The following is a 243,793-nucleotide window of genomic DNA, read 5'->3' as shown; positions in this document are numbered from 1 at the left end:
AAACTGTAGTAGATGTCTCGAAATTTGGTGGAGTGGTTTTGTCACTCAAGGTGCAGTGCCAAATTTCATGTTAAAATTCTAAGCTGTGACTTCCTAAAAACAAATCAAAAAAGGGGGAAGGGAAGCAGCCATAACAACTCACTGGGAAACGTCAAACAAAAATCATTGAGAAACTGTGCTAGACACCTCAATATTTAACAGAATGTTTATGTTAGACAGTGCCCAGTTTCAAGTAAAAAAAAAACTCAATTGGGGGCTTCCTAGAAGCAAAAGGGGGACTACCATAACTAATGAGGATTTTAAAGGGTTAATAAAAGGATATGGCTCTACTGCAGTGTGGGGAACATGAGGAAACAGGAGAGGGTTAAGTCACTGCTGGTAAGATCCTTGAAATTAAAGGAAAGATAATAAGGGAGATGGCTCTCTGAGATAGGCTTTCAAGGTTGCTGATGTTCTAAAAAAGAGTTGAACAGAAGAACAGGCAGCACACTGATCCCTTTGGATTATTAGGTATAGATCCGGGCAGCATCAGTGATGCAGTTAAGTCTTACTCCAAGTCTCAAGTCATGTCTCATGTCCTTGCAAGATATTTTCACATCAAGCCTCAAGTCAAGTCTCACGTCTGAGAGTCATCTTCACCAGAAAAAAAGTGGTGGTGGTGGTGTGTATGTGTAGAGACCATAAGCACAAAGTTATAAAAAAATTAAATTATCATTGGCAATTTATCCAGACTGAATATTAGCAAATGAGATCTACTCAGCAGCCTGTCCCCACTGCACATCAGAGGAGGCTTCTAAAGCATTTCCTAGGAGCAGCAAGCAAGACTCACCTTGATAGCATGGGACATGTTTCCAGGAGGAGAACAGCAAATGCATTAAGCAGTGGGCTTGAGACAGGGGTCTACAGGAAGTGGGGGCTTCCTGTACAGCAAATGTAAAGTACTGTTTCCATCACATGACTGGCAGGCAAAAAGCAGTGAGATGGAAGCATTGCTCAAAGGACGAACTCCGTTTTCTGTTCTGTAATTTTTTTGGATGAAGTTAAGCCAGCAAGTTGGTCTTTAAAAATATGCATGCCATGAGTCGTCAAGTCAAGTCAAAGCATAATTTATTGTGGAGTGAAGTCCAAGTTGAGTCACTGAAGCACTGAAGTCACTTGAGTCCAAGTCAATTGAGTTGAGTCTACATCACTGCCGGCTATACTTCAGCTATTATATAAATATAATTCAGTTTACTATACAAAATATAAACAAGTGCTGAATTTATGTCTGAAATGTTCTTAGAAATGTATGATACATTACGAAATGGAATCTTAAAAACCAACCAATGCACCAGCCATTAAACAAGAAATTGACCATTTTATTAATATATTCACATATTTACAAAATATTACAAATTAAAGTAGTGCCCTACCTTACTGCTTGGGGATAAGATCTGACAGAGAAAGGGAGAAGAAGAAGAAAAGAAGCAATGGCGCTGGCACAATAAATCTTTGGTATTTGAAATATTACATGATGCAGCATTTAACTTATTCAACACAGGGCATGAAACAAAGACAACAGACAGCATAATCCTCACCTGGATCCAGTTCACAGAAGGAGCTCCAGTATGAGTGAAGTCCCCCATCCCCTTCCCCAGAAAGAAATCCACCTATGCCAAGGGATTCATATTGGATTGCCAGTCACAACCTAGAGATCTTGCCTATCCGTTAACCATAACATTACAGTAAAAGGCTTTGGACCAGCTTCCACATTTCCTCCTGTCTCCAATGGTTCAGAAAAAGGTATTGTGGTAACAGGCAGAAGGAGAAATTATGATGTGGGACAAGGCATAGGGTAAGTGAAAGCTGCAGCAAGCCACTTTTTTACTACATGTGGTAAACAAAGACAGAATCTCCAGGTTGTAAACTAGCTACCTAACTCTCTTCATGGGGTGGGGTAGAGTGCCTGAATATAAATAGAAAGAGGGAGGCGTTGAGATATGGCTTGACTTCTCCAACTTCCATTAGCCCCTGAGTTGCAAAAGTTAACAATTAAACAGCGATCTTAGGATATCTAAACTATTGATCAAAATGTTCTGCTGAAAGGATACATTTCTTAATGGTTATTTTTCAGCCAATTTTCTCCTCACATATAAACACTGATGATACAGCACAATATAATTCACAGACCTAGAGAAAAGCTCTATGAACAACAACAACAAAAAAAAAACAGGCAATAGCTCCTGAAAAAGCGATTTTGCCTATTAATATCAAGTTCACCGGACAAACTTAGTCGCTACAGAAAAAACACCAAGAAATCTTCCCTAAGACTAACATTTAAGGACAGGCCACTTTATTAAATACATATCTGGAACCACTTATGAACGCCTGCATTTGGTCCCATAACAATAATGTATTCAATAAATTAAATTATTTAATTTTCAATAAAGTCAAAGAGAAGTAGGTATTGGAATTTGTCTCCTCACAAATTCAAGTGTGCCTGTAGAGACTTATGCCTGAGACCCACTGGATTCCCTTCCTATGCTTTTTTTTTTTTTTTTTTTTTTTTGTGAGGTGTTACTTGATGGGCTGATGGGTTGCTTGCATGCTCTTCACTACTGTTCAAAATCTTGTAAGAATGTAAAATTCTATAATTATGTGCTCAAACAAAGTATTCTGTAACTATGTTCTGCATGACAAAACAGAGGCATGGAACATAAAGTCTGTTAGTGTCCCAGAAATTGCAAGGCGCTTCCTAATTTATCTTGATAGCCTGAGAAAGTGAAAACTGCAGGTGAAATTATTTTTGGTAGTGATAAAAGAGTAATCGACTTTGCTCAGTGATAAAAGCCAGAGAAAATGACCATTTGTCTAAAAAATAGAATGCAGCTCATTTTCAGGGAGGGGTGTGTGCATATACAACATTAGTCATTTGACTTGCTTTTTGTATTTAACAACATGACCTTGGTTAAACAAATACACAACACTACTTTATCCAGCCTCTAGACCCACTGAGCTGAATAAGAAAATGGGAGGGGGAGCATATCTTGCACATTAGTAGAAGTTTAGTAATGGCTAGGGAACTAAATAAAAAATTGTGCTCTATGAAAACAGAGTACATCTCCTAAATACACAGCATTTGGCACAACACATGGGTGTGTTTTAAAAGCTACTGTCTTTTAAGAAATATCCTAAATTAGAGACCTGCAATTGTAAATTACTTTTTTGGACTCAGCCATATGCTAAGAAAGAATGCACCTTTTCAAGTTTGTTCTTTCACAAATAATTTTCAATAAAACTCTTAGACTCTATATTTGTTTGTATCCACACCCCTACACACACAAATGGCATGCAAAAATAATGTCGAGTTTAGCTTAGCCCGAGAAATTGTGTTTGGAGATTGTAGCCTTGGTGAATGAGAAGTTATTGGCAAGGTTAATTAGTGCTGCTGGGGATTTCACGTCAAATAATATTGGCCACATGACTATTGGAATGCTTTCCCCCACCGCCATGCAGTGATAAGCAAGGACAGAGTAGGCTCCGAGTGTTAGGTAACAGGAGAGGGTGGGGAGAGAGAGAAAGAAAGAAAGAAAGAAAGAAAGAAAGAAAGAAAGAAAGAAAGAAGTAAATTGCTGCTGACACTTAGTATTCATTCTGGATGGAATGAAATGAAGTTTTTTAAAAAGTCTGTTTGTAAGTGATATTTCAGGAAAGAGAGGTTAGAGTTTTGTACTGGTCCCCAGTGATGGCATGTGGACAGGTTGCTTCTTTGCACAGCTCTGAGTGAGATATTAATCTGTCAACACAAACGTCTTCAGTAATCCCAGTGTTAAGACTTGAGGATTTCAACAGACAGAAGCACTGCCTTTCAAATACTTAAGAAGACAAATAATGCTTTGCAGATGGCTGGATTTCATCGTCCCTGAAGTTTATCATCAAAAGTACCAACTAGATCTGCAAGTCATTCATCCTCTTCTACGTAGGTAGATGGAAACCAACCCACCTAAGTGAGAAGAAAAAGAAAAGAAAAAGACACATCATGATATTAGACTGATACTCATTTTCCTCAGCAGGAGCCTCCATCCAAACTGGGAATTATTAATGCTACTTAAATTGAGGACAACAGCTGTGCTAACTTTTGTTACACAGCTTTGAACTTCTCCCCCCAACAAAGAGATGCAAGTTAATGATCCAGTGTGAAAAATAACAATTTGAAAAAATAACAATGTGAAAAATAACAATCTGATGACAGCCAGTGCGTTGTAGTGGTTAAAGCATTGGACTATGACTTTGGAAATCAGAGTTCGATTCACCACTCAGCTATGGAAACTCACTGGGTGACCTTGGGCGAATCACACTCTCAGCCCCAGAAAACCTCATGATAGGTTTGCCTTAGGTTGCTGTAAGTCGGAAACAACTTGAAGGCACATAATAACATAAGGGATAAAGGACAAATTAGATGTTAGTAGCTAAAATCTAGACCTGCATCCCAGGAAATTAGGTGGTAAGTCTGCTAGTACTCTTCAACTGAGAACTTCAAGTACCTGAATGCTCCTGCATGTCACGCAACAGACAGACAGACTAAACTACCTTCCCATAAATCAAATGTTAAGGGTCAAGGTTTTCCCATGATAGATTTCTATGTGCCAAGATTTCCTCTCCGCTCCATCATAGGATTTCTTGCCCTGCAGTGAAAGAGTCAAAAAACTCCTCTGCTGAAAACCAGGACTGTTTTTAATCATTTACACAGTGTAAGGTTTTTCTTTTATATATCCACCATACAAAATCAAACCATTCCCACATCCTAAATTGGCTCTTTATTACTCAGGGCATGAAGCTGATCTACCTGTATATTAATATACTGACAAAACTGAAACCAACAGGCAACTCTACATGACAACGCACCTTTTGGCAGTTTGGATCTAAAACACCTTTTGACTGCTTTTTCTAAAGTAGCAATAGCAATAGCAAGTATAGTTGGCCCTCCTTTTTCACGGGGGATCCGTTCTGGACCCCCCCCCCCCCACACACACACACAAATAGAAACTCACAGATATTCAAGCCCATAGCTTGAATGGCAGCGCGTGCCCATGGGCACACACCCCATTATGTCCCCCCTCCATTTGCCCCTCGCACATAAGTGAGGGCGCGAATTCCAAGGCCGTGCAAACAGAGAGGCAGATGTACTTTTCTATACAGCTTATGAGTGCACTTAAGCACTCCCTAAGCAGTTTACAATGTGTGAGCTAATTGCCCCCAACAAGCTGGATATTCATTTTATTGACTTCAGAAGGATGCCAAGCTGAGCCAACCCTGGAGCCCCTGGTTGGTATTGAAGTCACAACTTAGTGACTTGTGAATGAATGGCTGCAATACCAGCATTTAACCATTGCACCACCAGTATGCTGCAGATGGTCAAAGAATTACCCCACACAGACCTAACCTACATTTATTGCATCAGTTTTGTCCTTTCCTAGACAGGAGGGATCTTACTGCAATTACCCACGCTTTTACAAAAACTAGGACTATTCCAGTGTGCTTTATGGGGGCTGCACTCAAAGGCAGCAAAATCTTATAGCTATAGCTGGTTCATAGTTTCATAACTCTCACAACCTAAGGTCCATGTGCCTTGAAGTAGAGTATCCCATATCATCACAAAGTTGCTTGGACAACCCATACCATTTCTGGATCTTCAAGGCTGGAAAGTGTTGCTTTCAACATTTACCAGAAGGCAAGCCATAATCATGCCTTAGAGTGTGGTGGAATCTCCTTCTTCGGAGGTTTTTAAACAGAGGTTGGATGGCCATCTGTCGGGGGTGCTTTGATTGTGTCTTCCTGGTGGATGGGAGTTGGTGTGGATGACTCTTGTGGCCTCTTCCAACTCTATGATTCTAGGCTGCTCCTATACTGTAGCTGCTCCTATACTGTGGAAATAATGCAGTTTGATACCACTGCCATGGCTCCATCCTATAGAATCCTGGAATTTATAGTTTTGTAAGCCACCAGTACTCTTTGGCAGAGAAGGCTAAAGACCCTGTAAAACTACAAATCCCAAGATTTCATAGGATGGATCTACAGCACTTAAAGTGGTATCAAACTACATTATCCCCACAGTATAGATGCACCCCTAGTGAGCAGATTGGCCAACTCTATGGTAGAGATAGTCTTTTCCTGTAGATACTGTTCCAAAGTAAAAGTAGAGGTTCTGGGAGAACAGCACTACACATGAGAATAGCAATTCTGGAGGTAGGAGTTTTGCCACAGATACACAAAGTCAGTAATAATCTCCCTGCTAAATCACACCACTGTACATGACCTTCTACAATGATTTTAAGATTTAACATTTTAAAAAAGTGTGTAGCACACCATTCTAGTTTCTATTAATTTGGCTCCAATGCTGTTTTAATTTGCTGATTTTTGAAGTCTGCTCCTTTGATTGGCTAAGTATGGATTTTATTTTTCTAGCTTTAGTTAGACACATTGGCTATCTAATCTTAGGCACCTCTATTCAAAAGTAAGCCCACTGCATTTTGTTTTTAAAATAATAAGAAGAAAAAAGAAACTTACCCTTCCATTCGCTTCACCTCTCCACCAACCATTGGCACTAATCTTTGTGTAAATTTTGACGACATCTCCTTTGAGTAGGGACAACTCACGCATGTCTCTTGCACAGAAGTCATAGCGGGCAATAGCTATACCAAGGACTTTGGGACTCAGCACTGAAGGTAAATAGAGGAGAACGATGTTATTAAAAGTTTCCTAACTGTACATCCATTGACTAACATCAGCATTTTCATTTTTATCTTATTTACATATGACAGTGGTACAAGTGCAAGCAACGCTATATTTTATGCAGAAATGCAAGCTGGCTTAAAAAAAGTGCAAAGGAAACACATGAGAAGTGTTATATATTCTTGGTTGGATTACTTATTCCCATAATAAAACCTAGAGAGAAACATTGATATACCGTGGGTCCTTCTTATTCTCAGGAGTTCTGTTCTGCCTCCTCCCCCCGCCACGGATGGCAATAACCATGTTTTTAATGGCAGTGCATGCAGTCACGACCACTACCCTATGACTGCTTGCACACATAGCTATTAAAGTGCTGTCACATATATTGAGGAAGGTGTTCATTAAAATATATATAGCGCACCCATCCCAATCACAGGCTTGCGATCTGTGGCTGTTCAAATCTGCAGATGACAAGCCCGTGGTTGGGATGGGTGCGTTATATATATTTTAATGAACATCTTCCTCAATATATGAGACAGCACTGGCTATGATCCAAAATGGTCACATAAATCATTTCGCACATACTCTGGGACTTGCAGCCGCCCTCTGGCATTGTAGCCCTGTGCCTCACCAAAACCTGTTCTGGGATGTCCCAAGTGGCATATGATGTGACACAAAAGGATATATGGAGAAGGACAGAAATCATCATCATCATCAACAACAACAACAACAAACCATCAGCACTTGAATCCCAAAATTCTCAGATGGAAATCACTGGATAATGGCCATTCTGTTGAAATCAACAGAACATATTTCTAGAGAGGCCAGAGTTAAAAGTGATGGAGTAGGACATGGGAAATCCACATTCTAGTTACCACCGACCACTGAGTAGGAATGTAATTCTTCACTAATTTCTTTCCTGAAGGAAGCAATACATAATTTCTGCCATTTTTCTTCCTGCAGCAAGAAAGTCTTCAAAAACTGTTCAGTTTTCAAAGACTTTTTGCAGTTTGTGACTTATTCCAGGCCAAAAATGCAAAGGGTATTTTTGTACAGAAAACAGCGTTTTCCATGCTGCAAACAACATTCTCTGTGCAGAAAAGGATATTTCTACAGAGAAATATTTTCTGTGCAGATAAATTCTGCTTCCTGTACAGAATTATGATCTAGCTGGGGACTTATTGAAATATGTTCAAAATTCACATATATACATACATTTTGCACAGAATAAGCCCCAAAGTGTGAAAATTCTAGTCGTGATAGGATTCTCCTTGTCAGAATTTCTTAACACTTGAGAAGCATAAAAAAACTAGCAAGAACACCCTATATTTAGGACATTTTGGCAGTTTGGACTTTAGGATTTTTTAATACCCAAAAAAATGAAATGGGGAGGTTGGCGATGTTGTGGGTAGTTTTTTCCTGTTGTGGGTAGCTTGGCTTAGCAATGAGCCTATTGCGCTTCATGGGCATATTATTCCCCACCCCCCTGATTTAGAGTTTGAAATTGACCACAATTATCACTTGTTCCTCTCTTCCCATCTCATATGACATTTCTGGCCCCTGCTGCCAACACCAGAAAATATTCTGTTTCTAGTACTGTAATGGCCAAATAGGTCCCTTCAGAAAAGCCAATAAGCAAGGCATGAACAACAGGGCTTTGCAGTGCACATGGATGGGATTTAGTAATCATGCATGAGATTATGAATCAGCCCAATGTTAAAGGAATCACAGATGACACTACTGTTATAGTTATAGTTGATGTAACAGAATTTTCAGAGCTCAGGCCAAAGAACAGTCTCTAAACTCTGCTGAGGAATCAAGAATCATCTGGAGTATTATCAACAATCCAGGCTTACGGTTGATCTCCATCCCTATTACAATTAGTGGCTTATCCCATACATGGTGTTGTCACTAAAGGTTGGGCCAATTACTGGAAGAACTAAAATAACATTCAAGATTCAGCTATTGTTCTCTTGTGGCAGCTTTTCCTATTTCTTTTATATTTCTGGATATATGAGTTGTTTGTCAATATGCCAGAAGCACAAGAAGCGAGAGATGAGAAACAATAAAACATAAATAAAATAGGTAAAACAAAAACCAAACAGAAAAGCAATAAAAGAAACTAAAACCCCCTGAATACAAATATGAAATAGCACACGTCTAAAAAAGAGCAGTAACAGGGTTCACATTTGAAACTTATGCATGCACAGTAGGCCCTCTACATTCGCTGGGGCTAGGGATGCAAAACTCCAGTGAAAATGGAAAAACCACAAATAACGCCCCCCCCCCCCCACACACACACACACTATTTTTTAATTTGTGAGAACACCTCTCTATGAATCTCTAGGTCTTCCAGTGCAACTCTGTGGTCAACATCCATTGGACCATAGAATCACGCTTAAAGACCTACAAATGCCTAGAGAAGTGTTTTCTCTAGGGATCTCTAGGTCCTCCATCATGAATCTATGGTCTGGCAGAGTCATGCTGGAGAACCTAGAGATTCCTAGACAAAGTATATTACAGTGCGGCCGCATCATACACGGGCGCCTTTTATATGTGGCTTCCAGCTTACACTAGAAGCCCCGCGCTGCTGCATCCACAAGCCCCATTATCCTCAATGGGACTTGAGCATAGGTGGAACTTACCTTACACGGCGGGGTCCGGAACGGATCCCCCATGTAAGGCAAGGGACCACTGTACTCAGATCCATGAATAATCAAATCTGTAAAAGTCAAATCTGCAGATGTGGAGGGCTGACTATATTGCACAAACCTGAGTATTCATTTTGTAAAATTTTTCAGTGAAATTTCTCATTGCTTAATTTCAAGAACCCTATTAACTACTTTAAAAGATTAGTTTTTGTATTTAAGGATCTAAAGAAGGTTTTTTTTTACACTTTAAACAAACACATACACCTTAACAAGAACCAGTGTGGAGTAGTGATTAGTGTGTTCAACCAGGATCAAGGTCTCTTCTGAGTTCTGAGTTTACTGGGCAACTTCAGACCAGTCTATCTCCTCTGAGCCTCCTTTATGTCTTAAGGGTGTTCTGAGAAGGAACTAGAATTGTCAGAATTCAGACAAGTCAAGTGTTGGCTGTTCCCATCTGAACACTGAAGTAGCTTATTCATATAACCACAAAAGGATTCTTAGTTACAAAGGCAAGATCAAAATCGGGGAAATTAGGAGTTGTGGCAGTGATGATGGCAATGATGATGAGGTTACCTTTATTGAGCCCAAATTCTTTTGCCAAAGCAAAGCTACTTTGCTTGAAAAAAATCATAGACATTCTAATTCTACCCGGCCCATTTTTCAATATGCCTTCAGAGACAGCAGGAATAGCTCTTCCCAATTTAAAGCCAGGATATATATTAGAATGCCATCCAAATGAGAAAAATATATAGACAGCTATGATAAAGATCACCATTTATGTTCCAAAATTGCTGCACATGCTTTTGTGTCAAATTTTATTGTAGACTCATGTGGTACCAAAAGGCAATATTTTACACACCACGGCAGTTTTCCCATAACAGGAACAGATACTGTGCTTTGAAAAAAATAATAACTATACACACTTCAGTGACCAAAATTGAAATGCCTAAGATCAAATCATCACCTGAAAAATGAAATATGCCCTATTTTTGTCACTATAGCATCTAATGCATAATCCTTCTTAAGCAGCCTGTATTATAAATATGCTTATAAGAGTGCAAAATATTGGGAGGTATGGGGAATGAGGAGAGAGAAAAATATGTTATTTGGTATTGGCTTATATTCTAATATGTAAAAACTGTCTGTCATTGGGCACAGCTGCACATTAAACAAACCCGTCTGCCAATGGTGTCAAACACTACCACTGTTCCCCTATGTCACTTGGAGAGAAGTACTTCAACTATGATAGGAAAAGAAGCCACAAGTGTTAAGAGTAGGAGGCAACAGGCACTCACAGGGGTCCAGCCTCAGGGGAAGGCAAACCACCTCTAAACATATCTTGCCAAGAAAACCCCATGATAAAGTTGCCTTAGGGTTGCCATAAATTGGAAACAATTTGAAAGCACAGAACAACAAGTAATAATGACTTCTGTGTTCACATCCAGCATACTATGCTATTTGATCAATCCAACATCTTGGCTCACACCATAACCACCCAGATGTTTCTGCAAAGATTACAGATAGGACGTATAGACAACAGCACTTCCCTGCCTGGCTGTGCCCAGGTTGAGGCCATAAGAAATACATTGGCCATGACTAATTAAAATGGCTGCCAGTGTAGCTAATAAATTCAATACCTTCCTAAACCAACTGAGCAGAGCAATACAGTCTCTTCATCACATGGCTGTCAAAGACAGGTTAGGTTCCCCCAATTTCCTTCTATAGATGGAGAGGTGGTCTCCTAGTGTGTGACAATGAGGGGATCATCTGCCTCACAGGGTCCATTTATACCTGAAGAAGATACCATCTGTATATATGGCAGATGGTGTTTTGCAGCAGTAAGCTTAGACACAGAATGTTTCAAGGGGCATGGCAGAGGTAGGATGTTCTTGGAGTCTCAGATCACCAACACCCTCTTGCCTTGCTAGCATGGATCTACCATATCTAAATATTGCCATCACTGGAATTAATAAAGATTTTTTTAAAAAAAAAATGGCAGGAACAAAAGTAAGACGGCTTGGCCTCTCCTCTACCTCCTGTCTTGGCGAACACAATCCAAGGGGGGCTTTGGGAGTGGTAGATGATCCATCACTTTAGAACACCCTTTCTCTGGCTATTTAATAATGCATTGGCTGAGTAACTTACTTACTTCCTTTCTTTTTTCTTCTTTTACTTTCCTAAACTTAATGCTCATCATTATGTCTCCATGAGTTTTATTTTGATTATGGATAAAGATTTGCCCTGAAGCTTTAATTATGCAATATACCACATATGAAATCTGATTGTGGCTCATTAATTAAAACGGTACATTCTCAAAATGCACTTTCTTCTTTATTATTTCATCTAACTGATTCCTGGTATTGAGAACAGGTTTGGGCATTTGGTCCAGGCATCAATGCAATTTCCTGACTGGTTCAGATCAGAGATCTAACTAGTCTAGTGCTACAGCAATTACCCATAAGCATAGCAACTAACAGGTCAGCCAACCACTGGCTATTTTAACAGCCTTTTAGTGTTCTGAGAAATAAATTAGTTATTTTTGATCTGGGAACTTTGTCTTTTTGATACAATTTATCATTTATCAGCCTCTATTTCTCATAGGACTTTATCACACAGGGGAAAATTGGTAGTTTAAAAAATGATTATCCCGTGAAAATCTCGCAATCACAATTAAAACGCTATTAACATTTTCACACACAACGTGATAAAAGAGCCATTATCCCAGGAATAACCAGGGAATAACCATGCAATAAACAGCAAAAAATAATTCATGGGATTTTCCCATGAATGACTTGTTGCTCTTTATTGCATGGTTATTCCCAGAATAATGGCACTTTAATCGCTTTTCACCACGACCTCGTGTGAAAAAACATTATTGCGATTGCACGATTTTCATGGGATATTCCTGGGATAATGGAGCTTCAATTGCAACGTTGTGTGACAAACTTAATTGCAAATGCGTGATTTTCATGGGATAATCACCATTTATACTTCAAATTGTCCCCATGTGATAAAATCCATACTCTCCAACATATTATACATGGAAACCAGGACATGTGTGGCCAAGTAACATCAGAGTCTGGCCAAGATGGCAAAAGTTATTAATGAGGATATGAAAAGATATGCTAGGACAAGAGGCATCAGTTTGCTTTTGCCTGAGTCTACAGATTCTACCCCCTCCTCTCCTTTACCCATGGAATGAATTGGACACAAACAACTTCTGCACTTTGAACTCAGTTTGCAGAAATTGAAGTTAAGTGAAAAGGAGGAATGTGGGAGGAGGAGAGAAATGGAGACATTTTTAAAGCAGTTTAAGTGGAACCATAAAGAATTAATTGGGACTGTCTCTGCCAGATTGGGAGGGTATGGTCTATCTTTCCTGGTCTATCAAAAACTGCCTAATGTGGGTCCCTACAGATGTCAATGGACACAACTCCAATCACACTTGCTAGTGATGGCCTGGATGGAACTGTAGGCTTCCCCTGATTGGGGAAAGCTGCTGGAATACATTTGTGGTTCCATTCTACTGACTCAGTACTGTTTTCAATATTTTTAATAAATATTATTATTTATACTGATATAACAGCAGACAAACTTAAATCAGTATTTGCAAATAAATCAAAATTATACTAAAAACACTTACATGGGTTAATTTTACCCTGAACTTTGTCATTCTATTACTACAATCTCCCTGTGTGTCTTATAAACTCCATCCCATATCCTGTATATCCAATGTATTTCTAGAATGGAAAGGGATTTTTAACATAAGAAATAAATATTTCTGAAGCTATTAATAAGTGTACAATTAACTCTCTACCTTCTGATTTCACTTTCTCTTGTGCAGACCAAAGACAATGGATTCAATGACAAAACATAGCCTGTCATATTTGCAATTTCCTCCAAGATATACAAACATTTCTTAACAGAAAGTGTGACCAAAAATGTGATTGATACCTGCATCTCCTTACTCACAAACACAACACATTTATTCAAGCTTCATGGACTCAGATATCATCTACACGATAATGTATAAAACCTTCCTTCATCTTAAATTCTGGCACAGTAATCATATGTATATATTTCCCAATCCATTTCCAACATTCTAAAGTCACTTTCCCTCATAGCCACACAATTATTAAGAGTTTGTTCCAATCCCTAATAACTAGCCCAAGTTACACAGTATTCCTACTTGAAAAACCCTAAAAGGTAACTTCTCAAATTCTGTAAAAATTCTCACAAAACCATATCATGGAACAAATGTATAATCATGCTGTACCTGCAAGTAATGAAACAGAGAGATTTTTTTTCAAATCTGAGGAAAAGTTTTCGCCACTTCTTCCTTACATAGGTTTTGACATGTTTTAATCTGCCTCTCCTACCTCTTTCTCCCAGTCTGAGATTCCATAATTGCTCCCAATGTACTTGCAATCTATTGCTGAGAACGGGGACAAACCTGGACTGAATTTGCTTTTACATTTTTGCCAGTTTTTAAAATGATCACAGGAGTTCTTCATTCTGAATGAGGATGGTGGGTGATGTAGTCAAACATATCTGGGAGGGCAGCAGGTTAAGGAAGGCTTTCTTGCACATGTCTAGTAAAGCAGGATGCCTCCAAAGCTGAAGGTTGACTTTATCCACCAAGAAATGAAATTTTGTACTATAAATAGATATTTATTTACTGTTTCTTTTTCTAGATTTTGAACCAGAGCTAGGAAATCTGTAGTCATTCAGTCTTTCTTGGACTCCAGATCACATTAACCCAGCAAACATTGCTAACAGAGATTATTACATTGGTAGTACAACATGATTTGGCAGATCACATATTCTCCATACCTGTTTTATTAAATGATTATGCAACACAGAGACACTTGGGTTCTGCTGAGTTCTACCCCTGAATGAACATATATAGCAAGAGACTCATAGGTCTCCTCCAGCTCTTAAAGTCAAGAAAAGAAAACTATAGTACCCTGAAATATCAATTTCCAAATGCTTTTTGACACAACAAGAAAAATACAAATGATAATAAGGAAAACAACAGAAGTGCACAGAAAGAAACAGATGAATTAAAATTAACTTGTAGACAATGTGCATGCAAAATGCTAATGAAAAGTTTTAATGCTTTTTTACAGAATCAAAGTATGATATGGCAGAATGGTCTTGCAATAAGGTTTTATTTAGGGATGGGACGAATATTTGGGTCACATAATGTTTTTTCAGAAGCTGTTTCCAAGGAGAATAGTATAATATAATAATTTGAGATCTTCATGGTCATGTATTAGACTTATCTTGGTCTTGGCTGTGTAGCATTGACAATTTCATTCAAATTCTGAAAGTGTATTATTTATTTATTTATTTATTTATTGGATTTATATTCCACTTTTCTGCCAAAATGAGATTCAAGGCAGCTATTATTGCAGAATCAGTGGGAACACATTATTCATGAACAGTTCTGGCAAAGCTGGGAGAAAATGTATAACGTGAATAGCAAGTTTTAGTGTGAGATCACCCCATAAGGATGGGCTCGTTTATTCTGAATTTACCTTACATTGTGCAGTACTTAGAAAGTTGTGCTAAGGATCTTCAGCCCAGTGGACTAGAACTAAGTATGGCTGCAGCCACACTGCAGACATAATGACATTTGTCACCACTTTAATTGTCATGGCTCAATGTTATGGAATTTTGAGATTTGTACTTTTGTGAGATATTTAGCCTTCTCTGTCAGAGAGCTCTGGAGACACAACTACAAATCCCAGGATTCAATTGCACTGAGCCACTGAGTGCAGATGCAGCCCTTGCCATTCTAAATATGGCACCAAACTAAATTCCTCAGAATTTTGCAATACAGGTGGTATCAAACTGCTGTGATGATGTAGTGCAGATAAATTCTTGAACGTTCTTACACCAATGCAAGAACTGCTCAGAAATAAGTGGATTTCCCACAGCTAGAAGAACACAATTCTTGTGATGGATCAAATCATGTGGATAGAAAGTGTGTGCATGCAGAATCCGTCCCTTCCCTAGCTTGCAACTGCACATGGAAATGTAGTATGTGCAAAACAGAAGCATACTGAGAAGTAATATAAAAGCAGTAAAGCAGTACCTGACCAGAAAGGAGTGGAGGAAGGGGGAACAAAGCTGTAGTCTGGAGGAGTTACAAAAGAAAACCCACAGAACAAAGAAGGGGCTTAGAGAAAGAAAGGAAAAAAGAGTGAGAAGCAAAATGACACATTGAAATACTGGTTTAAAAGAGTAATATCAAAATAGTAATCTTATCACTTTAGTCTCAGATAATAAGAAAAGTCTTGAAGAAACTTGGTGGCAGTGTGGGGGTTTTTGCCCCTCCCCAGATTCACAAATCTGAGCAGAAATACAGAGGTTGTGGATTTGTTTTTACTCCTCCATTTTGATAACTCAGTTCCCCCATTCTCTCCTGCACTCAGAACTAGTGTACACTTCCACTGTGCAGAATGAAACAATTAGGTCTCTGTGCTTCTGCTGGTGTCTCCTATAAGTAGTGGCCATTTTTAAAAGACAGCATGGTGTAGCAGTTAGAGAGAAGGACTAAGATTACATCTGCACTGAAGAAATAATGCAGTTCCACACTGCTTTAACTGCCATAGCTCAATGTTAGGAATTACACATGTGGGCAAACTCTTTATTCATAACGCTGCTTACTGAGCAGAGAAGCCATTGTCTGAATGTGGCCTGTTTGACTGCAGCTACCCATCTGTCTTGCTTATGGTAATAATAATAATAATAATAATAATAATAATAATAATAATAATAAATGGGAAGCAAGAGTAGAGACTCACTACTTCACCACTTAACTTTCCTGGTGCTTCTACTACAGCAGAATGCAGGACAAACTTTGAATCTCAATCCCAAATCAGCAGGAGGTTTGGTAGAGTGTAATGCAACACTGACTTTACTCTGGCAGCTATACACATGTGCTGATGCATGTGTAACCATCACAGGCTGCACTAAAGTTCAGTTTGATATTCCTTTGATTCCTAATGGTCATAGCAAGGAAATTAAGAAAGTTATGGCCTCAAGAATGTTTTGAAAAGACATGACCAAGAACTGAGAACCATCCCATCCAATTCAGTACTATTTCCACTCCTTTTCCAATGCCTGAACAAGGAAGACTAGTAGGTCTGATATCAATGGGGCAGTGGACCTGAGTGCTAGTATTAATTTTTAAAATACTATCAGAAGTGCTGAGCCGTGTCTCTGAAATAGGCTCAGAATTAATTCACTGCCCCAATGGCATTAGACCCATTAGCCTTATTTTAGCTGAGGAAGGAAGACCAAGAAGATCATTTTTTCTTTGAACATCTATGGCACAAAATTATTTTGGGTTGAGACTGTGGTTCTCAAGTGAACACTTGGTCAACTCCCACCTGCTCATGTGAAGTAAAAGAAACACAAACAAGTTAATCTGCCTTCTCCTCTCTTTTTTAAAACCCTTTGTTTAGAAGTTGAAGATGAAGAAACAAAAAAATGGTGGTTCCAGGAAGATAAATTCAAGCCCCTCTTTAGCTATAGATTTCAACAGATAAATCTGGCAAGTGAAGCAAAGCCAAGAAGACAGATCTTGTATACAGGTTGTGAAAGAACATGCTGAATCTTTCCTTAGGCAAACAAACCAGAGAACATGACAGAATTGTTCTGCTTTCTTGCACAGTCTCTAAGACTGTAGAAGAATCCAGCCATTAATAATCACAGTTGTGATTTATAAATCATTTTACCCCAAAATGCATTTCTTTAATTTCTTAAAATCTCCTCTGGATCATATTTTCTTTAACTTCAGAAAAATTTATCAGAAATGGGTAAATCAGGTTATTACAAAGACAAGTCAATAGGACTTCTCTAAAGAAAAAAAGGGGGGGAAGACTCTCCTGGTTAGTAAGGGTTTAAATAACCATATGAATATCAGGACAAGTGGTAAATAACTGCTTTGTGGCTTTTAGAAATCCCTTTCAAACAGAGTCTTACATGGCACAATGCTGGAACCTTTCAAAACAGGGGCAGATTATTCATTATTACAATAAAGTGCAAAGACAGGAGCAACCCACTATCTAACATGATGGATTACAGATAGCATGTAATCAAAACTGGGCATTAATTCCATTCAAAATGTGGAGAGAAGTAAATAAACGAGCAGAGCTTTTAAAAAGTAATTCTTTCCTATTTCCCATAACACTGTAGTTTATAATGTTGTTGTTGGAAGTGAGGAGAGAAAGAAGAGAGGAAAGTCCTGATTGGTGTTTCAGTGTCTGCAGCCAAACTATTTAACAGCCAGGAGCTTGCTGCATCAATGCACATATTTGTTTACAGTGCCTCTGCAAAGCCATAAAACAAGATGAGTAGCATTAGGTGTATTTACTGCTCCAAGATAGATGTGTGGATGATAGTTGCGCCTGCTTCTACCTAAGAATTATTAGAATAAAAATAAAATACCAGGCAATCAAAGGAAGCTGTGTAATTTACCTATGAAAAGTGAGACAAAGTGACACAAGAGAAAGAAAGGGGAAACTGTAAGCTGAGAAGGAAGAGCATGGAAAGAGAAATGCAGGGACACTGAAAGCAGAAGCATCAGAGGAATGGGAGCACAAAAACTCAGCTAAGTCCACAGCAAAGCAGTAAAGTTGGCAAAAAAGGTAACAAAAGGGATGAAGAACAAGATAGGAAGGGATTTTTAAATTAAAAAATTAAGGTTTATTAGGCATTAACTCAGTGGGATTTCTCACTTCTGTACACAAGCACACTCTATGAGTGTTTTCATATGTGAGGCTTCAGATCTGAGTTTCTCTTGCTATTTATGCCATCTGATGATTCCTGATAATGAGGAGGAGAGTTCTGAAACATAATGCAAACAGATGTTCTGGGCAACACAAATATTACATTCACATCTCAGTGATGAAAGAGTAGGCTGCTCTGAGCTTCACAGGTAAGAGTATCCTAAACATTCTCCCACAGATTAGTCTTTCTAAGTGAGAAACAAATGTTTCTGGGAAATAAGAATAACTGAAGTGGTGAAGCACTAAAATTAGAGAAATGTGATGGGTCAATCAACACTGAGCCATGAGTAACTGGAACGTCCACCCTCTGTTTCTGCTAGTTATTACAGTTTTCAGGTGATATAGATGTCTGCAGGGGAGAGAGGATGGTAGTTCCACTGCAATCACTAGTGCAAAGTTAAATTTAGCTCTATTATCCCTACATATTCGCCACCAAATTAAAAAGATGACAGTTTATTAATCATTTCAAAAGTGCAAGAAAGGATTGGCATGTGTGTTTTTGGATCCATCCAAATTAATCATACTCAGACTAAATATCCACAACACATTTAAAAATACACTGGAGACTGGGATTCTGAACGCCTAAAGCATGATTTGGAGAGAATCTTTCTCCAGCTTGTTTTCTGTTTATTGATATGTTGGTTGCACCTCTGCCTCCTCTCTCCTTCAGAACAAGACCTCTCTAGCTGAATTTCTTTTGACATCTTTGGTGTTGATTCAATCTCCCTACCAAAATCTTCTGCTTAATACACTTGTTGCACCCACAAAAGAAGCTCTGCTTAGAAACAAGCAGCTTTATAAAGGGAATTACTATGAACCTAAATTTCTTCACAGCAATTCCACTTTGCTATCTATGGTTTTAAATCATACAAAGAATTCATTTAAGTGCCAAATGCAAGATTAGAATTACATGTTTATTAATTCATGTAGCTGAAAACAGCACAGCCAATGCAAAACGTCTGTTTACAAATCAATTGCTCACTTACATTTTTAATTGATGTTTGAGCGACAATTTGATTTAAGGACAGGCAGTCAGGAAATCTAACTAGACCTGTTCATAAACCTGTCAGCAGATCTTGATTTTGCTTAGATGTAGAAAAAAATCTAGCAAATGCATTATCATAGTAATTGGTTATATGTTAAAAATGCAAAATGGAAGATGTTTTTAACCTACTGCTGTTCTTTTGTAATGAGAATGATGGTAAATGGTAATACTCACAATTGCTACTTGCTCTGTTACTCCTTTGGTCCAACAAATTTTCACATTCCTTGTATGGGTACTGGAGAGTTGTATCCAAACTTCTGAAGCCTTCTTTGAGGGAATGATGCTTATAATACTCCACAAGTTCCTTGTAGAGAAGATACAGAAACAGATTATAAATTTAATGTGTACTTTCTTCTTCCCATGTTTGGTCACAGAAGTTGAAGGAAGCTTTTTTAAAGATGCATTCATTCCACTGGATATGACAACATACTACTGAAACAAGAGTGACATTTCTTTTGATTGTTACTGAAAAGATACGTTAGGACAGTTACATGATTAAATAAATTATTTCACACCACAAGAGAATAAGATCATCCGCATAAAGAATGCATGTTTGAGTTACACACAGGTGGCACTGTATATTCATACATTCACAAATTAAGTCTTAAGGATATCTGCACATGTGAGACTGGCTTAGCTCTCACAAAGAGAAGTTCAAGTTTTTCTAAGCTGTACTATCCAGGTTTCCTCTGGATCACTTTTCTCATGGGAAAAGAAAATATTGTCCTGAATATAAACAACGATCATGCTGGAGACAAGGCTAAAATATTCTTCATCTGTGTACAGGGAAGTATTTAATCATGTGAATCCCCCCTTCACAGAGGCATCAGTCCAGTCACAAATTTATTACTTCATCTGGTATCTGTAGCTACATCTGTAGTGCAGAAATCATGCAGTTTGACACCGATTTAACTGCAATGGCTCAGTGCTACGGAATTCTGGGATTGGTAGTTTTGTGAGATATCTAGCCTTCTCTGTTAAGAGAGCTCTGGTGCCCCAACACAGGAAGGAACCAAGACAAAGTGGTGTCAAACTGCTTTATTTCTGCAGTGCAGATGCAGCCTGTAAGAAATGTAAGCCTTTGGACCTTAACTTGTCCACTCTTTCCTCAGTGAGATTACTTGTTTTCAAGCTTGGTGGGGAAATTCAAGAAGATGGGATGCCTCTTCTGAAACTTCCAAGAATTGCCCCAGTATTTTTAACTTGAACAAGTTCATCACACCCTCTAGGGATCACAATGAACAACATCACCATGATTTCTTCCCTAAGCTATTTTAGGCCTGGATGGGTGATTTTCTCAAAAACAGAAGTGACACCATGAGAGGCCTTTTCAACAACTTTGGAAAAGTTTTTTCTCTCTCTAAAGGTCAGGATTCTTGGGGATTGGACCTGGACCCTAGATGTTGCTTGTGGTGTAGTTTTTCCCCTCTAGTAAAATGATATGGAACAAAGATACACACCCCAGCCAAAATGACTGTGAGCCTCATCTTATATGTACCTATACCAGCATACATGGAAACAGTAGCAACTACACTGGGAACAAGATGTTAAATGGAGAAATTACATTGATGTATGCATTTGCTGAAGCAGATACATAAATTTATCCTGATTTGAATGTTCGCTTGCAGAAAACTAGCAAGCTCCATTTTCCTCATAGCTGGAATACCTAATGAAGTTTGTCAGATCGCAAATCTGGTGTCCCCAGTCAGTTTCTTTACAGTGCAAGTGGAAAAAATTGTCTAATGTTATATTCTTAGATGGACAAAGTAACCCCCCCCCAAATGTTATTTTTAGCATTCCCTAGCTTGGTTGGGACTGCTGGGATTGCGATCCAACAACCTCAGGATGACCACATCAGTCTCAGCACTGGGACACAAGTAAGTTTGAGCTGAAAAATATGTTTATATGATCAGATCACCAGAGCAAGCATCCTTCCATCAGGCATCTACTTATGTCGATTCCTTTTATTGTTTCTTTCAAGTGTTTTGTGCTTTTGCTGTCAGATATGCCTGCAAAATTTATCTTTGTGAATTCTAGTACAAGTGAACAGATCAGCACCTCCCAAATTAATAGGTGGATTAGAACTTAGTTATCCAGTGGTTTTCACGGAGAATCTCCCACACCACTATCAGTCTGAAATGCATTTAAAATCTCTTTTGAAATGAAAATATGTTTAGAAATAAATATTTTGAGAGGAAATAGGCACTGAAATACTTATTTAAATGCAAATTATCATGTGGATTTAAAATCAAACATTAAGGCAGAAACGGAACAGACTTATGAACAAACACATGCAAAACGGACGTGGAAATAGACTCTTTCATCCATCCTTAGTTATTGTTCTCCATCCTGATTGAAATCCTTCTCCTGCCCCTCACTGCTGTTGTTTGAGTGTGATTCTTCAAGGTAATATCATGCATGCAGACTGCATGTACAAGGAAAGCATGTGGAAGTTTTTGAGCCCTAATATTCCTCTCCAAGGAAATCCAAAAGTAATGAGCCAATTCCAAATTAAGCTTTCAAAACCTTTTAGTCATCTTTGAACTTCTCATATGCTAATATCTTAAAGCATTATCTTTCTTTTTGTTGACAGTTATCACTTTATAAATTCACATTATGCTGAGGAATAACCCTGTTAGCCTGTCACAGAAAATCCAAAACAACTGCTTTGAGAATGGCCAGCATTAAGGTAATTAATCATTATCTCTGTTTTTTGCATTTCACTTTCTTCTGATTTCACTGTTTACCTCCTCTCTACCCTGCAAAAATGCTTAAATACATTTTCCAACTGAGGATATAATTTATGCATTTGATGAAATGGACTGTATTCCATGAAAGCTTACACCACAATAAAGTTGTTTAAGATGGCACAAAACTGTTGTTTTTATGTTCCCATTACAAATTATTTGAAACCAAAATTGCTCCAAGCCTCAATCATAAACATGACCCAGACATTTCTGAACTATGGCTACAATCCAGTCAAATCTAAACACTTAGGTACCACTAAACAGAGAATCAAATGCAAGATTAACAAACTTGCTGGAGTCCATTTAAAAATGTTAACTTTTGGCTTGTTCACAACTCTCTGTATAGTTCTAAAATGTTGATCTGCAATTATAAGTGAGTATATGATCTATAAAAACGCTATTAATCTGACAGAACTTTTGGTACTACTCTTTGTTGTTGCTGCTGCTGCTTCAAATATTGAAACTATCACAACATTATTCATGTTTTACATTAATTACTTTAATTTACAAAATATGCCATTGCATCTTTCATACTGATGGCAAAGAATGCCAAAGTTCACACTGGTGTAGTTATCTGTATGTTCATGATACCTGCTATCAATTCCTGATTTACAAACCCAAGGAGCAAGTTTCTGTGACAAAAGAAGTTTAAATTCCCATTTTAAACAATTATTTGTTTCTTCCAGTGATGCAATTTATATTTTTCATATGCCCCTTGAAGAACAGGACAGATACCTGACAACCGGCCACTATTTCCTCTCTCTGGTTCCCTATTTTGCTTACAAGATTATTTCTAAGTACAGAAGCAAGAGATAACAGCAAGTCTTTGCCCACAACAGTGGCTGGCTCTCCAACTGGACAAGGAGAGATAAGAAGCTCTTTGTATTTAATCAGATGGCACTAGGAGCAGGTCACAGCAGCTTCTCCTGCAATCTTTGAAAGATGTAACCATTTACTTTCTAGAGCCACATCTACAGTATGTCAGAAGATGGATGTAAAATAAAATGTGATGACAGAACCCAAGTGTCAGAAAATGGCTGTCAGAGAATCGGTGCACTCAGGGCTTCAATCAAAAAGAGTTAATCATAGTCCATGTCTTCTCCCCATGACAGATATGTTTCTTATCATTTACCAACATTAAATTCTCATACAAAAGCAGACAAGTTGTGACTTCCAAGAGCACACCTGTGCATTCCCCAAGCAGTGAAAGCAACACATTTCTGAGTACAGAGCCCCAAATTTCCTTTGAGAGTCATTTGAGAGTCAACACATTGCAGAAAAATTGTGATTTAATACCACTTTAACTTCTGTGGCTCAATGCTATGGAATTCTGGGATTTGTAGTTTGGTGAGACACCAGGACTCTTTGACAGGGAAGGTTAAATATCTCACAGAACTACAAATTCAAGAATTCTATAGAACTGAGTCATGGCAGTGACAATGGTGTTAAACAGCTATATTTTTAAGTTCACAACTTTAAGTGATCTTAAAACTCACAAAGTTGTCTCAGGATAGTAGAAAAGACCTTGCAAAGCACCCTGATCAACTTGGGGGAAGGGAAAAATGAAAACCCAGTAACTACCCAATACAAATATTAAGACTGTCGGGGCGCAAGAAAAACCTTGCTATACCAGGTCAAATACAGATCTAGTCCCTCATAATGTTCCCACAATGGTGAATTTACATCCCATATCCATAGGATATTGGTGATGCTACAGTTGCCATCTTCCAGATACTTTTAGTGCTTCTGCTGCTAGGGGTAATACACAATAATCCTGACTAGAAGCCTTTCATGGTCCTAACTTAACCTGAATTTAACGGCTCCACATTTTAATCCACCAAAGTAACAAGCTACCAATGCATCTTGCAGTAGTGAATTCCACCTCTTGAGCAGCTGAGTCCACAGTCAAGGTCAGAAGTGGCCAAACTGTGACTTGCAAGCCACATGCAGCTCTTTGACATATAATATGTGGCTGACAGAAATATGTTGTCTGAGCTCCTTTTTTGCATTACAATTTGTATAAAGGATAAATTAAAAAAAATAAGCTTTATAATTATTTAGCAGGTATAAACTGAGAACCTACTGGATTAAAATGTGAATTTAATGTTCATGGTGAGTAAATAGATTTAAGATTTTAAATCCTTATTTAATGTTAGATTTGAATCAGGGATTAAAGAAATGTTGGATTAGCAAGAATTAAAGTGGAATTGTGCTAGTGAATCAGTAATTGTACAAACCACTGCTGATGTTAGTTTTAGTGGGCATGGTTTGAGATGCTATCATTTTCTGTATCGTGAGGTTTATTTCATATTCAAGGTTTAGAATAACAGCAGATGTTTAACATGTAAGATTTTTCAAAAAGGCCTCCAAACTCAAAGAATTTTGATGCCCCTTTACCAAAGACCTGTTCTATGGAATTGTGAGATCTGTAATTCCATGAGATACTTAGAAATCTCTGCCGGAGAACTCTACTTTGTCACCAAATCACAAATTAAACCATTCAGTCAATTCAAAACCACAAATTCGATCATAAATCCAACCATGCTAATTAACGTGGTGCTATAACTGCTCTGGGAAAGAGATCAAATTTACACATTTATAAGTTCTTTTATTTGCCTAAGATCTTATACATAAGTAAATATGCAGAGGATCGGGCTGCAAAACACATTGAGCTTCTGCTTAACAACAGCCATTGTGCCCACTACAATATCTTCAAATGATGAGAAATAACCTCCCAAACGATTGTTATAATTTCGGAATAGCTCCTCTAAAATTGTAAAGTACTTGGAAGTCAATCAAAGGGAGGGAGAAAAACAAACAGCGTTGCCATGTATGGTCCTTTTTTTCACTTACTCTTTCCTTTTGATTTTGACTTTCAGCCTCTCAAAGTTCTGCTAAGAATTTAAAATGTCAGAAATCTTAATTATTTGCTATGATGTGCATATTAAAAAAGAAGGAAAAGCCAAATTCAACTCTGCATGTTCTGTCCTGTGTTTTTAAACTTAGGGATCTTTACAAATTCCAATGAGCAAGCATAAGATAAATAGTCCCACCCTCATCCTGCCTTCGACTTCAGCTTTCTAGAATTTGGATATATGTATGGATCATTAAGAGGCAGTATGGTGTAGTGGTTTGAGTGTTGGATTAGGACACTAGGAGACCTGTGTTTGAATCCCTGCTCAGCCATGGAAATCCACTGGATGATCCTGGAAAAGCAAGGAAAAACCCTCTGGACAAATCCTGTCAAGAAAACTCTGTGATAGACCCACCATAAGTAAGAAATGACTTGAAGGCACAGATCAACAAACAACAAATAGATTATCAACCCAAACAAACTCTAAATCCTATCCAGGTTGTCAAGTCATGATATTCAAGTTGAATTAGAAAGGACAAAATGGACCTTGCCCCAAATTTGGAGAGGCAGTCATCACAGCAGCCTTGGCAACTGCCTTTCTGGATCACTGGCTAAGAATGATACTTGGTTTGGAGTTCTCTCTCTCTGAATTAGAAAAGAAATCAAATACTCTGACTCTACAACATAAAACACAGCAAAATGGCAACGGAATCAAGAGAGCCCTTCATTGCAGCTTACATAAAGATTAACTATGCGACAACTTTATTCTTGGAAACTTACTTCAATCCTTCATTCCTTTATATATGAAATGGTGTTTTGGAGATAAACACCTTCTGGCACAACAAAACAGACATTCTGGAATATGGTTGTGCATATGGCAGCATGGTTAGTATTGAAGCCACAGAAATAAAGGGGCAGAAAAGGATGCAAAATACAGATTTCATAAAACCATGAAATTGCTTTTACAAGGAAATAGAGCATGTGGTCTATTTTCTCTGAATCTTGATTGTATAACTCTAAACAAATCCTTAAGGAGTCACCACATACTAAGAGTTAAGGAATAGGTACAAAGATCAAAGTAAAAGCATAACATCTAATTATTCTGCTCTTTCAAGCCACTGCATATTGCTTTTTAAAATGAAAATACAGGCCGATTGTTTATTTACTGTAACGTTCTATCTCATCAAAAACTCATCTAGTATTCTACCCAACCATAATAAAGTTTATAAAACCAAAATAATTTAAGGAGCCTAAACTTCAGTCCAAATGTTGTTATTTATAAAACAGAAGAACTGTCTATCTAGACTAGACTAAAGGCCAACTTCTGAATGATCATTATGGCTCAGGACCACTTCAGAGACAATAACCTGCATGGCAAACAGGAAACTTTGGCAATTGTTCATCCTTCCCCTCTTTGTTTTGTACATCTAGTATTAAGAGAAATTCTTTCAGTTGTCCCCCAGAAAGTAACTTCCCCAATCTTTAGATGTACCACCACCTGTGTTCCACTGGCCATTCATGGCCTGGTTTTCCCCTGAATAAACAGAATTATGGTTTAGCCAGATATTTGGACTACTCTGAAATCACTCTTATTATGTTCTTATATATAACACTGATAAGAAATCTAGAATGCATTTACTATGATATTTTTTCCGACAGAACCAATGAATCAATGAATCTATGACGTGAGATTAAATTAGATCAAGTTAAATGAGATATTAGGAGTGAGGGGAGGAGAAAAAATAAATACATGCTTACCATTAAACTTCTAAATTTCCTATTTTCCGCAATGTGAAAAAAACATTCTCTTGTGAAAATCCTGATGTGCTTCACTTCATTATTGTACCTATGGGCAACAAATAACTTATGAATATAAATGTGTTTTTAATCAGCAAAGATCAATAATTACTTGAGGGCATGCCCCACCACTGGATGAATAAATTCTTAAGACAAAATACAGATCCTTGCCAGTATACTGTTGACACTTAATTAACAAAACACATTTATTCAGGTCTGGCTGCAAACAGTCTTAATTTAGATTTTAGAAAAGCCCTCCCAGCAAGTTGTAATTATGGGATCCCATAATAATGACTGTATTCAAGTTCACATTGACAAAACAGGTTCACATTTAAAAAATAATAATATTCTTTACCTTTCTTTCCATTCACATGCAATTTAAGGTGTTACCCATGCTGCTTCATATAAATTTTGGAATCAATGATAACCCTTGGATGACCCCTGGCCAGACTCCAAGCCTGTCCGCCATTACTGGCAAAGCGAGAGGACATGTGCACCTCCCCTGAGGGGAGAAGCCCCATTTACATCTTAGAAGGTCTGGGAAGTCGCATGAAGGGATTATCTTGAGTCAGAAGGAGTAAAATGTTTGCCTTTCCTGAAGCTATCACCCCCTCCTCAAGTCTGTTGTCCGAACAACTTAAGTCATTGATATTATCAGATCCAGACATCCAGGTGAAAGAAAGCAATTAAACTCCTTTGTTCCAATCACCAAAACTCTTTGCCTTCAGGCGAGATTTCGCCCTTAAAAGGTCCCAACTTTGGCTGCTCAGCGCGCCATCCCAAAGGTCTACTTACTCCACGTCAGTCAGACCTCTGTTCTGGTAGCCGGCATTTCTGCTCAAACCCAGGTTGCGGAGCAGACTTGTCTCACTGTCCCACATCCCATTCGCTTCCCGGAGGAAGACTACATCTTGGTGAGTATACCATTAGCCAAGCCTAAACATCTTTTCCACAATTCCAACCTATCTTCCTGAGCCTTGAATGTGTGTGTGTGTGTGTGTGTGTGTGCATTGTGTGTGTTCCCCCTGTTTTCAATAAAGTAGACATTTAGTTATTGCAATCTGTCTCAGCTTCAGTTATTGGGAGGCCCTGGTCTACTCCGTATACATATCGGGAGACGATCTTGGTGGGCTCTTGTAGCCAGCCCCCTCTTGCAATATTTGGACTAATAACAACATAATAAAATTCCCCTACGGACCCTTGGCTACAAAGGGAAGGGAACATAGTCTGTTGTCTGACGTCAGTTGGCACTCAGACTAGTTCTAAACATATTCTAGTTAACATGCAAGTGGACCATTAAATTACTTCATGCTAACTAGCATAATGTTATTTGTGCCCCAAGTCAAACTAGCCATTAGTGCAGCTTCCCCAGTGAAGTGATGACTTGCAGAAACATGGATGCCTGAAAACGAGTGTGATTGACTTCAACAATGGGTAGCATCCCACTGCATATGTAGATCTCTGGGTTAGTTGGATTCAAAAGCTACTGTGCCAAAGCAGCATCTCTTTACACCCAGCAAGCAGTGGTGCCACTAGGGAGTGCGGTGGTACAGCCCACACTGGGTGACACCCCAGAAGAGAGGTGCCACTCAGTCAGACCTCCCTGCCCCCACTGCCATCATGTCATGCTCTCAAGGGTGGCCGCACGCACCCTGTGCTGTCCACCCCTAAGATGGGATGGGAGAGGGAACACACATGGAAAGAACAGACTTTCCCCCCAGAATTAGTGGCCGTCCTTCCTTCTTCCAGGTCATTCTAAGTCTCTAAATCTTTGGCCCCAATCTTTGGTCCTCCAGATGAGTCCCAATCTTTGGTTCTTCAACTCCCATAATTCCTGACTGTTGGCCAAGTTGGCTGAGCCTTCTAGGAATTGAAGTCCAAAATGGAGGAACACATTTGCTCTGAATTTTGCATTACACACTGTAGCAGTGGAAAGGCAAAGAAAGTCCCAGTTTTGGGTGACTGGATCTTCATGAAGGGTAACCCACTGGCCATGTGTAGCCCTTGGGGCCCTTAGTCCTTCAAACTCCCTTAAATGTCCAATTTTTAAAAAATCAGCTAGAGGGGTTTTTATTTTAACCAAAATTGTCTCTAGGGAGTACAGTTTTCCCTGAATGTCTACCCTGACACAGCTAAAATCAAGTGGGATGGTAACTAGAAATGATCAAAATTCAGTCCTGCCCCCTCCCCAAATTCCAGCAGTGTAGCCCACACAGAATCAGGAACTGCCAAAAATGCCCCTTCAACCCTACTCATGCCTATCTCTTACTGAACAATTTGCCATATCCAACAACCATAGATTTTAAAACTTTTATGTATTCATAAACATTTTGCAAATGGATATATACTTTATGGAAATGTAGGTGAAATCCAGATAAGTGAAACTGACAGTCAGAATTGATCGTAGGGGTTATCAACATTTACACATCAATTGCAGTAATAATGATATGAAGAAATGTATTTCCGGGGGGGAAATTCTCTACTTACTTAATGCTAATGGCATATTCTCCTGATTCTTTCGTCCTACAACGCACTAAATAAGTGCTATTTACCCGGTTAATAAGTTCAGTCTCAGCTTGCAACCTTTCCATTGTTCCTGCATACCTGCAACAAAGTGAGCCTCTCATTAACAACACTGCCCTTCAAAGTGGACCCTATGGGCATGAGCTTAAAAAGCTCTCAGGTGAATCAACCCACAACCAAAGTTTGGAACTAACAAACAATTTTGTGGGGTAATGAGATCATAGGAATGTCTGGTGACGCCATTAAGACTGGGGGGGGGGGGGTATGAGTAACATTTACAAGACACTCCTATAATGTTGCCATTTTTGAATATTTTGGGGGGGGAGTTACTTTTTTAAAAAATCCACAAAGCACATTTTTATGTTATGAAGTAATGTAATATAAAAGGTACATTCCAAAAGTAACATAGTAATTAGGAACCAAGTTTCTTTACTGATATAAGAAGTTATATTTTTAGTGGCTTTCCAAATTTATTTTGAAAGAGCATATTAAGGTATTTTTCAGAGTATTTTGATAAGAATTTTCCTGGTGTTTTGCCGTTCCCATAGCAATTGTACAGTGTTGTTTGAAAAGGGATCAGCAGTGCAACAAATAATGTATTTTCAATATTTCAACAAGAGAACAGATTAGTTTTCAAACAGGGTAATTAGTTATGAGAATGCTATGTTTAAAAAGTAACTTTTCAGGCTTTGCCCAGGGCCTTCTGCATGAAAACCTTGTGCTCTACTGCTGAGCCACAGCCCTTCCCTCTGAAAAAGAAGGAGTTGAAGGAGATATGCAGAAACATGATTTCTTAATTTCCACATGCATTTAAGCAGGGACAGAATTATCCCCTTCTTTCACCAATAAACTGAGATTAAGGGAACCTACCAGACAGGGTCATTCTGGAGTTCTCAAAGCAAGGAAGTGGCTAGAGGTTATAGACCTGATGCAATGGGAAAGTGTGAGCACTGAAGGGCTGTCTACGGCCCGTTACAGACGGGCATCCTAGTATGCGAGGAGCGCATACTAGGGTTAGAAAAGGGCGTCCTTTCCGGACGCCCCCAACTCTAATATGCACTCAGCGCGTCCAAAATGGCAGTGCCCATTCCACACAGTGGCCGCCATTATGACGTCACGAACATGGCGCCTCCAAACGGGGTGATGTGGACGTGACGTCTTTGCGCCGCATGAGGGCACCTAGAGCACCCTTTTCATGGCACACGAAGGAGCTACGAAAAGGAGCTCCTTCCACAATTTGCATTGCTGGCACAGCCTTCAGACGGCTGCGCCAACGACGCAAGGGAGAAAGGGGCCGAGCGGCCCCTTTCTCCTCCTCCCCGCCATCATCGGGTGTCCTTGGGGCACAAAGCCCCAAGGACACCCCTTTCCAGGCTGCGGGGAAGCGGCCTTTTGCCGCTTCCCCACGGCCTGGAAAGCAGCGGATCGGGGCCCCAGAGGCTGCCGTTCTGGCAGCTGAGGCCCCGATCCAGTGGGGAGAGGAGCGCCTACATCTCTCTTATATTTGGTTTTTAAGCATCAAAACTTTAGCTGTCTCTTACTACATACTCTCACTAATCTACAAGAACATAGCATCTTTGTATACATAAATCTGGGGGGCTGTCTAAATGTATGGCATGATGCACTTATACACAGCTGTTAGGCAGTGTATATATTTCATTATTACAACAAAATGCCTACTGCTGAAGACTGGAAACCAATCAGTCTAATCAAAACTACAATAATACATGAAGGCTGGAGCTACTCACCACGGTTGGGATGAATAGTCCACAGGTTTAGGAACCTAAGATTTGAAAACAAAAGCAAATTCCAATTAAATGTTTTGATTTGCCAAATAAATACTATTAGTAATAAATAGTATTGGTAATAAATAGTATTAGCAAGTTGGGGTTACCATATAACCTGAAACAGCTAAAATCAAGTGAGATGGTAACTAGAAATGACTAACTGCTTCAAACCCAATCTTTGGTCCTCCAGATGTTTTCAACTTCAGCTCCCATAATTCCTGACTGTTGACCAAGTTGGCTGAGCCTTCTAGGATTTGAAGTCCAAAACAAATGGGGGAACACATTTGCTCTGAATTTTGCACCACACACTGTAGCAGTGGAAAGGTGAAGAAAGTCCCAATTTTGGGGGCCTGGGTCTTAATGGAGGGTGGCCCATTGGCCATGTGTAGCCTTTGTGAGATGGTAACTAGAAATGACTGACTGCTTCAAACCACTATGAGGACTCTCACTTTAAATACTCCTACTATATAAGCTGTGATCATTTCTAATATTCCTGACCTTCATTGTATTTAAACAACAATTTTGTTTTCCTTTTCCCCCTTTCCCACATCTTCCAACAGCTACCTCAACCATTCCACCAAGCCACCCTGTTCCAGCACCCCTGTACAGCTGGAGACTCCTTCAGTTGCCTTACTTTACTAGCTCATTTCCCCCCTCTGGGTCTGTCTCCTTTATCCATCCCACCCCTGAGTCACTGCCTCTCTTTCTCTGAATGTGCCGCTGGGCTGGCCTCCATCCCTTCTCCTAGTGGAGCGCTCGACTAAGCCAAAGAGGTAGGAATAAGAAGGTGGCACTAGTGGGGAAAAGGCAAAATAATTTCAAGTATTAAATGTTTGAACATTTTAAAATCTGCATGGAAAGAAAAAGAGGACATGTCTGGGAATGGGAGGACATATGGTAACCTAGGTGAAGTTCACCAATGGTCTTCGCGGATTCATGCTATTATCACCATTATCAGTAGCACAATTCAGACAAAGTGAAACTTCTTTCTCTTAAATCAATTTCAGTGCAAGAATTAAACATGGGCTTAATTTTCAAAAAAGTAACTTTGTTAGTCCTTTTTTCAGTAAAAAACAACACAGGCAAGATATCTAAGGCTAATTGTGATGCCTTGTATAAGGTGCATATTGTAAACAGGATGCACAGCAGCCCCACTGAAGCTTTGTTCCTTCCTTCATACTTAAACTCTTTCATCAGAGCTAATGAATTGCTAAGCCTGGGCTTCAGGATACCCATAGTTTGCTGTTTTGCCAAGCTCTGATCATTGCCATTGTTTATGAGCTGTTTCACTACAGCTCATGCAGAATTATTGGATTTAATCTAAACAATTTTATAGTATTTTAATAGTGCATCTATGTATCTGTAACTACAAATACAAATAAAGCAGTTTGACCCCACTTTAACTGTCATGGCTCCAGCCTGTGGAATCATGGGATTTATTGTTTAGTGAGATACTCAGCCTGATCTGTCAGAGAGCTCTCTTGCCTCACCAAACTACAAATCCCAAGATTCTGTAGGACAGAGTCATAGCAGTTAAAATTGTGTCAAACTCTTTAGTTCTGCAGTGTGGATACATCCATAGAGCGCCCTGAGTATAACTGCATAAGGACAAGAAATGAATATTAATTAGTTTGTATTTAATGAGCCCTTAACTGCAACTTTTCTAAAGAATCCTACTCCTTCCAGGACAGAAACAGTGTGCCTCAAGGAGGAGGCACTTCCAAAGGCATGCCTCAGACTATTTTTGCTTTAACTTCTCCTATGCATGAGCATGCACACACATACACAACTTTATATTAACAAAAAGCTCTGTGGAATCTGGTCCTTCTTGGTCCAAGCCTCTACATGATTTCACTCCAGAGACATGCAAACATACCATCAAGGGAGCAGGAAGAAGAAGCATGTTAGCATATATAACTCACACTTTACCATAGTGTATGTAGTGGCCAAACTACAACATGTGAAATGATTGTGCCCTCAAGAATACTACCACTCCCACAGGACTGTTTGGAAAATCAACAGTATCATTTTCTTATGGTAAGCATGAACCCACACCCCAAAAAGAAAAAGCAAGAATGAAAGCAAGTGAACGTAAGCTAGAAAATGTCTTGGTTGGGACATATTCCCTACTGCAGACAGAAAAATGCCTATCACTGCTATCAGGGAACACAGCATACTATAAATATTCCAGGCCTCCAGACATTTTCATTCAATATTTACTCATCTTGCATTGTGATAAATGTATTTTATGCTGTTTCTAGGCACTTTTATACAGACTGGTTGTAAAGGCTGTTATTTAATAACAGTAGTAAGTTATGGTGCTTCAAAGAGTGATAGATATTTTAGTATCTCCAAGTCTTATAGTTTGTCATAACATAATGTTTATATTTTGCCCTTTAGGTGAATGTTAGAATAGCATCAATTTATCTTTCTAGTAACAATGTGTCTCTAATATGCTGAGGATTGATGTTTATTCATACTGCAGATTTATGCAACCCAACTTCTCCCTGATAAGAATGGAATATATTTCACCCCAACCTATATAACTCATTGATAATTATCACTTCCATTTCAGTCTTTTAAATTCCTATCCACTCTCCTACTTGAATAAAAAAAAATGTGCTTGTCACACTTGACAAGCTTTATGTGGTATTTGTTGATTGTCCCATGCCATAGCACATTATTTGTGTCAGTATATTTGTGACTGATATCTTGTGAATTAAAAAAAACACCTTTTTTCTGTTGCATAGAATTGTTAACTGTTATGGAGAAGTGAGGTCCACCATGTGTATACTGGATCTTTGCCCTTCCTGGCTCCTGAAAGCAGCTACAGGGGGGCTGGATGAGTGGGTAAAGAGAGTGGTGAATGTTTGACTGTAGCAAGGAAAGTTTCCATTCTGCCTGAAGTAGGCTGTGGTGAAACTGTTATTGAAAAAGCCTCGCTTGATCCCCCCAATCTGAATAACTATCGGTCAGTATCTAATCTTCCATTCTTGGCAAAGTTGTGGCCTCCTAGCTCCAGGGCTTTCTGGATGATACTGATTATTGAGATCCATTTCAATCTGGCTTCCAGTCTGACTATGGGACAGAGGCAGCTTTGGTTGCCTTGGTGGATGACCTATGCAGGGAACTGGACAGGGAGGCTGTGTCCCTGTTGGTCCTGCTAGACAGTGACGTTCAATACCATCAGCCATGGTATCCTTCTTGGCACCCTCTCTGCGATGGAACTTGGGGGCACTGTTATGAAGTGATTCCAGTCTTTCTTGGAGGGTGAACTCAAAAGGGGTGCTGGGGGGACCTGACATCCTGGCAGCCATCCTGTGGAGTCTCACAGGGTTCTGTGTTGTCCCCCATGCTATTTAATATCTACATGAAACCACTGGCAGAAGCTAACAGAGTTTAGGGATGTGGTGTCACCAGTATGTGGATGGCACCTAATTCTATTTCTCCTTTCCATCCAATTCAAAGGAAATTGTCTCTGTACTGAACCAATGTCTGCTGTCAATAATGGATTAGATGAGGGCAAACAAATTGAAACTTAATCTAAACAAGGCAGAAGTGCTCCTGGTCAGTCAGAAAACAGATCATGGAAGAGGAACTCTGCCTGTGCTGGATGGGGTTACACCCCCCCTGAAATTCAGGCTCACATAGATTTTTGTGGGTTTTTCGGGCTATGCATTTATTCTCTGAAGCTGCCAGCCACAGATGATGGTGATATGTCAGGAATAAACTCTTCTAGAACATGGCCACATAGTCTGAAAAACCCACAAAAATCTATGGATGCTGGTGATGAAAGCCTTCAACTTCACTTCAGGCTCACAGCTTGGGTGTGCTCCTGGATTCACCTGGATGCCGAGGTTTCCCTACTGCAAACACCTGAGTCTGGATGCCCAGGTTTCAGCAGTGGCCAGGAGTGCATTTTCACAGCTACTATAAGTCTTTTGCACCAGCTGCGCTTGTTCCTTGAGATGTCAGATCTGGCTACAGTGGCACATGCCTTGATTGAATTCCATCTCGACTACGAAGCTCACTCTATGGAGGACTGTCTTTGGAAACTGTTAAGAAACTTCAGCAGGGTCAAAATGCAGCAGCCAGAATGCTGATGGGGCCATTTATAGAGAGCATAAACTTCCCTTGTTAAAACAGCTCCACTGGCTACAGATTCATTTCTAGATACAATTCAAAGTGCTAGTCATGACCTATAAAGCCCTACATGATAATATCTCTCCATAAGAACCTGCAAGGGCCCTAAGATCTACGGGGGAGGCTTTTTCTCCATCCCACCACCCTCACAGGCTCGTTTGTTGAAGACACGAAAGAGTACTTTCTCAGTGGCTGTTCCTCTGGCATGCTCTTCCATGGAAGGCTAGGATGGCCCTTTTCATGCTTTCTTTTTACTGGGAGGCAAAGACATTTTTATTCAAGCAGGCTTTTAATATATAATCATGTCAGGGAGGCTTTTATACAGGGTGGGTGATTTAGTTATGTTTTTAACTTTTATATGTTTTGTGTAATATTATACTGTTTTTAGCTAGTTGATTTTAATTGTTTTTTAATTTTTTATTGTAAAGTTTTTAAACGATTTTATCTGTGAGCTGCCTTAGATCCCTTTCTGGGAGAAAGGCAGCATAGACCTAAAATGAAATAAATCTCCACCCTGTTAAATACTGTCCTAGTAAAGGCTTGACAGATCAGTCTTGCTTCCCCTTTGAAGCTGACCAGCCTTCTCAGTTGTACTTTTGCATTTCCTGAGACTTGTTAAGAGAAAATGTACATTTGTGATACTTAACGGGGTCTTTCCAAGAAACTAACAATTTCCCCTGAATGCAAAGTTTCCCTTCAGAGGAAATTCCCTCTCCCTGAACGATTCAGTGACGCTAGAGGGGAGCCGACGATTCCCTGATTTAGAGGTGATTTAGTAGCGCTTAAGTGCTGGTGTGATAATCTTCTAAGAAAACACAAAGTCTAACAACCTGAAATGAAGTCAGGGAAGTATATATGAGTGGGATTGACAGAAACCCCATGAAATCAAGAGTGGGAGAACCTGAAGGGGTCCTAAGATCCCTAATAGGAGCTTTCTCTCTGATCAGAAAATAGGGGTATGAATCTTTCCTTGTTTTATTCTTGTATGTAAGAACAAATTAATTCAAACATTTTCTTCATACTGAACAAGATTATGCATTTATCTATGAGATTATGACTTGAATATGGTTTTAATTTTTTATACTCAAAACAATTTTTGTGCCAAGAAACTTTTCAGAAAAATGTCCCCAAATGGGGAAAAAACATGCAACCAGTGACAATTTCTCAACAGGTTGTCTCAGAATACCGTAACATCCATTTTCATCAAGAATGAGAAAATATTCTTTGAAATTTCTCTCTAGCACTATGAAATCTATATCTTAACTGGAACAGGTGGGAATAAACACTTTAGTCTTAAATTAGGGAACTGAAGCCATGTACCCTTCTACTTCTGGTCCAACTATGTGAGATCAACTTAGTATCATATGAACTATTCGGCAGAACTTTGCTTAAAGACTGTAGTTTTCTACAGAGTGCTGATTTATTGGCATGCTAAAATATAATGAAAGTATGCACACCTCTGACAGGAAAGAAAGTGAAGAATTCAAGGAAAGGAAAGGCATGCAGACATATGACAGAACAGGCTAAGAGCTTTGGTTTGATAGCTTTTGTAGTTTTTGTAAGCATTTCTCAAACTATTATTGTGGTCTAATCTCCCTCTATAACCCAAGGTGACTGGGAAATATATTAAAACCAGAGCATTCTTGCGTCACTTATAAGAAAGCAGCCCAGTGATTGCACAATGCATTTGCTGTAGGCTTAGAGTGTACTGAATCTGAAAACCAGTTAGATGATTTAACTTACTAAATTTGAAAAGCCATAATTTGTGGAAGTTTACATCATACTTCCAATTTTAAATCTAATAACCAAGAACTTCGCAATGATAGATTCTAAAACAACATTAAGTATAGCATGCAAACACACACAAAAGGTCACTACAAAATAATTAAAATTTCACAAGGCAGTATTAATTTTAAAAAAACTTGGCATGAATCAGGCATGTTCACTGCAGATATTTTTGTGAAATAATTATACTGATAAACAGAAGTGTATAGTTTTACTTACACATGGACATGGTTTTACAGCATCACTTGGAAAGAAACCAAGCTCCCGAGTCACCAAATTTCTACCCTACAAAGAGATAATAACATTCCATTAGGAAGAATATTTGTTAATGTGTCTTCAAGTCAAGACTGACCTATGTCAACCTTAACATAGGGTTTTCTTGGCTTGATTTATTCAAAACAGGTTTGGCATTGCCATTCTCAAAGCCTGAGAGGGTATGACTTGCCCAGTAGATTTCATGCCTAAGTGGTGATTCAAAAGATGGTCTTCCAGAATCCTAGTGTACAGTGGACCCTTGTTATACGCTGGGGTTTGGTTCCAAGATCTCCCGTGTATAACAAAATCCGTGTATGCTCAAGTCCCATTAACTATAATGACATAGCAAAATGGTGTCCCTTATAAAAAATGGAAAATCAAGGTAAATTTATACTTTTTTGGAACATTCTCAAACCGTGTATGCTTAAATCCGTGTATAAAAAATCCTTGTATAAGAAGGGCCGACTGTACAATGAGTTGCATACAACATAGGAGACTCTAGCAGCAGGCCAGAGACAACAGAGGAAAATAGCCATATTCCATTAAAACCCTGAATTCAGCCATGCACCACTTGAAGAAAAGGTACCACATTCATACCTCCAAGCAGGCAAAAAAAGTGTCTCCATGGAAGCTCACATCATGAGGAAGTAATCCTGTTTTGTGAAGAAGCACATCACACGATGTGCCCAGTGATAGAAGCATTGCTTTCACAAACAAAAACATCAAATTTTATCACTCTTGAAGTAACACTGCTGATGAAAATTGTGAAAATCTCTGAAGTCCAAGGATGCCTTGTCTTACTTTAGCAAAACTAGAGCCCAGGTAACCAACTAGAATTCTTGAAGACCCATTTTAGAGAGATGTAGCAAATTCTGCCCTTTCTTACAAACTGGACTGCTTGTCAGCTACATTATCGGAGACTCCTTCAAATGTCATGCAACTGTTCCAGACCAGGCCAATTCTCCAGTATCTATGTACAGCTCAGATGAGGTATACAGAAAAACAGCATGCCAGTAAAGGAGAGCCTAAATCTGAGTATGCAGTCTCTTTGAGCAGAAAATGTCTTATAAAAGGGATATTTTTAATGGAGATTCATCCCTCATACTTTTAAGGACTAAGGCCCCAGACAGGGTCCATCATATTACATTTTTATGCTTGTTGTTCCTGTTCACTGCCATCAAGTCAAGTTTAACCATTGGCAACCCTGTGAATGAGAGATCTCCAAGTCACCCTAACATCAACACAGCTGCAGGCATACAGACTCAGTCTATAGTTTTCTTCATTGTAAGGTGGCCTTCCTTTTTTCCTACTGTCTTCTATGTTGCCAAGCATTCTTGTCTTTTCTAGTGAGTCATGCTTTCTTATGATATGTCCAAAGTAAGTCTCAGTTTAGTCATCTTGGCTTCTAGAGAGAGTTCAAATTTGATTACCAGACTTAATACATTTGGAACCCTCTCACTATAAAAGGATTCCCACAGAAGTTGTCGTGCTTGGTTCACACCAGCACTATGAACATCTAACTTAAACAGGCAGTAAAATGTCCTAATACAATTTAGTTTGAAAGACAACAAATGGGAATGAAGAACAAAATTTCAGTGGATTAAACTGAGTTTTCAGTCACTGCTCCAGAACTCTGACTGAAGATGCAATATGAGAACTGTGAAGTTCAGTCTTTTTTTAATCTAGCTGCATGGAAATGTTTTCATTTTAAACCCATACAGACCAGTGTGGCATGTTTAAGCCCAGGGCTAAGCTTCCAGGAATGCCAGAACATAACAACATACATTGTAATGCAGGCTTAACATTGCAGGGTCTTTGTGAGATGGCACAATCATACTCCCCCCCCCCCCCCCCATTTAATGGCAAGGGACAGAGTACACCTTACTCACCTACACATTCCCACTGCTCCCAGTTACTATAGAGTAAGTGCAGGGCACATCCTTCCCTCCACAGTACTAATCTACAATTTATAGTCTTTCTACAATTAATATAAATTGTAGATCAATACTATGGAGGGAAGGATGTGCCCTGCACTTACTCTATAGTAACAACAGGGAGTGGGGGCAGAGATAGCTGAGTAATTACAGTTAATATTCTGGGATGCAGTGGCTCAATGGTTAATACACTGACTCTAATGATTGCAAGATTGGCAGGTCAGCAGTTTGTGGCCCAGGTGCTGCATGAAGGAGTGAGCTGTCATCACTAATCACAACTTCTGCCAACCTAGCAGTTCAAAAGCATGTAAACGTGGAAATAGATAAAGAGGTACCACTTTAGTGAGATGGTAACAATGTTCTTTGTAGTCATGCTGGACACAAGATCACAGAGTCATCTTTGACAATGCTGGCTCTTCAGCTTAGTAACAGATGAGCATGGCCCCCATTGTCAAGAGAAAACCTTTACCTTTACAATTAATATTATAAAATAATTACGCTTTCCCTTCCATACTGGGGCTCTGATGATTAGCCTCCCACATCTACTCTATAGTAAATCAAAGAAAAATAAGACATAGCTGCTAGCTACCTCTTTAAAGTTATAATTGTTTTTGCCCCACAGCTTGATCCAATGGGATCGTCTGGTGAAAATTAAGGCTGCTGTCTTAACAGTGTATCAGGAAGAAAGTTCTGTTGAACTCAGTAGGATTTCACTTTGAGTTCCAGAACTGGAAAAAAGAAAGGATATATATAAAACAGCAACATGTTTTGAGTGTCTGTTAGACTTGTTTGACCAACAACCTACACCCACAATTAGCATTAAATTTCAATGACTTCCAATGATCTTGAAAAGTTTACATAGCAATGAAAGTGGCACAACTTGGAAGGACACTGGGTCAGCCTTTGATCCAATGCTCCAGTTAACACTCAAAAAGTAGAAGGCATAGTCAAGAGAAGGTGCAAAGATTGCTGCTAAAATGTTGTGCTCTCCTAAAAGCTTGTGAAAGGGTGTAGGGATAAAATGAAAATATTGTGCTCTTTTCAAAAGACACTCATGATTTTCCAGTGGCTTGTGGCTCCTTTGCAGCTTAGCAGGCGGGTGGGAGTTGCTTTACAGAAATGAGGTGTGCTGGGAGAATTAGATGAGGGGTACACCCAAGAACAGATGTAAAAAAAATGCTGGCTGAGTATTTTAGAAATTACATCATATAAAACTGGAATTTAACTTTGGTAATAAGGAAAGATTTTAAAAAAGACACTAGTATGAACAAGATATTAATTGCCCACTAAGAGATGAGAAAGCAATAGGAAATTAGACGTGAAAAGACTAGAAAAGTTGTTTTCACAATGACTTCAAGGAACACAGCTGAAAAACTGAGAGTTTACCATTTAGTAGTATACAGTCAACTCTACAGAAGGCCTAGATTGACAGCATGGCAGCAAATGAAAATACAATGCAAGAAGATCATAGCTACTTCCATACTAATTCACAATATTTCATGACATTTCTGTAAGGGATTATCTACTTTCATTTATTCTCTAGAGGCTGTCCAATTTTTCTTCTGGCTAGATTTGGTCTGGGCTTGGGTTGCAGGTTTAGGCGCACAGCCAGATAATAGAGATTACTACACTGAAGTCTTATAGTGCTGCAATTCCACTTTTACTACTCTGGCTACATCCCGTTGCATTCTGGGGTTTGCAGTTTAGGGAGAGGCATTTAGAATTCTCAGTCAGAGAGCTCTTAGGCATCACTAAACTACAAACCAGAAAATGCAGTAGGAGGCAGCCAGAGAAGTAAAAGTGGAATAGCAGCACTGTAAGAGTGTAGTGTGGTAATCTACTACATTAAAGGCATTCAAGCAGCTGATGCTTCTTTTACAGGGTATGTTTGTCATGCTAGATAACTGACTGGCTTCAAGAAGATGTCATTGGCCAAGACTCCTACAGAAAACAATCTCATCACATTGCTTTAGCTCAGCCTTTCCCAATCTGGAACCCTAATGGAAGTTCTTGTTCAACGTATCAGGAGGTCATGAGACTTGGCAAGGCTACTTCAGCAATTACTTCTGGGACAAGTACTATACCTGCCAAAATAAGCTATGTGCATCTCCTTTGATGAGTTCAATGATGTCTCCAATCTGGATATGTAGCGGAGGGCCATCATGCGGAGTTGGCTGTGGTACCCCACTATAGTTTCTAATTACTTGCATTTTTGGCAAACCTGAAACATTGAGAAGGAGAGACAGGGAGAAGAAAATACAGGTTGGTTAGCTACACCGGATAAATTATTTGGACAGCACATTATTTCATAAGAATACATACCTTCAAACCTTCTGATTGACACCTCTTACACTGTTTAAACAAAGTTTGGAAAAAATGCTGAAAAACCTTTTGGTACTAGCCATGTTGCCTGTGAGGTTCTTCTGATGTAGACCAAAAAAGTAACTATTGCAGGCTTTTGACTCCCAATTCATATAATATGAATATGAAGGAAAATATATGAAAGCTTTAAACAACCTGACTGACTCTCCAACAAGTTATTTAGGGTGGAGAAATGTTTGAACATGTTCCAACAGCTCACTGTATTTGATGCATGAACTGAGTAACGAAAGGAGGAATATTTCTCCCTCCCTTGCGTTTTCTGTATAACTATGGGAGGAAGGGTTGCTCAAGAAAACAATATTTTCCTTTAGGCTGCTGCTTGGTTCATAAAAGCACAGCATGCACAGTTAAATGGAAAAGAATCAATTTTTTCATCAGCTCATTCCTGTCCTATTAATTCTCTCTTGAGGCACTAGTCAATTTCACTACCATGGATGCTCATCCTTTTTTGAGAGTATATACAGCTCAGGCCCTGTAAAAATCTATATCTTAAGATTATCGTTCTAATTTTAGAGCAAAAGAGGGGAGGAGTGACAGATGTGATGAAGTAATGCTTTAGACACTCATAGGGAGAAATTCTGCAGGCTTAGCATCAGTCTTATTCATGTCTCGCTGAAAAGGAAAGATGTCCAAGACAACAGGAATCACAAACGACTCCATATTTCTGATATAATCCTTTGAAAAGAAAATCTCGTTTTTCTTAAGTGTTATTGGATTTACACAGTAATTCAACCTTTCAATTGTACTCAACAAGCAAAATAACTCCACTGCAGTATCATCTACAACAAGTACTAGGTAGACTCTCGGGTGAATTATGACGCTAACAGGGCATCCTCTAACACATGGATATGCAACCTCAGCAGGTCTGGGGCCAATTTCCTGCCTTTGGGGCCCACTGGGAGATTCATGGATTGCCAAAAATGAAAGAAATAAAACCATGAGTGGCTGGAAGTTTACTTCTGGTTTTGAAAAACCGTGATTTATGATGTGAAATGGGAGCTGGAGCTGTGGCTTATTTAAAAGGTGAAACAGGAGAGGCAGTTCACCTTTCATATCCCCCCCAAAAAGTGGTTGTGGGGGTCTGGGGGTAGGTCAGGGTCTACACATTGAGCACTCCATGTACTAATGCAACCAAAGTTTTTATACGCCCTCACACATTCTATTTATTTCTGAAATAATCTCCACACACACACACACACACTTGGTGGATCAGCACTGAGGAAGTTGGGGCACTTAGCCAAGACAGATCAATTATGATCAGAATCTGTATAATCCATTCACTGATAGGAGTGATGGTGGGTGATAGACCTTGGCCTCACACATGAATAGAAGTCCAAGATTACCTCCCTCTGGGAGTGATTACCTCCCTTTGCCCAAGGACATTCACGGTGATTGTCCAGCTATTTCCTGCTCTATTCTTCCTTCCTGGGAACTTCACCTTAATCTCAAAACTGTCCCATGATAGGATTTGCCCTATAAAGTATACCTGATTTAGTGCACATTTGTAGAAAGTATAAATTTTTAATGGTACTCTCCCCCCCCCCCCTTTACACATTTTTGTAAGTTATTCCCATTCAATACAACATTTTTGTGCATCACTTTAAATACAGTCATCCCTCCATATTTGCGGCTTTGATATTTGCGGATTTGATTATTCACGGATTTCATTAATATGTTCTCTCTAGGACTGTCTAGGTCCTCCAGTGCAGCTCTGTGGTCAACTTTAACGAAAAGTTGCACTAAAAGACCATTTGTAGCTACTCCAGTGCCATTCTATGGTCAGTGTATGTTGGACATTGACCACAGAGTTGCACTGGAGGACCTAGAGATTCCTAGAGAAGTGTCCTCTCAGGTAAAAACAGTGTTTTTGTTATTTGCGGTTTTTCCATATTCACAGGGGTCTTGTTCCCCTAACCCTAGCGAATATAGAGGAACAACTGTATATGCACTTTCATATCCTTTGTTAAAAATGTATATCTTTGAGAACACTTTTTAAAATGTAGCCATTTTGTGTTGGTTTCAAAAGCCTAACTGCATTTTGATTCATATCCAAGACTACAAAGTGAACAAGTTGCACAGAAACATGAATCAAAAGTATTTTTTTAACTATTCTTTGTGAACACAGAACTTTATTAACTCATCTGCCCTTTGTGAGAGCTAAGCAAAGCCATATTAAAGTGTTCCTATTTGCTGAACAAAGGAAGGTCACATCAGGTGATGTTTTACCTGAAATGTTGGCTGTGTGCGTGCAAGACGTGCACAGACTCATTTGGAAGTCATTAAGGAACATATGACCAAGGGTGTAAATGCTGATCTGATGGCAAAAGTGGTAATGTTCTTGAGTCACTGTCAACCCACTGACCTCCCCTGTGATAAGATCGCTGCTTAAAATATTTTACTGAAATCACCACTGTAATGCGGGGAGCAGAATGAGATGTGACAGCTTTTACAAGGGCAGCTTCTGTTGTGATTACTCTTTACGGAGGAATGTCCTTTACCTTGCCAAAGGCACAGGTTTGATAGCCTTGGAAGTGCTATAAGACTTTCTGTTGGTTTTGCTACTATAGATAGATTCTTTCAGCAACAAGTCTCTTCAACTTTTCAAAATTATTAGCAAATAAATGACCCAGTCATGGTTTTAGCCCCTGTGTTGGGTGATTATAGTTTCTCTATATCAAAAACCAAAGCAAAAGCAAGGAAGCAAACAAACAGGTATTAAAAACCCAGAATTCTAAGTTTGTATCTAGCTGCTGCTGCTGTGCTGGAATTCTTGGCAAACCAACCAACAGCTGCATTGTGACATAGTGAACATGCTTGAGCTTAGCAGCCATTACAACAAATTGATTTCACTTGCCCCTTGCGTGCCATTTTAAACCATCCTTTCAGCATTTAGGCATACATAGTTTCTTCAGTCTCTTGAACCTGCACAGGTTGCAAAGTCCAGGCTGCTACTACACCACAGAAATAAAGCAGTTTGATGCCATTTTTACTTCCATGGCTCATTGCTATGGAACTGTGGGATTTGTAGTTTGAAGGGGCACCAGAGTTCTCTGGCAGAGAAGGCTAAATATCTCACGAAACTATAAATCTTAGAATTCCATAACACTGAGGTTGCATCTCTATGGCAGAAATAATGCAGTTTGCCACCTCTTTACCTACCATGGATTAATGCTATGGAATTCTGGGATTTGTAATTTTGTGAGATATTTAGCTTTCTTTGTCAAAGACATCTGGAGCCAGAACAAACTACAAATCCCAGGATTCCATACAACTGACCCATGACAATGGAAGGTGTATCAAACTGGATTATTTCTGCAGTGCAGATGTATCCTTAAAATATTAGCTTTCAGTGAGCTGCGATGTAAAGATTATGAATTTTGTCTCCACCTCCACTGAAACCCAGAGAATGCCCATTGCCTCAAAGCAAACAGACCCCTGGCTTGGCCAGCAGCTGAGGCACTGAGCAACATGGCAGATTGTATAACAGCAAAGTGATAGTTAAATTTAGGCAGTCACTTTTTCAGATTCTGGTTTTCTGGAGTCACTTATGCAAAATTAATCAACAATGAACATCAAAATAGCTTTGTTGTGAACAGACATTCTGCCCCCTTCAGCAACATTTATTCCTTCCCATATATTCCACTGTATGATCTGAAAAGCTGGACAGTTTTCATTTGCTTGTTTGGTAATGTTCCATTATGATTTAATAGCTACTTTTTAGTGGCAGGCTAAAATATATCTATTGTACTCCTGTGATTTACTATATATAGTTTGAAAGCATGGGATGAGTCCTTCCTGAATCTTCGTTCGCAAAGTAAAGCCAGAGAGTGTTGCTGGGTAGATTTTCCAAAACTGCTATAAATCATAGCTATACATTAGTTTCAGTGCCAAACTGCTCAGTTTGGATGCTGCTCTCTGGACTGACATGTAAAATACATTTCTGTTATAGGTAACAATCAGACAGCCAATATGGTCCCATGATAAAACAGTCCACAGGATTAAACTGCTATAAGGAGTTTAATAAGCACTAACCTTAGCTCAGAAGTCAATTGTGTGTACATGTGCCTTCAAGTCACTTGCCAGCTTAAAATAACAGAATCACAGAGCTGGAAGGATCATCTAGTCAAACATCCTGCCATGCAGGAATACACATACAGATAGCTATACAGCCTCTGTTTAAAATCCTCCAAAGGAGGAGAGTCCACCACATTCCAAGGGAGTGTGTTCTTCTGTTGAACAGCTCCTACTGTCAGGAAGGTCTTCCTAATGTTGAATTGGAATATCTTTTCCTGTAGTTTGACCCCATTGCTCTGGGTCCTATTCTCTGGAGCTACAGAAAACAAATTTGCTCTATCTTCAGTATGACTCACCTTCAAATATTCAAACAGGGTTATCATATGACCTTTTAACCTTCTCTTCTCTGGGCTAAACGTAACCTTTTGGCTGAAGAGCGGGGTATAAATAAATATATTATTATTATTATTATTATTATTATTCATACCCAGCTCCCTAAGTCTCTCCTCCTAAGGCATGGTTTCCAGACCTTTCACCATTTTGGTCACCCTCCCCTGGGCATGCTCCAACTTTTCAACATCCTTTTGAATTGTGATGCCCAGAACTGGATGCAGTATTCCAGGTGAGGTCTGACCAGAGCAGAATAAAGTAATACTATTACTTCCTTCAGTCTACAAGACTTATGCAAACTCTATAAATTTCATAGGGTTTTACTGTATTAAGCAAGGTATATTCAAGAGGCAGTTTTGCCACTTCCTTCCACTGAAATATAGCCTACAGTACCTGGTATTCAATGGAAGTCTCCCATCCAAGTTCTAACCAGATCAGAGAGGATCTGGTGCCTATGTGGGTATTTAGGCACAGAGGCCAATTTAAAAAAAAACTATTAGCACAACAGAAAAGAGCATAACTCTCCTTTATTCCATTAAAAAAACCCTTTTCAGAAAATATTTTGTAGTACTGAGCTGGCAACTGTATGTTTGTTGTTGTTGTTGTTGTTGTTGTGTGCCTTCAAGTGGTTTCCAGCTTATGGTGACTCTAAGGCGGGCTCTATCATAAGATTTTCTTTGCAAGATACGTGTATTCAGAAGAGCTTTGCCATTGTCTTACCCTGAGGCTGAGATCATTATGATAGGTGTCTAATTTTCCTTCCTGAAGAAAGCAACAAGGAATTTTAGAAGTGTTCTTCTTGCTGCAAGAAAGTTTTTGAAAACTGCTGTTTTTGATTACTATTCACAGTTCAGCACTTTGTGCAAAAATTACATGTGCAAAAAATACTGTTTTTTGTCAAAACCATGTGCTAATTTTTTAATGAAATAAGTCCTGAAGTGCAGAGTTTTGTCAGTCTAAGATTTCTTCTCATCAGGGTTGCTTAACATGTATTTGACCATTTTTTGAATATTTTTTAAAATATTCTTCTCATCTTTTACTTTGTGAACAGAATGTTGGATTAGACAGGCCTTTGGTATGAGCCATCATGCCTCTTCATATGGTCTTATGAAAGGCATCTATTTGTAATGTGGAACATTTAGAGTATATTTCCCTTTTCTTTATTTTTAAAATTTATTTATTTCATTTATAGCCCACTTTTCTCCAAAAATAGGACCCAAAGCCTATATGAAGTTAGAACTAGTTAAAAAAATGTGTGACACAAAAATTAAGAGCACACCTACTGTACATCCTTCTAACCCAATCAGCTAAAGGCTGGTGGTCTGGTTAAATACATAGTACAAGACCATTTCTGATTAAAAGTTTGTGTATAGAAAACATAAGTAATCCTCCTTGTATCATATTCAATCCAGGTTGTGAAAACTGTTCTACAGATGTATTATGCTGGTTCTGCTCAGTTATAATGTGTATCAAAATATGTTTCACCTTCAAACCCAATGAACATTCATTCTCCATTCTCAAAATATGTTAAAATCTTTAACGTAAATGGAATATTTCTGACTCATACACTGCCTGCTCACCCAAGGTTTCAGCATCTACAGACATTTGAAAATTGCCTGTATTGATTACAGATACAGAACCAGTGTTTCTGGAAGTAAAATACATTATTCATTATTTTTAAAGGTTTTTTTAGGGGGGTGAAGACACATCAGCTTCATCATGTTAACAAGCAGCCAACGTATACCACTTTAGTAGAGACAGGAATTGGATATAAACTGTGGTATGGTGACAAATTTAATGGACCTTTTCACTTATTTCTTCTGATTGGGATTTTTTTTTATTTAGCCATCCTTCTCTATATTAATGCAAGGTTCCAGCAAATATTAGATGCAAAGGAAAAGGGACATGGATTCCAGCAGCACTTTTGAGAGTTAGCTGGTTTATTTCAGCATGACCTTTTGTGGAGATCCAGCCACTTCTAAGATGGATTTAAATGGACCAATATTCATGAAAGCTCATGCTGAAATAAACCAGTTAGTCTCCAAGGTGCTGCTAGTTTGCTGCCTTTTCTCTACTTTCCCATTTCATGCTGGAACAGAGTAACATGCCAATTTTTTTGAAATGAGTGAAAATATAAAATTGGTAAATACACAGCTAAATACCGAGTCCGTAATGTTGAGGTGGGGGGAACCCATATTATATCATTTGTAATATCTTTTTTTTTTCAAATGCTCTAACTTAAAAGCTATTGAAGATGCTACTATTTTGTTTATTCCAGCCACTAAAGGAATGCATGTGAATCTGGTATGTTGATCGCTTGTTCATATACTCTGCATCTACACTGCAGAATTAACACAATTTGACAACACTTTAATTTCTAATGTCTTGGCAGTTTAAACTAAACAAAATATTTTGAGAGAATATATGGAAATAAATATTCATTCAAATATTGTATTACTGAAATATGAACTTTGAGATGAATCGTTTTACAAATTTGCAGATTAACATTGAACTAGAAAGGAATAGAATGGAAACCAAGATAAAATGTGTGTTAAGAGTTATTAAACAGAAGAGGATACATTCATCCAACCCTATTTCTAAGTATGACTTGGACTTCAGACTGTGAACTATTTATTCACGAGAGGTTAATGGTTCATGAAAGACTACATATGACACAACCCCACTTTACAAGAGACTGTTTTATCTACCACTGAAGGCTACTAACCTCATTAAGCACCATGTCAGTATAGAAACTATGAAAGCTAGGAGAAAAAAATTAGTGAACATCATGGAACTTGTATCTATTCAAACTAAAGCTCACAGCTGGCAGGGTGAAAGGTTACATTCCACAAGTAAGAGAGACTTGAGTCTTTATAATCATTCCCCACCATAAATCTAAAAGGAGTAACTAGGTAGACACCAGCTCAGCAGATGACGCATCAACTGGTTGCTACTTTGGAGTATGTTTAAGATTAAGGAAGTCCATTTTTGAAACATAGGCCCCAGACAGACAGGTGAAAAAGCCAACTTCCACATGGCTTGGGGGCGTGGTGTTTAGATGACACATGCTCCTAACCCACACCAAAGCCATGCAGAAGATGTGCCCAGGCTGTCTAAAGCATGCCAAATCTGGCCCAGGAAGGAGCAGATCTTTTTCACTCCTTGCCACAATCCATTTGGGACCGTGGTGAAGGCCAGATTGGGGCCATGTGCGTATGGTTGCCCTGTGCAAATGGCAGCAGCGCAGCCCCAATCCAATCTTTTTGGGCAGTCAGTTTCACCCCTTAGTGACTACCCCACAGTTTATCAGGTCTGTATTACATATACACGTATATATGCTATGACACTTAAAAGTACATTCTGGGCATATTCTGTGGCATGGTCGATATTTGAGACCTCTGTGTGGGAAGTTTCACTGAAAGTTTACTTAAGCCTTGGAGCTCAGAAGTAAGAGTTATATAACAATTGTTTGAAGAGCTTTGTAGTATATAATTTTGTGGCTTTCCAGTAGGAGTAAGCAAAAGCAGAAGGGGAGAGGGTCAGTTGTGGGAAATGAACAAAATATGGCCAATTCCAACATGTTTTTGTGGCTGTGTGAGTGGGGTTTTTTAATAGTTTGCTGTATGTTTTTCACTCATTTTTAATTGGCAGATCTGGAAGGTTTGAGGCCACAAAACACTTCCACACCAGTTGCATGCAGTATTTACTCACTCCTGCTTTACAACTTCTCAGACAGATTACCTAAAAGCTGATTCTGTAAGGATGTTGACAAAATTCCAATTCCCAATCCGTACATATGTAGTACTGGCCATACCAAACATTATATAATGATAAGCTCATAGTATACACTTCACAGAAAACCTCTGGTTATGTTAGGTAATGAATAATTACATGCTTCTAAACAAGGGTATGCGTGATTCACATATGTACATGGAAATCTTCTGACAATGCCACCTCACCAACAGCATCCAAAGCAGCCATTGGTTGGTTGCTTAATCTTGTTTCTTCAGCCAGCTTTCTTTATGTATCAGCTTTCTACATGTAGAACAATTTTGTACAGTCTGAAGTCTGAAACTATGGGAGGGGGTGATTTCTACTTCATCTGCTGCTTCTGAGTGCAAGGACTACAAGAAAAGCTTTTTAAAAAGCAGAATGTGTGAAACAGTTGAAAGCATAAACACAATGTCAACACATTATCTGTGTAAATGTTTTTGGATGTTCCTCTAACACATGAACACATGATAGGATTAAGCAACATGAATTAAAAAGTGTATGGTTGTATTTGCATGGAGCCACACTGCTATCTACAAATCATTATCAATAACACATCTATTTTAGTAGAGAAAGAAGGAAAACAAAAAATGATTTTTAGCATATACGGATATTTGTTTTCTGCACATATTTTGAATCACACTTTTTATTCTATTAGAAGCATTTGCCAGATATTATATAGATATCTACTGCTGGTGTTAACACAACTGTGAGTTAAATGAAGATTTGGTCCTTGTGCCTTACCATCTCTTGTCAACTGCACTTATAAAATAAACTAAAGGATCTGTAGAGCTTCTATTCCAGAGAATTTGCTCTGCAGAAATTTAACTATTGTTGGTGATGCAAACATTAGGGGGGGGGGGGACCCTACATGTACTGATCTCTAAAATTAGAAACTACAGTTGACCCTTGTTATCTGCTGGTGTTTGGTTCCAGGACCTGCTGTGGCTAACAAAATCTGTGGATGCTCAAGTCCCATTAAATACAATGGCATAGCAAAATGGTGTCCCTTATATAAAATGGTAAAATCAAGGTTTGGAATTTATACTTTTAAAAAATATTTTCAAGCCACGGATGCTTGAATTCATGGATAAAAAATCCATGAATAAGGAGGGCCAACTGTAGATTGAATTCAGTGGAGATCGGGCATTCATTGAAAAGGGGATTGTTGTTGCGTGTGCTTTCAAGTCATTTCCAACTTACAGACAGTGCAAGGCAGAACAGGGCAGGGCCCTCTCTCCCACCACCTGCCCCCAGTTCCTTCTTTGCAGCAGATGGAGACCAGTGCCTCCAAAGACCCCTTGGAGATGCTCTTGTCCCAGATCCTGCATATCCGGGGCACCCCCAGGAGTGCTGCTGGACCCTCTGGGACTATTTGGCCATCTGTGACCAGCCAACAGAGGAGGCCTGGGCAACCAATGCCAGGAGACCCCCTCCTCCTCCTAGGGTTAGGGTTCCCAACGGGCATGCAAGAATGCCTGCATGGGCTTCTGATGACCCCTCTGAGCCCTTCTTGTTTTTAATATATTAGTATATTATTTTAGCATTTTAGCATTCTTATAGTGCTGTGTTTTATCATCTATTTTTATTATATATGTTTTTTTATTCCACCCTTTAATGGAAAGGGTATTATAAATAAACATTGGGTATGAGTATGTGGAAAGAAGTATGAGTAGGTGGAAAAAACAATTGAAGAAGGTAAATTTAAGAGTTAAAGGAGAGGTAGGAAGGAAGATAGGAAAGATATAAAAAGAAGGTTAGAGAAAAGAAAGGTGAAAAGTGAGGAAAGCTGAGTGGAGAAAAGGAAGAATAAGACAGGTTAAAAACAAAAAGAAATTTAAATGGGAGATGGGAAGTACACAGATCTGAAATAATCTGAAAAAGATATAATTTAACATGAAAATGTATGTATATATGAAGAAGTCTATGTGTTTATGTTTGTAAAAGATTCATCAACAAAATTTATTTTAATAAATTTTTAGGCATACTTATCATGGTGTTTTCTTGGCATGTTTTTTCAGAGGTAGTTTGCCACTGCCATATTCTGATGCTGAAAGGTCTTGCCCAAGGTCACTGAGGGTCCTTAGTCCTTAGGACTGGAGCATAGCTTTGGCGCAGCTTCCAGACTCTTAGAACACATGCATCATTTAAACAGCATACCTCCAAAATGACCCAAAGCAGCTTTATTTTGACCTGTCTGTATGGGACCTCGGTGGGTTTTCATGGCCGAGTGGTAATTCAAACACTGCTCTTCAGAGTCCTAGTCCAACATTCAGACAACTACATCACATTGGCTCTCTTGAAAAGAGGAATGGTTTATCATAACTGACATTTAGATAGCAGTTGCTTTGACACAGTCTTTTAGTGCTAGAACACAATTGAATAATGTCCATACAAAATGCTGAACCAGAATGTCCTATCTTATAGTAGTCTACAAGCTGACCACTTACACAAAAATTAGGTAGAACAGTCAACAGAACTCTGAGGTGTTTTAGCATTCCATTTTTTAATTTCCCAATAACTATTATTATTGTTATTATTATTAGCATCATTGCCACTACTACTACCACTACTGCTCTTAATATTACAATGCTCACTTAAGAGAGCAAATGTAGTGTAGTGATGTGAGTACTGGACTAGGACTCGGGGAGACCAGACTTCAAATCCTCTTTCATCCATGGAAACCCACTGGGTGACATGTCATACTCGCTCAGCCACTAAACAAGGCAAAAGTAAACCCCTCTGAACAAATCTGCCAAGGAACCCCCATAACAGGTTCACCTTAGGGTTGCCATAAGTCAGAAATGACTTGAAGGCACACTACTAAAACAACAAATAGTTCTTACCTAGCAAACAATTTTGTACTGAGGCTGCACTGGTAGCTACTTTTGTACTGATGCATACTCTTTTCCATGAGCATAGAGACCTCCAACACAGTGCCTCCACACCTTTTAAAAACCACACCCCCTTTTTATAAACATAAAGGTTTCATGCTTCTGTTCACTGACAAGTTAGTCAATATCTACAAGATTGTTTTCACATATAGGACTTTTTTTGCAAAAAGGAAAAAAAATCATTTGGGTGGAAAACATTGCTTTGCATGAATGACAACAATACTAGTTTTCTGCAGAGCAGAATGTATTTTCCACAAAACAGGTCTGGTGCACAAAAAAAGGAAGAGGTCACAATTTTTTGCACAAAAATATTGTTTGCCTCAAAGGTCCCAAAATGCAAAAACTATACAAACCCTCTGGAAAATTGTTAAAAATAGATGTGCTATTGTATGTGAAAACAAAGTAAGTGAAGATTGATATCCTCAGCTGGCAGGAGGAAAACAGATCTGGGAATTAAACCTCCTCTCCTGCAACAGCAATCGTCCTTAAGACCATTGATTCCTCTCTGCTATTAGTGGCAGAGAGAGAAATACCTTGATTGGGAGCTGAAACACTTTGGCAGAATCATTGTCACTGCCACCACCAGATAATTTATTCACCCTGTTTTCTAATCAGCCTCTCTGTATAGAGATTCTAAACAGCCTTCATATGTAAAGTCTGGTGACTACTAAGAACATGCTAGGTGTGGGGAGGGGAGGCAACAGAAGACATTTATTCATTATACTGAACCATGTATCATTAATTTTTATATTTTATATTTTATAATGGAATAGCAAATCATAAAAGTATGCTTTTAAAAAGACATAAAATAAAATAAGCTTATTACCTTGGTTGTCTTATTTTAAAAATGCCAAAATCTCCAATCAGATTATGCCTTTATTACAACCAATAAAAATATACAAAATTGCGCACAAGCTTTTGAGATTCCCAGATATTTTCAATGGGTAAGATGTTACCCCACCCCACCCCAAAAAAATGAAGAGGAAAAGAAGGGGAAGATGGGTGATCTGATCTTGACTGAAGTCATAAGACCTGTTTTTAGACTGTACTAGATGATAGGCAGATTTCTAGTTACCTTCAGGAACCCTGGAGGCTTGTAAATTAAAGGATTCTTCCCACAAAATAACTGTGGGAAAGAGGCAATACACTTCCCTTACGTGTTCCAGAAGCCATCCATGTCCAGAGCTGTTTGGAAACAGAAATGCACAATAGCTGATTTTCCCCCAATTTTGGAAATCTCAAGTTTGTCACCAACTTTAGAAGAAATATGCAGATTCCTTGATAGGAAGAGGAAAATATAAACATATGAAACAAGAAATACACAACTTTTATAAGAAATATTGCCTTGTTTCTTAGTTCTTCCTCTCTGTTTCCCACCTCTTTGTTTTGTTTTTAAAAATTGCCTAGTAAAGAGACATGGAGAACTCAAAAACTTGCAAATTTCTGAGACACCTGAGTTGACCTAATATAGGTATTTCCCTAATAACAATGTTGGAATGTATAGCTCTGCAATATATCAGTTTTGCTTCTCAATTACTCCTAAGGAAAATAACAACTTTTTTGCGTACAATTGAACTTTCTCTTGTGTCAGTTGAATGAGTTCCAGCCGGAACTGAATAGCCCTGCCTGGCATTGTGTAGATAGTCTCTAGATATTCTGAGATAGTCTCTAGATATTTTTCCATATATAGCTTTTATCTTATAGATAACTTACAGATGATGCAATTAATGTGATAAATGCTATATAAAGCTACTACTATATGCAATGGTGGGAGGACATGAAGGCTACAGTCCTAATAAGATAAAGACCACACAATAGCTATGTTGGATCCAAGCCAAATTTTAGATTTTCAGTACCAAACAGCAACACTACAGAACTATTCACACTACACAATTTTAGAACTATGGGGATTTTCACACAGAGGCTTAGAATTGTTAAATTGCTGGCAAAATGCTCCAGAAGCGTGAAGGTGTGGTAGCTAGTCATGCTTCCGAAGTGTCACTGAAGCATACCCTCTCCTCTCCCGTCAACAGAGCTTTTGCAGAGCAGCCATTTCTTCATAACGGAGGTTCCTGTTATTGAATAAATGGCTGATCTGTGAACGTGTTGTTGATGGGAGAGGAGAGGGTGCACTTCAGAAGCGCGACTAGCTACCACACCCTCACACTTCTGGAGCATTTTGCCAGCAATTTAACAATGATAAGCCTCTGTGTGAAAATCCCCTATGATTCCGATTTAATTACCATGGCAACTTCCTATGGAGTCCTGGAGTTTGTAGTTTGGTGAGATACTCAGTCCCTTTGGCTGAGAATTCTTAATACTCTTTCCTAAATGATAAATCCCAAAATTACATGAGAATCAAATAGAATCACAGAACTATCATTGTGTAGTGCCCTAAGAGATTACCTTGAAACCTTACTTAGAAAAAAAAAAGGATAGCATTGTCGCCCTGCCAGGCCAGCCATTTCTGTAGTTGCGACCTGTGCAGGAGCAATACTGTTTGCCAACATCTGGAGAATAAGAACCCCAAGAAAATGCTGCAGTGCCAAGAATAACCTCCTTACAGCAATCTAACTCCTGAGGTAATGGGCTACAGAATGAAATTAGCTGAAACTCTTGCACCATTTGTCATCAAAGGCAGACCCATGTGGGAAAGCATTAAAGTAGTCTGGTTTCAAGTCCCTCTACCCAAGAATGTTACTTTTTTTAAGTAAAAAACCCCAGGATTTTTATGAGGTGTGTTCTGCTTTAGAATGCTGTGAGCTGTATCCTTCATTTATACATGTAGACACAGCTGTACAACACATCAATATGTCACACTATTTGTTCCTATCAAATTTGATTCAAATTTCAACAATCTTGTGAGATATGCAGGTCTACTGTCTAAGTGTAATCCAAAAGGGCCCATTCATTTAGTTAAATAGTAACCTGAGAAATTAGTGGGAACAAAAAAACGTTTATAGCATTTCCCTGAAGTCACTAATAAATTCAGATACCACGTTAAAGATTAATCATACAAAGATTAAATATGGTTATGTAACATAAAGCTTTGTCTGTCCTAGACACATTGTTATGGGCATGACAAAACTCCTAACATGTTTACCACAAAGCCATTATCCAGGCAATCCAGTATGGCTGCCCTTGCCATTTGCATAGCGAGAAAAAAGTCATTATCTTATTGATAATTTTTTTTCTCATCGCCAGCCCTGCAATGAGCCATGTCACTCAGGTGGTACAACCACATGGCTCAGGTGACCAGCCTTGCAATGAGAGCCATAGCTCAGTGGCCAGCTGTCTGGCTGCCCTTTACTGCCACCGTCTCTGCAACGCAATCACAATGCTTCCTTTAGTCATGACAATGAGAGACAAGATGGCCTCAGAAATCTTGTGTTGCCACTGTTATGACAGCAGCAGAGCCAGCAATCTTTGTACAGTACATCTGGGATCCACATTTTTCACAGTGCTGTGAAGCATGGGATGGAGGATCAAGATGGTCCAAAAAAATTCCAGGATTGCTTGTGCTGTTACCAATAATTGTTGTTATGGGCATTCAAGTTGTTTCCAACTTATGGCTTGTCTAAACCAAACTTATCATAGAGTTTTCTAAGGGCTGCAACTCATTCAAGATCACCCAGTCAGTGTTCATGGCCAAGCAGTTCAAATCCAGGTCTCCAGAATCATAGTCCAACATTCAACACCAATAATATGACAGTCCAAACAAAAACAAATACAAACAAAAACTCTGGTAAGCATGGAAAAGAGAGGAGACATCTATCTCAGTCAAATGCTTTTTATTTTCCCAATGTAACAGAGTAATGAAGATCAAGGCCCTTCTGGAGTGCAATAAAAGCTCCCCTTACCTGGCCCTCCATATGAAACAAAAAGCAAAGTTGTAACTGCACACTATATATTAAAAGTTAGCATGAAGTTTGGTCCCTGCTCTCTAGGACAGGATACAGCCACCATTCTGCAAAGTTTCTTCAGCATGTAAGTTAATAAAGCAATATCCCCCCCATGAAAGATATGATCATTTAGCCTTCAGTAGTTTTCTAAGGCTTCCTAGGTCTTTGTGGAAGCAATACTTTGAAGCAGCAGTTAAATTAATATTGAATTAAATGAATGAGTCAGCTTTTGGAGGGAAAAATCTCTTTTATGTTAAAACTCGGTATCAGTATCATCATCATTATAGCAATCATATTTCTGAGAATGATTCTAATAATTAAAAATAGCCATGATTATTTCCAAAAATTACTGAAAGGGGGCAAAACTGGATCAGTCTTTTGACTGGGAGACTTGAGCAAATTAATCTCCTTGAGCGTACTCTATCAACTAATTTACACATTCAACAAAATCACGTGACACTCTTTTTCTGAGAATGTGCCATATGAGGGCTTAAACCAGGGTCAAAAAATGACATTTTTCAAGAATGACAAAGAATAGCTGCCCCAGCTTCTGGAGACTTAGGGGATGGAAAGTTTAAAGATGATCCGCACAGGGAAAAAATCTCTTCAGTGACAGCACAAAACATCTTTTTTGTTGGAGTCTAAATGACAACCTTCTCCACTAGGTCAAACATTTTAAAAATTCCAGTCATAGCTCTTAATCTTTTGATCTTTAAGGTGAGCTGGATTTCAGGAATGGCTGTATGTGTGACACAGTGGAGAACTGATATGGGAAACTCTCTGCAACTGAAAGAGGAACCACAAATAGATATAGAAAGGTAGAAGACACAAGGTTTTAAACCAATGCATCACAGTGAATTTAGCTGCTTTGACATGGATGTAATACAACTCCAAACAACTTTGAGAAACCCAACAGTTATTTATAAGACAGAAAAAATGCCAGTTGTTTACATGAGACCCAAACAGAGCTTGAACAATTTACTTTTTGGACTGCAGGCCCAAGAATCACCAGGATGGCATGGTCATGAGGATTCTGGGAGTCATCGTACAAAAAGTAATCAAGCCCACAGTAGACGCTAAACCTGTAGGATTATTGTGCAAGAAGGCAGCATATTGGTCACCACCGTGTTGTGTTCACAGGAACATATTATGGAGGTGCATGGGAAAACCAGTTGTCCTTTACAGCGAGGGAAAGACCAGGTCTGCCAGCATCATTAGGCCAGAACAGGTGATTCGGTGCTATAAGACTGATCCACATTTAAGTAACAAGGGGATTCTACTTCAGCTGCTTTTCCTACCTTCTCCTTGCCCTACTGTGAAGTAGAAACAAACAGTATGTTAGAGGGGAAACAGGTTTGGAACTGCTTCAGTATGTCAGCCAGGCTCAGCCCAAGATATTACACTGCTCTGAAGTGGAGGAAATGGCACCTTCTCCATGGCCTACCAATACAATACAATACAGTACTTCATGGTGAAAATATTCCAATTACAAAGTCAGTAACATTTGCTACATTTTTACAAGATCCAGAAATTGCTGCCTGAAGCAGTCCTAAGCCAACTATTATTAATTGGGTTTGGTATTCCATTGAGCTGTCAGATTTCAAGCCAAGCTCCTATAAACATAAAAATATCCATTGAGAATATTTTTTTTAAAAAAATACATTTTAATATTAGTAAAGGTATATTAGCAGATGCCTTTGAAGAAACCTGACCAAACTAGACCACTTCAACCCAGGCAAGTTATTATATACTTGACTATAAGTAAACCTTATGTATAGGGCAATGGCAGGTTTTGGGGTCAAAATTTTAGATTTTGATATGACCCATGGATACGCCGAGGGTAACGCTTAGGGTCATGTAATGAAGGATGTAAAGGACGAAGCAAAGGAAAACAATGCCAAAGCTCTTATAAAGGCATAGGTTGCAGGCATGAGACATGCTGGTTCTTGTCCTAAAACTCAGAGTGAATGCATTCTTTGGGGGAGAGGCACTGTAGCTGGCATAACTGCTACAGTTTAAATTATGCTTCCAAGCATTAAACAATGAGGTTTGATGGGAAAAGTATATCAGATGGGGAAACCACAAAGCTAGTTAACTGCTGCTGTTGAGTCATGTCACTTGGCATCTAGTTGGACACACAAAAGATAACTTCTAACCTGCAGGGCTCAATATAATTAAGCACAGCAACCTAACTGTTTGGTTTTAGTCTTGTTGGTTTTTGTTTTTTGCAAACCTTCTGAGCCAATTTCATTATGGGACTTAAGCTACATGAATCATAGGAATAATGGCAGTTATAAAAACAAATTCTGGAACAGAACATAGGTTGCATCATGAATAATTATTGGCCTAGGCCTGTGCAGTCAGATTCCCGTTGTGCCCAGCAGCCTGAATTTAGTGAAGAGACAGCATTACCCTTTTGGCATTAGGCAATAAAAGGGAAGAAAAACACAGACTGAAAAAAAAAACAGAATCATAGAATCATAGAGTTGGAAGAGACCACAAGGGCCAGCCAGTCCAACCCCCTGCCATGCAGGAAATCACAATCAAAGCATCCCCAACAGATGGCCATCCAGCCTCTGTTTAAAGACCTCCAAGGAAGGAGATTCCATTACACTCCGAGGAAGACTGTTCCACTAACAGCCCTTACTCTCAGGAAGTTCCTCCTAATGTTGAGGGTTAGGTTCTCAAAAAGTACAGCACAACTCTGTAAGCGAGACATACACTATTAGTAAAGCTCTCAACAAAATACCAATTGGGTGATATTAAAGCTTCTGAAGAGGCAACCTTGATCTTGGTGGGCATAAATGAATAGGGAAATTGTGGATGTAATTTAGAGCTGGTGTTTCAAGAGCCCAACACAGGGCCCACATATCTGATTGTTATCAAATCTATCTGCTACATCTAAATATGACCGCTGCATCTCTTTGGCCAACCTTGGCACTGGTCTGTGAACCCACTTTTTAGAATTTAAGCGAAAACTTGGTCTATCACACCATGCAGTCTGGTTTCAGTGATACATACATAGGTCCAAAACACACTGCAGAAATAAATTAAATGCCTTAGCTGTGGTAGGGAATCCTGGGAATTGTAGTTTATTGTGACACCAGAGCTCTCTGACAGAGAAGTCTAAATGTTTCACAAAGCTACAGTTTCCAGACTTTCCTAGCATTAAGCCAGGGCAATTAAAGCAGCCTCTAACTGGATTATTTCTGCAGTGTGTTTTAGACCTAAGTTGGCTATTTTCTCCAGGACCCAGGAATCTTAGAGTGTAAATTTGTTTGAATGACCCAATTTAACAAATATGATGCATTAGTTATGGAGTGGGGGAGCAGGAAAAGTTAGGCATCCATCTCTCCACACAAATCTTATTCCCAACACCCTTGCTTTCCAACTGAAAATTGATGATTGGGTTTTAGAACACAACCTGTCCACATGGAGCTCAGATGAGATAATCATCCTTCATATCAGAATCTGTCTCTCTCTGTGCATGCACGCACACAGTTCCTTCCATATACACCCATGGCAACTATGAATTCAAAGTAGCAGCTTATTACTCATAATGAATTATTCAAAATTAGGAACACACAACTTAAAGTGCAATCTGAACACCTCAAGATTCCTGCTACTCTTAGCTCCCAGGAAGATCAGCAACTGTTGAGAAAAGGCAAGGCAGGCAATCTTGCAAGATTAGGCTCCAAGGTTAAACTGGTTGCTGCACTGAAGCAGCAAACATTGAGGGAGGAGTTAACCAAAAGCCTGGAGGCTTCTTGAAATGTAAACAAAGTTTATGAGCACCACTTGTAAAAACAAAGCTCCAACATACACTGGGAGTTCAGATAGTCATATGACTATACCCTTGAAAATAATGTTAGGAAAGGGATTAGCAGGCCTGACAGGTTCTTTCAGCCTCTGCTGTAGAATGCAACAAGATTGAAAAGGTCCCCATCTTGTAAGACAATGTCCTGTTGCAGAAACTGTCTGAACTGAAAACTGGAAGTTCACTGCCACAACATTACAGCTAGGAGCATTACACGAACAGCTAAGGATGGAAAGAATATATCAAAATATTCAGAAAATGGTCAAAAATAATGTTTTTCAATTGTTGAGAAACCTTAATGAGAAGAATTCTGGATTGATGAGAATCCTCATAGGTCGGGACTCTGCACAAAATTTGTGGTTGTTTTGTGCAGAAAACAGCATTTCTGCATGGAAAATATTTCAATGTAGAAACATTACTGTATATACTTATGTATAAGTCTAGAAATTTTGGTCAAAAAATTGACCCCAAAAATCTAAGTTGATTTATCCATGGGTCAATGTATCTTAACTCTTATTTAAAAGAAGGAACCATCCCCTGGCAAAAAGCAATCTGCCTTGGAAGCACTGGCCCCATCTACTCTCTCATCTATCCAATCTTAAAGTCTGCTGGAATTTTGTAAGTTCTTTGACAATGTTTTGTTTTGCTTCATCTTTTAGATCCTTTGTTAGGTTTTACTCTTGATTTATCCGCAGGTCAGAGCAAAATCCATAATTTAGGTCCTAAACCTTGCTCTCGATTTATACATGAGGTCAACTTATAGTCGAGTATATATGATAATTCTTTCACAAAAAATGCAGTATTGGGGTATTTATTCTCTATAAAGTTTGTACATGGTTGATTTGCATAGAAAACAGCATTTTCTGTGCAGAAATTAATATGTTAAATATTAACATGTTATTTTCCACACAGATAATACTGTTTTCTGCACAGACAATGCTGTAATTAAGGATTTATTCTGCATAAAATTCACATGTGGTTGATTCGCATAGAAAGCAGCATTTTCTGTGCAGGAATTAATACAGTCCACCCTCTGTATCTGCGAGGAAGAGTGGCAGCAGCAGCGGCAGGGGAAAGGAAGTGAAAGAAGAGGGGAAGGAAGGAAGGAAGGAAGGAAGGAAGGAAGGAAGGAAGGAAGGGGAGGAGTAAGAGAAAGCGGCAGTGATGGGGAGGTAAAATGAGGAGGAGGAAGGAAGGGGGGAGGAGGAAGAGCGGTGGCAGGGTGGAAGGGGAGGAGGAGGAGAGAGGAGGAAGAACAGCAGCCGTGACAGGGAGTGGAAGACGAGGAGGAGGGAGGAGGGAGGAAGTGCCAGAGGAGGTGGTAGGGAGGGAGGCAGCTGCCTGCCACAGCAAGGCGAGCTTGGGAGGCCAGAGTGGCAAAGTCCCATTGTCCCCAATGGTGGCCGCACCACCATTGAGGACAATAGAACTTCAGCATCCGTGGGTTTTGGTATATATGGGGGGATCCGGAATAGATCCCCCCCCCCCGCGGATACCAATGGTTGACTGTATTTCTGCATTCAAATATTATTTCCCACACAAAAATATGCTGTTTTCTGTACAGAAAAAATGCTGTTTTCTGCACCAAATAACTACATGCAAATTGCCAATAGCTTTCAAAAACTCTGTGGCTTTAAAAGACTTTCTTGTAGCAGGGAAAAAAATGTTTCAAATTATACATCGCTTCCTTTGAGAAGAAACTTTGGCCTGTTACAGACAGCCAAAATAAAGCTGCTTCGAGTCACAGTGGAGGTATGGTGTTTCAATGATGCATGCGTTCTAAGAGTCCAGAAGTCGCACCAAAGCCACGCTCAAGACTGGATCATGGCTTTGGTGCGGCTTCTGGACTCTTAGGATGTTGCATCATTGAAACACCATACCTCCACTGTGACTTGAAGCAGCTTTATTTTGGCTGTCTGTAACAGGCCTTTGTGAAGAATTACATCTTTACTAATGGCCAGAACAAACACTGAGACAGTTTCATCACTGTAGTAAATAAGTGTGCCTAGTGCCAACTATGATGGAACAGATGTAGGACGTAAGCTGGCCATTATATGAGTTATATTAGTAATCCTACATACAGGAAACTACAACTACAGAAGTACCTAAAGACAACTTACCATTACTAGCATTACCATTACTAGCATTACCATTACTTAACCTACCATTACCATTACTTAAAATAAAGGTTCAAAACAACTGGGTAGGATATTGTGTCTTGTCGTGCCTGTCGCATCACACATAATAGTTTTATTAAATCAAAAGGCAAGCCAGCTCACATCTATGTATTCTGAAATGGCTTGAGAGTCAGATTCTTGGATTGACAGTACTGAGGTGTTGCAATCCCTCAGAGGAAAGAGATGGTGCAAATAAAAACCTAGCAGTGGAAGTCCAACCTGTTATTCTCCTGTACAAACTCAAAAGTTTTCATGCTCAAAAAAGGGTGAAACAAACCTGGATCCATGTGCCTGGAGCTCTTTCGAAGTCCATTCGGTCGTTTCTGTGTATTAGAAAGAGCACACATTAGGAGACCTGTTTTAAACCCCTCTCCAGTCCAATTATTGTCCACTTGCAAACACTACTCATGGTTGTACTTCTCACAGCTCACTTTGGAGAGCTTACTGCCAAAGGTCACTTCTTTGACTGTCAGGAAAAGTACCAGCAGTCCCTGCTCAAAACATATTGCTGCCTCAGGCAAAGTCCAAACAGTGCCTACGTCACTCCACTATTCTGAAGAATATTGCTGCAACACTCAGAAGCAAATTCCTGCCTACCTAACCCCCAGCACTGCCTGAAGCCAGCCACATCAGCCAGCTACATGACAAGGACAGCCTTGCCTTATAGATTTTGCAAAAAATCAATTGTTTCTGATATCTATTTGCATGTTTTGACATGTGTAAAATCACGGTACAGCAATTACAGATCAAGCTCACCACATGCAAGGGCCTAATTTTCTCCTCTCACAGAGGGACTTCTCATCATTAAAAGGTCACTCCCAGATTTACTTTGTCTAAACGGTGAGGCTATGGTTCAAGAATTGATATCAGAAAAAAACACTAGAGAAAACTTTTGTTTTGATTGAGCATGACACATGCAACAATGAGCTATCCAGGTGGTGCTATCCTGGTGAATAGGGAAATAAAATCTCAGCATGACTGGTTTTGACAGGCCTCCTGCACACTTGGGGAGTTGAACTAAGTTACATTTTGTTTTTTAAAGGAGGAGGAGGAGGAGGAGGAGGATTTGGCATTCAGAAAGTTAGCCCCATGTTTGTTCTACCTATAACCTCACTAAAAATTGTTCAATCTTTAATTTGCATACAACTAAGTTAATTTCCACCCTTAAAAGCAGGGCCTCCAAATGCTGAGTTTTATTTACATTGTAAATGTTACAGTAAGAGCCACAGAAAAGTGTAGGAAACTGGTGCAATTGCAAGTAATTTATGTATGCCTCTTAGATAACTTTTAAAAATGGCAGAAATGGGTGATGGTTCCAAGAAAGTGGACTCTGGTTATTTTACATGTCATGTCACATCAGTCTCTGATAGCCAAAAGAGTGTAAGTATCTAAAACCCAGATGAATATATATACTCATACTTGTGAGGAAACTGGAAGTTGATAATATGTGCATTTTAGAACATTTGATGACATTAAATATTTGGGTCCCAAATAGTGTCACCTACAGGAGGGGCATAAATTACCTTCACATTTTCTTTTCTCGAATTTATCCTACTACCCATGTTAGGAAATAAAGCTGATATTCTTAACTCCTTAATACTGCAGTAAAATGTGGATGCTAAAATGTAACAATTTATCTTTATCCCAAATTCTGGTATCTGAGGTTGGCAAGGTCATCTGGCATAATGGCAAACGTGACAACAGCCAAGCCTCTTCCATGGATGTCTCTAGAGGCAGGACATTATAAAACACAAGGTCTTAACCTATGATCCCTGGACCCCCTACAGAATCTAGAGATAAGTTTCAGATAGGCAGTGCTCACACTGCAGAAATAATCCAGTTTGACATCACTTTAGTTGCAATGGCTCAATGCTATGGAATTCTGGGAACTGTAGTTTTGTGAGAAATTTAGCTCTGGTACCAGAACGAACGACAATAAGCAGGATTCCACAGCATTGAGCCGTAGCTGTTAAAATGGTGTCAAACTGGATTAGTTCTGCAGTGCGGATGTAACCAGTCTGGAAAGCAGGCATTAAAAAAGTTTTCATTTACTTCCTGTTTATTACCTTTAAAACTGTCTTTGTTGGGGGGAAATGTTTTCAAATTGAATTGTGTTACTAATGTTTTACTCCAAAGAAGAAACAAATGCTGGCACAGGATGCTACTCTATATAGTGACTGTACAATGACAGTCAGTAGCTACATATGACACATTATGATATTTTCAATTCAGTAAGAGAAACAGTAGGCAAAATTTCAGGTGTACATGTTTGTGTACATTTTTCAGGGGCGAGGAGACTCATCCTTTTGCAATACATTCAGAAAGGAGAACATCCATCAGCCTCAGAGTCACATGATCAATTGTAAGAAATGTAATATGCAAACCAAGCGCAGGCATTTGAAGCAATGTTGTGAACTTTTCTCAGCCGCTTGGAGTAAACTTTTGAGGCTATATAATCTCCCTAGAAAACACACAGTCATCTCATACTTATCTATTATTAGATCGTAGAGCCTGAGTATAACTATGTATTTTACACTGTAGAGAAGATATGGTTAGACTGCAAATCCCAGCAATGCTAGCCAGCATAGTTAATGATAAAGAATGCTGGAAGCTACAGTCTAACATCAGGAGGACAGACTGATTCTGACTCCCACTGTAGACATATTTTTGAACAGCAATCAGTAGCAATTTGGATATACTAATACCAATGTTGCCTGAATCTTAGCAATTGAACCATCATACAGGTAAAATGCTGCATGCCCCATTACAAAATGACTCATGCATTTATGGCCTTTACAGTTTATTAATGATTAACTGATTGTTTTACACAAGAGCCATCCAGGATATGGGAACTCCCAAAGACAGTCATCTCACTAGTGGAATTCTTACTACTGTTCACTCTTTTGCAGAACACTGTATTTTTTTCATCTTATGTGTTAATAGCATCACCCCTCTAAATGTAGGGCACTGCTTCACAGAGAATGGAGAATCCTATGCAAAACAGGAAAACCACCTTTTCCAAAAGGAAATAATATTTCTAGTTGAGGATTTCTGAACACCAGTTTAAGGTGTCCAGGGATTAACTGCTAATTCCAAGTAAATTCCCTGTGTTGCCACTTCACTAGAGACTATATGGCAAAATGCTACTGCAAAGGGGGAAGAAGTGCTTTCAACAAAGTTGTAATACTCCAGTTCATGTTCAACCCTTCCCAGTATACTTATAAAAATTCTAAGTATTGCTCTTAATTATAGCAGGATGTGAAATAATAAATAGTTAAGTAATACAGCCCAAATACCTCTTTCATTTAACTCAACCTCTTCTATTTCAGAACAGTATAAAAGCATACAAGAGAACAAATCCAAAGAAAAGTCAAGAAGACTAATCTTGGCTTCCTTTCTATCTATGAAGATAATGTTCTGAGATTAACACCATCTCACCGAGTAAGTGCCCATTTACTATTACCATCTGGACACTGTTTTAAAGACTTGTCAGGTAGTTCTGTGAGACGGATTTAGCTTCTTAACTCAACTTTTTGGTGGTAGATTATTTTAACTCAGCACCCAGATTGAGAACTGCTGGACTCTATATTCATATTACCTCGCACTTCAGATGTAGCTAGGGACATTTAGACCACAAGAAATTCCTCCACTAAATCATGTATTGGCCCATAAACTGATTTAGCCTTCTGTACATTTTCTGCTAATGGCTTTACCAGTTATGAAATATGAAGAAAACTATAATAACCCCCTTGAATTTATTATTAAAATTAGGACATGATCCAACTTAAGTCTCCCTGCTTTCAACATGGGAGCTGTGGGTGCTTCCTCCATACCGAAATCAGTGAGACATGGTAGTGTTGGATATTCTGCCTCTTCTCTCTCTTTTTAACCTGTTTTTGTCAAAGAAGTTCAAGCGTGAAAGCATGAACAGCTTCATAGATCACAGTAATGACTGCAGAAAGGAGGGGGGCTGTCTCTATTATGCTAAAAGACAGCTTAATGTCTCATAAAACAAATCATTTTGAATCAGTCCTGAAATCAAAGGCACATCAATTCTCAAAAAAAGGTACACTTACCTCATGCTTCAGGGTCCCATGTTCTGGAACAAATGTAAAAGTTGGCATGGTCAGTAACTGAACAATCACTCCATTCAACAGTAAGACCTTGCTCTCTGATATGGTGAGAATACACGGCACTGCTTTGTTTTGCTAGCTGATACCTGCTTTATGCTCCAGTAGCCTGGGGCTCAACTAGTTATTTTGCAAATTATGTTCTCTAAGTTTTATTGGCTCAAGCAGCTTCAAGTTCCTGCTTACCTCTGACACATATAAAGCTGTATGTCACATATTTTGGATCCTAAACTTTCCAAAACTGTGTGAAGTCAGTGAGAACTCACAAAGGTGAGATTTACAAAGCGTGTAAATTTACACTGCAATTTAAATCCAATCTACAGTAGCAAAGATGATAGTTTCTCTTCTGAAGAGAAATACATCTGGAAAGTATTAGGTCAGAAAATGCAAAATCCACATGGATTTAAATGGAGAGTTTTGTTTTTGTTTTTTTAGGAAGCCAGGGCTTGCAAAACGGACTGGATTTAAATGGAAAGGTTTTTCCATAGGAGGCCAGGGAGAGAGAAGCAAGTGGATTTAAATGGAGAGTTTTTCTGACAGGAAGCAAAGGCTTGCAAAATGGACTGGAGGGGGAAGGAATTGGTTTTCAGTGGAGATTGGGGCATCAGGCTTGCTTGCTTTAGGACCTTTCTAAACACTACTGATGTATTGACCCTTATAAAAGTCTAGCCAATATTTTAGGGTCAATTTGGGGCATAAATTTCTCAACTTATAGTCGAGTATATACAGTACATTTCACACAAGCTATACACACACACACACACACACACACACACACACACGTGTGTGTGTATACACAGTATATTATATCCATGGATTTTATCCACAGGTTCAAGCATCCATGGTTTATAAATATTTAAAATATATATAAATTCCAAAAAGCAAATCTTGATTTTGTCATTTTATACAAGAGACACCATCTTACTGTGGCAATGTATTTAATGGGACTTGAACACCCATGGGAGGGTCCTTGAACCACATGTGATTTGCACATGTGAATTAGCATCACAGGTCCTGTGCCATAGACAGAATTTTCATAATGCTTCACATTACATCAGAGTCAACAGTGTGAGTCCAAAGAACAACACAAATAATTCTGTACACTGAAGGAAGAGCTAATGCAACGGTAGCAGTTAAGAGTATAAAACTCACTCATGGAAGGTATAAGTATAAGCCCCTACTGAGCCATGAAAGTGGATAACCTTTGGTCAGCTAATCTCTCTTGGCTTGACCTATATCACAAAGACGAAGTGGGAAGTAGGAGAAACAGGTATGTTCTTTTGAGCTCATTTGATGAAAAGTGAGACATAAATGCAACTAATGAGTAATACATAAATCAATATCTGGACTTATCAAGCAGCAGTTCTCTGCTAATTCAAATTTCAAAACAGATTGTCACAGAAGTGGATGGCTCCACAGATGGTGCTAAGTGGGATTTCTGGCTCCACAGATGGTGCTACTGGGAAAGAGTTGGCTTCCTGGATCATGATGTGTGGTTTTAATGGAGGGTGACTTTTGGCAAGGGATGGGTTGCACCTCACACCAGTTGGCAGGAATGTTTTTTGCTAAAGGTCTGAAAAATCTGATCAGGAGGGCTTTAAACTGAGTTATGTCAGGAAAGGAGACAGTATTCTTGAGGGCAGGAGTTCATCAAGTTCTGGAGATAATAGCCTAAATGTTATACAGTGAACAAGGCAAACAGCACAAGAACCCAACAGTGGGAGGGGGAAAAAAACTTTAAAAGCCAGATAGGGGGAATCACCATGGTCTTAAATGTCTCTATACTAATGCACAGAGCATGGGAAATGAACAGGATGAACCTGAACTCTTAACACAAGAAAGCAAATATGATATAACAGACATCACTGAAATCTGGTGGGATGAGTCTCCCGATTAGAATGCAGTAATAGAGGCATATAACCTATTTCAGAGAAACAGAGCAACAGGAAGGGAGATGGAGTAGTATTATTCATTAAGGATGTGTATACCAGGATCCCACTCTTCTGGGTAACTATTGGCCAGTCTCTAACATTCCATTCTGGGGCAAGGTTCTGGAGTAAGTGGTGGCCTCCCAGCTCCAGGAATTTCCAGATGAAAAGGATTATCTAGATCTATAGCAATCTGGCTCTACACCTGGCTATGGCATGGAGACAGCTTTGGGCACCTTGGTGGATGACCTACGCAGGGAACTGGACAAGGTGAATGTGTCCCGGTTGGTCCTGCTGGATCTCTCAGCAGTTTTTGATACCCTCAACCATGGTATCTTTCTGAGCTGCCCCTCTGAGATGAGACTTGGGGGCACAGTGGTTTCAGTCTTTCTTGAAAGGATGAGTTCAGAAGGTGGTGTTGGGGGACACCTGTTGGACCCCCTGGCCTTTGGCCTGTGGATTCCCTCAAGGTTCTGTTTTGTTCCCCCATATTATTTAACATCTACATGAAACCACTGGGAGAAGTCATCTGGAGTTTTGGGGTGTAGTGTCACCAATATGCAGATGACACCTAACTTTGTCTCTCCTGTCCATCTGACCCCAAGGAAGCTGTCTCTGTGCTGAACCAGTGTCTGCTGTCAATGGATGAGGGCAAACAAACTAAAACGTAATCCAGACAAGACAGAGGCATTCCTGGTCAGTTGTAAGGCAGATCAGGGAACAGACATTTTGCCTATGCTGGATGGGGTTACATGTCCCCTGAAATCTCAGGCTCAATAAATAGCTAGCTCATGTAGAGAGAAAATCAGAAAAGCTGAAGCATATAATGTGTTCAGGCTTGCAAGACAGATAAAAAACAATAAAATTGGGTTTGGTTTGGTTTTTTCGTTGTCTGTAGCAAAAGGAAAAACAAGGAAATGATAGGGCTGTAGCATGGAGAAAATGGTGAAATGCTAACAATCACATAAAACAATCACATATAAATGAAATATGTATAAATGTTTTTATATCTGCTTTTCCGACTAATGTTTTTAATGTATGTGTGTATGTTTTTCTTATGTCTTTATGCAAATAAAATTTCATTAAAAAAGAAAAAAGAAATGCTAACAGAGAAAAGACATAACTACTCAATTCTTTCTTTGCTTTGGTTTTCTATAAAAAGGAGAACAATGCTCAACCTGTAATCTCAGAACCACTGTCAATAATCTTTGAAAATTCCTGAAGAACAGGTGACGTCCCAGCAAACTGGAAGAGGGTAAATGTGGTCCCCATCTTCAAAAAAGAGGGGGGAAAGGACCCAAGTAATTACCACCCAGTCAGCCTGACATCAATACTAGGAAAGATTCTAGAGCAGATCATTAAAGCGACGGTATGTATGCACTTAGAAAGAAATGCCATCATCATCATCACTAAAAGTCAGCATGTTTTTTAGAAACAACCCATGCCACACAAATCTTCTCTTTTTTTGATAAGAGTCACAAACTTGGTTAATGAAGAGAATAGTGTATCTTGATTTCAGTAAAGCTTTTGGCAAGGTCCCCTATGATACCATTGCAAAACAGCTAGTAAAATATGGGCTAGACAATGTGACTGCTAGGTGGATCTGTAATTGACTGACGGACTGAGCCCAAAGGGTGCCACAGGGTTTTTGTCCTGGGTCCAGTGCTATTCAACATCTTTATCAATGTTTTGGATGGAACAAAGGATATGCTTATTAAATTTACAGATAACACTATATTAGGAGGGGTAGCTAATAGCCCAGAGGATAGGATCAGAATTCAAAATGATCTTAACAGATTAGAAAGCTGAGGCAACTAAAAATATGAATTTCAACAGGGAGAAATGCAGGATACTACACTTGGGCAATAAAAATGAAATGCATAGATATAGGATGGATATCACCTGACTGGAAGACAGTATATGTGAAAAGGATCTAGGAGTCTTAGTGGACCACAGGCTAAAAATCACTCAGCAATGTGATGCAGCAGCTAAGGACCTTATCACACGGAGCCTTACCGTGGGTAAAATGTTCCTGAACTGTTTCGGAAGCACAAAGGTGTGATCGTCCATTGCGCTTCTCAAACGTCATTGAGGCGTCCTGCTTTTCTTCCATGGTCAAAGTGTTCACGAAGAAGCCATTTTTTGAATAATGCAAGATCCCATCATTCAAAAATGGCTTCTCTGTGAAGGCTTCATCAATGGGAAGGAAGCAGGATGTCTCAATGATGTTTGAAAAGCATGACTGATAATCACACCTTCGCACTTCTGAAACACTTCAGGAACGTTTTGCAAGCATTTTACCCACATTAAGTGCCTCCATATGATAAGGTCCTAAGAACACTAATGCAATTTTAGGCTGTATCAATAAGAGCATAGTGTTTTGATCAAAGGAAGTAGTAGTACAACTCTATTCTGCTTCGGTCAGACCTTATCTGGAATACTGGGCCCAGTTTTGGGCACCACATTTTAAGAAGGATGCTGACAAGCAGGATTGTGTCCAGAGGAGGGCAACCAAAATGGTGAAAGGTCTCGAAACTATGCTCTATGAGGAGTGGCTTAGGGAGTTGGGTATGTTTAGCCTGGAGAAGGTTAAGAAATGACATGATAGTCATGTTTAAATATTTGAAGTGATGTCATACTGAGGATGAAGCAAGCTTGTTTTCTGCTGCTCCTGAGGCTAGGACACAGAGCAATAGATTCAAGCTACAGGAAAAGAGATTCAACTTCAACATTAAGAAGAACTTTCTGATGGTAAAAGCCATTCAACAGTAGGACATGCTGCTTTGGAGAGTGGTGGAGTCTCCTTTTTTGGAGGTTTTTATACAAACGCTGGATGGCTGTCAGGAGTGCTATGACTGTATATTCCTGCATGACAGGGCAGAGGCTTGAACTGAATGGACCTTTTGGTCTCTTCCAATTCTAGGCTTCTAGACTAATCTTATTCTGTGAATAATCAACATCTCCCTGTATAGTAAAGCTTTTTAGATCCAGACCCTGTTTTAATTCATTTGAGTTAGTTGGCAACATTTGCTTTTGACTGTCAAAGAATCAAATGGCAACTGTCAAAGAATCAAATGGTAAGAAGCTAAATGCTAGTCACATAGAAGAGAACCAGTCATAATTTCAGAATTGCAATATGTTCTTTTGTATTTCTGTATGCAGAACACAGAAGCTGGAATTAAAGTTTTAATGTGTGGCACAGCAGAAAAAGGCAGTCTTGTTCATGTTTGTGCAAAAGGAAGTCCTGGTGTGTTCAAGGGAGCTTAGTCTGTAGCACCTATGTTTGGGAATGGAACCTAAATCTCTCTTCTTGAAAGGCAATAGCCATGTTACCTTACTGTAAGACTTCCAGTTACTCACTGGAGAGCATGAAACAATACTACACATTAAATATCCCTTATCTGAAAAAATTGAAATCCAAAATGCTCCAAAATCCAGGACTTTTTAGGGGTGGCTGAGAGATACCTTCAACAGTTCAGTGTACACACTGTGTTTAATGCACATAATTATTTTTAAAATATTGTAAACAATTGCTGTCATGCTATGTGTATATATAAGGTATATATGAAACATACATGAATTTCATATTTAGACTGGCCCCATCTCCAAGGTATCTCAGTATGCATCTGGAAAAAATATCTGAAATCCAAAATACTGCTGATCCCAAGCATTTTAGATAAGGGATATTCAACTTGTATTTGACATAAATGAAAGGAAACGATAGGGAAGAAACTAAAAAAGAATAATGTGCACCAATACGGACACTCCTATGAACAAAGTTCAACATGGCATTTTTTTTCATTTTTAAAGTGTACTCAAAGTCATATATTGTCTAGGACATGAGTGAACCTGCCCTCCATTATGTTTGAATAGCTTATCATGAAATGAATTCCAAGTAAAACCATTTGGCAAGACAAACCATGTAATGCACATACTGTTTCTACTCATTTCCCAGCAAGTTCCCAGGTGTTTTCCCTCCCAGCCTTTTGCCTCAGTGAAAACTGAAGCACTCCATTTCTAATAATAGCCAAGTAAAACTGAGCTTCATTTTGAATGGATTATGAATGGATTTTCTAATATCATATAACACAAACAGCAAGATGCTTTTTAAAATCAACCTCATGTTAGAGATGCCTGGACATTGGAGACTATCCCAAACCAAAAATGCTAACCAAACTAAAGAGCTAATTAACAAACAGCGCGACTAAGGAACAACAATAAGGTAAGGTTTCTGTATTATTAGGAGCTGTGCCAAGAAAGCAGCTTAAGCTGACACAGCTTGTCTTAGCCAGGATGACAAGTCCTATCTTCAGAAATTCCTTTCTGCACAATTATTAAAAGGAACAGGCGCCCTGTCCCTCTTTGAGTTCAGTCACCCTATTATATGTTAGCAGATTCTTCCGAAATCCTTTTGAGGACATCATATTAAACCATTTCTGTTCAACTGCCAGAGGCAGAGATCACACACAGACAACTTCATGGATTAATGAATTGAATAAATTATCATTTTATATCATCAAAGATGCAGGATGTTCTTTTCTAGTTTTTATTTCAAACCCCTGGCCTGATTTCCTACAATCAGAAATGCTGTGCTGTTTAAAATGGGCTAATCATGAATGTACATGGGTTGGTTTATTCCTTATTTCTTTTCCATACTCTGTGCAGAAAGTATGGCACAATTCAAACCATGCATACAATCTGGCTAAGAACTAAACCCCCAGAAGCTCTCCAAATAATGCCAGGCCTTTGAAAATTTAATTTCAAAATGAGAAGTCTAATTCTCTGCAAAACAAATAATATGTAACTACACTCAAAGGTTTCTTATTAGTACAGGTTAGACAACTTGTGATTTTCCAGTTTTTAGGTGTGTGTGTGTGTGTGGTCTGCAGCATCCCTCATTTCTAGGTAGCATAGTCCAATGGCTAGGAACACTGGGAGCTGTTGTTCATCCAGAGGACCACAAATTCAAGCATGATTTAAGTCATATTGAAGATTTGCTGCAAAACAAAATCTGAATACAGTATATTATTTGAAATGATTTTGCAAAATAGTGGATAGTGGTGATGAAAACTCTAATATCTCTCTGTAGATTCATCCAGATAGAAGAGCTTATTTTAGGAAGCTATGGCCCTGTACAAACGGGCCATTAAGCACGTACTAAGTACGTGCTAGGGTTGCCCGGGAGTGTCCTTTTCAGATGCTCCCTAACCCTAGGACGTACTCAGTACATCAAAATGGTGGTGCCCAGTCTACATGGGCGCCGCCATTTTGACGTAATGGCCACATTGCATCCAAACGGCATGCGCAGCTGTTACATCTTGGCGCCGTTTTGAGCAGTGCCAAAAGGAGCTCCAAAATGGAGCTCATTTCACACCGCGTATCGCTGGCATGGCTTTTACACGGCCGCGCCAGCGATACTGAAGAGAAAGGGGCTGAGCGGCCCCTTTCTCTCTTTCCCCGCCGCTGTCGGGGTGTCCTTGGGGCATGAAGCCCCAAGGACACCCCTTTCCAGGCCGCGGGAAAGAAGCGTTTTGCCACTTCCCCGAGGCCTGGAAAAGCAGAAGATTGAGGCCTCCAGGGCTGCCGCTATGGCAGCTCAGGACCCGATCCGTTGGGGAAAAGGGCAGGTGTAGGCCGCCCCAAAGGGGCGGTCTGTATCCCACCTATAACTATGATTTCCTTTTAAGCCTGGAGTCTTAACCAGGGTTAAGAAAATAAATAATGAGTGCTATCCATACTTAATCAATTATCTTGGTCTGTGCCAGCTTCTGCTATAAAAACATTACGTCAAAACATAAAGGCAGGCCTATAAACAGGGGCCCATTTATATGAAGTGATTATAGCACTGTGATTCCACTTTCACTGTCATGGCAACACCTTATAGAATTATGGTAGTTTGGTGAGGTATTTGAGCTCTCTGGCTATGAGTTCCAAAAAGCTGCTTCCTAAACCCCAAATGTCAGGATTCCATAGGATTGAACCACACAATTAATGTGTAATCCCAGTACTACAATTTTGTAGTGTGAATGCGCTCCAGGACTTTAAATTTTGATTATTTACAGCTCACAGATAGAGTCTGTAAACGTTAAGCAGGTATTCCACATGTAGGGAATCCACTTTTTTTAAAAAAAGGTGATAGCCCCCCACCTACCCACCCACCATGAAGACCAGTGCTTACATTGAAATGGGCCTCAGGAACACAAGAAAAAAGCACTAGCAGAATTATAGAAAATAATATTGCCTACTGTAACAACAGTTTACCCTTCTGTGACATAAGCAGCAGCCCAGACTCTAGGTGGGGGGAGGGCACTGACTGACACCTTTGACAGGCCTGTGCGGGGGGGGGGGGGGCAGGGGTGGAGGAGGAAGAGGACGACGAGAACAGGGCTGCGGGGGGCTTGGAGGAAGGCAAGGCTTGGTGAGAGAAGAGGAGGACGAGAACAGGGCTGTGTGAGGCATGGAGGAGGAAGAGGAAGGCAAGCCATGGCGTGTTGATTGATTTTTTAAAATAAATTGCAAAATCAATCAATTATTCTCTTTATTTTTTAAAAAAACATGCAACCATAGGTCACACCATAAATAAAAAGGCAGCACGGGGGGGGGGGGGGGGTGAAATCTACCAAAACCTGAGGAGGGATGTAAACACCCCTCTGCCATTAGTTCCTCCCCTCCAGAATGATGCAATTCCGATCTCTCGTTCCCACTTGTGGAACACTCTTCGGAATCAATTCTTTTCAAAAGAACTACTTAGAAACGAGTGTCATGGAAAAATTGGGTTTTCTGTGTTTGCCTCGCTTCATCACAACAGGAATCGATCACATTGTGTCGGGAATCGGTTTCGAATGGGAACAAAGGTCATTTACATTGATCAGCAATTCGACTTTTTTTTGTAGGGGGAACGCAGCCAAAAAGAACAAAAACAGATTTACATAACAGATTTTATGAATAAAACCTGCCTTAGGCATCTGTGAAGGATAACACCACTGCCAGAAAGTTTTTGAAACCGCCAACACCATAGAACCTAAGACTGTTTTTAACTAAACTAAAGATTGGCCAACAACTAACCATATCAGATAATGTGAAGAAGGAAATGTAAGAAGAGTCTTGTTGGATGAGAGTGATGGACTGTGGCCATTAAGACACTTGTGAAAAACCTCAAAGAGGAGCAAGGCAATAGTCTTCCCCCATTGTTGTTCCCCAGGGACTAGCATTCAGGGGTGTGCTGCCTCTCATCTGGAAAGTGGCAAACAACCACCATGCCTTCTAACTTTAGCTTTATCACCTGTATCAGCGTACTCAAAATGTCAAAGTATACCTACTGGAATTTCTGACTGGGTCATCTCTAAGAATGTATATCTTGTGTTCGCTTTAGTTTCAGAAGCCATTTGCTATGAGGTGTGACAAACTGAGAAGAGGAGATGCTGCTTGAGCAAACCCAACGTTGAAAAAATGTAACTTCCTTCATGTGTGCAGAACTCGTTATGCTGTTCTTTGGATCTACACCACAACTGGAGAACTAATTGTAGCTCTTGTTCTTTTACACTACAACAAATTGGCGAAAGTCACAATGACTGCAAAATGCAGGTATAATTATGTTTATAAATGACCACTGCAAAAGTATCCGTGACACAATGAACACAAATTGGTGGGCAATTAAACCTTAATTATATCTAGCAAGTGTTATAGCCTAATTAAAAATTGTATCCCAAACAATAAAAATGACTTACCACCCACATTAGCTCTGCCACAATGGTCTAGTCTTCCCAAACATTCTTTGTGGACTCCCGCCCCACATTTTGAACATAAATAGCCTTGATAGAATGTCCCCCTGTAATATAAATTAGATAATGGGGTGGGGGATTAGGAGATCAACATTTTGTATACAACAAAGTAATTTTCATGCAAGAGGTATTTTTTTAAAAAAATTGCAGAAGGCATTTGTGTATGACTTGTAAAGCAATAATCTTAACAATGATCAGGAGACAACCTTGTTTTTTGACAGTACTCTTCAAGGCCTTCAACATTCTAAGGAAGATATAATATTAACCCAGGAAGACAACAGTTTAAGCGAATAACTGTATTTTATATATAATTGTAAATAATTTTTTTAAACAATGAATCAAGGAAAAATAAACTGAGATACATTTACTAATGGCCGTTTACCTCTTAGTCACATACATTTACTACACTAAAGTAGATGTGCCCCTCAAGAACTCAGCTATGCTTCTGAGTGGGGTGAAATGTCAGCATGTAGAACCACTACTGAAGGAATTGTCATGATTGGCTATTTGCTGCCAGACCAGGTTTAAGGTCACATTGTTAATATATGTATTGTCAGTAAATATAGTATTTGCAATAAATAGCATTGTTGGTAAATATAGTATTGTTAGTAAAACCCTACACAACCTAGAACTTGGATAACAGAAATATCTCCTTCTCCTTCATAGACCTGTTCAGGCCCATTCCTGGTGGTCCTCTCTGCTCAACTCTTTTCAGAATAGAACATTTAGTGTGACAAGGCCAGCCCCACTATTAAACATACTGAAGCAACAAAACCAACTTGCACTTTTTGCTTCCACCGAAGGACAAATTGGCATGGTGCTTGCTTTAATGAAATTGATACTATACAACAGAACACAAGAAGAACATGATCCTACTATTTATTCCCTCCCCCCTCCAGTCAAAGCCATCGTAAAGAGGGAGTGTGGGTTACAGAAGCACTGGGATTGGGCTTCCCGCATCCAGTGCTTCAACTTTTTAGCTTGATTTAGCAAACTGAACTCAAGGTACAGTTTTTGCCAGTTCTTAAATGAAGATCCAGCAATACTTTCAGGTAACCCAGGAGAACAATCATCTGAAGAACCATGTAGATAAATTAGAATTAAAATTCAATTCAAGAGCATATATTCAGGAGCCCACGATCGCTTACACACTGCAAGTAGCATCAAGTAATGGTTTGAATGTGTGAATGAATAATCACAGATAGATCTTCCAAGTCACCTGAAATATAATGTTTTCTGGGGGAATCAAGTTCACATCCAGCTGCAAATCATTGTGTACAATGAAAATAAATGATTCACATGCCAATATGAAACAGCAGTATCTGCTGGAATTATTCAGCAGTAAAATATATATTTCAATACCAGTCCATTTCTCCATTAATCAGCCCTTAATTTAAAGCAATCTTTAAAACCCTTTTTTCAATAACATGAGAGAGAGAGAGAGAGAGAGAATTATTTTAATCTTATTACCTTGAAAAATATTTTGTTTATATTTTGCAACAAGTTAATAAACAAGTCAATAAACATGTTTTGTTTATTTAAGAAATTTGGGGCTCAAAAATAAGGGCAAAACCAACAACGTACAAAGACTTATTGGTGCGTTACAGACCGCCGAGAAGCGGCGGTCTGCTGCCGCTGCCGGTTACTGCGTCCAGGAACCGCAGCAGCCAAACGGCGCGGTTCCCGGACACAGCAAAGAAGGAGTGCGAAAATCACGCTCCTTCTTGCTCCCCGGAAAAGACGCCATGAGGCTCTAGTCGCGCACTCGCAGCGTCATTTCCGTGGCGCGATGTGTGGACGTGGAGTGTCCGTTATGTCAAAATTGCGGCGGCCGTGTGGAACGGCCGCCGCCATTTGTTACGGACTCTGTCCGTAATAGGAGTAGGGGCGTCTAGAAGAGACACCCCTTTTTCAAACTGGGACGTCCTGAGGACATCCGAAATGGTGGTTTGTAACCCGCCTAAATCCTCAAACCACAGAAGGCATCAAATGTACTCAAAATAATTTTCAAAGAGATGGCCATATGAGTCAGTTTTATCATTAAAAGACAAAGGAATTGAATAACAATATTTTGCAAAATAGAAAGACAATTTTGCTTTGAAAATACTTCATAAATTAGTCTCCCATAAGTCGAACACCCACTGAAGAGAAAAAAGTTTTTTTCTAGTGTTCCTTTGTCTGAAAACAGCAGAAATCTTTTTTCAGAAAGATTATTTCACTGGAAGAGGCTATCACAATATCACATTCCAAGGAGAGCAAGCTTTATAGTTAATCAAACCCTAATTCGTGTTTAGGGCACAGCCAGCTCACTGAGGATATCAAGAGAGGTAATCCTAAAACTTGTGGTGTCCAGAGCTTGGAAAAGTTTTGGAGTAAAACTCTGAGAATCTCCCCCAGCCAACATGGTCAGGAAATTCTGGGAGGTAACATCCCCCCAAAATACTACTTAACAAGCAGTGGTGTCAGTAGGGTTGGTGTCATCCATTGTGGTAACTCATGGTGTCACACACACCCCTGATCTCCTCCCATTTCAAACCACACAAAATCCTTAGTAATGCTTTTTTGCACTAATGTTACTAGTAAACCATAATTCTCATATAACACTGAATGAAATGCTAATAGTTGTGACATAAACAACTTGCAAAATTAAAATTATACCTTCAAATTACAATATCATATGCACAATAAATGTATTTACATATACACGGTGAGGAATTGGTTAAAATGTTTTCAAAGAAAAATTAAAGAATGTTTTTTAAAAAATCAAAATTTTATTTTTTAATTTAAAATTATGAATTTTGAAATTTTAATTTTAAAAAATTCTGGGGCCTCTCCTTTTTCGCCCACTGAGTTTCACCTCACTTCCACCATCTCTTAAAGCATTTTAAAGGGAAGCACATAAATGCCACGGACTGTTTCTGCTAAAAGGTAGGTGTTTGAGGAGCAGTGGTGTCACCTCTCTTAGGGATTCACCGGGTGCGATCTGCACCCCCCTAGTGACACCACTGTTTACAAGCACTAATATGGTCTGTCATTTCCGACATTGGAAAGAGCATCTCTATGGTCAACGCAATGACAGAATTCACAAGAGAAAAATGCACTTCCTGTAATGGTTTTGCCCCTGTATTAAGGTCAGCGGTGTCACTATGTTGGCATCACCCAGTCCGGTAACTCATGGTATCACCTTTGCAATAGGTGGCAATAATTGGCAATAGTTGTGAGATAAATAACTAGCAAAATTAAAATTATGCCTTTAAATTACAATATCATATCCATAGCCTAAATGTATTTACGGCTACATAATTTCATGTGGTTAAAGTGAAAGTTTGATAAGATGTGATTTTTTTAAAGAAAATGTTAATAAAAAATAAAATATTTTTAAATGATTTTTTTTAGAAAAATTAAAAATTGGCACCTCTCCTTTCTCCTCCTACATTGCTTCACCCCACTCACACCATATCTTCTGCTGAGCTCCAGCATTTTAAAGAGATGCAGCTGAATGCCACAGACCCTTTCTGCCAAAATACAGAAGTTTGGGGAGCAGTGGTGTCACACACTCCTGACCCAGGCAACTATGTAACATGGTGATATTGCACAGGCTGCTAAGACAGAACATGTTACATTCTTTTTTGTTGTCGTTGTCGTTGATAAGCAGAAATTTGCTACTCATGATGATTGCAGTGTCACATGTACATAACTGTTATGATTATGCTAGATGTAGGCTAACAGTCTATTTTATGATTTTGGAAAACACACCTGACATACCCTTCATGTAGGATTTTGTACTGGTGAGTCTCAATCCACATTGTCTCAATTTACAACATTTCAAATTTACTTTTTGCCAGAAAGAAGGAAATAAGTCTCTAAAGTCTCACCCACAATGCAAGGGATGCTAGTAGGGAAGCTTAGACGAAGCATGGGAGGTATTGATTTGCTTATTTAGAAGAGGGAGGAGTGAAGTGAATGAAGGAACTGTAACTGTGGAATGAAGAAACTCGAAGTGCAGGGGTTTTTTTGTGGGATTCAAAGGGTTTTTCTCTGCTTGCTTAGGTGGAGGAGGGCCAATTATACCCCTGTTGTCTGGAAATTGACTGGAAAAGATATGTATCAATAATGTCACAACCATTTTTACTTACAAAGACTATTATTCTTAAAAACCTCCATAAGGTATTTTTATTGCTTTGTTGAATGGATTTCACCATGACGCATGAGTACTGTTAGTTTTTTCTACCACTGGAGAGTTAAAGGAAGTCTAGATTCTAATTTTAACTGTTGATGACGGTGGTGGTGGTGATTACCAATGATGCTGATGCTGCTCTTATTATTATCACTATTTGAATCTTCCTTATCTGGAATTCCAAAATCCAAAATTGTCCAAATGGCTGAGATAGTGACACCTTTGCTTTCTGATGGTCCAATGTACATTCATGCAGAAAATTATTTTAAAATACTGTATAAAATTACCTTCAAGCTATGTGTATAAGATGCACATGAAACAATGAATTCTGTGTTTAAGACTTGGGTCTCATCTCCAAAATATTTCATGTATGTATATGCAAATACGGGTATTTCAAAATCCAAAAAAATCCAACATTTAAAGCACCTCTGATCCCAAGCATTTCAGATAATGGAGACTCAACCTATATTTAATTATATTCCTAGGTATAACCTTTGCCCTTAAAATGAAAAGTGTTGGAATACTTTTGAACTGGGAAGGCACCTGTGCCTTAATAGCTGCAAGCTGCCTCTTTTTTGTTTTAAAAAATGAAGTAGTAATTGGCATTTTTCTTAGATTCTTCTTGTTCTAGTGGTAAATAAATTTTCGTCCTGATGTCAGTTTGAAAAAACAGCATTCATGGCTTTAAAATCAACACAAGCAGGCAGCAACACAGCAGGGACGTAGCCAGGATTTTAGGAAGGGGGGGGGGTCCAGACTAAGTGCCACCATTATAATGGGGCTTGGGCGCGGCGGCGCAGCAGCACGCACCATAAATTTTTCTAATGGAAGGGGGGGTCTGGACCCCAAGAAACCCCCCCCCCCCTTGGCTATGTCCTTGAAGACAGCTATTGATAGCCACTACTCTAGTAACAAAAGATTTGACTGAAGAGGTTTCCTGCAGATTATGCTTTCTCCTATGCTAGACAGTGGAATACCGATTCACCATTATTTTGCTTTCACAGAAAAGCACTGGATCATCACAATTTCTGAACTGCTTTCAGTAACTGAACATATTACAATATAAATACATTTTTAAAGTGCAATAAATCTTTCAGGAGCAATGAAAAAAGAAGCAAGGGCTTATGCGAGGAAAAAATAACTTTATGGTTCATTAACAATAAAGGCTTCTCAATATTTGGGGGGTAGTCATAGAGTATTGCATTCAGTAATAGCCATATGTTGGCTCAAACTGTTCAAGGAACTAAGTTCAATGGTTTTTCATTTCTATTGCCTTTAACGAACAGAAATCTCTTCATGGACAGTTAACCTTCCAATCACCCCTCATTCACAGAGGATCCTCTGTGTTCTCATCTTAGTACAATCCACAAGAGAGAAATTTCTTTTGGACCTCCTGGGGAGCAAACAGGCTGCAAATAAAGACTGTGGCTCACTACAATGAACAAACTGTCAAAATACTAACACTTCAGTAATGGCAGGTAAAACCTTTTGAAAATAGAAACTGAAAGAAGAAAAGAAAAAAAATGAAGACTTAGATCCAATAAAATTATACATACAGAAGAAATTCATATAGGAAACTGAAATATCATTCATTGCCATCCATTCTTAAAGAGACAAGATACTTTTGAAGCTCAAGAATCACTTGACTGTTCAGCAGTGCAAAATGCTTCAGAATAATTTACAGACCATTGTGATTATACAATCCATATAATTTATTTGGGTCTCAGCCTAAGTAGGAATAATTATGCCCATAACTGTATTTTTTTTTCAAAGTTCTGTAAAAGCTTTATTTTCTAAATAACACTTTTTTCCAAATTACATCAGAAATCACACCTTAATTAAAATGTGGGAGGAACCCCAGGAGCTATAAAAATTCACATTTTTCTGATTTCTCTCATAGCAAAATTGATGTGATTTATCCTGCTGCAGAATTATCCATTTTGCAACAAATAACCCATCCCATGTTTTCCAACCATGTGCAAAATAGAGATGATATTTGAGCAGAGAGAAGAGGAGAGGGCTTAGGTTTTCCAGTGCAACTCCTTGACCTGAACACTCTTCCCTTTGTCCGGATTCTAATCACACATTCTGATCCAGTGGGACAAAACCACAGAGGGAAACAGTAAGTAGCCTCCCATCTTCTTTTACTTGAAAACACCCACCACGCTCACTACTCTGCACACAAGTGGAAAATACAGAGTTGAAATTCCCATGCTCCCTATCAAATATGGAGTTCAGACATGAGATTTGCACTGATGCTGAATTATCCACATACAACTACATCATAATTTCTGGTCCTGCCAATTGGAAAATAGGATACCCAGATAGACAATTTTCAATAGGCACTACAATGGTTCTTCCAAACTTTGGTGTAAGTATTCAGCCTATTTCACACTTACCTCAAAAGCATCTGGCAGACTTTACAGGATGTTACACGAATGAAGGTATGCATTTTGAAGTCATGTGTACTTGTTTCGGCATAACGTGGCCTTATGTTGGACCTTAAAAAAAACAAATGCCCTTATTAGCTCACCATAAATAAATATTTGCAGAGTAGAAGTAGGGACTGTGAAGAGTTGGAATCTCTTTTCCTGTAGTTTGCATCGATATCTCGTAGATCAATTATTGTCTGAAGTCAAGAATGGCATATTTTGTCACTAGATTTAGATATTAAATATCAGTCAAAAGAATGAAGATGGAATATATCTATTTCTGATGTTTGTTTCTATGTAACTTTTTTAAAAAATTAAAAATATTTTTTTTAAAAAAATTAAAAAAATCTTTGATCTGTGTGGTTTGCATCCATCTCCATCAGTCCAGGTCCTATTCTCTGGAGCAGCAGAACACAAGCTGGCTCTATCCTCAATGTGACTTAAACAGGGTTATCATATCAACTCTTAACCATCTCTTCTCCAGGCTGAACATACTCAGCTCCCTAAGTCTCTCTTCATAGGCTATGGTTTCCAGACCTTTCACCATTATGCTCCAGCTTCTCATCATCCTTTCTGAACTGTGGTGCCCAGAACTGGACACAGTATTCCAGATGAAGCATGACCAAAGCAGAATAGAGTGGCACTATTACTTCCATCAGTCTAGACATTATACTTCTATCGATGCAGCCTAGAATCACATTGCCCTTTTTAGCTGCCACATCACACTGTTGACTCATATTTAATTTGTGGTCTACTAGAACTCCTACATCCCTTTCACATGTACTTATTCAGTGGCAAACAGACACACATACACCTTCCTCCTCACTTTCCCTCTGTGCCTGGGAATGGGCTGCCCACTCCAAGGAAAAAATCCCAAGATTTGATGCTTCCTCACTGCAGCAAAGAAACAGCCTCTGTCCACTGCTGAGGAAATGCTGAAGAGCCATAACAGACCTAAGGAGCCTCAAAGTTTTACCCTCGTCAGGTCATATCAAAATCCATAACTTTGGCCCCAAAACTTACCCTATACATGAGACTGAATCTATAATATAGTTGAGATTGAATCTATAATATAGTCAAATATATACAATAAATCAATTAATTAATCAGTCAGGGACACATATGAGACCATTTTTAATATCCCTTATTGCTCTGATGTCCAATTAAGTCCAATTGCATGTCAGTAGCTTATTGGTTAACCAAAGGAAAGTTTTTTAAAAACCCAAAAATTTTATCAGCTACTCATTGTCATTTGCACCTTTACAGATTTTCCAGCAAAAGCTATATTTGCTGAAATTGTCATCTGCGAACAGACCTGTCTAAATAAGCAATTTGAAATGAACACAGCAGCTGCTAATGGAACACATTACCCTTATGTGTGTGACCTACATGTGCAATTTTTATAATGCCAACATTGATTTCTAGTCACAGTAAAATGTAGTTTGTGTCACAACATGGGACATTTATTTTATAGTTTATTGTTTTGCTTTTATCACATTAACGAGTGAGCAGAAATATTAAAAAGTGCAAAACTACCAAGTAGTACAAAGAAAATTAATTTTCTCCTAAGCTCATTGGGCTCATGCCTCACATTTATTCCAGTTAGAAAATTCAGAAGGGGAGAAGGAAAATCTTTTATATTCAATTCTTTTTTGGGCATACAACCTCATAGAGGTCAAGAGATGAGAATCTGGGTATGTGATCAGTGGAAAAACAGCTTTCTTTCAGGAGGTTTGCCAGTCTGACATGCTCTTAAATAACAGTTCAAAATATTAGGTCCTGCAAGAGAAATATGCAATATTTATTTCATTTCAGAAAATCCAGAAGCAACTATAATCAACAGCAAAGTCGCCTCCATAACCTGGGTAGGCCATTGGATCCTTTTCATTCTGTTAACCAGGAACAGGGTATGTATGTAAGTCTAAGGTGATTACTGCATATCCAAAATAAGCATCCTACCCCCGACACTATAAGGTCACCTTATGGGTTGCTATCAGGTGTTATCGTACACCAAAATGCTGCTGATGCCACCGGGCGATTACAACCCATCTCCCAGCCATGCTTAGTCCACCGATTTTCAAGAACAAGAAGCTTCCGTACTTCAAAATTGGTGGGCTACGTGCAGCTGGTTGTAGATGCCCAGCAGCATCAGTAGTGTTTTGTTGTGCGATAACATCCGATAGCAACCCATAAGGCGACCTTATACTGTTGGGGATAGGACACTTATTTTTGGCTGTGCGATAGTCCCCTAAGTCTCACTGAAGTAGTAAGCCTATATTTCAGACTGCATCCACAGTTCAGAAATCATCCAGTTTTACACTGCTTTAACTGTCATGGCTCAGTACTATGGAATTCTGGGTTTCATAGTCCCATGAAAACCTTAGTGTCACCATAAGTCGGAAACAATTTGAAAGTACACAACAACAACAACAAGAGAAAGATATACACAGCATGAATCAGTTACCTGCTTCTTCAACTAGAAATTCTAAAATATACAGTGTGCCCACATCATATGCGGGTGTGCTTTATGCAACCATGCCAGAAGGAACAGCTCTGCGTGCCAGAAAAACCAATGGCGCACAAACCGCGCCACCACAGGCACAAACCCCATTCACTTGAATGAGGCTTGAGCATCCGTGTTTTTTCCCTTATGCGTGGGGGGGGGGGGTCCAGAACGGATCCCCTGTGAAAGGAAAGGGACAACTGTAGTCTTAAACTTGAATACCACCATCACCCCATCTCCATTCACCGTCATATTTCAACAACAAAGATTCATAAATGGAAGGCTATTAATTCAAAATATTCCAGCCTCCTGTCATGCCATCTAAAAACACTTAACTTTAGGGAAAAGTTTCAGATCTCCAAAACCTTTAGCCAATTTATTCACTTCATTTCCAATGAGCCATAGAAAATTAAACTTTAATCACTTCAGTTTACAATCATTTGTGTTATAAGCAGCCACGTTCAAAATTACCAACATGTAGACTTGTTAAAAGGTCTCCATGACTGGGCCTGCTCTGTGCCATAGATCAATATTTAATTTCTCATGTGTGCCCTTTTCCAATTACGCACAGCTCAACCTCAAACTGAGGAGAAGATGAAGGCAAGAAAGAGGCAACAAGCTCCTCTCAGATGATGGAATGGGATAAGGCCTGTTTTCCTCAGGATGAGCAAACAGACCTGATCAGTTTTGAAAAATTGTGTTTTGGGGAGAGTTACAGTCCAAAACAGTGATCCGATTACCAAACCCACTCTGGCTCATTGCCACTGAGAGTTTTCATGTGCATTTGCACTGTAGAAGGAAGGCAGTTTGACACCACTTTAAATGCTGTAGTAACATCCTATGGAATCCTGGGATTTGTAGTTTTACAAGGTCCTTAGCCTTCTCTGCCAAAGAGTACTGGTGCTTCACAAAACTATAAATCTTGGGATTTTGTAGGATGACACTAGGGCAGTTAAATTGGTGTCAAACTGCATTATTTTTACAGTTTAGATGCAACCTTCCTCACTGGTTTAGCTGACTTTCATACAGTTCCTTCATTTACCCAAGGCTGGGCTACTGAAACAAGTCTGGGAGTTAAGGCCAACCTTAATATAAAATATTAAAATATTCAATAATACATACCTCACCAACCCCAAAAAACAAAAAAGCCCAGATATACACTTTTGTTTTTTAAAAACAGGCATTTCTTCATACTACACAGCATGGGTTGGAGCAAGGTGCTGCAAGCAATTAGAAAAGTGAATTGCCCCAGTTGGCAAAAAATTTTAATATTTATTTTAAATTTGTTTATTTATAGTAGATTCCATATTTCTCCAAGTATGGGCATCTCAAAACATACATTAAGACAAAATACAATAATTAAAAACCATCATTGTTGAAAAACAAGAATAATAATGAGGTGGGAGAGAAAGCTATGCTGGGGGAAAAGCAGTAATTTAAACCAGTTTGGAAGCATTTAAAAAATAAAAACGAGAATAAAATTACAACCATCCCCCTTTAAAATACCCTTCTACAACAACCAGTTAATAGCCCAAACCAGTCTAAATTTTTAAAACTTTGCCTGCCAGCAAAAGAAAACCAAAGGGTAAGACCAGCCTAGCATTCTGTAGGAGAATTTCCTAGGAGAAGCCACCAAGAAGGCCCAAGAAGAACAAACATGGAAGTCAAGAGAAGGGCCAAAGGCTGCAAAAATAGCACTAAAGGGCCACCAGTGGACTTAGGGTTGCATTTTGCCCCTTCACTTTGGCCAAAGCTGATGCAGGGGGGGCAGACAAGATGAACCTCTGAACCTTGCCCACCAAGTCCCAGATTCAAGAACTATGCAGGCTCAATTCTTGCAGTAAAAGAAGATGGACTACAACCATGTTGTAAGACAGACAGAGGATGAATGCAGAGAGAAAAATAAAATTCACCCGCCCACCCTTTTTCCTACAAAAGGAAGAAGGAAAATCCTTATCAAAACAATATAATGCCGCATTAACCACGGATCTGAAAACTCCTTTCCTCATTTCAATATTTGACCAGGCATTATGCATTGTGTCACAGTAGCTTATACAGTCAAATTATGTGTCACATCTGATGAGACTGAAATAATATGATTTGAAGTGTAAGAGCAAGATGTGTCAAATCATAAATCTATCCAAGTATTACTTCCTATTGGGAGAGCTTTTAGAAATGTTTCCTCATTTCAATATACCCCTCAAGTCATTTTCATAAAGGGTTTTGCCTATCACTAATTAACTTTACAACATTACAGATACTTTCTAAGAAGGTTAACTATCAGAACATCAACTAATTTGCCTTGTGGATATAAGAGAATGATGGAAATGACCCCAAAAAACCCACCACTTCTTATGTGCATTGTTGTTGTTAGCTGTCCTTGTAGTCGATCTGCATACGTATCCCTAAATGATTGGAGGTTGAATGTGTAAAGTGTCACCATCAAACAGTATTTCACACAGATGTTTAAGGATACAAAAAAAAAAAAAAAAACCAAACCAACAACCCCACATCAGTGACATCTCAGCTGGGATATCCACTGTATGTGTTATAATGCTGCAGCCACCAAGATTTGAGCTAGTATGTTTGAATGATAAATCACCCAAAATCAAAGCTCCACACTTTTTCCTGGACTACACAAAAGCAGAAGAGAGACTAGCCTAGTTAAATGCAATGGCAGCATGTAGCTTCAGTATCAGTAGTGTAGTAAATTTGCTCTGGGATCATTTATTTAATTATTAAAATATTTACACCTTCCCTATAGCCAAGGATCTCAAAATAGCATATAATAAAACCAATATAAACAAGTGAAACAAGAACACTAATTTAAATACATAGAAATATATTACACAATTTAACACTTGAAACAAAATGTCTTATAACCTGTTAAAACCATTTAAGACAATTTAAAACTATATGCAAGCACAAATTTTGGTCCAAGCTTTGGCTATGCTATCCTATTTCTCCCAAATAGATTCTGCACTGTCGAGAATGCTAAAGTTCTTTCATGTGAAAAAAAGAAAGTGAAACTTAGGATACAACTTGACTCCATGACACACTAGCTTTCCCATTTTTCTACATTGAAAAACATTCACACATTCATCTCTCCTTCCAGCTCTTGAACTAAATCTTTGGAAACACTGGATTTCATATTTCTGAAAGCATAGACTTGGGAGTTTATTGCACAACCATTTTTGACCAATCCGGGCACAAGACGGGATCAGGACTGAATGGGGAAAAACAGATGTTATTGCACAGAAAAATGTGGACTTTGTCGCAGGATAACCACAAGCTGTACCCCATCCATACTTAGCCGGCAGATTTTGTAGGATGGAAATCTTCCATATTACCAAAAAAACACCCATTTCCCCCTGTTCAGTCTTGATCCCATCCCGTGCCCAGATTGGGCAAAAATGGCTGTGTGATAAACTTCTCGCTTTATGCCACATGGTAACAGGAGTGCTCTAATGTACTACTGGTGACGGTTTTGTCATTAACATGAAATACAGCATTAAGGATGGGGGGGAGGTTGCAACTCCTCCAACCACTGGGAAAAGCTTTTTCAGGGGGTTCAGAAATAAGATACCAATTAGCTCAACAAGCTTTGAAGCTCTCTTTCTTTGGAGTAACCAATGCACAACATAGTGTCTTCATCCAACCATGCTCAGTGAACCCATCCTAATCTCTAAGACCCCATCTCTTCTTTTTCACCCTGGTGTGCACAGTGATATGAAAATCTCTGCTTTGATTTTGTTTTGTTTCTCCAATTTCCAGTTGCATATTGTTCTCTGCTCTTGTTATGTATCATGTTGAAAGACTTTAGCAAGAAGGGGGGGAGGGTTCCAGATGAAATGTTCTGCCACTTCTTAAAAATGCATATCATGTATACTACAAGACTGTTCTGCATTTTTCCTAGCACATACATTGCCTAAGAAAGTAAAGCATATTCAAGCACCTTTTTCAATTGCATCCATTTGTTACCCCCTTGCACTTTAAAATATGCCCTCAGTTTTGTGTGCTTTCTTTCTCAAAACCTCCCCACCCCTACCTCTCAGAAAGCCTTTCACATTTGACAAGTCTCAAGACAAGGTATGTTTCTTCATACAAAAGTCTTAGGAGCCATGAAAAGTGAGACTCTTAAATCCAGAAAACTCCTCCTCCATTTCTTTCTTTAAAATGTGCCCCAATCACAGTCTGTTTTCCCGTTTCCCATCAAGTGGATTGGGACAGGCTTTGGCAGCTACTGCAGATCGGGTATCAATGTGCCAAAGCACACAAAAAAGGGCGCTGTCCATATAATGCTCTAACCTGGATGGCAAGTTGGTGATATCAGTGCTTTGTTAACTTGACAACATTTGGCAGAATTCATTTACATTGGCAGTAGAGTTGAGGAAGAATGGATCTTATATGTTATGCATAGATGCTTGTTACCTGCACTGAGCCCTGGGGATATTGCAATAAAGATGTAAATTACTATAATTGGACAAGAGGAAAATAATGCTTCTGGAAAGGCAAGCCAGTTGGGGCTTAACCCCCCAACCTGAGCTAGTTTGTAGGTTTAAAAATGTATTATCAGGAAGACTTGGAGAAAGGCATTTAAAGTTCCTGGGCACCATATAAAATATAGCACCAGTTTTATGAACCCAGGAAATCTGCTTGTTTGTCAAACTGGGTTAACCCCTTAATTCAGAGTATGGCCTCTTGACATCACCAGGGAGCATGGTTTCATTTGTCATCAACGAGATTATGCTAGGAAGCAGCAGTACTGTAATCTGTAACAGTCTGTCATCATACACAGCTCCCAAACACTTCATCCAAATGTTTCAGTATTTGATAGCTTGTCCAAGGAGGATATATTAGAGAAGGGTTGTGAAGTACAGTACAATGGATTTTCATTCTTTTGAGGAGGAATGACATTAAAATCTTATTTCCTGTAAAAGGTCAAGTTCTTAAATATAGAGGGGGGGGACCCTCTACTATCTTCTGCAAAAACTGTACAATACTAGAAGCCACTTTCCTGATGGCTAGACAAAGACATTTACCTACTTCAAATTTTAACATTAGCTTAAAGGTTCCTGAAATAAGTTTGGGTCTGACATGGACAAGGGCTTCCAAAGATGGGATGGTATTAAATAAAGAAAAGAAGGTCTTACATAAAAATGCAATATGCTAAGCCACCAATTTTATACTGAGATAATCTCAGCTCTGAGTGGTATGATCAACTGAAAACCCCAAATATTGGCTTGTATAATCAACAGTTGGATTTTTAGAGCTACAATTAGCAAACTAAGGTATTATGAAAGCTATGGCAATGTAACTTTTGAGAAGCTCTTTAAATTAAAGATTTCTATTATCCAAGGCGGTATCAGTACCTTTCACTGAAACTTGCCCAGTTAGATGGGGATAGGGACAGGATTCTTTGAGAAGCACTGACCTTGCCCATTTTGGCCAATAAGAGTTGCTAGAAGTAGACTCAATAAGTGGATGAAAGAGTGATAAATGCAAATAATGAAATGTATCAGTGCTGTCTTTTGATTATATCCAGAACCTATAGGTAGGCCAGAATCAGTTGCAAGGTTGTTTGCAGAGTTTGAATTGCCATCCAGTGAGTTCCGATCATTAGCCAGTGGGTTTATATACTCACAGTCATCTTTAACCTAATATATGCTCTTCCTTCTACCAATGTTGCTTCCACTGAAGAATTTGCAGAGAGCAACCACATCACACCCCACACTTCTTTTCCCCCTGAGCTAATGCTTCCCCAACAGCTACTCAATACTGGCCAGACTTCAGCAATTAAAACCCATGCACATTCTCACCTTTCTGTGTGAAGGCCACTGCAGAGTCATTGCTTAAACCCATTACAAACATTTCAATTAAATCTTGAAAAATTGCTTTCCTAGGGCACTTAATTAACAGCTCACCTCCTCCCATCTAGATGCCAAGCAATTTCCATTTAATTAATTTCCTCTCAACAATAAGAGGGAAAAACTATGTATATAAAAGTGGGAAATACCTTCCTGCCTAAAATTCCAATATAAGGAATACATTTTTGTATTGTGTGGGGGTTGGGGGTTGTTTTCCTAATAAATTTAGCTAAAGTTTACACTGAATGAAACATTAGTCCAAAAGAATAGCATACCTGCAAAGTTAGGCCTAGTAAATACCTTAGCTGAAGAGTGGGGTATAAATAAATTATTATTATTATTATTATTATTATTATTATTATTAGATCACCTAAGAAAATTATTGCTAGAATACATTACATCAAACAATAGGTGGAAGTACTATACAAATGTAATAAGCTTATCATACAGTCCCTGGGGAATGCAACCGGAGCAAAACGGAAGGAAGCGGGAAGGGAACAGAATGGGGAATGGAATGGGGAAATAATGCATATTACCGTACGGGAGAATGCCACCGATACCGCCGGAAGTCCCCGATCTGTTCCCCATCCATCCCACAGCAGCCGATTTTCAAGAACGATTCTGAACAGTTCTTGAAAATCGGCTGCTATGGGAAAGATGGGGAACAGATCAGGGACTTCCAGCAGCATTGGCAGCATTCTCCCATGCGGTAACATGCATTATTTCCCCATTCAATTCCCCATTCTGTTCCCTTCCCGCTCCCTTCCGTTCCACTCTAGTCACATTCCCCAGGGCCTATGTGATAAGCTTATATGTCCCACTTCCATTTTAAGTACTCCAGACCAGAATATCAAAAATTAGAAAATAATTCTCATACAAATCCTGGTATAGCAATTTTAAGTTGTTTAGCAGATAAATAATTCTGTATGTCTATGGCATAATGATGTAATTTCTTTTCCATTAAGAGACAGCCCAGAGTGGTCATAGATAATTTCCAATTTTCTAGCCAAAATGCAAATACATTTTGGTTCATATTCTTTAAATGTTCTTTAAGTGTCTAAAGTAGTAAGTTTAGACATTAAAACTGGCAATTAGGCTGACAGCAGGGCAAACAGACTGTAGCCTACTAGTAGTCATTTCCCAAATGTGAAGGTTTGCATCCAGACATTCTGAATTAAGAAACTGGATAACATCAATAGTGGAAGGATTTCAGCAAAATATTGCCTCCCTCAGGAACAGGAAGAATTTATATGGCTAATATAAAAATCATGTAGGTGGAAAGGCAACAGTGTTGGATAGGCAAGGATGGGCAAATACTCATTAATTACCATTTTAGACAAAGAAAGATAAAAAGAGATAAACAGTTATTTCTTGGTTTTTCCACCAAATAAATTGTCTCCTGTTTCTCTCCTGGAGAAGTTCTTTGTTTGTTTTGGACTTTTTAACTGTAGCACAGAAAATAATCTTTGAAGAACAGCATTTAGTGAATTAATCAATCAATCAAGTCTCCATATGTTAATACTCATACATCCCAGTTTTGTCACATCAAAGGATATCTAGCAGAAAGGCATGTTGCCTAATTAAATTAACTGTATCACAAGTAAACTGTGCTTTTGATCAAGAGAATGCAATTTACTTCTAAGACTTAGCTAGGAAATTTACTTATTTGATCATAGGGTGGCTGCCCTTTTAGAGATTAAAGGATTTAATCTTGCTAGCTTTCTGGATATGTAGTGCATTGTTTCAATCACACTAATGACCACGCTTTATACTCTTTCTTTCTATGGAGGAACAATTCTGGCTCACAATGATTTATTCATGTAACTATATATGGTCTGTAATAACTAGGAGATATGAAGGCACAATTTTTCATTCATACCAATCCTCTGCCGAATAAAGACCTCATCAAACTGCAGCCAACTTGTTCTTGACAGGATGTTAAATAACTGGCTTTTTAACCCCACATTAGGCAACTAAGGCTTTGCAAGTTATCTTGCCTATTACTAGCCTTTGCAGTTACATTCAGCTTATCAAAAGAATAACCACACACTGTGCTCTGCATATGCAGTACAATATACTCCCAATTTTGTTCTATGCTGAGATGAAATACTAATCAATCAAAACCCAAGCTTGCCAGGTCTGCTACGTTTTGTTTGGGAAAATTAGTGACTAAGAAGCCACGGAAGAGGGCAATGTGCCCAGGTGTATTTGGATTTTAAACAAACAGACCTAATTTTAGCCTTCATTTCACACCCAAACTGGATGTAGCACACAGTCCTTGATCAAAGGGGACCGCAAATTCAAGTGAAAAAACAAAAGAGACAGAGCTGTTTAACTCTTTCACACGTCATCAAGCTGTTGATGTTAGACTTGGAGAATGACACTGAAGAGATGGTGAAAGAAGGATTTAAAGAAATTAGTCAATCAATCTAGAGAAACCAGACTAGCAGTGGAACAGTCAACTATAGAGGGAGTTGGTACTGGAGAGCAGTGTAAGAAGTCAGAGAGCTCAGTAGATAATAATGTCTATAATGATGAAAAAATGGAGACCAAGGGGCAGCCTGCAGATGCCTCCATTTTTGCTGGATTGGGGCCATGACAACCACCTTCCACAGCCCAGATCCAGCCTTTCCAGGGCACAGAAAGGAGCCACAGCGCTGGAGGAGCACTGGGACACTGTGCACCATGCAGCATGGCACACAATATCACACCACCCTGGGGGCAGAGCTGGGGCGTGCATCCTGTAGATGCTACACCCCAACTCCGCTCCCAACCCAGCCTTTAAGGCTGGTGTGTACAGGGGGGGCAATTAGAGAGTAGCAGAATTGCCAAAGGTGTTCAGCTAGAAAAAGCTATGAGGAATCTTGGCAATGCAGAAGGAAAGACTATGGGTTGAAAGAAAGACTATGGGACAAAACAGACTGGCAGCTTGGACTGGCCTCTGGCTGCTCCAGCCCTGATCAGCTAGGGACCACAGTGACTGGAAGGCCTGCTCTGAAAGTGGACCACCACACCACTCCCAAATGAGCTGCCAGCAAGAAGTAGCTTTTCACTGCTCTTTTTTCTGGTGGCTTTAGTCCTACTTAGACAGCCTCAGAATAGCTTCCAGCTGCATCGGGGACATGTATCATCTGCATGACATGCCTCCAATGCAGCCAGAAGCGACACCTTTTGACCCGTCTGTTTCGGGCCTTTACTGAATATTTTGATGGACAACAGATAAGAAGTCAAGTTGCTCAGCCATATTATGTTAATAGATTGAAGATGGATGAGTTTGAAGAGGTGATTCAGCAAGAGGTCTACATTCAGGAAGAACATGTCAAAAAGACATTGTGATAATACAATGTTCTGATTGGGGGGGGGGGAGGCTTGGGTTATTATTGGTTGGTTGGTTGGTTGGTTGGTTGGTTGTAAAATGGTGGGAATTTCACCCTATGTTAAATATAAGAAGAAATAAATGTTTAAGCTGCCTGGTTGAATTTGTTTTGGAAAAATGATTCTGAAGATGTGATATCTGAAACAGGATATGCTAATAAGAACTTTATATGGATTTATGAAATACAATAAAAATAAAGTTATATGATTTTTTGTTTATATGTAGTATCATACAAAATTTATGTGTTCAATACAGATATTATTTTTAAAAAGAAAACACAAATATCAGCAAATAATTAATGCAAGATGCAAACAATATTATACTTTGTAATAATTAATATTACACTCAGCAATTATTTTAAAAAATGTAAATATTAGGAAGAAGTATATATAAAGCATACATACAAAAATGAGGAAAAGAGCATACCAAAACTGACAGGTTCATCTATTCTTAGTAAGGTTCATGTTCATCTGTTCTTAGAACTTCAAATAAGAATTTCATAAGGTGACACAAATAATTAGTTAGAAATTAGTAAGGTGATTCAAATAATTTGAATAAATTATTTCTGTCCATTTCAAATTTTCTCCAGAAAGGCCCCTCATCGTGGAATGAAGGTATCTATCCCTGGACTCTCAAATACTATGATAGGGAAGCACAAGCTCTGGCATGTTCTACCAAACAGATAAGACTCCAAGTGCAATCCCAGTGGCAGACCAATGTCTGCCATCCATGGACTAGCATTGTTAAACATGAAGAGATTCATCACAAGAAGGCTGGCCACCAGGTTACCAGTCAGCCAGAAACAACAATAAGTATAATGAGTATGAAATACTGTAGTTGCCAACTGCATTGCTAACAGACAGGATCACAATCCCTTAAGACATCCAAGAGGCACTCTGTATTGATTTTAAAATCATAGAGTATTTTCAGGAGCAAGAGTGTTAACAATGAATAATAGTAAGATATAAATCTGATCCGCCTCTGATGGAGTGGAGTGTGGATCATGAAAGATTTTGCTAGAAATGTATTTTTCCCAGTTCTTCTCAAAGTTCTACTGAATTCCTCTATGTCTTTTTATGCTAATATAGACTAACAGACCAACATGGCTGAACAGCTGTTAATTATAGCAATGTGCTCTAGAGTCTCATGATTGACAATAAAGACTGCAATTAGGAATAGATGCCTATCCTACCCAGAATGGCTGATCCACAGAAGGGTCAATCATTGAAGGAGGAGTTTAGGAGACACAATGAGTCAAAGTCATGCTGTATAAGTCAAACCATGATACCTCCCAAATGCTGGGAAGGAAAGGCAATTGTCTTTTTCTCATGCATAGCTTTAATAGCACAGGGATTTACCTTTGCAACAAAATTATGATTTCACCCATCTTCATGGCAGGTGAGAGCAGAATGGATGGGGGCTCAATATGAGCATCACAAAGTAGTGCAGGAGCACATCTGTGGTTGTGCAGGCAGGCACTGAATCTTCAAAAAGCACAAGAAGAATAGTGACTTTCATTGACAAGTGACCAGTACATGTATCCACTCAGAACTAAGTCCCACAGAATTTAGTAGGGCATGATCCTTGGAAAGTGGATATAAAATTGCATCCTAAAGTGCATGCTCCTTCAGAACTAGCTTAATTAGCTGTTTCATTGTGTGTATGTGCATTTTTAAATTATTATGAGCTTCTTGATCCACTATGTTAAAATAAAAGCAGTATATGAATTCTGAAATAAATATGAGGCTTCTATACTGTGTGTGTTTGATATTCTGTTCTCAGGAAGGTAGTTTTCAAAGAAAAACTTAGAATCATAGAATCGTAAAGTTGGAAGAGATCACAAGGGCCATCCAGTCCAACCTCCCTGCCATGCAGAAAATCACAATCAAAGCATCCCTGACAGATGGCCATCCAGCCTCTGTTTAAAGACCTCCAATGAAGGAGACTCCACTACAGTCTGAGGGAGTGTATTCCACTGTTGAACAGCCCTTACTGTCAGGAAGTTCCTTCTAATGTTGAGGTGGAATCTCTTTTCTGCAGTTTGCATCCACTGTTCCAGGTCCTGTTTTCTGGATCAGCAGAAAACAAGATTGCTCCCTCCTCAATATGACATCCCTTCAAATATTTAAACAGGGCTATCATATTACCACTAAACCTTCTCTTCTCCAGACTAAACATCCCCAGCTCCCTAAGTCGTTCCTCATAGGACATGGTTTCCAGACCCTTCACCATTTTAGTCCCCCTCCTTCGGACACACTCCAGTTTCTTGCCTTTCCTGCCCAGCTCATGCAAAAATAAAAACCAGTTAGCCCATATTTTTCTCCCTCCCCCCCTCCCCCGCTTCTTTCCTTCTTTCTATGTCCCCATGAAAGCTTCAATATCTAACTCCATTTGAGAATATAAACCTGAGAAAAATCACAATTTTAGGGGAGGGGTAACCTATATTTTTCTTGATGTATTCTAGCTAGATGGGACAGTACAAGAGGGGTATGCACATTGGCTCCATTTGTTTTTACACTTCTTTCTCTACATGTTTGACTAACAAATCAGCACATATGCATAGCAACATCTTCTGATGTTGATCTCTGACGTATTGAACACTGACATATTAAATTAAAGCTATTAATGTTAATATAAATGCCTCTTAAATGCCTGAGATCTATGCTGAAATCTCTGAACAGCATGGGGAAGCACTTTATGTTTAACACTACAACAGATGTGTGCTTATGCTTGCTTTTATCATAGTGAAATGCATTTGCGCCTGTTAGCTTTTTCAAGAGATGTGCCGTCTCCTTTGTGAAAGTGATCTCCGAAAGAAGCGGTAATACAATCAGTTTTAATTGTGAATAATACCTTTTTTCTTTCTTTGTTTTTTCCAGAGAGTGTTATATTGTGAATTTCAGGTGCTGAGGCAGGGGCACACCAAGGAGAGCATGCACATAAGAGAGAATGAAACAAGGATTCATTTGCTTGCATAGTAGCTAGTAATTTTAAATAAGCTCATCTTGGAAGAAGGGGTGGAAAGTTCAGCAAGTGACATGAAGGCACATAGATACATATATAGGAGTGCCCCAAGCTATTCTGTACCTACTATTGATTGTGGCCCAATATGGGCTCAAGGTACTGCTGTAGCATGCAAGTGTGGGGAAGTGGCCAGAGGGTGAGCTGTTGTCTATAAAGTCTGTCTTAATATGACCAGATTACCTATTATGGAGCTGAGCCACATCAAGTGTGCATATCAGAGTCTGAAAACCAGGATAGCCTGGGGGTTCTGTTAGTGTACCATCCACTACCACCACCCCTCTCTATCAGACACCCTGGCTGAGCTCATGAATTGGTCTGAAGTGTTGTTGTTGAAGCAGATTTCTGCTTCTGGGCAACCTCAACATACCACTGGAGGGGAGTTTGTCAGGTGCTGCTCAGGAGTTCATGGTATCCATGACAAACATGGGCCTATCCCAATTGGTTTCAGGACCTACACGTTATGTAGTTTTCAGCTCAGAACATGTGGATCTGTGGCAGAGATCAAGCCCTTGGGAGAGGACAGTTGAAAGTTGTTGTTATTGTTACAGTCAGCCCTCCACATTCACGGCTTTGACACTCACAGTTTAGATTATTTGCGAAGTCATCACTGCATGCACATGCACTCCTCCTCCTCCCTCCCTCCCTCCCTGGCTTCCAGGAAATGTGCACCCACCAACCCCGTACCTTCTCTGGTGCGATAGCCAACTTCCCACAGCCAGGTATCCCACTGTGTAAAGGACAAGAGGAGCACTCTCCCCCCCCCCCCGCCATGCCTTCCTCGATGGGATAGCTGCCTGGGGAAGCCAAGCTGGGAATAGCTGGCTTCCCCAGGCAGCTATCCCACCAGGTAAGGAAGAGGAGACACAATCCCTGCACCTTCCCCAATGGGATAGGAGCAGGCGGGCAAGATCACTCCTCCTCTTCCTTCCCCAGTGGGATAGCTGCCTGGGGAAGCCAGCTATCCCACCAGGGAAGGGGCGGGAGCCAGCTCCTCTTCCCCTACCCACCCATCCCTTTCACTGGCTTCCCTGTCAGGGGGATTATTCACAGTTTTTCCACATCCACAGGAGTTTTTTTCCCCTAATCCCTGCGAATATGGAGGGCCAACTGTATTATTATTACATACTATGAATAATTCACTTGTTTGTTAGTAAAATGTCTAACAAATAAGGAAGTGGAAATGTATAAATTGTATTTTAAATTGCTCTATGAATTTTTGTGATGCAAAGCATCAGGAACACTATCATGTACATGATTAATAAAAGTCATGATTTTCACATCTAGGCCTAGATATTATTTTAAAAAGCAGATAATGCCATAACACTTTGTTTAGAGAGCACCACTTCAGAATCCAAATGAGGACTTGTAGAACTGAATGTTCTTACAAAACAAATAAGTAAATCCCTGCCTTGCACACAGAAACCTAGATACAGAGAGAAACCTAGATAGCTTTCCACTTTTAAACCCATGACTTCCTACAATTGAAGTGGTATGTCTCCTTGAATAGGTTCCAGCACCAGGGGATATTAGAATAAACCCTTAATACTTAAACTTGCATCAATGTGGGTAACACTGTCCAGTTAACAGCATTCCTTCCAAGCAAATGGGAGGAGAACTGCTGTCAGATTCAAGGTGAAAGAACTAGTATAGCAACAGAAGGAGCTACACTGCCAACCCAAAAGGCATTATCGCTAAGAAAGAAAAAAAAAGTGAGACCATCTGTGAAACTTTAGGTTTAAATCTGTTAAAGATGTGTTTGAAAGTGCAGTTCTGCAAATTACTGCAATAGTATTTTCCTCTGTGTGTCACTGAAGGAGGCTTTGCTGTGTGAGCACACAAAAATGTTTGGTTTTATTTTTAATGGCTTGGAAGAAAGTTGAAATAACCAAGTGGAAAATTATGCTGATAGCAAAATTTTACACAGAGGATTAGGAAGCACTATAAGAACCTGCATAAAGACCCTAAAGAAATTAGCAAACCAGTCATTGTGACAACTGGTGAAATTCAGCCTAAGTGAGTGTTTAAAATATTGCACAGTGGATTGAAAGAGAAAACTTATGAAGTCAGCTACATGCTGAGTTTACACTTTGATAAATTCTAACTCAAGCATCCAGAGGCTCTTAAGCAAGCTACCTGAATGTAATTGTGAATACCTTCATGAAGCCATCTGTTCACGCACAGCAAAGAAAGTGTGCATGCATGCATGCATATATGGATAGCACAGTGAAAAAAGCATGGTGTCAACTAAAGAATTATTTTACATCTTTGCTCCTTGCATCCTCTCAACAGAGATAACAGAACTAAAATACTAATAACTGGTATCACCACAGTTTATTATGGCCTTACTCAGAAAATCACTTTGTCCAACTCCTCATATTCTAACTCTAAAAAAATCCCATGTTACCATTTTTCACAGATATTCTTTAATATTAACCCCTACCATTTCATGTTAACTACTTCCACTTTGTCTGTCACAGACAAATCTTTTTGCATGGTGGATTTCTTCTTTATCTAAGCAGTTTAATTCAGAGAAGAAAAAGACCAATTGGCAGCAGATTGCTGTCCTCTAAGTTTATACTGTATGTTTCTTCCCCCACCCCCAGTTAAATTTCTTAAGGAGGAAGATACACTAAAGAGCTTTCCACCTAATCTGGTGCAACGGTATTCATGTAAGGGAACTAATTTATAATCCCTACTGGCAACATATCTACATACAATGCTATCAGCACGTATACAGCAAGATTACAAACCAGCAGATAACTTTAAGACAGCAGATGACCCTTTTTCAAATGCTGACCTAGGCCCGTTACAGACCGCCCAAAAGGCAGCAGCCAAACCGCGCGACTCCTCCACGCTGCAAAGAAGGAGCGCGAAAATCACGCTCCTTCTGGCAACCCGGAAGACACGCCGCAAGTGCCAAAGCGCGCACTTGCGGCGTCACTTCCGGGCTGCGACGTGCGGACGTAGAGCGTCCACTACGTCAAAATGGCAGCGGCTGTGTGGAATAGGGTAAGGGGCGTCTGGAAGAGACGCCCCTTTTTCAAAATGGCGGTGTGTAACGTGCCTTAGAATCATAGTAAAGCTAAATCATGCAAAAGGAGATTTCCTTATAAGTAAAACTAACCCAGAATGTGGCAATTGAAGAGTTTGGGTTTATTAATGTTGCCAATAAATGTATGATAATTCAGCCCAAATACAAATGTTTTCCAATCCTCATCAACCATACAAATTGAGTTTTGATGATGGCAGATAATTTTAATCCTCATCTAGTCAGATAAAAAAGCATCCACTATCTGTGAGTCCACTATCACCTCAGTGAGAATTCCAACACATTGCAGCATAGTCCACAGGAGTGTTTGTGGGTGCAGAATTAATGGCATTTTCCACAATATCCAAAAACACAAATACAGAAAACACAGGTTCATATTAAGTGGTATGTTTCTTTTGGGTGGCTATCAGCCCTCCTTTTCTTGCAGCCCTCCTCTCTATCTATCCATCCATTCATCTCGTCACAGATACAACATCTCTTTATCTTTATGTTTGAATTCTGCTTCCTGAGATGTATTTTGTTATGTCTGTTGTTGAATGCCTTCTGTCTAGTAAGAATGTCAAAATGTCCTCCATATGTGTCCTCCATTTTTCTTGAATGTTCTACTTTTTGTCCTAAATTTTGTCCTATATTTTTCTATGTTTTGTTCCGGTTTGGTGGTAGCAAATTATGGCAACCCTATGTCCAATTCAAAATAACATTTTTTAACCTTCACCTCAAAATCAGGAGGCATATATAAACAGTAAATAAAAAGTGCTCTTGTTATTTATTTGCAAGAAGAGGTTATGAACATTGTGGGACATTTTTTTCTATCTCAATAACAAACTAGCATCTGTTAAGGAAATGTCCCCCAATGAAAGGCTGTTCTTTGTGCCAGCCACTCTACAAACAAGAAGATCATGTCACTTCGATCTTGTAATGGTCCTTGAACACATATTTTCCACACATGATGTACTGGTTGTGTGTTTTCTCATCCATTATGCTACTGGACAAGTAGCAACAGAGGAAAGGGAGGCACTGAGTATTCCACTGAATAATGCCATTGTACACTGGATTACTGGCATTTCTGTACAAAGCCTGTGGAAAAAATGTCTCCCACCACATTTTTTCCAGTGTGGAAATATGGTTCAATTAATGTTGTTATGACTCTGTAAGCAACCGGGATTCTTGTGGTATGGTGTCCAGACAGATGTCTCTCTTCAAAAAATATGTCCCCACAATGCACCACATTTTTATGCTATGTTTTCCCATTTATTTGACATATACTGCTAAAATGGGTATTTGTCTCTGCACTCAACCATCTGTTCATCAATGGTTGAATCGAAAAACTCTGTCCAGTTTTCAAAGCTGCTTAATGAACACAGATCACAGTGACATTAAAGCTGCTGCCATACTGCAGAATTAATGCAGTTTGACACTGATTCATCTGTCATGGTTCCATCCTGTGGAATCCTGGGATTTGTAGTTTGTCATGAGACCAGAACTCTCTGACAGAGAAGGCTAAATATCTCACTAACTACAAATCTCAGATTTCCATAGCATTGAGGCATGGAAGTTAAAGCATTGTCAAACTCCATGTAGATGCAGCCTATGTATCACTCTTGGGTTTTATTGGTTGTTAAGCTTCAAACGCCTTGTGAGTTCATAAAATCGCTTCAGTCTCTCCACTGTTTCGAAGTGACAGTGATATGAGACTGGATGCCACCATTCCTCCAAGGCTTCATGTTGTCCATGATACACCCCTGTGGCAGCAGCAGTAAACCAATGTATGTCTTCAACTCAGTGATGTCAAGGGACATCCCTGGTAAGGTTCTTTTCATCTTGTGACTTTATTACATGCTGTGCATCTCTGTTTGCTTCACAGATTATGTTAATGTTTTCTTGAGGAGCAGTTGAAAGGTTTCTAGCATGGATTGTTTGTCTGCCTCCCTGTGGGTTCCTGGATGATGTTGCTGATTGCTTGTACTTACCACCAGCACCCTCACCATGCAGAAAACAGCAAATTAATATGTTAATCTGTACAAACACACACTGATTGATTCTACAGTGAAGTCTAGCTCTGCCACAGATAGCAAAACTCTAGCTGTAAAAAACTAAGTGTACGTTTTCATCTTAGTAAACAATAGGTTGTGCATATAGGAAAGGGGGTTTCAAGTCAAAGTTTCTTTCTGATCTGTCTCTGGGCAGGGTGAGCAGGACAAGCATTCAGCTTCTCTGAATTATATTTCAACCACAAAATAGCACATTCAGCTATGTTAAATTGTGTGGGACAAAATAATGTGTGAATGATAAGGCACAGCAGATTTTTTGGCTGATTATGTCCCAGCTATATTTTGTTTTAAGGGGAGAGATTATAAATGGCAAGTGATTGAAACCAAAGAATATTTTTACAACTCTCCAGGTGTCTGTGATGCCTACACTGTAGGTCGTTTTATGTGAATTCTACCATAAAAATGACTCTGAGGAACTAACATGTCCTATCTTACTGTATAAAATTGAAACACAGTCTTGTCTAATCACATATAACATTTTGGGGAATTTAAAGCTCAAAGTAGCGTTCCCTGGATAACTGGTATTGAACACTACCCTACCAGCAGGCAGAGCCCTTTCTCTACAGAAAGAAATAATATTCACAAATTTTTTCAGTTGAAAAATGGGCTTCTCAGCAGTTGGGAAACCCCACTTGGAGAAATAACAGACCAGAGAATATTTTTGTGTAATTTTCTCCAAGTATTCAAATGTCCCAAAGTGTTGCAGCAGAATTATTCTGCAGAGAAAAACACATGGTTTCCTGTGCAAAAAAAAAAAGAGGGGGGAAAAACACTTATTTTTATCCACAAGAACAGTTCCTCTGCAACTTTGCTGGATGTTTGAGTAAGGGGAGAATACTGCAGAGAAATATCTATTTTCTACCATGGTGAGGAGGAAAACGACCACAGTTAGTTGTATTCACAAGCAAGGAAGAAATAGTCAAGGATTTATATTTCTACTTTACACAGTGCTTTCATTTTTGCCAGCAAAGCCCAGTGTGTGGGAGATAGGAATTACATCATTGGCCAGCCTGACAAAGAAGCCCACACATTCCCTTTCTGCTTAAAATTGAATATACCATTTACTCTGGGGAAGGCATGCTATATTTCCTATATATCTTCAGTATATAGCCTTTGGGAAAGGAGAGGACCAGCCCAAGTCCACAGACAGTGTAAGTGGCTGTCTGCAGCACAGATGCTCAAGATGGCAATGGCAAATTCCCTCTGAAGAAAATTGCCAGGAAAACCCCATGATAAGTTTACTGTAGGAGGGTCATCATAAGTCAGAAATGACTTGAAAGCACCCAACAACAAACACAATCCACTCACCTATATCCACCTCACTGCCACCTCAAAAACCACAACAGAGCACAAGGTACAACATAAACCGGCCTTTGAACAATGTGATATCCTTCCTCTACTATAAATTAAGGTTACATACCTGTAACTATAAAAGGCAGTGAAACACTAGTTGCCCCACAAATGGAGTGATAGTGACATTCAGAATACAATATAATACAGTTATACCTTAATTATTACAATAATTACAAATTAATCATGCTGTAAATTTCTTTCTTTCAGTTAGTCTCAAAGGTGCTACAAGATCTCTCTATGTACTAAGTTAATTACAAGTTACTAGTAATTTCCAAATTTCTATACTTTTCAGAAAGCCCCAGTTGGCAGACCTGCCCATCACTTCCTGGCACATTTAGATTGAGTGCTATGCAACATGAGATAGGTTGCCATGTAAACAACCTTAGAAATTATCTCTAACAAATCAGAAATGCTAACTTTTCTCAGCTGTGTCCTAGTTGTATAGATTGCCACAAACCAAAGGTGCTCCATATTGAAGGCTGCCAATCATGTGTTTGGTTGTGATGTGGTTTGGAGGTGTGGAGAAGAAACCCATTAGGAATGCATTGGCTGAGACCACTAATCTAATTTTCAATCCTGAGCCTAAGCCAAAAGACAGCCCACACAAAAGCCAAACACATTAGCCTAAACACATTAAGCTACTAAGCCACCAATTCCCTTGATTCTATTTCAGTTGTGATAATCGACAACAACAAATCACCTTTACCAAAGGATGGTTATGAGTGGTGTTGCTTGTTGGCTGACGCCCAAGACTTTTTACAAGGCTATACTGTTTTAATAGTTGATAGCATACGTTCAGGAAAGCAGACAACTGGAAGGCATTAAAAGCTCTAATGTCTTCATCAAAACTGCAGCAGAAGCTAAGCAAATCATTCAGATGATGAATTGTTGGTTCAGTTAAAATGTGCCCAATGCACTTGCTGTGTCATTTGAGCTGCACAATGTATTAAAGCTTCTAGTGGAAATAATCAAGCTCTCACTGTCTCTTTTAGAAAACAGATGATAAAGCACTAGATTTTGGAAGAGAAGCTCTTAGGCATTCAGAAACACTTTACAATATATCACAAAACAAAATTGAGAACCACCAGTGCACAGTAGAGACTAAGAGACTAAACTGCATTATTAAGAAGCCCATAGTTCAGTGGTATTCAAACTTTTTACCCCTAGGATCCCCCTTTACATTTCCATGCGGATGCCGCACCCCCTCCTGTTTGATGTAGTATATGAATGAAAATATTTTGTTTATTTAGTGTGCATATTTTCATTCACACATTCATGTATATTCATATTTTAACATTTTATAAGACCACAACACTGTTCAAATTAAAAAGGTTTTATTTAAGTGCATTCAATATTAAATCAATGCATGTGTAAATTTTACACATAAAAAGGTTTGGGAAGAGGAGGAGGAGGAGAAATCAAGGCCTCCACGTTTTGCAGATACCCCCTTGAGCAACTCTTGTGCCCCCCCCCCTCGGCAGTCCCACCTCTCCATTTGAGAACCACTGCCATAGTCTGAATCTTATATCTGACATGAATGCACTATGTTGCCCCTCAGACATACCACTATCTCTCAGCTATTGACCAACAATGGGGAAGGGGTATTAACAGCAACCTACACTACAAGGGTGTTGTAAGTATTGCAATATTATTTATACATTTAACTCAGGGGTGGGCAGCTGAGCATGGGCAGCCTCCATTTTTCCATCCTGTGCCCACCTAGGAGGCTGCATCGATATGTTTTGCTGCAACCAAAATGCTACAATGTAATTTCTGGCCTCCATTTTGGCTGATTTTCTGCCATTTTTTTAAAGAATTATTTTGTGTTTAGGGGGCTCTGGGGGGTCAGGAGAAGCAAACTGCTATGACTTTGGCACATTGGGGGCAAAGAAAATTGAAAGAATGTGTTTAAAAAATTAGGCTGGGGACTGTGAGCCCTGGCGGCACAGTGGGTAAATGCTTGTACTGCAGTCACTCACTCAAAACCACAAGGTTGCGAGTTCAAGACCAGCAAAAGGGCTCAAGCTTGACTCAGGCTTGCAACATTCCGAGGTTGCTAAAATGAATACCCAGACTGTTGGGGGCAAATTAGCTTACAGTTGTAAACTGTTTAGACACTGCTTAGGCAGTATGGAGCACTATATAAATGAAGCTTGTTTTTGTTGTTGTTGTTGTTTGAGGAGCTCCTAGAGTGCTGGATCCAGGGGTTCCAAAAGCTACATGTGGACCGTGGGCCTCATTTTGCTCAATCCTGATTTAAATGCTTTAACCTTTCAAATTTTATGCTTATTAATGATTTTTATCTCCATTATATAATTATGAAAATTATAACCATAAGCTAGTGCATCGTAAAGCTTAATAAAATCTTAATAAAAATTGGTGAAGGAAACAGCAGTTTCCAAATATAAGGTGATCATGGTCAGCAACAATAGCTGTGTTCAAAATGGCACTGGCATATTATATAAAACCTGATGTGTCAGTGGAAGCATGTGCAGGGGGGCCTTGAAGAAGCAGTTGACGTGGAAAAGTAATAGTGATGTGTATAGAAGAGTCTTTTCACATGACATATGGTACGGTATCTATTGCAGGTAGGTGTGTGTGTGTAATACTGAAGAAGCTTGGCTTGGGAGAGAGAACAGAGCATGGAAAAGTTAATTTTTTTAGTAAAGGAGGAGGCTGAGCAAAGAGCAAAGCCAGTATGCCACAGTGGTTTGATTATCAGTCTAGAACTAGGTTCCAATCTCCACTGTGCAATAAGACCTTGGGTGATCTTGAGCGAGTCACATCTTTCAGCCTATGATATCTCAGAGGGTTGTTGTCATGACAAAACAGACATCACTTTGTGCTATTTAGAAGAAAGTTAGGATGTAAATTCAATAAATAAATAAACAGACAAAAAGATTAATTCTATTAGAAATTCTACAGTGGGATAACAGAGCAGGGCTTTCAAGTGATGCTCTGGAGGCATGAGGGAGGGAGGTGCTAAAGGTAAAGACGGCTCAGATGTCCTGATTCCACAGTAGTTTTCTTCCTGTAGCTCAGAAACTGGCTTGCAGTTTGGAAGAAATAAACTTATTTGCTACTAGGTGGCACATGATATGCACTTAAGGCTGGAGAAGTGAAACATGATTTCTCCTATTTAATATTTATCACTGCAGTTCTGATGACAATTGAAAATCTACAGTTTTATATGCAGATTAGGTATATCTGTGTAAATCTTCTGTAGGTGCATGCAACAAAGTATGGTATTGGACCACCACCACCTTTCCCACACACACAAACATGCATAACACGAAGCTACAGAGCAGCTCCTAGGAATATTTATTTGAATGACAATTGTGGTTTCCATGTGAGTCAGGTAGTGAATCCATTCTGGGTCTTTGGTCCTTTACAGATCGGCAAAAAACGCCAGCCTGTGGGCAGGGTGAGGGTTAAGTGTCGCCACGTTCACAGCCCTCACCGCGCTGCCCAGGTGCCATCTTGGTGCAGCACCCAAACAGCACTGCGCCAAAGGGGTGTCATCAAGCCGCATGGCAGCAGCTGTGGCACCCCTTCGAGGGCACAAAAAGGAGCCAGTTCTTCCAGCTCCTTTTTGTGCTCTACAGAGGCCAGATCGGTGCCATAGCATACAGTTGCCATGGCACCGATCCAGGGCAGAAAGGGGTGTCTTGCTGCCCCTTCCTGCCCATCTGTAGAGCCCCTTAGTCCAAATTTTAAAAGTGCAATCCAAAGCATTAGATCTATTTTGAAAATATGTTTCCATATTTTGGACAGCTCTTTTAAAGATTTCACTGAAATCCAGAGCATTCCTGCAGTATGAAGGCTACCAGCCGCCACTATTACTTAGTTGTATTTATTTATTTTGCACCGCATCGCATTCTTCAGAAATCAAAGAAATGTCATGAGGATCCCAGGGGAGAAGGGGTTAATTATATTTTGCCTGCTGAAACAAAAGAAATTGATACAAAATAGCACTGCTCCAAAATACATCACAGTTTTGTTATATTTCTTTGAAAGGATTCTGAGATATATAAATGCTTTTTGCTGTTGTGTTAGAGAGAGTAGAGCAAGGAATCAAATCACTGAAGTAAAATTTAATAAACGAGGAAACCTGATCCATATACCACATAATTAATAAATTAGAAGCCACAAAGAAAAAAAGCCAACATCCCCATCTCACTTAGTCATACATTTTAGTTTACCAAGGCAATGATAGCAAAATCAGCCTCAATTATGTTAAATATTTATTGCTAAATCCATTAATATTTTCCCTAGATACCAAAGTACTTCAGAGGAAAGCAAAGCATGAAAACATAGCTTAGAGCTCCCTCTTCCTTTCCTTGGAAGAATTTAAATTTCTGCCCTGCAGATAACCTGCTTCAAAGTTCTTTAAGCATGCACATCAGCAATGACTTTGATTGTGTAAACAGCTACTTTGGTAAACAACACTGAAACGCTGCTGGATTAATTCAGTCAGCAAAATTATTGCTGTCTTCGTTGCAAGTTTAAATGCTTTCAACTTTCAAACTTTATGCTTGTTAATGTTATTTATATCCACTATTTAATACTTACAATGCCATTTCAAACTGCTCAAGCCACTTTTTCTTCAGATCTTTTGTTTTGCAGTACAGTTCTAGCCCGTTTTGTCCTTGTACATGGATGAGGTAGAAGCCATAAGACCACTGTTGAAATGGCAAGGAATTTCAAAGATTATCTATCAAGACTTCACATACAGCAGGGATGCAAAATGTTTGGAGGCCAAATATTGCTAATTTCATGTTCACCTAGCAGGGAGAATAACCACTCAGTGCAACTCTTAAAATGGTCAAAAGAGCTTTGAATACATTTCACTGCCTTTATTAAAATTATGCAGAATAAGGTGTAGAATTCATGGCCTGAATCTAACTTCTAATCCCAGCTAATGTAGATCTCCTGAATCAACTGCTGAATGAAAAGTTAACACTTATGTAACTCTCACTGCTTCAGTGGGCCTACTCTAGTTGGATTTAGGCTATGACTGTACCTCTTCAGATTTCTGGTGAGGTTATTTTTGTATGTGATACAGACACTGACAGAAAGACACAGACACTCAAATACCCTTTTAAATGAAATAACATGGGGAGATGCTAGATAAACAAATGTGGAGATGGACAGTTGCAAAATTTTAAAATACTGTTCTACCAAGAGCCATGAATTTCAATGTTCTGATAGAGGAACATCATTACCTTTTTATTCTCTTTATCCGTGGTGGGATTGTTGGTTATTTTGTATTCCTGAAGATCAATTATATCCTTCATTTCATAATTATCACCTCGTCGTTTGCAAACAATCACAGCCAGGTCAAAAAGGAAGATATGCCTTTAAAAGGAGAAAAATATAACAAGATGCAAGAACTTGGACTTCCTAGCCAAAATGTTATGGCAGAAAATTTCACTTTAATCATGTCTGAATTCATTTTCAAAAAAAAACATTAAAATTAAAGTCAGATCTTGAATTTGAAATTGTGTGTACAGTTTTGAAAAGTAGAATGTAAGTTGCCGTGTAAATGCAAAACCATCCTCTGCATGATTACTCAGAAATAAATCCCCTTGCTCAATAGGGCTTGCTTTCTAGTAAGTATGTTGAGGACTGCAGCCTTATATATCTAGGAAGTCACATGGTAATTTGATTCTTGACAACTGTCAAGTATAAAATGCCATCAGATGTCAGTTATGTGTAATTGCTAGTCTTCCAAAAGCAGTTGTCAAATTTGAAATACCATTGCACATCAGTTGTCAAATACTAAATATCATTGCATGTTAGCTATTAAATAAAGTCAAATATTAAATACCATTGTTGCATGCCAACTATGACAATGCCAGGAGAAATTTAAGATTGAGGGCAGAGTTTTTTCCAACTGCTCTGCCCTACTCTGGCCCTGTTTTGGAAGCCTAAAAAGGAAATACTACCTAAAACATTACCACTAAAGGAGAGTGTCTTTGAGGCTCATAGATTCAGAGGTAAGCAACTGCAATGGCTGATGTACTGTAAAGCTGAGCCCTGCCAGCACTTAAGAAGAATATCAGAGAAAGATTCTGAGTATTATCTTTCGCTAGGAGAAGGAACTGCTCCCAGGTGACTGGCATCCCTGTGAAAACACATATTATCATTGGTGGGTATTTCTGCAAGGTCGACAGCAGGCCAAGCAAAGCAACATACAAGGAGAAGAGGCCAAAGCATGAAAGAAAGGAGAAGGGGGAAGGTTAAGAATATGTTTCTGACTTTCTTCCCCTTTCCATACATTGCAACAAAAACTCTGGTTTTTTTGGTGCTTGGTGCTTGCCTTAAGTATAGGCCTTGATGATTTTTCTGAATCTGGGAAAGAATGAAGACTGTTCTTATAAGAATGGTAGGGGGAGATATGGTGTCGGGATTCAGTTAAGCCAGGTAGCCTGAACAGCAATCAATATTTTGATCTTATTCCCACATATGGATGTTTCTTCAGCTGGAAAGTTCATGTTTCTTTTACTAGATTACTTTCTGCCCCCCTGGTGCTACTGCTTAATGATAGGCCAATACAAATTCATATCTCCACTGTTTATTTATTCATCTGACCTCATTGTGCCACCAAGACACAAACATCTTCCCTACTGTGTTCACATGGGTATTTAGCTCAAAATTACATTTGAAGGGGGTTGGAAAGGGGAAGATACAAGGCTTTGGCTTCCTTGAGTGAGTCTATCCATCTGGAATGTGGTCTTCCTCTTTTCCAATTGCCTTCTACCTTGCCAGGTATCATTGTCTTTTCTAGTGAGTCATGTCTTATGATATGGCCAAAGTATGACAGTCTCAGTTTAGTCATCTTGGCTTCTAGAAAGATCTCAGGGTTGATTTGCTCTAGGACCTATTTATTTTTCTTTTTAGCAGTCCACTGTATCCGTAGAACTCTTCTGCAGCACCACATTTCAAATTAACTGATTATTATTATTTATGGTATCTTGGTATATCTTAATACTTCTGGATCTTGTCTATTTCATTTATAGCTGCCCTTCAAGTCCTAGCCTTCTTCAGATTTCTTGAATGCAGTCCCCTTTCTGACTGACTGGGCCAAGGTGTTGAACTATTTCAATATCTTCATTGTCTACTTTAAAATTATGTCACTCATCTGTGGTCATTATTTTTATTATCTTAATGTTCAGTTGAAAACCTGCCTTTGCATTTCTTCCTTTACTTTCTTCAGTGATCCTTCCAAGTTTTTGTTTTCTGCTAATTGTATGGTGTCATCTGTCATATCATAAATTGTTGATGTTCCTTCCTCCAATTATTAAAACCAGAGTTTAATCTGGCTTTGCTTACAATATGTTTAGTGTATAAATTAAACAGGGTAATAAAATGTATCCTTGCCTCACCCCCATCCTAATTGGAAACCACTCCTTCTCCATATTCTGTCCTAATGGTGGCCTCTTTGTCCTGCCTACTGGTTACACATCAGGACAATCAAATGTTGTGGTACATCAATTTATTTAAAAGCGATCCATAGCTTTTCATGTTCTACACAATCAAAGGCTTTGTATTATCTATAAAGCATAGGCCATAAGCTATAGAGCACAGGCCATAAGCTATAGAGCACAATCACATTCATGTGCCTTGGATTCTACAACAGTGCTGTCAGTGGAGATGTCCAAAGCAGCATATGGTCCAGTTGTGCTGGAATATTTTCACTTACTAGAACTAGGGCTTGATCAAGTCTTGCCAATAGCCTATACATTTGAACCTACCCCTTCATAAATATAGCAAGGTGAGATGAATGCATGGCATCATGCTTTCAAAGTGCTTCTTTGAGAGTCCCAACTGCGTTAAAAAATTGCAACCTAATTGTTCCTAAACAAAGTTCTAGCATAGTCTTTGAAGGTTATCAAGTATCAGAGGTGAATGGCTAACATTCCCTTCCTGGGAAACATACCTGACACGGATGGCTGGACAGTTTTATCTTGGATAAAACTGAATACCTAGAAGATTTCAATCAGGCTCAAAACATAATTTGGGTTATGAAATAGCTTTGCTGTTATGTGGGATGACACACAGTTACCCTGTTGATTCTCCTTAGAAGCTTTTGATGCCTTCAACTGTAGCATCCTACTGGATATCTTTCTAAGCTGGCTGTGGGAGCCACCACTAGGCAATGGCTCCTTTCCCACTTGAAGGACTGAGTTTTACATATTTTTGATACCTGTGCTCTGGGGTGCTGGGCGTATCTATTCTTCTTCCATGATTTTTAGAATCTACATGGAACTACTGGAAAAGATCATCCCAAATTTTGGGCTGAGTTGTCTTCAATACATCCATGAGAACCAGTTCTACCTCTTTTGCAATCAAATCCATCTGAAGTGGTGGACATTCAGATTCAGGCTATGGTATGGTAATAGACTAAATAAGGAGGAGCCAACTGACACTACGTCCAGTGAAGACAGTGATACTGCTGCTGGTTGCTTCATCAACACAGATGGTTTCCATTTAACCTATTTAACCTTTCCACTTAGCAGTGAAAAATATTCCCTTCAAGAATTAGGTCCACACTTATGCATCCACTGTCATTAGATGCTCAAGTGATGGTTCTTGGAACAGCTTCCAAACATTAGGTCATGTGGCCAGGACTTTGAAACAAGGTTGCCTTTTAAACACTACTTTAGCATTTTTTTAATATGGGCTGCTAATTGTTTAATCTATGCTTGACGAAAATTTTATGTTGTTTTAACTGTTTTCTGATTCATTATTTTTTAAATATTATTTCTTATTTTACTTATAGCTCTGTAAACCAGCCAGTGAACATCTGATGATGGATAAATGAAATAGAAACCAAAAAAATAAATGATGGACTGTGGAGTATAATCTGCCAGATTATTTCAAACCATGCAACTGTGAAATACTGATATTAAATACGGCACTCTGGTTCTGAAGTCAAGTTTCTGAACAGTAAAAGAACATTTCAAAAACAAAATCCACAAAGAAGAACTTTTGTTGGGGGGGGGGGGGGGGAGCCTCATCTATAAAACATTATCCTGTTGCCCTGAAAAGGGGGACTCCCATTTTATCATTTCCTTCAGGGGACACATGAACTGTGAGGAACAAGAACAGCAGTTACTTCAAAGAAAGGAAGCCGCAGCAATGTGTGTAGCATGATTATTCCAAGTACTTTCTTAAGGCAGGGGAGCAGATAGCAATTCTGCAGCAAAAGGCACTTTTCCCTTGAGGGGTTATGCCCTTTTGATGAAAATTCACTCCCCACTCCTGTAGTGGCACTTTTTACTGTGTAAAATCAACCCTACAAAATTCTAACATGTTTCAGCTTTATTCGAAATAGGGAAATCAATAAATAATGTGAAGGTTAGTAAACTATTATGTAAACCATGGGGTTTTGATACACATGAGTTTATCCAGTGTAAAAGAAGACCTCTTCACACAAATTCAGAAAACTTCTCACCTATCTTGCCTCGCCCGTTTGTCCAGGGTTGTTATTCTTATTTCGCCATCACCCTGTGGTCTTCCATAGAGTAACAGTGATTGATTCTGAAAATGTAGACACTGCATTAAATACTTAAAGATTGCTGAGAATGTTTGTTACTTGTCTAGAGCCTTGGAGGAATTAGTGGCAATCACAAAATAGAAACATAAGGCTAGAAGCACACACTCTCTCACACACACATCAAATTTGCCTTTTGGCACTCAATTTCTCACAGCCTCCTCTTCCTCCAGTCCAACACTGCCTTGCATATCTCTTGTGATCATTTAGATAAGTCACTCCAGAGTGCAGAGTAGTAGAAGCAAGCAGTAATATCAGCCCTTGTGGCCTCACTGTAGCTTTTACTAGCATCCGCCAAACATCCATGCATCCACTTGGCTGATCAAGCACTTGCAGGTAAAGCCTCAGAAACAACCAGAGTTCCTTATGTAGCTCTCTAGCCTTGATCTAAATATTTTTGCTCATCAAATGCCCTGTTCTTCTTCTAAACTTCCTGCAAACCTACTTTCCTTCCCAATCTCCCCGCTGCCTTATTTAACCTATTTACAGATTCCCTGGGCTAATTCCCACTTACATTTAAAGCATTTTCCAAGTCGCTGTCACTCCGTATTGGTAAACAGATTTCAAAAGGTCTGTTGTTCCCACTATGAAAGCGGATCTTTTCATTATCCCCTTGTAATTGCTTCTTTTTTGGCATGATTGTTAGGCCCACTAGTTTGCGCCTCTTCAAAATACATGTCAATCATCTGTGCGTCATCAGTGACATAAGTGGCAGCCCGGGCAGCCCGGCTTGGGAACTATACATATATATTTCTAAAATAAATTGATAGAAGATTCGATTCAGTGGTTTTGCAACTACCTGCCTCACTATGAGTAGTTGCAAAACCAAAGAATCAAAGCTTTAATCATTTTTTTAATTGATAGAAAGTTCAATTCATTGGTTTTGCAACTACTTGCCTCACTAATTGCAAGTAATTGCAAAATCAATTAATTGAATCTTCTATCAATTTTATTTTTTTAAAAAAATGCGCCCATAGGTCACACCACAAGCACAAAGGCAGCGCTGAGAGGGGGAATGGTGGCTCTACCAGAAACTGAGGAGGGATGGTAAACACCCCTATGCCATTAGATCCTCCACTCTCCTCCAAAATGATGCAATTCAGATCTGTCGTTCCCAATTATTGAACACGCTTCGGAATCAATGCTTTTCTAAAGAACCGCTAGGAAACTAATGTCTGGAAAAACTGGGGGGGGGGGGGGTTTGTCTCGCTTTATCAAGACAGAAATCAATCAAAGTAGGATCGGAACTAGTTTCAAATGGGAACAATGGTCATATAACCCAATAAGCGATTTGCTTTAAATCGTAGTGGGAACGCGCCCCCTGTACCTTATTCTCTAGTACACTTTGCAACACCTTGGCTTAGCCTCTGACTTGTAACTGACTACTTCCAAATTGGCTTGAAGCCTCAAAGGAAGTAGTCACTTGAGTTGTTGGGAGAAGAAATACACATTTGCACAGCTTACTTTGGAAAAATAAGGTGTATACAAAACAAAATGTACAATGTAAAATGAAACAGACCAAAATACACAGTACTGAAAAATTGCACACAAATACACATAAACTTGGTAAAATGCATAAATAAATGTACACATTAGGGGAAAATGCATAAAAATGTACACATATTTCTGTGCACTGTCCCCACACAAACACATACATGTCAATATAAGAATAAGGAGGAAAAGAACAAAATTTTGGTGGGATTCACCTCCGTAGGATCTCTCCTAATGCTCCACCTTGACTGGTCTCAGTCCTGGAGGTTTTGCTCTGCCACCTCTTAATGAGCTATGGCATTTACAGTTCCAGTGTTGACACTAGCCTGGCACTAAACATATTTTAGTGTTGGCCAACTCCTATTTTTATGAATGAAGGAGCAACAAGACCTCTGGGATAGAGGGGATTCAGTAAAACTTTAGACAAAGATCAGCAAGTTGCACAGGACAAAGACGTACCAAATTCTCTATTGAGGACTGGAACTGTTTAATTTCACGGAGAGTTTCATTATCTCTCTTCACTTCATTTACATACTGCGCCAAGTCCTAAAACACAGAAGAAAAGAAAATCTGAAATACAACAGCCATGGACTTTTTACACATCATTAATAAAACAGAGCATTGGAAGCCTTTCCCATCCTATGGCAGAAGCAATAAAACTTAAAAGGTATTAGCATGCATACATTGTACAAGAAGGTGCACAAAATGAAGCAATACAGATATCACTGTACTACAACTCCCAGCATTGTTCTCCATTGGCTTTGCTGACTAGGAGCTAATGGGACCTGTAATCTAACAACTCCTAGAAGACCACTGTTTGCCACCAAAAAGCAATACTTTTCAGATTAGACCTCCCAGTTTCTCCCAGTCAGTATGGCTGGTGTAAGTTTTTAAAGCTGTGCATATAATCAGTGGGGTGGTTATGCTTCTTTTCCACCCACCATGAAAGAAACATATCAGGGCACCAGTTTCTCTGGTAAAACAGTAGGAAAAGATGGATAGGCTGCTCACAAACTGTGAGGAAGAAGAGACAATGTATTATACTTTTTAAAATCTAACTCTCTTTCCATCATTATATATAGATACTTCAAATGGTTAAAAATTTAAAAAGTTCTTAACTAAGGTAATACTTAAATTTCACCCAAAACAATTTTATCCCCTCGATGAACTTTTCCTTCATTCTTCAAATTTCTATCATTGTAGTAACTTAAAACTTCAGTTGAACATTTGCAAATACAATCAACCCTCTGTATCCATGGATTCTTTATACACAGATTTAACTATCCACACCTAGAAAATATTTTTAAAATATATAAATTCCAAAAAGCAAATCTTGATTTTACCACTTTATATAAAGGACATGAGTTTACTATCAATTCTGTTTAATAGGACTTGAGCATCCACAGATTTTGGCATTCACGGGGTTGTCCGGGAACCAAACCCCAGAGGATACCAATCTGTATAATTTAGATGCCTAAAGAAAAGGGCAGGAACAGGTACCAAAGGTGTAGGATCACAGCAAATATGATTTCTATGTGCAAATGATTTTTAGTGTTCCATTCTCTTTAAGGGCCTAAAAACACCAGATCCAATCTGAGCTTGGAAGCTAAGCAGGGGCAGCCTTGGTTAGTACTTGGATGGGAAACCACCAATGAATACCAGGTGCTGCAGGTAATTTCAGGGGAAGAACTGGCAAAAGCACTTCTGGCTATTCCTTGCCTAGGAAAACCGTATGAAATTCATGGGGTCACCATAAATCAACAGGCAATTTGAAGGTATGTGTGTGCGTGCATGTGCACATGCACATGCGCACACACACAGGGCAATTAGAAACTTGGGGACTGAAGGAAAATTTCATCAGGGAGGGGAAATTCTTATTTGGGGGACAATTCCCTTCTTTTCCCAATAGCTATACCCCTAGTTTACTCACCAATCTATTAGTCACACTTACCTTCATAGCATCCAATGCCAGTTTCAGATTTGCCTTTTCAGATAGGTCACTAGTGTGTTTTACCAGCTCCTATAGTGCAGTACATATAATTATTATTCCTTGCAAGGTATTTGCCATTCAAGAAAACTTATATTTTTCCCCTCTCCCAAATGAAGAATTATTGAGTGCATTACAGTGTTTAAAAACAGTGCACTTTTGCCTCTGGAAAAAAAAAATATAAGGAAAATGATACACAGTTTTGAAAAATTATGTTTATGGTTGTTTCCACTATTCAAAATTGGTATCAAGAAGACTTGTCCCTTGCCTCTCCATTACCAAGTTTCACAGTCTTAAAAGGAGCATTCTTGAAGACTAAATTATTTCAGATTTATCCCTTAGCTTGTATATTTTAAAAGTTCTGGGAAGTCAATTTTTATTTTAGAATATGAGTTAAAAAAATTTTAAATGTTTCTCAATTCCAGTCTCATCTAATCTAATCTAATCTGATCTAATAATTCATTCACTTTCCATTAGTTATGGAAATCACAGGTACAAACAACTGAAATTACTGTGTCTCAAAGTACACAATCTGAATTTCCAACTGCACCAGTCCCACTAAGTTGTCAGATGCTGCTGGGGTCCTGATGTCATGTTGTCTGCTCCCCCTGATTTTTTAATTTTTATTTTGGGAAACTGGTGTGCTGAAAAGTTTGCAGGGTCATGTTTATTTCTAGAGTTGCATGACTGAAAGAATAATGCAGTTTGACACTGCTTTAACTGTCAAGGCTCCATCCAAAGAAAACCTGGGTTTTGCAGTTTGTTGTGGCACCAGTGGTCTCTGAGAGGTTTAAATACCTTGCAAAACTACAAATCCCAGAATTCCTTAGCACTGAGCCATGGCAGTTAAAGCAGAGTCAAACAGAATTATTTCTGCAGTTCAGATGCAGTCTAAGAATGCCATTGGGCCCAATAAGCCACAGAGACATTCTTGGAAAATAAAACTGCAGCTCAGCTCTTAATTTTGAAGTAATACCCAGCTACACAGAAAGAAGAAAATGGTAAGTGTGAGGAGGGGGATATCTTGAGATTGATAGAAGGTGATAGGAAGCAAGGAATAGTACTGAACAATGATTTAGAAAGAACTGAGGAAAGTTTCTAAAACTTCTGGAAGAAGAATTATATTGAGTTGGACGATCGAAGTTAACTTCACCAAACTGAATTCCCACTGGAATCAGCTGTATTTTACTAATATACCCAAATGTTAGTATGAGTAATGACTTATAATAACAAGTCATTATGAACTTGTCCCAATGATTCCATTAGGGCCAAATTACAACTAACGTTAAGTTCTAGTCCTGTACACACTTGTTAGGGAATAAGACCTGTTAAAAGAGTGGGATTTACATCTGAGCAGACATGCATAGGACTGCATTGCTAGGTTAGAGCCAAGTTATTATTTTAATCATGTTCTTCAGAACTGCAAAATGAGCTTCTGTCAAAGCTTTTTAAGCATTCTGTTTCAAGGTGTGTCCCAAATAGTCTTTTATTGCTGGTGGCTACTAACTATGAGACACACCCCCAAGACTTACTTAAGATGGTGGTGAACGAGTAACGTACTGCGGGATAAACCAGCATAAAAGGCTGAGATATGAGCCTTTGTAACTGGTTATCAAAAAAGCATCTTGAGAAGTTGCCAAGGACATGCTACTGCTTTAGAGAAATTGCTCCTGTTCTAAAGACTAGTACTGATCTGTGCTTCTCCCCCTCCAAAGTATGTATTTGTGTGTAAAAATATATTACAAATACAGTGGACACTTCCAGTAGTCTTCTTTGTCCACAAAGGAATTTGCCCATGAAAAATATTTTAAAATAAAATTGTACTGCATACGATTTATTTTCAAGTTTTCCCAGAGAACTTCCTTGGAGTCACAACACTAGTAATGTCAACCTTAGCTCATTTCAGGCAACATGATATACAGAAGAGAGCATGCAGCACTGCATAAGCAAAACACAGTTTCTAGCACAGATGGACACTCTCTTTCAAAATGACATTTTACAAGCATCAGCATTGCTGACAGTCTAATGGACTGATATGTATCTTTCCAACTGAACTAATGAGTCTCCCAGCACAGCTATCAAACGATATTTATAAGACTCTCTAGCCTTATTATAGAACTAACTGCACACAAGCTGCAAGCACCGTGAGTTTTAATAGAAAATAAATATGGCTTTATTATAATCCAGCACTAAACAGAAACAGCTTAGAAAATGGTTACAACTTGCTCTGCTTTGTCGATGGGCCCTTTTGCATTACACAATCAGAGCATAGTGCCTCCTATGGAATCCTGGGATTTGCAATTTATGGAGGGGTCTCTAGAATTATCAGCCCAGTGTCTCACCATACTGCAAACCCCAAGATGCATAGCACTATGACTGTATAGTGTGAAAGGGAAAACACTTGGGCAAGCGCAGCCCTGGCGCCACATGAGACACATACACCCCAGGTTATTTTTGCAGCTCTCAAGCCCTCCAAACTCTGGCCAGTAAAAAAAATTGAATTTCTTCTCCCAGAAGCTTCTGGGAATGAAAATCCCTCCTTCAGTGGGACCCCTCTGCCACTAATACTTTTAGAAAGGGGAAATCCAGCCATATCCAGCTTTCCTTTTTAAAAAAGAATAGCATTTTTAGACGTTTATGTGGCCACTGTGGCAGAAAATCTCCCCTGGAGCCCATCTTGCCTTAAGAACTTCATCTTGGCTTAGAATCAAGTGATGAATTTATCGGATTATAAAAACAAAGCACCAGGTATTGTTAAGTCTACTGACTTCTTGAGCACTGACTTCTAGTGTTAGATTGCATGAGAAATCCTTCCAGCTAAGGGCCTTTCACCTGTGTCTTGGGATGCTGCTTATTCCCAGGGATATGTAAGTAACCATAAGAGCATGTGAGAGTTATGTGGCGTAGTGGTTTGACCACTGGACTACGGCCCTGGAAACCAGCCATGAAAACCCACTGGGTGACCTTGGGCAAGCTACATTCTCTCAGCCTCAGTGGAAGGTAAAGGTAAATCCCTCTGAACAAATCTTGACAAGAAGACCCTGTGATAGCTTCACCTGAGTGCCACCATCATAAGTCAGAAATGACTTGAAGGCACACAGCAATAATAAGTGACATCTTCCACCCCCTCAGAGCTGGTCCAGACATTACATTCATCAAAGCAGCCAAATTCCTCAGGGCATGTTTAGAATCTCATGTCAGGTGAATCATGTTATGCACATTCAAGTGCCGGCATGAGTCAGGGCTGTGAGGTTTTCATTTACTGATGTGGATTGTAGGTAGGAAAGTTCACCATGTGATGTTTTGACTTGCTCAGTGTCTCATATTAAAATGATACAATACCTAGACCAGGAGTGTTGAAAGGTTTTGAATGACAACTGTTAAAACTACAGAGCTAGCAGTTACACTGGATTCCATGACTCTTTCCCAAAAAGGGAATTGGCCTAGCAAGAGCTCAAAGTCTGTATGATAGGACCATCAGTAGTGCTTACCTCATATCATACCAATATGGGACTAAAACTTTAAGACCCCCCACTACAGGATGTTCCACACTATTGCAAGATTTTTGCATTCACTTTCCCCCTTCTTAGATAGATAGGGATTTCTTGCATGCAAACTCTCCTCTCTCTCATTCATACTAACCAGGTGATTTAGGTAACTCCCCCTTTGGGACAAACAGACATTCTCTCTCAAGATTTTCTACTGAACTGCATGTTTTCCACCTTCCTCCTCCATGACCTTTCTTTGAAAAGATAGTGAGACAAAGATTTCTTCTTTGCCTGAACTATTCACTAGTTAGATTAGGATATAGCCTCTATGTACAGTGTGCCCGCATCATATGCGGGTGCGCTTTACACGGCTTTCAGCTTATGCTGAAAGCCGCTTGCTATAAAAGACAATGGAGTGTGTGCCCATGGCACATGCACCATGCCACACCATATGCACAAGCCCCATTGTTTTAAATGGGGCTTGAGCATCCGTGGAATTTCCCTTACGCAAGGGGGTCCAAAACAGATCCCCCACGTAAGAGAAGGGCGCCCTGTATATATAAATTAAAGCCATTAGTAAACTTTTGTTTGGACTACAAGCTACTTGTGTTGTTTTGAGTCAGTCTCAGTTCTTGGGGAAGAAACATAGTTAGACAAGGACACTGATTTAAAGCTAAGCCCTAACAGGCTTGGTTTTTGACATTTTTTTATATTTCAGTATTTTTGTTTCCTAAATAAAAAGCCTTAGGAAACTTAAATTACCTTATACATACAAAACGGAATACATAGAAACCCTAGTTAGCACTGATCCAGAGAGACAGCCTCACGGCATTTGGCTTGGTTTTTTAAACACTATTGTATTAAATGGCTTGTGTTCAACCATTAAAGCTGTTGGGTACACAGCCTTTGAAGAAAGAAGAAGAAGAAGAAGAAGAAGAAGAAGAAGAAGAAGAAGAAGAAGAAGAAGAAGCAGCAGCAGCAGCAGCAGCAGCAGCAGCAGCAGCAGCAGCAGATAAAGTAATTTAAAACTGTTAGGACATTCTAAATGTAATAGGTGAAGGACTTATCATATACCACTCTAAAAAGATAAAGGTAGTCCCATGACATGAATGTCTAGTCGTAACCAACTGTAGGGAGTAGTGCTCATTTCCGTTACTAAGCTGAAGAGCCAGTGTTGTCCAAAGACAAATCCAGTGGTCATGTGGCCAGCATGACTGCACCGAATGTTGTTACCTTCTCACCTAAGTGGTACATATTTATCTACTTGCATTTATTTATTTATTTATTTATTTATTTATTTATTTGACATGCTTTTGAACTGCTAGGTTGGCAGAAGTTGGAACTAGTGACGGTACCTCACCTCACCATGCAGCACTCGGACCTCAAACTGCCACCCTTCCAATCTTCCAATCATCAGAATTGATGTCTTAACCACTAAGCTACCACACCAACTATAAGCCACTGAAAAAACCTGTACCATAAGATATACAAAATAACTGCATTTGTCAAGCAAGAATCATGGCGCTCCAGCCACATAGGCTACAAACCAAGGTGCAATAGAAACAGGGCACAGACATGCTCTGCAAGTGAAGCTAAGTACCTGGAGGAGTAGATGGTATTTCAGGACTCGCTGCATGGGAACCACAAGAAGATCCCTCAGAGTAAACTTCCCATTATTGGCTCTTTTGGAACATTCCTATTAAGGAAAATAATACAGGCTTCCATATGATATTGGTATAATCTGTACAGCAGAATAACATTTTTAAAATATTCACAAACAGGGATACAAATTAACCCAAACTACTAGGAAGCTCAGTCATTATGCAGAATGAGGTGGGAATGCAAAGCTCTGCAGTGAGAGAATGGACGGTAGCTCTTCAGATGGCAGGTAAGAGATCTTCCCACCTGTATCTCACAACATTCTCTATAACAATCTTCTGCAAGTCAAAAGCCAGGACAGGAAGGACTGAACTGATCTACAATTTTTCTCTTCAATCTGCTGCTTTATTTGTGATGAGACAATAGTAGTTTTGGCCAGGGGGAGTGTCTTGTTTTTAACAGAGGAGCTTTCAAACATGACTTCCCCTACCTGCAGTCTAAAGTGTTATGAGTGATTCAACCATTCAGAGCTTAGAAAAGTTACTTTTTTAGACCCCAGTTCCAGCAAACCTATTACCAACATGGTCAGCACTGATTCTGTGAATTGTAGTCCAAAACTGTAACTCTTTTAGGTTCTGTTAGCTTCTGATTATTCTACCACTGCATTTTACATTAGGTACTGGCCAGGACTAGCTTTATTTAATTTGTAGAAGTAAGCTGTTAGGCAAATTTTAGAATACAGTTTCAATTGGGATTTATTAAAGGTCTCCAGATACCTCCAGTTTCAATTTAACATCTTCTTTTGTCTTCGAGATATTGTCTAAACAAGATATGGCTGTCTCTACGTGGCTGCAGTACTGCCCATAAATAACCAACCTAGAAGAGAAAGAGAAAAAGAGAGCAGGTAACTAGTTACCTTAATTACATAAAATAGTTTTGAAAAATCACATCCAATCTGTTCCAGCTCCCATACAAGGCCTTGCCTTCCAATTGGACATATGGAGAAAATTCTAAGATCTGCAAAAATTGCTGTTGTACTGCTCAGTAAGTTTCCTTTTGCTGTCATGATGGCATATAGTTTGTGATTTTAGAGACAGGTGGGTAAGTCTCCCAAAGCATGAGTTGCTAGCCAAGTTACATCTAAAAATCTCCATCCACTCAAAAGTATGTGCTGTAATTTTAGGCTGGTTTTTATTAGCCAGAAAAATACAGCTGCAAGCCTCCTCTTTTTAACAGGGAATTCTTATTGGTATTTGTTATGTTAATGGACAGACTTCAAAGGATGTTATGAATAATACTCAACATTTTAGGATTAACACCAGATTAATTATACTTAGGCCTTTTTTGCTGCAAAAGCAAGCATAGCATGCCCATTTACCAGCTTGTCAAATTTATGTCCTGTGAATATTTAAGTCAAGATAATAATATCTCGGCTTAAAAAAAACAAGCACCAACAGCCATGAAGATCAGTAGGGCTTACTTTGACAGATTTTAATAAGCTACAGAAAAGAAAGTACTGTCGCTTCAGACTCTCTTGTGCAATAGCGTACATTTTCCAGATTTTAAAAAAATATTCTGAAAAAGACAACTATCATTTATTAGATCTCATCGCAGAGCCAATTGAAAGGGCACATACATAAAAACAGAGCTCTGCTATGGGAGGGGGGTCCACAAAAATGTCTTTCAACCCTTCCAGGAATGTTATAGATAGAACATGGCAAAAAGTTACTTTTCAAAAGTATTTTATTCTCATTACTTTTAAGAGTGTTTTAGCATGTGTCCCATTGCTGTTACCCATTCCAATCCTTCAGAGGCAACTCACTGTTAGTTGGGAATAAAAAGAGAAATGATCTCTTGATTAAAAATAAAACATGAAAAAATCCTGTCAAAATGCCTTGAAAAATGACTTTAAAGTAATTAGGAAATGTTACTGTTCTAACATTTTGTTCCCATTTTTTTACATTGTTTTTTTTTTTTTAAATTAACTTGTGATGCCTTCCTTCATTACTGTGGATGGCAGGACTTCTGTCAGTTCACTATGCTACTTTTATTACTTGTACAATCTGAGAACAAGTTGTTGTTGTTACTATTGCTGTCACCATCATCTTCATACTCCTATTCATTTATCCAAATAATAGGACCAAGGCAACTCACAAATTACTAAAAGCAGTTCTGATTAAAACCATACAAAAACATCTGTTAAAAAGATAAAGAAGTTACTTTAAAAAACAATTAAACCATCTGTAGATGTATATTGTTTTAAATCTACAGATTTTTTTTTAATCATTTAAAAATTTCAACAATTTAAATCATTAAAAGAAAATATTAAAAAAAAAAAAAAAAACAGCACAGCACACCCTTAAAATGCAACCACAGCCAATTTCTAAAAGCCCTACAGAATAGGAATGGTTTTACTAGCCAGTAGAAGGAGGGTAAGGAGGGAGCTATCCTAGTCTCTCTAGGGAGTCCCAAAGTCTGGGAGCAGCCACTGAGAAGGCCCTCTTGTTTGTTCCCACAAAATGAGCCTGAGAAGTTGGTAGGACAGAAAAAAGGACCTCTCCCCAAAAATTTAGTGCTCTATCAAGCTCATATAGGGTGATATAGAGAAGCGTTCCCAGGCATTGCATGACTATTATTTGTTAGTCGACGTTTTTGTTGCCTGCTTTACTTTATTGAACCCCTTCCTGTATTGTTATGTATTATTTATATATATTATGCTTTTATTTCTTAGATTGTACGCCATGGGCAGGTTTACTTTATCTATTTTATTGTTTGTATGTACAGCGCTGTGTAAATAAAGCATAATAATAATAATAATAATAATAATAATGCAGTCCTTCAAATGAATCACTTCAGACTGCAACTGGGAGAGAATTATATAACTGCATTTGTACAGCTACCTCAAAAACTCTGTTTATGGAAAACTGATGTATTAACAGATGTCCAAAATGCACTGCAGAAATAATCAAGTTTGACACGGCTTTAACTGCCCTGGCTCAATGCTAGGGAATTCTGGGAACTGTAGTTTTGTGAGCCATTTAGACTTCTCTGTCAGAAAGCTGTGGTTCCAGAATAAACTACAATTCCCAGAACAGAGCAGTTAAAGCAGTCTCAAACTGGATTATTTCTGTAGTGTGTTTTGGACCTAACTTAACTTTTTGAACATGGGGTTTTTGTTTTATTTTTATAATGCAGGGCAGCTTTGGAAACTAGAATTAATAACTCCACCTTCCATTTTATTATGATTCAGTTGCAAAACATCTGTACTTCAAGTTATTTCAGAACTACGACCATTTGTAATCCAAGCCAGTGGAGATGAGACCCTTCTAGCTGTTTCCTATTTATGAACATATAAATCTGCTTTGAAAGATACACATAGTAGACAAAGAAAACAGTCAAACTACCAAATATTCCTGATTCGTGTGATGAGGTTTCCCTGTCCTGCCACCATCTACTTCCCAGAGTCTACTAGGAGTCTCGTGAGATGTGAAGCTGCTGAAGGTTAATGTGAAAACATAGATGGTTTGGCAAACAAAGACCCCTGGGAACACTGGAGAGCAGGTAGAGATTAACAGCACAGTTACAGCTTCTTTATTATTTAAGACCAGGAGAAAAGGATGACAAAGCTAGATTGCTGATGCAGATATTTGACATTGATCACTCTGTCAATAACATGAAATAACAAGATGTGTCATTGTTTATAAAAAGCAGGGTTGATACTTGCTAAAGAGAACAGTTTAAAGAATTATGCTGGGGGAGAAACAGAATGCATATAGCACATTCCATAGCATAATGTTCCATGAAATTCTGTCAACACATTTTTAAAGTCCTTGTTATATGCTAACATCACACATGCTATTCTAAGCTTACACTAAGAATTCAGTAATGTTTCTCTAAAAGCACACTGCACAAAACTAATGGGTAAAGGACCATTACCAGCTCATGCACAAAAGGAATATCAACAGCACATGTTATTAGCAATGTGCAACTTGGAAAACAACCATGCATTGTTACCTTTCTTTGTAGCTAATAAAAACTTGATACAGGTTCTGATCACTTTTGTTTACAATGGACTCATGAATATCATGTGTTAAACTTCTGTGAATTTTCACCAAATCCTGAAACAACAAAAAAATGCACCCTATAAGCCTTTCTTGATGTTTGTGCTATCGTGCAAAAACACTGTTTTCAAAAGATTAAATCATACCGTAAAATCACTGGCAGACTGACTCACACCAGATCAAAGGTACTGCTTCCATAGACATGAAAATGAGGGTTTAAAATGTAAACTTCATATAACTGCATTTTGCCTTATGATCTTCAAGAAGGAACAGTACTGACAACCTGAGGCTGGCATCCTGTTAGGTACGCACATAAGTGTAAGCTAGCCTTATGCCTATATATGTATGTTTGTGATCATTGCAGACATTGGTATTCCCTTCCTCTCTGAACAGAAACCAAATTCCCCTGCCCTCGACCTACTGCAGAGCATCCCCATGGCTATACCATGCAGGCCGGGGGGGGGGGGGGGGGGAGTGCTGAACACAGAAGTATATGACTATTTTTCATGTAGCAAGACACATCAGCTGCTAAGACCTCCAGAGGAACCTGACAGACTTCAATAGGTTATGTGGTCATTTCTACGGTTATGGGGACTTTTCAGTAGCTGCTCCCAGGCTCTGTAACAACCTGCCAGACGAGATCTGTCAGATTACCACCTTGGAAACCTTTAAGAAGGCTATTAAGACGGATGTCTTCCAGCAGGCCTTTCCAGACTAGACCACCTCCATTTACCAGCCTCCCCCCCCTCCACTTTTTCTCCTCTTTTCTCCATCCTCATTTCCATCCTATCTGGACCCTGCTATAAACTTCCTACAAATCTCCTACCTAGTTTAACTGTTATTTTATACTATTGTTTTAATGTCCTTCTGGTTTAATCTCCTTTCAGTATTACTATGTTTTTATACTGGGGGGAAGGGTTTTTTCAGAATTTTTAACTGTATCTTGTTTTATTGTAGTAATACGCTTAGATTCCAAGTGATTAAGCAGAATATAAATATATTATTATTATTATTATTATTATTATTATTATTACATGCAGACACTTCTTAACCTATCACCACTTGATACATATCTCAATTTGTTTTTATGGGCATTCCTACTGAACCAAAATGTGGCAGACTCTTCACAGCTCAGAGGTACAAATTAAAGAAATTTAAGGACATGATTTGCAGGATCAGCCCTCATGTTAGTCATAGTGAGATGACTGTCTTAGGTAGCAGACCATCAGGAACAACAAATTTAGATGCTCCCACACCCTCAAAGGGTCCTTGCCACTCTGCTGTTCCAGAGACTGAGGTATCAGCAATTTTGTGAAGCCAGCACTGTTTCCCAGTGTCCTCCTACCCCGTCTTGCTTTTGGAAGTGAGGCAGAGAGCACTCTGTGATTGATGAGGATACAATAGGGGGACAGAAGGCAATGATTTTAGGAGGGAGGCATAATGGGATTGGTGTTAGTTCTCCTTCTATAGTTTTTTGTGGGTTTTTCGGGCTATGTGGTCATGTTCTAGAAGAGTTTATTCCTGACATTTCGCCAGCATCAGTGGCTGGCATCTTCAGAGTTCTCCTTCTGCTTCATGCAGTAGTACAGCTTGGGCTGCCATTTGATAGAAGACTTTATTTTCTTTTTTTAATAGCTAAGAGCCTGAATAGGTAGATAGGGAGTGGACCTCTCTGGATCCTGGGAGGATCTGTAAGACAGTACCAGATGTACACCACACTAGGCTTCTGACACCGATGTATCTTTCAGGCACATGAAAAAATTGATGGGAAAAGAGCTGTCCCCCAACCACCACAACTCAGGCATTCTGTGTGTTATATGTGAAAATTGCCCAAAATCCCACTGAATTTTTAGAGTGAGGGATTTGGGTGGCTGGTAGGGGCAATAACAATGGGGTCCAGGGCTGTTTTGCAGAAACAATGCATGTGTCTTTCTCCTCAAGTGTTGCATAGCATATTGATATCTTTCTTGACATTAACCATGTTTCGATATTACTGCATGTAGAAGACCATACATGCAGCCATTTCCAAGTAAAGCTTGGATAATCCGTTCATGAAACCTGGTAAGTTTATTTCCAATTGTACTGTGTGTTGTGTCAGTTCTGAGATTTGCTTTAGTTAGAATAGAACTGAAGATGTAACCTACTCAAGGAAACTATTGAAGAGCAACTCAAAATGCAAAAGAGAAGAACATGATGCTGAAACAGTGAGATGTAAAACATCACCCCTCAATCTTTCTCCATAGTAACTTTTCACATTTATTTAAAAACATTCTGGAAGTCCATCTCAGTTGAAGAGCAGGGTAAATATAATTCATCTGTTGCCTGAAAGAGTATCTCCAGAACAGTCTTTAATCATACCAGCTTCACAACTGAAAGTACAGTTACACATCTCAGTAAACTGCACACTGTTCCAATCTTCATAGTAGCCCAAAGCAGACATCTGCCTGCACATGGATCACCCTACGTCCCCATCTAAGCTGGTAATAAGACACTTTCTAAATTCTCTTCAGAAGCAGCAAGCAAGGGAGGAGATACACAGGACAGCATAAGAGTGAAAACTGAATCAACATTTAATTCACTAGGCCCATTTGTTTGTTGACAACTCAGAAGCCAAGTGGAAGCCTCTTTGTTTTTCCCACTGAGTCCTGAATTAAGCCTGAATTCTTAAGCATGGTTTTTGTATACATTTACCACACAGTGTGTGTAAAAAAAAACCTCATGCATATGGTCTTTCAAGTCATTACATACAGGAATGTTGATGAACACAGTCTCAAATTCAGATGTTGTTAGAAACCTCTTCAGTGGAACCATAAAAAACTGAAAGAGAAAAAATGAATATGTGTTAGATGTACATATTTTGCCATCCATTTCAAAATACATTTCTGAAAATTTCAATTTCCAGTTTGAGATGACAAGAAGTAACAGTCATCAGTCTGTGCTTTCAGTGTATGTATCTCAGTGGTATCACTGACACTGAAACTTTGCATAAGAAGCGGCAATTGATATAAACCAGTATTTCCTAGATTTCGGAAAGCTGGGGATACTTTCCCCTGAATTAAGCTAGAATTGTGCATGCATAGTAATGCACACCCTATATAGTTTTCTGTAAGTCACAGATCTTTGTAAGACAGTACCAGATGTACACCACATGTGCTCTGGTGAGAATACTGCTACAATAACAATGTATTGCATCATTTCATCTATACTTCTTTTATCTAATTAAAATGTGAGCTCTTTAAAATAGAGATTCTCTAGCATTGGAAAGTACAAGCAAATGATTCTCTGATATTCACATGGTGTCATTAATTTGTATAAGATAGGCACTGAGATATTATATCTGTCTAGTTTTCCAACGATGCTAGGAGATACCGTATAAGACCCCACAGAAAAATGGAACATCAAAGCATCTAATTCCCTGGGTGTTTGGGTGGAGTGTGTCAAATAAGAGTTGCAAATAGGGTAAGCAGGCTTGAACTTTGGGATAAAACTTACTCACATTGAAACCCTATCTTTGAATTTCAAGCCACAGTTCCTTAATACAGAACTTTTACATCAGCACTGTCACTGATCTGCAATAAAGTTTGTCTGGAAAGAAGCAAAGCCAAGGCAGTGGATCTTAAAGAGAGATAATGAAATGCCTCTAAGCTGGTGAGCATTTTGAAGCACATGCATCTTTGGTGTGTTACAGACGGACCCATGAGGCGCCGTCATCGCGCCGTCATTACGCGCGAGGGGCAGTGCTTCCTGATGCGCCTTGCCCCTCGTGCGTAATGAATACATCAAAATGGCGGTGGCCATTCCACATGGCCGCCGCCATTTTGACCTAGCAGATGCTCTACGTCCGCACATCATGCGGCAGAAGTGATGCCGCGAGTGTGCGACTAGCGCCTCGTGGCGTCTCTTCCAGGGCCAAGGAAGGAGCGTGATTTTCGCGCTCCTTCTTTGCTGCATCCAGGATCCGCGGTTTGGATGCTGCGGTTCCCGGACGCAGCAACCAGCAGCAGCGCGAGACTACCCCTTCTGGGCCGTCTGTAACACGCCATAGATTCTTCATCCCTCAAACTGCAGAATTCAGAAATCACAATCAGACAGGCCTACATGTTACATTTAAAAGCTGGGAGACAGGTTGTTGTTAAAAGGGTGACTGGCTGAATATTTGCCCTACACTAATAATATTTCTATCTTTACTATGGTATTTTTTAAAAAAGAAAAGAATTACAGCCCTAAACAGTAGGCCCTGGTGTTTGGTTCCAGGAATCCTTGTGAATACCAAAATCCAAGGATGCTGAAATCCCATTAAACACAATGGCACAGTGAAATGCTGTCCCTTATATAAAATGGAAAAATCAAGGTTTGCTTTTAGGAATTTATATATTTTAAAAATATTATCAAGCAGTGGATTCTTGAATCCATGGATAAATCCATGAATATGTAGGGCTAACTGTATTGATAATATTGCTATATTTATTATGGTAGTTTTTAAAAAAAGAAAAGAATTACATTAAATGCTCTTAAACTAAAAGTATTTTAACATTTCATCATTTAATCATCACCCTATTGAAGACTAGGCTACACTTTGTATCCATTCCATTCCTGAAATGTTGCTACACTCCCCAACCCTCATGCCAGCAAACTGGACTAGTACTCTTTGTCATTTTATGAAGCCACTTTACCTTTTCAATAGACTCCAAAGTTTCTGTGTACTTCTCTTCAGTCTGTTTTATTTCAGAAAGGCAGCAGCTTCTTATGTCATTTTCAGGACATTTCTGCCAAATCAATAAATTGTTATTTGTCGATGAAATACATGTTGAATGTGAAATACTACTGGAGCATACTGCTGTAGAAACTGTTAGTGATTTACAACCACAAAAATGTTAATATTTAACAATAACATATCTTCAATTTTATCAACTGGACAGTAGAGGGCAGGAAGTTAAGCAAAGAGGACAATACAGAGAACTGTTGTCCAGTACCTATTTACACCTCTTACAAGACCTTCTGCCCCATATATATATATATATATATATATATATATATATATACATACACACACACACACACATTGGTGAAGAAACTAGAATGTACTCAGATTCCACTCACCAATCAAATTTGATAGTACAGTATCCCTTATCTAAAAACCTGAAATCCAAAATGCTCCAAAATTCAAAACTTTTTGAGTGCCAACATGATGATTCAGGGCTTCAGTTTTGGAATATTTTAGATTTGGATTCCGAAATACAAGTAGCATAGTACATACTATATTTGTGAAGCTGGAGAGAGACAAGGCTGGAGAGAGACACAAGGATCTGTTTAATGATGGGAGGCATGAATTCATGCCAAGCACTATGAGTGGAGTCCTGTAATTTCACAGAAACTTGCATATCTTTCCAGCCACATGTCTCTCCAGCCCTGTGTCTCTCTCCAGTCTCATCTCTTTCTCTTGCCTTGCAAATACAGGATATACTAAACTACTTGTATTCCAAAAAAACATAATATTCAAAATTTGAGGGGGGGAAATCTCAACTCCAAAGCACTCTTAGTCCCAAGCATTTTGAACATGGAATACTCAATCTGTACACAAATTCAAATAATAGGAAGGAGCATGAACCTCTATCCAAAATGTACTCTTTGGACCCAAAAGGTGCAGCAGAGGGCTAAGCTCCATAGGTTCTTACCTGGCTGTAGAATGCCTTACCAGAGGGGCCCAACTCATAACTTCACTATTATAATTTTGGTATTAGACAAAAAAATATTTCCCTGTGCATTTAAACCTGTTTTAGCTCTTCCTAACTGAATGTTGTAGAGAGTTCTCTTGAGTACATTTCATTAAATAAAAATAAATAAATAATTGGTTTAGTCTATGCCAGTCTTTTCAGCCCTTGAATTTGGGCTACATCAGATTTTTATGGACCGTTGCTACATTTTACCTTGTTTTTAATATTATTTTAAGCTGCTCTGAGAACTTTGGATTAATGTCTACTAAATAAATAAATTTACCTCAGCATCTGTACACTGAGACATTTTGGATATGAGAAAAACTAGAGGAATTCATTATGAAGATAACAATAAAGTCTCTTAAGTAAGGAAGAAAACATCACAAACCAATGCTAGTTATTAAAGGAATACAAAGCTGATTATAATTTTAATATCTATCTATTTTTTGATAAAATGGGCCATTAAAAGGTATTAAAGGTATCACCCATCCCAATTTAAGCACCTCTGAGCTCCATTGCCTTCAGTGTGATAGATAATTAACATACCAACTGAAATCAAGAGAACAGAAATGTGCTTAATTGTGCTTGAATAGTGGCTTAAGTGTCTTTAGTACCACTATGTTTTAGGACTCTGTCCCAACTTCAATAACTGTGAATCATACAGGCTGATGGGCGGCTTCAGCTTTCATTAGGTCTTCATAAACTTCTCCACCTTCATCTTCCCCATAAACACAATCATAAAGATCTTCATCTTCATCTACACCAGTTTCACTATGACACAAAAGAGAACGAGAACAAACCACAAAATTAAAATAGGATTTACAGGCAATTTTGACTTTTACAAATACAAGTATTAAAACAGCATCTCCCCTCCTTCTAAAGCATGCTCATAAAATTAAAAGATTTTAGATTAACAGTTTAGCAAGTGGTCCAAACACTAATCAGTGTTTAATCTCCACTGTGTGTAGTGAAAACAAACCATAATATATATAGGCTGCATCTGCACTGCAGAAATATTGCAGCTTGACACCACTTTAACTGCAATGGCTCAATGCTATGGAATAGTGGGATTTGTAGTTTTGTGGGATATTTAGCTTTCTCTGTCAGAGACTCTGATGCCACAACAAATTTCAGGGGTCCATGGGATGGAGCCCTGATAGTTAAAGCGGGGCCAATCTGCATTACTTCTGCAGTGTGGATGCAGTCATAGTTAACTGCAATTTGCCCAGCTTTGTACAACCTTCCTAGGAAGGTAATTCCAGGGGATGAAGGCAGTCTGTCTTAATCCTCTGGATTGCCTTTCCTAAGAGGGTCAGAATAGGTCTCTCCCTGTCCTTCTGTCAGCAAGTAAAAACTATTTTATTCCAACAAACGTTTAGAAACTGATTTACAAGGTCTTGTAGTAACAGTATGCTATTTTACTGTTTTTTTAACCTGGTTTTTTAATATATGTGTTTTAAACAGTTTAAATTTGACAGATAGTTTAATAACTCTTTAAAATATAACTATCATTAACTATTATTTAAAAATATACTATATTCACCCCTCCTAACTCATGGATCTGAGATCCGCACCATTGATTATACGCAGAAGGGCGACCACCGCTATTTGCAATGGGAAAGGGCAGGCTCATAGTTCCTAAAGATGCACTGATGTTTAAATATGGCAGCTCCGGTCAGGGCAAATTCCAAACCTATTGAAAACTACACTAAAACAATGTCCGAGTAAGTCAGATAAATAATCTTCATACTTCCTTCAGTTGCCATCTCTTTAAACCCTTCTTGTTCATAAATTCCCGACGTCTCTGGTCTTCTATTTAGCTTTAAAATATAACTCCTCTTGCATCACCTTATGCATGCCTTTAATGCCAGCCAAACTGACAAATTACCCTTCATTCATTCCCTGGATTTTGTGTGAGCTTTCAACCCCCTTCAATACATGATGGAGTAATTAGGAATGGGCTTCACACTATAACAGTACTACAATGCAGTATAACAAGTTCATCAGATTTATAAGGTTTGAAAATACAAGTTCTAATAGAATAGAATATTCTATTATCTCATTTATATAAAAGATACAGTGAAGAAAGCTTGCATGCTATACAAATTTACAACCTACTCTATTAAATCCGGAAGGCCTTTGTAAATGTCTTCATCATTCACACTCTCTTCTGTAGGAAATGGCCTATAGAGAGAAAAGATAAAAGTAAATATTTGCCATAAATAGAATCAACCTGCAAGTTTATTTTTCCTGAGATAGAAAAAGAGAGAAAAAGAGATGAGATATATTTAAAATATTGTGGGACTGCATGCCTAGCCAACATGTATTCAACAGACTATCTAAAGGGGCATATCTTTGCACATCTCCCCTCTTCCCATTGTGCCATGATAAGCCAAAAAGTCTTCAAATAACTGCCATCTCACATTTTTTCATTACTGGGAAATTATGGTTACCAGACTCAAGATCTTAAGCAACCTTCAAAAAGAGGTTTTAGAATCTGGGAACAGAAGAAGAAGGGAAGAAGAAGAAAAGAGGCTACATCCACAGGTATACACCTCATTCATATGTCAACATTAAGTCATCTGATGCATTCAGTGTCTTTAATGAACAACTTCATTAGACCTTGCCACATGGAAGCTTATAAATTCCATGTTCTCATTTCCACCGCTCATCATAAAATAACAAACCCCACATGTTTTTATAAATTTGATATAACTACAGGAGCCAGGTTTCAGAAAGTGAAGTAATCTGCTTCGTTGATACATAAAACCTAGGTTGTGACAATCTCTTAGGTTTACTTTTACTCCTCCTATTACTACTAGTAGTAGTTGTTATTATTATTATTATTATTATTTTCAGCTACTGTCAGTGTGCATGTACTTCTTGTACACTAGCTTCTGATTCCACACTGGTATGCATCAATACTTATATTGATACTGAACAACAGAATAAGTTTGGTATAAATCAGATCATTCCTTAATTCTATCATTTTTTCCTTACACCAAAATTTCAGATTTTAGCAGAAATTTACCTGCATTTCATCTGCTCATATTTCTCACAAAACCTACTTGTACTATGATGAAAAATCAAAGCCAAAAACATACAACAAATTTATACCTTATGCCAGCAGCTATTGCAACAGGAGTGCGAGAAAGCTTGGATAATGTTTCAATAACCTGCAGGAGGATATGAAAATGTTTGTTATTTTTTTTTAATAAAACACTTATAGTCATAAATACAATTACATCCTGACATTTTTTGTTACATTTTAACACTTCTGTTCAATCCCACTGATCTGAATGAAACTGATGGAAATATGCTTCTTCTGAAATCTTGCCAATATGGTACTTGCAGTTTCAGATGACCACAGTCACAGAAGTTTTTCAAGACCACTTTTAACGTTTTATAGAAACATGAAGGTAACTGTTCAACTACATTTAGTAGCTCTTCATTTAGTATTCTTATTAAAATTATTTTCAAGTGCCAGAGAAAAACAATTAGGTTGCAACACTATAGCCATTTATCGGAGTATATGCCCCATTGCAGACCAGGGTTTGATCCCCAACTTGGCCATGAAACCCACTAGGTGATCTTGGGCAAATCACATGCTCTCAGCCTTAGGGGAAGGCAATGGAAAACATCAGAGAAAAGCTCATTATAGGTTCGCCTTCTGGTCACCATAAATTGGAAATTATTTGAAGGCTCACAACATCAACAACAACAACATGCCCCATTGAATTAATTGTGACTTACTTCTGAAAAGATTGCACTGTTAGAGATACAATGAATTGATTGGGGCAACAAAGTGATGCTAAAGTGTAAAAAAAAAGCTTCAATTTGGGTGGGGTGGGTGGGTTGCGATGGAAGGTGGTAGGAACTATAAGCATGTAGGAAAATTGTTTCCCTGCTGATAGCTGGAATTCATAATATATTAAGAACTTTGATACACTTTACTGAAAGCGATATTTGTTTTTGCCATCACCCTCTACACTGAATTATTCATCTATGCACTGACTGAAGATGCAAAAGATGTATACTTTGCATGTAAGCACAGACATAGGATCCAAAAAGCTTTTGCAGTGCATCATTTTTTTTTCTATCTAACTTGGAAGTGTGAGGAAAGAAATCAGTGGTTCAGTCTTCATCTCAGCCATGATCTCATTGGAGGCATTTGGTCAAATAACTCTCAGCTACAAAGCTCTACCATTACAATGGAAAGACAAATAATGCCTTGTCTTACAAGACAAGTATTAGTTTAATTTCTGAGAGGGTCTTTAAATAGCCTAATGCACAATGTAAGTCTTGTGGTTCATCATTTTTTAAAAATGGTTACTGTATATATTTATGTATAAGTCTAGAAATTTAGGTCAAAAATTGGTCCAAAAAACCTGAGTCGACTTATCCATGGGTCAATGTAAATGTACTGTATCTGTACTCTTATTTAAAAGAAGGAACCATCCCCTGGTGAAAAGCAAGAGCATAATCTGTTCTGAAAGCACTGACCATCACCCTCTACTCTCTCATCCATCCAGCCTTAAGAGAAAGCACGAAGTTATATCTGTTGGAATTTTGTAAGTTCTTTGACATTGTTTTGCTTTGCTTTATCCTTTAGATTCTTTGCTATCTGGCCCTATGTTTTACCCTCAATTTATCCACAGGTCTTAGCAAAATCCATAATTTTGGTTCCAAAACTTGCTCTTGACTTATACATGAGGTCAACTTATAGTCAAGTATATACAGTAACTGGTTCTTTACATATAGATTAGAAGTGGGCCACTTCCATGGGGCTGGAGTCACTTTTCAGGTTGGGCAAGTCCTTCCGAAACAATGGGTATGGCATAAGAGGAAGAGGAAGAATTTAGCAGAACTTTCGAATGAAAAAATATATATACATTAAATATGTATTTTTAATTTTTTAATTTATTTTTGTTACACATACTCCTCATTACTGATAACTAAAAATCCACTACTCATTATTTTTTTAAAAAGCCTAGAAATATTACTGAACCAATACATTTGTTCCTTCTTGTTGCTGTTGCATTCTTTCAAGTTATTTCTGACTGATGGTGACCCTAAAGCAAACCTATCACGGAGTTTTCTTGGCAACATTTGTCCCAAGGGGTTTTGCCTTTGCTGTCCCCAGAGGCTGAGAGTGTGTGACTTGTTAAACACCAAGCTGTGATTTTCCATGGCCAAATGAGGATTTGAACCCTGGTCTCCAGAGTGAGTCCTCATACCTTATTACTTTAAATTAATATTTATATATTAAGAAAATCTCACTTGCTTTTAACTTGATATGAATATAATATTGGCTATTGAATATAATATTCATTATCCTCTTGACAACATCAACATTGTTCTTGTGGAGATGGGTGAGAAAAGGGAAAGGCAGTATGATTTTTAATGTAATAAAAATGTATGACATTTAACAAGGAACATTCAAACAAAACAGGCAAAAGAGCAAAGTAGTTCCCCCCTTGTGGTCAGATAGAATAACATGACACCAGATTCTCAAAAGGAAAGGGGGAAAGAAATTATTTCTGTTCTACCTGGCACCAAAAGAGGGAGCCATAGGACAAACCATAACTTCCAAAAACTTAAGACAAAACAATGGAAGAAGGGAGGGAGGAGTGCAAGGAATACAGGAGCACTTTTTAAGACTAACTTGGTATTGGCATTGGTGTTATTATTACATTTTTAAGATATGCATATTAACGATATGCAATTAGCACTGGAAGAGACAAAAGGTGAAAATACAGTTTTAAGGAGCAAGTTTTTGCATCATCATATGTCCTCTAGGAGAATTCAAACACTTGTCATGCTTGGGACCTTTCAGTAATCCAGCAAAGGTATTACTCAGCCTTCGATTTCACTTCTGGGCTGCTTTCAGGGTTAGATGTACATACATACATTATGGTAGTAAAGACTGCAGAACATGGAAAACATTAGTTAGTTCTTTGTTTTCTAGGAAGAAGAGCAGCTGCCATACAAGCTGAAACTGGTAAAAGACACTCCTGGGAGGCATTCACACATGATCGTTTTACTGTAGCAGAACAGTGCTATTTTGTGAACAGATGGAAATGAAGTGATAAATAAGATTCTACTCAACCAAGGAAATAACACACTGTCTTCTTTTTAAATCCCACAAACCATACCTGTGGGTCAGTCCAATGCAGTATGAGCAATCCTATGTTTTTCTTTCCTTTTTGAAGTCAGGAGAGAACTGCACATGTACATGTGCTTCTACACCCACTTTCAATGGCTTCACTATGAGACCTTGGCAAGCACGCTCACTTTTTGTCATCTTGGTGAAGAACAGGATATTTGCACATATTGCTTACAATCCTACTGTTTTGATGTAAGAATGTGTTTTGCTGGATATCCTCTGACTCCAACCATAGTAATTCTTTCTTTCTTTCTTTCTTTCTTTCTCTGATTTGTTTTGTTTTTTGCATGTTATTTTTATTGCTTCATATTTACAATATAGAATAAAAATAAATGAAACTATTACTTCAATTTGTAGACATTATACTGTCTCTCTTGCAATTTACATTGTATTTATACATGTAGTAGCATATTTAGTTATTACTCAAGGTTGGAAAGTACCTGAGAAACTATTCTTTAGAAATACAGCTCTCATCTTTATTTGAAAGCAAGGGACAGGGGATTTGGCAGTCAGAAACACAGAGTGTGATGGCTACATGCAGCCTACTAGCCATAGGTTACCAACACGTCTTAAAGAAATTGCTTTTCAGGGAACAGAATTTTTTTGCAGGAGCACAACTGCTTGAATCCCACAACCAGTACGGCCAGTTACTGGGAGGCTGTACAGACCGGCGTTATACGCTGGCCTCAGGACTGAGTGGCGGCACGGATGACGCAGCGCCAAAAGGAGCACCGGAAAGTGCCAGTGCCATGGCAACAGTGACTTTTCCCCATATACAGTCGGCCCTTAGTATACAGGGGGGATCTGTTCCGGATCCTCCCCCCGCGTATACCAAAATCTGCGTATGCTCAAGTCCCACTGTCCCGAATGGCGATGCGCGTGCACGCGCACCGCCACTGGAGACAAAAGCCCCTCCCCTCCCCTCCTCCCCTCCTCTTTCTTTCCCTCCCTCCCTCCCTCCCTCCCTACTTACCTTGTGGTCGCCGGTGTCATGGAACCTCCTCTCCGCCGCCGCCAACACCTCCACATAGGGGCCAGGTAGCAGACTGGAGGCCAAGAGGCCTCCAACACCCCCTCCCGGCCCTTCTGCGGCAGCGAGGAGGCCAAGGAGGCCTCTGGCGCTTCTCCTCCGCCTCCTCTCCACCGCCGCCACCTCCGTGCAAGGCCCGGGTGGCAGGCTGGAGGCTTCTTGGCCTCCAATAGTCCCACCTGGCCCCTGTGCAGAGGCAGCGGAGGCGTAGAAGAGGCCTCCGGCACTGGTCCTCCACGTCCTCTCTGCCGCTGCCACCTCTGCAGAAAGGCCGGGTGCTGCTCCTGGAGGCTTAGAGGAAAGCCACCCGGCCTTTCTGCGAAGGTGGCGGCAGCGGAGAGGAGGCCAAGGCGGCGGAGGACCAGCACCAGAGGCCTCCTTGCTGCTGCAGCCTGCACACCTCCACCCCCCGCCACCATGGTATCCTTCTGGAGCGCCTAGTGGAGCTGGGAATCGGAGGCACTGCGCTCCAGTGGTTCCGATCCTATCTCTCTGGGAGGTTCCAGATGGTGCAGCTGGGGGATATTGGAGGCCGAGGGGCCTCTGGTCCACCCCCCAGCCCTTCCGCAGTGGCGGCAGCCAAGGCGGCAAGGAGGCCTCTGGCACTGCTCCTCGGCCTCCTCTCCGCTGCCACCTCCATGGAAAGCCCGGGTGGCAGCCCAGAGGCCTCTTGGCCTCCAGCCCTCCACCCGGCCCCGTTACGGAGATGCCGGCAAAGAGGAGGCGGAGGAGCAACGCCAGAGGCCTCCTTGGTCTCTTCTCTGCCGGCACCGCCAGCACCTCTGTGCAGGGGCCAGGTGGAGGGCTGTAGGCCTCTTGGCCTCTAATAGCCCTACCTGGCCCCTGCGCGGAGGTGCCGCCAACAGCGGTGGAGATGAGGCCGAGGAGGCCTCTGGCGCTGCTCCTCTGCCTCCTGTCCGCTACCACCGCCACTGCCAGGGAGGAAGGCTGGGTGCTGTTCCTGGAGGCCTCTTTGCCTTGAGGAGCAGCACCCGGCCTTTCCCCTGACCGTGGCGGCAAGGAGGCTGAGGCAGCGCAGCAGCAGCACCTGAAGCCTCCTTGCTGCCACAGCCGCCGCAGAAGGGCCGGGTGGCGGTGTTGGAGGCCTCTTGGCCTCCAGCCTGCTACCTGGCCCCTGTGTGGAGGTGCTGGCGGCACTGACGGAGAGGAGGTTCCGTGGCGCCAGCGACGAAAAGGTAAGGAGGGAGGGAGGGAGGGAAAGAAAGAGTTGGGGAGGAGGAGAGGGAAGGGATGTTTGTCCCTAACAGAGGCGCACGTGCACACACGCCACCATTGGGGACAACGTCCGGGTTTTTCATGCGCGTATGCTCAAATCCGCGCATGGCAAATCGCGTACAATGAGGGCCGACTGTAGTTGGCCTATAGTTGCTGCGGCCCCAATCCAGTGCTAAAAAGGGATGGCAGAAGGCAGCTCCAAAGAGGCGGTCTGTTTAGCTCCTATGTTGGCAACCCCAAACTAATATTTCCTGTTTTAGTTCTCAGTCTCTGCTCTATCAAGATATTTGATTTTACCACTATACTTTCATGAGGATATTGCAACATAGCACAGCTTTTTGTATATATACACACACACACACACACACACACACAATTCCTGCAGATGTTATTTGATATATTCCTAATCCTAGCTTTACAGGTTGTGAGAGTTCCTCCCCCCCCCCCAAGTCTTTTGCTGGCTCTCTTTGCTCCTGCCTCATTCCATAAAATATTGCTCCCTCCCTCCATTTCCATCAAGTTTGTAACTCAAGCCACTGTACCCTTGTTCAGGTGGAATTCCCTGTCACTTAATTCCCTCAGTTTCTGGGACCTCTTCCTAGCCAAGCTTTTACCATGTCTCACAAATCTAATTTTTGTCCCTACATCATATATATGTTCCATACATCATTTCTCCTAGAATCCTAGAGTACCGTGAGCTTGGAAGACCAGTAGCAACTCCATAGTTTCAGAACCAGTGTCAAATAATAGAAAACCAAATTATTCTCCTACACAAGCGATCTATACCAGAATTTTTTTGCTGCTAAACACTGCACCATAATTGATTTCAAGGTGGAGGGACAAAAAGAAGAAGAAGGTCTTGTTGTAGATGCTGCGTGGGATGAAATAGGCTCCTCCTGGATCTGTGTCAATGCATGTACCCAGTTATATCCTGGCCATAGATATACAGCATATGCTCATCAACATAAATGTGGAAAATAAAATTACCATGAAGTCTTTAACACTGACACCAAGAATGTAATTGATTCTTGGTGTATTATGCTCAGATACACATAAGAAGAAAACTAGGAATAGGAAGGGCAGCCACGAAAGAACTAGATACGATCATAAATTGCAAACATAAACAACTGAGTACTGAAGTTAAAATCACTCCAGCCACTGCATTTCCCATCACTATGTACGGATGCAAAATCTGAACAGTGAAGAAAGCCAACAGAAAGAAAATCAACTCATCACATCATTTGAGATGTGGTGCAGGAGAAGAGTGCTGAGGATACTGTGGACAGCCAAGGAGACAAGCTTGCTCCTTTAACAGATCAAGCTTGAATACTCTCCGGAAGCCAAGATGGTGAAACTGAGGCTGTCGTACTTTGGTCACATCATGAGAAGGCATGCATGACTCACTAGAAAAGACAATAATGCTAGGAAAGGTAGAGGGCAGGGAAAAAAGAGGAAGATGGATAGACTCAATCAAGGAAGTCACAGGCCTGAATTTATAGGACCCAAGCAGAAGAGTGGAGAACAGGGGGGTCTTGGAAATGTGTCATCCACAGGGTCACTATGAGCAGTTAACACACACACATACAAAATATCAGAACAGAACAAAGGAAACAGAGCAGAACCCTTCATTCTCCAAGAAATATTTTGAAGGAATTGTTCAGCCTTTTGGCTGTTAAACAGGCTCAACAGAAAACTCATTTTGTGATTAAAAAAAAGAAAAGAAAAGAAATGCAGACTGAGTGTTCAATCATTAGGCTTTTTGCTCCACAGCAATAACACAGAAGATGCCAGAATTACTCTAGAGAAAAATGCACATCCTGGGAGGTAAACCACATCATCCATTAAGGTCTATTTATACATCACTGCATCTTTATCAGATATTACATTTAACTTATGCAGGTTTGGGCAAGACATTATTAAAAGGAAGAGTACAGAAATTTGACTGTGGAGAGATGCCTAGAATTTTGGTGCATATCTGACGCATGCTTTTGAGGAACCTCTAGGAAGAATGAATGCAGCTGCATCAACACTTTTATTTGACAGTTTCATTCGTTCTTTTGAACTGTTTCACCCTCTGATTTCTCTCAAACGCATTTATTACAACTTCAGCCTTTTTGCAACAGGAACTGCAAAGCAGTTTGATAATCACATTTGTAAAATGCTTAACTGCATTTTTTTAAAAGTTACTCACCAAACAGTTTTTTAGCTTCTCCAGAAACAAAATTAACTGTTTCACATTAAGTTTATTTCATTGTGGTAAGAGAAAACTATGTCTGTAAAAACAATCTATGAAATCACTCAGGGTCAAACTATACAATGTGTGAATTGAATACTTTTGTGGACATAAATGCAGTTTTTCCCCTGAAACAGCCCTGATCAAAAAGATGAAACCAAGGAGATTATCGCATATCTATTTTCACCCAATCTGGGCATGAGCTGGGCATGGGCTTGAACAGCTGAAAACAGATCTTATCACACACCTTTTTGCCCAACTTAGCTGCACTGTGTGCCTGATCTAGACTACTGGCATACTTTTCAAACCTATACTACGTAGTACGCCAGGAGTCTGGATCAGATATGCAAGGCAGCTGACCTGGGCAAAAATGCATGTGATAAGAACCTGTTTTCACCCATTCAAGCTCGTTCCTACCCCACGCCCAAATCGGGCGAAAATAGACATGCAATAATCTCCCAAGTCAAAGCCATGACATTTGGCAAAAGAGATGGGGGAGTCAACTTTTCCCCCAACCCACTTCTCACTAGTCCTGATGTGGATAGGCATGGACTATACAATTAATGTATAGTCAACATTTTATAAATTTTACTAATCATTTCTTTCAAGTTTTCTTCTTCCTCCATTTCTCGCCCTTTCTGAATTAATTGTTCAAATTGTGTACACTTTTTTCTTTCTACATTCCTTTTCTACAATTTTTAATCCATTGTTCTAACTGCATACAACGGAAGCATGACATTTTTATCCCCATAAGTTTTTCCTTTATAGTCTCTTTCTCTACCCTTAAATCCACCCAATTTTCTATTTTATATATTTTCCTCTTCTTTAACTCCTTGTCTAACATTCCCCTCAGGTTCTTTGGAAATTTCCTTTCCATTATTATTATTGTTATTATTGAATTGTTAGAATACAGTTGATCTATTAATCCCTTTACTTTATTCCCCACTCCAAATCTTTTCATAACTATTTTTAATGTTGGCAATTATGAAAAAGGAAAGGGAGAAAGAGGGGCAAGATCTGATAAAGGAAATAGACAAAGAAAGAGAGGTTATGACAAATACATTTCAACAACAAATGGAACTTGAAAGGAAAAGTTCAGATAAAAATTAATGAATATACAAAAAACATACAAAAAATTCTAGAGGCTATTCAGATACTAAATCTTTATTCTTTAGACAAGGGTGGTGGCTCAGGTTGGTTAAGACACTGACTCTGTTGACTGCAAGATCAGTAGGTTGGCAGTTCAAGACCCAGATGCCGCACGATGGGGTGGGCTCCCATTACTAGTCCCAGCTTCTGCCAACCTAGCAGTTCGAAAGCATGCAAAGGCAAATAGATAAATAGGTAACACTTTTGTGGGAAGGTAAACAACATTCTGTGCAGTCATGCTAGCCACATGACCCATAAAGTCGTCTCTGACAACGCTGGCTCTTTAGCTTTGTAATGGAGATGAATACCTCCTATGGTTGGACACAACTTGACAACCATGTCAATGGGGAATACCTTTACCTTTTATTCTTTAGACAACAATTGATGTTTCAAATACATTTCAGTTAATACAAATAAATCTATAAAAATCATTTTACAGATTTGTGAAATGTTTATATTTATACTTCTTAGAGCCTAATTTTTGTTTTTCAATATAAACATGGAATGGCTTTCAGTGTTGGTTTTATACTAGGCCTTTATTTTTATTACTCCATACCAAGGCTGTATAATGCATCCCTCCAGATGTTTTTGAACCATAACTCCCAGCATTCTTCATCTTTGATTATGCTGTCTAGGATTGCTAAATTGTGTTGTTGTTGTTGTTGTACCCTGCCATTTTCAAGATGAAAATTTTGGTGATCTGGAAACGTTTGGAACTTCAGGTGTCACACTTTGCCTAAACGTGCTCTACATGTTTTACTGAAAACACAGCACATTACTGTTTTTGTTATGCTGCATTAAAATTAATGTTCCAGGTTTAATATTATGATTTTAATGTTATGTTGTTCTGAGTAACTTACATGCATTAAAAAGTGATATCTCATTGGCACTCCACATTTAGGCAAAGGCAAACCTTTTCAGAACAAAATCTTGCCAAGAAAATCTGTGATAGGTTGTCTTACGATCACAAGTCAGAAACTGCTTGAAGGCACACAACAACAAAAACGACAACAACGAACTGGTGCACAGCTATATTGGGAGATGGTTTCTGCTATTCACAAAAAAAAGTCCCAGTTTTAGCTGTGATCTCTCAAGATGAAAACCTCCAACACATCTGGTTTTATAATATACTCATTGCTTGCTTAGTTGTAAATCTTTGTCTCCTCAGAAGCATATAAAAATTAGTTTGAAAGGCCATCTCCTTAAGCTCTATTTCCTAATTATATAAAGATATGGCAGAACCAGTTAATAGGAGACAGACACTAGGACTTCCCAGGAGTATGCTAGGGGAAGAAGCATTGAGCATGCAAAATATGCTTGCATAGGTATACAATTTCAAGATCTGCATGAAGGTTTTCAATGTTTTATTCACTCCAGCAAGGAATTTTGGGCTACACTGATTAGAGACACATACACAATGTCAGCAGGGTGGTAATGTGAAAGCAGGCTAGCCTATTCTAGATCAGGAGTCTTTCCAAGTCCCTCAGAGGACTACTATGATCAAAAACTAGGCAAACATCCAGTACAATTCCTATATGGTGACATCCAATATGCAGGATATGGAATGCAGTACATTAGAGTGTGCTGTCTCTCACAAGCAAACGAAATCCATAACCATAAGACTAATGGTTATTGAACTTTCTGAGTTCAGCAGTTTCAGTTCAGTGCACTGTGGCTAAATATCTTGTAAGCTCACCATGGGTAGTAATTAACTGAGATACTACCAGTATTGTCCAAGAAACCTCTTGAAATAGTATTTAGTGGAACATGAACCAAACTGGTACATAACTGAATACAGTTTACACTGCAATTGTAGCAGAATGAATTTTCATATGTAAGAAATGTATAATAAGACAATTAAATTTAATGACTGTAAAACTATGGATCATTTCTTACCTATGAAAACTATCTGTACACCGCTTTGATCGTTGGAAAAGCAGTTAATAAATGAAATTATTATTATTGTTGTTATTATTATTATTATTATTATTATTATTATTATTATTATTATCTTGAAGAGAAACCTGGGTGAGATTATCTTCTGAAAACCAGTCCTATGGTTTTTAAAAACTTTGAGAGAACCACTAACACCAGTATTTTATGCTACTTTCTTCCTCCCAGTACAGGGACTCAAGGAGGCAAACAGTATTTAATAATACTGTTATTGATCATAGTCCAACGTTCAAACCACTACACCACACTGGCTCTCTATTACACAACAGTTCTTTTTAAGTATGTTTATAGATACACTTATTACAGAAATTTCCTGTTACTATACTTTTCAAAGAAGTAGTTTGTTAGACTCTTGCAGCTTAAGAAAGCAGAAGGGAGGCCAGAAAAAGGAATGTAGCAGCACCTTTAAGACTAACTGGTTTTTACTTTTGCATGAGCTTTCAGGATATAAACTCACTTCTTTGGGTGCAGTACAGAGTGATAATAACTCTTTACTGCCTTGAAAGAAATGGGTTTACATCCAGGAAAGCTCATGCAAAAATAAAAGCCAGTTAGTCTTAACAATGCAGCTACATTCCATTTTTTTTTCTCTCCTCCCTCCCTTCCTTTTTTCCCCTCTCTATTACTGCACAAATCACAAATACACTGCTTTGAAGGATAGGCTAATATAGCCGTGCATTCAGGATAGCTATAGGGAGGCAAAATGAGGACACTGTTCCAGTAAAAAGTCTCCCCCACGAACAAATTTTCCTTTGGTTCCCAAATATAGAGCATTCCAGAAAGTGAGACTGTAAAAATCATTCACACCTAGAACTCTTCTGTTTGATGTATTTTGTATTCCCTTAGTAAATTTGCCTGCCCATTTTTTCTTTAGATGCCTAAGCTATATTTCTAAATGTTCAACTGATGTTTTAAATTATTGCATTTGAAATTTGGGCACTGAAAAAAAAATTCAGAACCCTTATTTGGGCAGGGTAATGCCCTCATTTCGCCCCCCAGCCCTGGCTGTAGTCTCACACTCTCACAGCCTAACAATCAGTTAAGTAAAAGAATAATGAAAGAAAAACAATTTGAGGCAGTATTCTCACACATTTGAATGCAACTGAGAGTGGAAACCTTGGAAACCCTGGACAAAGAGGAAGAGGTAACAGAACAAAGGGCAGCAGAAGCTACAAAAGAAGAAGCTTTTATTCCAGTTCATACATTTAAGGAATGTTTGTTTGTTTGTTAGTAGTATTTCTGTGTCATTCTACATTGTTCATGATGGCCTCATAGCACATTCAATAGCGACTTCTAAGGTACAAGACAATGCCGCATTTACATTCAGTTTGTGCATATTCCATAGGCAACTGCCTGGTCACATGGAAACAGGACACTGGGCTAGACAGAGCCAGGGTCTACTGAAGTAGGGTTCTTCTTATGTTAAATTCTTATGCGGCTCATACCACAAAAGCATTAATAACTATGTGGATGCAATCAGCCTTCACAAATGGGCTGGCATAAAAGGGGTCAGACAGGCCAGAATCTTTGGGATCAACAACTGACAGTCATCTACATGGTTTGGATCCAAGTTACGTACAGGATTGCTGCCTCCTTTATAATCCACCCCATACACTCAGGTCTTCTGGGGGCCATTTACTTCAACTGGCCATGACTAGACTGATAACTGGGAATCAGAGGATCTTTTAGTCAGTGGCCCCTAGACTGTGGAATGACCTGCTGGGAGAGATTCAGCAGCTAAGCATGAGGTCTGAATTTAAAATGGTATTAAAGGCCTGTCTCTTCCAGCAGGTCTATCCACTCAACTTTAAAACATGAATTGTAAATTGGTTTAATTTTAATTTTATGTTTGGATTATTTTAATATGCCCTATGTTTCTGTATTATAACCAATGTGTTTAAACTGTGTTATGTTTTTTAATCTATGTTGAACCATGCTTTGAGCCTTGAGAAAAGGCGAGTAAATCATCATCATCATCATCATCATCATCATACAGTTTAGGGATGGGAAAATTAGACCAAATGGTGCTATGGACATCTCCACCAGGGCTCCCACATTGGATAAATGACAGATCTCCTAAAACTTTAATCTTCAGCAGATGGTGCCGCAGCATAAGGTACTGTGAAGACCCATCAAGATGGACAAAGGTACCCCTCAACTTCCAGCCAAAAACAGATTTTATCAAAGCATCCTCCCAAAGGCCCCATTCTGTCCCCTGGTGCCAAGCCATCCCCATTCAGTGCTGACGGGCGCCATTTTCCTCGGTCGTAAAACTTCCAACCAGAACATTTAGCGCTCCTCAGCACTGAACGGGGACAGCTTGGCAAGAGGGGATGGAACAGGGCCTTTTGGAGGACGCGTTGAAGTGCGATAAAATCAGTTTTTGGCTGTTTGCGCGCACACACGAGAGTCCCCTTCCAGTTTGCGTAACAGGCAAAAAAAAGTGTGCGATAAAGTTCTATAACCAAGTAGAAAGTAACAAATACATGAAACCTCTTATCAAAAGCAACATTGTTAAACCTTCTTGAAAATAAAGTTTTGTTTTGTTAAGAAGTACACACCTGGACTTGAGTTAATATTACGCTACTCACAGTACGAAACACTGGTGGCAGAGGTGGGATAAGAAAAATCCTAAGACTGCCATCTTAAGAATTCAGTCGGCCCTCCTTATACGCGGATTTGCCATGCGCGGATTTGAGCATACCCGCATGGCAAATCCAGGGAAATTGTCGCCAATGGCAGCGTGCATGCACGCGCACCACCATTGGGGACAAAAGACACTCTCCTCCCCTCCTCTTTCCCTCCCTCGCTCCCTCCCTCCTACCTGTCTACCTATCTACCTACCCTCCCTCCCTTCCTCCCCCGTCCCTCCCTGCTTACTTGCTCCGTCACCGTGCTGCCACCTCCGCCGCCGCCGCCACAGTTCAAGGGCCGGGTGCTGCTCATGGAGGCCAAGAGGCCTCCAGGCTGCACCCGGCTCTTTCGTGGCGGCGGTGGCGAGGAGGATGAAGCTTGCCCCCGTCCTCCTTGCCGCTGTCGCCACCATACAACGGCCGGCTGCAGCCTGCAGGCCTCTGGGCATCCAAGCTGCCCCCGGCTCTTGAACCGCGGCGGCAGCGAGGAGGACTAAGCTAGGCCCCGTCCTCCCCGCCGCCACGGAAGAAGGGCTGGGGGCAGCCTGGGGGCCTCTGGGCCTCCAAGCTGCCCCCGGCCCTTGAACCGTGGTGGCGGCGAGGAGGACGAAGCTAGGCCCTGTCCTCCCCACTGCCATGGAATAAGGGCTGGGGGCAGCCTGGAGGCCTCTGGGCCTCCAAGCTGCCCCCGGCCATTGAACCGCGGCAGCAGCAAGGAGGACGAAGCTAGGCCCTGTCTTCCCCACTGCTGTGGAATAAGGGCCGGGGGCGGCGAGGAGGATGAAGCTAGGCCCTGTCCTCCCCGCTGCCGTGGAAGAAGGACCGGTGGCAGCCTGGAGGCCTCTGGGCCTTCAAGCTGCCCCCGGCCCTTGAACCGCGGCGGCGGCAAGGAGGACAAAGCTAGGCCTCATCCTCCTCGCCACCGCCGTGGAAAAAGGGCCAGCTGCAGCCTGGAGGCCTCTGGGCCTCCAAACTGCAGCCGGCCCTTCTTCTGCAGTGGCGGCGAGGAAGACGAGCCTTGGCCCCGTCCTCCTCGCCGCTGCTGCAGAAGAAGGGCCAGGGGCAGCCTGGATGCCTCTGGGCCTCCAAGCTGCCCCTGGCCCTTAAACCGCAGGGGCAGTGAGGATGCAGGAGGCAGCGGGGCGTCAATGGATCAGGTAAGCGGGAAGGGGGAGGGGGATGGAGGGAGGGAGGGTAGGTAGGTAGGTAGGAGGGAGGGAGGGAAAGAGGAGGGGAGGAGAGGGACTTTTGTCCCCAATGGCGGTGCACGTGCACACGCGCCGCCATTGGGGACAAATGAGACTTGAGCATACATGGATTTTGGCATACGCAGGGGGTCCAGAACGGATCCCCCGCATATACCAACGGCCCACTGTACTAAGGTGAAGGTTTGGCAGGTGCCCTTCACATATAGTGGACCCGGGGTTTGGTTCCTAGATCTCCCGTGAATAACAAAATCCGTGTATGCTCAAGTCCCATTAAATAGAATGGCATAGCAAAATGGTGTCCCTTATATAAAATGGCAAAATAAAGGTTTGATACTTGAATTTTATTTTTTTTTAATATTTGACCACGCTAGATAGTGACTAGTCCCTGAGGTAAACGTACTAAGGTATTTGTAAGAGACTAGTAGGAAGAGGAAAAGCACACATTGTGATTCCTGAGGTAAAAGTCTGTGGTAAAGTAAGGAATCACTAGTCTGACTTCAAGATCCAAGTGGACACTTTATACTCAGTTGAGGCACAGACAAATAAGAGTATTTCCTGAGGTAAAAGTTTGACGTAATTGTAAGGAAATACTATCAACATGGCTCCTAAGCAAGTCAAACCTCCAACAGTGCCAAAAATGGTGGAAGAGGAGGAGGTTAGATAAGAGATGGTGGCTAGTCTGGACACTTCCATGTCTGTACCTCAAGGAAGTGTGGAGATTTGGAAAATCAAATTGGAAATGGACAGACTTAAAAAAGAAGAGAAAGAAATTGAAAGGACCAGAATAGAAAAAGAAATGGCTAGGATAGATAAGGAAAAAGAAAAAGAGATTGAAATGGAAAGGATAAGATTAAGATTAAGGCACACTGAACTTGCAAAAGAAGGTTCAATAATGTTGCTTTTGATAAAATGTTTCATGTATTTGTTACTTTCTACTTGGTTATAGTTACCAGTGGTTTTATAACTCTCTCTCTCTAAATTACCAGTTCTTTATAGTTAAGAATCTTTACATTTCCCCAGCCAGCATCTGATTGACTTATGGCCTCTGGCTAGCGATTGGCTGATTCGCTGCTCTTTTCGCTACAATGCCAACAAGAACAGAGCTGTACACATCTTCACACACACACACCTCCCACTCTCCACTTGGGAGACAAGAGTTGTTTTAGGATGGGATGGCTGTGGTTTGGGTTTGGAAGGTATGGGGGCAGCAGGTTCTTTAATCCCATTTGATGGAGCTTTACAGTACCTTATCTTCCTCTATGATCTATTAAAGATTAAGGTTACAGGAGCCCTTTTTCATATCCTTGCTTGGGAACATGTGTACCTGGACTGAAATGTGTTAAAAGTAAAAGTGATTTACCTTTTACTTACAAAAGTTACCTTTGAATAACAAAAGATCTACCTTTTACTAACAAAAGTGGGGCAATACTAAAGTGATGTGCTAACTGACATTGTAAGATAGAAAAGAGTAGAGTCTCAGCCACAGATTCACAAACAACAAAAGACTATCACAAAAACATGTACAAAGAATAAGAAGGGTTATAATTCCAAAGCAAATGAAGATAATATTTACAGTCAATGTGGATAACAAATGAATAGGAACTAGTTATAGAGCTAAACAGGAATCCACAACTTACAGCTAATTTTAAAAAGTATGCATATTGCCAAAAATAACATTACAAATATAGTAGGAAAATCAAAATACCTGAAGTTATCTCTGAAAATAATGTTACAGAGAAATTGGGCACAAAGGAGAGGAAGATGGAGGAAGAACCATAGCAGTCACTACCAGGTTCATTAACCAAGGTTTTTTAGAAAGGAAGTTGTTTTATAGGTTGTAATGATACCAAAACTCACAGTCATCTGGTTTGTAAATCAAATATATTATATCCACACTTCCCAAATATATAATGAACCCACACATTGAGAACTTTAATATCAGGGGTAGGCAACCTGCGGCCTGCGGGCCGGATGCGGCCCGGCGAGGCCTTGGGACCGGCCCCAGCCCGATCCTGCCGCCGATTGCCGCTGGGGCCTTTGGCGTCTCACACAAGGGGCATGGTGGGGCAATTGTCTATAGAAGCCTCAGAAACATGCATTTATCTTAACATTTTTTTAAAAATCAAGAAATTTTTTCGCGTGTCCTCCATTTTTTATTTAAAAAGTGCCCTCCATTTGAAAATTTTGTCCTACATCTGTCATGGTTTATTTATTTATTTAATTTTTAAAAATTTATTTAATTATTTATTTTTTGGCTTCGGCCCCCCAGTTGTCTGAGGGACAGCAACCCGGCCCCCGGCTCAAAAGGGTTGCCTACCCCTGTTTAATATTTTTGCAATTCTGCCAAAATATATGACAAATTAATTTTTATACACCCACACATGTCTGTGCAGTTGATGCAACTAAGCAGTCAAACCCTGCCTTCTTTGTGCAAGTTAATGATCTTGCATAGCATAGCCTTTTACTTCTGAATGACAGTGTTCCATTTGCAATATACACACAAATTTAACCCTTTAGATGATTAGTGGAAGCACAAATGCCTCCGGAGTATCCTGCATTCCCAAGATACTTTGAACTCCCTAAAAGTTTTGTCTCAGATCCTGACACTGGATTCATACTTTGGAAATAAAATGACAAATTGTAATAGGGTCAGTTTGTTCATCACTCAATATGGGTCCATTTGCAGGGTAAAAAACAAGGTGAGTTTGAGTACAGCCACAACGACTGCAGGGAAGAGATCTACCATCCATTTTTAAAATGGCAATCGAAACTAACATTGTACAGAGACACACTACTAGAAATAGCTTGAAGAAAAGCAAGCTATCAAATACCATGCAGAGTTAATTTTGTCCATATTGTCAGGAAGAAGAAGTATCTTCAAGGTCAAAGAGTAATGTCTCTACTTCTATCTATCTTTGGGGCTTTATTAAATTATGAGACAGAAGCACTGACTCTTTACAAAGACCACCCCACACAAAATAATGGCACTAAAGGGAGAGAAGCATTGCCTGAAGCCAGAGCCAATAACTTGCTAGCACACAGTGATCCTCAGGTCCCAAGAAGCTCCGCAGTTTGTCTCTTAGCACACACTCTGCCAAGTATTTGTATGATGTAGCAACACAAATCAATTAAGGCAAAAGGGCATTCTGACATATTCACTATTTCTATGAAATTTAAGGCAAATTGGTTTTTTTAAATGTAAGCAATTATATAAGGATGCCCATATAGGCTAAATAAATAGCATTGTGTTAGAAATATATGGTAATGTAGGCAGAGGGGGAAAGTCTGAATGGGAAAAGCAGAAATAAAAAAAAAATCCATCAAAGCCACACAAAAAAACCTTGAAAACAAAATGTGGAAGTAGCTCAAAGTATTCTGGCCAGTGTAGATAAGCCATTGATCAACATAGGCAATGATAAAGAATACTGGGAGCTGCAATCCAACAACAGATTTTGTTGGAGGACAATGTGATTCCCCCCCCAAAAAAAATTTTTTTTATAAATGATGGAGAAATACTATTCCAAAGTGTTCCCCTTCTTTCCTCTACCCATACATCTATAAGTGCCATTCATTCCGGCAGGGAAAAGAATTTCACTGAAGAAAACTATTTTCAAACACAAAATCCCGTCTATAGACCATAATGCTCCTATAATGAAGGCACCAGATCTCATTTGATCTCAAAACTTAATCATTGTCAGTCCTGGTTAGTACTTGGATGGGAGACCACCAATTACGCTATATACTCGACTATATGCCAACTTCATGTATAAGTCGAGGGCAGGTTTTGGGGGCAAAACTATGGATTTTGCCATGGCCCTTGGCTAAGTCAAGGGTAAAACTTAGGGACATACAACAAAAGATCTAAATGGTGAAGCAAAGGAAAACAATGCCAAAGAACCTACAAAATTATGGCAGGCATAACTGTTTGGCTCACATTAGATGGGAGAGAGAGTAGAGGGAGGTCAGTGCTTTAATGACAGATTTCACTCTTGCCTTTCACCAGGGTATGGTTCCCTTTTTAATAAGAGTTAAAATATACTATTTATATTGGCCTATGGATAAGTCGACCTAGGTTTTTGGGGTGAATTTTTTGACTAAAATTTCTAGACTTATACATGGGTATATACAGTAATACCATGTGTTCTAGGCTTTATTTCACAGGAAAACAATGACAAACCATCCCATGAGGTCACCGTAGGTTGAAGGCAAGTTGGAAGGGCACATGTGATGCACAAGTGTATTGATCCAGCAGCACAGCAGTGCCTTCACTGTTCTAATAATGGATATTGTGTCATTTATACAGTGAGTTGGATCCTGCTTGTCCTTAAGAGTAATAAACCCACTGAAATCAACTGACTTAATATAAATGAGAGAGCTGGTGTTGTGGTTTGAGTTAGACTACGAATCTGGAGACGAGTTCAAATGCTCCCTCAGCCATGGAACCCCACTTGGTGGCCTTAGGCAAGTCACACTCGCGCAGCCTTGGAGAAAGGCGAAGGCAAACTCCTTCTGAACAAATCTTGCCAAGAAAACCTCATGATGCCTTGCCAAGGAAACCCCATAATGCCTTGCCTTAGGGTTGTCAGAACTCGGAAACCACTTGAAGACACACAACAACAATGCAAATTAAGGTGGTGACTCATGGAATGTACATAGTTCCTCCAATGCCTCCCAGCACCCATTTTCCCACACTCAGGCACACAAACACAATCAGGTTTTGCTGCTCCTGGGAGACAAAATCATAGCCAAAAATAGATATCTAGTCACTTTTGGTTCTGATTCCCCACATACACATAGTATTTTCAGTATATTTGGTCCCTTTTAAACCTTATGCAGCCCATTGTGCGGAAGGCAAAAAGGTAGCCCCCTGCCCTTTCCAAGTTGCTCATCTCTTCTACAAACTGATGTTGTTCTGAGTGCATTTTACTTCCTGTTAATAAAAGAAAAGCATGCAAGCAATCATTTCAGTGATGACCTACATCTGATTTTTTGAAACACACACACACACTTCTCCTCTGTAAAGGCAGAGACAACCAATATTCCCCTGAGGCACTTACAAAGTTTGGTGAAAGCTGGATTAAAATGTGCAAGCTTACTTAGCTAATGTCAATTTCCTCCAGTCCATCACACACAGCAGGCACCAGCATAGTTCTGCTAACATGTTTTTCACAAATTAGAAACTATTTTTACCTCTCAAGGTGTTACATATTTAAAGAAGTAGCATTTTGAGGATGACCTGTGCACACTGTTGTTAACATCCCCACTGCTTTCCTAAACAATTCCCTTGGAGAATGAATTTAAGTTAAATACATACTGTCACCTTGTCTATTTTAAATAAACAAATAGTTTTAAACCACTGCAGTCAAACACAGCATGGTTTTAATCTGTTTTGCTTAATCTAACTAAAATGTATTTGACACTAAAGAGCTTCGCACATTAGCTTAATAGTAGATGCTACTTGTTCAATGGCCTTAGATGGTCAAGCGTAGATTAGATTTCAAGTGTAGGCTCTCTAAACGTTTGGGGGCTACAGCTTCCATAATTACTGACAACTGGTCATGCAGGTTGTGGCTAATATGACTTCCTGTTCAAACTATATGGAAAGAATCTCAAAGTGCAAGAAATTGAATCACATCCTGCTTGTTCAAGTAATGGCTGAAATGTCCAGAAAAGGAGGGGGAGGAAACAATTTAGATTTATAGCTGGTTGCCATGTGTTGAATTTTGTTATCATTCTGTACTGCATCCAAAGAAGAGGGTTTATATCCATGAAAATTCATATCAAAATAAAAAAAATCAGTTAGTGTTAAAGATGCTGCTATATTCCTTTTCCCTCTCTCTTCCTTTTTATGCTACAAGAAACTAAGGGTAGGTCTACACTGACCAAATACTCCAGGCTGCTCCTGGAATATTCTGGCCCCAGAGCTGCCCAAAATTCCCCGTTACTTCCACAGTCTGCAGTGACACCATGAGCTTGTGTGTACATGCATCCCACTATGCTCCCCAGTGCCACTACTGTTAGTACAAGTTGCACCCTTTGAGGTCAAAAACAAGGCACCCAGTGTTAATCACATGTGATCTTAGAGAGAACAACTCATGCAAGCAGAAGTAGTGCCAGGTAACACAGTGGAATGCTTTGTAAACAACAACCCAGCATCGCTTCAGAGTGCTCTGGATTTTCCTTCAAAATCTGGAGCAAAAGGTCTTTTCAATGTGGTTCAAGGCAGGAATGGTCCCGATTCAATGTGGAAATGGCCACATGGCACGAAGACAATCTGCACTCAAACCAGGGCTTTGGCCTTGCCTCATAAAGACAGGTCATGGTGAAGACAGGGGAAACCAATTCATTTGCCTGTATAGAAATACCCCACCATGACTACCTCTTTGAAATCTGCTTTAGGAACAATGTGTTACTGAGGTAAAATGATGCTTCTTTCAAGATTAGAAATGCCTGCCTAAATGATTGCTGCTCTCCCAATGCTAACTTTGTTAACAAACCACATTTGTCATGGTTTACCAAAACAACACCTAATTTTTTTTCTAATGCAAAAGCATGGCACCTTCTCTTGAAAAATTCGGTGTTCTCTGCCTAACAAAGTGTGTAGACATCTGGGACCTCAGAAGAAATACTTTTTTGCATTGCTAATGAAATTTATATTTTATCTCCTGGGCTTTGGAAGCTTTGTTCCCAGAGCCACATGGCCAGAAGGAGGAGGGACTTGCTTGCATAGACATCTCTCCAAAGAACAACACAACAATGACACCTTGAGAAAATGCAAGCCTCTGATTAACATGGTCATTTTATTTTATTTTTTATTTTTCTCCTGTATGAGTCTTAACACCTTTGCCTGATGAAGAAGCCAGTGAAGCTTCAAAAGCTTGCATCATGTATTTTATGCTGTTTTGTGGATTCTGGATGTTATTTCACTTTGTTTTATCTATAAAGAAAATATATATTTAAATACCTGAGGATTCATGTACTTCTATAATTCCTATGTAAGGATTTTTTTAAAAAGTCACTGTAAATTATAACTGGTTGGTGAAGTCCAGCTCTTTAAATACATGTTTTCCAAGAATGAAAAACTGTGTGCGTGTGCCTCAGGCGTTCACAGAATCACTTGAAAACAAGCACAATGTCCATCCAGCGCTCTTGCCATCTGTTCTCTCAGCTGGATCACACTGTCCTGCTGCGTCATGGACAGGATTTCCGTTGCACTGAACAGTTGACAGAGTGGTTTAAATGACTGTGCACTCTGTGACATTCCCTTAACTGTTCCATTCTTTTCTTTTCCTCCCCTTCCTCCTGACTTTGTTGTATCCCTTTTGTCTGAGATGGCAATAGGGACTGTGTATAGAGAAGCACGATGCAAGGTTTCCCAGTATCTATTGCCTATTTCTCCACCATCCCCACTTCCTGGAGTAGTAACAATGTTCCAAAAATGACCTTTTAACATATTTTGATGTCATACCATAAGTAATCAAAACATCTGTTAAGAGAATGTAGTGCAATTAAATATACTAGCTTTCTGGCCTGTTCTGAGCTTTACTTGAACCTTTAGCATAATGAGAAAATGTGCAAGAAATGTATATTTTGATTTTCCACATTTCAAAACATTCAAAGATATTATTCTGTACAAAAACATACACTTTTTGCATGAAAATGTTATCTATTTATTTAGAATATTTATCCACCCATCTTCAGCTAAAAAGGCATCCATGCAAATTAGCTTTGAACAAAATGTTTCCAGAAACTGCTCTTCTCTTCATGGTGTTAGGAAACACATGCGGATTTTGGTGCAGAATTAGTGTTTGTTTAATGTAAAACCAAGCAATTTTGTAAAACAAAATCCACTTTTTTTTGGGGGGGGGGGGGAGGTTTTAGGCATGAAGAACGTGCTTCTGTGTGAAAAATGTGTTTCCAAAAATACATGTCTTTTTCCCTGCAAAAATTGCTCTTTTTGTGCAAAATACACATTTTCGTGCAAAAAATACTGATTTTTTTTGTAAACAATTGTTTTTATGCGAAACTGAGTGGTTTGACAGGATAAAATGTGTTTCTGGAAGCAGGGGTTTTTGTGGAAAACTGCTCAAAGTGAAACAATTTTCGCTGCATTTCTGCACATAATTTCTCAAAACATTTTGGGATATGTAAATAAAGGGTAAAAACTGTGCAAAAATATTTGTTTCTCCTGAAATGGGAAGATAACTGGGAAAAAAGTATTTGTCTTCACATGTGAGTACAAAATAGTTGAATATTTACAACCGTGGTGTGGTGTTTGTCTAGAAGTTTTGTTGTTGTTGTTGTTGTTGTGTTCAAAGTTCTGTACACCCTTTGAATTCAGGTTTTCAGTGACTCACATCTCAAACATCAACAGAATCCTCAAATGTTCAATACTTTAGATTGTTTCAGCCACATGCTTCGTGATAAGAGAAAAAAGGCAAGGCAATCCTTGTATTTTGGAAGAAGCCAAAAGGAGTTTGTAGAAGTTTCAAAATATTTTTGCTTACTTGTGAAAATCTTATTTGACCTGGTTGTTTCATTTTACATATGTATATCATTAAGTTTTTAAAAAGCTGAAACATGTTTTCTTTTTTTTTTTTCATGGTGTTCAGAACATATTCTTATTTGTTCCATGTTATTTCTGCCGGTGGTACTACATTTTCTGTGAAAGAAAACTTGTAAGTGTGAATCCCATCAGAACCTGGGAAAGACATATTAACCTTTCCCTTCTCAGTGGTAATAAGGAGGAACAAGCTGAAACAACAGAATAAAACAGAGCAAGTGAGCAGAGTGGTGAACTGCAGAACAGAAGGTATAAGGTAGTGGTGTTGCTTCTTGTAGGAGTATTTAAACTTTATATTTGAAAATAAACCTAATATTGCAAATTGAACATCTCTGCTGATTTTATCTGGAGGGAAAATCAAAACTAGCTATAAACATTGCCTCTGACAGTTCTCATTAGCTGGGAAAATTGGGTGTGTGTAGCAGTATTCATGTGATCAGGAAGCACTGACTTGGAATTGTAGCTCAGGAATTTTATCACAGAGTATAGTACCATCGTCCATTGTGACTCCATTAGATTGTAGCATCTACAATTGGCTGGAATTACCAGAATAACAAACTGATGAGAAACATTCAAAGAATATCAGGATTAATGGTACTATAGCAGCAGAAGGCAGCAGAAGCATTGACAATGGAATCTTTTGAAATTTTACCCAACATTTGAAAACAGAACTTTTGACTTAGGCCTTGTGCTATTTGTCATGTCCATGCATTAGGACATTCCTGCAGTGTTTTCCCCCAACTGAAGGAGAAAGAAATATTTCTATGTAGTTTTTGCAGTGTTATTATATGCCAAAGTGCTTTGGAACATGATTCTGTGCAGAGATACACTTATGCAGTATAGAGAGGACTTGTCATTGCCCTCCTCTGAGGCTGAGAATTGCCCAGGTCACCCAGTGGTTTTAATGGCTGAGTGGGGATTAGAATCCTTTTCTCAAGAGTAATGGTCCAGTGCTCATACCACTACACCACACTGATCCTAAGTCATTTTGTTTGACAATAGACTGGCATGGTTTGACTCTGAGAAAAGGAGGTAATCAGGTGATTTTGATGTGGCTTAAAACAGTCCAAAGAAGTTTCAGATTCTAGTACAACTTAAAGTTTATGTCTATGCCAGGGACAGGAAACTTTTCCATCTTGGGGACTTTCTAATTTAGTCCTAGTGCAACAGCTTCCCAAGCTGCACACAAGACCTGGATTCTGTGCAACAACTTTCCAACAGACAATTTAAATAGACGCCTATCTACAATCAAAGATCTGAGACAACAGAAGAAAAGTTTGCAAAACAAATGGAGAAGCACCACAGGCCATAACTAGGTCAGAAAAGATTGAGAGAACATTTCAAAATACTCAGAAAACATTTTCCTCAAGTGTCAGGAAACCCTAACGATTAGAATCCTGGACAAAGGGGAATTTTCACAGTTATGGACTTATTCCGTGCAAAATTCATGCTTACATAAAAAACAGCATCTTCTCTACAAGAAACTGCATTTTCTAAATAGAGATAATATACTGCACAGAAATATTATTTCCTGCACAGAAATGCTGTTTTTGTACAAGGTATCTATACATGTTTTCTATACAAGTTTTGCACAGAGGAAACAGCATTTTATGCACAGAAAATATTTCTATGAAGTAAATCTAGTTTACTTTGCAGAAAATGCTGTTTTCTGTGCAAAAATACCACATGCAAATTTTGTGCAGAGTACCTCCTAACCTGTGAGTAGTGTTTGAAAACACTGTTTCCAAAGACTTTTCTTGCTGTGGGAAGAAAATTTCTAAAATTACATATTGCTTCCATCAAGTATGAAAATTAGAAAAAAAATTAATCTCTGTGGCACAGTGGCTAGAAACTCCCATTTCAGATCTATGTCATCATACAAAACAGAAAACAGGAAAACAGCTTAGCTAACAAAGAGTGAGTCCCCATTACAGAATGTCAAATAAATGCATTCCCTTGGCAGCTTTTCGTGTGGGAGAGAAAATTGCTTCAAGATCAACAAGGTAACACAACTAATCACAAATCCTGCAGGAGAGGAGGCAGATTTGACTAATGCTCTGTAATTAAAAAAAAAATGGAGAGTTGTGTTTTTCAAAGGGGAGCTTGAGTACTGTTTTTGAGATTACAAAACTGGTGGAAAAATAGTCACTTCTTAGCAATCCTTTTTTATCAATTGCTCAACAAAGCATCCATTTTTAAAATCGCCCTCAATGTAGAAATACATTTGAAAAAATGTCACTGCTGGTGCTTTTGTCCAGAATGGTACACCAGCACAGAGGCTTTCCTATATGGAAAAGTGCTCAACAGGGAGAAAATGAAGTGGCTACCATGCCATAGCTCCAGTTCTGAAAAGTTATTACCTGCCAAACTAGTTATTTCCAAGCCAAACTAGTTCCACCATAGAGGTTGCATTCTCGCTTCCTCAGTGCCCTGATCTCTCAATACCCATACATTCAGCATGGAAATCACCAAAAGAGGGGCTACACATGACCTTCTGATGGACAACACATCTTATACAGTGGACTGAAGTACACAATAGCTTATGCAGTAAGTTTGCTGCTCTAAGGAGGTACCAGATTATTTTCCTATAATAAAGTGATATTTGAGGGAGCTAAAAGTATAAATTTATCTTGGGAGAAATCTTACTCTTGGGAGAAAGGAAGAATCTAAATTCAATAAATAAATACAAATAAAATAAATTTATTAACTGGTGGGTTGAAAATACATATGTTATCTCCATTAAGCAAGGGATTCAAACAATTATGCCAAAAGTTTCTTTAGACATTTCCCTCCAGAACAATCATTGTACATTTTTTGTGCACATGCAGCAGCTCTGCTTAAGAAACAAATGATTCTCACTCACTACAAACTGTTCATGAAGCAAGAAAGCACAAACTGGCAAAACATTTAATCTCTGAGGCTACTTTGAAATAATAGATGGAAAATTCATTGTTTTTGTAATCAGATTCCAGCTCTTGGGTAAAAATAAGATATAACTATATAGTGTAAAGCTGCAATTTTTTAAAAAAAATCTCTGCATTGTCTTCTTATAAAATAGTAAAAATGACAATGAAGGTTACTCTAACCATTCTTACATCTGTTGCTGGAGTTTACTGCTGTACAGGGAATGATACACAGAAGAATCATATAATTCTACAGCTACCATTCACCACCTGTGAGTTCCACCATCAGGGCTCATAAAAAGCTGTTAACAACTTCCCTAGAAATCAACAGGAGGAAGAAAATCAAAGTTAAATCTTTCTTTTCATGTAGAGACAAGGAACTCTAGATATATTTTTGTATGTCAAATGTGTATCATTGTTGTTTTTTTAAAATACAGGCTCTTAATCTGGGGAAGAAAATGATACTTTCATCACTTCACTTGTCAGCAGTGGAGCTTGTTCCCCTTTCTTGAGAAACAATCGCAAGTCACTTGATTAAAGCAATTCTCAGTAAACACAAAACCTCTGACTACTGTAATTTAGAAAAACATTCATGCATGCATACAGACAATTCATTTCTGTCCTTGAAAGTGGCTCTGATTTTAAGGTATATCATCTTACAGGTGTAGTCATGGGAGGAGGGGGACAAAATGGGGGCACTGCCCCATGAATAAGAATTTTGCCCCCTAAAAGGTGTATCACATTCTTCCTTCGTTTCCCATATTTCTGGAACATCCAGGAGGGACCATATTACCCCAGTTCTAAAGTCCCTCCACTGGCTGCCCATTAGCTTCTGGACCCAGTACAAGGTGTTGGTTATCACCTTTAAAGCCCTAAATGGCTTGGGTCCAAACTATCTTCGGGACCGCCTTCTCCCCTACAATCCTCCCCATGCACTCCGCTCCTCTGGGAGAGGCCTACTTCAGCCACAAAAATCTAGGCTCTTGGCTACCTGTCAGAGGGCATTTTCCATCGTCGCCCCCAGACTGTGGAACGGCCTGCCGGATGAGATCCGTCTACTTACATCCTTAGACAGCTTTAAAAAGGCTGTTAAGACGGATCTCTTCCGGCAGGCCTTCCCAGAATAGAGAACCCGGCCTCAGAAAAACATCTGGGAATAAGATACTGCCGCTCCCATTGATTGTTTGCTGAGTGATGCTGTTGACCTTCTGGTCAGTTTTTAACTTGTATTTTTTGTTTGTTTGTTTGTTTTTTGTTTGTTTTTAAATTCTGATTTCGATTTAATACTTTTTTAAGGAGGGGAGGGCACCAGGGATTTTATATGTGCTGTATTTTTAACTTTGTTAGCTGCCCCGATTGTTCTCAGAGGGGCGGGATACAAATAAAATTTTATTATCATTATCATTATTATTATTATTATTATTATTATTATTATTATTCTGGCATTGCACAGAATAAGACATTGTTCACACTCAAAACTCCTATGGGCTGGTTTCACATTCACTTGCCTTTTTCTTTGGGTGCCTTAACTGTATTCCTAAATGCTCAACTTCTACTGTTTTGAGTTACTACAATGCTAGAATTTGGGGACTGAAGAAAAATTTCATTTAGGTGACAAATTCTTATTTAGGGACAATGTCCTCACTTGCCCCCACCCCAGTTACACCCCTGGTCCACATGTCACCCACCTAGATGACAACAAAAAATGAAATTGGATTGAGAAGCATCAGCTTGCAAACAATGGCCCGTTACAAACGGGCACTTTAGTACATGCTCTGCGTGTTCTAGGGTTAAAAAGGGGTGTCCTTTCCGGACGCCCCCAACCCTAGGACGCACGGAGCACACACAAAATGGCGGCAGCCGTTCCACACGGCCGCCGCCATGAGGAAATCATGACCGCGCCGCCTCTATACAGGGTGGTGTGGAAGTGACGTCCTCGCTCCGCGCCAGGGCGTCTAGTGCGCCCTTAGCGCGGAGCAGAAAGGAGCTCCGTTTCGGAGCTCCTTCCTGGTTTGGTCCACTGGGCACAGCCTTCACACGGCTGCGCCCAGCGGACCAAAGGAGAAAGGGGCCAAGCGGCCCCTTTCTCCTCCTCCCCGCCGCCACGAGGTGTCCTTGGGGCTTGAAGCCCCAGGGACACCCCTTTTCAGGCTGCGGGGAAGCGGCGTTTTGCTGCTTCCCCGCAGCCTGAAAAGCGGTGGATCGGGGCCTCAGCGGCTGCCATTCTAGCCACTGAGGCCCCGATACACCGGGGAAAGGGGCAGGTACAGCCCGCCCAAATGGGCGGTCTGTAACCTGCCAATGAAAAGAGAGTCCACATCTCAGGATGCTAGCTGGTACCCAAAAGCACAACAATTCCCAGCACATAGAGCAGTCGATGTGATCCATTGACTTAGTGAATTGTCTGTTTCCATTCTAATAAAATATAGAAGGCTAACTCTAATAGGCTGAACTATACTGTATCTTTTTAATACAGCACAGATTCAGCAATCTATGGCTGCAAAATATGAAAAAAAAAACCAAAAAAAAAGAAATCCAAAAAGCCATGGCAGTTAAAGTGGTGTCAAAATGGATTATCCCTGTAGTGCAGATGCAGTCTAAGGTTACCAGGAGACCCAGCAGCTTTTAAACGTTTTTTTCCCCAAAAGTAAAAAAAATGTGGATATTTTTCTATTAAAAACATTCTGGGGGTTCTGAAAACTCATTTTAAAAAAAATAATTCCAGAAGTGTTCCCCAATTCACCACCTACAATTTCATTCAACTTTAGATTGTAACCAAACAGCAACAATAGGCAATTACTGATTAACAATGTAGTAAATAAAGTTATTTCCAATATTAATATACTTTAAATGGACATGTGTATAAATTCACCCTCATGGTATCTGTGATTATGTCTGAAAGCGTCTTCTTGTGAAGATATGAGGGTCTTAATAGCAGGAGAAATACAAAGCTAAATGAGTAATGGACTTATCCCAAATACACACCACCCATGGTGACATTTCTCCAATAAAAGCTGAATTTATCATGAATAACCACCTAAACCCTAATTAATCATTTCCACAATAATTTTAAACATCCAAACACACTGCAGTTGAAGGGTAATATTATAAATACCTTTCCAAAATCACGGACATCAAACAAGTCAAATGCTTCAAAAAGTTCACTCTTCTTCATCCCAAATGTTTCACAACAGGCTGAAAGGAATGTTCTGATATTCTTCAAACAGAGAAACTAAAAAGGGAAGAAAATGATCATCTTAGTGTCCTATCCAATCATCTGTGCAAACAAATAGCTATCACTGAACACAAACATGGCAAAAAGTTAAGTACCATTAATATTTTTCAGTGAACACATGGTATAGCCACAACTGATAAAAAGAGATACTTTGGCTCACTGAAAGTTAGTGGAGGCTTAAATTTTTAATATGACCAACTAATCCCTTTGGTGTATAATAGACAGCTCTCGAGACCCCTTCAGTTCAAGAAAATGTAGTCCCAAAATCTTCTTTGCCCATCCATGCATTAAAGCAACTTGTGGTTCTCCAGATCTTGTTGAACTACGATTCCACAATCCATTATCATTGCATATGTTGATGGTAGATATAGCCCAAAAACATCTGGAGAATCATAAGTCGCCCACCCATTCATTTAGCCATTGGAGACACACATTTTTTCACAGATTTTCCAAAGTGGAAATGGAAAAGGAGAGGAAGGGGTAATTAAAGATAAACATTCTTATAAAAATGTTTTCCACATAAGCTTTGAATTTGTTTGCTTACAATCTTGAAATCACATTAAATATGAGGCATGATTTTTTTCCCTTGTCACATGTTTCAGTTCAAATAATTCAGGGCTATTAGGACATGAAAGCATTTTGTTTAAAAAATGTACATAAAATAGACATTCTAAATCATATCAAACTTTATTTAGGGCACTGACAAGTTTTCCAGGGGGGAAAAATCCAAATTTTTGCAGAAGACTCACTTCACTGTATTCAATACCTCATGGCTACCACATTCACCAGCAACTAGGAGAGCCTGCAATGAACTCCAATGAAGCCATGTGCCTCCTGGCCCTTGAGTACTTTCAAGAAATGCAGCAAAGACCCAGACAATAACTCCATAAAAATAACCACCATACATCACAAATTTTTAGGTGCTTTGGAAAGATATAAATTACCATTAGGTTCATATAAATGGCAGTGACCTTAATACCCTGAAGGCACCAGATTCCACCTTACCTTGGAATCCAAGCAGGGTCAACTCTGGTTAGTACTCAGATGAGAGATCACCAATTAATACCAGGTACTGTGGGCTTTTCGTATCCATGGGGATACTGTTCCAAAAACCCCACTCCAGCAAAATCTGTGGGACCTGAAGTCTCATTGTTCCCAATGCTATGCATGGCCATGTGCATGCACCATCATTCGGAAAGGGGTGGGGGCCATCCGTAGATGCTCAAATTCGTGGATGGCAAGCCCATGGAAGAGGGGAGTCAACTGCATTGTAGGCTATATTTCATAGGAAGAGCCTGGGAAAATCACCTCTGACGATCCCTTGCCTGAGAAAATCCTGTGAAATTCATGGGGTTGCCATAAATTGGCAGGTGACTTGAAGGAATACACGCATACGCACACATGCACACACAACACACAAACCATATAAGTGAAAAGATAATACAGGTTGTTGTTGTTGTTGTGTACCTTCAAGTTGTTTCTGACTTACAGTGATCCTATCACAGGGTTTTCTCAGCAGGATTAATTCGGGAGGGGCTGTCTTTGCCTTCCTCTTAAACTAAAAGAATCTGACATGCCTTTGGTCACCCAGTGGGTTTCCTTGTGGCCAAGTAGGGATTTGAACCCTGGTCTTTAGAGGTGCAATCCAACACTCAAATCACTATACAAGTTGAACACATCTTATCCAGAATTGCAAAATACTCAAAAATTGTCCACATAGGCGGCTGAGATAGTGATGCCTGTGCTTTTTGATGGTTCAGTGGACACAAACTTTGTTTCTTGTACAAAATTATTAAAAATAATTTACCTTCAGGATAGGTTTATAAAGTATATTTGAAACATAAATGAATGTCATGTTTAGACTTAAGTCCCATCTCTAAGATATCGCAATATGTTTATGCAAATATTCCAAAATCCAAAATTCAAAACACTTCTGATCCCAAGCATTTCAAATAAGAGCGACTCAGCCTGTACCACATTGGTAGCCCAATGTATCTTTACATTTGAATGAGAAAATCCAAATGCCTTATACTCAATAGTTAAGAAATAATATAACTAAGCTCATAATTTAGCTTGTATCCTTTAACTGTATCTTAAAATGGGCTGCCTAAGGCAGGTCACTGAGCCCTGAATAATGGGAAAGCTTGGGCATAAAGTACTATATGCAATTAACACATTTTAAGATAACTTTTAAGAGATGAAAAAAAGTAACAATGCAAGAGCCAGAATGCTTTAGGCACTCACAAGGTGTTGGCCCTGCAAAGTTAGTTATATAACATTTAAAATGAGCTATTCTGAACACATATCCTCATTAAACAGATTCTGCAAATACACACATAGTGCGTACAGATGAAACATCACCACAAATGCATATCGCAGAAGCAGAATATGCTGTAATTACACCCCTGAGGATCAGGCAATTACGATTTTACAGTTAGTTATGCAGAAGTGAGAACTTGTATGTAACATTTAACGTGGCAAATTAGGATTTTTTAACTCCCCCTCCTTTCCAACACCTAATTTGCTTCAAGCAAAGCTACTGCTCTGGAAAATGCATGCTTCCAACAGCTCAAGAATTGCCAGAGGTTGGCAAAGTATTTTACAACTGAGCTTCCTGCCTCCTACACTCTTAATGGGACATCTGTGTCAGTTCTCCTCAACTTTCCCTCCCTAAACTTTCACTTTATGCATTTTGAAATAGAATGGTGCACTTTTGTACCTAGATACCAAATCAGAGTAACCAGATAACATAACCCCAAAAGAAGGACAAGAAACCATGAAATGTAGGTCACCCAAAAATGCAGGGCATTACAAAATGAAAGCTTAAAACATGCACAAAAATATACATTCATGCTTCTTAGTCCTGCTCAGAATAGAGGATATGTTGGAATTTCTCCTGGACAGAAGGCTGAAATGTAGGCCATGTCCTGGAAAAGGGGGACATCTGGTCACCTTGTGCCAGATTAATATAATGTAGTAAAATCTACACTAACATTGTCCCACCATCAGCACTGGACTAGAACTCTGAAAACCAGGGTTCAAATCCCCATTCAGACATGAAAACCCACTGGGTGACCTTTGGCAAGAAACATGCTTGCCCAAGGCAAAGGCAAATTCCTCTGAACAAAAATTGTGAAGAAAAACCACATGATAAGGTCATTATAGAGTTGCCATAAACTGGAAACGATGAGAACACATACAACAACAATAACCTCTCCACATACACAACATCGACAAACATAAACCAAAGGAAAAAACAGCATGCACTATCAGGATAATTCACAAATTAGGCAACTACAAACCATCAAACCAGACAATGGAGAGATACACGGATACTCTTTAAATGTTCTCATCACTCTTCTTACACACATACACCACATCTCTAACACAGGAATATTCTATGCTGAGGTGCTGACGTTCAGCCTTAATAAGAATCCTTTCTATATTTGTCCCTGAGAAAACCCTGCAATTTACAGCAATTTGATGAAGAAACACTGCAATTTGCAGGGGGTCATATTCTAGAACTCTCATTATCAGATTATAAGGCATACACACTTTTTATCTAAGCCTATTGACTCTGGAGGAATTCCAACTGAATTTAACAAAAGACTGTTTATTGGTACATACGACACTTGAGAAATTCTTTTTGAGCTCTGTTTTGTAGAGTCCTGAAGACAAGCTTTTCAGAGACACTTTGCCCACCTCTATCAATTCTAATACAAGCTGCACCCTTCACTGGCTACTCATTGGCAAGGGAAAACTGAAGGTACATAAAAACAATGGGAACTGCAGAAAGGTATTTGCTTTGAATGATACCATCCAGAATCCTTCATGGTTGGAAGTTTCAGAGACCAGAGGTCTAAAAATGTAAATTTGAAAAGCTCTAAAAGGTGACATCTGTCTCACAATAAGAACCTAAACACTGAGTGAAGCACTCTTCACCAGAAAGATGTAATACATTCTTGATATTTTATATCAGGGCTTATGAAGAAACTAGGACATTAACTTGTGCCAAAGTGAAATTGTCTGAAGACAATCCAGCAGAGGAAACTGGAAATACGGCTGGTACCTTTTCCTGTTGTTTTCCACCTCTTTCCTTGTTGGTTGCCAAATGTGCCACTGACTACTAACTAGGGTATGTGTTGGAGCAGGGACCAGTGAAAAAATGATCAACTTTTGTGCCTATGGCAGCTATATAATATATCACAGACTCTTCATGAGAGCTTGTAGCAATGAGAAAAGAGGACTCTAAAATATATCTGCTCTCTGCATCATTGGAGAGCCCCTGTGTGACACAACGCTCCATGTCCCTTAAGAGTGCCTTCAGGAGAATGAAACCAGCCATTTGTCAACATTTGTCAATCCTGCCTCCATTTGAAAGAGGGACACATCTTTAGTTACAATGCACAAAAGTAATTCTTTTAAAGTAACAAGCCTCTTGACAATAGGATGAAATCACACTGTTGCCTGAAAGCGCACTTAGCGTGTTTGGTTTCAGATTTAATGGCCCAATGACCATCAATTTTATCTTTCAAACAGATTAAAAGGTGACTCTTAACAGTTAACCTAACCAGATTAAGAGAACAGATGTGCTATTAATCCTTCCTTTAAAAAAGTAGCAAAGGACTTTTATTTTCTTTACCATTTTAGGACAAAAAATAAACTTGACCACCTACAACCTTAAAATGCTAAAAATTGTTGCAAGAATTAACCTATTCCTGAAAGAAAGACTAACAGATTGAAAGTTTTGGTTGAAATAGTCTGCTTTTTTCTAAAAACAAAAACACAGTCCCACTATTTTGAAGATGAGGAAGAGGAAGAAGAAGACCAGAACAAGCCTTCCTATTTGTCAGGGTAATCCTGAAGAAAAGAATAGATTTTGCAATTTTTATCAAAGTAGATCATCCTGTTCTATATAATTAGAAGATTTCTGATCTAATTAATGTAGATGGGATTAAAACATCAAAATTACTAAAGGCTTGTGGTAATAATACCTAAACATTCCCTGATACAGAGCAATTCTCACATCTACTCCTATTTTGAAATAAATAAGTTTTAATTTTGCTGTTATTTTCACTTATAAACAACTGTTTTCTACATCGAGATGAAAGCCTCAGTAAAACCACAACAGAATTACAAAACATAAAATACGTCTTTACAGATAATAAGCACGAGACAAAGAAAGTGCATATTTTACAGTATTATATGCTATAACATCTTTAATATTAATCTGTACTTTGTGTGCTTGATTTTTTTGTTTATCTCAATCATTCTAAATGGGTAGAATTGAACTCCATTAATTTTTCCCACTACATTAAACAATGGCAGTTTACTCATTGGGTGAAGAGTGCCTGCAACATAAGGTTGCAGTCTACTAAGACTTTACCTGACTATATTTTTCAAGTGAAACACTGGAAAAGATAATAAAACTAGACAGATTAATATTAATATTAAAGCAGATTGTTGTTTTTTCTTAATCTCAGCTGACCCCATAAAAGATATAAATAAAAATCCTACTTGCATATGAAGGTAACACACCAACCACTGCACAAGAAGCCCTCTGCCTAGAATTGTTCTTAGGTTATCAAAGAAACAATCTCAAAAAAGTTCTATTATTGTTTAGGGTCTCTAAGATTTGTTTTACACATACGCAATCACATTTTTAGGTACCAACTAAAAGAGATAACACATGTTAATTTTAAAATCTCAACTGTATATACTGTTGTGTAAGTCTAGACATTTTAGTAAAAAATAAACCGAAAAAACCTGGGTCAATTTATACATGTTTGCCTCCCACACACATTATACAGCCATCATTTACCATACTTACCTTCTCATCCACCAAGCCTTTAAGGTGAGCACAAACAGTTATGGCTGCCGGAATTTTGTACATTCTTTGGCATTATATTCTTTACATCCTTTGTTACATGCCCCTTGACCTATCCATGGGTCATATAAAAATCCCTAATATTGGCCCCAAAACATGGGGTTGACTTATACATGAGGATATATGATACTTTAATTTGGTTACGGATACCAGACAAAGAGGGGTTGGATATAAATTATTTGCCTATGGTAGAGTACTGTACTATAGTCTAATAAAACCTTCATCTTGTCCCTGCCTTAGTGCATGGAGGGAAGAAACACGCTACCAAGTATTTTAAGGTGACACTTGCTCTAGACACAATGTATCAGTGGATAGAAATAGCATGTCTTATATAGTGATAGCATAAAAGAGAAGGTGGAAATGTAGATAAGACTCCCAAAGAAACATCCTCTATTTTCCATTGGGATAGCAAAGAATTGCAGCCGTAGCAATAGTTATTCATGGGAATGCGAAAACGTTTCAGGCTGGAAAAGCAATAACCTTGTCTCTTGCCTTTGGAGGAATCTAGCATTCATTTTCCTACCTGCAGTGTCTGACCATGGGTTGCAGAAGAGAACACAGAATTGATGTTTATTCAGTATGGCACATCCCAGTGTGTATTGACACAGGAAATGTAAAGAAGTCTACTACAATGAATACTAACCGAAAGTAGCTAATTAGACATGAAGCTGGCAGGAGCTTTCAGCTGCCAGCAAACAGAAGGACAAATCTGAACCATGCATATAATGAACTGCAATGCAAAAAAAATATGGGAAATGTCACAAAGGCAGAGAAAGAGAGCATCGCGTCCCTTGTTTTACATCAAAATAAACAGCTTCCAAAGCCAAAGCACATGGCAACTGAATAGCATCAAATTTTGCCATATTTTTTCCTGGCAAACTTCCAAGTGTAGCTGAAACATTATCATAACCAGAAATCCAAGATCTGCCAAGAGAATTCTAGGTGGACCACAACAGTTTAAATCCCAGGATTGCATAGAATGCAACCATAGCAATTAAAGTGATATAAAAGTTCTATAATATAGTGTAGTGTATAATATACACTATATATACACTATAATATAATAATAATATAATATAAGATGACAATCACACTCCACAGCCTTAAACATCCTGAGCCTAACATTCCCACTTTCTTTGCATTTACTGTTCCTGTGGTGCGTCACAGACAAGTCCCAAAGTTTAGCCATTCATACATTCCAATATTTCATCCCAACAGGCTGTTATTGCTGCTGCTATAAACATCTCCATCACTGACCACATTTATGCAGGTAGAAACAAGCAGGTCATACTGCTCCTAAAATTAAGACTGCATATAAAAGCAATAATAACCATCACAGTTAAAGTTAAAAGAAGCTGAAATACAAGTAGTGACACCACCTAAATATGAGATTCACCACTTCCAGTCAAGTGTTCTGATCAAAGAACCACGTGGTTAGAAAACTGTTAAAGCAAGGAAGATAAAAGCATGAGAAGTCCCCAGTTCTTTGTCTGTAGGGCTCACTTGTCTAGTTTTAGATTTACTAGTCTTCTAACTTGTGTTTATTTAAATTGCATAGGCTACAGACATGCAAAATATGTGTATTCACAAATATATGTACACACACAGTTAAAAAGGAAAGGGAAAATAAGGCACATATGCTAATTAAAAATATTTTGTTTACAAAGCTAGCCATTTTCCCTACAAATCATTTCTGATTCTTTTTTTCTACAGCCAAAATAGATTTAATTAGTTCTGCTCTGTCAGCACCAATAATTGTCATCACATTCAATAAAAAATAGCTGGAAGCACTCTGAATGAACCAAACTGAGATGCCAATGAAACCTGCATTTACCATCCACCCAACGGTTGTATATAAGTCCCAAAGAGGAAGAAAAGACGCAGATTGTTAGAACACTTGAATTTTTAGCTGCGCAAATAAGCCCTCCTATATGCAAAGAGAATGTGTGCAGCCAGAACAGGAAAATTTTAGACACTTACTTGAGAAGAAAATATACAAGAAAAGAGCAAAGCATTCTGTGATCTTTCATTATTAGTAATCCATTGTTGTTGTTTTTTAAAAACACATTTTAAATAGAAATATTTCTAGAGAATTCATATTATAACGAATCTGCATAACCATTTAACATTCTTAATTTATTAATTTCTTTCAGCAAACACTAAACTTCAATATTTTAGAATACCAACTGTATTCTTTAACATACAGAAGAAGGCTTTTATCCTTCTTCTGGCACAAATCACATCAAGATTAGCTGCACTGCATCTATACATATAAAATGTAGCATTGTTTTAGGGGAGAAGGGGGAAAGAAACAATTTGAAGAAAGAAGCTGAGCCCAGGTTTCAAGAGAGTGAATTATCAATCGGGTCAAGGTCCAGGTTCCATCACTACATTATGTATCCACTACACTATTCTTTCCCTTGCAGCAAGAAAGGCCACCAAAGTACTGATTTTCCCTTTCACTGTAGTGTCAATATATACATTGCTATGTCTTTCCAGTGAGTGAGTAGGTATACATCAGGATTTTCTGATAGAACTTGCATCACATGGCACTTGACACATGGTATCTGGAGCATCTATGTCCATACCCATGAGCCCTCCCTGACTGGTGAAAGAGGGTAATGATGGGCTGAGGCAAATCCTGAAACTTCATGCCTAATTTTCTGGGGGTGACTGAACACACACACACACACACACACACAAATATTCTGAAGTACAGAGCCAAATGTGTGTCCACTGTTTATCAAAACTCTGTACACTATCTATAACAGAACAGATTTGCCTGTTGTGGATGATCAAGTAACACTAAGCCTACTTGGAACAGGTCTGCTACATCTTTTTGATCTTCTTGGAGGTGACAAGATAGAGGTCACCCCAGAATTCTGCTCCTAGTACATGTGGAATAGATTGCAGTACAGAATCATTTGGAAAGAAACACAGGAAAGAACAATCTATAAAATCAACGCAACAAGATTTCCAACCCGACAAGGGGAAAGTGAATCCAGTTTCAACTGGGCTATTCTTTCAAAAGGAGACCATACTCACAGTGTGTTAAGAAACTTATCTGTTTTTCTTACAACCAAAGTATAAGTTCACAGCCTAATGCTCCATCTAGCAGAAAACATCAAGAACTCCTCCTTTCAAATACAGCAGTTCCCACATTCTTTGATTTTGAACCTTATATCAGTCCTTCTGACAAAATCTGACAAAAATAAGGAAAATATGCACAGGTTCTGCAGAAGATTTATTATTGGAACAGCTCCAGTATATTCTTCAGCTCTTTTTGACAGGTATTTTCCTTTAGCAACACCTTTGAAAAAAGAGAGAACAGCAGTTTTTGTGGGTTTTTCAGGCTATGTGGCCATGTTCTAAAAGCGTTTATTCCTGACGTTTTGCCAGCATCTGGCTGGCATCTTGTTTCTTCTTTTCAGTTGTTCTCTTTCTTACTCCCACCCCCATTTTCTTTTAGAATGAAATCGGGGGAGGAAGTTGGCTCCCATTTAGAAGCACTACAAAAGAAAGATATCCCTTGAAATAGTTCAGAAGATGCATGCAGCATATTGGACCACTTCCAACAATAAAAATAATCCTGTACGATACCTGAATCTTTCTTTTCTGGGGGATTGTTAGCAGTGAACATATAAAGCTATCTTGTATGGGAGGTCAACCAAAGCAATGTGAGATATGCATGACTGGAAGACACTTGGTTTGGGATTTGTTTTTCGTTTGGTGCTTTGGAGGGGTTGCTTTGCTTTGGTTGCTTGTTTTAACTTCAGAGCCATGTGCTGACATTGGATGAGGCATGCTTAGTTCTTTCCTCTATGTTGTTTCTCCAAGGCTACACCCATTAAAAAAAAAACTCAATCCTGCAATAGGTCCCATGGGGTAGAGAAATACAAGTACAGGTCAGCAATCCCTCCATCTGTTTTATGGTTGAAAAAATGTTGGGAAATAGAGCCCACCTGCCCAAACTATGGGCTTGCCATCCATGGCAGTGCATGCATGCAATCATGGCAGCATGGCCACGCATGCATGCCACCATTAAATACCACAGGACATGAGGGCCTACAGCTTTAAGCATCCATTGGGTGGTCTGCAACAGAACCCGCATGGATGCTAAGGGCCAACTGTATCACCATAAAGTTGTCCGTTGTGGTCATTAATAATGTCTACTTCAGCCTTCCCTAACCTGATATGTTGCCTGGGGGTGATGATTCCAAAACATCTGAAGGGTTCCAGGTTAAGAAAGGAATAGATGGGTTACACTCCCCCTGAAAACTCAGGTTCGTAGTTTGGGGGTACATCTGGATTCAGCACTGAGCCTGGAGTCCCAGGTTTCGGCAGTGACCAGGAGTGTGTTTGCACAGTTAATACTAGTGCACCAACTGTGCCAATTCCTGAAGAAGTCAGATCTGGCCACAGTGGTACATGCCTTGGCTACAGCCCTTTTGGATTACTGTAATGCACTCTACATGGGAATGCTCAGAAACTTCATCTGGCCCAAAGAGCTACAGCCAAGTTGTTAACTGAAGCTGGCTATAGGGAGTGCACAACTCTCTTGCTGCAACAGCTCCATTGGCTGCTGATCTGTTACTGGGCACAATACAAAGTGCTGGTTTTGACCTATAAAACCCTATACGACTTGGGTGCAGGTTATCTGAAGGACCGTCTCTCCCTTTATGAGCCCACTAAAGTGTTCAAAACTTCCGGAGTGGCCCTTCTCTCTGTCCCACTACCGTCTCAGGCATGTTTGGTAGGAACAAGAGAGAGGGCCTTCTCGGTGGTTGCTCCTGGGCTCTGGTACTCCCTTCCTAGAGAGGCCAGGATGGCCCCATCCCTACTACCCTTTCGGTGGCAGATAAAAAACACATTTCTGCATTGTTGGGCTTTTCAAACTAACATGGGTTGGACTTTGGGGGCTGTTTAGATTTTAAGGCTTTTATAGAGTTTTTGATACATTTTACATTTTAAAGCACAGTTGTTTAACTTTTAAAACATTTTAATTGTATTTTAAAGTTTATATTTACATATTTTATGCTTTTGTATTGTTATTAAATTTAATTGTTTTAAATTTGTTGCTCACTGGCTTGGGTCCCTATATTGGGAGAAAGGTGGGATATAAGTAAATCATTATCATCATCATCATCATCCATTTAACAGCGATGTCCAATATCTAAGGTAGAGTTTCTGCACCACCATCAGTCCTGTTCCCTGAAACTGAGGCTGTCAAGACTGAATCTGACATAAACGCTAAGAAGAAAAGAAGCAAGACAGAACAAGTGGGGGGTAGGGGAATCTCAAGGAGACAAAATGAAAATGAGATGAGTGAGCTAATACAGTGAATTGGTATTCACTGGAGTTTGGTCCCAGGACCTCGTGTGGATACCAAAATCCATGGATCCTCAAGTCCCATTAAATACAATGGCATGGTAAAATATAAAATGGCAAAATCAAAGTTTGCATTTTGGAATTTAAATGTCCTCAAGCTGTGGTTGGTTGAATCCTGGGGATAAAGAATCCACGTATATGGAGAGATCTGTATGATGCAGCTAGTGGCATTTTGAGACATCAATAAGTTTGAAGTCATGGACTCGCATCCCTGTTTATCATCAGGCTTACAGGATGCATTTGGGCTCTCTCTGAATATTTGTCAATGGATTTCTGTTGTGAAAACAGCACCCAACCCTGCCTGTCTCCAGCTCTCATCATCCTGAGCTCCTTGGAGAAGTAATAGGACATGAATATAATCCATGCAATTACATTTTAACACAGTATTTTACTGTGGAATAAACATCAAAAGGAAAAACAACACATAAAAATACAACAAGATTGTTAATTGAAGGGGAAGAGAAAACAAATCAGTACAGTATTTGTACTGATGGCACAGTCTAAAGAAAAGCTTACTGACTGTTTCAAATGGTTTAGAAGTGTAGATTGTGTAACCTAACCACAATTATTGGGGCAAATCGTATCTGTTTGGTTTAAATATGTGAAAAATGTTGAAGTGCTTCTGTATAAGATACCAATGGAAACCATGGTGCTATGACATTTTCCTAAGCTGAAATTTGTTGCTTGTTGAACTTGCTATGTAAATCTGTATGCAACCATGATCTCCCAAATGGCATCAACCAGTACTGCTGAGAAGATTGCTTAGGAAATGTCCAACTGTACACAAATTCACAGCTGTATAAAATTCCTTAATCTTTCGGAATCCCTCCATAGTCATTGGACTCAAAATGGGTGAGGAACACAGCTTTAGGTGTTACTTGAGGCCTAATGTGAGGGAATTCAAATAAACAGCAAACATATAACAGGGGAAATAAAACAAAAAAAGAGAAACACAATATGTATGTTTTTAATGTTTTTGTTCTCCTCGATGTTTATCTTTTAATGTTGTGAAATAAAAAATGGAGAAATGGAAATGGCAAGCAGAGACCTCAGTTTAACTATTATTGTTGCTGTTGTATGCCTTCAAGTCATTTCCAACTTGTGGCGACAATAAGACGAACCTATCATGAGGTTTTCTTGGCAAGATTTCAGAGAAGGGTTGCCATTGCCTTCCCCTGAGACTGACAGCATGTGGCTTGCCTAAGGTCACCCAGTTGGTTTCATGGCTCATCTGGGAACTGAATTCTGTCTCTAGAACACTTCAAAACTGAAACTACTACTCCATGCTAATGATTCAGAAGGTAAAATAGAAATCTATGTTTTGTTGGCTCTCATGTAGTACCTCATAAATCAGGAGGCAAGAGTCAAAATATTGATTAGCCTGCTAATAGTATGTACTTTCAGTTGTGGTGCCTGGAATGTCTGGGTTTTTTTAAAGTTTTTAAATTCATAAAATGTTATGCCTGTGGCACAGTAGAGACTATCACCACAGTTGTCAACACCACTGCCATTATTGTTGTCATTAAAAGCGGAAGCAAAACAAAACTTAAAGAAAGAAGAAGAGATGGCTTTACTGTTTCTACTGCTAGTGGTTAAGCCTCTCTCCCAAGGATCTGTTGGGAGAATTTCTCTTCCAGCAATGAAATTGGTCCTCCCATTCTCTATGGATCACAGGCAGTATAGAGAAATTTCAAGAGGTCATTCACACACAGCTCTCCAAGTGTTGTCACTTGGAGACTCCAATACAAATCAGTTTGAGGGTGGGAGAGGCAGGACCTTGGATTTTGCACTCCTCCCAAACAACTGGTCTGGTCAGACTTCCTGTACATCATCTTCAAGGTCTACATATGCACAGCTAGATTAGAAGCACTGTGTTGTGAAGCAAAGATTAATTTATTTACACCTCCAACAATCTCTGTACCTTGAATTGTACCACAATGGCCCTTGTCCAAATCCTCTTCCTGGGCGACCTGTTACAGAGACACCTCTCAAATCTGAATATTGTCATTTGCATTATCATGCATTACAGTACAGTGGGCCCTTGGTATCTGCTAGGGTTTGGTTCCAGTACCCCCCCCCCTTAGATAACCAAATCCATGGGTGTTCAAGTTCCATTAAATACAATGGGTAGTAAATGGTGGCCCTTATATTAAATAGCAAAATCGAAGATTGCTTTTTGGTAGTTATATATTTTTTGAATATATTCAAATACTTGAATCGGTGGATTAAAAATCCATGGATACAGAGGGCCAACTGTATTCCCTTATAAGCACTGACTACCTCTAGCCCAAGTGAGGGGAGCACATCTCTCAGCTAAGAGGTGAATGCACCCCTGCCTCAGACCACATGCTCTCTCAGTGTTTTTAAACCTACAAATCTGTTACTCAGTATGATGAGGGGAACTTGTTTCTTTGTTTTTTAAAGAGGGGCACTGTGAAATTAAATCAGCTACCAGGCAGATTCTTTCTGTAATTTTTCAGCCATGCCAGAAGTTGATAATTGCCAATGGATACACATGCTATTAAGTATCACCAGCTGCAATCCTATACCCATTTACCTGAGAGTAGGCCCCACCAAGCACAATGCCCTTTACTCCTGAGTAGGAATAGCATAGGATTGTGCTGTACATTTTTTACACTTCACAGCATTCTTTGGGGATTAGAAGTGGCCATTATGGAGCTCATTGATCCCTGCCTCTGCTGTTGCACCAGCTGCCAATCCACTTTGCATCAAATGTAGTAACAGAGGAACAGCTGACATGTTTCTGGTATCAGTTGGAGAGGAAGGAAGCTAGAGAAACTGCTGCTCTTTTGATTACTTTAGACCGTACTGGCAGCCCCAGCCTGAAAGCAGCTGAAACGTTCTGTATCACAGTGTTCAATCTCTGTACTCTCGGGGCTCACTTTACGCCTCTGCTGTACTACTAGCTGCATGCGCACACATAAAAATGAAATAAAACTTAGCAACTGAAGTTTCCTCTCAGTATTTCCAGCACAATGTACTCCCATCCTACAACATGCCTCCTCCGTTTTCCAAACATCAGCCTCTCCTTTATCTGATCGGCTGATAAAAACTAAGCACCTAATGTTCCAACAGGAAGGCAAGGAGTCCGTGGGCTTTGGGTTAAGACATTTTAATGCAGGTTAGGACATGGATTGGTTCCTGGGAATGTGTAGTGTTGTCAAGCACAGCAAGGTGGAAAACAAAAGACAGAACTAGCCAGGAATGCTCTGAAATCTCTCTTAAATCAGGGTAACCAGACATCCTCCTTTTCCAGGAGATGTCCTACATTTCAGCCTTCTGTCCAGGAGGAATTCCAAAATGTCCTCCATTTTGAGCATGCCAAAGAAGCATGCATTTATAGTAGTGTTTTTAGCTTTTATTTTGGAAAATATTCCATTTCTCTTGAATGTCATACCTTTTGCTGTGCCTTATCCTCCTTTGTGGTTAGGACATCTGGTCACCTTGTCTTAAATTAACATGTGCCTTTTTGTAACTGGGTGACAAGTCCTGCTCCCTCTTCATGAAAGGTATTAAGCATGTGATATGTGCAGTTAGCACTTTACACAGTTGCAGGGGCAACAGAAACAGATCCCTGACTCCAAGGAATTTACATTTTAAAATAAACAGTGAAGAGTCAACAGGAGAATGAAGGAGTAGAGAAGTAACAGTATTGACAAATGATGTAACAAAGCTTTAGTCACCACTCAGAGCAGGGGTAGGCAACCTGCAGCCTTCAGGCCTATTGCCGCCGGGGCCTTTGGCCTCTCAAGGGCAAGGGGGGCAATTGTCTATAGAAGCCTCGGAAACATGCATTTATATTAACATTTTTTTTAAAATCAGCAAATTTTTTCGCATGTCCTCCACTTTTTTAAAAAAAAGTGTCCACCATTTGAAAATTTTGTCCTACATTTGTCCCTGTTTGTTTATTTATTTATTTATTTTTTAAAAAAAAATATTTAATTATTTATTTTTTTGCTTCAGCCCCCCAGTTGTCTGAGGGACAGCAACCCGACCCCCGGCTCAAAAAGGTTGCCTACCCCTGACTCAGAGCATCGGGTAACCTACGTAGGGGCATCTCTGGCTTTTTGATTTTGACCTTTTCACACTTTTGGCCTTGAATTCAATTGTTAGTACAAATAGCCAAAACTAAAACCGTTATCAGCAGAGTGATCCTGTCTCAGGAATAGCTACTGTCAATAACTGGCATTTTCTACAGTCCCTTCTGCTTCAATGGGGGCGGGGGGGGGGGTTATATTCTTGATACCTGTTTCTGAAGGTTCAAAGAAAGGTTAGAGGCACCAACTGAGAATACTGACATACAAAAGCACTCAAAGCCCAGTTAAATAATATCCTCCTCTTGGAAGGCCTTTTTAAGGTATTCACTTTGAAGAGAGTGCCTAGTTTCTTTTACCTATCCAATTAAGAGATTTTTTATCATTTTTAACTTATTACGTATGATGAGCCTAAATACCCTAGGTGAACCAGATCCCATCTGATCCTGAAAGCTAAGCAGGATCAGCTCTGGTTATTACTTTGATGGGAAATGACCAATGAATACGAGGTGCTGTAGGCTATATTTCAGAGGAGTAAGCTGGCAAAGCTAACTCTGAGTCTGTCTTGTCTAAGAAAACCCTATAAATTCCTGGGGCTATCATAAGGCAACTGAAGACACAATTCAGTATGTATAGCCTATTTGTTATCTCTGTTATTTGCTATCAAGTCAGCTTTGACAGAAGGTGAGCATTTGAATGAGAAACCTCCATGAGCTTCACTCAGGTCTTGCAAACCTAAGGCTATGGCTTCCTTTATATGTTTTTCTGTTGTGCTAGTGTTTATATAATCTAGATATGCAAATCACATCATGTATAATATTCCTACAACAATCCTGTAAGACAGATCAGCATTAACATCATGTTGCAATCAAGAAGACTGAGAGAGTATGGCTTACTCCACATTCATGACAGAGGGAAGGTTTGAGAAGGTATTGTTAGGAGCAGCTGGAGTTAGACACAGGAACCTATGACTCTTCCTGTAGTTTTCCAACCTGATGAACTACTAGGGCTTCAAAGCAATTCCTTGGCCTGAATAGGATTTGTGGGTACTGAAAGTAGCCACTGTCTCTCCTTAACAGAAAGGGTTAAAGTCAGTGTGCAAACTGTGCAGCCATCCAGATGCTGTTGGACTGCAAGTCCCAGGAGCTCTAGCCAGCATAACCAATGGTGAGGAATGCTGGGAGCTGCAATTTGGCAACATCTGGAGGACCACGCCATTCCTAACCCTGAGCTAGAGATTTTTGGGTCTGAATCCCATTGGTAGTCCCAACTAGAATCAACCCACTGAAGCAATGAGATTTACAATATCTTGATGTAATCTTTATCCACTGGGTTGGCTCTATTTGGGACTAGCAATTGGAACTAGGGCTTCATATTTAAGATGGCACTTTGTCTTCGTAAAAACAATCTTCCCAGCTCCAGTGTATTCCCATTCCTGGCCTGACTTCCTGGTTCAAATCTTAGCTCAAACCTAGCAACATATGGCACAGATTTTCCATTGCTCAATGAGTATATTACCAGGAATTCCTATCAGGAATCTCTATACAGACAGCAGATAAGATTTGTACACAGGGAGGCATGATACAGCTGCTTTTCCATGCATATGCACACACCTTCAATTAGGTAGCATCTGATGGTGCCAGCAATGTTACCCTACCCTCTTCCCTTTGGGATTGCATGCACTCAGCTACTTTTTTTATTCCATAAAGGCTTTGCCAGATGCCCCAGGCATGGGTAAAAAAATTCAGCCTTTCTCTTTTTTCTGGAAAAAGTGTTGTCTACTTTATACTGCACGTAGAGGGAAATTACATTCTCACTACATAAGGGAGACTCAGGAAGCATGGGTCAAGGAGGGATGGTCAAACTTTACCACAACTTTACAGGAAGGTGTGCAACAAAACCAACTGACTATCAGTCTGCAAACAGACTGAATAGAACATCATGTCAAGGGTACACGAAAAAGTGAATGTACAGCAAATTAATACCAGCACAAAGGTCTTCTGTGATATCACACCCCATATGCAGCCCTTTTTAACCTACTGAATTCACTGGGGTTTTTTTTTCCAAGCTATGTGTGCACAAAAGTGCAGCGTGATTCACAAATAAGTCACCTTGGAAAGTGGGGATTATTACAGAACCACTAATTTCCTGTCACTGTGGGAAGCCAGGAGACTCCAGCAAACAGTCTTGTCGGCTAGACTTAATTTAAGCCTCATCAATCTTATTGATCTTAAATAAAAGGGAAGATCTATGGTGACTTTATTTTAAAACAATATATTAGAATTATTTCAGTCCAGAGAGACAATACAGCTGTGGCAAAACTGTGCTGAACATCTACCAACCATTTCTGAACACAATAAATCACCTTGAGTCCTTTGCTGAAATGAATTTAGAAAATTTGCAAATAAATACACATTATCACCCACTCACATGCTTACACATAAACACTTTAAAAAAAAAAAAATCCAACAGAGCATCGTGCACACACTTTTCTTATGAAGGTTCATTTCTGCAGCAAACAGATGGTGTTTTCATTGCTTCTACGGCAGTCCTGGTCGGCACCAAAATGTAAATTTAGCAAGTCAAAAGTTAGAAGCCAAAAAGTACCGTACGTCTGCAGCACAATTAGAACACAAAAGTGCATGTTCTACAGACAGGGCTTTTCAGAATATCTCTGCTTTATACTATTTATAAACCAGCTGTTATTTTCAGAGAGAGAAAATATGTATTCTGCTCACAATTACAATTTTTCCATCTGTAGTCTTAGGCAAAGGTTAATAATTGATCATCTTAGAAATGGGAAGGGCATGAGGAGAACAGTTTGAAACAAAATGAAATTTCCTTGCCTTCCTTCAGATACATAAACACCAGATAAGTGGCAGCAAACAAATGGGTAATCCAAGACAAGGATGTAGGTGGGGGAAATAAAGACTGCCTTATGTATGACAGCATATTCACAAACAGCATGTCTGGTTCATACTGCACACTAAGCTATAGTTTAGCAAAACAATAATGTGCAACAGGAAGTTTCTGGTAAGACCACCACCCAGGCTCTTGGGGAAAGAAGAGGGCAACTCCTAGGAGGAGGAGGAGGCTTCAGCTCCTCATCTCATCAAGCCCACCGGCACCTACTTCACGAAGTCCAATTATCCCTGATGGTGACATGGCCATGTGCACACACTACCACTGGGGACAATGGGACTTGAGCATCCACAGATTTTGGTATCTGCAGGAGGAGATGTCAAGATCCCATTGTACTAGACCTACTAATATAGAGAGTGTATCTACACAGTAGTAATAATCCTGTTTAACAGCACTAACTGCCAAGGTCCCATCCTACAGAATACTTGGATTTTATAATTTTGTGAGTCAAAAACACTCTTGGCAGAAAAGGCTAAAGACATTGTAAACGTACAGATCTCAAGCTTCCATAGGATGGAGCTACAGTACTTAACCTGGTGCCAAACAGCATTATTTTTATACTGGAAACACACCCAGAGTGAGGCAAAGAAAATGGCAGCACCAGGACAAGGAAATTTTTTTTAGGGAAAATGAACTATTTGGACCATGTCATTATAAGAAAGAAACAAACAAAGGCAGTCAGGCAGTAACATGAGATAGAAAATGACATTAAATGGGGAAATATTAAGGGTAAATGTAGCCAGTAAGATTGGAGTAGCTGTGTTCTGCACACCAAGCACTCTACAAATCTGAATAACTCCATGGAATTCAACAAATATTTCAACCTTTCCTCCTCAGAGGCACACACTACACTGTAGGAAGTAAGAGGGAAAATGAATGTTAGTTTCTAAGCATTTGGCTTTCTTTCAAGACAACAGGAAAACAAAACATCACGAGAAAAGGAGAATGGCAGATGATTCAGTCAAAGAAATGATTTCCTTTCTGGACATAAAATAGTTCTTAAACTCTCCCAAACATTTGTGTAAGCTGTGAAATCTTTCTGCAACTGTCCCTCTGTTATCATGAATTGTCAGGCAATCTAAAGCATTTTTGGTGCTTAGGTAAGCACTGCTCCACCTAAGAATGGTGGCAATGATGGCCATCCAGATGGAGAAAATGGTGAGGGATTATGGGAGTTGTAATCTGACATAAGGAAGGCTGAAATTGCACATACCTCTCCCTCAGAGAAGTTCCTTTCTTCACCAACCACACTCGGTGTACTAAAATCCATTCTCCAATATCTTTTATTCTCCCTATCCTCAATAATTTTCCAATAATCAGCAGCAGACATCTTGCTCAATTGGTCACTGATCATTTCCTGACCACATTCTCTTATCCTGCCAGTCTCTATCTTGCAACTTTGTGAAGTAAGCATTCCCCATCACACATGCCATTCAGTTCCTCTCATGGACATTCTCCTATAAAGTGATAATGCAATCTCATGCATCTCATGCTTTTCTGACTTCATATTTTCAGGTAAACAAGTACAGAATTGCAGCCAAATTGTATTTAGCAACTCTTTCAAAATTCTTTCAAGAACCTAAGATATTTTCATCTGAAGAACCAGCCACAAATTCGCATTTAGGTGAAATTTCAGTGGCAACTCACAAAAGAAGTATATTATTTCCTGTTGTACAGTCCAAAATTCTGACCTAAACAGCCATTCAAAGCCATATGTTGCCATTTTCATTCCAGAATAATCCATGGTCCATAAAGAACAAAGTACATTGCTTAGCTTAAGACTGTTCATAATATTTTCTATATGACTATTCACACAATGCTGATATGTGCCTTCCAATAAAGGCATGATTTTTGTCGACTTCAGCATGACTTGGACATAAGTTCCACTTGAACTCTACCAAGAAAGATGTTTGGCTAATGAGATTCAAAAAGTCATTTAAAGTAAATTAATAAGAATGGAGAGGTCAGTTCTCAGTATAGAGGAAGCAACCTTTTTAGCTCAGTTCCAAAGTCCCAATATCTTGATCTGGAAGATGATATCACACTTCAGAGCAGATGGCTACTGATTACTATCTAAATTAGGAAGAAATTGGTTCCGGATAAAAAAGATAATTGTTTTTCTACCTCTAACTCTGTTTTTCTTCAATTAGCTTATGGTTATTAGAACAGATAGCCACTAAAATGTTTATCTTTCTGCATATCAGTGCATCTGTGTGTGGGGGGGGGGTCTACATTTCTGACTCTTTATAACAACTTATGTGTATTTATGTCCTATCAGAGACTGACCTACCCTGCTAAAAATTCTAGGCAGAAGAATCTTATGGATCTGCCTTCACTCAGCTGCAGCTTTTAGACAGGGATGAAAATTGACTCTAGAAAGCAGCTTTATCTCTCAAGAACACACTGCTAATATTCTAATTAATGACGACCCACAGCAGATCATTATCTTGTAGAAGAAAATTAAATGCAATTTCTAATTTGGCTGGGGGTATGTGATCTGACTGAAGACAGTACATTCCCTAGTCTGTGCTGGAAACTATTGCTTCCATAGTTCATAGGTGCACAAATACAGTGAAGAAAATAGAGACATTAAAAATTCAGAGTGGTGTAGTGGTTTGAGTGTTAAACTAGGGCTTTGGAAGACCAGGCTTCAAACCACCCCACCCACACAGCCATGAAGCCCACAAGGTGACCTTGGACAAGTCTCTCACCCAGAAAAAGGCAATGACAACCCACCCTCTAAATATATCTTGCCATAAAACAAGAACCACCTTGCCATAAACCAGGTTTAAAAAGAAATAGAGGTGAATAAGAAGTTTGTTTGGTTCAGGTTTTGATAAGGACACTGCAAAATTCACAATTTTTAAAAAGGAAATAGAACAATTTAAAAAAAACAAATTGGAAGGAAAATGAAATTGACCACCTTGTCCCTTGGGACCAAAAAACAACAACCGAGCAATGAATTCTTAAGAATATAAGTCTGATTTGAATCTCTGTGCAATGAATTGTTTTTGTGGAACTGAAACAAGGTTTTCTCTTCTTTTCGCTACTCCCTACCCACAGAAAGTATTCTGTACAGGCTGTGGACAACCAAATGGTTTTTAAATATATATTTTTTAATATTTTTAATCTCTTACTACTGGGTCTTACTGGCATTTAGGCATGGATAGGTTGATATGTTGCTGGGTCTTTAACTGCGTTTTTTGTTTTATTATTTTGGATCACAGTGTTTGATTCACATGGTACACCACTCAAAGGCCTCATTCCCACTACATAATAAACCGGTTTAAATGGCCCTTGTCCACATTTGCGCCAGTTCCCTGATGCAGTTTGTGAAGGGGGGCCCAGCACTAAACCCATTTAAAGGGCTTCTTCAGGATCCACTGAATTGCAATGAATCAATTCAGCACTAGTATGAATTGCAGATCTGAATCAGTTCCCAGTGGCACAGTCAGCCTTGTGACACAATTCTATGTTGAATCAATTCATTGATAAATGTGAATGTGAATGCAAAGTGGATTAAATTAAAATGAGTAAGGTTTGATCGCTGCTCGAACAGTGTGAACGTCTATTCAGTGCTAAATCACTTCATCAATTCCACTCAAAAAACGGTTTATTTTGTAGTGGGAATGAGGCCAAAGCAACATTGTTAGAAAACAACACAGTAAACACATCTCAAAATAAAATCATTTAGAATCTAACCCAGCCAGATGCAGCTCAAGCATGATATCCTTCAGATGTGCTGGTCTACAACTCTTATTTGTATCCTGCCCCTCTATTCAAGACAACCAGGGCTGCTTACAAGTTAAAACAGTACAGTCCCAAATCCCAGTATCCCACCCCACCCCCCAAAATAACAATTCAGTTTACCCCTATAAACGCCCAGCAAGACAACTAGTTCATATTTATGACCGTTGCAACCGGACACATCTATAGGCTACAAGAGACTGATCTAACCCAGTAATTTCGGGGCATCATTACCTAGAAGGACATTGTAAAACTAGCCTGGAATGTACCAGGTTATAGAAAATGAAACATCTGGATAACAGCTGGCAATTCTTCTTCTTCCCTCCAGCTCCTCATCTCTTTAGAACTGTTACCAAGCCTCAACACTTTGATCTGGAAGCACAGAACCTCCAAGGACAATTTGTTTGCCTACAATGGCTCCTCTTTCTTATCTGCATGACAGCTTTGTAGTACTCTGACTACTTCTCTCTTTGCATCATCAACCCTATTATTCAGAGGAAATTAAGCACAGGGAACAGCAGATCTGTGAAATATACAGCTATACACAGAAAGTGAAGCTGCTGGAGCAGACATGTATATCACATAAATATACGTTAAAGTAAATTAACATACATTTATATCCTGCCTTACATCCCATAGTGGCAGAAAGGCAGAATATAAATTGAATAAAATATATAGATACCAGAAGGGTAGTTGCATTCTAGTTTGCTGCTTAAGAACATGCACATATCATGTTAGTAGCTGTCCTGTTCCTCACACTCCTTGTCTGCTTTAACATATATGATCCTCTCGTATCACCCAAGACTGCTTTCAAATGCAAATAAGCATTCAAGTCCCTTATGGCTTTGATCTAAGCTAATCAATTTCCCAAGGCCTGCTGTACTGCAGGAAGCTCTAGGAGCCTTTTGCAATTCAAGCAACCCACCAAGAGCATTATTAATTTCATTTCCATTCTGCACAGCTCTATGGGCAATTCATTTAAAGGACGTTGTAGGGTCAGTTCAATCATACACCACAATGCAGGAGCTGTACTAGTAAGAAGCAGTGGACCTGCACGTATTTTCTTATTACACTAGTATCATTGGCTTCAATGCAGGACAAAGCTAGTGTGAGATACTATCATGCTGTTCACTGAATTCAGATAGATGGTGTTGTTGTTACTAGCTGCACTTGAGTTGCCTTCAACCTATGGTGACCCTGTGTATGAGACATCTCCAAGTCCCCCTATCCTCCACTGCTCTGCCCAGATTCTGTAGGCTCAAGCCCATAACCTCCCTAATTTAGTCCAGCCATCTGGCGTGCTCTCCTCCTCTCTTTCTACTGATCTCCACTTTTCCTAGCATTACAGTGAGCCTTTGGATACCAAAATCCATGGATGCTCAAGTTCTGTTGCCCCCACTGGCAGTGCATGCATGCAGCCGTGCACCATTAGGGACAAGAGGACTTCAGGTGAGTCACCATTGTTCCCAATGGTGGCATGGTCGCATGCATGTGCCACCACTAGGGACAACATGGGCTTGCCATCTGCAGATGCTCAAATCCACGGATGGCAAGTCCGCCGATACCGAGGTTCCACTGTACTGTCTTTTCCAATGAGCCATGCCTTCTCATGATGTGGCCAAAGTACAACAGCTTCAATTGGCTTCCAGGGAGAGTTCGGGCTTGATCTGTTGAAGGACCCTTTTGTTTGTCATTTTGGCTGTCCACAGTATTCTCAGCATGCTTCTCCAGCACGCCATCTTAAATGAGCTGATTTTCTTTATATCTGCTTTCTTCACTATCCAGCTCTCACATCCATACGTGATGATGGGGAATACAATGGATTGGATGAGTCTAACTTTAACAATGTTTTTTTTTCTTTACTCTTTAGGATCTTGTCTAGCTCTTCCATGGCAGCCCTTCCCATTACTAGTCTTCTTCTTATTTCTTGACTGCAGTCTCCTTTCTGATCAGTGTTTGGTCCAAGGTAAAGGAAACCTTTAACTACTTCAATTTACTCATTGTCTAGGTTGAATTTAGGTAGTTCCTTCATGTTCATTATTTTTGTTTTCTTTATGATCAGCAACAAGCCTGCCTTTGTACTTTCTCCCTTGACCTTCACTAGCAATTGTTCCAAGCCCCTAATGTTTTCCACTAGTAGTATAGTGTCATCTGCTTATCTTAGATTATTAATATTCCTTCCTTCCTTCCTTCCTTCCTTCCTTCCTCCCTCCCTCCCTCCCTCCTTTACTCCTCCTTCCTCTGACTCTATACCTGCTCTTCATATATTTTCTGCATATAAGATGAATGAAGGGCATTACAGCAGCATGGACCTTACAGCTACAAGAAAGTGGCACCCGTGATGATCCTATAACCTATGATGTGTGACTACAGTGGTGAAAAATGAAAAATTTGCTCTCTCAAATGAAATTTTCCTTCACTCTCCAAATGTCTAGCACTGCAGAAAGCGAGACTCTGAAAATCATCGATACCTAGAATTCTTATATTTGCTGTGGTCATATTTGTTTGGTAACAGGGTCTGACCCTTTTCAATGGATGGGTAAACTTTATTTCTAAAGGCTCAACCAAAATTTTAAGTTACTGCAATGCTAGAAATTTGGGGAATAAAGAAAAATTTCATTGGGAGGCAGAATTCTTGTGGGGAAGTCAATGGTCTCATTCCCTTCTCCCCTCCACCCCTACAACAATACTCTTGGTCTACACTAAAATGGCCTCACAACCATTTTTCCTTTCAGTTGTGTTCATGAATCATAAGGTTTCTTGGATCTTGGATCTGGGGTTTGTACAGGGGGAGGAAATGGTTTGCTGAGATGGTCCTATGGTCTGAAAGACAAATAGCCTTTTATGTGATTTTTTTTAAAAAATAGAGTTCTATTGTACAGTAGAAAAGTGTCATTTTACTGAAGCACCATAACACTAAAAATATTTTTTAAAGGTTTTGTTCCACTATGTCCCTGAATGTTTAGAAAACCTACTTGAGGGTGGTGTTGTAAGTGGTTCTAGGAATTGCCAGAAAATAACCTGGGAGAAAAGAAACATCATTTGTATTTTTAAAAAAATCAAAAGACTCGAAGAACTATAGTGACAGATACCACATTTGCCCTGTCCAGAGGAAGCCACAGACTGGAAATAAAGAGGAACAGAACTTCTCAAAATACAGTACTGTCACCAAGAATAGGAGATCATAAGATTCCATGATGCTGTTTTTCCAATAGCAAGAAAGCAAAGTAAGAACATGAGAGAAACTAATAAAAACACAGCTAAACAAAAGAAGGTAGACACTTCAAGAATAAACCACTAATATTTTTTTAAAACAAGTTCCATTCAAAACAGCATTTCCTTAAAAAAAAAATCCCCCAAAACAACCTGCAAACCTAGTGTAAATATGTTCAAAGTTTTCTCTCTCCCAAATTCTCCTACATCCTATGGAATACCATATTATAGCAAGTTATTAGATGGAATAAAGCACCACATATCCACACAGTCCCATCCACAACTTCCTTTCCTAGATCTTATACTCACTTGAGGTGAGAAACCAGAATGTGGACTAGACCACTTCATGCTAAGAATGAGGTCCATATGTGTGAACATTTCTCTAAAACAAAAACCTCCACACTGACCTAGCAGGGTTCAATATCAGCCTTGTCCCAGACCTGGGGAAAAGAGTCATACTTTGCTTTGTTATTTTAAATATAGCATTTATTCATACAAATCCTATCACAGTATGAAATGGTATTGAAAAGACAAAAGATTTATCACTCAGCACATACTCTGAGCCAGTTCGCATTACACACGCTATGATTCTGCTTTAACTGTCATGACAACATCGTATGGAATCCTAGGATTTACAGTTTCTCAAGGGACATTTAGAACTGTCTGCAAGAAAGCTTTACCAAACGATAAAACCCAGAATTCCATAGGATTTTGCCATGGCAGGTAAAGTGGATTCTTTTGTAATAACAATAAATATTTGTTTCATATAGCTGGGTATAACTCATCCCATGCCATCAACACTTTCTTCTTTAAAAGAGAGAGAGAGAGAGAGACTAAAGAAGGGTAGAAATAGAGCAAAGGCATGTGCTGACCAGTTGTTTTTGAATGCAGGCAGAAAAGCAGACAGTGTACAAGGGACAGGAAACCATCAAGGAAACAGTTACTCGTGCTCTTCTTTCACACTTCCATCCACTATTTTAAGTTTAAACACCCAAATGCACTAGGTACTGTAACATGTAATTTGGCGCAGAAACAGAAACCAAGAACTGATTTTACATATACTACCTCAATGCCCCATCCGTCCCCATTCTTTTCTTTATATGCTCTGCCGCTGCCTTCTCCCCACCCACATCCCATGAACCAAACATTAGAAACATAAGAGGTCAGAGGGTTTTTTTTAAAAAAAAATCTATGATATATTAAGTCTATCTTCCTCTGCTAGTAAAGCTCTGCTTTCTCTAAATTGTGTGGGTGTCAAAAGCTGCTTCCCTGGCAATCAGTTTCAGTCAGATGTTCAGACTGACAAGCAGGAACATGTAATTGCCCTGGCATCATGACAAAGGTTCACATGACAGCCAAGGTCCAGCTCTCTCTATTTATCTTTGCCTGATGCTCAAGAAATTTCAAAACTGCTGTTTTTCCCTTCCCCAATGCTTCATTTTGGGAGGGGGTATACTTACTAGGCATATTTATCCATACTTTGCCACATCTTCACTCAGTGTCCCCTCTCCCTTCTTTTACACTCGGCCCTGCCATTAATGTCCTTCTCCAACTTTGGTTTCTTACTTCTCTTTCACTGGCTCAGAGATGTGTGTTATCAAATATATTCCCACATAGTGTCATAACTTTTTCTGCTCAAGCCCAAAACCTATACTATAATTTAAAATGTTTCTCTGGCTGTTGTGTGACTGGTCAAAATGTCACAAGCGTGGTGCAATACCTAACAAAACTAAAATGAAGATGGTACAAAGGCTTGGGATCTGATGTATTGACAACTTCTGGTAAATATATAGAAATATATATTACTTTTTGTTCTAGAATGCAAATTTAGATATCTACTTTGATCAAACCTGATATTCAGACATATTGATGCAAGATCAGGGTGAACTGGCAAACTTTAACTTTCCTCAGAACATTGCCGATTTGGGTTCATTTTTGCATAGAATGGTATGAAATAAATTCTGAGAATTTGAAGTGCTACAAATTATAAACTCAGTGTTAGATAAATTTCCAAGTCCTATGATATATTTAACTTTTTACTTTTTCATTTATCTGAGAAAAGATTGTGCTACTACTCAGTTTTCAATGAAGGCAGTTCTCTCACACACACACAATCTTGGATTATGCCTCTCTGAGTATCTACTGGAATGCTTACAGAAACAGTAAGGGACTGGAGACAAGCCTCTTTCTCCATCCAATATATTAGTAGTAGTACAAGCTTTTGGTATTTGTTAGACACCCCTTAGTCCTCTTCCCACAATACTCTGTCTTCTCTTTCTCTGTTCTTTTTTCCAATCTTTTTTCTCTGTGGTCTTCCTTTCTCTCAACCCTGCTGTTCCCATTCTGTCTTTTCCCCAGGTAACCTCTCCCTGCTAACTTTAACATTCCTTATCTTCATGTTTGTTTACCAGATAGTATAATTGATTGATATTTTGTATGTGTGTGTGTGTCTATTAACTGTTTGAAAAATGTCAGTGCCCTGCAATGGGAAGCAACATTGGAACTGCTTAGAAAATGAACGTCAACAGCTTGCCTGCAGCTTTCTCTCGCCTTGGTAGAAATAGTTTATTAGCAATGTCTCTTAAATATAAATTAATTCTCGACTGCACACCTTTCAGTGCCCCCCCTTGATATTTATGCCAAGTTTAATATGTTTAGGTTTCATGGTCTTGGAGCTATGGTGGATAAGTTCATATACAGAGAAACACATGTGAAATGTGGGCCTAATTCAAACTGCAGATGTGGTGGTAAACTGTTGCCTCCAGAGAATCACTTCAGACTGCAGAAGGTAAAAATCATGTGATAATTCTCCTTTACAAAGTGGAATTATTATATAGAGAAATTTTGCTTACCAGGGTAAAGCCTAGAACTATTCTTCTTATTTCTTCCATGCTCAAGGATTTTTGGAGATATGCCATAATATTCTGTAATGCAATTCCATCTGCCATGCAAAAAGGTTGGGAAAAGGTTGGGACAGTTTCCATTCCAGAACCCTGGACACCTCTCTTAAAACTAACCAAAATCTGAAATAGATTCACTGCCTTCTTGACACAGCAGACAACTGCTATGATATACCTGCCAAAACTGACAGACATATCATGACACCTGCTCTCTGTGAGAATTCAAGGTTAGGTCTGCTGTAAAAGTTTAACCAAAGCAGGTGGGAATGTGTAGTCCTCCAGATGTTACTGAAATACAGTATTCATCAGCTCTAGCCAGCATACCCAACGGTGACAGCTGATAGAAGGTGCAGTCCAACATCATTCAGAAAGCCTCATGCTCCTCATCTTTACACTAAAAAAGGTAACACAATCCTCCTGCTGATGTTTTATTTTCAAGAAGGAAATGAAAAAAATGGGGTAAGCGCCACCAAATTATTTCCCCCATCTGCTTTATGAGCAATTTGACTTTTTAATGATATCAAACATTATTGAACAAACATAGAAAAATAGTTGGGCCCAATAGAACTACTTTCAAAGCTACTGTTACAAGAATTACTAAACCACACATCCATTATTCAGAACTGCAAACTACAATTCCAAAAGGTCTCTATGTCCTTGCTCAAAATAAATGTACCTTCTGTTCTTCACAATATTCCCCAGCTCCCCATGAAGGGTTTTGAATACAAACATTATTGCAGCTTTATATATATATATATTTTCCACTTAGGCTAATTTTTTTTTAAAAAAACTGCTAACCTTTAAAGAATAGAGAGTTTCTGTAATACACATCTGCCATACAAAGAATCTGAAGGACACATAAAGTGGCAAGCAATACTGAATTTGTTACAACAGAAACAGATTCAGGCCTTCTCCCAAAAGAGACTGTCCCAGTTCAAGCAAGAATTTAAGCAGATTCAAAATGCAATGGATGAGCATGATTATGCCTACTTGCATCTAAACATTGGGCATAATGGCCATAATTTTATTGGTGACTTACTCTGGAGTAACCAGGGCTCACAGCAGCATGAGTGCTTTCCCTGATGTCACACAAGGAGGTATCCAGTACTTTACTGCACAATGCTCCTTCCTTCCTCTGCTGAACAACAGTAGCTAAATGTTCATAGCAAAGTCTCATTCATAGGACATTAACTGGGGTAAGACAGAGCTGCCTCAATCTTGTTGAAGAGGCAGGACAGAAATAATTTATTATTATTATTATTATTATTATTATTATTATTATTATTTCTATATCCAGACACTGTCTGACTACCATCGCACAGCTAGAAAGAAAGGAGCAGTCTCCACCCTACTTGGACTTCCAGCATCGCTGGCAGAGCTTCACACTCTATCCCTGTCAAATAGGATCTCATCCAACATTTACAATCACGTATGCCCTAATTTCCTATGTACACATTCATTTCCCAAGTTCATTTCACAAGTTAAGCACCATGTTGTTCAGGTCTAGTTAATAGACTCCATGCAAATATTACATCAAACATGTGGCCATCCAACATACCAAGAAGAAATACTGTCAGAAATAATTATACTCCCCAATCAAATCACATATAACCACTACTTCTGAACTAGGCAGAGTAAGGCGTTAGTAACAGAATTTGGAAGGCAATAGAGACAGGCTACCACCATCATTATCTCACCATCTATCCTAATTCCTATGGACATTCCCTTATTTTAGAGAATGAAATAGCGTATGCAATATAGTCTGGCTTGCATCCCCAAAAGTACCATAGCCAACTGCCCTTGGTGTGGTGAAGGATTCTAAGATGCAACTACCAACCCAGTTGGTTTCTGTACATAGAATGAAGATGGACACTATCTTGTCCTTTCCATTCAGCAGCAAAATACCTTGAATCAGACATGGCCACAATAATCAGGACCCGATTACACTAGGAATGGATCCTACACATCTCTTATTTTCAGGTTTGCCCTTGTCCTCCTTAAAGCTGGGTCAAATTCAGGATTGCTTGCCTCCTTCCCCCAGAGAGAGAGGGGGGAAAACTTACCTCAAGGCAGTGCTTCTCAATTATTTTCTGTCATGCCCCCCCCCCAGGAAGAAGAAAACATTTTGCGCCCCCCGCGCGACTGTAAATAGTATCATTTGTCTATAAAATGCCCCCCTTTACGGAGCCTTGCACCCCCCCCCGGGAGGCCCGCCCCACTATTTGAGAAGCACTGCCTTAAGGACAGGGGTAAGGCATTAGGAGAAGGGCTCTCCTCGGTCACTTTCCTCCTTTTGCTGTCTGTTCACATTCACCAAGCTATTTTTTTTTCTTGTAAGGGTTCAATGATACATAGAGGGGGTTCAGGAAGAGGGGATATTGGGTTGCTCGACTGGTCCAAACTATACAGCTGAAATATCCATCAAGATTTTTCTGACTTCGTACAGTCAAGTGGCACAGACAATGGGTGTTAAGTAGACAGATGTCTGCCTACCTCTGGAACATAATTTCAGTAGAAACCATGGTCAAAGTTTTTCATACCTAGGAAGGTCACATTTTTAATGCTCCCCTGTAAGGAAAGAAAATCCTCCTGAAACACAGAGAAACAGCAAATTGGAAGTGGAGGAATGCTGTGATGAACCCCTTTCCTGATATGGTAATAATAACAAACATCATATTTCACAAGGAGCACTTAAACATCCAACTTTCTAGCTGCAGCCAGAAATGGCACTGCTTGGATCCAGACCTATAGACCTAATGTAAAGATTTGCTGTCTGCAGGGGTTTAGGATGGAGAAGCCACTTCTGCCCTCAGAAATGCCTTCTGCTGACTGATCTCAGTGATCTCCCAGAATTTGCAAGAAAACTAGCTCTGATGGTTAATATCTGCCAGTAAAAGATGTGATAGGGTGGGCAAGGACTGCCATCCTTCCTACTCCTCTGCTAATTCTTACAAAAACTGCTTGCTGCTAGCCTGAACAGTGAGGAATATCATGAAGACAGCTAAAAAGCCAATGCTGTAGCCATGGCAGAGGAGATAGCAGGAGGAAGGCCCAAGTGTAGAAAGGGTACTAGATTTGTCTCTGGCTGAGAAGACTGCAACAGACGAAAGGAATGGCCATGTCCCCTCCAAAAAGTAAATACGTGCTCAGAGAGAAGGCAAGGAAACCAAGGCAGGTATCAACAGCAGAGTCTTCCCAGGTATTTGGCTTTCAGCTGCAAAACCCACAGTTGTGCTCCACACTCCAGAACAGCTCTCAAGTCCCATGGAGCTCCAAAGAGCCTCAGGGAAAGCCACTCTATGCCTCAAAGGGCCCAGCTGACTTGCCTGCTGCTCCAGCTGAGGCAAGTGAACCTGCATAAACTTACCCTTATCAATAGAAATGACCACATAGAGACCTGAAATGGGAAAGAGGTTGATCCTGCACAGACTTAGACTCAACCTCCTGATCTGGGTGCAACTTAAAGACACCAACCAGGTCCAGCCCATGGCCATAGGGGAACAATTCAGAAGGCCTTTCCCTGCATAACAGAGGATGATGAACTTTTGAGGTTTGCAAAGTTTTGGGTAAAATTCTGTGTAGTGGAATTCCTTGGTAGCTTAAGGAGCCTTAGGACTACAACATGCTCTTCCACAGAGAGAGAGAGAGGATTCAAAAAGGAGCAGAGAAGGGAGGAAAGAGCCATGGTATATCAGATCAAAATCTCCTCCAGCCCTGTGACATAAATGAAATGTCAGCACAAAGTTAGGTCAGGGTGAAGTAGCTCTTAGTAAATTCTTGGCAGCCTTAGGATCACAAGTTCAAAAACAACTTCAACTGGCCCTTGTTCATCATTACTTGTTAGGACTGTGCTCCTTTAAAATAAATTGGAAGAGACCTCTGAAATTAAAAGTTAATCTGATCAAGTCTGGATCTAACCCAGCCTCTATGAGGGGGAGAGAATAGCATTTGATTCTGCTGAATGTACGAACATTAAACAGACTCAAATTATTTTATAGACTGGGCCTTTAGTTAGCACAGTTTTACCCAGTTCAGCTTTTGTCATACCTTTCTAAAGACACGTAAATACATTTTCTTCATCTAACAAACTTCTTATCCATGAAGCAAATTATTTTCTTTTATTACTAGTTCTTAAAACCTGGAAGCAAAAATAATTCCAGAGGTAGTATAGAAGCACAATTCCATGGTGAAAAAATAGTATGGAAAATATAATTACATCCTAAAACTAAGTCCACTGCACTCTTCAAGATTAAACATAAGGATTTTGCAAAGCCATGAAGTAAACACGATGTAACCTTCCTGTTTAGAAATCTGATAGTTTAACAGACCCCTTTGAAGACGTTTCAAAACCACTTTACAAAGCAACCAGGCTAAGAGTGTTAAAAACATTGACACTATTTTAATTCATTTTCCAAAACAGAGGTGGGCAGGAGTCAGGTCCAGAAATATGGCAGATTTATTTGCATAAAACTGGTGCTCTCAATTTTTCAAGAAGAGTAGAAGCAAAATTACTCCCTTCCTCCCTCAAACTGTACTTCTAAAATGAAGGATTGCAAGGAAGAAACAAAAAGTGAATGTTTGTGTGGAAGGACTGTGATCTCCATTGAGTCCTATCTTCCTCGCCTCAGAATTAATTCTGAATGGGTGTCTTTTGCACCAGATTCCAGTTGGCGAATTTGAGGGTTCTATTAAAAAAAACATTAATCACACAAACCTGAGGTCTTTCCTACCCCCATCATAAAGAAGGCAAATAACCAATCACCTGGAGTGAGTATAAAGTGTCCCTAGGCGATTAAAGCCAATACCTCCCTCTTTTCTGTATTTTTGAGATTTAAACAAACCCTATCCCTTGAAGTTACATTTTCAGTACGTATGTAAGAGTGAAACACTGTTTTTAACCTAACACCTGAAGACTCCTGCTTCATCCACCTCTTCCCCTGAAAACATTCTTTGTCTGCATGATTAGGCAATTGCTTTTAAGGGCCCAAAATTAAAGGATTTCAAAGGATTAATTTACATCCATGGAGCACAAGGGACTGTCACGCTAATATGTAATTTTGTATTGTGGGATATTCTGCACACTGTTCTCCAGTATACAGCACAGATAGTAACATTTCTTCATACAAGTATCTGAACCCAAGACAGAGAATGTGACAAGATATTTTTACACGGTGCTCAGAGTTTACAAATAATTAATTACAAATAACAAATTACAAGTAATTTCTATATAATTGAAAGTACATTATATGACAATCCACTGAGGGGTAACCACACTCTTTGTGCAATACAGTGATAACTTTAGTTACTTGCAATTAAGAAGGTATGGCTTCACTAAACAACGGAGGATAACTATCACATGTATTCAAGTGCTCACTCAGTCTCAACACAGACATGACAATACACAATTACAAGGCAGACAGAAGGAGAATGTGTTCTCTACCTAAAGTCAGCAGTTTGTAACAATAGGATGTACATTTCTATACCATTTCATAGTGAACTCAGCACTAAGTGGTTTACAATGTGTAAGCCAATTGCCCCCAACAAGCCGGGTACACATGAAAGGATGGTAAGCTGAGTGGACCTTGGAGCCCTCCTCTAGTATCAAACTTACAACGTTGTGGCTTCAGTGATCTGGTTTAAAAGTTAGTGGGAATCAGACCTTAGACAGAAAAGGAATGTGCGGCTCTGCAGATTCTGCTGGACTGCAATCCTCATCACCTCTTGCCAGCACAGTCATTGTGAAGACAACAGAAGTTCCACTTCAACAACATCTGGAGATTTCCAGTTTCTGAGCTATGAAAACTAGGCAGCATCCCAGAGTTTGCTCCACTGGAATTTACCTTAAGTTACCCTCACCAAAATAAATCTTTTATCATCCTTGGGGATATTAGAACATGGCTTCATTCACACAAATTTATTTTGGAGGCCTGTACAAGCAAGCAGTTCTTTTTCTAGAAATGTACCTTCTTCCAAGTTTCTTACGTAGTCAATATGCCTCAAAATACTTTTTTTTTAATGTTTAGCAAAGACATAATTTGACTTGAGGAAATCTGGGGCATAATTCTATGAAATGCAGTTGATACTCACGGGAAGTTGGCTACATTCCAAAGTCACTGAAATAAACTAAAGTTCTCTTTCCTCTTTCAGAGAGGCAATTGACAATTTAGCAGGAAACTAAGGTATTTTTCTACTGATTTTAACATAAGGTCTACATAATCACAATTAAAACTGCTTGGGATGCAAACAATTAACCTGTGTGAGAAACTAAAATTGAAGCAGAGCACACACCAACTTAACACAAACAAAGCCTGGAAGACAAAACAGGGACAAGTAAGGTGATTTTCAAAAACTGACATTAAAATTAAACTGAGGACAAGCAGCAACAAAAATAAGCACCCCAATTTGCCATACTAACAGCTTGATCTGCTCTGAGCAATAGCAATAGCAGCTTCATTTATATATCATATTGAACTAAGCAGTGTCTGAGGGACATCTCCACATGTAAAGTGTATATAGTACATTCAAAAAAATAGCATGCCCCATTAAACTCAGTGGGACTCAGAGCTTGGAAAAGTTATACTTTTGACTGTAAGTCCCAGAATCCCCCAGTCAGCATGACAGTTGGCTGAAGAATTCTAGGACTTGCAATCCAAACATTTTCCAGACTCTGACAAAAAGTACTTCTGAGTGAACATGCATAAGATCAAGAAACGTCTAAGGCCACTGGCCAACCTGTTATATGTATGACTTCATTCAGAAAATATATGTGTGTGTGTAGGAGCCAAGCAATGCATATAAAGCTTATCATATTAATATAAATCCAAACAATAATAACCTTTGAGTAAACAGTAATTGGGCAAAATGTATACCAGAATGCTTTATTTTTAAAAACCCAGCAAGAAATGACTTACCATTTCTTACTAATTATGGATAAAACAAACTTTATTAGCCTGGACAGATAGTATTAATTAGCAGAGTATGAAGTCTAGGACATTATTTATTGTCCGGAAACCATTACAGCTTATTATCCAATGAAGTTCATTAAATGCTGCCTTCCCACAACTATGACAAGCATATCACAGCACTTAAAATGTTTCAGGAGGATTTCTAACACAGTTGTATTGGTAAGTAGGCATGGCATGCCAAAAAGAGAGAATCATGTGCAGTCGGCCAACTCCAGATTCTGACTCTAAGCTGCATATATATTACAGGCTGAGTGTCCCTCATCCGAAATGCTTGAGACCAGTGAGTTTATCACACAGGTCCTAGAATGGGCCTGTTGCATTACAAAAGGGGCATGATGGAAGGTGGCACAGAACATTGCACAGGAGAACGCCACCGCCACTGCCGGACATTCCCATTATGTTCCGCATCCATCCCAGAGGGGGTGATTTCCGAAAACTGTTCAAAAGCATTCTCAAAATTTGCCCCCTCTGGGATGGCTGTGGAACGCAATGGGAACGTCCGGTGGCGGCATTCTCCTGAATTCCAGATTTATTTAATTTTTTCAATTTTGGAATACCTGTGTTTATATATAGGAACATAATGAGATATATTGGAGATGGGACCCAAGTCAAATACAAAATTCATTCATTTATTATTATTATTATTATTATTATAGTTTATTTTTATAGCGTTGTAAATGTACACAGTGCTGTGCATACAAATGAGAAAATCAATAAAAATGAAACCTGCCAATAGCGTACAATCTACAAAATATGTATAAAACAATAGGTAATAATATAAGATAGAATTGGTTAAAATAAGCAGGCAACAATTAAAAATATCAACATCAACTATCCAATCAAATATCAGATAGATAATCACACAGTGCCTGGGAACGCTTCTCTGAACAGGATAGTCTTCAACTCAGATTTAAAAATGGTCAAAGAAGTGATGACCCATGTTCGTAGGGGAAGAAGGTTCCAGGAGTGAGGGGCAGCAAGAGACAAGAGACGAATCCAGGATGGGGCAGTGGAGATCCTAGGCTGGGACAGCAGACCTTGACTACTAGAATGGAGGGTACAAATGGGAATGTACGGAGAAAGAAGTTCAGATAAATAAAGAGGGACCAGCCCATGCAGGGCTTTAAAGGTCAACAACAGAAGCTTATACTGATTACGGAAGGGAAAGGGTGCCAGTGGAGGGATGATAATAAAGGAGAAACATGGTCAAAGAGGTGAGCGGATGTAATGATGTATGCTGCTGAATGCTAAACAGAAATTAAAGGATGAAGATGAGAGAGAGGAAGCCCTGACAGAAGGACGTTGCAATAATCTAGGAGTTTATCGCACTGGGGATAAAACGTTCCCCGTTGCGTTCTAACGAGCATGAGCGTGGGCGTGCACAGAGCGTGACGGGAACCCGATGGGGCCCAGAACGCGACTTTACCACACGGGGAACGCCGCCGCCGCGCATTCCCATCGCGGTTCCAGAGGGCACCATTTCTGGGAACTCTTTCAAAGCATTCCCAGAAATGGCGTCCCCTAGAACCCGATGGGAACGCAATGAGAACACGCAGCAGCGGCGTTCCCTGTGCGGTAAAGTTGCGTTCTGGGCCCCATCAGGTTCCCATCACGCTCCGTGCGCGCTCGCGCTCATGCTCGTTAGAACGCATCGGGGAACGTTTTATCCCCGGTACAATAAACTTCTTAGTCAGGAGATCACCAGAGCATGGACCAGAGTCTTGACAGTGGCGGTCGAGAGAAATGGACGGATTTTGGCAATATTGCAAAGAAAAAATCTACAGGCTTTGGCTGTGGCCTGGATATGGGGGATAAAAGACAGAGAAGGGTTTGTGTTTCAAATACAGTTTACATGCATAGTCTGAAGATAATTTTATACAGTATTTTCAAATAATTTTGTACATGAAACGAAGTTTGTGTGCACCAAACCATGAGAAGGCCAATGTATTACTATCCCAAAGGGTTTTGAATATTTCAGATTTTTGAATTCCAGATAAGGGAGACTGAGTCTGTATTAAGTTCTATAGGTCCAAAACACACTGCAGAAATAATCCAGGTTAAGACCACTTTAATTGCCCTGGCTCAGTGCTATAGAACCCTGGGAATTGTAGTTTATTTTGGCACCAGAGCTCTCTGACAGAAAAAGCTAAATCTCTCACAAAACTACAGTTCCCAGAACTCTCTAGCATTGATCCAGGGTAGTTAAAGCAATCTCAAATTGGATTATTTCTCCAGTGTGTTTTGGACCCTAGATTATCATACAGTATTTCAAGGATCAGAGTGGTAAAAAATCACAAGCCATTTTATTCACGACTGTAGACCAAGAAAAATAGTGGCAATTTGCAAATGTAGCCTAAGCATTATAGGATAAAACTAATTGCCTCTGGGGAATAAAGAATAAATTCCATAGTTGCATTCTACATAGGGAATAACCTTCCTGAACTGTTTCACATGTTATTCAAGTACAAGTAAAAGAAAAGGTTTGTCTTCCAAAAACTTAGGCTTTTGGCTATCTGGAAACAGAAAATGAACACTAATATAATATGTCTATTCAAGAGTAAATCCAATTATATATTCAAAGGACTGGTGTAGGATTGACACAGAAAGTGGCCTTGATTGCTGGAGGATTCTGGGAGATATTTCTTTAAAAAGCATTTTTTTGCCTTCATGGTGACTCTGCCATGTGGTTTTCTTGGCACAATTTTATTCAGAAGAGATTTTCCATTTTGTGAAGTCGAAAGCTTTCATGGCCACCATCCCTAGTTTTTTGTGGGGTTTTTGGGCTATGTGGCCATGTTCTAGAAGAGTTTCTTCCTCACGTTCCACCAGCATCTGTGGCTGGCATCTTCAGCAAATGCTTGCCTGGAAAGGAGTTGGGTATATATATTGTGTGACCTGGAAAGGCATGAGTGATTTGCATGTGTATCCTCTAAGGTTAAGATTGGGTAACTTGCCCAAGGCCACCCAGTGGGTTTCCAAGGATGAGCAGGGATTTGAACCCTGGTCTTCCAGAGTGTTCTCTGCTAAGGTCACTCAAAACCAACTAAGGTCACTTAAAACCAACAACTGTGCCATCCAGCAACACTGATGTTCATTTTTTCCCCAACAGACTTCTCCATCCATGAGAGGGGAGCATACAAAGCACCAGGAGAAAGCCTTCACTTAGAGGTTATCATTTGCACAAAAGAACACTAAAGATGGTACCGTCTACTTGTATGTGGGTCTGGATCACAGCCAATATAAAGGCTCCATTTCCATAGATGCAGGGGATATTATACAAAGGCGGGCATTATAAACATATGCATAAGGTGCACCTCAGCACAATACTTAAATACATTCACTCTGATAAGGAGCTGCTCATTGTATTCATTTAAATCAGGGGTGGAGTGTGACTCCCCTCATTCCTCCACACTGGCTATATTGACCAGGCCTGCTGGGAAATGCAATCTTATAATATCTGGATTCCTGTCTGGTTCCCTGATTTAAATGAAGCATAAGCACGCTTGAGCACGCCCTTGTGTTACACCCTAATGTTGCAACAATAAATGAAAAAGAAACAATGAAGGGGTGGAGAACCTTTGGCTTCCACAATTCCCATCAGCCTCACCAAGCATAGTCAATGGTAAGGAATGCTGGGAGTTGCAGTCCAAAAGCCAAAGGTCCTCCATCAGCTGCCAATGGAGGGCAAGTTTCCAAATGTATGCAAATACAATCACATTATGGCATGCAGATAGTACCTGTCCTTGGTACACTGAATGGATGGTAAATGCCAGTGTGCCACATCAGACCATGGAAAGCACTGGTGAAAAGCACTCAAGACTACTACAGAAAAGTTCGAAAACTTTACATAAAGAGAATGTATTACTGTTGTTATCACCATCATTATTAAGAAGTTGTCCTGCCAATTTCAGCAGGCTGAAAACATAAAAGCAAGAAATTGATAGTGTTGTGTGACTAAATATCAGATAAGCAATCCACAGTGAATGCAGAATTCTGTTAACAACAAACAGATGTGCTACTCAATGTAAATGATAAACCTTGAACTGAAGCAGTCAGTAGAAATAAAATGGGTTCAAGGTACCAATCTATTTCTAAGTTAGTCAACCAAAGTTAGTCATCCCTAAAACTGCCATCCGACATGGACTTACGTGGTCCTTTCACGGGCTACACCTGCACAGCAGGAATAACCCAGTTCGACACCATTTTAATTGCCATGGGTCAAAACTATAGAATTGTGGGAAATGTAATTTTGTAAGACATTTAGCCGTCTCTGTCAGAGAGCTCTGATGTCACAACAAACTAAAATTCCCAGAATTCCATAGTATTGCGCCATGTCAGTTAACATGGTGTCAAACTGGATTATTTCTGCAGTGCGAGTGCAGCCAGGGTCATCTTAAGAACTAGGCGATATACAGACCAGCACTTTGTGGTGGCCTGTGGGCAGTCACAGCGCAACGTCCGCACGCTGGATGCCATGACCCCACCCCTATGGTGCCATTTTGGTGTGCACCCATTCACACGGTGCACGCCATGATCACACCACTATGGCACGGCACCCAAATGGTGCAGCGCAGAAGGGACGCTTGGGGTGGCCTCTTTTTGCTCCCTTCAGGGAGTGGATCGGTACCACTGCATGCAGTTGCAGCAGCAACAATCGGAGGCAAAAAGGGGCGGCTGCATGCCACCTATCTGTACAGCCCTTCTGTCCCTGAAGCAAAGGACAAGATTTCCTCTCTGTCACTGCATAGCCATTCTCCAAGCAGAAGCCAACTAGACTGGAAGCTGAGAAATGGCAACTATTTCACCTGAAGCGACTCAGTGTAGGCAACTCTCTTCCAACCCTCTACTGCTGCTCTCTGCCTCATAGCAATCTACTGCCTGAGGCAGCAGCCATGCTCTTAAGGCTAGCACTGAGTTTCCTTGGAATCAGGAGATCCTACTTCTCAATGAATGTTCAGGATTGCACCACCCACCAACTGAAACCAATAGGAAATGGCTGCCGTATGACTAATGTGTCCTGTTGTCTCCAACAGCATTCAAAGCTAATCCAATATATATCACCCTGGAGGTCAACCAAATTCTACAATCCTATGGTCTCCAACATTTGATATATCTTGCTAGGCTCTTTCTGGTAAGGAGGAAGAGAACAGAAAGCGATTTCTTCCCATTGTTGTCCTCTCTACAGGAGTTTTCAGGATGTGTGTTGTTGTTTTTTGAAAACCTACCCAATTGTAAGCAATGGGAAGGAAGAGTAAATAATTCCACCCCCTACGATGGAGATGCAGCTGTGATTCCACAGCCATTACCTCCCCGCTTACTGATACTGTGGTTATGTGCCTACAAGATGATTCTGACTTACAGAAACCCTATCATGGCAAGATTGATTCAGAACAGGCTTGCCATCGGCTTCCTTTCAGGCTGAGAGAATGTAATTTACTCAAGATCACCCAATGGCTTTTCCTGGCTCAGCCATAGATTTGCCCCCTGATCCCCCTGCTCCAGAGCCCCAGTCCAACACTCAAACCACACTGGCTCACTCTCACCCAATGGCACACATTTTTCAGATGTCTGGAAGAGGCAACTTGTGGGCTGGTATCCTCCTCTGTGAATGGATCTCTCCCTTTCCCCAGCCTCAGAGGGGGGAATCCACCTTATCATACAGGGCCTAAGGACACCGTCCAGCGCCCATACAATTGCTCTCTTAATCATTACTCATCTTATCTTACACAGCATTAAAATCCTTAGGTGTAACTGGATTCTTCATGGCTGCCCTGAGTCTGTGCAACACCCTTCCAAGGAAAGTTAGTCATATGGCCTCCCTGTTGTCCTTCTGCTGCCAGTCATATACCTTTTTATTATCATCATCATCATCATCATCATCATCATCATCATCATCATCATCATCCAACAGGAGGCTTTTAGCAACTGTGTCTACTGGGGAAAGGAGAGGAAATGAGCTGGTACATTTAATGTACTTTTAGTACTACTTTTACTTCAGCTTCTGTCATTTTACACCCAGGGCTATTGTAATCTGCTTTACCTTGCTTTAACATTACAATCATCAGTGTTTTAACTCATGCCAGTGTTTAAATCTTGAACCACTTTGATTCCCAGGTTGGAGAGAGAAAAACAAGGTATAAAATACATAAATAAAAAGGACTGTAAAAACAGACCATAGGGAGATCTTGTAAAAAAGACCAAACAAGAGAGAGAATCTGCACTGCAGTAATAATGCAGTTTGACACTGCTTTAACTGCCTTGGCTCAATGCTATGGAATTCTGGGACTTGTAGTTTAGTGAAATAGTTAGCCACCTCTGTCAGAGAGCTCTGGTGCCACAACAAACTACAAATCCCAGAATTCCACACCATGGAGCCATGGCAGTTAAAGTGGTATCAAACAACATCACTTCTACTGGACAAATTAGGCAAGAGACAGGGAAAACTACCAGGCCTATCCTTATTCTTTTTTGAAATCCAGCATAAAGGCAATTGAAGCAAGATCTTATTCATTTTATTTATTTACTGAATTTGTATCCTGCCTTTTCCCAAAGATGGGACTGCCCCAGGATGGGGAAATTCACTCCAAATATTACTTTTGATAGCAGCATGACCTTTCGAAGACTTAAGTCCACTTCCTCAGATGCATTTGAGGAAGTAGACTTACCGTATATATTTGATAGTAAGGACTGTTCAACAATGGAACACACTGCCTCGGAGTGTGGTGGAGTCCCTCCCCTTGGAAGTCTTTAAACAGAGGCTGGATGGCCACCTGTTGGGTATGTTTTGATTGAGAGTTCCTGCATGGCAGAATGGGGCTGGACTGGATGGCCCTTGTGGTCTCTTCCAACTCTATGATTCTATGATAAGTCAACCTCATGTATAAGTCGAGGGAAAGTTTGGGGGCCAAAATTATGGATTTTGATATGAACCAAGGATAAGCCGAGGGTAAAATTTAGGGGCATGTAGCAAAGGATCTGAATGATGAAGCTAAGGAAAACAATGCCAAAAATTTCAGCTGAATGGATGACAGAATAGAGGGAGGTCAGTGCTTCCAGGACAGATTATGCTCTTGCCTTTCACTAGGAGATGGTTCTTTTTTTAAAATAAGACTTAATGTATAGTACTTACATTGACCCCGAGGATAAGTTGACCCAGGTTTTGGTGGTCAATTTTTTGACTACAATTTCTAGACTTATACATGAGTATATACAGCAAGTCTAGGAAAACTCATGATGCCAACTTCTTTCACTCTCAAAGGTGCTACAAAATCTCTCTATGTATTGATTCTACAGACTAACACGTCTACATCTTTGTATATTTTCAATAGCAACTTTCGTTTTTTCAGGTATCAGTGGACACCCTATACTGCCAAACAGAATTATTATTATTATTATTAACCTTTATTTATAAAGCGCTGTAAATTTACACAGCGCTGTACATACAATCTTTTTAAAGCCTTTTGGAACCTATGTGCAGCACTCTGTTTAAAATCAATGCAGCGGAAGTGCACACATTCTGGCTGAATTGTGCTGATGGCTTCATAGAGGTCAAATTTGTTTCTCCACATCTCCACTTCATCACCACCCATCATCCACAAACCCCTCGACAACACAGTGCTCCATTCAAGGCACCAAAGCACATTTTCTAGCCACACAGCAATGGCGTCCCATTGGGTTTCATGCTGTCAATTATCTCTGAAAGGCAGATTCTTCACAAAAGCTTCCTCTGAATCTCCTCGTGTGTTTTATACCAAGATAAAAGTGGACAAATCTTGAAACCTTCCAATGAAACCTTCAGAGGGAAACAAGAGCAGAAGCCTTTTTTTTCTTCTTTCTTTTACGCTCTGGGGCTTTTTTTTTAATCTTTCCCCCATCTATTGTAATTGCAGATAACAGTAATGGAGACAGTCAACTTCTTATACGCTTCATTTGAAATGACATAGTTCCTCTTTCTTTTTAGTTCTTCTTTTTTTATGATTATTTTTAAACTGCTGAGCCAAACTAATCCTGGCTGACTGAGGAAAAGAAGGTATTTTTTTCAAAGTCCGAGAAATAACCCACACACTTTTGCTTGCAAAGTAATACGCATGTGCACGCATGCATATAGAGAGACACAAATGAATATACTGTATATACCTGACTATAAGTCGGCCTCATGTCAAGGGCAGGTTTGGGGGCCAAAATTATGGATTTTGATATGACCCATGGATACGTTGAGGGTAAGCGTGTAATGAAGGATGTAAAGGATGAAGCAAAGGTAAACAATGCCAAAGAACTTGCAAAATTCCAACAAGCATAACTATTTGTGCGCATACAAAAGGCTGGATGGATGAGAGATTAGAAAGGGGGGTCAGTGCTTCCAGGGCAGACTAAATAAACTCTTGCCTTTCACCAGGGGATGGATGTGTGTGTGTGTGATTTAAAGTACAGTGCGCCCGTAAAAGAAACTGCACGTATGCTTGAGCCCCATTACAAGTAATGGGGCTCATGGTCGCAGCGGTGCGCACACGCCATGGGCACACATGCCATTGTTCCATCCGGCGCATGGTGCCACTTTTTCCGGCACTCGTATAATGCGCCCGTGTATGACGCGGGTGCACTGTCAACTCAGGTTTTCTGGGTCAATTTTGAACCTAGATTTCTAGACTTATACATGAGTATATCCAGTAGTAAATTCTAGAAGTAAAACTTCAGTATAGCTCTGTATACCTTGCCTTCCATCCCCTATAGATTTACATATAAAGTACCAAGGGGGGAGGGGGGACACCAAAACCATTAAAGTATATGTTGTTGTTGTTAACGTCAAGTTGACCCCGACTCATGGTGACCCTGTGGATGAGACATTTCCAAGGCCCCACCTGTCCTCCATTGCTCTGCTTAGGTCCTGTAGTTTTATGCCCATGATTCAAGCACATAAGTAGGATAAAAATTTAAATATTGTTGTAAGTAGCCCTTCCCCATCCCCCACCCACCCAAATAATACAGTGGGTCCTTGTTATCCACTGGGGTTTGGTTCCAGAATAACAGAATCCGTGGATGTTCAAGTCCCATTATATACAATGAGATAGTAAAATGGTGCCCCTTGTATAAAGTGGTGAAATCAAGGTTTGCTTTTTGCGGACCTTGTGGATGATTGAATCCGTGGATATGGAGGGCTGACTGTATAAAGAGTAGGTCTTCCCTGCCCCCACAAAAAAGGAAAGGGATTCTGATGGATACTATTCTTTCCAAAAGAGCTAGACCTCACACGCAAAGTACCAAACATCAAGGGGGTGGGGGTGAATTAATAAATAACACCCAAATCCTTCAAGTACATAGGCAGGAGAAAAATCAAAATATTGTCATAACTACTGGTATAAAGAGAAGCTCTCGTCTTTTCCAAATTGAGGGTCTCTGCCGCTACTCCTCTTTGCAAAAGAGCCAAACTTTACACACCAAGTACCAAACATCAAGGGGGGGGGGGATAAATACTGGGAGGAAAGCGGGATATAAATAAACATAATAATATTAACAATAATAAACTGCGAAAGCCTTCAAGTACATATGCAGGATAAAAAATTGAAATGTACTGTGGTTATTACTGCTCTAAAGAGATGCTGTCTTTTTCTTCTTCTCCAAATCAACTGATACTTTTCTTTCCCAAAGAGCCATATGCGCAAAGTGCCAAACTTCACGGGTAAAAAATATAAATGCATAACACCAGCAAACTTTCAAGTACACAGGCGGGGAATTAAGATACGGTTCGAAACACTTTTCCCCCCCTTCTTTTTCCTGATCGTGGGTGTCTAACTGTGGCAACCTTTCTTTCCCCAAAGAGCCAGACTGTACACACAAAGCACCAAACGTCTTAAGATACTCGTTGCAAATTACCAGTCGAAAGCGATCGTGTATTTATTAAATATAAAAGCAAATAATTCTGTTTTGTGTTATCGAAAACGAGAATAAATATATAATTTATATATATATATATATATATATATATTAAAAATAGCATCTCTTATAGCAGTAATAATAACATTGTACTAATAATATTGTCCTCGCTGCTATAAAATGAAGCCCTTGTTGTTGTTGATGTTGTTGATGATGATGATATTGCATCCCCCCCCCCCCCAAAAAAAAAAAAACAGACCAACCCAGGTATCTCTAACTGAGACCCTTCTTTCCCATCAGGACCTGCATCTTTTCTTTCTCTGTCTATAATATAAACCCATGTCTCCCTTTAGGAAGAGCATCTTTTCAAACTCTTCCCATTGCCAGCCCTGGGAGAAAGAGAAAGGAAAGCCCAAGGGGGACCATCCTGCATTGGAACAAAGGCATTAAGAAGGCGAGGAGGAGGAGGAGGAGAGAGGGATGGATCCACACTGAGTGGTTAACCCGCTTTGATTCCGGGTGAATTATCCCGTGCGGATGCAGCTGAAGGAGGCTCCTGACCTGGGACATCTGTGGCCTGAGGTTGATCTCCTTGAGGTTGATGGCGTGGGGCCTGAGGTTGTTGAGGAGCTGGCAGAGGAGGACCCCATCGCGGAGGGTCTGGGCCAAGTCGAACACCTGCGCCGCCTCCCAGGTCACCCGGTGATGGGCCGGCAGCACCCGGCAGGCGATCAGCCACTCCGCGCACTGCTTCCAAGGCTCCATCCCCGGGAAAAGCCAGCAGCACCAGAACCAGCACCAGAACCAGCCCCACTCTCGCCCCGCAGACGCGGACAGGAGAGTGAGCCAGGGGACTCTGCGCGCCCGGCTTCCTTGCCTGCTCCCCCTCCAGGCTCAGAGCAAGAGAGAGAGAGAGAGAGAGAGAGAAGGAGGCAGCCGCGCCTGCGCCCTTTGCGCCTCTGCTGGCTGCCTCAGGAAGGGATGCTGCCCTCCTCTCTCCTGCCTTCTCTCTCTCTCTCTCTCTCTCTCTCTCTCTCTCTCTCTCTGCCTGCCCAGGGTCACCAGGATAATAGGAACAGTAATAATTGTAGTAACAATAACAAGTTAGGCAGCCCTCTCTCATCTTCTCTCTCTCTCTCTCTCTCTCTCTCTCTCTGCCTACCCAGGGTGACCTAACTGCAAAATAATAATAGTAATAATAGTAGTAGTAACAATAATAATGTCAGGCCTCTCTCATCTTCTCTCTCTCTCTCTCTCTCTCTCTCTCTCTCTCTGCCTACCCAGGGTGACCTAACTGCAAAATAATAATAGTAATAATAGTAGTAGTAACAATAATAATGTCAGGCCTCTCTCATTCTCTCTCTCTCTCTCTCTCTCTCTCTCTCTCTCTCTGCCTACCCAGGGTGACCTAACTGCAAAATAATAATAGTAATAATAGTAGTAGTAACAATAATAATGTCAGGCCTCTCTCATTCTCTCTCTCTCTCTCTCTCTCTCTCTCTCTCTCTCTCTCTCTCTGCCTACCCAGGGTGACCTAACTGCAAAATAATAATAGTAATAATAGTAGTAGTAACAATAATAATGTCAGGCCTCTCTCATTCTCTCTCTCTCTCTCTCTCTCTCTCTCTCTCTCTCTCTCTCTGCCTACCCAGGGTGACCTAACTGCAAAATAATAATAGTAATAATAGTAGTAGTAACAATAATAATGTCAGGCCTCTCTCATTCTCTCTCTCTCTCTCTCTCTCTCTCTCTCTCTCTCTCTCTCTGCCTACCCAGGGTGACCTAACTGCAAAATAATAATAGTAATAATAGTAGTAGTAACAATAATAATGTCAGGCCTCTCTCATTCTCTCTCTCTCTCTCTCTCTCTCTCTCTCTCTCTCTCTGCCTACCCAGGGTGACCTAACTGCAAAATAATAATAGTAATAATAGTAGTAGTAACAATAATAATGTCAGGCCTCTCTCATTCTCTCTCTCTCTCTCTCTCTCTCTCTCTCTCTCTCTCTCTGCCTACCCAGGGTGACCTAACTGCAAAATAATAATAGTAATAATAGTAGTAGTAACAATAATAATGTCAGGCCTCTCTCATTCTCTCTCTCTCTCTCTCTCTCTCTCTCTCTCTCTCTCTCTGCCTACCCAGGGTGACCTAACTGCAAAATAATAATAGTAATAATAGTAGTAGTAACAATAATAATGTCAGGCCTCTCTCATTCTCTCTCTCTCTCTCTCTCTGCCTACCCAGGGTGACCTAACTGCAAAATAATAATAGTAATAATAGTAGTAGTAACAATAATAATGTCAGGCCTCTCTCATTCTCTCTCTCTCTCTCTCTCTCTCTCTCTCTCTCTGCCTACCCAGGGTGACCTAACTGCAAAATAATAATAGTAATAATAGTAGTAGTAACAATAATAATGTCAGGCCTCTCTCATTCTCTCTCTCTCTCTCTCTCTCTCTCTCTCTCTCTCTCTCTGCCTACCCAGGGTGACCTAACTGCAAAATAATAATAGTAATAATAGTAGTAGTAACAATAATAATGTCAGGCCTCTCTCATTCTCTCTCTCTCTCTCTCTCTCTCTCTCTCTCTCTCTCTCTCTCTGCCTACCCAGGGTGACCTAACTGCAAAATAATAATAGTAATAATAGTAGTAGTAACAATAATAATGTCAGGCCTCTCTCATTCTCTCTCTCTCTCTCTCTCTCTCTCTCTCTCTCTCTCTCTCTGCCTACCCAGGGTGACCTAACTGCAAAATAATAATAGTAATAATAGTAGTAGTAACAATAATAATGTCAGGCCTCTCTCATTCTCTCTCTCTCTCTCTCTCTCTCTCTCTCTCTCTCTCTCTCTGCCTACCCAGGGTGACCTAACTGCAAAATAATAATAGTAATAATAGTAGTAGTAACAATAATAATGTCAGGCCTCTCTCATTCTCTCTCTCTCTCTCTCTCTCTCTCTCTCTCTCTGCCTACCCAGGGTGACCTAACTGCAAAATAATAATAGTAATAATAGTAGTAGTAACAATAATAATGTCAGGCCTCTCTCATTCTCTCTCTCTCTCTCTCTCTCTCTCTCTCTCTCTCTCTCTCTGCCTACCCAGGGTGACCTAACTGCAAAATAATAATAGTAATAATAGTAGTAGTAACAATAATAATGTCAGGCCTCTCTCATTCTCTCTCTCTCTCTCTCTCTCTCTCTCTCTCTCTCTCTCTCTCTGCCTACCCAGGGTGACCTAACTGCAAAATAATAATAGTAATAATAGTAGTAGTAACAATAATAATGTCAGGCCTCTCTCATTCTCTCTCTCTCTCTCTCTCTCTCTCTCTCTCTCTCTGCCTACCCAGGGTGACCTAACTGCAAAATAATAATAGTAATAATAGTAGTAGTAACAATAATAATGTCAGGCCTCTCTCATTCTCTCTCTCTCTCTCTCTCTCTCTCTCTCTCTCTCTGCCTACCCAGGGTGACCTAACTGCAAAATAATAATAGTAATAATAGTAGTAGTAACAATAATAATGTCAGGCCTCTCTCATTCTCTCTCTCTCTCTCTCTCTCTCTCTCTCTCTCTCTCTGCCTACCCAGGGTGACCTAACTGCAAAATAATAATAGTAATAATAGTAGTAGTAACAATAATAATGTCAGGCCTCTCTCATTCTCTCTCTCTCTCTCTCTCTCTCTCTCTCTCTCTCTCTTTCTGCCTACCCAGGGTGACCTAACTGCAAAATAATAATAGTAATAATAGTAGTAGTAACAATAATAATGTCAGGCCTCTCTCATTCTCTCTCTCTCTCTCTCTCTCTCTCTCTCTCTGCCTACCCAGGGTGACCTAACTGCAAAATAATAATAGTAATAATAGTAGTAGTAACAATAATAATGTCAGGCCTCTCTCATTCTCTCTCTCTCTCTCTCTCTCTCTCTCTCTCTCTCTCTGCCTACCCAGGGTGACCTAACTGCAAAATAATAATAGTAATAATAGTAGTAGTAACAATAATAATGTCAGGCCTCTCTCATTCTCTCTCTCTCTCTCTCTCTCTCTCTCTCTCTCTCTCTGCCTACCCAGGGTGACCTAACTGCAAAATAATAATAGTAATAATAGTAGTAGTAACAATAATAATGTCAGGCCTCTCTCTCTCTCTCTCTCTCTCTCTCTCTCTCTCTCTGCCTACCCAGGGTGACCAAACTGCAAAATAATAATAGTAATAATAGTAGTAGTAACAATAATAATGTCAGGCCTCTCTCATTCTCTCTCTCTCTCTCTCTCTCTCTCTCTCTCTCTCTCTCTCTCTGCCTACCCAGGGTGACCTAACTGCAAAATAATAATAGTAATAATAGTAGTAGTAACAATAATAATGTCAGGCCTCTCTCATTCTCTCTCTCTCTCTCTCTCTCTCTCTCTCTCTCTCTCTGCCTACCCAGGGTGACCTAACTGCAAAATAATAATAGTAATAATAGTAGTAGTAACAATAATAATGTCAGGCCTCTCTCATTCTCTCTCTCTCTCTCTCTCTCTCTCTCTCTCTCTCTGCCTACCCAGGGTGACCTAACTGCAAAATAATAATAGTAATAATAGTAGTAGTAACAATAATAATGTCAGGCCTCTCTCTCTCTCTCTCTCTCTCTCTCTCTCTCTCTCTCTGCATACCCAGGGTGACCAAACTGCAAAATAATAATAGTAATAATAGTAGTAGTAACAATAATAATGTCAGGCCTCTCTCATTCTCTCTCTCTCTCTCTCTCTCTCTCTCTCTCTCTCTCTCTGCCTACCCAGGGTGACCTAACTGCAAAATAATAATAGTAATAATAGTAGTAGTAACAATAATAATGTCAGGCCTCTCTCATTCTCTCTCTCTCTCTCTCTCTCTCTCTCTCTCTCTCTCTGCCTACCCAGGGTGACCTAACTGCAAAATAATAATAGTAATAATAGTAGTAGTAACAATAATAATGTCAGGCCTCTCTCATTCTCTCTCTCTCTCTCTCTCTCTCTCTCTCTCTCTCTCTCTCTCTGCCTACCCAGGGTGACCTAACTGCAAAATAATAATAGTAATAATAGTAGTAGTAACAATAATAATGTCAGGCCTCTCTCATTCTCTCTCTCTCTCTCTCTCTCTCTCTCTCTCTCTCTCTCTGCCTACCCAGGGTGACCTAACTGCAAAATAATAATAGTAATAATAGTAGTAGTAACAATAATAATGTCAGGCCTCTCTCATTCTCTCTCTCTCTCTCTGTCTCTCTCTCTCTCTGCCTACCCAGGGTGACCTAACTGCAAAATAATAATAGTAATAATAGTAGTAGTAACAATAATAATGTCAGGCCTCTCTCATTCTCTCTCTCTCTCTCTCTCTCTCTCTCTCTCTCTCTCTCTGCCTACCCAGGGTGACCTAACTGCAAAATAATAATAGTAATAATAGTAGTAGTAACAATAATAATGTCAGGCCTCTCTCATTCTCTCTCTCTCTCTCTCTCTCTCTCTCTCTCTCTCTCTCTCTGCCTACCCAGGGTGACCTAACTGCAAAATAATAATAGTAATAATAGTAGTAGTAACAATAATAATGTCAGGCCTCTCTCATTCTCTCTCTCTCTCTCTCTCTCTCTCTCTCTCTCTGCCTACCCAGGGTGACCTAACTGCAAAATAATAATAGTAATAATAGTAGTAGTAACAATAATAATGTCAGGCTTCTCTCATTCTCTCTCTCTCTCTCTCTCTCTCTCTGCCTACCCAGGGTGACCTAACTGCAAAATCGTAATAATAATAATAATAATAATGTCAGCCCTCTCTCAAAACGTCCCTCTCTCTTTCTCTCTTCCTGACCAGGGTAACCTAACTACAAAATAATAATAGTAATGATAATAATAATAAAGTCAGCCCCCCCCCTCTCTCTCTCTCTCTCTCTCTCTCTCTCTCTCTCTCTCTCTCTCTGCCTGCCCAGGGGGACTTAACTGCAAAATAATAATAGTAATAATAATAACAACAACAACAATGTCAGCCTTTTCTCATTCTCTCTCTCTCTCTCTCTCTCTGTCTCTCTTTTTCTGCCTGCTCAGGGTGACCTAACTGCAAAATAATAATAGCAATAGTGAGAATAATAATGTCAGCCCTCTCTCTGTGTGTGTGTGTGTCTCTCTCTCTGCCCAGGATGACCTAACTGCAAAATAATAATAGCAATAATAATAACAACAATAACAATGTCAGCCCTCTCTCTCTCTCTCTCTCTCTCTCTCTCTCTCTCTGCCTGCCCAGGGTGATCTAAGTGCAAAATAATAATAGCATCCACAGGGCTGCCATGAGTCAGAGCTGACTTGAGGGCAGCTAACAACAACAACAACAAAAATAGGTCTCTTGGAAAGACCCCCTGTGCTCCTGCCCAATTGTATTCAGTTAAAAGTTGGGGGGACCAAATCTGAGCCTGTCAGAACCCGTGGGAGCTGGAAGATAGGCACAAGGAAACCTGCAAAGGGGTCAGCAGGCATTTATCTACCTATTTAACAACCCATGATATGATAAAGTTCCTTTGAGGACTCACAATTAATTGTGTGAACAGACTTCAGTGAAAAGCATTTTTTTGGGGGTGCTAGGAAGCCCTTTCTAGGGTACCATCCAGGATAGCGTTCGGATACCATTACTTGATGTGAGACATTTTTCTGCCTGCGGTAAAGAAGCGCATGGTATCCTGGATTTCTAACTTCGAGTCACATAACACTCAAGGCTTGGACAAGTTACACTGACACAGTAAGCAGAAAATCAATCTCACAAGTATTTCTCACCCTTCCTGGCAGTAACAATCCAATCATAATTAATTTAGGGCTAAATCCAATTGCTAGGCCCAACTAAAATAGGCTCATACACTCAACTGCTGAATGATACCTCCACACTTATGCAAACCACACTGATTCAAGAGATATCCTCCAGTTGAAACTAAAAGTTGGATTTAAGACGAAATGACTAACAATTTGCTGCAGTTCCCTGGCACATTCCAGGTCTACAGCCTGAAGCAGCCACCTCACTCTGTCTGATGGCACAGCCAGCCCTGACCTGATGTTCTCAAGCAGCAGGAATGCATGCATGAGTCAGCCCCAAATCTTCCCCGTATATCTTCCAGTCTCGTTGCTTCAGATTTTACACACGGTATACGCTTTATATAGAAAGTAAAACAATTACATGGAAGAATAAATGAACCAACATGTAGATGATCTCAGGTTGTGTTGTTGTTGTTTTTACTGATGTTTGAATCTTGCAAAGCAATTGTCTGCAGAAATGTATGCACCCAAATAGTCACATGTGGTGTGGGTTTCACTTTTCACAATATGTGGCTTTCACGTCAACTGTAAACTGGAACTGCCTTCCAAGAAGAATTTTGTAATATGTAACAAAGCCCTCTACACACATGTTCATAGGGCTTCTCGCCATATTTGGTTCCTACATGTACAGAGGTACATTATAGGACTAACAGATTATAGGACAAGCAAACTGGGCAACCTGAAGGTACATACATATACATGTTTAGGATTGACAGGGTAGATTTATCTTTAATTCACTACACCATCCTGAAAGCAAATTTGGGGGGAAACACTACATATGTGCTTCAAAGAAATAAATAAACCAGGTTCAGCCCAAGGAAATGCTCCCGCCTTCTATGAAGACAGGTTGCTTAGTATCTTACACTACTGAAGTTATTTTGGCACCAAAGGCACAAAATCTCGGGAGCATCTCTCCTGCTTCCTGGCCATAACATTAGTAAAATCATGATAAATTAAATAATTAATAATGTGCTGCCCTTTTATGACACCCACTGCCCAATGCTAGAACCAACCCTGAAAGAACCATTTATTTACATACAGTTATGTGCAAGATGCTGAACAAAAGAAAATTGGCATGATCCCTATGTCCTGGGTATAAGAAGAGATGCAACATTTCCAGGAATTGTGAAGCCATGGCGAAATTGGGCCTTTAGAGAGAAAAATGGAAAAAAATGCTGTATTAGCACCCTTTGCTCTTTTAAGAACTTAGAATATATTATGTATAACTTGGTTCGTTATAAAATTGATGTATTAAAAGTTGAACTTCCTTGTATCCAGTAATTAAGCAGAATGCTACTATATTTTCCTGGCAGGATTTCCATGCTTGTTGTTTCCAACTTATGGTGGTGACTCTAAAGTGAACCTATCAGAGGGTTGTCTTGGCAAGATTTCTTCAGAAGGATTTGCCTTTGCCTTCTACTGAGGATGAGAGAGTGTAACATGTCCAGAATCACCCAGTGGGCTCCCATGACTGAGTGGGGATTCCCTACTTTCCAGAGACATAGTCCCATGCTCATATCACTACTCCATGATGGCTCCTTCCCATGCTTATACCTGGACAGTAACTCAACAGAAGCCTTTCTGTTTACTTTATCCCATCATTGGAAAACCCTACCTAGTTGAAAATATTTCTGTCATGCAGGAAAAAAAGCATAAGGGCCCTAGAACAGAGCCACTGCAATTCTATATTTTGAATCACAATTCAGTCATGAAACAAACAATGTAAATCTCGAGTTTGAGCCATTCCCTGTCTCCCATCATAGTCTGATTTTCAAGTTTGTTGTGAGGATAAATTTAACCAAAAAGTGTGGAATGCAAATGGAATGATAAAATGAACACCAGGGACTGTTTGGAAGGAGCAACTTCCAGAACCAGAAATCTTCTAGACTTGATGTATGTGTATGTACCTTCAGGTCACCTATCAGTTTATGAATTTCATAGGGTTTTCTTGGGTCCGTTCCTCACGGGCGGAAAATATGTGCCGCGCACGTACTAGGGTTAAAAAGGGACGTCTTTTCCGAACGCCCCTAACCCTAGTACGCGCTCGGTGCATACAAAATGGCGATGCCCGTTCTACACAAGCGCCACCATTTTGACGTTGCAGACGCCTAGCGTCCGCACGTCACACGGCAGAAATGACACCGCGAGTGTGCCATTGGTGACTTGCGGCGCCATTTCCGCACCACAAGAAGAAGCTGCATTTTGCAGCTTCTTTTTTGTTGCGTCCGGGAATCGCGCGGTTTGTCTGCTACGGTTCCCAGACGCAGAAACCAGCAGCACCGGCAGACTGCCCTTTTTGGGTGGTCTGTAAAGCGCCTTAGGCAAGGAATACTCAGAGATGTTTTTTTCAGGCTCTTCCTCTGGAATATAGCCTACAACACCTGGTATTCATTCGTGGTTCCCCCATCCAAGTTTTAACCAGGGTTGATCCTGCTTAATTTCCAAGAACTTCCATTTATTTTTCTTTGATGCATAGAATATAAAGGCAATAACGCATTTAAATTACTAAATGAACTGATATTATTGGCTTACCATGAAACTTTGCTCCTTCATGTAAATAAAATAGTAAACCTTGGAGATTATTTTTTGATCCACATGTTTAAGGATCACTGTTGCAAAAGCAAATATCAATTTATAACGTGTTAATTACTTTCATTTGTTTTGTGTCTTCTTTTGTGCAAAAGAAGTGATTCCAGCTCGAAACATTTTTTTCAGTCAATCCAAGTTTGTTCATATTTCATTTAAGTTTATCTATAGCATCCTTTTATATATCTGGATGAGTCCTAGTTCTGGCATTACATAGAGATTCCAAAGTTCAGCTCTTAGTCTTGCCTACCTTCTGGCAGTGTATTGAATTCAGAATTGAAGGGCAGGGTGTATTCAGTTCTTCTAGTGAAAATATTTCTGAACACTAATTTATGGAACTATTTATGGTGTTTAGACTTCTATTTTTGTTGTGAAAGCTTGTGGGGGAGGGGAATGGGAAAATATGGGAGAAAAATGTTCCCTCTTTTTTTCAGGAAAAACTGAAAAATGGAATATGGAATATTTTCTTTTAGAATGATGAATAAAATATTCAGGGCAAGGTGTTTACATATTTACTGCCCTAAAATCAACTAGTTGGTGCAAAAAAATTGCACTGAAAAAAATTATTTTTTTCTCATTTATGTAGATCATTTTTTTTCCTTTTTTTAAATTGGCATTTTTGCCTATTTTTTAAACTTGCAAAATCAAAGAGGTTCGTTAAAGTTCAGATGTCCCTTACAATTCAGAACCTTTTAACTACACTTGCAATAAAAAGAAATACTTCTGGATATAAGTTGTTTGGAAATGCAATATAGGAAGTATAGCTGTGATCAGATTCAGCAGGCAGGCTTCCCATAGGCAGTTGTTTGAGTGCTATATGAACAGAATGTTTGACTAGATAAGGCCTGAGCTAATCCATGTCAGCGTGGCAGTGAATGTTGCCCAGATGTTAGTCCAACTTTCCTTGGACACTACCCATTATAGGCTCAGAGGTTTGAAAAGTTATTTTAAAGTTCAGACAAAAACTCAGAATGGCTGTATTAGATGGGAGCCTTTAGTCACCACAGAATCCAACATGGCAGCTATGTTATTTGTTGTACTGCAGCTTTTACTTCTCTCCTGGCTACAGTTGGACTCTTCAAAATATAAACTTTGAGTGTCTCCATGTAGTTCCTATAGTTTGATTGCTTATGCTGCTTCTAAAATTCAGTTTGTCAAATGGTTGATACTGGATCCTGAGAAAGTGAGAAAGGTGGGAAGTTTACGTTCACATAACTATACCTTCATTTTTGAGCCAAGTAAGGAGTCTCAGAAAATCTTGGTGCTTTTGAAAATTAGATACTCAAACCATGGAATTTTCATTTTCACGAATCGGCTGAATTTCTGTCATCTTCCTCATAATATAACACTTTTTAACAGTTAGTCATTTAACGCTATTGTTAAACTTTATTCCCTGCAACACTAACAACATCAGAATCTTGACGCTTCCCACCTTCATTAATTATTTAGTGTCACATGCTTTCTGCAAGAAGAATTTTTGCTTCTTTCCATAGAAGCTCCATCCAAGTTCAGAACCTTTACAAAGAGGAGTTAGACTGTATTACATACAATGAGCTTTATCAGTACACATTAGGGGCTTTATACAAAGATTATATACTTTGTGGACAAACAACAACTCACTTGTTCTATGTTCTGGTTCCTATCACAATTGTATTCTCAAATTTTCATCAGTAGTCATTTGTATGGTCCGTATGCCCATGAGTTTATTTGCCTTCTCCTCCTGACCAGATTTGTGCAACTGGGCAACATGGAAGGAGGCAAAGTAAGAGAAAAAGGAAAGTAACAGACCATGTGTCAGGAACCTGCAACTTTCTAGTTTAAAAAAAGGGTTCTCTCACAATACCATTCCTATCTTGTGCTTTTAGTACAAGGATGGCCAAACTGTTGCCTGCCAGATGTGGTCGAACTGCAACTTCCAGCAGCCCTAGCTAGCAAGCCAATGGCAAACAATAATAAGAATTGCAATCTAACAACATCTGGAGAGCCACACTTTGCCTACCCATGTTTTAAAGGGACAATGCCTTCTTTGTAATATCAACCTTGGCATCAAGCTTCACTTCTCTCTTACCTATTTGCATAACACATAGATGGGGCAGCGGTAGTTGTTTAATCATTATTATTTTTAATTAAAATTAAAATTGGGTTCATGATATGGCAGGACCAGGAATATCCTCCTACCACAGTCCCCAGGAACATCCTAGCAACACTATCAGCTTTTCGAGAGCCATGGAAGGATGATTTTCATCTAGTCCCCTTGCAGGACAAAAAAAAAAAAATGTTAAATTTTCAGCTCTGTTGTTGTTATTTCATATTTTATTGATTTTCAAACATTAATAAAATTGATCATTGTACAAATAAAGCCATTGATCATTAACCGAAAATAAAAAAGGAAACAAATCACAATCATATAACAAAACATGAATGCTCATAGGGGTGAATGAATGGGCAATTGGTGGTCCCTAATAGTACCATTCATGGTTCAGTGTGTATAACATCTTTCACACATACACAGAGAGAGAGTTTTAGGTTATATAGTATTTTGCTCTAATATCAAGTTACTGTACAAAAATATATTTTGCTTTTACTCAAAAAACCCTTTGTAAATAAATTTGCCAAGTCCAGAAATATATATATAAAAAAATCTTACAGAAGATTGATTTTTTTCCCCAACTGGATGTTAAGATACCTTTTTCTCTCATAAAAGATGAGAAAATTTGCATATATTTTTTCAGCACTATTGTAAACACAGTAAATATAAATACACAATGATATCCTTGTTCCACAGGGTGAGGATTATAGTTGCAAGTAACTTGCAAATTATCCAGCTTTGTGTCTGCCTCTGAAGAAAATTATGTAGACTAATCTAGTGTGCCTTTCTTAAGAAGAGTCGAGCATGCTTTTCACAAGAAGAGATGTATATAAAACAGCCTTGTCAGCTGCCTATTCAGCCTATTCTCAGAAAAAACAAAAGGGAAGAAATTTTCCAGCCTCCCTAGAGAGTTGCTGAACCATGTTGGTTAACCATGAAGGAAACTTTTATTTATTTTGTTTTTTAAATGGATGTTCACTATAGCTTTAACTTGAGTTAATTTGCACCCATTGTTTGTTCTCACATGTCTTGACTAAAAGAGTAGCAACTGCGACTTTCCTTTTTTCCATTTAAATCTTTTTCTTTTCTTTTTGCAGTATGGTTCTGATCAGACCTTGGAAAAGTTAATTTTGGAGGAGGAGGAGATTTATTTATATGCCACCTTTTTTCTTTTTTAGAACTCAAAGCAGCTTACAACACTGAAAAAATATACATAGATACAAATTCAGAGTATACAAAAGTTTAAAAGTAATTCAACTATTAAAAGATTAAAATCATTTTTTAAAAGGCATCTCAGAGGACTCTTGTCTGTAACCAGAGTTCATTACCAAGGTACAGGGGTCTGATGCATTCTTACATTCATTACACAGCAGTCCGGCTATGTATCCAAAAAACGTTTTAGAGTCGGACAGAGCAAAGAGGATGCACGATGAAGCGAAAGCAAAGAGGGCTATGTGCTTATAAAAATAGAAAACATAGGAAAGGGTTGTGCTTTTCTGTACTGAAGTGTAATTGTTGTCCTTTCACTGATAGGCAAAGACATTTTTATTCAGACAGATTGTGGGCTTTTATGATTATTTACTACTGAGATGGATTTTAACCAAGCACCATTTATTATTGTTTTTCTTATTGTTATTGGTGTGTTTGAACTGATGGGTTTAGAGAGATGGAGCTACTCTGGTTACTTTTGGCAAAGAGTTTCAGAAGAAAGAGCAGTTACTCAAAAGCAACCCAATGTGAAGTCGAAGGTTTTCATGACCGGCATCCATAGTTTTTTGTAGGTTTTTCGGGCTATGTGGCCATGTTCTAGCAGAGTTTCTTTCTGACGTTTCGCCAGCATCTGGAAGATGCCAGCCACAGATGCTGGTGACACGTCAGAAAGAAACTCTGCTAGAACATGGCCACATAGCCCAAAAAACCCACAAAAAACAACCCAATGTGCTTTGACAGAGGCAGCACAAAACTCCAGAGAAAGCTTGAAAGCCCAGCAAGATCATATGATGGAGAATTCAATCTTTCCAATAGCCTGGAGCACCTCAACACTACATGGTAGGAGTTATAGTCCACTGCAGCAAACATGGGAACATTCTATATAGATTTTTTATGGACTTTTCAGGCTATGTGGCCATGTTCTAGAAGAGTTTCTTCCTGATGTTTCGCCAGCATCTGTAGCTGGCATCTTCAGTCTCTGAAGATGCCAGCCACAGATGCTGGCGAAACGTTAGGAAGAAACTCTTCTAGAACATGGCCACATAGCCCAAAAAAACCCACAAAAAAACTATGGATGCCAGCCATGAAAGCCTTCGACTTCACATCCTATATAGAGTTCTGGGATTTGCAGTTGAAAGGGGTACTTGGATTTCTCAGCCAGAGGGCAATAGTACCTTAACAAACTACAAACCACAGGATTCCCTTGGATACAGCTATGTCAGTTAAAGTGATAAAGCTGGATACTGTAAAAGGACCTTAGTTGCCAAGTCATATAAGGCAGGAGTGAGAAAGCTAAGACTCTCCAGCTGTTTTCATCAGCAGTTTCCATCATCCCCGTACAGCAAAGCCAGTGGTAGGCCTAAACATCCAGAAATAATAATAATAATTATTATTATTATTATTATTATTATTATTATTATTTTCTTATATCTCACCTTTATCCCAGTATAGGGATCCAAAGGTAATGAACACTAGGTTTAAAACAATTTTAATTTAATTTAATTTAAAAGAGCAATACAACATTAAAATGTATATATATAAAATTTTAAAAACAATTAAACCATTTTAAAAATTTAAACAGTTATGAGTTAAAATAGGATATGTTGTATGTACAAACTTTAAAATTAAATTAGCACACCATTCCCAGCCCTTATCGGTTTGCAAAAGCCTGCTGGCAGAAGAATGTCTTTACCTGCCACTGGAAGGACAGCAGGGATGGAGCCATTCTGGCCTCTCTAGGGAGGGACTCCCAAAGTCTGGGAGCAGCCACTGAGAAGGCCCTCTCTCTTGTTCCCACCAAACACACCTGAGAGGGTGGTGCGACAGAGAGAAGGGCCTCTATGGATGATCTCAGTATTCTGAGGGGCTCGTACAGGGGAATACAGTCATTCAAATAGCCTTGAGCCAAGCCTTATAGGGCTTTATAAGTCAAAACCAGCACTTTGAATTGTGCCCAGAAACAAACTGGCAGCCAATGGAGCTGTTGCAGCAAAGGAGTTGTATGGTCCCTGTAGCCAACTCCAGCCTGGCTGCAGCTCTTTGGACCAGCTGAAATTTCTGAGCAGCCCCACAAAGAGCGCATTATGGTAATCCAGACAGGATATAACCAAAGCATGTACCACTACGGCTAGATCTGACTTTTCCAGGAACAGGCACAGTTGGCACATGAGTTTTAACTGTGCAAAAGCACTCCTGGTCACCACTGATATCTGGGCTTCCAGACTCGGCACTGAATCCAGAAGTACCCCCAAATTATGAACCTGAGTTTTCAGGGGGAGTGTAACCCCATCCAACACCGGCTGAATCATTATTCCCAGATCTGTTTTTTGACTGACCAGGAGCACCTCTGTCATGTCTGGATTAAGCTTCAATTTGTTTGCCCTCATCCAGTCCATTACAGTGGCCAGACACGGCTGGTAGAACTGGTATTCTTAAACATCTGGAGAGCCAAAGTTTTGCCCACTCATTTAGGTCTTTGACAATCATAACCAAGACCTTGAATAAAACCAAAAGAAAGCTAACAGTGCAAGTCATTTCCAGAGTGGATGGTTTTAAAAGATCACCAGTTAGTATCTTTCAAAAGGAGGACAGCTGTATTCTACACCAGCTGCAGCTAGACACACACATGTGCACACACACACACACACAAATACATATAAAAAACATGTGAAATGATTAACATAAAACCTTATAGGCATGTTTATAAAAACATGTTGCAGGCAGGCTCCCTTTCAGTGAGATATCTGCTGACTGGTCTTTCAGTCAGATACGTACATTGCCCTAAACTTAACATTAAAAAAAAACCTTCTAGTTTTAACATTTTATTTTCAGCAACTGACAGATTCAAATTTAGTGTGCCAGGAACAAATTTATTCAGCATCTGAGACTGTGGCATAAACCGCAGGAAGCTTTTCCCCCCAGTCTTGAGTGAGCATCGTACTCAGTATTTTCCCAATGAAACAACAACACTTCAAAATATCTGCTAAAACAAAACTTCCAGAAGCCCCATTACTAATGGAGGCAGCAGGGGCTCCAGCATATACCATAATAGTGTGTTGAAGGGTTCAATTTGCACTTTCCTTGGCATTTAGCAGTTCCCATGTCTGACAGTACTAGCCACCAATCTCAAAAAGAAGTTTTGTTCCTTCATTTCAGTTTAGGTTGCTGGTTTGTCTTTTTACTGAGGCTGTGGGAGAGGGGAATACACTGGAGGGAGGGAACCTTTGTATATCATTTTGTTTGTTTTATAATGAACTCCAGGCACATTTTGCTAAGGAGTTATTAAAATGTATTTAATTGTACTTAATTATATCCTATTGCTCTTGTTTTAATATAGTCTGTTGTTACTTCCCAATATGGTTTGCTCACATTTTTGTTTACAGATTGTAATACGTATATAACTTTTCTTTTGCCTTATGGTTTGTTGACTGTAATAAAGGCTTGATTGATTGACTGACTGATTGATATCATTTTGTTAATATTTCATTCCTATTTCCCAACATTCACAGCCAAACAAATGGATATGGAAAACAACAGTCAATGAACATTTCAAACCTCCAATGGCCTGTTTAGGCCATCAAATTATGGAAAATGAAATGTTTTTAAAACAGACCTGGGAACATGTGGCCATCCTGTTGTTGTGAGACTGCAAATCCCATCATTCCTCCCCATTGACCATACTGGCTAATGAAGAAGGGAGTTGCAGAAATATAGTTTGGGCACTGAAAGAGAAACAGGAAAACTTACTTGCTAATTAGCTTACTTGCTGTTCACCGCTATGATCTTTGGAATAGCGGTATATAAATAAAACAAATTATTATTATTATTACTATTACTATTATTATTATTATTACCAAGAATAATGAAGAGTTCTAAGTGTTTGATTTTCATTGTCTCACTCTCTGGGATGCTAGAAATTTGAGGAATGAAGGAAAAATTAATTGTGGGATGCATGATTCCTATTTAGAGGGCAATGCTCTCCTTTTGCTTCCCCCTCCCTCCAATACAAACCAGGGCTCTGGTGATCAATATGCAATGGCCAATTATACACACAAGAACTGAGAAGGGACACAGAGTAAATTGCCTCATTTTTCTCCCCCCCTCCCAAAGTTTGGTAGCCCTTAGCTATATATTCACCACCACACACACTTAGATAACACAACATAGCACAGAGGTGGTACTATGGCCTTTTAAAATGTGTTGAATTCTGCCTCCCAAATGTGACTTTTGTTTCAAGTCCACAATCAACTCACTTCAGCCAGAAGAAAGATTTGATCTGCCCATCTGCACAGTGTGAACTTAGTCTATGGATGAGATACTTTACAGGAGGTATGTTCTAAGATTGACACTTGATAACAATAACCATGAAAACAAATATAGAAACCTGCCATTAGTGCAGCAACCACAGAAATTCATCCCTCTGCTCTTCAGCATAATAGTACCTGTTTCAGAACACTGGACCTCTTTGTAATGGTATACATGTATACACACAAATACACACACACACACATCAAAGAACATAATATGCAGTTTGTTAAGCACAGCGGTCCTATGCATACAAAAGTGAAAGGGCAAGACAAATTCCAAAATCTACACTGTAGCAATATCTTTATCCAGGATAGTCTATTGTAGGATATTGTAATGTGTGTCTTCTTAGTTGGTGCAATAAATGTTTAATCATAGTATGGATCTGGAATCATAGGCACAGTTAGTGGTGAAGTGGTTTGAGTGTTAGGCTAGGACTCCAGGAGACCATGGTCCAAATCCCTACTTGGCCATGGTAACCCATCAGCTGACTTTGGACACATCACATCCTCTCAGTCACTAAAGCCCCATACAGACAGGCCAAAATAAAGCTGCTTCGGGTCACTTTGGAGGTGTATGCTGTTTAAATGATACATACATCCTAAGAGGCTGGAAGCTGCACCAAAGCCATGCTCCAGTCCTAAGGACTGGAATGTGGTTTAGGCACAGCTTCTAGCCTCTTAGGGTGCATGTATCATTTAAACATCATACCTCCAAAGTGACCTGAAGGAGCTTTATTTTGGCCTGTCTGTATGGGCCCAGAGGAAAGCAATGGCAAACTCCCTTTGAACAAATGTTGCCAAGAAAACCCTGAGATAGATTCACTTTAGTGTTGTCATAAGCTGGAACAACTTGAAGGCACTCGACAAAAATGCATTGCTACTTGGTGCAAACTCCCATGGACTCGGTAATACTTACCTTTAACTGCATAGGTTCATCTTGTAAAATGCACTGTGCTTTAACAAAGTATCCTCTGCCAGCTGAAATGTCAACTTTAGCTTTCAATTAGAAACTCAGTCCTTCAAAGCATGTTACTTAAGCTGCTAGCCTGAAATAGGAACCCCATCAAAGAAAGCGAAAGAATTAACCAAGCTCTGTTTACTCCTTTCTTCAGTCCTTGACTTCCTCTATTCTAATCTATTGCAAACATAAGATATGCTCAAAAGCCTCAGTATCATCTCATTCACTCGCCTCCAGAAGGAGGGCCCATCAGTGACTCTTATGATAGGTGCAGTATACCAAAACGTACGCTACAAACTTCTTTCTCTCAATTTCTCTTAAAGATGTTACAATATCCCTTTGCGTTCTGATCTAGACTAGCATAGCTGTGTATTTGAATTCTTGTGCTCCAGTAGATGATGTCAGTGCTTTTGCCATGAAAAAGCATCCTAGATATAAAGTTGAAGGCTTTCATGGCCGGCATCCATAGTTTTTTGTGGGTCTTTTGGGCTATGTGGCCATGTTCTAACAGAGTTTCTTTCTGACGTTTCACCAGCATCTGTGGCTGGTACACGGCATTCTCTGAAGATGCCAGCCACAGATGCTGGCAAAACGTCAGAAAGACACTCTGCTAGAACATGGCCACATAGCCTGAAAAACCCACAAAAAAAACATCCTAGATATATCACCTTTTCCCACCATCATATCAGTATTTGGGAGCAATATTGCAAAGGCAAGAGAGATGAACAAAAAGCGGGGAAGGCAGATTGTAGCAAGGGTAAAAAATTAGAAACTACTTTGAAAAACTCAACAGAGGTGTACTAGTTGTACTTAGTAAGGATGAGATCTTTAGACACAACTGTGAAAAGATTTGGTGAAAAGTAAGTATAAACAAGAATCCATATTGCTATAAAAGTTTCCCCAAGGTGCTTTTGAAGATGCTTTACATATGAAAAACAATAAAACTGCTGAGCCAAGCAAGTTAACATTAGAAGAAAGTCAGTGGCTGAATTGTATGTTGTTTACTGCTAGATTCTGCTGGAAGAAAAGGAGGTAATTAACCCAGAAGTAGTCAGAATCTAATGTTTTAATCTTAAATTGCTAGCTTGTTACAAGCTTAAAGTTTAAAGTCATTTACTGTGGGATTTAAAAAAAACTATGGCACATTACAGACGGGCCCCTTGAGGAGCCGTCATTACACGCGAGGGGCAGCGTTTCCTGACGTGCCTTGCCCCTTGCGCGTAATGAGTGCGTCAAAATGGCGGCGCCCTATACAGATGGGTGCTGCCATTTTGATGTTGCAGATGTGCAGCGTCCAGACATCGTGCACCAGAAGTGGTGCCACGAGTGTGCACCTCGCGCTTTGCGGCGCCTCTTCTGGGGCCCAGGAAGAAGCGCCATTTTGGCTCTTCTTTGTTGCTGCGCCCAGGAACCGCATGGTTTGGCTGCTGCGGTTCCCAGACGCAGCAACCGGCAGCAGCACAAGACCACCCATTTTGGGCGGTCTGTAATGCGCCTATCTTTGCCCAGCTCTACCCTCAATCTGTAAAGATATATCATTGCTTACTAAAGTTAGGATTGCCTCTGCCGTTGTATTTCCAATTTCTATGTGTGGTTGTGAAAGCTAGATAGTAAAGACAGCTGCTAGGAATCAACTCATGTGAAATGTGGTGCTGGAGAAGAGTTCTATGGATACCATGAACTGTTAAAAAGAGAGATAAATGGGTGCTAAACTAAATCAAGCCTGAACACTCCCTAGAAGCCAAGATGACTAATGAGACAGCTGTACTTTAGATATATCATGAGAAGACATGACTCATCAGAGAAGACAATAATGCTTGGAAAGGAAGAACGTAGTAGGAAAAAAGAAAAACTGCATTCCAGATAGATACTGTCAAGGAAGCCAGGGCCACGAATCTGCAAGATTTGAGCAGGGCTATTAAGGATAGCATGACCTGGAACTCTATAGAACTGCTTAAGTGAAACTCAACAAAACACTCCACCTGGTGTTGTGCTACATGGTGCTGTAAAATAGTTATAGCACCATGATTACTGTCTGTTCACCTGTCCACTTCTGTTCACCTGTCTAGCAGTTCACCTGTCCTCTTCTGGGAATGATTAAGGAATGAGGAGAAGGAACAGAAATTTCTACTTATTTTGCCTCTTTCCTTTAAGTGGCATTGTGTTTCATGTTTAGGAGAGGCCCGGAAAACAGGCAGCAATGATAGGAGCTACTTGAAAAGCCCCAGCCCTTGTCCAATGGTACCCTCAAAACCCTAAATGCTATTTTATTGTCTGTTGCGGATACATTGAGTAAATATTTATGCTGCACATACAACAGAGATGCAAAACTATGGTACACAGGCTATAACTGGCCTGTATAACATGACACCTCTCTCACAGGCCATGCTATAACTGCCACCCTGTCTTTTCAGCCCCCCTTAGTACTTTGCTTTTGTTTTGCAGAAATCTGGTAACTTCAAAAGAGATTACCCTATTTCTATTTTTCTCGTTTGTTTGGATTTCCTGCGACCCTTTCATACAACACAGTTATAGCACTACGATTCCTGTTTAAGTGCCATGGCTCCATCCTATGGCATGCTTAGGTTTGTAGTTTAGGGAGGCATGAAAGCTCTCAGAGAGAATCATAAATGCTCCTCCCTCACCTGCAACTCCCAAGATGCCATAGAATGAGATCTTAGCAGTTAAACAAGAATCGTAAAGCTATAATTGTGTAGCACGAAAAGGCCTTCACTGAACTTTGCGAAAGTGGAGTCCTTCAGTCCATGAACAGAGATAAGAGACAATGGGCTGACCATGCAGAATGAGATTGCTCTGTTCATGTTTCACCACCATACTCCAACCCTTCCTCTACCCAGAAAAAAAGAAAGAAGAGCATGGGAGAAAGACGTAGAGGAGAGAAGGGAAGGAAGAAGGGAAGGAACTGCAAGAGTGGGAGAGAGAGAGAGAGCAAAGAAAGGGAAAAGACAAAGGCGGAAAGTACAGAATGCTGTCTACTACTGAGTTTGGCCTCATCCACCGCTGGCCTACATTCTGTACCAAAGATTTGGACATTTAAACAAATGTCATTTAACACTAACACCCACACTGACTGACGGTGCATCTACACAGTAGAAATAAGGCAGTTTCACACCATTTTAACTGCTATGGTTCCATCCTACAGAATCCTAGGTTTTATTCTTTTGTGAAGCACCAGCACTCTTTGGCACAGAAGGCTAAGACCTTCTAAAACTACCAATCCCAAGTTTCCCAGCTCAAGCCACACACATTTTAATGTACCTTTTTCAGATTGTTTAATATTACTCAATGTTATTCTAATATACATTTTCTTTTAGAAAAACACAATCAAGATATTATGACATGATATACCATCAATAATTTTAAAAACGAGATTAGTGATTGTTCTTTTTTAAGGCAAAATATGTGAATTCACTATTAATAACAAACCCCACATGAGCTTATTTAAAAAAAAAAAGAACAGCAGAAGACAGAAAAGTGACAGATGAGGCTGATAACAGTTGAAACACTTTGTTTGACATTCATGTTGTTCCACTGTGATAGGTGAAACTATCAAGACTAACTGCCATGGCTTTAATCAAGTCTCTTTCCATTATCTCAACCAAGACAACTTCAAAGCCATGAATGATACAAAGGGGAAATCAACAGATTATGTGATTATGTTATTAGAAAGCCTAGGAGAAGATTGGTATTTTCAGAAGCTATTGTGATTATAAAATCAGCTCGTATTTAAGTCTTCAGCTTTAAAGGTTTTAGAGCTGGTTTGTAACAGAACTGCCGTGTGCTATAAACAAGTCCTACTTGTACTCCCAAATTCAGCTCAGCCGCATGGATGGAACAAGGATCCAGAAACTGCTTGGCCTGTTGTCCTGAAGTCCCTTGAAGAAAGATTTACTTCAACACATACTACTGTTGCCAAAAGACTCACCTAGCAGCCAGGTTATGTACTGCATATGGAATAGGAGCCTGATTTTGAACTTTGCCACAGGCAACTAAATATTTATGACTGGCCCTGGTCAGAATCAGGGGTATAAATAATACAAGTTTTCTCATCCTCGCTGAAAAAAAGGGGTGCCCCAACCATCTAAAATATCCTGCTTGAGAAAATTGGGGATGCAGAGGGATTTGTTGAACTTTGAGAATTCCCCCCCCCCCCCCTAAAATTTGGTTTTGCTGGGGCTGGGGAAAAGTTGGGTTTTTCTCAAAAATTTGCGGGGTGGTGGTGGTGTGCATTTGCACAAATTGCTTTCCCCAAAAAAATCTTAAAATGCAAATACAAGTGTGCAGAATCATATTTCCTCGCAGCAGGCAGAAAACTGTTGAAAGTATTAGCTCATACATGTGAAAAAAAGTGAAAAGATACAACTTAGGGCTTGTCTACATGATTAAAATACTCCTCTTTCCAGTCAAAAATGAATATGATTCAGCCACACATGTTTTTCACGAGTTTGAGCTTTTTGCAGGAGGGGCAAAAACTCCTTAAACCTTGCTGAAAAAAGGCTTCACAGTTTTTATCAGAATATGTGCTGAAATCCATAAATTATTGCATGTGTGGCCATTCATTTGCTTCTCACAGCAGGGTGATGAACAGATGCAAACAGACAGGGTGATAATGTGAATTTGCACAGGAAAGTGAATACTATTAACTCTCAATGCGAATGTGTGAAAATCTGCAGCAATTTGCAAAATACACTTATGTGTAGACTAACCCCTACTTTGAACATCTAGCTTAGTGCTATCTACTCTGACAGTGTTGCTCCAAGACAACCTCCTCCAATCTGATGCCCTATAGATATTTGGACCTCAGTTCCCATCCATGCTTGCCAATATGGCCATTGACCAAAGCATCAAAACACCAAAAACATCTGGTGCAGGAAAGCAGCTACATGGTCTTAGGCATGGTTCTGTGTCTCATATCCATTTACTTTAAGGTGACTGAATCTGGACTCCACATCTACTGTATTCAAAGCTCCATAGCAACAAAGTCTGTGGCAACTGAATGGGTCCAGGTGAATGGGGTGATGAATCTGCTCTAGCTTTTAGTCTGACCTTTACAGGAGCTATTCAAGACCTACTTTTGGTTCAGCAGCATGAAAAATTAATTTAAAGTCTAGGTATCAATCTGGAGCAGATTCATTGTCCCACTGACATGGACATGACAAGCCACCACTGAAGAGCCTACATGCTAAAATCCCCCCCTGAGGGCTATAGGAGAAGGGCTTCTCAAGTCAACAGGCTATTGCAGCCCTTGGTGGTGCTACCAAAACCTGGCTGGCTCCCGGAAGAAGCTGCCATTGGGATCTGTAATAAAGGAGCTCTCCAGACCACCCAAAAGGGTGGCTGGAGGCACCCAGTTTTCCTCCAGAGGGACGCCACAGCAGCCAAACTGCACAGTGTCCCTGTGGACCAAAAAGAACCCAGAAAAACCGAGTTCTTTTTGGCACACATGGATGATGTCATCAGTGTGCCATTGGCGCAATGTGGCACGTCCATGATGCAAGTGTGGCGCCCAGACACGTGTACGCTGAGCTGTGTTTGTATCATGAATGTGCGCCCCATGTTGGCGGGGCCACGCAGTCATGGAGCTGCTGACATGAACTAAAGTTCTGGAGCGTGTGGTTGCTGCGAGCTCTAGAACCCTAGAATCGGAGCCAGCATGCCACTTTTGGCCCGTTTGTACCAGGCCAAAGTGGGGAAAATGTGTGACCACAATACTAAGATGTTCAGATTTCCTGAGGGCCAATGGGATTATGGTATTTATTAGTACAGTAATGTATCTGTCTTGCATACAGTTTAATTTACTTGCTTAATATTCCTCTTTTTATAAAACGCTAAATGGATTTTAAGGAGCCTCATTTGTATTTTTAGAACACTTCCCTTCTTTCTTAACTCTACTCCAGCTCTAAAACTATATCATAATGGTCATTGCTCAAGTGGACTGCTTTCCCTGATGAAGTCAGAACTATTTGTTGAAAGGACTGATATTGCCACCACATACACAAGATTAGTCCCTTTTATTTAGAACTGCGCTTCCACTAATTAGTAACACTTATATCTGTTAGGGCCAGAGTGAGCATGATGACTGTCACGTAGTTTGCTCTTCTGGAGTGGTTGTTTTTAAATAAATAGACAGCATGGGAGGCCTGTGCTAGACTGAAAGCATGGCACTGGAGGAAAATGAGCTCTAAGCCTTTCCTCCTTATCAGACCTTCCTTCTTATTCTAAACAACAGCTGGAGGAGGTGCCCCCTCCAGCTGCAAATAATAAGTAAGGATGATTCCAATTTGGACCATGTGAGGGGAGGTTAAAGGCGTCCTTTCTCATGTTACAGTTGACATTAGCTCGTGTCCAAATACCAGGTATCTGGATATTTATGTGTGATAAAAAGATCCTTGGACAAGTATGTGAAAAGATAGGGCTGACCCTACCATTGGGCAAAGGGAAAGATATTAATGTATGCTCCCATTCTGTGTACAAATATGATGGGACCAGCAGTTGAGACTTATATCAACACTCATGATGGAAGAAGACTGGTTGGCTTCACAGGGTGTATGGCACATACAGCGGCATTATTAGGGCTGGTGTCACTCTCTGCGGTAACTCATGGTGTCACACACACTCATTGACCTCCTCCCATACTACACCCATGCAGAATCCTTAGTAATGTTTTTTGTATTAATTTACCCATAAATCGTAATTCCCATATATCACTGAATCTAATGGTAATAGCTGTGACATGAACAACTGGCAAAATTAAAATTATCTTTAAATTACAATATCATACTCACAGAATAAATGTGTTTACATATACATAGTTTCATGTGATTAAAGTGAAAATTTGGTAAAGTGAGATGCTTTTAAATAATTTTTTTAAATTAAAAAAATCAAATTTTAAATCTTAATTTAAAAAAAAAACACTGAGGCCTCTCATTTCTCTTCCCACTGAGGCTCCCCTCACTCCCACCATCTCTTCTTTTAAAGAGATACAGGCAAATGCCACAGCCTGTTTCTGCCAAATACAAATGTTTGAGAAGCAGTAGTGTCACCCCCCCTTAGGGTGTCACTAGGTGCAGTCCGCACCCCCTAAACCCCATTCGTGACACCACTGGGCACATATAGCCCCAAACACTTCACTTCTACTTCCTCTCACAAAACACTCAAGTAACCAACTCACTCGGCTGAATGATAAGGCCTGACCTGCCCATAGAATTTCCTTCCTGAACTGTCTGCCAGACTGAACATCATTTATAAGTATTATTAGAGGATTTGAGCAGGTATATTTTACATGGTCATATTGAAGAACTCTTTATATTCAGTGTATGTATATCATACAACATACCTAAGTTTTATTTTTTTTAATAAAGTTTATTGCGTTAAAAAGACACCAACAAAAACACAATAAATGAACATTCGTTATACGACATACTCAAACAGATCACTAAACAAAAACATTACATACAGTCCTTACGATACAAAACAAACACTTCCAAAAAACTTAAGTGTTGTTTATGTTTACTATAACTTGTACTCCTTCTATAACCAAATTCTAAATATTACATTATTCTGTAATTTCCTCCCTTAATAGTCTCTTCCCAATAGAAAGGAAAAAAATTCTCATTAGAATCAATAATTACTAAAGTTCATCTCTAAGTACGCCAGAGTCATAAAGAAAAACTTTCCTTCAATTTTTTATAATTTCTGGTTAACTGAATAGAAATTCAACTACCAAGAAAAACAAGCCAAACATATATATACTTTTCCAACTATCCACAGAAATATTCTGTATGACTAACTTGATTATATTAACAAAGTATCTGTCATATATTCTTTGATTTATTCAAATATTCCCTCAAGGTTCAGTTCGGAGGTCAGCAAATTTCGAGTCCAGAACTTTTTCCATGGCCTCTAAGACCTGGGTCCAAATTTCTGAGACTTTCTCTACAGAATTAAATTTGATTAAACATGTTAATTTGTCATTTGCTATTAAATCATAAAGTTTCCATATCCACTCTGAAGAGGATGGAGTATTTTCTCCTTTCCAATGTCTTGCAAAGATGATTCTGGCTGCAGTTAACATATACAAGGGTGTAAAAGAGGACTCTACCATGTTTTTTCTCCAGGTCATCATCAACCATACCTAGGAGAAAACATTTTAGATTTTTCTTTAGATCTATCTGAAGGATATCTTTGAATTGCATCCCAATATGATTTTACCTTTGGCCATGACCACCAGACATGTATAAAAATTCCCCTCTCTTTCCCACACTTCCAACTCCGATCATTGGCATTTTTAAACATATGTGCAATTTTGTCTGGCGTCATGTACCATCAGTACTGCATTTTATAATATTGTTCTTTGAAGTCCATACAGACTGTGTATTTGAGCTTAACTTGCCAACACTTTCCCCATTCTTGTAACAGAATGGGTTCCCCACAATCCTTAGCCCATTTTAATATACAGTCTTTGACCACTTCAGGTTCCATATCCAATTTTAGCAATTCCTTATATATTTTCAATATGGTCTTATTATTTTCTCCCATACCTAAGTTTTAAATCAGATTTCATCTAGATCAAATTAAATTCTCAGTGTTATACTGATTGCTCAAGAATGATCCTAATGTGAGTCCCAGGAATTAACAAACCCATATAATTCACCATATATTTTGCAAGATGTTCAGTGCTAAAGAATCCTCTTGGGTTAAACATAAACACATCTTTTTTGAAAAGCAAAATGCACATGTGTTCTTCCCGCAACCTGTTCCCTCTGCTACCTCTTGAATATGAGCCAGGCATTACAGTAATTTAGAAAGTCAAGTTAGCAGATGTCACATCCAGATTGTGCTTCCTCCCATCCAAGTAAACCCTCTCCATTCCTTACACACTGTGGTGTCATAGTCAAAATGAAGGCGATTAACTCACTGGTAAGCCTTATTGCCCTTCTGTATTTTACATCTTATATCAGACGACACTGGGGGGGAAATCACAGCAGGGTTTAAAAAATTAAAAAGCAAAAATGGTAGCACAGGTTTCCATCTGTTGTTATACAGTTCCCATGGATGTGCAGCAAATAAAGGGGACTTTCCCCCCTTTCTGTTTCATTTCAAGTGCAAACCTATATACACTTTTCATATTGTCATTTCCCCTGAAATTCAGCTTGTCTTACCTCTGAATACCTTTTATTTATTACATTTTAATCCTACCTCTTTAACACCTTACTAAAAAGAAAAGAGGAGGAGAAGGTGGAGGATGACAATTTATGGCAACTACAAACATCATTTTTTAAAAATTAAAAATAAACAATAATACCATTAAAATGCTTATTTAAAAAATGAAAACATTAAAAATCTTCCAAATAACTAATAAAAAGGGTGTAAAGGATTGTTGTTTAAAGTTATTTACTTTTTTCTACACACACATGCACATAAGGAAATGGGATGATTGTGGTTTTAACACTTCTTAAGAAGAAAGAGGTGATGAAATTTCACTTTGTGTAACAACCTGATGGTTAAGAATCACCACTTTCTCCTTTCTAGAAAGGAGGGAGAATAAAGGTAAAGGGACGTGACTTACTTCAACCTCAACAAATCTCCAAAATCATAAAAAGAAAGGCTACTGTCTGCAGTGCAACCTCTCTTGGTCCTCCTGTTGTGGATGCTTGAGAAATCTGATTTTTACAAATTCCAATACGGATGGAACAGATCCCATCTCCCAGATGAATGCATGATTCAGAACAAAATTACTTGTCATATTTGGCATTTCTCTGAATATTGCAACACATGTCTTGTTTGTGGTGGGGTGGGGGAATATGCAGCAAAATGCATTTTGGAATGTATGTTTGAAAGCAAATGTATTTTGAGAGAGAACATGCTAGGACTGGGTTTCTTTAATGTGCTGAATATTTATGTTGGGATAAGTATGCTATGGCTGGAATTCTATCGACTAGTCCCAACTTAAGCAGATTCATTCTTTATCGACTAGTCCCAACTTAAGTAGATTCACTCATAGATAAATTCCATTGAGTCAGTGAATTTACATTAAGTAGGATTAGCAACAGAATTCAGGATCACCTTTTAATTTTTTTGTGATTATGACTATATTATAATGTTATGGGATTTTTAATTACTATAAAACCTCTCATTAACATTGCTATTAGGTGGAGAAAAGAAGCAGTTAATACATAGGAATATATATTTTCCTTCATATTTCAATGTCCCTTTTTATAAGCATCTTTTTAAAAATCAGATTAGCGTAGACAAGGAGTAGAATGGATGTACAAGAACAAATGCGAATGTGGCACCCAGTGGAAAAAGCTGTCTTCCTTGTCTTCTTCTATTCCCATAGCTCCAGTCAAACAGAATGAGAGCTTGGCATCATCTTTTCCTTTTCTGAGTAGACTTTCTCCAACCTATTTTGACGTACAAACGTAAGAGTAATTCAAGGATCTCCAGTACAAACTGAGTCCTCTTTATCCAGAATTCTGAAATATGAAATGCTCCAAAAAACCAAAACTTCTTTCATGGGTGGACGAGATCTTTGCTTTCTGATGGTTCAGTCTACACAAACTTTGTTTCATGCATAAAATTATTTCAAAATACTGTCTAAACTTGCCTTCAGGCTATGTACATAAGGTATATATGAAACAGAAATTACTGTAATTTTGTGTTTAGACTTGGCTCCCATCTCCAAAATATTTCATTCTGTACATCTATGCAAGTACAGTACAACTATTCCAGAATTCCAAAACACATCTGGTCCCAAGCATTTCAGATAAGGGAGACTCAGAGGATCCCAGTGAACAGAGCATCTCTTCACCTCTACCAACAGCCTTTGTGTATATCACCATAAGCCTGTCTTTACAAAAAAAACAGCAAGCTTTGCAGTCTCCCTTGGTTTCAAGCTCTGCCTCCTCCCATAGCTCTAGGTGGGCTAAATCTCAGTCTCAGCTGGATACCAAATGTGCCCCCTGCAAAATGCTAATGTTTAAACCTACAAATCTAGTGTTGTAGTCTATTAAAGTAAAAAAAATGATTGTGTTTCAAAGCATGCAAACAGGAGATTTGTTTTATCAATGTGTTGTCTGGCATTAGCAGAAGTGTCAGCATTACCATAATTAGAAAACCGTTTGACCTCCACTACATACCCTTTCTATTTCCCTCTTCCGAGACATGACACAACTACCTTCTTTCTCATCCTTTCCTTCTTCCCTGACCTCATTTTGCAAATGAATTTCCTCATTCAGCTTTTCCCTCTGTATACTCTCTACCTATGCCAGACTGTCTCTTTTTCTCTCTCATTTACTGAGCTGATTGAAGACTTGTGAGTCCTACAGAAGGAAGAAGAATCTGGACTAGTGGCCCTGGGAAGAAACAAATCATCCAGCCATGTCTCCAGCCTTGTCTCTAGGTATGGTTAGGAAACCTATGCCATCATTCTTTTAGGAATATTCACAGACACAAGTTGGTGTTTTCTCCCCCCCCCCCCCCCTCTGCAATATGCAAAGCCTGGACAGTACTTATCATCCATGGGAACCACTCTCCGGCGCCATTCACTGGCTGGGTTGGGGTTAGAGAACTCTCTGGCTATGTCCCCATAGCCAGAAGCAATATGATTTCATCATCCACTGAGACCTCTAGAGGTTTCTGGCAGACTTTGGCAGATGTGCCTAGTCCGCCTCTGGCTATGAAGGCATACTCTCATCAGCCACTGAATGACTGTAGAGGGGGGAGGACCTATCACAGAACAAACAGTGAGTCTTGTGGTGATGAGACAGGGGCCATAGCTTAGTTCCAGCTGCAGAATTCTTTCTCCATGTCACTGATGAAGGTTCTCAGATGTAGTGTCTAAAAATAGTACCGCAAGCTCTAGAAGGATTTTAATTAAATTCATTAAGATATTCAGCCCTACTGATGCTTAGACTAGAGCAGTTAAAATGTCAGCTGGCTAAGGTTCATGGCCTTGTTGAAGAAAAAAACATAACGCACAGCACACTACACTCTTATAGTGCTGCTATTCCACTTTTACTGCTCTGGCTGCCTCCTGTTGCATTCTGGGATTTGGAGTTCAGAGAGGTCTAAAACTCTGGCTGAAAATTCTAATTGCCCTTCCCTAAACTGCAAATCCCAGAGTGCAACAGGAGGCAGCCAGAGCAGTAAAAGTGGAATAGCAGCACTATATCTCCAAATACACATTTTATTAGTAGAAATTTCTACTTACAATGGGCAGCAAGATAAAGAAACCAAAACTGAAAGAGACCACCATTAGCTACCATTAGCTTTTTAGTCTTCATAATCTCTGCCCAGGAATGATCTTAGCAGGTGGGCCATCCAAGCTATCGAAAAGCACTCCAAGCCACAGAGGACACTTCAGCCTCCAGAGACAAAGATGGAACAAGGAATACTCCTAAACTACAGCTCTCCTCCTTCGAGAGGAGTAAAACCATGTCTAGAACTGATCACTTATCAATTTCCAGACCCAGAAATCAGTGTTTCAAATACCTTGCAGACTGTATGTGTTCACCAGCCCTTGGCTGTAAAATCTATGGTGATTTGATTTATGTTAGGCAGCTGTGGACAGAAGAACTTACAAACATGGAAAAACCTAATGGCATTGAACCAGTGGTGAAAAAATTGACCTAAACCAGTGATGTCCAAACTCTGGCCCTCCCGTTGTTTTGGACTTCAGCTCCCAGAAGCCTCAGCCACCTTGGCCAATGGTCTAGGATGCTGAGAGCTGAAGTCCAAAACACCTGGAAGGCCAGAGTTTGGACATTGCTGACCTAAACTCTATTGGTAGCCCCAGTTAGATTAGACCCTTTGAATCTATGGCGGGATACAAACCACCATATAGTACGTATAGGATACGTACTAGGGTTAGGAAGGGGCGGTGCTTCCGCACCCCCCTAACCCTAGTACGTATCCTATACGTACAAGATGGTGGCGCCCCTTCTACATGGGCGCCGCCATCTTTACGTACTGGACGCATAGCGTCCAGACGTGTCGCGGCGCCTATGACGTCGCGAGTCCGCGCCAGGCGCCTCGCGACGTCATAGAGGCGCCGCAAGAAGAAGCTCCGAAATGGAGCTTCTTTTTTGCTCCGCGCGGGAGCCGCGCGGTTTGACTGCTGCAGCTCCCGCGCGGAGCAAACGGCGGCGGCGGGGAAGCGCCGCAAAGCGGCGGTTTGTATCCCGCCAATGAGCTCTACCTTCATTCAGCAGTTGATTCAATGGGTCTGCTCTAGCTTGGACTACTGTCTGGCTTCAAGTCTTTATCTCCAACAGGGAGATCATTTTGCATACTTTTTTTTCCTTTAAAGAAACTGGTTCCCCATTGGTTTCGACACCAGAACTTGTTGGTTTGATAAAATGAAGAGTCACTAAAAATAGCTGGATCAGCTTTAATGGGAGAGCACACAGCATTGTTTTCATAGCAGCTTTTATAAAATTTGGAAATGTTTTAATATCTGTTTTGATTTAAATGAGGCTTGTAGCAGATGGTAAAAATGTCAGTCAGTTGGTAGCATGTTTTAGATCTTCTGAATAATGAATAATTTACAAAGATTTCCCATCCCTCCTTCCTTCCAAATGCCCAAATAGCAGAATCATTCTAATTATCTATGCTTTCCACCTGTTCAAAAATTCACTTTTCATTATGTGTTATGTAAGCGGTAAGGTATAACTAATAGGTCTCATGATGCACACTATGGCGCGTTACAGACGGGCCCATGAGGCACCATCATCATGCCATCATTATGTGCCAGGGGCGGTGCTTCCTGATGCGCTTTGCCCCTCGCGCGTAATGACTATGTCAAAATGGCGGCGCCGCATATAGATGGGCGCTGCCATTTTGACGTAGCGGATGCTCTGCGTCTGCACGTTGATCGGCGGAAGTGATGCTGCGAGTGCGCACTTTGGCACTCGCGGCGTCTCTTCCGGGCCTCAGGAAGGAGCACGAAAATCACGCTCTTTCTCTGCAGCGTCTGGGAACCACGGCGTTTGGCTGCTGCGGTTCCCGGACGCTGCAACTGGCGGCTGCGGCAGACCGCCACTTCTCTGTGGTCTGTAACGGGCCAATCTTTACTTTTACTGCAGGAGAGCCGGGTATGTGGTTAACACAAAAAAGGTATTGCCTAAAATGATGTGAGGCCTTTTCAACCCTTTTCAGAACTTGGACATTTATTTTTAAGAAGAAAGAATATTGAATGCTGAAGCCATTCATAACTGGCTCACAGAGCATAATTTTACCACTTCTCAGTTGTAGAAGGCTTCATTCTGTTGTATTTATTCTTATTAACAATAATTTTCAAGGTTCTGTGTTCATTCCATTGAGGTTTCAAAGCACATCCTTCATTTCCATAACAAACATCTGGGTAGTAGAGGAATCAAATAGCAATGACTTCCAGTAGCTTTAGGTTAGAAGATGCAAAACCTCAGGAGAAAACTCAACAATCTTCTTAAAGTTTATTTAAGGAACCCATAAAACTAGCCATGGAAGAAAATAGCTCCAGGAAGAATATAAAGTAAACACTGTCTGTGCTTAGATATTAAGTGAAACACTTGCATTCAAATAATGTCAATATAGTTATTCTACTAGGAAATCTTGTTGGTCTGAAAGCGCAGAGTTTGGCATGGCATGTTACTGAGTGTCTGGCATTCTCATGATTAGACTGCAGTTCTCCACTTGCTTACATGGAAATAAATCCCACAGAACTCAAAGGGGGGTTGCTTTTGAATAGAAATATATGAGATGTAGTGTTAGAGAAACTGCAAAACTCACCACCTGCAAATTTTTATTTGCTGTATTGAACTGACTGTTGCCTTAATTCACTTCCACTTTAAACATCTACGGTACATTCCATTTGCATTAGTAGCATATAAACTGTTTTGGTTTTGTTTGTTTTTTACCTTTTAAAATATCTTTGCAACATGCCCATGCAATACATGTGTCAGTACTTAGGAATATGAATGTAGCAATTATGAATTTTAATCTTGCAGCAAATGTGAAGGCAATATGATCTACTGAAAAACTTAAAACACAACTTTGCGTTTTCTGTCATTTGTGTTCAGAGTAATACAGAAGTTGGCTCTTAACCTTATTAATAATAGATTGAGTATGAAGAATGTTTTTTATTTCAAAAGCTGAAGACATAAGGAGTGCTATTTCATCGCCTATGCACTTATGGGTCATCTTATTTACAGTAGCAAAAAGTAACTAAATTTACATACTCTAAACAAACTTCAATATAAATCAATTATTTAATCAATATTCACTTGGAACACCTACAGGCATTTCAAAGCATTTTGGACCGGGCTCATTTTTGGCTTTCTAAAAAAAGTGCCATAGAAACAGCCACAAATGGATTTCATAATGGTACGTCCAGTCACAAAATGTTAGGAACACATTAGGGATATAATTCTTTGCTAGATTTGTTCTCAGAGGAAGCAATGAGTAATTTTAGCAATTGTCTTCCCATTGCAAGAAAGTTTTCTATATTTGTATTTAAGGCACAATCAATGTTAATGTGATGTTTGAATATTTTCCTATTATATATTGAGAGTGTATTTTTTTCTCTTTCAACATTTAATAAACTTTTAGAAAAGAAAGAAATTGCCTAGTTTTAGAAGACTATTAGTAGTTTGAAATTTATTCTACACAAAATTTGTAGATGGTATTTTTGTGCAAAAAAATATCATTTTATACACAAGAAGTAACATTTTCTATGCAAGAAATATTTTCAATGAAGAAAAGATTGTTTCCTGTTCAGGAAGATTTATTCTAAAGATTTATTCTGGGCAAAATTTGTACTTTTTTCACATAAAATAGCAGAATGTTATTGTCTGCCCAGAAAATGCTTTCTGTACAAAAATACCAGCTGGAAATTTTGCACAGACAGTGTTTTATGGGCCAACCTGCCTCCTTGCATTGCATTATCCAGTTTCCATGTTCCAACATCAGCTGGCCAGCATCACTTCATTTCATGGATACCTACTGGCACAAGGCCACAAGCTTACCTCCTAATTGTGTATGCAAGCACACCTGTTTTTGCAAGAGAATTTGCCTTCTCAGTCCCTTTACAGCATGAACTGCTGTGCGCTGCCTAGTCACCTGTTTCCATACACCAATGTGTCTCATCATCCTAGCATCCATTTTGGTGCCTGTGATTGAACAAGTACTTCAACATGGTGAAAGATGGTTGAACATGTTTCCAGGAAATGTGTTCTTAGAAATCTGTTGCTCATACAGAGACACAGGAGGGAAGGCAGACCCCCTGGCTCTAATACAGCAATGTCCATGAGGCTTCTATTAACTGGCTTCCAATAGGAAACTAAAGGCTGTCATATCATGTCCTAAATTCACATTCTACCACACACCCAGGACTCTGGAGTAATTCCATTTTGACACTGAGAATAATATAGCCAAGACGGATAGGGTTTTAGAAAGCAGTGGCTTGTAAGAAGATACAGAGTGATGTTGAACGCCCCCGCTGGTTTGTTCCATGCTGATTTTCTTGGACTTATTTTTGCTTTACATAACAGAAAAATAGGAACAGAAATGGAGAAGAGGACTATCCTCAACCTCCTTAAACCTTTGTCTACTGCTAGAGATGGGGACCCATTTTACTTCCCCCTGCAGTG

General features: G+C 39.6%; 1 protein-coding gene across 2 annotated transcripts; it reads right to left on the bottom strand.

Annotated features, from left to right (window-relative positions):
- Window positions 1-1,337: 1,337 nt before the first annotated feature.
- Window positions 1,338-209,971, bottom strand: VAV3 (vav guanine nucleotide exchange factor 3). Of its 2 annotated transcripts, XM_089516555.1 has the most exons (28): window positions 209,768-209,971; window positions 164,140-164,256; window positions 135,068-135,126; window positions 134,069-134,134; window positions 132,613-132,721; window positions 130,910-131,002; window positions 128,985-129,053; window positions 126,190-126,293; window positions 122,952-123,051; window positions 122,177-122,272; window positions 117,053-117,121; window positions 115,561-115,647; window positions 113,512-113,597; window positions 109,277-109,409; window positions 108,624-108,733; window positions 82,796-82,897; window positions 76,166-76,266; window positions 66,457-66,479; window positions 62,658-62,703; window positions 41,118-41,254; window positions 37,064-37,129; window positions 30,878-30,912; window positions 29,094-29,210; window positions 26,568-26,655; window positions 19,383-19,512; window positions 15,463-15,546; window positions 6,547-6,698; window positions 1,338-3,982 (listed from the first exon to the last, which is right to left on the bottom strand). In XM_089516555.1, the coding sequence occupies exons 1-28, from the start codon at window positions 209,969-209,971 to the stop codon at window positions 3,941-3,943; spliced, it is 2,625 nt and encodes an 874-aa protein (XP_089372681.1). In that variant the 3' UTR covers window positions 1,338-3,940. The 2 variants fall into 2 exon arrangements, with proteins under 2 accessions (XP_089372681.1, XP_089372682.1); XM_089516556.1 differs by lacking the exon at window positions 15,463-15,546.
- Window positions 209,972-243,793: the final 33,822 nt, after the last annotated feature.

Source organism: Sceloporus occidentalis, unplaced genomic scaffold, assembly GCF_023333645.1.
Source record: "Sceloporus occidentalis isolate IW3139 unplaced genomic scaffold, rSceOcc1.0.p SCAF_3, whole genome shotgun sequence".
Classification (NCBI taxonomy): Eukaryota; Metazoa; Chordata; class Lepidosauria; order Squamata; family Phrynosomatidae; genus Sceloporus; species Sceloporus occidentalis.
The sequence above is the reverse complement of the archived record's forward strand: the minus strand, read 5'-3'. Positions and strand labels throughout refer to the sequence as shown.

Excerpts from the sequence above, each read along its gene's own strand:
- VAV3 (XM_089516555.1), bottom strand. The coding sequence starts at position 209,971 with ATGGAGCCTTGGAAGCAGTGCGCGGAGTGGCTGATCGCCTGCCGGGTG. Across the intron at positions 115,648-117,052 it reads TGGCATTGGATGCTATGAAG|GACTTGGCGCAGTATGTAAA; the intron begins GTAAGTGTGACT and ends TCTGTGTTTTAG. Across the intron at positions 3,983-6,546 it reads GAGGTGAAGCGAATGGAAGG|GTGGGTTGGTTTCCATCTAC; the intron begins GTAAGTTTCTTT and ends CTTCTCACTTAG.